Genomic DNA, 245,739 nt, shown 5'->3' with positions numbered 1-245,739 from the left:
TTTTAAAGGTTGAAACTTCTTACGGCAATGATATATCGTAGTAAAAATCTTCTCAACAACTCGAAGTGGTCCAGAAAAATGTGCCGAACCACGTTGCGCGAGGAATTTTGAAAAACAGAACATCGACGCCATTCGATACAGCGAAGAACTAACGGATTGAGAAAAGGAAAGAAAAGAATAAATGAATACCAAAGTATTATATTTCATAAACTATTACGTGTTCCTAAAGTTACGCATACCTAAGCCATAACACGAAATACAAAATTCACAAGTCTGTAACGGTGTTGATAAAACATGCCGATTATTTTGCGCCCACTTTGACGTTGCCGTAAGGAAGGAACTACATATGCGTGTATAAATGTACGTGTGTACGTGTCATGCGCAGGGCCTGTATGTGTAAGAATATATATGTATATACCCGTCCATGGCTGAGAAAATTGAATTGTCGGGGCGAATCTCTTTGTAAAGATATTGCGGAATTGAATTTGCCGTTTCACTGCTGCCGCTGGTGGTGGAAGCGACGACGAATGAATATAAATTGACATTCACATTTTGTTCGGCTGTTTTTTTTTTTTTTTTTTTATCTTGGTCTTCCTCGTCGTTTTTACACTTCTTTTTCAGCTGCCACCATTTTTTCCCGGGTTGATACGCACACGCGCCATGCATATTTTTCATGGCCAATTCAGAGTAATGTTACAATTTTATCGATGTAGACGGATGAGGTATATGATTGTTACCTGTTCGCAAAATAAAAATTTCAACTCTTTGTTCGGTTGTCGCGTAACAGATACCTACATATAAAATTTCAATTTCCCCAACGTTTTGTTCGTATCGTCGTTTTGCACACGTGTCTCTATCGTATTCCTGGTATTTTATCATCGACGTATATCAACGAGTGTCAAATTATAATTTTGACCCGTTACTCAAAAATCGTTCGAAAATATGAAGGAAACAACGGAGGTAGACCCTCGGCTAGAAATTCGTAAAATTGAAGAATTGATAGATGATGGAAAACGTTTTGTAAATTGAGCGATTTGATCGGTAACATTTCGATAGAAAACAAACGATTGTTTTCAAAACGGCTGGCATGTTCCAAAAGTTGAAAATTTGAATTCATTGATTTTCCCTTGATTGTCCAAATTCGAGAATCAGTTCTTTCCTCGATAATTTTCAATCGACTGTAACAATTACGGATAAGAAAATGCGTTGGAAAATGTCACGCGTCATGATTCCTAAGTGTCATTGTATCACCGTTCGTTTCTATTTCTCACGTTATTTAAAAATATGACACGACCGAGACCATTAACTTTTCAATACCCCCCAAACATTGCTCGATAACTAACCATAATCTCAATTTTCGCGCTAAATTCGCGCTAATCTAAAGCTAACAAATCCGCCACATCGAGACCATCGCTTTCTAAAACACACCAAAGGTTGGATGAACGAAAAAACCCAAGCCATATGAGCTCGCGACGAATAACCGCGAAGCTAGTTATTACCATAGCCAAAAGTGCGAAGTAACGAAATTTGCGTAGGTTTATTCAATTCGCGTATATTTATATCTCTCTCTCTCTTTCCAGTTCCGTCGTCGAGTGTAATTGATTGTCAGCGAATAGAGCTTAAAGAGCAAACGTTGCGCAGGCCGTCGGAATGGAAATTTAATGAAGTTTGTAGTACCTCAGGGTTGTATAATGGTTACGTGATTGTTCCAGGGGTTCGGTTATCAAATTTTCCCGATCGCGGGGCGAGCGTTTCGGCTTACGGTATCCGTCGTCGGGCCCGCTTGGCCGGGGTTGTTGGTCATTTAGCCTGACTTCACGACTCGTTAGAATCGGCCCCTGTACTCTCCCCCACCCCTCGCGCTCTCACTCGCTCCGTCTCGGCGCGTAGCGTAGCGTCCGCAGCGTCGTCAAGCCGGCGTGTTTCTCCGAGCCGCCAGGCGGCGCTGGCGGTGAATGTAGGCCCCGCGCAAGTTAAACGCCCGTTTACAATGAGGGACGGTTAACCAAATTACATCAATCCCATTTCGCGTCGTTTTGACATGGCAATTTGATCGAATCGTCCGCGCAACTGTTGTGCTCTGTTTGACTCCCCCTCGAGCGAATCGCGCGATAACTTGAACGCCCCCTTGCCCCTCTTAATTCCAACCCTCCCTCCAGCCCGCAGGGAACCCTGGCTCTTCTCCCTCTCTCTTTACCTCTGTCTCATTCTCCTCCCGTCGCCCCCGTTTTGCGGAGTGAACAAGTGCCGTTAACTTTTTCTTGTATCGAAAATAAGTCGTTAGACCCTCTTTCATCTTTAAACGAGTTTTCACGGCACGACAAACTTTCATTCCCTATTCCTCCGTGGCCTTAGTTATAGAGTGATTTCCTCCTTCCTTTTTTTTTGTTGTTCTTTCTCTTTTCGTTACCCCGCCCAACTTACCTCCCCCCCATCCCTTCCCCCTTTTCTTACTCTCAATTTTTTCTACTCCCCGCGGTTTAATCTCATATTCCGTCATCGACTTGGGCATTTATTTTCGGTATTGTTTTAATTTTTGTTTTTTTTTTTTCTTTTATTCTACGCTCTTCCTCTTCTCAGGAAATCACAATTAATTCTTTACCCGTTGTACCAACGATTGAGTGACAAATTTTCATTCATCATTTATTTTTTCTTTTACCGAAAGAACGTGGTAATTGAATCATTGTCAAAATTTTCTCGTTTCGCAAACTCTCTCTCTCTCTGCCTTCCAGCAACAGCGTTGTGTTTTCTAACAGATGTAAAACTGTTCGATTCGAAATAAATTTTGTTCACATTATGTGTATCTGACACGAGTTTAAGACGCATAACTTGCTACTAAAAACTTTTAAAAATCTTCGAGATATATTCCATTTCCGGTTTTATTACGAAGTTTGTAACGTCTATAGAGTTACCACTGAAAGTTGTTGTCAACTTTTATAATGATCGCTGAAACGAGGAGAATCTTGACGACGTTTGAAACGTACGTTAACGCGTTTAGTTTTCAACAATATTTATTTATGCTTCATGCATTTCTGTTATTTTATCAGAAATTTACAAAGCCACAATTTGTCAGCTCTTAATTCTTCGCAGATTTTCTTTTTTTTTTTTTTTCTTTTGTTTCTCAGTCCCTCGGTGATTTTTGTTTTCTAAATATTTATTAACGTAGAAGTTGAATGTTTGTGGAAATCAGCTAAAAGTTGGCAAAAAATTTCGCACGGGGTGTAGTAATAAAAAAAAAAAGAAAAAAAAAGCCCGTACGAAGCAGAAACGAAAATATCTAAGTACAGGGGATGAAAGGCTCGTAGAACGGGAAGTGGAGAATAGGTGAATAGAAGAGATGAAATTGTTTCACGCAATTTTAATTGCTGAGGATACATCAGCGCGGGGTACGTACGAGGCGGGTCGAAAAGCCCGAAGGGAGGGTTTAGGTTTCGTGCGGTTAAGGGCCAAGGTATTTTGACGATGCGTCGAGCAAACAATGATGGGTCCCCAATTTTGACGCGCGCAGAAGCTTAGAGTCGACCCTCGCGCAGTGGAGGATAGAATACAATGCGGCTTTTCTGACCGTCGAAATCCGGTTACCTCCTGACATCTTTACGCAATTACCGATAATTGGGCCTCGCCTTGCTCCGCGTACGCTTAAGCGTATAATAACGTCCGCGTAATTAGGAGGACTTCGCGCGCCGTTAAAGTGCGGCTGACGCGCCGGATTGAAAAGTAAAAAGAAAATGAGATGAAAAAATGGATACGCAATTTTTTAAATTTGGAAAAAAAAAGTTACGAACGCGTGTATCCGAGATAACCCTGATCGTTGTATGCGTAAGCGGGGTTATGCAGGAAATTAAAACCATGTGTATATTATGTAGTTAATTGCATAATATTTATAAATAAAACGCTGAGGTATAATGTACAACACATCGGGATTACGCAATAATCGACCTTGCGAAATGACCTCGTGTTGGCAGACTAAAAATCTCGTTAGAAAATGTCTGTTACAGATGACCGAATCATTGTGCAAATGCGATGATGAAATTTATCGTAAACGATATACGATAAAGTGAGTGCTTTTCTTGTTATTTAATTTTTGCAATAAATATCGAAGGAAAATCGAAACGCAATTGAAAACATTGTCCGCGTATCTCGAAGGACTATTTTTCTTTTCTTTTTCTTTCTTCAACGAATGTTTAATCGGTTAAAAAAGCTGTGGTAAAGATATTTTCAGAAATAGAAAAATTCAAAACGATCATCGTACGAATTCGATAGTTTTAGAAAAAAAAAAATAAAAATGATCCCGTCAATTATTGGTATAGAAAGTCATTATACCTAATACAAATTTCTATCGTCTTGAGCGTTGACTAAAACTTGGCTGAATTCTTGTCTCCTTTCTTTCGTACTTTTCAGACGTTTCTTTGTCATCGTTAAAATCAATCACGTTAAAGAAATAGACAAACAATAAACAGCCTTAAAATTTTAATCAACAACGTTGCACGATATCACACGTAGTTGCCTACCGAATTGCATCAATGATGTTTCAAAAAAAAAAAAAAATTGCTCACTGTACTGCGATAAAATTAACCGTGAGTTTGCAATTTTAATAACGATCAATCCCCTTCGCCTTAATTTACAAAACTGCAAAATGGATGCTACCGGATACACGATGTAGAAAAAATTAAGGAAAGAAATACAGAGGGGAGAAAAAGCAGCGAGCGATAAGCGAAACTGGTTTGAGAATATCCAGCGATAATCAAATATATCAGTTATTCCCCCCCCCCCCCCCCCCCCCCCCCCCCCCCCTCTTCAAAAAGCCAGGCCGGCGACGCGGTCGCCAAATCCTCGCGGTTCTGACGAGCGTCTTAACTAACTTAACCCCGAGTTATCAGTAATTATCGAGCCTTCGGCGTAACTCGGTTATCCCAAAGAAGTTGCAGGAAAAGGCGGCGCTAAGTAAATTTCACCTCAAAGGTCGACCACGACCCTCTGTTGCACGGGTCGCATTCCGCCGTTAAAAGATTACCTGCCGCAGATTGCATCATGAATGATTTTCAACAACTTGACAATATTTTCTCTCTCTGTCTTAATTTCTTTTAGCTTCGTTCGACCGAGGGTATAAAAAAAAAAAAAAAAAAAAAAAAAAAAATTAAACAACAACGCCGAGACGATGAGGGAGAGAAAAACCTTGATGTTGTTTTTCTTTTTCAACAAATCCTCGCGAATAACAAGAAACTCGTTACGATTAACTTGTTACACGGTGATTTTTGCTCATTTCATACAATTAAGTCAGATATCGCGATCCGAATCGACCAATTGAAAAATAACCAAACGCGGGGCCATTGAGAAGAGAAATATGGAAGGAAAGGGAGAAAGAAAGAAGATGATAATTCGTTGTTACGAATATTGTTTCTACGTCATTCAATGATTATTGCCGCACCTTTGTATATTAGATATGAAAGAGTAAAAATACGCTTATCATTATTATTCGAATATAGACTGGACTCGCGCATAAATCTTGAAGCCTAATCGGCGATAAAACACGAGCCATATATTATTGTTGTTTACGAACGTGTGTGAATGTAAAATACGTGTACGTGAATTGTAATAAATCATTGTGCGATAATTATAAATCGCGTATCGTACGAACTATTGAACCAAGCTGAACGATTGCTAATAGACCGACATTAAAAGTCAATTAATATACAGAACAAGATAAATTATCAAGTGCAAAAAGCTTTTATACGAGCTCTTGTCGTTGCCTGTACGATCCGAGTAAATTACAAAACAATACAACTAATCCTAACGCATTGAAATGTCAAGTTTTCTTACCAAGGTTTTTGAACCAGTTTTCATTCACCCTTGAAAACCCGTGTCCGAATACTTTTTTCTTTTACATTTATGAAATAGACAAACTAAACAGGAACAAACGAATACAGTAGTTTAGATTATTTTAACGAAAAATCTCAATCTTTCGATACTGTCTTTCCTCGAGAACAAGAGAAGACATTTTCGATTAGCAAAGATTAATGACAAACTGTGTATGTAAAAAAGATGAATCCGTCAGGTGGAATCTTATAAAAAAAAATCTCTCACCCAAGAACCAACAATTTCGATCATGTACTGAAAAACGAAATATCCGAGAAAATAGGAATTTAAAAAATTGAGAATCATACAATTCTATAAGCAGCATGAATAAAAAAAATAAATAAATAAGAATCAAACCATTCTTTCACGTTCGATTTTCTCCTGTTTGGAATAAGAACGCAAAACTCAAGTCGGTTCATACCTATGGTGTATTATATTTGTATGTTACAGTCGCTCTTCGCGTATTGTCATTTCAGCTCCGATTGAGACGAAGAATATAATCTTTGTCCGCAGAGCGTATAATACTATTTAAGTACGTGGAGAAAGAAACGTCCTTTGGATTAGGGGTGCGCTTACAAAACGTGTATGCATCGCGGGCCGTACGGTTAGGTTGAAAAAAAGTATTTTGACACCTCGAATAATGCCGGCCTCTGCATGGGGCCGGGCAATTAGGCTGCGGTGAGAAATTCACTGAGCCGTGTGCCCGAAGTTTTTGCGTTTGTGTGCGTGTTTGTGTGTGTGGCCTTCCGAAGAGACTCGGAATCTCTGTAACCGTACTGGAAAAACTCTCTGGCATTGTACGATTTGTATTCGAGTTCAAAGAGGAGCGGCGGTAAAAAAAAAAAAAAAAAAAAAGTGAGAAGAGGAAGCCGAGAACGCGAAGAGAAGGAGAGAATTTTTTTTATTTCTTTTTTCTTTTTTTTTTTCACAAATCCGTTTTCCACCCGAGTGTCTACAACCAGCAATTTCGTCACTCGTATCCAAAGTAACGGAGACGCCATCTGGCGGCAAAAATTCCTGTGCATAAATGGCGTCGTATTTAATTATAAAACTTGTTTTTCGCCGTGTTTTTTAGTCCGAATAGACTTGGTGTGAAAAAACGAGGATCTCACGAATTGCACGACATTCTCTGTGCTTCGAGATTCTTTGTAATTGGCTGAAAACTTGATCGAATATATCAGCTGATTCGTTACCCCGGCGCCATATTGAATCGACCTAGCAGAAAAAAGGAACAAAGAATAAGGTAACGTCGACTAAAAACAAGCAGCAAAAATTCTCCGCAAACTATATCCGCGGACGAGTACGAGTACCTGATACAACGCAAGGCTGACGAGGATTTAGTTATTAAAATCGCTTATAACCTGCAACGGTATAAACAGTTTAACGTTTCAATTTCCCAGGAAATCTTAGAGACATCCACTGCTCGATTTGTCGCCAGCTTTATGATCACAGTCAGCGCTTTCTGCAGGTATTAGTTGTGCCAAGAGGGAGATAGAGAATTGTGGGTACAAGGTGTAAAGACGTAGGCGTTGCTGAAGAAGAGGCTGCAGAAACAGAAGGGTGAAGTGTGAAGGGCGTCGTTTCTCCCTTGGGGGAGGTAATGAAATTTCAGAATAATCACCGGATAATTCATAATCCCTGGGTAATATCTATTAGTGTTCCAGCTTCTGCCAACCAGGGATCTTTACTCCCTTCCTGCTTTCCTCGCCGCGAGACAATCTCCCGTCAGGAGATGGACCTCCAACTTTTCCAATCGCATCGAACATTTCCTGCATTCTACTCCAAGTTTTTACACCTATTCGCCCATTGCAAATTCTCTACGACTTACAGATAGGTATTGTAGATATTCGATTCAACGTCACATATTTTTTTGTTTGTTGGTGGAAAAAGGAAAATTATACTTTTCTGAGTAAGCTTTCGTTTGGTGATATTTGTTTGCTTATTTATTTTTTTTTTTTTATTTATTTTACCAAGAGGCTGCCGAACAGTTTTAGGTTGAAAATTTTTTTTTTCCGTATCATTCTAATCTTGCACAAGGGTCGAAATATTTGAGGAACAGTTTTTTGTTTTTTTTTCCTCTGATTTATAGTTCGAGTGTTTGGAAAGAAGAGACACGCGCGAAAAATATGAACTTTGAAAAAGAATCGCTATTCCACAATTTTGGAATGATTTCGAAAGAATTTCATTTGCAAAATATGAGTATTTCTTTACTTCCTTACGCTGTTTAACGACATTCAGATATATATATATATATATAAAATTGCAGTGCGGGTATAAATTGTCGTGAAAATTCGTTAAACATGAGGATAAAATTTCTCGATTGACCCAAAAATTTCACGAGGATTCCAGGTTTATTCAATTTTTTTCTACATCTCTTGGTCATTATTATATCTGCGGAACGTCAAGTCCAGGGAAATAACGAAGTTATATTCGTGACGAGTTTTCGAAATCCTACTTCAATTTTAATTCCACTACGAACGTAATGCACTGTTAGCGAAATTTTATAAACATGTAAAATTTCTGATCCTATGCGACGCAAATGTCGGAAAGTCGATTACAGGTATAATCGTAGAATCGGAATGAGTTCGGAATTGGCGCGAGCTGAATATCCCGCTCAAGTATTTCGCGTGGATTGATAATCGCGGAGGAAGTAGAAAGACTCGAGGAGAGGGAGGAGAGAGATGAGCGGAGCTATGGGAAAAGCTAATATTCGATCGTTTAAGTCAATTTTCCATCTTCGTAATGAATTTCTTCGTTCTCAGTGAAAATCTTTCGTAGGTACATCTCATCTCGATCAATTTTCTTTCTAGCAATTTATTAATACCACGTCGATCGCGATGCAGCTCAACTGGTTTAATATAAGCTGATCCTCAGAACTGGTTTCAGGTACACGATGTACACTAAGATTGATAAAAAAAAAAAAAACACATAGTTTTCGATTAAATCGATTATTTTTCAAACTCGATTAATCGACCGATTCAATTACTTTTTCTTCACGATCGGTTTTTGTTTTTTACTCCCGTAAACGACGCGATACAATATCAATTAATATGATCAAAGTATAAATCATTATCATTCTCTTACTTACTAAGTACCTATTTAATATAAGTGATAAGTGAAAGATAAATGATTATTTTTTTACCTGAAATTGAAAAACAGTTTTAATCAAACTATTAATTATCAAAGAACTTTTCCGTTGTTAAAACTACGTACCGAAATTTACGAAATTTTGGTTTCTTATGCATCGTTTCAAAATGGTACGAAATAATCGATTAATTTCTTACCGATTCAATCGCGCGTTGTGTTCGATTATTTTTTTCCACCCGATTAATCGATGCATTATTATTATTATTATTGTTTTTAGCTTAGTGGCCACTGCCTATTTACACGTAAGATATAATATCTTTCGGAAACACGCAACGTCCGTACAATCTGTCGTCATGCTGCGTCGATATATATATTTTTGTGCGATATGTAACGCGCAGTTACATTTTTTAGCAATCCTGACACTTTGACAGCAGTTATAATGCGAATATCGGACGTTGCCTCATCGGGCTACGATATTTCACAATTCACCGTATCGCGAATTACGTGCAAATTGAGTAACGACCGGATGTCTCGTCGTCGTCTTAATAAAGCTACGGAATTGTACGTAAGAATACGAAAATTTTACATATTATGATAACAACACATGCGACAAGTAATCGAAAAATATTCCGACGAGTAAATAATAACGCAACATCATGATGAAAGAATTACAAGTAAAGATAGAAACGAAAATAAGAATAAACGTAAATTGAAGATAAAAATATTTCACAAAGAGAGAGAGAGAGAGAGAGAGAGAGAGATTAAAATTTATAATACACAGATAGAAGAGATTCGACGAGGCAACTGATTTTCTTAATTCCAAGAAATCCAAAACTGCATCCAAATATAGCGAATCGAGTATTTCTTCGAGCGAATAAAGAATTTTGAATATTGTCTTCAAGAATAATTCGTTTTTATTGGTAAAACGCTATTTGTTCAATTGAGAAACCGAAAAAAAAAACAATCATGGAATTTGTTTACGAAAACTGTTTAAAAATTTGCCTCAAAAGAATCTTGATATTCGTTTCAACCCATTAACTAGACTCGGTAAAAATGTTTCAAAATTTTATTTTCGCGAGGCTAAGGTTAGTAATGTTAACGCAACGGAACGATAAAATTATAATTACCGTATCAAAGCCTGAAAATATGGCTTAAAAGTTATTGGCGCTCAATTGCAAAGTTCTATTAAACTTTATACAGTTCGTAAACTTTCAAAATATCAATTTTATTCCAATAACGAATGCCAACAACGATAATTCGTTCAGAAAACATTGAACCGATAATTTTCTCGCAATCTTCTCTTCCCGAGTCAATATTTTCAACGGATTGCGGGATGAAAAAAAAACAAAAAAAAAGAAACAAAGAAAGAAAAAAAAACGAAAAGAATTTCTACAGCATTCGCCCGTGACTTCTTAATAAGCAATCGGGGTGAATTCTGGCTTCATATGCACAGATGCATGTATGGTAGTTAATGCAGAGGGAATTCTGAGGAAAAAATCAATTCACTTTCCACCTTTCGCATCTGCTCTGAGCTGCACGTGTTTTTTATTTTCTTGTCATTTTTTTTTCCCCCCCCATCGAAGTTCGTTTCCCATTTCTCCGCGCGCAGTGAGATGGGATAGGACAGTCTAGGATAGGATAGGATAGGATATGGCGACTATTTTTGTACCTCGGAGAGATACATGTGTACAGGGTGTCCCAGAACTAAGTGAACTAACTGATATGGATCATGGAGGCGTTCGAGCTGATTAAATTAACCTAAAGAGAACGTGGACTCAAAAATCGTGTTCGCGAGATACGACCAGTTAATCCTTACAGTCATACCGGGATGCTCATCGTCCCGTATCAAAAACGTTCACGTTCCAGCCTTATCCCTGAGAAAGATTTTATTCTGGCTAAAAGTGGGGCGAAATTTTTGAAAAAAAAAATTACAGTTCGGTTACCACCAAAAAAATTTACAATTAAATTATCCCATATACTTCGATACTGACATACATGCGTACTTACGTTCTATTTGAAATATTGATGGATCTGTTTGGTAATCCTATTCTTTTTAAAGACCATTGTAAGGCTGCGTTATTATATCGAATAATGACACATATCTCTGTGTAAGCAATTATTGCTATAAATCGTCAACAAGTTTGTTATCGGCTTATATACTTTTGAATCGATCGCGCTGTTACATGCGTCGATAAAATGTGAAGTAGTTTTTCTGTTCCGGAATACAACACAGAAATGACAGCATAAAAAAAAAAAAAAAAAAAAAAAAAAAAACTATACGTTGTTAAAACCGAATCAGTCTTTGATACCAAAGAATTAATGTTCTGCACATATTCTCGCGAAAGAAAATTTCCGAAATTTGTGACCCCGAAGGCACCATAAATGATTTTGCGTATAGGTATGTACGCTCCTGACCGCTGAAGTTCCTACGTTGAACACCAGTCAACTCTGCCGTCGACAACAAGGATGCACTCCGCGAAGTCATGCTACTAAAGTAAATGCCCGAAAATACCGGAAGGTTATTTTACAGGATTAGACGTCTGGCGCTCACATGCAGGGCAATAAACCATCGACAGAATACCGCAAATAGGATAGATTAGTTATTGGCAATTATGAACAAGAGACGAGAGGTTTTTACCTGCGAGCGTATAACGGGCATAACTGTCCCACTACCATGGGCCCCGGGACGAGCGGAAGACTAACGAATTAGAATTTACCAAATATCTTATCTTTTCCCTGATTGGTCCTACCTTCCGGAAACCGTGGAGAACCAATCACGGGGCATTTCCGTTCTTTTATATATTCACCAATCGGTAACTAAAAATATATTTCATTCTTTCCGATTGATTCCTGCCTTCTCAAATAATGGGAAACCAATCAGGTGTTACTTCCGCTTAGTCTCAATATTCTAGGAGAGAATCCCGTTCGACGGATTTCACTTTGTCATCGCTTCACTTGAGAACTTCGGGTCTCTTACGTACGACAGTTTTTGACTTCACTTTAAAACTTCAAATTTAGAGTTGAGTAAGCATGCTTCAGATTTTGTGTCCAAAGAGAACGCTAAATTTCAAATCGTTCGGTTTTGCTCAACCATATTAGTTGTACAAAATCTCTCGCACGTGTTCAAATCCCATTGGTATACCTTAAAATGACAATAAATATTATCTTTTCTTTGCTACCCTAAATCTGGCCTAAAATTAATTCAATAAACTTAACAAATAAACAAAAAGACAGTCTTCAACTGCCCGCTTTCACGCAGCCCGTATTGGGTACTAAACAAACGTAAAGTAAGTGACATTTTATTCATATTCAGCGTTCACCTCGCTTAACCGTCCAAAGTATCGCTCTCTTTCCGGCAGATCTATGGGACGAGTTATAGTTTTCGTTCGATTAATGGTTAGGCGCAACTCGTCCCGCAACAACTTCGTAATTCGTATAACGCCAAAAAACCCCCGAGTATAACATGTTTCGGTCAGAATTTTGACAGGTTTTTCGACTTCGTATCCACCGTATTGGATCCGTCATTTTGGATTTGAAAACAACCCCAATTCCGACTTCACATTCGCGATCAGCGAGCCGAAAAAGAGTAACAGAATTCGGGTAAAAAAAATATAGAGTTGAAAATTGTGTGACCAAAAGTCTCGTAACGACTGGTTTTAGTAACAGAATATGATAATTGACAATGCGAATGAATTGAAATTTGATAATGCGTGTAATTTTATCACAGAAACCAGTCGTTGAAACACGATTTTTCAACCAGTCGTATCTCGCGAACGTGACTTTGGATACCGCATGTACTTCCGGTTAATTTACTCGGCTAGACATCCTCTATTATCCCTATCGGTTGGGTCACTTAGTTCCGGGACACCCTGTACAGGTGTAGGAACGGAAAGTGAGGAAGCGAAGGTGATGCTTCTTTTTCACCTCTCAAGCTAGATGCATTCATGGGGGGGGGGGGGGGGGGGGGGGGGGGGGGTGGAAAAGCCGGAGGATTTTACGGATATCGCAAACTGCACCGGCTCATATCTACCGCCAAGCTGGAAGCTAGTCTAGACGGTTAATCTGGTTAAAGAATTGATGCGAAGCAATTTTAGGGTAATTAAGGGCCGAGCTCAGATTTCCCGTGAATATATTTCATCCTCTTGATTTTCCTCATTTTCTTTGCGCCGTCTCTCTCCTTCTCATTCGTACACTCGTTTCGTTCACACACTTTTTTGCGATCTTTCATTTTCTTCCGCATGTGTCCAACGGATATTGCGTATCGGTTTCGGTGATTTTATAACCGTTGAATAGTTCTTTTGGAACTGATTTCGACGGTTGCGTAGAAAAATCGGCTATCTCGAATCAGGCTTGAATAACAGGCGATTTCCAGTAGAGTACAAAAACCGGCTATTTCGCGTTTGAAATTTTTCGGCCGCAAATTAAGTTGGTAGCACTGTAGGGCTGAATACGAAAAATTCATACGAGCTCCGTTTTGCGAATATAGGTATTACACGGTTATTTACGTTATTAATAATTATAATGCAGAAATGAAAGTATAAAGCATCGGGCGTATGTTGAGATTAAACTGAAGATTATCATTTCGGCACAATGACATTAAATTGGTAATGGCATTAAATGTATATGTATATAATATATTCGCAATAGTATCGGTCAAAGTTTCATTGTTGATGACTTGTACTGCGTGAAAAAGGTTTTAAAAAAAAAAAAGAAAAGAAAAAAAAAAAAGAAAACGTAATCGAAACTACGAGTCAAAGTACCGAAACCTGCGGATCAATTTACTCCAGGTAATAAAGCCGCAATAATTACAACGCTGTGAACGACGATGACGATGATGATAAATTTAACCTCATCAGTAATATATTCTAAATCAAAATTTCAACCTCGCCTCGCTGTCCGCACAGCGTGCAAAATAATTTTCATTTAAATTTCAAATGTATTTTCCATAAACTTTCCCATTTCACTGTAGATATACAATAACGATGATAATTTATATTGCATCCCAAACAATGCTCAATAAACACCCTCTCATTTCTATACCTATGTGCCTTATGCATGAAAGAAGCAATTTATACACGATTATCGATTGTTTCGATTAAAAAAAAAAAAAAAAGAAAAATAATTTCCTTCATAAAGCATAAACAAGGGTACAAAACCAGGTTCATGTCCGACCTCGCGAAAATATTTTTCGTTTCAAAATAAAAATGAGAGAAAAAAAAAAAAAAAACAATCAAAGCTTGAGTGTAAGTGAAAAGTTTTTTTTTTTTTTTTTTTCAATATTATCTTTCCGTTATTGTTGAACGATTAACGCAAAATAGGAACGATGACGCGCATTTGAGTTTGTTTTTATACAGCTTGAATGGATCAGAGAAATCAGTGTATAACTTAACGTACGCTGTAATAAACGCTTGCGTTTTATGCGCGTAGCGAATGATAAGGATATAAATATCAATATTTACTGATGACGGTTTTTTTTTTTTTTTTATTTTTATTATTCTACTTAGTAGTATTGAGCAAAGTGTAATATTCATGTTTTCTCGAGGAGCATGGGTGAGCGTGCTGCTAAAATTTGTCTAATTCTTGCATCAGTTCAGCGAACGGAGACGCGATGATATATTAGAGGGAAATGAAAATAAGAGGCATACAAGAAAAGTGTGCCAATAGTGAAATTATGCGCAATTCAAAGGAAATTGATTTATACACAGACGTACGAATATGCAAAAAGAGGGAAACGTTTATAGGAATAAAATCGTTACAATTTACAGGCATGGGATATGAAAATCAGAGTACCAGCGCACTTTACTTTGAATAACAATATTGACTTGATAACATATATTATTATTAGGAGATAATTTTACGAACTTAATCATCGTGCACGAAGAGGGGAGATATATAAGAGACGAGGATAAAAATTTCAGGATAAGTCAAAAAAAAATAATAATAAAAAACCGCTGCCGAAAAAAAATTATGCAAGAGAATTGTGATATCTGCGAGAAAGATCGGTTGATAATCGTCAAATTTGAATGCTGTAAAATTTGATCACGTTTTGATGAATCGCGAGACGTGTAAAGTCGTATTAAATATTTACCACGCGTTGCACGGGTTAGTAGAAATAGAAATATAGTTTTGAAAACGAAGTAAAAAAAAGTACAATGTAAACCTAAAACTAATACGATTGTTTGCGGGATATTTCGTAAGTAAGAAAATTTGTGTCAAAGATTATGACGGGAGTGTTGCAAAATTTGTGAAAATTTTGGAAAAATCCTGTGTAAAAATTGTCAGGCGTTCAATCCTTCGTTTCTTGATTTTAGATATTTTTCACATTATATTGTACACTCGAGACGTGCGTAAGTTGTATAATGAAACTTTGAGAGCCGCGCGACTACGTGAAATAATAATGAATACAATTAGACGGGGCGGGAAACATGTGCAAAAGGGAAAAAAAAAAAAAAGAGGAATAAAAAAGAATATGGAGGAAAATTAGGGATAATGAAACAAAAGGAGGAAGAAATCAGTCGTTTAAATGAACGAAAAGAGATAGGGGAGTGAAAAAATAAGAACGGTGGTAAGAAATTTGATTGGAAAAGAAAGAAAAAAAAAGAAGGGATACAAAACTGGCAAAAAAAGAGAATAAAAACAAGTCACTTACCGCAGGAAGCTAATTGTGCATACTTGTGCAATTTTGATTGAACTGAATGAATTTTGTGTTTATTTTTTGCAAAGCATAAACGCGAGATTATCTGACGCAATATTCATGCTATCGCGAAATATAAAAGCGCTCGTCAATTCTTGACCGGCAGTCACTCGATATAAAGTGTAGCAAGTAGCCGAAGCGATTCTTCACCTAGCGTCAAATTTCAAAGCTTTCAACAACAAGGATCGAGTTTTATTCGAGTAAAACTGTAAAAAATTAAAAACGGTTTTCCGCGTATAATTGAATTGACAAAAAATGAACGGATAGAAAACTCAGGGAAAATAAGAAAAAGGGGAAATGAGATAAAGATACAGTGATCGAAGAGGGCGGAAGACAAACTAATCATTAACCAACAATGGACTATTCACAGTTCAAAACTGAGGTTTCGAAGAGGAGGCGAACGGCACCGACCAGAGAATTGAGTGAGTATTTCATACCTAAATTAGTCAAAATCATCCAATTTTTCATTATCAAGCTCTCTTTCTTTCTCTCTCTCTCTCTCTCTCTCTCTCTCGATTATAAGCAAGATTCCTTACAGAGGTTGAATCTCCTTCATTTTGCAATATTTCGGTGACTTAATACCAAAGCAAAAGGAAACAAATCATTTCAACATATTTTTCAACAGACACTGTCAAACATTATTGTAAATTTACTACACATTTGCTGTGCAAAAGAATTGTCAATTTACGAAATCATGTTGCAAATTTACAAAATTCGGTGCAGCGATGTAAAATACGATGTAAATCTGTCTTAAATTTGCATGGAAATTTTTTTTTACTTTACTAAATCGTACAGTGAATTTATTCTATTTGTAGATTGAATAAACAGTAAGCGTATGGTTAAATTCACTGTTTCGTGTCCAATAAAACTTCCAATACAGTGTAGAAAGTTAGATACGGAAACTTACAACAGTGGAATACAGATTTGTTTAAATTGATAATCGAAAAAACAAAAAAAAAATAATAGAAACCGATTCTAAATAAGATTATTTTTACACTAACAAACATTTGTACGGTTCGAATGAGGAAAATAATCTGCCGAAAATTGTGCCGATAATTATTTTTTTCGTTGATTTGGATACGATTTTTCATCCTGACAGGATTAAAAAAAAATGTTCATTTTTCATTTTTAATTTCGAACTACGGTTCGTTTAAACTTTTCGCCTCCGCCCTTCAGCAAAAATCGCATACTCGGCGCCGATGGAACTGATTTCGTTGGCGGAGGGCATGCCGAACGAAGAGACATTCCCGTTCACGGAAATAAGCCTCAAACTTATAGACGGTTCGAGTTTTACCCTCGAAGGTGAGGAACTCGGTGCAGCACTGCAGTATATTCCGAGTCAAGGATACCCCCCGTTGCTTCAGGTAATGGGAAAATCATTTAGCAGTGTAAAAAAGCTACGAGTTTCGACGTCGAAATACGTCCTGAATTACAAAAAAAAAACTGAGAAATAAATTCGATTTTTTCTCCTTTCTCCCAAAGAATGAAATTTTCATACAACAGTATAATCTGCATGTGTTGGGATAATATATATATGTATATATGTATAAATATATATTTTTTTTTCTCCCGCGAATACGTCATCCAAGGCAGACTGCCGGTCGTCTTTATTCGCGTTTGTGAATGTATTTGGAATATTCTTATCTTCATCTGCATGAAGTCAACCGTATCGCGTGTATTAACTGTGTTGCTATAATATTACGAAATCCATCTGCGTGTTACGCGATTATTGCTATTTCGTCACGTTCGCAATAATATAAAGAGGATAATTTTTTGATTATTTATATTCTCGTTTGTTTGATTGGTTTTTTTTTTTTTTTTTTTTTCTTTATGTCATCAGTTTCACTCGATTCCGATATCCCGAAATTGAAATCTGAATAATTGTTGAACGTCTTTTCGAAACGTTGATTTCTTTGACCCAATCAGCGTTAGAGAATACATCGTAATGGAAAATCGTCGATTTATCGGACAGATGATAAAAAAGTAAAAATGATGATTTTCGATGAATGTAGAAGTTGAACGATTTCCTTCCAATATTTCCAGAATTTTTTTTTTGTTTTTTTTTTTTGACAGAGAAAAATCGAGTGGCGTAAGAGTGAAAAAAATCTCATCAAATTCGTCGAGTTTCGGTGATACGGCAATATCAAGCAATTCTTTCAGCGACTTCTCCCGCCAAAATTAACATCCATTTGAATATATATATATATATATATATATGTATCGATGAATCGCTGTTATATATCAACGTTTAAAAGAAATCTCGACATTATAAAATGTAAGCGTATTCGAAATTTCAGGCGCTCAGGGAACTGCAAAGAAAAAATCACGCACCTCCTTTGTGGGAAAGCCGGGATATCGTCGTGGTTTCCGGCGGCCAAGATGGACTCAGCAAGGCTCTCGAAGCGATCGTCGGACCAGGAGATCCCGTCCTGGTCCAGGACCCCTTTTACACGGGTACAGAAGTTGTGGTAAGTGATCCTGAAAAAAAAAAAGAAACGACAAATAGAATGAAAGCATGCGTTTCTGCAGAGTTCGATATCTTCGTTGAAAACGGGGCAGGGTTGAAATTCCGAATTTGAAAAGTTCCGAAAGCGCCAAAATCCTAATTATTCGATGGTGAAACTTGAGGTAAAGAAATCAAACTTTCACAAAACAACAAAGTTTCGAATGGTCGGAAACCCGACGGATTAAAGTTCCGAAAATTCGAGTCACCAAAGAGAAAAATTCCGAAAATTTAAATCTACTCACAGAGTAGTAGTTTACTCAACGAGCGGATGTAAAAAGTCAGAAAAACCGAAAATCAGAATCACCTGGATTCCGAACATAAAAATATCCAAAATCCGAAACAGAGAAGGATCAAAGTGGCGAAACTTCACTCAGTCAGAAATTCGCAGAACTGAAAATCTTCGATCATCCGAAATTTCGATGCTTCAGATTTTGTAATTTTCTCAGTTTTGTCCTTTCGGAACTTTGAGCGTCGATTTTCGGATCATTCGAAACTTTAATATTTCGTCCGAGTTTTATTTCTTTACTCCAAGTTTCGTCGCAAAAACGTTCAGAATTTGGCGTTTTCGTAACTTTTCAAATTCGAAATTTCAACCCCGCCCCTAAAAATCATCGTCGTAAATCTTTGTATAAGATCAAATATTCTGGAATGAGATGTACGAGAGAATAAAAAAGACCCGACGGCAAAACAACAAAATTAGTACCTTACATGTTTATTATTCTATCGACTAAACGTAAACTGCAATATAAGCCATGTGGTATAATTTTTGCACAAAGAAATTGTCGGATCGGTAAAATAAATCCCGATAAATTTTCCCTCACTTGAATAATCATCCTTGCACTGTTTAATTTTTTTTTTTTTTTGTTTTTGTTTCGTTTTCACCAGCTATCGCCGCACAAGGCGGAGCTGATACCCGTCGCCCAGGACGCGTTTGGCGTCGACACCGCGCTTCTGAGGGAAATCCTGAAGGGCCGTAGAGCCGCGGGAAAAAAGATGCCAAAGATAATGTACATCAACCCGACCGGAGCAAATCCCACAGGGTCGGTTCTGCCCCTCGAGAGACGCAAGGATATCTACAGACTCGCCTGCGAATACAATTTCCTCATCCTCGACGACGATCCCTACCACTACATGTACTTCACAGATGTAAGTGAACGTCATCTAGACTCGAATTTTTGATAAATTAACAAATTTTTTTTATACTCTTATATTCTTAGCGAGATGTTTAGAACTTTGGATCTTGGGAATTGGCGAAAAAGCTGCGAAAACGAATTTACTTTGACACCGAAAATTCTATTCAAAACTCTGAAATTTTACGACGTAAAATTGTTGTATTTTTTCCTTAGGTATTGATAAAGAATTCGTAAAAAAAATTAAGCTTGCTTTTATAATCATACGCTTCGAAAATCGAACGAATGATTTGATTAAATTCACGTATTACGAACGATTTCGATAAATAAGAATGACTTAACGACACGAGAAACTTGAAAAAAAGTGACGAAATTTTTGTATACCTATCACGGCGAGGTTGGAGTTGAGAGTTGATAAGCAGCGGCGATGAGATTATTTGAGGAAATATTTTATCGCACGTTTCACGTAAATCTTGCAAAATTTGAACACTTCTGTATGTGTGTGTAATTTCAGAGATGATATTTTTATCGTTATTATACCGTGGCGCAATGAGTTGAGAATTAAGATTAGGCGGAATAGCGATTAAGAAATAATTGCAACATACATGATAATTACGTAATAATAATTGTCACATCATGCGAGAAATTTAATCAAAGAATTTCATCCGTTGATGATCGCACATCGAATTAATTTTAATCATATTCCTCAAATTATAATTTCAGGAAGCTCCAAAGTCATTTTTGTCCCTGGACACGGAGGGACGAGTCATACGGTTAGATTCATTTTCGAAAATTTTGAGCAGTGGACTCAGACTTGGCTTTATCACCGCGGCAGCACCTCTCGTAGCCAGTATCGAAGTTCACATGCAAAGCAGCCACCTTCACGCACCTACAATATCACAGGTTCGTCGAGATGCTTGAATCGATCGCATTGATTGACTCTTATTTTTTTTTTTTTTTTTCAAATTTTTTTAATCGAATCGTAGCCATCGATTTTGCTCATTGCACTTTCTCTCGTTTTGATATTATCTCATTAGATGTCGAGCCTTTACGTATCGCAAATCTTAAGGTTAAACGTATAATTGAAACTCCAATTTATTTATGCCTCACGAAAAGACGCCGATCGCAGTAATCGTACGGCTGTAGGAGATAAGGAAGAAATGATGATTTCTAAGACGCGTATGATAAATAACGAGGAGAAAAGAGAGAAAAGAAACGTCCAAGAAAGACGAAACAAGTTTGATAAAAGTTCGAATCACGGGTTATTTTACGAACTCTGCGACCTCAGACGCGTGTCCGATGCTCTATAATTTTACGCGATAAATCAGTTGAAGCTCTTACCGTTCTCGGTGAAATAAAGATTATTTCGAGAATATAAAAGAAAAAGAGCAACAACACGACACGTCTTTGCGTCGATGTCGTGCAGAGTTCATAACGAAATATTTGCGCACACGCGGTCATTGACAACTCTTAAAAATCTTTCATATTATACGCAGGTTATAGTTTACAACCTGCTAAAAATCTGGGGACACGACAGGCTTATGGAACACTTTCGCAGGATTAGAGTATTCTACAAAAAACGGAGAGACGTTATTTCAGCTCTGGCAAAGAAACACCTTCACGGTAAGTCGTAGATTGTTTTGACACACGTAAACGATCGGAATAGACTATTCTTTCAAGATTTAAGCAGTTACTCGGAATCGTCGTTCAAAATGTGTTCTGAAAATATTCCACACGAGCGTTTCAAGAGCGTCTTTTGTTTGATCGACTAAACAGGTCTGGCAGACTTCACGATACCGAGCGGGGGTTTTTTCCTCTGGATAAAAGTCCGAGGGGTAAAGGATACCTGGAGGATGGTAATGCAGCGCGGGGTTACCCACGGAGTATTACTGGTGCCAGGCGCAGCGTTTATGGCGGACCCAAGTCAGCCCTGCAATGCAATAAGAGCCAGCTTCGCGAAGGCTTCGTACGAGGATATGAATTCGGTGCGTATTACCGATCGGAATTGCGAGGAGACCGAGAAAAGGTTACAAATTTCACCCAATATTCCCAATAACGTGAGCTTTCCGTAATTTCAGGCACTGGAAAGGTTCGCCAAGATGATAAGAGCGGAGTTATCGACGATCAGTAACAACAACATCGAGAATGGCGAAGTGTAGACGATCACTCCCATGCCTGAAAATGTGAATGTCGGCAATTGGTGGTAAAGAGATTGGTTCTAGCGTCGGTACGGTACCAATATACCCTTACAACCGTCAGTGCGATGTCCGTGAACGGTTGTTGAAACGCGCGGTTGGACAAACACTGTTATCATCGAGTGATGACCGCGCGGTAGAAGCGAGGTGCATGTTCATCACCACCATGAGTAATCGTTTCAAGCGTTAAACAATATTAGATTATATTTTGTAGTACTTAAACGAGTTTCACAAAAAAAGAAAACGGTCAACCTAGATTCGACACGCAAGTAGCAGGTATTAGGCTAGCTTGAAGGTCGCTGCCTTACCGACAGAAACAAAGCCCCAAGCTAACGACGTTTCGTATCGAGAGTCTCGGCGGAGTTTCGAGCTTTCAAACGGTACCGACAGTCAGACTTGTTGAAAGGGATGGCAAAAGCTCATTCACCCTGTTCCATAATCTTGGTTCGGAACGGAAGAGAACTACGTGTACAATTCTAGGATGAATTTGACAGATGGCAGCAATAAGTATGAATTATACGTTCGGGTGGATTTGTACTTTGCGACAAGTACGCTAATGGGACGTACGGAAAGCTACCGTGAATGAAAAGAAAAGATAACCAATGCCTGTAACACGCGTTACGCATGACACGTAAGATAAAATAAAAAATGAATAAACGTTCACTTCCGATATCGAACTATTGTAAGATTGAACCCCGTAGATTAGTCTTTCCAAGATATTTTTTTTTTACCCGTTTAGCTATTACTTAATTTATTATATTATATTGTTACATGATCGATGTTTCATACGTCGCTGTGTATACACAAGGCCATGTAAATAAAAATAAATTGATTACACATCCTGACATAGAGTAAAATTTATATTAAGTTTATATCTCGTTATGCAATCATTTACGGATTGCGGTTCCTAGCCGGTAGCTCGGCTGGCGCGTTTCCTGAAAAAAACCTCGCGTGGAAAACAGTTCGGATATTCACGAATAATCGATGAGAAACATTTGCAATTTGCAGTACGTACCGTCACTGTAGGTACACAAATGTTAGATGTGACGAGCAGATGGATCCAGATTTTATTTCTGAATGCCATTGCAGCAGCGACATCAAGGCACATCAATTAACGATGTTTTAACAATCCGCGTGAGGTGTAGTGCACGAATTTCGACTGATGAACCACCGATCAGATTTTCCAATCCCGATTCGCGCGTCATGTGTATAAAAAAAAAAATCAACAAAAATAAAGAGAGAGAGCGATAAAGAAAGATAGAGGCACACTTGAGTGAATTCAAACTTTGAATAGTTCAACACTAGGATCAGCGGTGATCGAAAATACGAGAATTGTAATTCTGGACTGCATCTCGTGCGCTTGAAAAGTGACGGGCGGAAGTCCTTCTCTCTTCGTCTCTCTCTCTCTCCCTTACACTCTAAGACGCTTACCGCTAAATATCCTAACAGCCGGATAATTTACCGGGGGATTAATTTAATCTGTACCAATATAAACAGCTGCTGACAATGCGACGGGGATTCAGTTAACTGGTCAGTTGCAAATTGGCTTTAAATACGACTATTCCAAGTCACCGGTGACCATATTACTTGAGAGTGCAATTACCAACAACGTTACATGCAGAGTCAAACGATGCTGAAGTTGGTAAGGTGGTTATTACTTATTGTAATGATTCACGTTTCTGGTAAAATCGTTGTTTAGCAGTTTCAGGAATATCTGAGATACAGTAAATTACAATGAGAAAAAATACACACATGTTTGGAAAACTCGACTACTTCAAAGTCGCTATAAAATGCAAAATAGTCATTTTGCTCCTCTCTGTCTCGTTACGTTAACGTTATTAACTTCAGTCTCTTGATTCAAAGCTCTACGCGATTCCGAGGCAAGCTGTCGATGATTTGAAACATCTTTTCAAATTCCTTGTCGAATAGAATCGAGTCATCTATCGATATCGAATGAAAGAGTCGTTGTAAGTTGAAATTATCGTGAGTAACGTTATTGCGACGATGTATATTAAGGAAACGTGCTTATTTTGCAACTTTATCATTCTCGGAAATTCAGTAAACCGTAAATAAGCAGTGCATACACCATATTTTGAAAACTTGACTCCTACCAATTCATATTCCATAATTGCGAATAGTAATTTTCCCTGAATGTTTCGTTATATCAACTCTACGAACTTAAACATCGTGATATCAGTGAACAGTACAACCGATTGGATCCATTAGAGAACAGACCAAATTAAACGACGAAAGAGTCGGAAGTCAGAGTGACGTTAGTTTCGTTAAACATTGCAGTTTTCACTACAATTCAGCTAGCAGTCAAGGTAGGTTCCACTATTATAAAGGGGTAGTTGTGGCATTCTCGGATACTCTAATCAAATGCCGAAGGCTGCTAATGAACAAGACAGTCTGTTGTTCAGCTGTACCATACAGCAGCTACCTCCGTTCAAACTTGAACAGATTAAATCCAGTTTAACTTCAGTTCAAAATCCCTATCCCGATGAATAATTGAAAAATTGATTCACAGTATACGAGTAGTACGCAGACGGCATCGCCTGTTTCGAAAATCGACAATCCGTTATCGGAACAATTTGTCACTGTCCTTCCCCAACATCCACCAGCGATGGATTTCCAGCTTTGGTTCGAATAGGTCCTCCTCCTTCCACCACAACGCGTATACATAATATTTCCCCGGTATACATACCGACGTATCTCTTTATCCCGGCAACATCACCCCGAGAGATATAGTGTATATTAAAAGACGTTCCGCTGTAGTGCTGGTATCACCCGCAGGGGATCACAGCCGATCATACAAATGGCGTGATTTCCGAGTCCGTTGGGGGCAGGGCGGTGGATCTGATCCGCGCAATTCGTCGACCACCACGCGCCCCGAGTGCTGCCGAACTTGTATCACCATAAGATTCTTTCCGTTGTTCCGTTCCGAAGCATCCGGCGATGGAATTCTTCCATCACTTGAACCCATTCATGCTACACTGTCAGAATGGTCATTGATTACAAAGTCGCGGTTAAAAAGTTTTCGAAACCAAAGTTGATCGACACTTTGTTACGATGTCTTCATGAGTTCACGTTTTAACGAAGTCGAGACAACACCTCATCGGAGGTCAATCAACTTATATCCACAGCAATTGTTTACTTTGATCGGCACATTCTCTGAGCATGATCATAAACCATATAACAGAACTTCTCCAATGATGCGATAGCCTTTGCATAGAGTTTCGTATAGTCGCAGTTATCCTTAGAAGGTATCGTTAGAAGATGGAGCGACGGTATCAATTTGACGACGCGGTGCCGGCACCTCGATGATCCTCGATGACTCGAGTCAAGAAGCAGTCAGAGAAGGGGCCCGCGAGTGTTTCGCGAATCGCTCGAGTAGTCAGGTACATCCGACAAAGACATCACCAGAATCGTTACGACTCCGTGAAAATCTGAGTGGGCGGTAAACGCGCCCTTATATCCTCGGGGCCGATAGGCACAAGGTACCCTACCTCCGCTGCGGCTGCCGCGAGATTTGCAGAAAACTGCGGACGAGTCGAGAGGAGTAAAAGAGAGGAGAGACGAATCGGGGATCGGGATGAAAGCAGCGTCGGTAGCTGGATAGGAGAAGGGCGAGGAGGAGGGCGAAGGTGTTATTCCCGTGGGTGGCTGTTGCGGAGGTGGGCGGGGTGTCGGGACGCCGGGAGCTGCGGGGTAGTGCAGTTTCGTGTTGGCATTACTCTTGATTTCCGTGGTGACGTCGCCGGCATCCAGCTCTCGGCCACCCCGTGTGTCTTGCGCTACAGTACCGAGCGAGCGGGAAACCACCACCTTCTGCCGTATCCAGTGTCCGTGAGAGCCAACGCCGCAGTGGCCGTTGTGTGAGTGCGCGTTGCTCCGCTCGCGCACACTAATATGGATCCTGGCGTGCGTGTGCCTGTGCGTGTCGAGCGCAGCGCGAATCCCGGGATATTCGCAGGACGAAACTTGAATAGCACAGACACGCGCACAGAGTTCTTCCGCAATCATCCTCCGGCACCGCGCGCGTACGGCTTTTCGAGAAAAGGGCGCGCTCAGCCATTACGCGGGACATAAAAACGCCCTGGAATACTATTCCCAGTATACCGAGAGGCATGGATATAGAACTGGATTGTGTCACCGATGGAACACTTTTACGAACAAAACTCATGAAAATTTAGAGAAAATAATCAAGCTGTAACGAACTGTTATGTATGACACTCTTTGGGAGGTGGAGCACCAACGCAAAACCGGAGATCGTTTCTTTCATGGCAATTCGAACCTAAACTAGTGATGCGAAATTCTTTGACGATTCTTGAAGAATTGATCTTTCGGGCGTTAAATTAATCCATTTTTCAAATATTATTGATTATTAAGAGCTTCTTTTTCTGTACAAATCGATTGATTGTTACCTAATTGAGTCATTAAAAACAAGTTGTTACAATAATTTAACGTTATATCTAGTCTGTATTTTATATTGAGTTGAAATATTCTAATAAATAACGACTCCGCACTATCTGATTACGTCAAAAAGCTAACAGAAAACTTCAAAATACCACTTATTTGCTGTCAACAGTAGCACACTGAATAATAAAACTAACGCTGTCATTAATTAGTTCACTTTTGCTAAGCGGCCTAGGCAAATTCTTGTTATAGTACGTTCTATTAATTATTTTAAATTAGCTCATTTGTTTTAGTAATATTTTGTCGATTATTCAGAACCGATGCTGCTATTTTCATCCGATATATCGATGTTCAGATTCGGAAAAGCAAATATTAATTATCCAATTTTCAGATTCTTTTATTTTCTGACATCGCTAAGCTAAACTAATTCTAATTATTCATAAGTGCAAGCGATCAACTAGCCGAATGAATTATAAACACAAAAGTCCATGGCTGTCCTCCGCAGTATTTTTGCTTTGAGTTGATCGTCGATCAAAGTATTTCAAAACCGTAACGAACGCAGTATTTTCGAATTGACAAAGAAAAATAGAAAAGTATAATAAGTCTCGAGTTCGAAACATGACCGGTTTTTTCCCTCAAGCACGAATTTTTCCCCATTCCTAATTCCCCGCTCTTGTATCAATGTTACAAAAATTTAACCAAACATAACATCCAAAAAGCTCCACCCTACATTTATGTTAATTGTAACATTTCTGTTAGAAAATATGACAGAAATATTTCTAATTTCAACATACAAATTGCGATGTCAAAATTTAATTTGCAATTTGTGTTTTTTCTACAAGCGATCAGCAGATTAAAAAATCGTTGAATCAACCCAAATATATTAATATATTTCTTTTCTAACCGTATATATAATAAAATGACAAAATGGCGGTAGTTTAATTTTTCCACGGCGTGTTATCGCGTGCTGCGACGTGAGAAAGGCTGCATAAAAATGTTTGATCTTTGCAAGACTGAGCTGCAGAGGCAGAGAATCTGAGCCCGTAGGTAGAAAGCTATATATGTATGAGTATAAGCGGAGAAAGGGAAAAAGCTGGCGATATTGCCGCGATTACATAGTAAATATCGGAGCGAGGTGAAAACCCAGCAACGACGTATACGGCTCTGCACCCCGTAAACCAAGACATTAAATTTTATAATATTGCACCGGGGTCGGGTCACCGCCTCCACTTCCACCTTCTCGTCCCCTCCCCCGTCCCTCGAGCCGGGACCCGCGCTTTTATTGGCTATTTAGAGAGGAAATAGCCTCTAAATTAACTGCAGACTACCGACAACTATACCATTCACCACCGCCGCCCCTGCAGTACCTCGTCCTCGCCTCCCTCCCGCGTATCCTTGCGACTGTATATTTATACATCAGAAAAAAAAAATAAAAAAATAACACCATTACGCCTCATACTCCTACGTACCATACCACACGCGTATGATCATTCCAGCTGGATGAGAATCACCCGATAAAGGTGATCGTCCAATTATCAGCAAACTACTAGATACCGATGCGTTGGAACTCGTCGTGGAAGCAATCCGTATAACGTGATGGTGCACTTGGTGGAATATTTGAAAGAAAGGACGAGATACTGTGAGAGTAAAGAAAATCTAGTTCTATGTGATCGGTACACTCCTGTGAAAGGAAATAGTCTTTTCGAGAAAAATAAGGAGAAAAAATTTACATCGATTCAGTCGTCCCTTACACATGCAAGCGAACGTGCTTCTGTGTCAAAAAAAATAAAAAAATAAAAAATAAAAAATTGCCCAATTTTCAGATTAATTCCATGTGACATGAAATTTGTGAAATTATCGACTGAATCGAAGTGATTCATTAATTGTTCATCGCAATGCTGATTGCGTATCATTGAAAAATTCCCTCTTTGTAATGCAAAGTTTTTTTTCTTCGCTCTTACCTCCTCAAATGTTAGCGTTTGATAGAAGAGAGATCTTTTGAAAAGATGAGCTCTCTAGTTCAAGTCTTACAGGTCCCTTATTTGACTTTTATTTCCCATTCGCTTAACATGCGAAAATATCAATTTTCGTTAAAGGTTAAAATACTCGTAAGATGTTCGATATTTTTTAAATTCATGCTTAGATTATTGAATCTGATTCTTCAGGCTTTCCAAACCTTTATAACAAAGCATAGTTATCATTATTGAAACACACATTAAAATCGTCTTAAACCTACCGATTCATTCTTTTTCGAACCTTTTTTCTATCAAACATTAACATTTCAGGGTATAAGGGCGAAAAAAATAACTTTTTCGTACCACCCTAACACGCACTATAGATTCTTACAATTTACAGTATATTAATTTTTAAAAACAAGCATTTTCGTGCCTCCTTGAAGTTCCGGGGGAATTTTTTCCTATCCAAAACGTACGAATGCGCTACGCTTGATTAAACATTATAGAATGTTTGCGTCGTGTGCATTGTAGGTCTCGAAATCGTTGGTAGAATTCGACAGCCATGTACGGTACTCGGAGATTAATTAATTGCGGGATTCAGAGGCGAATATATCGGCACATTGTGCGTGGGATACGTGAAGGGGTGGCGCGATGGACTGTAGGAGAAATTGATCAAGTCTGCTCGACGGCGATTCTGCAATCCGTTGTTTTGCGATAAGTAGTTGCAAACTCGACACGTAGAATGAAGGTCAGCCTAGAAAAATGTGCCACAGGTTGCGAAATGCGAAATTTCATAGTGTTCTGTGCTAATCTTAGAGACAAGAGTTTGAGAATTATAAAAAAAAAAAAAAATACTGGTGTACTAAAAACGGTATATTGTGTAACGAGGAGGCAAGCTCGGTCTTTCGGGCCGAGCGTAAGTTTGCAGTATCAGTAATAGATGAACCGAAGACGAATATTGCAAATACGATAGGTGAAAAGACCGTCACCTCCTTGTTCTACACGATTCTTTATATAACAAGAGTATGTTGCGCGTTTTTTCACTAGAAGCACGAAATTGAGGTTATAGGATCGCGTAATATCAGATTTGCGCGTGACGGCGCATGCGCATTAACTCGTAGGACTTAAAAGAGGTTTGTTCGGTACTCCGCGCATGCGTATTCGCAAATTCACCCGACCGTCACAGAAACGGGTACTTTGCGTACGGAAAACACGGATGAAAAAACGCGCAAAACAATTTTCGTGGTCGTTTGGAAACTTAAACGTCGAAAAGTGTTTGCAGATTGACGTCGGATGTACTTTTAAACCGACACAATAGCTATGCAGCATCATTCTTACGGTTATGAACGAATCAACTTGTTACACGTTTAAAAATTCTCTCTATAGTAATATTCGTACTGATGAAATTCCAGGTCAATTCCAAACTAGGGCAGAACGAGCCGGCGCTCGAAGCTTGCAACGGCAGCGTAGATACTGTCGAAATACGAATATTGGCGCTGACAAGTTGGCACCAAATAAATTTCACATCTCAATTAGTTTTCGGTCACGTGTCGACACGCGGCCGTCATTCCCTCCGCACACGCTTCGTGGGTCCCCCGTTTCCCTGGTAGGTACCGAGCATTCTCCTTTCGGGCGTAATTCATAAAGCAAATATATTAAACGCCAGGCGTGGATCCGTGCGGGGAAACGGGACGTTGGACGGAGGGTGGAGGAGATAGCGCCGGATAGTTTGGGCGCATTCGCCTCGTTTTATTTAAACGAATGACTCGCGTATGCCGCTAAAGATGCGGGAAGAGCGTTAGAGACAGGTATCAAAAGCATTGAACACACTTTTTAGCGAGGGTGAAAGTTCGCGGGAAGAAAAATTTCACACTAGTCATTCAAATTCAATAATTTACAGATGAGATCACGCAACGGAACATTCGATATTCATATGCATATGTTTATTTATTTTTTTCAAAGTACCTACATCCCATCTCAAAGAAATATATTCAAAAACTCTTTTTTCTTCTATCTACTGTCTTTACTTTACAGGGTTTCCATATTTTTTGGAGTTACATAAAAACCTCCAAAATTGTCTCGGGTTAGCCGAGGTTTCTGTAGATTATTAAAGAAATACACAAACTGCGCAGGTTTTCAATGAGTTTTAGACAAAACTTTGACAAATCCTGCTCCTGGTCCCGAATAGTAAATAAGTTTTTCGAAAAAGGTAAAAGGAAATCGGTACTTCAGCCATAATCGATCCAACAATAGAACGATAAAAAAGTTACAATTATTTGATTAACTGCAATGGAAGAAGAAAAAAAAGTCCTTTAGCGATTGTACGACTTGTAGAGAAACTTTATTTGAAATCGAGATAAAAATTTATAAAGAACAAAGAAAAATCTATCCACCTAAAACACAAATATGTACATATTCAATATTACGTAAAACCGTCTACGTTGTGCAAAGAATACTGAAAAATTCGTTTAAAAGACGTTGGTCGATGTGCGGTTAATTAAAAGGTCGGATACGTAGCGGGGAAAAATAGAAGGTATCGAAATTTTGTTAGTCCGGGCACATTACCGGCCGCAAAATGGCAGTAACGCATGTTGTCGGAAGATTATATGTGGCTGGCGTGATGATATGGGGTAGAGGTTAGAGGTGGAGGAGAGTTGGAGGGGGACAAAGAGTCAGCGTGTCGTGATCGCAGGGTGGATTGCAGGGTGCAGTATAGACATATGTTTGAACGCCGGTAATATATACATAGTTTCTAGGGAGCACCGTGGTATAACATATTAACGGCTTAGCCGTTAAGCCCTTTATATTACATTTTTCCCTCTATGGGGTCTCCTAATCCAATGCCGAGGGGAGGAGGCAGTGCAGAGCAGAGACCGTCGAGACCTCGTAGACTTCGTGGCGCACGCCGCAACAACACGGGACTAAAGGAAGCCAATACCTTCCACCACGCGGCCACGGTGCAGCGGAGCAGCGCACGCACTTCTGACAAAGCGAACTACCCTAAAAATTAACGGAGGATAGAACGTCGGAACAGCGTTCAAATTTCCAAAACTATCGTATCTTCGATGATGCGATAAACGTTCAAAGATACCGTTTATTCTGTCGCACGTTAAAGTTCCAAACTTATAACATCGTGTATATGAGGCACCTATGCATGGTGGACTATGCGGGTACGTTTGCACGGAACGTAGGCCTTTTGACTTGTGAACTTTTCACACCAGAAGCCCCAATTAAGTGGAATGACCAAACGCTCGTTCGGCGCGGCGGAGAAATTGACCGTCGGCGGACGAAGAGTGCGGTACAAAAATTGGGACAACATTAAACCGGCCATCGGTGTTTGCGGGGTGCGCCTGCAGGCGGGGAAGGCCATTGTTTGCACTGTTGTAAGGTTGCACGCAACCGTGCCGAGCTACACACGGAATCATCATCTCCTGCAGACGCCGCGACGTTCGTACTTTCGTGACTGGTCTCCCATAACGTCCATCCATCCACCCATCCATCCATCCATCCATCCATCTCCTTCCTCTTTACACTCTCCCGACGATAAGGAAAGAAAGAAAGAAAGAAAGAAAGAAAAAAAAAACACCCCAACGTGAGAACCGTTCACGTCAGAGGAAAATATACATATGCGCGAAATAAGAACGTGTGAAGGATTTTCTTCCATCACCGCACCCTGCGTAATGATTCAAACCTTGGTCACGAGCTACTGTTCCACTTTCAATTCATTGATTTCACGATGAAATCCAGGCGTACGCCTAGTCGCAAACGAGAACGTTCATCGGTAATTGATCCGGAGTATGTATATTTTAGATTTCGTACTGTACACGCGGTAATGTGTCTTCCGTAACTGATGGCCGTTTGATCAGAACGTCCTGTCTTCAGGGCAGAGTGAAACGGCGGGTGATAGACGCTGATCACACGAGCTTTCCGCACTTGTCTGGACGGCCAGAGTTTGCAGAAACCGAAGTTAGGTCCTCCTTATGCTCGTCCTTATAAAAATTCAGACTAGACGACGAACTCGGGGGCAGATCCAAGGGCTCCTGAGATTCAAAAACGGCGATAAATCTGAAACCGCGGTCTTAACTTGGGCAATAAATCTCGACACGTTTTAACGGTAAGTCCTTTAGGCTCACCCTAATTCCTATACTAGATCAGTAAAGTCTATGTAACTATACGTTGTATGCCACCGTAGTACAGTCTCCTACCCACTTTGAATGTCTTCTTTACTTTCTTTCTTTCTTTATTTATTTTTCCCTCCCCCGTCTCCTATCCCGACATACGTACCAGTCGCGGTATTTGCCTCAAGGAGCGGACTAGCAATACGCTCGGGAATTTTTCCGCCCCCCTAAGACCGTCGACATCTCGGTAAGTTTTACGTCTCGTGGAGAACGAAACGAACCGCGGACGGCTCCGATGTTTGGGATTTTCCGCAGGAGGTCGAAGAGACGTAGCGCCCTTGCCAAGATTGCACTGTCGAGAGGGATTTCGTATTTATGTGTTGGTATAATGTTTTTCATTGAACCCGCCCAGCTGCGGGGACAGGGAGAAGAGAAAAGAAGCGAAAGAAAAAGAGAAAGAGACCCAAGGTTCCAACATGATTTAGATATCACCTCTACCTGGTAATCAATTTTCATTAGAAGAACCGGGCATAGGGTGAGACGGAGAGACAGAGAAAGAGAGAAGGAGCGACCCCCCCCCCCCTGCCCCCCTTCCAACGCAAAACTCGAGCCAGAGATAAAGTCCGCGTCTCTGCGCTGGATACTTTCCAAGGGAGTTTTCCGCTGCACCAATAATGAAGTTCTGATCATTCGCTAACCGGACAGAGTGAAACACCGACGTTCCCCTATCCCGTCAGCAATATAGGAGTTATTTCACTGACTCTGAATTCATGCGCAGCAACGTGCGACGTGATATTTCACGAAGCAATGTATACTTGCATATTTCTGTATATCGCATTAGTCTACGAATTATCAGACTTTACTGGTCAGCAATTGCATTCACAGTAGAGTATAATTTATGTGTACTGGAAAAGGGCAGAAGTCATTTTTTTATTTAAACGAGGAGCTGAATCTACTGCTGATTGGCTTAAAGTTCACGGTCCATGTGTAACGGATGTCGAAATCGATTCCTTGTCAATTTTCAACGTCGGCTAAATCTTGCTATTTTTAGATACAAGACTCAAAAGACGGAGCCGCCAGTGTCTCAAGTGGTAAATTTGGAAATTACTTGAGCATCAACAAGCAAGCCAGGGGAGTTTGGAAACAGAGGATGCATTGAATGATACATCTACATGGGACAGGTATTCTAGTTTTAACCGTTAAGTGAAAAAGAGACGCATCTCTGCTGTTCCTGGACCGATTCGAAAGCGATAAGAAATACTCTGTAGAGCGATGCGAAGTCCTACACATAATAAGGGACGAGGAGATTTGTTGTTGACAAACAAAGTGCGGCGGACGTAACAATTCCGGTCGGTACAAACTGGGATATCTCTACCCCGCGTAAGTTTCACCGTAAGCCCCCATAAGCTGAGGAAATTGAAAAACTTCCAACTGAAATTGTCTCCCGCCGCACTACACTTGTATCCATGTATATCTATGCGTGTATGTATGTATATGTACACTTACTTGCACACTAAACTTAACTTTCCTCGTTCGCTTCGGCGTCTAAAAACTAATTAAACTTTGTACACTACGTATGTTCAACGACGAAGCTCGCCTAGCATCGGCGACTCGGGTACTTGTATAAGTATATAAACAACGCTGGATTAACACGATTCTTGAAAAGAATCTTAAAAGTGAGACATCGCTTCGTTCGACTGCGTATTCGCACAACGCCTCCAGGAAACATTCTCTCAGAACGTTTTTTTTTTTTTTTCGTTCATTTCTTCATCGTGCATCTCAAGTGGCAATTTTTTTTTTTTTTTTTCTTTTCTTTTACCCTTTCCACCCCTCCGCGTTACATCAACGTGTAAGTTACAGTATATTCCCTATCTCACCTTATATGTGCCCCATTATACCCTTCTCGCTTATATCGTATGCATAGGAAGAACTGAGGTTGATTTTTTTTTTTATCTTTTTTGTTTTTGCTCAGCCAATTTTTTTTTTTTTTTGGTTTTTCATCTTTTCTCTGCTTTGTGTTTTTATTAAATCGTGAATTACGAGAAGGGCGCTGCTACACGCTTCAGGGAAGCAGGTATAAACTCACTAGATATAGCCAGATATATTACACTCCTTACAAACACGCATGGATACTCCTGCATATATAATGCGTGTGCGGTGTGCCTCACCCAGGGTAGCAATATTTCAGCCCTGATTTCGAAATTCTCGTTTTTTTTATAAGACCGAAGAAAATATCCCCCAATATTCTCGAAAAATATGTTTTATCAACGACCATTTATCAGCGCTGATCACATCCGCTGATCACGAAAATCACCAAGAGGCCAAGACGGATTTTCCCGGTAAATTGAGAACCCTAGCTAACTGTTCTTGATCAATTTCAAGGAACAAAAGGACCGACGCACAACTTGGACCCTTGGATCAAAGACAAAGAGGCTGATGATGCAAGTGATAAACCTTGCGTACGATCGTTCTCTAATCTATGAAATAATAAAGATACCTCGTGTTATTGCCCGGCGATCAGCAGCGTACCGTGCACGTGCCTGATTGGAAGGGATAGGTATCCACCATTCGCGAAGGAAGGTGTGGGTTTCTGTCTACCTGCCGACTCGACGGTGGGATGGATGGTGGAGTAGTAGTGAAGTGGGTTCAGTCAAATTGAAACGGTGATAGTGGTGGTGGTGGTGGTGGTGGTGGTGGTGCTGTTGTTGCAGGAGGGCATCGGGCCCAGCGAGCCATCGAAACAGCGTCTAATGAAAAGCGCGCACCCCAAGTACTAATATCTACCGGGGCACTAGAACGTGGATATACCTACTAATTTCAGAATTGCAGCGATGGATGTACAGACCTAGCTGCACGGGTCATCATTCGAATTAAAATCCCGATCCGACAGCGGTCAGTGCGCCATGGATTTCGAGGACGTTTGAAGTGGCCGAAGTATCGGAGGCTGCTAGGCGGTAAGTAGGCCAGGTGATAATGCGAGTATGGCCAAAGTCAGGCATACCTGGCGGACGGTTAAACGAGGAAGAAAGAGAGTGGAATGGCAAAGGGTACTTTTTTCATAATATTCTCTTTTACTCTTCTCCTCTCCCTGCTCCTCGCAGTTATACCAGCTACGTAACCAACGACAGGCAATATCATACGCTTTACTGAATATCGAGACAAATACGTTTTATATTGGCTTCTCGGGCTCTCGAACCGTGCATTTCTTCAGGTAGAAGTAATTTGTCTGATGTATTGCCTCCCCGTAACGGTACCCATACACAACACTACCGAATTTCAGAGGTGTACGTACGCCTCGCAAGTGACTTTGTCCAACTTTGAGAATAGTGGTTACTAATTACACTCACCGCGTACCAATTGCACCATGAATTTCGTTAAGGTACAACGATAGTTAGTTTCCAACAAGGTCCCACTTCCCCGCGATATTCTCAATGTATATTAATAATACATGTATACGTTTTGTTTCGTCCAGACTGCTTTGCCTACCAATCGCCAGATGACCCGAGCCACTTGACTTTTGGAGAGTATCTCTTGTTTCAGTCAGGCATTGTAGTCTTTAAAATCACAAACACGTAATTGTTCAAATCACTCTGATGCTTATCTACATTAATTCACCACGTTTTTCAGTCACTTGACGATTTGTAGGCCTCGTAACCTTGGATTTTGAATGATAATTCTCCTATGAGTAATTTTTCGTTCGTTTCTATAATAAAAAATGAAGAATGATCACCATTCACGTTATATTGGCTTTGGAATGCAATTGTTGTTGTTCCTCCTCCATCCTTTTGCCCCGTATAAAAGTGAGTATATGTATATTTTCCTCGCATACGTATAAGTTGAGCGTTTTGTTGGAATGAATTTGCGAAGAATTTTTTACCTTTTTCTTTATTTTTCACAATATACCATCACGAATGACGATATTTCGAAGCAACTCAAAGGCGCGCGTATCCTTCTTTCTACCCGTCTCCTTTATGGTACCAGAAAAATATGAACAACACGTGTGAAAACAGAAATAAAACATGCCAATGCTGTGCGAAGGTTGATACCTCGGAGCCTTTCAACTGTCGCTTCGACGACTCAATAATTTTCATCGAGCTTTTTACTTTTCTATAAACCTCCATCAATTTCACCAACGACCATAACCGTTCCATCGGTAAAATCGACGAGTCAAAAACATTTGTTCATCCATATCCAAACCGACGATTGTAGATGTTGTACATGAACATTAAGCATCGCGAAACATTATAAAGAATTGCTGCGAAGCTGTTTACGTGAATGCGGTAACCGTATGATCAGAGGATGATGAGAACGAATCGAACCTTGCGAGGATCCTTGATTGAGCCTTTATCGACGAGGCTTTTGGACTCGCGCCGTTACCGAATCTGCGAACCCGAGGCTTTTCCCCGGAGGGAAAGGATGTTAATCGATTTCGTGCACCAAACGAATTCACAATACGTCCCACGCAGGCACCAAGCGACGTGGATTGACGCCTCCGCGACACCCTTGCGGGCGTCATTGTCACCCTGGCCCCGGGGGCTCGTATCTGATAATGATGATGCTCTCTGGAATAAGGAACTGGGTCATCGTTGCGGAGGAGTTAATGGTGCGGAAAACTAAACTGGAAAAATTTATTAGTTGAATCAGCAAAATATATCGTTCCAGGAGCAAACATCGATGCCGAAAAAGTGTTCTAGCCGGAGAGAGATAGAGAGAGAGAGATACGCAGTAATAAGACTAGATGCCCTCTATTTCTACTATCTTTCTACGGGTACGTTGGACGAAGAAAGGAACCAGTCCTACCACTTCCCTTTCTATGCCGTTTTCTACTTACACGAAAGAGCGTACACCACAGGCTTCCTCCATTTCTATATGCTCTTATTTTCAAGCAAGAAAGTGATCTCTAGACAGTCTCAAATAGCTTTCACAGCTATCAGGTTCTGACCATAAATGTAACGTGCCGTTCCTAGATGCCCTGATCAGACTGAGTTCAGGAACGATGATCATACGCTAATCAGACGTTGATCAGGGTTGGAACAGGGCCACATCAGGCAAGTCAAAGGTGCTGATTAGACTCCGGCAACGATTATAATTCAGATTTTTTGATTTTTGACATCACACGACAAGTTGTCAAATTTATATAATTCCCTAAGCTAAGGCTACCAAAATTGAATATCTGATATTTGTGGGCAGATGTCTACAAAAATCATAAGCTACGAATCGATATATTGTACTGTTTTGCTAATACAAGTTATATGATACTTTCATCGTGAGAATGCCAAGGACTTCCACGACGCCTGGTGGCTGCTCACGGTACTTGCAACGTATCAGATTTATTCAGAGTCAGACCAGGTGCGCTGTAGTAGAATTTGTCTGACCTGAGCATGCCCTACTCATTGTCAGATATGCCTGATGACAACGCGATGAGAGCCTGCCAGGACATTAGGCTAACCTGATTAAATTTCTACTCGAGGTGGTGAAGGTGAACGGTGTGGTTGTAAGATCAATATTTTTTTTGCCAGTGCATGTAGAATAAAAACCGAAAGCAAAATTAATTTTTCCATGGAAAGAAGTCACCGTTCTCGGTGCTCCTGCGGGTTAACAACGGGGAGAGTTGAGTGCTTGAGGTATCCGTGACGCGTTTCAGGAATGAGCTTATATTTCAAACGGATGAACGAGAGGTGAAGAAGGGGGAGAAGAGACGGGAAGTGTTGCAGGTACGCGGGGATTGGCAAGGGGCACAAAGTAGTGTCTCTGTATCCACTAGCGAGCTGCCATAGCGGATTCCGCGGTTTTGCAGAATGCAATATCGAGACGGAGAGAGACAGCCGATGTGCAATGCAGACCTGCGGCCGATTCGCCGCTGAGCTACGAGTAGGGAAAATGGTCGACTACTATCGCAGAATATGCGGGAGGGATGAAACGATTCACATATACATACATGCGCAACCGTCTTTTGAACGATAATTATAATTTTAAAACGCCTCCCTATTTTCAACCTTTTTAATTACTCTCATTTTCGACTTGTTTATTTACCATCGGGTTTGTTTTTCCCAATTTTACTTCCCTCGTTTATTAGTTACTTTGTTTTCTTGTTTTTCACGCATACTTACCGACGAAAGAATTTTAGAGTAGTTTCTGTATACTTCGGAAAAAAGGAAAGAAATTATCTATCTGATTCGATTAATTTATTTTCTCTATTTTTCTATGTTCAACACTGGACGCGAAAGAGAAATGTTTATCACGTAAATTGAATTAATAGAGTAGCAATTGCTTTGCCAGAAATTCGATTTTGAATTCCTATAATTTAACATCAAAGGTCAAAAATATGAAAAAACATCCTGGTCGAGAAAAACTTTTGTCGCAACTCGTAGTTAGAATTAATATCAGGCTCACTGAGTTCGGAAAACCGAAGAATGCATTTTTTCAACCCCTGATCGATTTTTCGTGGTATTTTGACTAACCGACAAGTTTGACGTTCGTCGTTTTTACATGCGAATAACAAAATTGACGAACTTCGAAATGAGTAAACGGTCTGAAATTCTATTTCAACCGTACATGAGCAATTCTGAATGATAAAAAAAAAAAACTATAAAACAATGAAAATAGATACACTTTCCGCGTTATTTGGCTGCGAATAATCGTTGCATAAATTATACGTGCTTCGCAAGTGAAATCCGTATCACCCAAAAGTCAACGGCTTTTGCGTCATAATTATCGTACCCATTGCAAATTCGATATATATTTTTGAATCCTCGACGTCCCGGAGTTTGCATCGATTTCGTCAACAACCCTGAATAATTACAGTTTGATCAATCAGCGAGCCGGCTGTATGCATGTAGGATATATCGTTGGCCAGAATACTTTTCACTTTTCCACACGTACCGACATGTGCAATGGGCGTCCAGGTTTAGTGTGCGAATATATTATGAAAGAGGAGCCGACCCGATCGGCAGCATTATTTATCCCTGAATGCAGTGCGATGAATTTTTCAAACATGTTTGTCAACGTTCATCGAGAGCTGACAACGAGACTAATCATACTCGCGTATCAGGTGTCCATAAAATTGCAGTCTACAGTTCTCTGTCGGCTTGAATTATTTTCATTTTATTCTACGATATTTTTTTTTCCCCCCCCCCTCCCCGCTTTTGAAAAGCGTAATTCAAGAAGCTCCGCAACTTTGTTTCATACAGAGGTGAAACGCGAGGTAAAACAGGGACTGAAATTTCTGCCGTAAGGATGGCGATCCTTTGGGCGAAAATAATTCAAAAATTAACTGAGGAATTTCACGATGAGGATGATACAGGTAGGTATGGTATGGGAAAACGGGGGATTGGCTGAGAGACGGGGGAAAGTTTCCTCTCTAGTGAAGCATATTTTCCATGTTTATTAAATTTCTTTGCCAAGCATTCCGCTGAAAATTTCTATATTGCCCCTGCTCGCTTCCTCTCTCACCCTCTCTTTCTCTATCTCTCTCTCTCTCGCTCTTTTTCTCTCATGTTCTCTTTCCGTTTTTTCACCATGACAATTGTACGTACATTTACAACAAGCTTAGGAATTGCCTCTTGTTTAGGGAAAAATAATAGCATTCAAGAACAATAATAACAATACTCACTAGGAAAGTGAAAATACTCGTCGAAACGAAAAAATTTGACTATAGTGAACAATTCATTCGGAAAAGTATCTATTTTAAAATTTTCAGAATAATTCTCAAAAACTGTATTTTCTTTTTCAAACATTTCAAGACCGAGCCTGTGATGGGCTAATTTTTATTTATTTATTTTTTTTTTTGTCAGCACTTTTAATATTTTTCGTCAATTAAAACATTGTTTAAACGGTCTGGAAATTTCGAAAAAATTCTTGAAAATTACATTTTTCACTTAGGACATTTCGAGACCGGTTTCATTATGAAGTTGATGAAAAAAAGAAAGTTGAACATGACAAAAAAATAGACAAAAATCGCTCCGCAATGGAATCGGTTCAGAAATGTTCTAATGAAATGTTTTGGGAAGTTTCCAGGAATTTCCATAACGTTCAAACAATGTTTTAGCTGACAATAATTGAAAGTGTTGAAAAAAGTATAAAAAATGAGCCCATCGTGGGCCCGGTCATAAAATACAGTTTCTGTAAATTTAAAAAAAAGATCCTTTTCAAAATCACTTTAAATATTTATAAATAATTGAACGGTTGAATAAAAAATCTAAAAAAATTCGCGATATCGTTGCAGAGTTGGGACAATTGCCGATAATTTTTTAAACAAAATCAGAAATGGCGAGGGTCAGACGCTGGTCGGATTCGCATGAAATTCCCCATATAGGGGCCATTCATTAATTACGTAAGGGTCCCGAGCGGGAGAAGAGGGGGGGGGTTAAAAAATCTCTACGTACCCTTATCTTGGAGGGGGGGGGGGGGGGGGGGTTCAAAAATTGCCGAAATCGTCCTTACGTAATTAACGAATGGCCCCATAAGCAGACTATTCTCTATTCATCTCCCCGTTTCTGTTCCTTCCTCGCAAATCGATTAAACGCGGCTGATATAAATTTCACAGTGAGTCAAATTATTTATGCCCTGCATTACCGTATTACAAATGTTTGAACAGCGGCGACCGCACACGACGTGTGTGCACCTCTACGACGGATGGATTTGTACCATATGTGCAGTGAGGTTGCAGACGACGAAAGTTTCGATGATGAGATGGTGCGGGAGAAGATGAAGAGAAAGAGGAAGAGGAATAGGAAGAGGAAGAGAAAATTCACGCGAGGCGTCGAGTAAAAATGGTATTGAATTAAAACGACGTTGAAAATAAAAGACAGTAGAATCCATTCCGGCATCAGCGGCAGAAGCAGAACCAGAAGCAGAAGCGGCGCACCAGCGGCGGCAGCAGCTCACGGAGCCATAAAAATAAAATTTCAATAAATCTTCGCGGGAGAATCTAGTGGGGAAAGCGAGAGGCGGGCTGCCTGCCCATTGGATATCCACGCCCGGAGGCTACGCCTACACAGAAAACAGAGATACCCTCATCCCCTAGATGAACGCGTCCTTCTCACCCTCACCCTCACCCTCGCCTTCTCCTTCTCTCTTCTTTCCTCCCGCGCCCGGCTATACCTGATCTCCGCGATGTAGCTCCTGCACTCCCGACGCGACGTTCTTCTTACCCTGAAATATAAGAGACGAAGACAAAAATTGCAAGTTTCTTCTTCGCTCTGCAGGATGCCAGCAGCAGACCTGAAAGAATCTTTCTCTCTTCTTATATTTCTGTGTCTGTTTCTTTTTCTTTTTTTTTTTTTCATGCAATTTATAACATTTTGTGCTTGCGATATATAATTTTTTCTTCTATTATAGCAATGAAGACCCAGTCGTACTCAATCGATTCGATTGAGGGTCAATTCACTGACGTACAATTGGTCAGACTTCCTTCGTGGTCAATAGGATGAACGAGTGCTTGTGAAAATTAATCGAGCAACTGAAAGATGAAAGAATATCGAAACTCGGTAGTCGATTGTCTATCTGTGTTTTAAGAAATATCCGCTGATCCATTTCTGCGCAGTTACTTCGAACGCTAAGTCAATCAATGCCTACAAGATGCCTGGCATGAATCATACAGAAGCAACGCTATTCGATGATGTAAATTTCTGATCGCGCACACCACCTGGTATCGAACTATTTAAGTAGGTACTGGTCGGTCTCAAATAATTCCAATATTGTCGGATTTCGAATCGAATTTTCATCCAACTACATATTGATGAACGCAGGCAAAATAAGAGCCTAACTTCTGATCAATCCATAGAATCATGAGAATTTGATCGATTTAGTATAAAATTTTACTGAACAGCTTGTACTGTTTCATCACAATCATGAACAAAGAGTGTTGCATTTGCATGATAAAAATGTTGACCCTCAGTTTGTAGAGTAGAGGATGTGAATCAAGGGTGGATATTGAGTGCATAGAGTACCTACCCGGGCGTGCTTCTCGGGCGTAGAAGGGTGTATATAAAGAATATGTTTTCGTTGTATCACAGTCGTGGAAGCGCAGAAAGGTGGTAGATAGGTAGGTAGGTAGGTATAAGGTGAAGGTGTATCCGTGCGGTGGGGAACGCAAAGCATCGTCGTCGAGGTAGTCACGGCGAGGTCGGAAACTCGCGATTTAATATCCCGCCCACAACCTGGGGATCGTCTACGTGGGGGATAAGAGGCGGGGGCGAATGGTCGTCTTGGTGGGAGTCGGAGGGCCGATATGGCAGTCGGCGGGCAGTCCGCTGTCTGCCTTTCAAAGGCTCGGGCCGGTTATCGATGAGAGTGTATCGTCAGGGCGCAATAAATCGACGACGAGAGTTTCACTGGGTAAATCATTGCGTCAAAAGTTGGACCGCCGCCGTCGTGCCGACCCCGTAAAATACCACCGATAAAAGTCGCGCGGTGTCCCTTACCGGGGATCAAATATCATTCTGACGTTCGTTAAAGGAAACAGTGTTACAATCGAAGATACCTCTACCAGGATTGAGTTTCGTTCCTGGGAAGGCATGCTCAACAACATCTCCACCGGCGGCTCCATACACGGAATCCCCGGTAAATTCACCACCAGATCAATTCTCTACAATTTTACTCACTGTTCAACCTCTTCTCATCATCCCCTTGTAACACAGTTTCACCATCCCCCCAATCGTCGTTCTATAAATTCATCTTTGTCTCTTTCTTCTACTTCTACTTCTTCTTATTCCACCCCAAGAGAAAAAAACCTGCAACGGTTTCACTACACCCGGGACCGTTTCACTTGCGATACCTCGAGTCACCTCGACGCTCCTTAGTGTTGGAAATTCTCAAGGACACGAAGAGGATATAAAAACACAAATCCACCGAGCGAAAGAGGAGTGAAGTCCAGACAGAGGAACCTCGAAACGGTGTGACATTTGATTCCGCAAGCCGGAAAGGCTTGGGTGCACGATTAAAAGACTAATGTATTCACATGTGTCTGGAGTATCGAGATTTCGCACCATGCCGATCAAACCCGATATGGTTTTACCTATGTATATACATGTTTAATACGGCAAACCACCGTTGAAGAAAAGTGTATTCCGGTAAAAGTTTCGCCGAATCAATTTCGTTGATGAAATAAGAGAAACGTATTAGAACATGGAGAGTATAGTATCGACTGTATACTGAATACTGTCGTCAAATCTTCGATGATCTTGAAATTAAGATGTAGGATAAAGTGTGTCGTCGTTTATTATGTACACACTCGCACCTTGCGCGACATGAAAAATATTCCGTGCGTTCAAATCACCGACGAATATCGTACAAGTATGTATCATTATCGGTTCAATGCCAAAGCGAAGTTCACTCGTGAGTCCCTACCTTGGCTGTAGGGAAAGAAGAACAATTTGAACCGTCAAAAGAATAAAGGTCCGTCAAACTGATCAGTGAAAACGGAGCTACGGTTTTGATTGATCAGCGATAAAGATAAGAACAGTTTTGAAACAATCTTTGGAGTGACTTTAATATTGGCATCACGTTTTTGCTCTACTTATCCGATGCTCAAATTCCATACTCAGCAAGAGTATCGAGAAACAGAAAATACAAGAAAAATTCAAATGCGACAGATTTCAGCAATGCGGTAGCGAACGCACGTGGCGTGTTTTTGCACGGGTCCTTCTAATTCCCTCCACGGGGCCATGAGCTCGCGGGTCTGATAAGCGTAATTAACTTAACTCACTCAGATTAAATTAGCCGAGAAGTTAAGGAACCAGTAGAGTTGCTCGACCTCGAGCCAGACACACCTCACAATCAGCCGTCGGTTCGGTCTCCGTCGGATGTGGCCGACAGTTAACTTCGCCCGAACTACTCGCGGTTTCGACGTTACTTTTTCTCACTTTTAACCCAACCATCGATCTTCTCAACCTTTTCGCACGGTTTACTTTTTGCGAGAAACGTACTAAACCGCGTGTGACAATAAATCCGCGAATTGACCGCAACGTTATTAAAACATATCATCATCGACGGAGGTTCGACGACGAATCAATGGTGCGTTGAATGTTCGATCCACCGGAAACACCGCGCGACATTTGACCCGGGAGGAACAGTTCTTGCCGCGGTAGTATAGAAATGGTGTAAAAACTGAAAAGTAGTAGCGAGTCATGTGTTCGTAAAACACGGAGGTACACGAGAGGAAGCGCGTCGATGAAAGGCATCGGCGTGTCGGTGTCTAATTAGTATTCTTAGACGCTACTTAAACAAGTCTACTGTGAGTTAAAGTTTGGTTAGAGTCCTTTTATTTGATTTAAAACTTCTTCACTTCGGGTATTATGTATACCCCGTATACACACGTATCGTATACCATACGCTCAAGATCACACACCAGACGACACTTAGCCGTCGTTGCCCCGCTCCTGAGGGTGCTGCACTCCTATGTGCATTTATGCCCATTGCCTACACCACCTCGGCTACTTGCTGCTACCATGCGACACTCCTTTACCTCGAAGTGGAAGAATTACGTGCCCGGCGTAACGCGGTGCAGACGATGAGGTTGTAGGTTCAAGTGCCAACTCGACACTTCCACCATATAACAATCGTACGCTGCGAGATTTCACGGTGATGTTTTCACCCCTTTTGGCACGTCAGTGTGCATCGTTCTGCAAGACGGTTTCGGATGAAGGTACCGCTGCGGTAATGACCTACGGGTTTAAAAGGCGCGCCGAACATCCGGCGGTATAATAAAGAAGTTTTGCCCGCCAATAAAATTGGTATAAAACCATCAGAGATGACCGTAAAAATAAAACAGGAATAAAGAGGCGAGTTGTAAACTCGGTTCTCATTGATACCGTCCCTATACACCCGTGGTTTAGTGAGTCGATACACCCTCCGAGGTGGTCCGTGTCCCTATCTACGATATATCACAAACTTTAGAGACCGGCCGCGCTTTTAGCGTAACACCGGTAGCCGGGTGTGGAGTACGTTAGAAAATCATAAGCTGAAATGGAAACGACTCACGTGGTGAAGACGGAGTGCCGCAGATACTTACATGATCGTTTTCGTGCCCGAGTATTACGTAGGCATGTAAGAATCTATTTCTGCTGGTTTGCAAACGTACCCCATATGCTCTTGCTGTACTAACTAGTTCATTGCGTAATAAGCATACTTATGGTGCAACGGTAGGCAGGTTCAAGAGTCGCGGTTGTGGTGGTCGTGCCTGTGAGCGAGCCACACACTCCGAGACGACTAGTCGAGTGTCGGGGGTACGTGGGGATGGACAAATGTGTGGTGGTATTTGTTCGCCTAGAAGCAGAGGCCGGTGACGATTCTAACACCTCGATGCTAAGTGACCAACCGGCGTTCGTGCGTCTCCTCCCCGTCGTCGGGTGTACCTCTGGGTGCGCGAACGACTCGCTCCTTAGCCGCTTGGACTGCACGTAGGAGCTACTGCTCCTATACAAATTTAAACTGCACCAGGACCGAACGAACGGGTGGCGGCAGCAACGGTAAGGAGGATGAGAAGAGCAAAAAGGAGGAGGAAAACATTGAGAACAAACCGTGCGACGGAGGAACGGTGGATGAAAAGGATAAGCAAAAACTGCGCGTAAAACCAAACATGCATTGCAGTGAGGTGGAGTAGAGGAAGAGGTGGAGGAGGAGGAGGAGGAGGAGAAAATACGGAACGGAGTGTAAAATCACCGGCGAATGTAACGCTGGATAAGGAGAAAAGGAGCCGGTGCACCATTCTGGCAACTTTGTGACCTGGAGTCCTTCTTTTCACCCTCCGTAGGAATAAGAGATCTCCCGCACCTTAGCAAGCAAGAATCGAACCAATTTTGGGGGTGAATTTAAGTGACTTCAGCTTCGACGGGTTGCAATCAACTATGCTCGGATCAGACGCGTTCACCATTGACGGTGTGTGCAGCAATGGTCTCGCTCTCCTATAAGTGTCTCAATGTTCCTAATCACACCTACCAGTATACTTTCCATGCGCGAGTGTCCGTTGTCTTTTTCTCTCACTTCGTTCTAACGGAGACGTCCAGTGGACGATACACTGAACGACCCCGACCCGGTGCTTCATGATTTCAGGAAACTCGGGGTCGATCGGTCAAGGTGACGACAAACCGGCGAAGCAGAAACGGCATCGGACGAGGTTCACACCGGCGCAGCTCAACGAGCTGGAGAGGTGTTTCAGCAAAACGCATTACCCCGACATATTCATGCGGGAAGAAATCGCAATGAGAATCGGACTGACGGAGAGTCGCGTTCAAGTAAGTCCCATTAAAAGTACTAATATTGCTACTTCGTCGTCGTCTTCTTCTTTTTCTTCTTCTACAATGTAGGTTGTTCCATCCCATCACCGTTACAATTACCCGAGGCTGAAGCTAGCAGCCAGAACTAGCAGCCAAACGTTCCAATATTCATTTGAACAAGGTGGTGAAGTGCGAAAATAAAAATTTTGTGAAACACCTTGAACCCCCAATACTTTTATAGAATCATAAGGGTAAAATTGAATTGCATTTCTTCTATTCTCAAAGAGTTTAACTCGTTTGGCTGCCAACTCTTTCTGCTAGCTTCAACTTCATTTACAATTACCACTACCCTAAACGCTAACGTTATAAGCAGCTAATCAGCCGGTAAATGCTGCTCAGTCGGTTAAATTCCTGCAGGCCGGCGTGCAGCTATGTGTATAAGGAGTTTACGGGAGTTGTTTGAGAATCAATTGTGAGGCCTAATGCGGCTTTTTGGATTAAACTGATGCGGCGAAACTTGCGAGTTGCTAAGCCCTCCGACGAATGCTCTACGGGGGTTGAATTTTCCCGACCGCCATACTGCACGCTGCGCCGCGATTTCGTCCACCCAAGCATTACATCATCTTCAAAAAGGGAAAAGCATGCGCAAAAACAAGTTGATGGTGTCGTATGTTCGTGTGCGAAGAGAATTAGCAGACGCAAATCTAAACACGACCATTCATCTTTCTCCCATTCTATTCATCCCCGTCTGGGTAAACCTGTTCCACGCATCAATGACAATTTCACGTTTAATATCCGTGCTTTAGGATGTTCGGAAAATTTATCCAGAACGCGTTAAACGCGATTATCCGTTCAGTTTGATTACGATCCTGACGATTGATCGAGTTGCAAACGATTAACTTGTGCGGGCATTTCATTTGCGGAGACAATTTAATGACCAACCCGAGACTGCTTTTTTTTACTCTTTTTCCTTTTTTTTCTTTTCGTTCGAGGCGTCGTTTTTTCATCGAAAGGTACCGTTCAGTGAAAGGGCGGAAAATCGCGGGGGGTGCGTAAAAAGTGGACCTCCGTTTTTTGAGCCGCCCGGCACGTCGGGAAAAACGCCGGACTAATAGAATATCATGAAAATTTTATCTCCTGCTCGAACCGTCAGTCAACCAACGTGTGCCGTCTGCATATAAAATGAGGGTGGAAGCGCGCGCTGCGCGAAATTCACTCACTTATATAGCACGGAAACTGACAGACTCGTGCGAAAGTGTGAGGTGATATTTTTATACGAAACCCTTAATCGGCAAGACTTCTTCAATTATTACACAAATTTTTCTTCTTACTACTAATATCGTAAATTAGGTGGGTACGTTGATAATACTTTTCACCGTTTTGAATTAATAACACACTCGAAAACGTAACGAACAAATTAGAATTGCAGTTGTAATCGGAAAATTTAATATTACCCGCAATTATAAAGACTCCATAAATTGAACACATTTTCAAAACCGGTGGTTTCAAGATGTTTCTGTAGTCATTTCTGAGTTCCCCGAGTTATAAATAACGCTAAATGGTTTCTGATGATGTTAATTCTGATAAAGTTTTAATGCTTGCGAGAGAATATCGTGAAAATTTTATTGTATTTCTGAATTGGCTGGTAGAACTTGCTGTCTAAGGCGTTTTATGAGTTTGCGGTATCTCGGTTGGTAGGAAAAGGCTCGTGAGAGTCAATCCAAAGACTAAAACTTTTCGAACGCAGGAAAAAAAATAAAATAAAATCCGATCGATAATTATACATGGTTAATAAAATTGGAAAATATAGTAAAAGTCCTAAAATAACTTGTTCGAGATCCTATATCGATGAAGAAAAGCGTTCGCGATTGATTCTTGGTCGCTGTAACGAAAAATTTTGAAATTTCATTCAGAAGACAGAACAATTTTCATTTCTCTACTCAACGGCTGTAGATCTTGAGATATTTCGATCGTTATTCCAGAATTCCTCACTGGTATTAACTATATATGACGAGTAATTAGAAGAAATATCTAGCCGTTCATTTTTTTAAGAACATTAATTCAGATTGTCCCTTGTAGAAAACGACAATGTATTGTAAAGTTAAAAAGCAAAGTCATTAATTTCTTTACCTTTCGTGATTAAATATCAGCTCGTTTCTTCATTTATCCAAATTGCTCAACACTTTCATTAAAGAAAACAATAAACAACGATTAATATTAGCACGCTAAAACATTTTTAAACATTTTTTTATCAATGTGAAAATGAATGATTCGCTGATCCAGCTAAAGTTTAGTATCGATATAAAGACAGCAGAGATTATCACTCCGATAGCAAAGATTTTTCACGGGCTACTCAAACTTGCAAAACTCTATCTGTTGCAACAAATATCGTATCCGTCTCTGTATCGCCACCGAAATACGTTGCTAGAGTAGCATTTTTTTTTTTTTTTTTTACCTTGATCGCTTAAACATAGTTTAATAATAAAAAAATACACACAGCCTGCGATATTCCGAAGAAGAAAAGAAAGAAAATCATAATCTCCGAAATGGCAGGAATGAAAATACGTCAAGACGTTTCAACAAGCCCTCCTAAATATATATATATATATATATGTATATATATATAAACCATGTATTATCATGTCATTCCCTCCGTCTTCTGGCACTCAACTTATAGGCAGACAGAGCAAGGAACAAAATGAAAGTCGTCCTCGGAGTAGCGCGGCGGCAGTTCGGTGAATTCAAATCGTCGAAATGTAATTGAAAGAGAATTTCCATCGAGTTCTACGCGCATATATATACATGCGGAATTCACCCCCTATATACACCTACACCCATACAGACTAACCATGTTCGTAACCAAGACGTAAGCGTGGCCATGGCATCTCTCTCTCTCTCTCTCTCTCTCTGCAGGCACGTGTATAGGTATACATGTACGTGGGAAGGCAGGGTAGGGTAGGCAGGCCGTCGTTTTCCACAGTTTCCAAGGGAACGTGTACCTGAAGCACGCCGAGGGTTGAGCGGCCAATCGGTAGACGCGAAAGGCGCCGGCGCCGGACGTCGCGACGATATCGAGCGCCGCTATCAAAGGCTACTTCTTCGCTCTCCATTGCCAGGTCGTAAATATCCTCCACCGAGGGGGCGTAAGCTTATATTTTTTTTTTTTTATTTCTCATTTTTTTATTTTTTTGTTTTTTTTTTTTATTTTTTGTTTTCTTTTTTTTTAAACAAAAACACAGGCAACAACATTATTCCCCTTTTTTACAAATTTCAATCGGTCCAACGTGGGCTGGAGATGTGACATTTTGTCGAAAAATTTTTGCCAGACGGTAAAACGGAGACAGGAAACCGAAGCAAACGCGTTTGGAAAATATAGGGACAAAAAACATTGAAAAGAATAAAAAAAGAAAAGAAAAAAAGAAATGGAGGAAACTGTTCCGTTTAAAAAAAAAAAATCGTGACAAGTGTAAAACAATGTATTGTCATATTAGGCTAAAAAAATATTCTCTTTCTCCGGATACATCTCGTTGTACGGGATTCGCGTATTGACTCGTCGGAAATTTGCCCGATTGTGAAAATCGCGTTCAATTGCAGAGTTTTCACGCGAATGGCCGAATTCGCGGTAGAAGATTCTTCATCGTATTGTCAGTATATTTACTCGTCGCTCGCGGTCACTGGTTCCGAGTAAAATATAAGAAAAAAAAATAAAAAAAAAAAAAAAAACAACGAGACTTGAAAAATTCAACAGAAAATTTCGCGAGTTCGATCGCGTCGGCAATGTGTACGAGTATACAAAAGCTCCGGCTCTGTACACAGAAAATGCATTATCGGCTAACTTGCGCGTGATCAATAATTCACAGTCTAGAAATAACCGTCCGGCTTGAAATCCGAGAAGAGGAAATAACGAATGATTAAATAAAAATGAGGAGCCTGGTGGATGTACAAAACAACGGGGGTAAAAACACGGAGGTGACGATTTGAAAAAAAAAAAAAAAAAAAATAGAAATAAAAAGGTATACCTACATACATATATAATACATATAACCGATCGCACTGCCCTGAAAATATATCATACGTATATTATACATATATACATATATATATATATATATAATACTCGGAAAATTTGAATCGCTGAGATATAATTGCGTTTGAATACGTGTAAAATATCAACGCACCGATGGAATTCGATGGCGAATATCGAGTCTAGATTTCGCGATATTTTAATTGCGATTGGCGCATTAAACGCGCTTTCAGGAACTGAGTGCTAATCAACCGCGGTGCGGTCTTTTTGCCGAAGCGACGATAACCGATTTAATTCCAACTTTAATTGCTAAGTAAGGGTCGATTAAACCCTGCCCTCAATTTTCGCGGCTGTGCAACGCCGTTTGAAACTGCACGTGACGTTACATTATACGCACAAGTACCTTACAAATATACGCGAATAAAATTTTGTGTCGGCAGCGAGCCGTTGGATAGCCATTCGCGTTTCTAGCCCTGTACAATAAGCTCGGCGGAACGACGCCAGTTAACATTTGGTTAAGTTAACTACCGGTTAAGTTAACTGCGCCAGGTAACCGTTGGACGGGTCCCTTTCGTAGACGGGGATACCGGTCTACGTCCCTTCGATTACACCCGAGCACCACTCTACGCCAATTTCATTAGGATCGGATTAGGAAAGTATTGAACCGATCTTAAAGTCGAGAGAAACTAAATTTCAAACTTCTGTACTGTAGACATTGTGCTTGAGTGCAAATGAATTTTTAAAATGGAAATTATACCTTTCGAATTTATCCTCGAGTTATATCAATCTCAGCCCATAAGCGAAAAAATAAATTCAAACTCTTGTCTTCGCCAGTTTTTTTTTTTTTTTTTTTGATCCCGGAGAAGCTGTGAAAACTGAAAACCTGGACCGATGACCCTGAAAGCCTGATCAGTTTGCGGACGAAATTAAAAAAAAACGTGTTGACGGAGGGTAAAGGAATGTTCAAATTTTTTCGTACCTTTGTATGTTAAATTTGAGCCTTTCGTTTTTCTAACGATTTAAAATAAATTTGATACACCGTTCGGGAAATAAAAAAATCTAAAAGCGACTTGGTTTTCCACGTCTAACAGCCGAAAGTCAATTGAAAATACTAATACCTAACAAGGGATAAATAATTGATTACCAAAAAAAAAAAAATTAAAAAAATTAAAAAATCGAATCTTTCCTCCACTTTGCCAAAACTTCGAAACTTGAATTCTCTCTCTCTCTCTCTCTAAAGACGAAAGAAGTTAGAAATTCTGACAAGTGTTTTCAGCAGAATTTTCCACTTACAAGATTAAAAAAAAAAATAAAAAAAATAAAAAAAAAAAAAGATTCACAAAATCTCGGCTCGGTTCTGCGAAATTTCAACATTATAAACGTAGCAATACGTATGATCAGGAATGATTTAGAGTATATAGGTAAAGAGAAGGAGACTCGATCTCTCACCGAGTCATATACGTCACTTGTCCATTCCCCCGGGATTCGGCAATGACACCATTCACCCGTATCCCTTGGGATTCTTTTGAAAGCAATACTTTGTAGATGGAGTCAGTCAGACTCGAGGTGACTTCTGGGCCGAATTCCCAGCGCATATGCGACTCTCCTCGTGATCCGTATACATGCCCACTCGATCTTCCCTCTCTGCGAAAATTTATACACCGTGATTACTTTCGTTCGTCCACCGCGAGACGCTAGTGTTGTACATACATACGTAAAGTAATGTTCGTTAATGCCTTGGGCTTTCGTCTAACTTGTTTTCGATCCGAAGCAAAAATGCGAGTTAGATTCTATATACGAATCATGTGACAACGACCGGCGACGCAGCCGACGCGAAAGATTGGGAATCATCGTCACATAATTCGTGTATAGAATCCAACTCGCATTTTCTTTCTGACCGCAAACGAGTTAGACGAAAATTCTAAGGCAATAATCAAAATTACTGTATACAAGGGAAAATCATTACGCGACACCTGTTCTAGGATAAAAAAAAAAAAATCAGAACAAGAGAAAGTAAACGTGGACAATGATTCCAGCATTCCTTCTTTGTTTTTTAAAATTATTTTTCTTTCTTCCATCTATTTCCAATTAAATAACCTTTCGTGAAAAAAATCGGGCGTTGTTTTTCCGTTGTTCCTTTTCGGCTTGTTTTACATATACGCACATACATAAGGCGTATGAGATTGCGGAGGCTCGCAGTTTTGAGAGAGGGTGAATTTTAATGCGGTATAAATATACATAGGGCACGATATTGGCCCTTACATGTCGTCGGCCGAAACTATACGCGCCACCTACGTCGCGAGGATTCCTGAGGGGTGGGGGGATGAAAGGGGGTCCGGGGGCACAGGGATGTTGGCTCAATGGACAAACTGTGTTGCCACAGCATCCCGGGAGAATTGGATCATCCGGAGCCCATTCCACCGTATCATATCAAACCCCCCCCCCCCTCAGCCCTCGATTCTTTCGCGGAGCCTCGTCATTTTATAAATCCCGACGTATTAATGGGCTCGAGGTTTGGAAATAAGGCGACGGGACCGGCGATAAACACCGCAATTCGAAAACGAAGGCACTCTCTTTAGACCTCTGAACGTCAACACGGTACAAGAAGAAGACGAAACGAGATAAAGGATTGAGAAAACTATCGATGAACGAGGATGGAACAATTTTTTCTACATAGATATTTTGTACTCTTTACCGGGATTCTCCCATACGATTTTTTCTGTTTTTTTTTTTTTTTTTTTTATTTCACAATAGAGAAATTGCAACAATTTTTGCCCAGAAAATATTTCATTGGATCGTAGAAGTGTAACGAAACTGAAAAAAAAAAAAAAAATTGCATATCGAATGTAACGCTTAATACACCATTGATCGTTTAATTTGTGCACAATGAATGGAAACCAAGGTTTTCAAAGATCCGATGTGGATGAGGTTTAATAAGGTTTCCATTAACGTAACGAAACGCTGATGAAAACAATTAGTATCTTGGAATTTAAAAATAACTCACAAAGTGTTGTGTTTCCAAAATATGATCACGATACGGTTTACTCAATTTCAAACAATTGCAAAGTTGCGAAATAATAGGGAATCTTTTAAGTACGCATCGTTACAATTGCGTTACCGCGACAGTTAATTCAGACCTGGTTTCGACGTTCCGAATGTCCCATGAAAGGACACACTTGCAAACGGTCCAAAAACCATTCAACCAATTCCCATGATCAAGGGATAGTTCACCTCCTTATTCCCAAGAGACGCTACATCCGTTATTATATCCCGTTGTGCATGGCTATTGCAAGCATCGTTTTCCGCTGTTTATACATATCCGCGGTGAGGTTAATTCCATGCAGCGTGAAATTTCGGTTTAACCGGTAGTTACGACTAATTTCACGACGCGCGGAGTGTGAGCACTAAGTCGGAGATATTGCCAACGTAAAATAATGATAAAACGTAAAGGGATCAAGTTTAACCGGCAAGCGAGTAATGCGGGAACGCGTGTATATATACACGTTACAGCTGGCACGTCCTTAAAACGCTCACTGCATGCGTACCGACAACGAGACAACAATTTCTCTATCGTTTTATAATAATCGCAGTGATACCAACGATTTTCGGCTGCTCCGAGATATGGAAAGAGGTATATCTTGAAATTTGTAGACTGATAAAAATGAAATCATCACTGAACCGGAATTTTCTAAATACATTCTATATCCGTACTGATTAAATTGTAATCTCGTGTTATCCCAGTCCAAAATGTCTACCATTTCGTAAGAAAAAATTTGATCAATGTAGTTTTTACTCCTTCGCATGTACAGGACCGAAAATGTCGAATAGAATGTGTATTTTCTATTTTTACACTTCTTCTGGTTCTATCTTCAAATGTATCTCATATTCGTAAAGACCGGTCTTTTTCACGCTGAAACAAATATCAGACTTTTTTGGACGAGATAAGGTCCCGAAAATTCAATGATTAACGTGTTTCTTGTAAACGCTGAGATCTGAAAATTGGAGGATTTTCGTATCTTTGTCTACACTACCTCTGTAACATATCCAAATGACAGCCATATCGAAATGTATGCACTAAAAATCTGTCCGAAAGTTGACGGATCGACTCGTATATTCCCTTCTTCTTTCTTTTTTCGTGCTTATTCTTGTTCTTGTTCATTTTCGTTGTGAAATCCGTGAAAAAACGTAACGTGAGGAGAGGGATGAAAAAATTTGGCACGAAAATAGCGGTGTCTGAAAATAGAGAGTAGACAGTAGCTGTTCTACGGTTCTAGGATAAATTTAATTTGGACAGCTATTTATCCTCCCTTATCTTAGGAGGTCCTGGAGGGTATAGGATGGTTCTAGAGAGAGTTTCGCGAAACCCCGGGAGTCCCCGAGGGTGGTCTGGGTAATGCGCCTCGGCCGGTACCTCACCACCTCCTCTTCTCCCCCCCTCTTCGAAGATCTCCCGTCTGCCATCATCAATCAGACCGCGAGAGTCGGTTCGCGTCGCCTGATTCGCACCCTTTGCTTTGTTCACTTCGCCGCATACCCTCTGAACGTGCATCGAAAAGCAGCAATAATCGTATATGGTAAACAAAAAAAAAAAAAAGAAAACCGTGCTTTTCGACAATAAAGTCATAAAATTTCAAAGACTGGACGCAAATTCACATTCGTTGGACAGAAATTAGATAACCTTTTCGAAAGAAATCAAAGGACTTTTGTCAACTATTTTAACAGATATTGTCAGAATCAATGGGGTCGAGAGTGCCTTCATTCGTGCGCTGTAAAGTACCGATACACTCCAACCCTCGAATGTGGATTCTGCAAAATTGAAGAGTCGCTTCACAATCAGCTCACGATTGAATTGCCTACTATGACGATCCATTGTTTCGTAGTGGGATTTCTAGGTAATCAGTTTCAAACTCGGCGAATAATTCAAAGATCAAGATACCACGAAATTGGAGTTTCCTGGGTGAAACGCTCGATGTGACCTCTTTGTCTCGTTTCCAATTTGACTAAAAACAATAATCCATGATAATACCTAATCGTGCTGTGCCTGTGAAAATTTTTCGTCATGGTCCCTCTCGCGGATCTGGTCCGGCAAAAGGTCCCATTCCAAAACCAGATTTCGATCCCGTACAGCGGACTTTCCGTATCCCGCACCAACACAAGTATATTATAGGGTCGTATATCTCCCGAGGGTGCCGAGCTCCAGATCCTCCCGCTTGCGTTGATGGCTCGATCAATTTATATCAACGCCCGCTGAACCTCCTTTACGAGTCCCTCCCCCCCATTTGCCTCTCACCCGTTTCTCCCTTCTCGGCATGGGCCGCCAGCCTCGATCCTCCCCAACGTTCGAGGTAACCGTCTAAACTTATCCTACTCGAATCCGTTAAGCGATTGCTTGGAAAGCTCGCGTGTCCTCCGCGACCGATCGAAAAATGACTTGGAAGACAAAAAAAAAACGAGAGATTAAACAGTTTCGTCCGAGGTCCCGAAAACTATGGAGCCGTGATTTTTTGTCCAGGTGTACCGCTTGCGGAGGCCAATTCACCTTTCCAAGTGCGGCTGGCGGACGCAGCTGTCGGACCGACGCGTGCGTCGGCCTAATCGGTGGATGATTGATCAATTTTTAAAAAGCAATATTCCTAATTGACTCAATATACGCGTATCACAGACTCGATTCGGACCCGAGGGAAGACCGGGATCCGCTGGGTTCTACCCTTCACGGGCATATTGTTAGTCATCGAAAGGTGCGCGCCTCTATCTACGCCCGAATCGATACACACCCGGTTATACCTATAGACAGTGTTACTGGAGTCCTCGGAAAGCTCACCTGGGTCGCCCCAAAGTTGTCGATCACGGTCAACCTCGACTAACCGATGATTAATATCATTGACGGCCATTGATTAGTCGTGATGAAAAAGAACCATCCTTCGGGTACACGCCGCTGGAATGGCAACAAATACCCGGTTGCTTTCGTTCCACGCAGCCGATGTTTGGATTCGAAGAGTGGAACGCGATCAGGTGACTCCGCATTCGAGTATATAGGGTAAAGATGAGCTGGGAGTAAAAACCGGCAAGAAGCTTCTCGATCAATTGAGCCACGCCACTGCCTTCCGCTCTTTTCCATTAGGTTGTTCACGAGGCGGATAACCTCGGGGTTGTAGGCACACAAAACGCGTTGGCTTTTAGTCGGTGTTCGCGCGTGAAATCAGTGCAACCGCACCCACCCTGCTCTGCGGTAGAGGTGGCAGCCAGAGAGAGAGAGAGAGAGAGAGAGAGAGAGAGAGAGAGAGAGGGATGGAGTGGACGGGAGGCGGATCGGGCGAGTGAGAGAAAGAAGGAACCCCAGGGCGCCTAGCTGCTGGGGTGCGGGATCGCGCCTCACGCATCCTAATACGCAAGGCTAACCGCTCGGTCGTTCCCAGTCGACCCCTGACCCCCGCCCGCCACAATATCACTTCCTAAAAGTCAGCAGGTTCGCATGAAGGGGTGAGAAAAAGAGAAAGAAGAAAAAACAACTCGTAATGAATCTCTGCGTACGCTGGACTGGAAAGGTTGAATTCGATTGAAATTGGTTGAATTGGACAACTCTCGAACGCGGTTAGTGAGACTGGCTAAACGAAATCGTTCGGCATCGAGCTTGCTCCAAAAATTTTATCCCACTAACTCGCGGTGATGGTTAGAGTTGGAGGAATTTGTACTCTCTAGCTTTTCTACTACCAAACAACAGTTTCGGAATAGTTGTTTTTTTTTTTTTTCATTAGATGCATTCGATCCAGCACACTTTTAGACATACCTCTAGGATAAAGATACAAGTGTAGAATGAACGTAATAAGCTCTTCCTCGATCAGAGTGACTTCACTTGTTAGTACAACTTACCTAATATAAAGTTATTTGATACCGACCATTATTCAAGATTCCGACTACGAATGTCAAGATTGAGTACAGAATCCATCCCTAGCCTGTTTCGAACCCCATTACAGAATCAGCTCCGAACGGCACAGTATTTCTGATGTCACGAACAAACATCAGAGGCTGTATCGAGCATTACAGCAGAAGTTGCCGACTCACCAAGAAGGCTAAATTTCACAAATTGAATGAGAATGAGTAACACCCTCGGTAAAATTTCGGTAAGTACAGCGTCAACTTCCTCGAAGATGGTCGTTCACGCAACGGATGGTGTAAAGAACAGCGTAGGTATATACGAGCCAGGGATGTAGACGGCGGAAGTGAACGGTTCAACGGGATACACCGTCGGTTCCCATATATCCAATTAGCCGTGGGTAATCCTATCGCAACCCCCGCAAACATATACCAACCTTAGCCGGTGGTAATGCCGTGCTGCGGTACTAATTTACGACTTTACATACGAGCGAAACTGTCCATTCCTGCAGTAGCGGAACTGCCTCCGAAGTAACTCGCCGCCCTGCGGAATCCACCCTTTTCGCTCTTCTCATGTCTGATCGCACCACTCGCGGTAAGTTCACGTCTGGTACGCCAGGTCCATACCCGGTCAGCCACGGTCTCGTTCAGACCAACGGTGCCGCCGATATGGGGATGGGGTTCTCGGAGAACGCAGACCGGCTTTGCATGCGATATCAATAAATCAAGTCCGCCGGCTTTTAGGGGTCGAGGGTGGTTCGGGGGTGGCTGAAATCAACCGCGTCCTCGCCACCGCCGCACACCCGATACATCATCTATTATTTACAACCGCATATTACATCCGCTAGTGTATACATATCGGTACTTGTACCCATATAACGTGAAAAGGATTATTACGGTGCAATGCCACCGTACGGGGGAAGAGATGTCATTTTATGCAAAGTTTCTTGTATCTTCGTTTCGATTTCGAGAGAAAAAGTTCTGAACGCAAACGCTCGATACTGAACCACGCGTCGCAATTCCCGTTTTCTTCGTTCTCTTCCGCAATTATTCTCTTATGCAATTATTGCAACCACTGATCAGAGAATCGCATAATCTAAAACGCTTGTACATCAGGACTCTCAACTATTGGGCGGTTTCTCGGTACAACGCATGTACATCAGGTCTCAAACTACTTTTGAACAACAGTTTATGAATTACCCACTCAGTCCACCTTCATTGCGATCTTCGAATAATTATCTACCTGAAGTTGTGATCGAACTTGAATCGCCGGTATTACCGAGTTTTGGTTATACAGTGACCGAACAGGTCAGTCGATGTGTAACCTCAAGTTCGCCATGTCCTTCTCCCAAAATACAGGCTACCAAGTTTCATTAACCCGCAATAACTTGTTGTTATAATTGAGTATCAGCTAAAACTTGAATCTATCAGCAAGCTTGATAGATCAAAGTCTCAGATATGAGCAAAATGTAAATCAAAACTTTCGAATTGATACCGAACACCGACTGACAATGATAAAAAAAAAAGTGAAAACCTACTATTTAACGGTGTTTTCAGGTATGGTTTCAAAACCGTCGGGCGAAATGGAAGAAGCGAAAGAAAACAACGAACGTCTTCAGGTCACCGGGATCGTTGCTGCCATCCCACGGACTGCCGCCATTCGGGGCGATGAGCTCTGCTGCCGAGCTTTGCGGGGCCGCTGGGATGTTCCACGCACCTACGGATCGATGGGGAATGGGCCCGGGTCAGTAAAAACACAAAATACCAACTCACAAGGTCAAAATCACTAACCGATGGCCGCATCTCCGATTTTCAGACGGTTAATATGTCAGACAAGTCGGTTACGTTGGCAATGCATAATCAGCCCGCACCGCCACCGCCGGCGGACCGCGAAACTAGCTCAATCTTTGTAAACATAACCCGTGACGATCGAGTTTTTTTATTATTGGATTAAATTCCACGGTCATTGGTCACGTTGTGTTGACAAAGATTGAGCCTGCTTCGCATCCGATCCGGGTTAATTTTTCACGGCCAACGTAACCGATTGTCCAAAAAACCTGGCCGTATCAGACGTAACTGCGGACAACTGTGCGTATAAAAATTTGTGAGAAATCAAAGATGTTGACAAAAAAAAAAAAAAAAAAACAGGCTGCAAATAAATCAAAAGCGTAATAAATACTAGTAATAATTAAAGGAAGAAGGGGAATCGCCCCGCCTATAAGGCCAATGGCAATAACTACAACGATCACTGATTTCCCGCAGGACTCGGGCAGCTGGGTCAAAGCGGGATGGGGATGGGCGGTTTCGGCCAAAGTCTGGGTCAGCTAGGGCAGCAAGGCGGCGGAGGTCTGGGCACGTCGCTTGGTCTGGGTAACTCTGGTCTCCCAATAAGCAGTCCGTCGCAAACGGTATACCAGGCTAGCTACGGTCTAAACTCCCTCGGTAGGTATACCCACCTTAATTTTAATCACACGTATCAGGTATTTGCGTAAGAAACTTACGCCATGTTCGCAGAAATTTTGTACCGCCCTGAATCTTTCTGCACCATTTCCTCGCTTCTTTGAGCAAAGTTCAATTTTTGTCAATTATTTTTTTTTTTTTCTTCTTTTTTGCCGTCAATCACTTTTTTTCATCTCACAAGTCAGGTGAAGGTGTTTCGAAAATTCTAATACGGAATCACAGGTTTTGAATTAGCGTTGGATAACAAACGAATTATAAATTGCAACCGTTTATAATCGTCGGCATACCTAATTGTTGCAAAGGAAGCTAATACCTCATTGGGATGAATAAAATTGAATCATTCGTTTCATTCTCGATCAATTTTAAGTACCGAAAACCGATAACTTTACGCTCATATCCCTGTCTAACAACGTTCGTCATCTCAATTGAATAAAATTGAAACTATAGTTATCCAACAACGTTTTGTGATGAAAAATTTATCTGCAACGACGTATTTTCTGGAAAAAAAAAATCCATCCATTTCCCAGTTTCATCGTTTTTCCTGCTAATCGTCAACTCTTTCTTTCAATTCTATTTTCTGCATTATTCATCAAACTTTCTACCGTCGTTGATGCTTTGCCTCGGTACATCTATAAGGCCCAAATCTCTCCATCACGACCCGAGCTAAAGTCGTACAGCGAAGCAAAACGTGAAAAATCCTAACTGCCGAGTCAAGGGGGCAAGGAGGAAGAGAGTGTGTGAGAGAGAGAGGGGGGGGGGGGGGGAGAGAGAGAGAGAGAGGGAGGGAGGGAGGGAGATGGCTGCACCGCGGCGTAATGGTAAGCACACAGCCGGAGAGACCTCGCACCTAGGTGCGATCGCCTTGAGGTCTGACTGTGCAAACATACGGACCCAACTTTACGTTTCTGTCTCAAATTCTTGAACTCTCGAATTCTCAAATCACCACTCAAAGATTCTCTCGCACGCTTCATATACTCCACCATATGTACACATCATATATCCATACATATAGATACATGTATAGATACATACATTGTTTCTTTTTTTTTTTTTTTTTCAAAAATTTTACATAAACGCCGTATATAGGTGTATACATATGTGTATACATATTCGGCGTATGCACGCATTTGCATATACGCCGTATGCAACCAACGCCTCTAACAGAAATCCGAAATACAAAATGAGTTGGGCAATTGATCCCGAGACTCGTTACAATCGTTCACTAATGACAAAAAAAAAAAAAAAATCGATACAACGTAACGATCGATTCAAGGATGACGACTTGCATGAAAGAATGTTCCTTGAAAGGATCTAAAAAAAATGTACACGTTCATCTAGACATGGTTGGTATACATATTTACCGCGCAATTGCAACGTTGTCATTCTTGATATTATGTTGTAATGCAAATATCGACTGTAAATCTTTACTTATCGTTCGATTTTACACCTCTATATACAGCCAAAACCAAACAAAAAAAAACAAAAAAACTACCTTCTCTGGCCCTGGTGAAATCAACATGCATTTCCCAAAAATCCTCGACTCCGTTGGAATAATATATCAAAATTTGTTGATCAATTACATGTGACGAGTGACTTTTCAAAAATACTTTTCTTTCTTTGGTAATGTACACGTATATATCAATTACTGCATGTGCGTGTTATATAAATTAATTGTCAGTATAATTATCATTACTTTCAGAAATCAAACAAAATCTATATTCAGCAAATATTTCAAATTTCCAACAAACGTTGCGGAATGTAAAATGGCCTGTAAAACATGCTGACATTCGTGTGCCTTACATATTGTTATATATATGTATATATATATATATATATATATATATATAACCTGTAATAGATACGGTATATAGTACACGTACATCACATGTTCATGAGACAGAGGTTCGTACCAATTACCACTCGTTACCGCCTAGAGAGTGCACAGATGCCTACGAGTATACATATACCGTATGTATAAGTGTTTGAATGATGCACGAACAATTTGACCGTGACAATTAAAAATCCATTCCAATGGTATTGAATGAATTATAATGAACTCGATCGCTTACTGCCTCTCGAATTTTTCCAACCTGCGCGCATGCCTGCTACTTACAATTAGTATATTTTATAAAAAAACGATCAAGACGGATTTCAGAGGGTGAATGTCTGTCATAATTGGATCCGTGAAATGATCTCCCCTCAAACAAATCAGGCTACATAATTGTCAATGTTCCTGTCGCTTCAACTTTGACCAATTACGGATTGTCCGGAACGAAACTCCGTCAGAGATCCGCGATCGCGTTCCTGTAAAGATGATCGGGGGTTCTCCTTGGATTCGAAGGATCGTATCTAACCGGAGCTAAGTAACGAAACGGGACCGTCGCGCTACCGAGTCTTAAATCGTTTAATACACCATGTCGCACAGAAGCGAAAGCAAAAGCGGTGCAGATATAAGCAAATAGGCACAAGCATTATACATAAGCGCGTGATGAAGAGGTTAGGAAAGTATAGTCGAGGCTTATAGATATGTGCACACAAGGTGAGGAAGTACGTGTAAGAAGAAGATGGTGGAAAGTGGGAGGGTGAGAGGCGAGAGGATCGGTGCGAGACGTGGCACCCGCCTTTACGCAGCGCTCGGTAACTCGGTGAGCAAACAGTTTTTAGAGCGGGTCTTATTTTTCGTTTTTCAACGATGATTAGCACTCCCTGGACGATGAGACGACCGAGCAAACCGAGGCAACGCGACGAGACGCGGGGAAATATTCCGAGCGCTCGTTCCCGGTTCCTTGCGCCGATTGTATCGACTCTCTACCGATGCAAACAAGACTCTATGAGGTGTGAATTAAGACATTTCAAAGTGCCGAGTATAGGCAGGCGGGCACCACGGTAGTCGGCACTTCGAGTTATTATACATACGAACCGACGTTCGTACGTAAATAAGCATAACGCATGTCGGTCTACCTGCATCTCTGATCCCATACCTATGAAATCTTTCATCTTACTCGCCCCGGTAAGTCATTCCACTTCTGCACTTCACGGCATTCTGCGATGTGTGATGTAACTAGATGCACCATTTTTTTGCATATCACTGTACAGTAGTATCCATTAATTGCCTTGATCTTTCGGCTAACTTGTTATCGGTACGAGACAAAATGCGAGTTCGATTCTATACGATTTATGTGACAATGGTTGCATCGCCAGACATCGTAACTGACTTGTCGAAAAAGTTAGTCGTATCGGAATTCATGTCCTCAAGTATACCATTTATGGGCATCTTTTAATTTAACTTTCAATCTCTTCGATTATCTAATTCAAAATTACTAAAATCCGACTTCGAACAAGTTTTGGCACTCGATGGCATACTTCATTGTTTGAAAATTGGGATTTACGTAGATCATCGACGCGCCTCTGGACATGATCTCCGATTATAAGTACCCAATGAATGTGTCCACAATTGGTATCAAGGTGACTGAAACAGGGTGGGTGACAATTTTGCTCAAGTAAAATTCCCTGATTTTTCCCGAGAAGAAATTCAGAATTCCCTGATAAGTTTCCACAAGACTTAAGTAATGTTGGATGGCTTCCGTGACTAACAGGTCCGGAAATTGTGCACCTTGGATGTATAAATTTCAATTCAAAAACACATAGTATTGCTTCGTTTCACACAAATAATTATAAATCGAACAATACCATTGACCAATGATAGCTTAGCTGAATTTACGAAGTATAGTTGAAGTTTGAAAACAATTTGTAAAAAAAATGTACATTTTTCCCTATGATAGAGATACAATTTTGGTGCGTCAGTATTTAGTGCACGAAAGCTGAAAGGTGAGCTGAATTTAAAGCGTTGCACAATGTTTAGTGGGCAGATATAGAGGTGCAAAAAAATTGTCAACGTTGAAATTCAAGATTTCCTACAGTACAAAAAATACAGTACCCATGAAGACTCTGACTTGTCAATTTGTAACGCGTTTTATGAACATGTCAGAGACAAAAACTGTACAATATCCGTGGTATACGAAGTTAGCTACACGATTGATTGTCTTTCTCTTAACGTAAAAGAAATCTTCGACGTCCTTTCAAAAGCCAAATTGAAAAAGGTTGGGCAAGAGTAAACATAGATTGTGTATGAATCCATACGTATTGCAAGAAGAAACTTCTATTGTACGCGTCCCAATAGAATTTCGGAATTCGTTGAAACTATTAAAAGCGCGGACTATTCATTTATAGAATCTCGCGAGAATCCCGCCTGCAGCTCTTTCGGTATTCCTATTCGCTGAAATCGCGAGATGTTGAGTCACGGAAGTCAATGAATGACTAATATCAACCGGGGAAGATGTCTTCACGTGGTTCTGGTTGGGTATAACCGTGGTAGTTCGGTCGGAATGTAAATTTGACATTGCAATTGTGGTATATGAAAAGTCTCTCTCTCCAGGAAGGCCGAGCGTTCCTTGGTTAGCCGTGAGTGCATTTTTTATTTACGAAATTATAGCAATTCCTAGTTATCATCTAGCGACGTCAATATTACATGAAAAGTCTCACGATGGCTCATTTTACTCTTCATTTTTTTCCGGAATGATAGAAAGTATCTCAATTGTGCATTTTTTGATCCCTGAAATGCGGGAAACTTGGCAATAGTGACGCGTGTCTAAAAACCACAAATTATTTTGACGATTTTTGGGATGTGAACCCTTCCCGTTCGTTGTATTATTTAATATAGGATGAAAAAAGGTGAGTTTGCTCGGTCGGTAAGGGTGGGAGTAGTAAATGACCTCAGGATTACTAACGAACCCCGCAACGAATAGAAAGAAAAAATTGTGGTATCTGAAAATTGCAGTTTCAAGTGTTCTTTTTCGTACGTAGCAGCTGGGCTATCGGGCCCGCTTGCTGTATCATGGCCACCGGTTTGCCGCTGGCTACCGCGAGCATCATAAAATCATTTTCACGGGCCCATTCAACGTCGGTGGGCCCGATCGCCCCCACAAGGTGTTTACGACTGCTGCTGTTGCTGCCGTGGCGCAGAGCCGCATAATCAACCCTTCCCAAACCCCATAAGCGCAACCGTCGCTAGAGACGCTGCGAGTGTGGAGTAGATGTGCAACATCAAAAGCTAACCTAGGCTTCTTGAACACGCGAAGTGGTGTGTTCCTGGATATACGCGTCGTTTTTACACGTTGTTTATACAGGATACGACTTCGCGGAGATCGTCCTGCATGCGGCGTGCGGATGAATCGGTTTTCTTTTCTTTTTCTTTTCTTGGTTTTTTTTTTTCTCTATCTTAGCTCGTGTCTTCTTTTTACTTTTTAAGAGAAGCTCTAAAAGCTGACCCAGGTAGCGAGTCGGCTTGGTACGATTTTCTTCAGTTCCTTCTGCTTTGCTGTTTTATACTACCGGGTATAATGATTATTTTGTCCGCTTCAATTCCATCACTGCAGCGGTGATGAAAATTAATTTTTTATTCCTCGGACATATTTCATATGAAAGTGAGGAGATCGTATGGAAAGCGAATTTTTTGTTTTTTTTGACACGAATCAGTCTGTAAACCTAAAACCCGAGATTTTATGAGGATGAAGTTCGTAGTGTTGGGGTAACGATGCAATTTCATAGGACAACTGATTCTACCGCAAATTTAAATTTATCTAAAATTCGGTGAGCATAGTAAAACAGAACCATGGTATTATTCGTATTTTGTAAACTCAAAATCTTCAAAGTAATTTGCAAGTTGTAAAGTAGTAATTCAGTGTCCAATTTTCCGTTGGGTTGCGAAAATGTATCGAAGTCGAACCAAGAGCGATTTAAAAACCTTTTTTTGCGCATACGATTATTTCAGATATTCTCGGATATGTTAATATTAAGTATGTTTTTATATTTTTCTTCAATTTTGCGTAAAATCTATTTTTCTATTCTCTCGGTGTGTGCATAACAATTTGGCGAATACTGAATTTTCCACCGTATCGTAACAAACCGAATGAAAATGTTCCGATCGATTTAGGGCGAAGCAACGCACGGCCCGAATTCGGTTGTCTTAAGAGGATGCTACAGTCAGTCTTTACCGACTGAGTGAAATTTCACTTACTTTGACAATTACCTACGATCACGCATCACTAACGCAAAAACCCTACTTAATGCATTATTCTGTGTGCAATGCCGATCAAAGACGTCCGAAAACTTTTTTGTTTCAAGCTACAATAACGCCAGAAAATGTATTCCTACGATAAGTAGTAATTGAATTACGGTAATACATTTCCTGGCATTATTGTCGCGTAAATAAAACTTTCTCTTAGATATTCGCATCCTGCGTTGTACAGTAATATTCATTAATGCCTTCCCGTTCCGGCTAGTTAACAAAATGCAACTTCGATTTTGTATACGGAGAACAAATTTTGAACTGGAAAAGTGTCCGCCAAAAGCAGGAAATAGTGGTTCAACAGGTCGTCGCAATGTCGCTCATAGCAATAAGCGAAACAATCCGATTGGCGCTTAGGAATCAAAGAACTTTTGCTGAAGCAACGCCGTCTTAATTTTCCTCTACTTTACGAACACTTTCTATACACGGAGATAGTCCTCCTAATTTCTAACCTCTCCCCTCCATAATTCTCTACGAATTACGTGACAATGACTCCCATTATCTCACGTCGTCTTCATCGTTAGTCATTTTCACATAATTCGTATAGAATCTAATTCGCATTTTGTTTCGGACCGAGAAAAAGCTAACCGGAAAGGGAAGGCATTAATGAATATTACTTTACGTAGAACGGCGCTACCGGTAGCTTCCTCGCGTAAGCGATGCGCAAGCGTAGGTAACAGTCAAAATAAGTGATATCTTACTCTGCCTGTAAAGTCTGACTGTACTTCACATACCTGGACAATCTCTTGAAACTTGAAAATCAACCGCGCATGCGCGACTTTTATGGGCTGTTCGTGCAGGCTGGCCATCTCGAGTTTTCAGCTGTCAAATTCCGTTTCGATACGAATTTTAGAGGTTAGAATCTCAAATAATTTAGGTAGCGACTCGGCGAGGTTTGGAAAGCATTTGTTATCGGGTCGGAAAGTTGATTCTTCAAAGAGCGATCGTAACTCAACGCTTATGCTCTTTGAAACTTCAAACGTAGACATTTTGCGTAGATTGGCCGGCCTGCGTCGCAGACAAGAATAAGATTTCGCCGACCAATGAGATCGAATTATTCGGCGCATGCGCGGTTGATTTTCAACTTTCAAGAGATTTCCCCGTTACAGGAATCCTCTCAAACGGAACCGGCACCCATCCACTAACCCTCGGATCACTCGCATTGATTACAGGGGGTGTTCACGTCTCGGCGTCTCGAGGTTCCCCACCCGGGAGTTCGTCGGTCGGCGGTGGTCAACCGGGCAGCTTGGGTCCCGGTTTAAACTGCGGTCAGGGTTCCCCGGGGGCAGCTTCCGGCGGTGGAGTATCCTGCGTCGGTACGGACGGAAGCGGCGAGGCAACCGACTGGCGGGGCGCCCATAGCATCGCGGCGTTGCGACGCCGGGCGTCGGACGCCTCCCAGCAGCAGTACAGCCCCCAGCCTCCACCCCCGGGACCCCCTCAGTACACCGGCCACGATCTCGAGTACAGTTCGGTATACTAGGGCGAATTATCCGCCCCCATATCGCCCAACATTTTTTACTCGCTTGCTGCTCTCGTTTACTTCCTCAGATTGTTTTTACCCTCTTCAGTTTCGTTTTTGACTTTGTTTCATACGATTTTTTTCTCTTTTATTGTTACTCTGTTTTTTGTTTGTTTTTCCTTTTTCTCTCTTCATTTTCTTCTATTCCCTCGATTCTCGTGAATTTTTTTTTTTACCTACCGCACGACAGCCCTGACGATCGTGTTTTGGCTGAGGCACATATGTCGGAAAAATAAAGAAACAGAGTAACACGAGTTTGTAATGAAAATTGAATAATATCGTTGTGTGATTTGTACCGTGTCTGATTACGAATGATACGGTACTTTTATCACCAATGCATGTATGCGTTAATGCGTATACATACTTTTAACGATATTCTTCTCTTCTCTCCCTCTCAAGCTTCTTTGTCGTTTCGCGAGGATACGTTGTTCTCGTATGTTTTTTTTATTTTACAATTATGTTCAACGAGGTGCCGTTGAGTTGGTTGTAATTTTTTTTTTTTTTTTATTTCGCTAAATCGAACTTAGAAAACAAACAAAGGAAAGAAAATAAAACAAGAAGAATTAAAAGAGAATAGAAACGAAAAGGACGTGAATAACGTAATTTAATTATACAGCGTATTTAAATGAACTGCAATTTTCCGAAGTTGAGGTATACGATATAATAATAATAATAATAATAACAATAACAATAACAATAATAATGATAAAAGAAAATCATCACTGCGGGTACGATATTTTATCTATAGTATAACAATATGTAGTGATATGTAGATGTATGATACCTAGTGCAAGAAACGAGGCATTGTAAATAGAGTCAAGAAATATGACGTTATAAAACACATAATATTAATCATACTGTATCAGCTGGTAATTGTATACAACTCGTGGGTATGATTTTGAAGCCAGAAAAAAAAAAAATAGTAAAAAAATCCCGAATCGAGACGAAAAAATGTTTAAACAAATTTTCAGACATGAGGTCCATAATTCTTGCACGATTTTTCTCGTAAACGGATCTCATTGTTCAATTGGCATAAGAATTTCAATTCGTAATAATTTTACCGATAACACGTTCAATTTTCATTATTCGATACCCTACTTATTATCACTTCAACAGACGAGAAAGGAGAAATGTCTGAGAAATTGGTTAACTGTAATTATATACGATTATATTATGTTATAGCGCGTTGTGAATTGACGAATAATAAAATGTTTTATCGTTGTCTCGATATATCAAAATACACACACACACGCATATATATATATATATGAGATGGAACTTTTGTAAATAAATTATGTACCTATAACCTACGTCAATCACGTCACGATAATTCCAGGGGTAAGTTGTATCTACTCATGTTAAATTGCTAATCGATACGGACAGCAAAAATGACGATAATAATAATAATAATAATCGTTATTACTATTATTATTGTATGGTATGTAAAATTTCATCTAGCAATTAATTATCACAGGGATAAAATCAAGGATAATTATCTCTACCGTATTATTGTCATATCATGCACATACGTAAAAACCATGGCGGAGTCGGTAACATAATAAAATCGTCAAATAAAGAGCAGCGTATCGACTAACTGTTATTATCGTTATTATTGTTATTACTATTATTATTATTATTGTTATCGTACGTAAATACGTGCGTATATAAGCACGGAAAATAGGTATGTATGTATAACGTATGACGAAGTGCAAGCAGAGTAAAAGACAAGAGTATGCTTTTAAATTGTGATATTTTCGCGGGCACATCTAATGTATTCGGTTTGTCGTTGATTTTTTTTTTTTCTTCTTTGTTTCTCCTCATATTTTCTCCTTTCCCACCCCACCCTTCAATAAAAATCCATGCGTAATGGTATTAAAAACGATGACAGCAAAAACAAAAAAAAAAGAAAAAAAAAAAAACAAACATACTCCACATGTAGGAAAAAAACCCGCGGGCAACGAAATCGCACGTTTGTAACGGGGATGTGAATTCAATATAATAATAATAATTATTATTATTCTAGTTACGAATTTATCATAGATATTAAAAATAACAATAATAATATTAATAAAAGTTGTAATAAAAATTTGAAAAATATGATTAAAACGAGAAAGACAAACATTGGCACACATACGCCTCCCACACACACACACGCACACACGCGCGCACGCAGCCACACTCACACACAAACAAACACGCGTACGCGCAGACAAGAAAGAAACTATCATAGATAAAGTTGAATAATGATATAGCATTAATTAATATTAGGCCACAGGTATTAGTTATGTCGATGTAATAAGCTACAACGTATACGATTTTTAATGTACAAAATATTATATATTATACTTACAACCATATGTTACATATATATTATAAGTATATTAAATACATTATACACACAGACGCGTAATTACGTTCCTGTAGGTGCAGGATTGGTCGCTGTTCGAAACTTCCGTTCCATTCTAATTTGGGTTATGTACAATTTCTCAGTTAGAAAGCGATAGTCGTAAATAGCAAAATCGTGTTCAAATATTTTTCTGTTTTTTTTTATTTTGTTTTTTTTTTTGTTTTTTTTGCGAAAAAATTCTTTGCAAAAATATGGAAAATTTCTGGCCATAAATCGAGGCGAAATTTAGACACCGTTGCTCGCCCTGCACCTATGAATGAAACGTCGAATAACTCAAGGGAGGAAATGTCACGGCGCTAAAAAGGAAATAACTGTAATCGCTAGTATTCCGCGATTCAAAAAAAAAAAAGAAAAAAAAAGCGTACCTATGTATACAACGCACGTGTGCGAAAGAAAAAGATACGGAGAAGAGAAAGATCGAGAGAAGGGTAAAAGGCAAAGGATTTTCGTCAAATGAATACAAATTCTAAAAATTAGGCACCCTCCGATTACCGAATTTAAAAATAAAAACACGAAACCATATCACGTATACCAATCACTAAACGAAAATATCTTATTCCATACAGAAAAGAGAAGGATTCTATTTTTTTTATCACTCGAATTTATTATTCGTCGCTCTTTTTGAATTAATTCTCGCGTGTTTGATTTGTCGCGATACGTTGTATTGAATGCGTAAAGTTGGACGTAAGCCTGATTTTTTTCAAATATTACTTGCAAAAGATGGCATATCTCAGCCTGCTGCAGGATTAAAAAAAAACATGAATAATAATAATAAACAAGATTGTTAATCGTTCATTAGCTTTGCGTTGTACGCATATCAAGACGTGGGTTTACTGCTGTGAAGTAACTTCGATACCACGTCTATGCTGTACAGGGAAGAAAAAAAAAAGAAAGAAACGTTTCAAGAAACATGTGAAAAAGTAAAGAAAAGGTAAAAAAAAAAAAAAAAAAAGGGGACGTGAAAAAATATTAGGAGTAAGATAACAAGAAACGAGAGAAGAAATAGGAAAAAACAAAACTGAGAAACGACTAAAAACTGTTAGGAAAGAAAGAAATGAAAAAAGAGAAAAAAAAAAAGAACCGTGGGGAAAAAATAAATCAACAGCAATGGGCAGACAGAGAAATTTTAAGTTTATATCGTTGTATAGTTGTGTATAGTCAACTGAGTGTGTATAAAATAAATGATTATCAAAATACACCGAGTCTATTGATTGTTATTATTATATATTCTTCCTCAAGTTCATTCATCAATATTTATTTTACCAACCAATTTTCGTGGTAACACATTCAACGTACCGACAAAGCGGTTAATTTGACGAAAAGATAATGGAAACGATGTAGGCGAGAGTTTGAGAATACATCAATAGACAAAATCCTAACTACGCAGTGATAGATACATCGCATATTGTGGAACAAATTGGCAAATAGTTGCTCACCTCTCTGGTACCGCGCCGCGTCACGTCCCCGAGGGATTGATTTATTTTTAAATCTGATCGAGAAACTTTCGAACGCGTTACGAGAATTGAGTCGCGAACGGTTTAGTCGAGGGAGGTGATAATTGCCGAGGCAAACAGTGCAGGTGAGTTATTCGGTAGTTGCTATGTATTTAGTCCAGAAAAACGGCATCGTTACAAAACTGGGCTTGGCGCGCAACGAGCCAATGTACACTTGTATATTACGCGTGTCCAACGTCGTAAAATAAGCTCGTTAGTCGAGTCAAAAGTCGTACGTGAAAAGGAGGGAAAAAAAAGATACAAAGAAAACGAAATTCACACGTACGAGGTTATACGTATCCGCATACAGCTTCGCGAGCGATTCATTTTACACGTTTCGATGGATTTGTACGCACGTAATAACGGGATTCATCCGCGTGTTACGAACCTCGCTGTATTCGCACTATAAATACCGCACGGGGTAAATGATTAGAGCATATTTGTGGTTCTTTAGCATCGTATATTTCCAGTTAATAAAATAATTAACGCGTTAATTCGCGCCGTTTAAACTACGTTATACCGACCCGTCTCTTGTCCCGCGCATTCCCTCACGTTTCATTCACGTAATGTTACACATTCTCCGCAGTCAATTGTCATTCTGGGTTTACGAGCCCGTTACCGTTTGTCGGTAATGAAATGGTCGGTATGGTCACTGGTTTGTCTTACCGACGCAAAAAAACCACCTGGTGTAGAGTTCTGAATTACCGACGCATTTTAACTACGTCCCGTGTAATTTCTCAAATCTTTACAACAATTCTAAATAACGATCGTGGCATTCATCGCGAATTTTTCACGTTTCGAGTTGTAGGTGTAATTGACAGCGATTACAAAATGTAATTCTGAGTGGAATAAGAAAGGATACGTCGAAATTGTAACTGCGTCCAATACGGTATACAAACACCCAAATTTTATTGAAAATATACAATTTGCATAGTAAGACATGTTTGTTGTTATAGGTACGTATATGTGTTACGCGTATAAAGATTTTTCACGTGAATGTCTTTTATTTTCATTTTTTCTTCCAACTTTTAGTTCTGGTCTTCCTCATACCTCACGGTCGAAGATATTTCATTTCATGAAACTTACTTAGGTACGAACGTTTCGAATTCAAGATGAATCCCAAATCCTCGCTATTTGGCTTTATAAAATACGAGGATCACGTGGTGGAAGAAAATTGAAGGGTTTCAATGGACGCGAAAATCTTCCGATATATATACACACTAGAGGGTTTCAAAAAAACCGACTATTTTTTTTTATTTTCGAAGAACATTGAAAAATCTTCCGAGTGTCCCTCAAAAATGACCTCGGTAAAATATGAGCTCTTAATATTGATATTTAGAGGTGGCGATTCTCAATTTTCTATTTCCCATTTAAATAACATGGGAAAATTTTTTTTTAAATTCAGAATTTTATTGCTCGAAAACGAATCGGTGTGAAGATATAAACAAAAAATATTCTTGTATGAAATTTTACGCTCTACAAAAAAGGTCTGAATAAAGATTTGCGCAAGGTAAGTCGTTTCGGAGTTATCAGGCCTCAAACATCGAACCGTTTGAAATAATGATGTTATTAATTTATAAATGCTACAAAACTGACTCATATCACTTAAATACACAATATTATTGATTTTAAAATTAAAACTATAGACTTCCAATGAAATGTCAATTAATAAATTTCATTAATCAACGATATGAGTCAGTTTTGTAGCATTTATAAATTAATAACATCATTATTTCAAACGGTTCGATGTTTGAGGCCTGATAACTCCGAAACGACTTACCTTACGCAAATCTTTATTCAAATCTTTTTTGTAGAGCGTAAAATTTCCTACAAGAATATGTTTTGTTTATATCTTCACACCGATTCATTTTCGAGCAATAAAATTCTAAATTAAAAAAAAAAATTTTCCCATGTTATTTAAATGGGAAATAGAAAATTGAGAATCGCCACCTCTAAATATCAATATTAAGAGCTCATATTTTACCGAGGTCATTTTTGAGGGACACTCGGAAGATATTTCAATGTTCTTCGAAAAAAAAAAATAGTTGGTTTTTTTTAAACACTCTAATACACACATATGTATAAGATACAAGTATTTGTCGTATATAATACTATCAGTTCCCGTTAGCAGCAATCGGTAGAAGAATTCGGATCAAGTGCAGAGAGAGTTCGGGCGAAATAAATCACGGAGAGAATATCTATTCAAAGTGTCACGTAGAAGTGCGGTGAAGATTTTTCTCGATCATTATTTCATCCCTGCGATTAGATATTCGACTCATTCGGTAAATGAAGTACAATCCTAATGACTTGACGATTCGATTTATTACTTCGTAAAGTACGAAAACACCTCGATGCATATCGAAAAATTGGTGTCGTTGAATCAAACCTCACAATAAGTCGAATAGTAGATAATATCAAAAAACCAATGTCTCGAAATTTCATGCGATGAAAATAAAAAAAAAACAAACACGGGGATCTCGAACCCTTCGGTGTCACATTAAAAGCAACGATGAGCCGAAAGCGCTTTGACGATCACGATCACTGTAACAATGATTAATCAGCATGATATTTTATAGTCAATCTTCAGTGTTAATTAAATGATTCGCACGATCGATAAACAAACCTGAAATGTACTTGCTATATGCACTTTAGCAATTTTTGCTTACGTTACAGTTAATTTCATATATCCATTATATACTAATCTTATACAATATAAAACACGCACTTCTTTTGGTCGCCATTTAATTTTACTCATCCGATTAATATATGTGTAACGTTAGGCACGCGAAAGAATATGTATATTATTGGGGGATAGTAAAAAAAGTTGAAAAAAAAAAAAAAAAAATACACGCGGAAATTACCAAGTCTCAAAACAAATTTTCATTACGCGTTTCTTTCAAACTCTTCACCTGTTTTTTCCGGGACATACTTTGTTTTTCTTTAACTAATATCAAGGTTACCGTATCATTTTATATGGAACTTTGTTCCGGAATGAATAACAGAACGGGGCAAATTTTTTTCGGTAAATATTCATATTACTTTAGTGAGATTATTTTCATCGTCGGATGTTTCGGGTTCGGTATTTAATTTGCTAAAGTCTCGAGTATTTGGCCGTTTGTCAAAAAACTTCCTGCCTTTGCTCTTCCGGTTTTCCGAAAAATTCGAAAGTTTGAAATTTTCTCTCCTCTCGGATTCCCAACCACGCATATCTCGGCGAACGGTCAGCAAGCAGCCTGTAAAAATGGTAAAGGGTATAGAGAAAACGGATTTCCAGCGGATAATGCAATTGGCCGCTCCTGGAACCATGCAAAGGATAAGAATTTGAGAGAAGTACGGAAGAGAAAGCGTCGACAGACGGTGAGACAAGATTTTTACCGTATGACGCGAGACGATCATTTCGATCGGTAAGAAAGTACAAAACAATAATTACGTATAAAAAAAAAAATCCGCCTAAAAATATGTCATCAAAGTGCGAATTCGGAATGTAAATGATGCAACAAAAAGGAACCCAAACCGAATGAAATAAAAATGGTATAATTTATTTTTACTTGATTTACGTAATACGCGGATACATAAACAATAATTGTCCACGATAAATAATAAACATGAATGTATAATATATGTAACATAATTAAAATACTGTACAGTAAACTAATTAAATATCGCAAAGTTTAAACTATGGACGGATGAAATAATGTGCTCCTCACCAGCAGTTACAATCAACTGTTTGATTTAGGAATTTTCTTCAAACGATGTGAAAATTTTCGAATACTTGTATTAAAAATGAAAAATAAATAAACAGCAGAACAAACGTTTGAAATAGTCCATCACATTTTTAGCAGCATCGATTTTAAAATTAGGAACCAAATTTATCTGCAACGCAAATTAAACGATATTACTGAAAACAGTGTAGTTGATCACGGTCACTGACGAATACTTATCTGTGAAACTTTGAGTAGCACAAAAGAAGAAAAACAACCCATCAAGTTATTGTATACAAAAACTAAATCTAGATTTTAACAGATCGACAAAACATCAACCATATTCGGTATAAGAATTATAATTAAACAAACTAAATGTTAAAAGAACAGAGTATTCCTGTGCGAAAAATTAATTAAGTACATGTGTGTACTGGTTAATACTAAATTACGTCTTGAAAAATTTATAAACATATAATATTGGACAAGACGCTACTTGGACTAATGAATATCAGTGATTCTACAATCAATGTAAAATTAGTAAGTACTCAACATCGGTCAGTGTAAAATACATTAAAAAAGACTGTGCCACCTTGAGAAAGGCATTTAGATGAATAAAATAAAACAACCGTAAGGCGTAGAAATTAATCGCAATTCGTGAAATCAATTGTCGATACTGGTGAAATACAGTGGTGAATACACGGAGTGAATCTGAGGTGCCTTTATAACACGTTCCTTAATAACCAAATCCACAATTAAAAGAAAAGCGAATGAAATAATCGAGAGCTTCAGTTTCAGTCAGTTAAATGTCGTACGAAATACAGAAAAATCAATAATAACGAAGCAGTGAACATACAGTCTCTCTAGACATCAATCTTCCTGAACTAATTTAGTGAACTCGACATCAGTGTCGTCGTATCTGTCAACTCTACCTCTTTTCCTGCATCGGGCAATAATAGCCGCTATCGCAAAGCAGAGTGCCACGAGTACTACAGCCGCGGTGACGAGAGATAAGACGATTGTCGTCGCCGTCACTCCTCTGTGACTCACAGTAACAGGTCTGTCGATGCCAGTCAAAGGAACACTGTCGAGACGCGGAGGCGTCACAGTTGAGCGAATAACAGAAGACGAAAGTTCTCCTTTGCGACGTTGCTGCTGCTGATGAATTGGTGAATTTGGCACTGTGAAAGAGGTTTGGAAATAACGATAAATCAGTACAGAAGATTTACCTAATCAGTCTTCTAGAAATGGGTGAAACGGATCTTCAAGTGAAATTTAAACATACGAAGCAGAGACTTTCTTTCGAAATCAAAATCTTCAGAAAATTGCTTGGAATCTGATAATAACTTGCTGAACGATCACCGTCCCCAATAAATTTACTAAAAAGCAAAACAGTAATAATTGCTGTTTGTCGAAAGTAAACGTGAATTCAGTTGTTAACCTCTTTCTGGATTATTATGGAAAAAAATGAAAGCGTTCACAAAACTAACGAATGAAACAAACTGCAAGCGATGGATGGATTTCGTGTTTTACAGAATTTGACACTAGCGCATTTTGATAGAGAGCGTTTAAGATTCTACATTCAATATTTGTAAGAGTAAACCGCAATTACCTTGAGAAAATTTGTAAATTTTGTGCGGATTTAACTCAACAACGTAAATATGTGCTTCGTTACTAGAAACAGCTATGTCGTGTGGAGTTTGCAAGCTTGGATGGGGACCAAACTGCGATAGAATGCTGCCATTGTTTATGTCAATGACGAAGCCCCTACTTTCTTCAAATTTTAGTGCGCCGTTATTAACGAGGTAAATTTTCTCGTTAGCATAAGCGACACTGTATATTTTGTCACCGATTGAAGGGTGTTTGTATTCCTTGTGGAAGCTTCCATTATTAGCATGAAAGCACGATATTCGCCCGTTTTCTCTGTCTGCCACAAATATGTAATCCAAATCTTCTGCCAGTGCCAACGCGTGAGGTACTAAAAATGCGTTCGATGGGGGCAAGAAGTAACGGCTCTCTGTAGACAAAATTATTATCGCCCGTTGTTGATTATATACAGTGATACGCGTAAGAAGCTCGTTTTATTTACATCCAAACAAATTCTTATGCCAGATTTAAATTACGAGCAAAAACTGTCACAGATGTTCATGTAAAAACTAAGTATCTGCGAGAGAAGCCGAACATCTCCGAATGGATCAAAAAGTTTCTTTTGTAAGAAATCAGAGCATAAAGAGGTTTTACCTGTCCCTTCCCAATGACGACCCCACGTCAATATTCTCTCTCCCTTTCCATTGAATTTTATTATCCTTGAATTGCAGTATCCATCGCTGACATAAAAGTCACCATTTTTTTGTACGGCAACTGCCGTAGGTTTGCAAAACCTTGTGTTACTGTTGCCCGGTTCGAAAGCTTCGCCCAAAATCAAAGACGGTTTGATTTCGTATCGGCCAATCTTTTCCTCGAGCATATGACTGTCCGCGAGTTTCAATTCGACGTCAAATTCTCTACCGGTTTTCACTTTTTGCAATTTGTCAGAAGCCAGATCATTGGCATCAAACTTAAAAACCTGGTGCATGGCTACGTCCGTAATCCAATAATTTCCCAAGTGGTCTACGGTAAGTCCATGCGGCATGTAAAACATGCTGTTACCCCATTCCGAAATCTTTTGTCCACTGTCGCTGTTTATAAGCACAATAGTGTTTTCCCTTACCGGCCCTGCTTCTCTGTCAAACTTATTGTCATTTCCAAAACTACCGATGTTCCACACTCGACTTCCTCTATGAAACACAGCCACGTTACCCTCTGGGTCAATAGACACTGCGGATAACTGGCCAAATGTTATATCTGAAGCCCATTTATCGTCCCAAACTATACCTGTGTATAGAAGAAATACGTACGTTTTACATTTACGAAATTTCCCATCAATACTTCCAGATTATAGACTAATTAAATTTAGCTGTTTTGTGGCTCGGATAAATTCACAGTATTCTTAGACACAACTGCAAAAGACTCACGACCTCGCAGATTCTGATAAATTAATGTTCTCTAAATTTGTATAAAGCTTGAATTATACTGTTACAAACGCACTCGGATCCAATTTTTCCGAAAATGAATTTGAGCCAGGTGAGATTTGACTCGATGAAACGTCTCTGCTAAGTAACGGAGACCACGGCGGTGCTTGTGGTCCTCTTTCCTTGTCCTTTACTCTGTTTCTGTTGCCATTGTCGTTGTCAGTATAATCGGTATAATCGTTAAAATGAAATTTATTTTCAGACAAATAGGGCGTCTTGATCTGTAAAATCAATCGAAACCGGTAAAATTTCCCAAGATAATTTTATCGAGCATAACTGATGCAGCTCACACGATATTGTTACAGGATGCTCGTAAGCTTTTTCTCACCTGAGAATTTTGCAGCACCGATGTTTGAGAAGACAGATTGACTAGAACCGCAAGAGTCAACGAGGCCAGACAAGAAGGGTTGAGATAACGTTGACAAAAAGTCATGACGAGAATAAAACGACAGAACTGTTTCTATTTGATGAAAGACTTTGGCAGATGTAGAATGTAGACGTTTACACTAGGTAACTAATAATTTATTGACAAGTATAGCCAATGACAGATATAAAACTGTGTAACTACAATAAAATAAAAAAAAAAAAGTAGAAAAAACACGTGTCACTGCAGCTGTTCTACAAGGATTGTCATAATGTTACAGTGAATATTACAACCGCGATTGCTCTTTACCATAATTATAGTTACTATGGTTATGGTCAGGTATTTTAAAAATTTACACTAAAGATTAAAGCAGCCGGCTGACCATTCGCTGGTACTAGTCATCTGTTCATTCTTCAAATCGACGCAACAATCACGCGAAATTATTTGTCCCCGACAATATAGTTGGTATACTTCAGCTGTTTCCGGCTATTCGATCACGTTGCGAGTACCGCTTTGTTATTGTCGTTAAGATTATCAAAATAATACTACGGGCGCTTGACACTAACAAACAGGTTCAACGGTATCCATACGTGTGTACGCAAATAACGCACTCGATAACAGGTGGCATTGGGATGACGCGACGCTGACGTCATTACGACATTGACGGAAGAATTTAGAGACGGTTACCCCTGGGCAAATTGTTGCAACTGATACTCGGCGGGTAAGTGGGCCGAGGCCATTAGAAATCGTCTTATGAATCCGGTAGCTTCTCTATCGGCGGGAGCCGTGCAACAAGCAATCCCATAGTCACGCCTACGAGCAACGCCGCACGGCTGATTCGCATGGAACGCGAACAACGCGGTGGAAAACGTCGAGCTGTGTGAACGTAGATGGCACTTCGATTGACATTCAAATGTTTTCGATAGTCACTTTCCAAACAAATGTTGACAATCGAAACAAAAGGCAGTGAATATCCGATAACAAAGCCAACGATCCGGGCGCTTTGAGCTGCCCATATTTGTAAACATCACTTGATTTACGATAAATGAGCTGGCATCAAGAAATCGTCGAAAGACACAAATGTAAACAGATTCAATGAAACAATACCCAACGATAATATGCGAAGAATTGTAGGGGCGGAGATATGTTGACGAACGATATAAAATCGATATGAGATGTACTGATGAAAAAATACGAGCCTGTATATGCATACAAGGCACGGCAATGACACAACATACATTTACAACAGATAGATCGTAATATTCGTGATATGGAGGTTAACGAATCTTTGATCGTCCTCATTGTGAGGTCGGCAGACATAGTCGACCTCTTAGCACCATCCCCATAACTGTGCATCCATCACACATCCTGAAGTCCTCGTTGCATAAATGTGTGTGTGTGTGTGGACAAATGAGGCAAAGAAATAGCTAAATAGCAATTTAAACGCCAAGTCATAACTTACGCATAATACAGCCTCGCCGACGATCACCGTACTCGAATAATACGTACGACTGTCATCTGCAGCTCCCGCTTCCGTGATATCAAGATCGCACAGCTCATCCTTGAAGTGTTTAAATATCTCCAAATATCGAAGTCCACGTATCTCAAACGCGAAAAAGGGCTTAACAGCCCCACAATAATAAACAATAACACTCCAATGCATTTGCATTTGACGCAGAAATAAAGAAACGGCACGGATTCTACGAAATCGTGATGGTGAATTCGTAGAATTTATGCTATTTCTTTGTTTCATCAACAATGTTGAAATCGAGTACAGCACCCCCTTAACCAATTCTTCCTACACCGAACTCACTTCACGAATCACTTTACACTTTACGAATGTAACTTCTTTCACTCGGTGGAACTGCACTCATCGTATTGTATAATACTACTCACGATACACTCCGAATATTCCGATTTAAACGCCGCGACGCTCGGCTGCGTGGCTCTCCGTTCGACGACCAAACACGAATGACACGATGCGCTGACAAGTTCAGACTGATTTTCCTGAACGTGTGCGTCGGGTTGCCGTTACACATCGCCTCAGGCGTTCGTACGACCCGATGCTCCAAGGACCCGGCGAATACAGTTCATAAATGAATTTTTAACAGAAAAAACCGTATTATATCGAGTTCAATTTTTACTCAAATTTAGGTCCGCCTCATACCGTAAAAAGTGAATCCCATCTCCGCGAGATGTTATTTGGGTAATATACTGACTAAATATAGTACCACGCACCGTATAATTATGAACGTAACTCGACACGTGTTATATTCGCGAATAATTTGCATGCCTTTCACCACAAAAACAAATATTATTCCTAAGGAGATGGATTCGAGTATAATTGTCGTCGATTAATTGCAGATATATCAGTATCCTGATCATCCATAAATTATTTATACTCCATCTGGTACGTTAAAAAACCGCAGTGAGCGTTCCAGTATTATTATATTTCAATCTCTTGTCTCTATAGTACAGCGATCAGTGATTTGAGCAGAGAGAAACCTGATTTGAGTGTGTAGATGGTCGCCTGAAAACATGGCGTCTGTCGGCAGGATTTTGTCCCACGATATAAGACAGAATATACAAAATTTCAAATCGCTATGTAAGTTTGACACACATTAATAAACCCCCTTAGTCACCAATCGTAACGACGTTCTCCGAAAATACTTCTTGGCAGTTATGATTCATTGACTTGTGTTTTCTAACCTCAATATCTACACTCCAAAAAATACCGGAGAAAACCATTAAACGGTTACATCGCTTTTTATTTAGTTGGAAAAGATTGTCGCTGGTTGTCGTCCCAGGCTATCGAGACCCAAGCAAAATCCTCAAAGGAAAATGCCGATGATAAACGAAAGGTTGATGACAGAGAAAACACTGCCCCACTTGAATTCAGATTCAAGTACCCCGAATTTCTCCCCGATCCAAATGCTGCCTATAGGAATTCAACAAGAGAAAGATTGGAGCGTATGGATATGATGGCACGGAGGGCTCACATAGACATTCCAACATTCTACGTTGGCTCTATCCTTGCTGTTACACTTTCCGATTCACACGCCGTTGGAAAGACAAACAGATTTGTTGGCATTTGTATAGAAAGAAAGGGCTGTGGCTTGAGAGCTAGTTTTAGACTAAGGAACGCCATTGACAAACAGGGAATGGAAGTCGTATACAACATGTACGATCCGACAATTCAAAAAGTAGAATGCCTCAGGTATGTTGTTGGTTGATTTATCAATTTTCTTTGCTTTAAAGTGAAACTCATGGTAAGTTTAACAGAAGGAAAACACCAAATCATTTCAAGCCTAAACCGAAGGTAATGTTTATATATCACATTTACAGGTTGGAGAAAAGACTCGATGACAAATTACTTTACCTACGTGATTGTCCTATTGAGTACAGCACTTTTCCATTTGATATGGAACCAGAGCTCATTGACGAAACAGCTCCTGTCCGTATTAACACACTCAAGGTACCCTTAAAGCCTCCGCCATGGCTTGAGAGATGGGAGAGACAGGATTTGAAAGGAGTCCAAGAATTTGAAGTTAACGAAAAACGTAGGAGGAAAGCAGAGAAGCATAAGACACCTTGGGAGGAATTTGATCTAATGAAAATTTACCGGTAAGGTTTTTTTTTTTTTTTGCAAAAGCAAAGAAATATCAACTACGCGACTACCTTGGCTAATTAAAATCTTGATTAAAATTCATTACCAATATTTCAGTCAAACCATACCAATGGAAGATCAGAAGGACATATTCGCTGAAGTATATTCAGATCTTCACAAGCTTGAGATAACAAGACGCAAAATGGCCCGCAAGCGCAAATTCAATCGCCCCGATAAGCCGACGTAGAATAATTTCACTAAAATACGAATGTACACACAATTATGTTAACATGTAGATGAAGTAAATACAAACTATCATTTCTATGATTACAGAAATGAAAAATAAAAACGTGATTGAATATGTGTCAAATATCTGTTTTTTTCGAGGATGATATAAGTTTCATAAACCTTCGCGCGCACGGAGGTGATTTAACGTCACGGAAAATTTTTTTGTTCTCACAGTTTTTGAAAATACTTGCTATTCTTTTTTACAAAACCAAAAAAAAAGATTCCCAAGCCAATTATATGCGGATACAATTGTAGTGACGGCTCCGTTTGAACAATCGTGATTACCTTACAGAGTGTAAAATTACTACTGTTCGTTACGTATGAAAATAAAGCCAAGACTCTCTCATTTTTTTTATATACAAAATTGTTATAATGCTATATTTAAATTTAAGTTTTACAAGTAAATTATACTGTGAAGTAGACTTACAGTATATTAGGTTTATTGTTAGAACTACTGTAATCACTATCGTCATCACCGAGGAGTAGTAGCTAACAATACGTTTTTTTTTTTTTTTTTCTTATTTTTGTTTATGTCGAATAATAATAATAGTCAATGGATCAAAGGTCGATATTTTTTTTTTCACTTCGCTCTACTCTGCTTCGTTTCACTTCTTTCAAAAACATAATGGCAGTCTGTCGTGAAAATATAGCAGATTTTGTAACATAATGTCTTCTATTTTATAAAGACTAAGTTTGACTTAAAACCATAAACGGTAAAAAATGATGGTGAATAATAGCGAATGGGTAAATAAGTTGTACGAATAGTAAACTACAACAGGCATTATGCAAAGTCATCCTTGGCATGTCTGGTCTGAACAATGCGGACAACAACAGTGATGTGAAAATTCATAACAATAAATACATATCTGCACGTTATGTTTTGTCACAAACGACCTCTCATTTCCATTTCTTTTTTTCTATCTAATCGCACCCAACTGATGATAAATTTGATATACTTCAAATTATTTACTAATGACTCTATTTTGTACAAAATTTTATGAATCTAGCGTCATTTTGTCAAAAAATTCCGCTACGATCATTGTACAATTTTTGAAATTTTTAATATCTGTGAAACCATTTTTTTATCGAGTAAAATTTGATGCAACGTAATTTTTTCCAAATCTATTTGTTGTCTTTCAAAAATTTCAGCGTCCGACAATTTACACATTAAGAATCTCGTTTTTGGGTTCTAATAATCTTTAATAACATCTTTCAATCGGCATCCCTAGGCGTACTGCTCTTATCAATCGTTAAGATGTGGATGAGGACAAACACAAATCCTACATGCAAAAAGTCTTCAGCAGCTAGTTCGAACTAATATCGATGGAAAACAAATATTTTTTTATTGGCTTTTTAATAAAAATAAAATATGTTTAATTGGAAGAGTTAACTGGTCAACAAAGCCACGTTGATTTCTTTTACCATCTTTACCCGGTAAAGCATCTTGATTAAGTGCTCCTTTGCTAGAGCAGACGTTGAATACCACACTGGACTGTCTGGTACGCAGCTTCTCTCTGGCAGCAAGTAAAACACGTCGTTCCGGGTTTTTACGCTCTCTGGGCTAAAAAAAAAAAAACAGAAAAACAAATAATGAAAAAAAAAAATTAATAGAACAATTGCTCCCTAAAAGTTTATGAATTTTCTATTAATGTGTGACTTTTACTTATATGTCAATAGTCTCCAAATATCCTACTAAATTTGTGATATCAATATGATTGTTCTGCTTCCCACATTCGAAAACTAACGATCGTAGAAAAAAAAGTAAATCTTACCATTTTGATAAGTAGAACTCGTAAAGTTTGACAGGACATCTTAATGGATTGTCTTCGTTTTCTTGTTGCTCGTAAACCTTTTTCTTCCTTGAATTCGCTTCTGTGAAACAAATTTTTTAAACAAGGATGATAAATACCAACGTGCTAAACAAATAAATGCATTTTTCTAGATTGGACAAGACATGTATCTTACCCAAGGCAGATTGTGGGGGATAAAAACGTAACAAGACGTTACGCGAGCCGGGAGCTTTTCCGGCAACTGCCGCAGGCTGAGCAGCAGGATTCCGCTTCCAGTGTTTCATTATGTGTGAAAACGATAGCTGCATGTGCTCATCTACGGTCTGGAAGTAGAGATATGACGTACTTGAGAAAAAGAGAGGAAACCAAATTCTTATAATCTCACATTACAGCAACGCGTTCAACGGTTAACCGTTTAAACGAAGAGATCTGAATAAATTTTAAACTCTTTCTTACCACCAGATTGAAGTGCTTCGTATTAAAGAACATTAGTGTGCTAAGTAGTACGTGAGGGGAATGAGCTCCCAACTGTTTACTTTCCCATAGATGTTCTTCCTCAACTCTAGTTACAATGTATTCTATAAGACAGATTGAGAAGTGTAAATAAAATAAAAAAACCTAAGGGATAATTACCTATAAGTAAAAGGTCGATTATTCTCGGAATATTTAATCGACCACTCGGTTTATAAGTTCTCCAAATATCTCATACATCAAATCCAAATTATTACTTACGAGCGTCATTGTATAACACAGAGAATTTCTTAGCAACGTCGTTCAAGCATTCTGTGAACTTTTCGTAGTAAGAATCGGTAAATATGTTGTCTATTCGATTATTTTCAAATAGATATTGTTGTATACCTGAAAATTCATCAAACCTTAGTCATATTGGAAATTGTAAATAAAACTACGAAGACAGGGTATCAAAAGTAAAGAAAGGGAACTGTAAGCAAGCTTTGTTTAAAATGAGTAAATTTTTTACCTAGGCATAAATAGTATATAGTATCAGGTGCGTATTCAGCGCCGTTCGGTTTTCTCACTTCTTTTACAAACAAACATAACGAGTAATTTAACTCATCAGCCGTCAATTGTAATAGATCAGTTTTAAATAATTTCACTCTCCTTGCAGGCGTACTTTGCTTCTCTAATTCAGCATTCTTGCCTACCACCTGAAAATCCCAAAAATATCTATTTAAACGACTAGTCAGCACAGGCAAGAGCAGAACTTGGTCAGTAATATCTGACAAAATACCGAAGTTAAAGTTCTCTAAGAACAACGTGGAAAGAACTTCTTTAAAAAGTTTAGAATCTTATTTACTGTCGAATTACTGTCAGAGACACTTCAAAGGTCCCTAATTCACACTAAAAAAAACTAATACAATCTTCTCGAAAATTTTCAAATTCTTATTCCTTTGCCAGATATATGTTTATTCTTCGTTCTCTTACCCATTGCCTCCAAGCATTGACTCCAAAAGTGTATTTTAGAGCCATGTTGGCATCTGGTTTTTCTATGGGTTCCATGATTCTTGGTTGCGGGGGCAGCTGCGGCTCCGGAGGAGGCATTAGGGGTATATCATTTGTCCCAGACACTCTTCTACCACGTTTACTTGGCGTAGAGCGTGGTTTATAGGGAACCATGCGTTTCCGGCCGCGAGTTGAAGTTATCAGTCTCTCAGGTTGAACTGTTACAGGACGGAGAAATAAAGGTTGAATAAGACATTTCTCGTATTGATTTAGCGCATAATTTTTGCTTATTTACCATCTCCGTCTATTGTAGAATCTTGCTGGGGAGGAGCCTGTGTAGCAGTTATTGTATTTGGGGTCAACGCAGCTTCAAGATCAACTGCAGGCTCGTCCAGCTCTCCAGTAGCCATTTTTAATGCCATTTGAAGCATATCATCTCCAAAAGCATGGCTCGAATCTACACCGTCAGGACTGAAACCATCGCTAGTCGAGTTGGCAGGTACATCGGCTACGTCGTCTCTGTGGGGATAAAGATTGTCATATTAAAATAAAACGAACGTAGAAACCAAGTTGCAGAATTTTTTGTTTCATAACTTCAATAATCATGCAATGCGCCCATCAGAAAAACGCACCTGTTATCGTCCTCGGAATCTGAATCACTCTCGTTGCGTTTTTTCTCAGTTGCAACCATTTCCGCCATCATCAGTAACTCTGCTTCAAACGGATCTGCGGGTATCTTCTCCTGTATTCTCTTTATCTCCTTGAATATGCCTTTGGCGCTATTTCTAGTAGTGGGAATAAATATTGGAACTGGAATGGGTAGAGGAAATGGAAAAGGTACGGGAAATGGCATGCTGTACATGTGCATCGGAAACGGAACGTAAATAGGAACAGGGATTGGTATCAAAATCTGTGGTGTGTCATCGGTTTGCGTTGACTTTGTGCAGGGGTGAGGTCGGACAGAAACGCCCTTTGTGTGCATCAGCGGCTTGCATTGGGTTACTTTGTTGTGGACCTTTGTTGGACTAGCAGGTCTACTTATGATTTGTTGCGTGTAAAGGACTTGAGGTGGCTGACTCTGGACAGAGACATTTGTGCCTATATTGTTGGTCTGGTTCTGCTGTGTAGTCGGGCTGCAAGTTTGCCCGTTTGCAATTGAGGCAAGACTTGTAACAGAGGAAATAATTGGCAAGCTTTTGGTCTGAAGGTCAGGTGGCTGCTTTTGACTAGGTTGTACAACCGATCGCTGCTGGGCGATTGATCTTTTAGGATTTCCAGTTGGTACCGGATCGTCGCTGGATGGAATGGTGATCGGAGATTTCGTGTACTGGCTTTGAAAGTTCATCACGCATTTGTAGGAGCAGAAATTTCGTATTGTTGCGTCTGACATCGTGAGATGGTATTGAGCTTGTGAAAACTCTTTACAAAAGTCACAGTTTATTCTCCTTGCGGATACAGCGTTAATGGAAACCTGAAAAGTAAACACGATTTGCAGAATTTAGTATTAGTTTGATTAAATTTCAAATTCGTCTACAAAATTTGTTCGGTATTAGGTCTCAATTGAGATAATCTTTGGTCTACTTACCTGATAAAGGGTGAGACAATTCAAACTGCACATCATCATTAATTGTCCAGATTTAAGTTCCTTCTTTATCATATCGAAATTGTACTTCTTAACTTTGCACCAGTTGCACGGTACAATTTTTCTGTTAGTTATTATGAAAACGTTGAGGCATGTCTTGTTACAGAACATGTGCGCCTCTCCTTCATAGAAGACAACAAAATTCTTTTTACTCAACAACTGGAAGAATTTTTTACACGTCGAACATTGATCTGGGTCAACCTTGTTCACAAATTTAAATGCTGCAAAACAAGGATCACTGCATATGGCTGCTGGAGTCCCTCCATCAATTTGTACTTCGCAGTGGACAATTTTTTCCTACAAAAAAGTAGTGAAGAGGGTTATAAATATACATATACATGTAACGAAGTACGTGTCCTTTTCATCTCTGAAGATGTAGGACTTGATCGAAGAGCAAAAGTCAATCTATACTCTTCCAACCAAGTAAGCAAATCTAAAGTTGCTCTCTTCAGAACAGATCTACATTCTGGGGACTTATTGTTGGCCTCGACTAGACTATGAATGGTAAAAAGTAAATCTCACCAGTTGGCAAACACTGCAAGACTTTTTCACTGATGCCGGAGGTTCACTGGAGCTCATTCTGGAATATTTCTCCATGCAATCCTGAGTGCAGAAGTCTTTAAACTGTCCTTTATCCCCCACAGGAGCTAAAAATCCTTCTGTACCAGAACTGATATCCTTCTGACAGTAGCTGCATACCTTTAATCCTTTTTTGAATTCCTCTAAGCATGTTGAGCAGCAGAACTGTCTGACGTCATACCCAAAGCGTACACAGTACTTTCCTAGGCTGACCGCCTGGACGGAGCCATTGCAATTCCTACAATAGCTTCCGTATTTGGTTTGGAATTTGCCCAGGCATTCCTCATTGCAGAATTCCATTGTCTCCCAGGAAAGATTTTTCTCGTCATTCGCATCGACGATCAAGAGACACCCTGCGCATCTCTTTTCCCGTTTTGAGTTAACTCCATCGCTCGGAATATCGGTTGCTTTGTTATTAGCTGCCTTAAATGAATTCCTACATTCCTTTGAGCAAACATTGAAGCACTCTGTGCCTATCTTCACCTTTATTTTGCACGACTGCTCTTTATTGCATTGTTTACACTTCTCTTTCTGCTTACTTCCCTCAGACTCTGAATTTTGTGGATCGTCATCTAGGTTTATAACATCAGCAGAAGAAGGCTTGCCACCCTTCGACTTAACGGTCACAATTCTTCCCTTCTTTGGAACCAACTGTCCAGATATCGCCTTGGTTACAACCGGTTTTTTCACAATAGTCAGACTTTGATCGTCATCCATAATTTTTTCCGAATCTACCGCATTGTTCTCTACCGATTCTTCCTCCGGCTTTTTCTGACTCTCTACGCCTTCGCTAGTCTTCTCTGCTGTTCCTCCAGGCAAAATGACCTTCATACTATCAGGAATAATACATAGTTCATCATCCTGCCCAGGAAGAACATCAGATGATATGTCTTCGGCCCCTAAAGGTGGAAGGCTCGCCTTAGCCAAAAGTTTCTCTCCTTCTTTACCATCTTTTTGGATCTCATCATCTCCGGGGCTTTCTTTTCCTTCAGCTGCTTCTCCAGTATCTCGTTCTTCAACAGCCTCTTTGTTGTTCTCCTCCGATTTGTCCTCACTCTCAATCGAAGGAGTCGTAACTAACTTCTGCACTTTTACAATTTCGTCAACAGTTTTATCGGAAATAACATCTGCCACAGAGTCACCACTGTCAGCTTTACTCAGTATTTCATTGCTCAAATCATCTTTAGATTTGTCTGGCTGAAAATTGTCCTTAGCTTTAACTACATCCTGGAGGTTATCAGCCTGGTCTCCAAGCTTCTGAAGGTCAGCAATTTCCCCATCAAGATTATCAGCCTCCATATGATCGTCGTCTGGATGTTCCGAGTTCTCATTGTCACCGCCGAATGGATCTTCCGCATTATCTATGGACTGATTTTCTATGTGAGACTCGTCGTGCTTATCCTCTTGCGATATTTGCACAAACTCTGTATTCTCAGGCTCTATGACAGACACATTCTTTTCTATCAGTGCATCTTTCTCCTGGCCATCGAGACTAGATTCTGAATTTAACGAGTCAAATTTTTTTGTATCATATTCCACAGCACTTTCACTAGCTTCAGGTTTTTTCTCAGCCTCGACACCCCCGCCAACTTTCAAATTCCAAAGTGATTCATCAGGCTCAGATACCTTTTGTTTTGTTATATCTACCTCTACACACTTTTCAGAATTAGGTTCTTTTTCCATCTCTGGATCATCAGCACAAGTATCTAAAGCCTTTTCTACATCAGAATGGTCAGATTTTTGAGGGGATGGAGGTTTTGAACTATCCTCTATATTGTCCATACACTTTTTGGAGTCAGGTTTTTCTTCCATCGCTGTGTCGTCAGCACAAGTATCTAAAGCCTTTTCTACGTCAGGATTATCTGATTTTTCAGGAGACTGTAGTTTTGAACTCTCCTCTACTGTGTCCAAGTTTCTCTTCTCTGGCTTTGAAGGTTTTTCTAAATTTGGAGATTTGCAAACTATAGTAGATTCTTCTGCCTCAGATGTTGGATTTTCACTCACACTTGTCATAGATACATCAGTATCTTTCCATTCCGAGTCAAGAGGATTTAAGCTAAGGGAATTTTCGTTAGATTCAACATTCTTGTGGAACGCTAGGTCAGTTACAGTAGATGACTTAATCACTCTATTGTCTTCCATTGAGTCAACTAGCTTAGGAACAGACGCGGTATCTGCATCAGATTTGGGAGTATCTTCTAGATTTGTCTCACAGCTTTTAGGGGGTACAGGGTTTTCGTTTTTATCATCAACCACTGCTAGAGTTGTTTCCAAGCCTGTGAGACCATCTTTTTCGTGTGTTTCGGCATTTTCATCCATTACATATGCCTCAGCTTCTGGTTGAGCTTCCGTAGAACTAGGAGCAATCGAGTCGTCAGTCGCTGAGACGGCTTCTGTGTCTTGCTCCATGATTATGATTTCGCACGCTTTTTGTTTTGCACTTTGATGTGTATTTTAACAATGACTCAAGCCTCATTAGCGGGAAGCTTCGGTAAGATTATTCCATCGTACATCTTTCCAAAAATCTGTAATGAATAATTAGTCTTATATTTAAATCGGCTTGAAATTTGTCAACAAATAACAATAAGAGAAATTGGTTAAGTTTTTAGAGGTTAGGTTCGAGATCGACTTGCGTTAACACCGCCATGTTGTATTTATTATTTTTAGCGAAAAAAATAGAGCTGATAGTTGGTAAGGAAGGTTATACAAGACGCATTTTTAATCCTTGTTATTAAAAAGAGAATGAATTTATTCTCTGTCAACAATTGTAAGGGGAAGGTGTATACTTGTTTGCTTGAATGATAAACAACTATACAAACAAATCACGCACCAATTACGCGACTGAAACACCCTAGACTCGGTTTATCGTGCGTAGAAAAGTTTTTAACCAAACTGTTTGATGTGATTTAATGATATACGCATACATGCACAACGACGCTGCAGGTTTCGGCGAGAAACGCCGCACAGGTAATTCGTGGTATTTTTTTCTTTACTCACTTTTTAGTCATATGTAATTCACGTGCCTTCGCATTCAATCCTGGTCAGAGGGTTTGGAGCCAATATCATTCACTGATTGTTGGGATTTTTTCCTTTTTAATAAATAAAATGCACAAATTCCAACCCCGTTCAACTGACACTTTACACACGTATTTTTTAAGGCTTTGTTTGTGTGCTACCCCATCCAAACATAGGCGGCATGATAGATGGCGCTACCAGCCCGGGAATCACAAGGCTCACAAAGAATATCAAATTCCCATCATTAATTAACATCAAATTGCGTGAAATATTATTTCAATTGAGAAACATACCTGAAAATGTGACAATAAACTCCCGTGAGGGTGAGATTTAATGGCTTCAATCAACGCTCGTTTCAGCATCTTGTATGTGCGTTATTTTATGGCGAATTCGATTTACAGAAAAAATGCACACTCGATGCAGATTTCTAGCTTTTTCGTTGGCTCAAGGCTCGGGAATATATACTCAGTGCGCATTTTTTCTGCGAGCCAAATTCGCCATTAGAAACATTAGTAGGGATTTTGACTGGCTGCGCCGCGGACGTTTTCCCTAGGTTTCCACCGTTGCTATTGGTTGAAAACTAGGGAAATCGCACTCAAGGCAAACAGTGTAGCCAGTTCAAAACGCTACGGTCGCATGATGAGAATTACGTGTGAATGAAATTTAATATTGATTATTGTACAAAGATTTGATAAATTTGTTATAATTTTCCCCGTGGATTGTTAGTAAAAAAAAGACAGTATGCCAGCGAGTCTCATTGTCAGAGCAAATTTCGGCTAAACGTTATGATAAGGATAGGGCAGTGTGCATATCTTGATGTGAGATTGTCCATGGTGACGCCACACAATCAAAATTATTGTATACGCGATGTAACAAGTGAAAATAATTATTTCATACTTATTTTCCTCATGAATAGTATATCCTCTTGTGAAATGCGGAAACGACAAATTTAAGAATAATCCGTCGATATCAAGGAATGTATCGAAGTATAAAAATAGCTTCGATTGAATAATAATCACCTAGTTTGAACAAGATGCAAGATTTGAATACATAGCGTGCGAAGTATGCGAATGAAAACAGAAATAAAACTAATTCATTGATTTTCATATTTTTTTCACAAGGTACACGACCTCTGTGATTACATTATCGTAGCTCTATATATATATATATATATAGGTATGTATGTATGTATTATTTAATAATTTCTTTATTTTTTTCAAATATTTAATGGTTGAATTTGTATCGTATTTGTATTAGTTTATAATATAATATAGGTATATATTATATATCATACTTTCAATAGAATCAACAGCATATATATGTTGAACATTACTAGCAGAGATCTTCGTCGGACTAGGCGTTTCACTAGATATACATACATACATACATACATACATATATATATATATATATATATATATATGTATGTATGTATGTATGTATATATATATACACATATATATACCTACAGCCTTTCGATATTGCCGCTAGATATATGGCCTATGAATTTTCCCGCTAGATATAGGTATATATGTATATATAATGTATGTTCGTATTTTTATATTTATATGTATAATATTTAAATTTATATATTATTATAATCGGGTGTATGTTCATTATTTATGAGTGAGAATTATAATTTATGTACTTCTTCCAAATTTTCTGCGTCGTAGAACATTCATCATGAATATCGATTCAATATTATTTATACCAGTATGTATATATTATATATATATAATATAAGGAGTCAATAATTTTCTATCTCATCCGAAATTGATATAAGTACGTACATACATATTGCTATGATTTGAATTGCGAACGAATTCAAGGTAATCAACAAATCAATAAATTGATTAATAACAATATTGATTATAACTACAATTATCGTGTAAATAAACTCACCAAATAATCTGTATGTGTATATTATTATTATTATTGTTATTATTATATTCAACACAGGTACAATATAATTAATTTTTTTTCATAACTGATAATTATTATAGACATTTTCAAAATCTCTCGCTGAGAATGCATATACATATAATAATGTTATACATATAGTTATATATATAACGTTAAATGAAATCAGCTTATATATTAATTAAATATCTCATTTTGTTTTTTCAACTCTTAAACTTCTAACTTTTCAACCAGGCTTAGGCCTCGCAATCGGTCGCATTTGACCAACGACTAACTGGACAAATTTAATATTGGCAATTTAATATCTACCGTAGGCTATACATAGGAAAGTAAAAAGTGAAACTTGGATCTGAATTCAGACCCCACTTCACAAATGCAATAAAAAGCAGCCGGTTATTACCATTCTCTTGTAATAACATTGAGCTAGCAAACCTGATCAGATCTCGCTTATAATTCAAGAATACAGAGATTAAATGCGCAAAGAAATTAACGTCATGGTAACCTGCGCTGGACCATTTTGCAAAGAAAACACATAACCAGGTATTATATTTTGGTGGGGGTGCTGCTGCTGGTGTTATTGAAAATTATCGCCATTGATTTTCATTTCATCTTCCGTATTTCATTACTCGTGTGTTTCAAAATTAATCGATGCTTCTTCGAATACAGATAAGGATGAACGAGGGGCGAGTTGAATAATACGTGAGGCTTTGTGAAATTCGAGAGAAATTTGTGAAACATTGTCGTTGGAGAAATATTTAAAGAGCACAGAAAAGTACCCACGCTATGATCAACATTCAGAAAAGTAAACAGAATTTTTACAACAGTTTTCACAGAGTTCCATCAAATGTCACTTGAGATTTCAAAACACACTGTAATTCAAAGTAATCCATCCGGTAATATATGTATAAATACGTGAATATACAATTTTAGGCCATATTTGATCCTTGGCTTTCAAAAATACGCTTAGCTCAAATCAATAGCAAATAGGCACCGATACTCGTTAATTAGTACCAAGCGTTTCCGAAAACTCTCCTGACCATATATTCGCGTTTCTCACGTTGAAATTCAAACCAATGATCGATTATTCATGGAACTAATGAACGAGCCATTTTTTTTTCATCGTTGACTGACGTAAACGCGACTGCATTTTTTATTTATCGTATCTTCATTCGAATGGTAGTTGGTGGTGGCTGGAACTGGAGGGAGGAGGGAGGAAGGGGATGGGATTGGTGGGGGTGGATACGAAGTTGCACCCCTGAAGAAAAGCACCGTTGCGACAAAATCGAGCCCTTCTATCGCGGGGGCATAATATCGTTTCATTTACCGCGATGAACTGCAGTGTATCTCGTAGCTGAAACCTAACTTGTGAAACAAGTATGAAAAACGATAATTCGTTACTTTCTTCCATTCCTTATTTTCTCTCTTTCTTTCGTTGGTTGATTTTGTTGTTTTTGCTTTTTTATTTTGTTTCTTTTGTTTTTGTCTTTTTCCAAACCACTCGTTCTTATTTATTGCGTATGAATGGATGAAGGAATAATAAGGTAAGTGAAGATGCGTCGAGGTCAATTTACTGGGCAGAGATGATCCTCGTCGATGACTAGGCAGTTCACTTGAGATCATCCTCTTCGCCGAGCAACTCGTCGATTTGTTCCTCCCAGTCGTCCTTCCCCAATGTACCATCTTTCAAAGATCCAGTTCCTCCGCTCGTCGTTGTTTTCTCCTGTCCAGGTACGACCTCGAAGTCACGAAGCTCCGCTTCCAATTCTCGTTCCCATTCTTCTTCTGCGGAGAGTCACACAACAAGCAGCGTGTAGATTTTAGCAGATTCCCCGGTCATTGGGTGAATTTTTTTTTTTATTGTATTTGAATCCAAAGATTTGTTTTTTGTTTTTGTGTTTTTTTTTTTCTTTCTTTATTTCCGGGCTCTCTTCCGCAATGCTTTGATCTTTTGACTCAATAACGTCGGGCACAGGATTAAAAAATAAACATACAAAAAAAAAAAAAAAAAGATCAAGGAAATCTTGAGAAAAAAAAAATAAGAAAGAAAGAAAGAAAGAAAGAAAACTCAACGGACAATGTATAATAACGAATAAGCGATGAAAATAAGAAAAGCAACGTAGCATTTTGGATTTTGCAGTTCCATGATCGATTGCTCTTAATGAGATCATACTTGATCATTAGATGCAAAATACAAATTGTCGACGAAAGCGTGAAAGAGTTTGTAACGTGAATTAAAAGCAGATCGGGGTGATGGGATTATGAGCGATGCTTGATGCGTTATAATTAGTTCACTTCCCGGTATGACGATGGGTTAATTGTTACTGTTCCGAACGGAGTCCGATGCATCGCGATGTTAAGGCGATGCAAATCTATGAGAAATGGTATTATATTAAGGCCGATATTCGTCGTCAGTTCTCATTTTTGAGTTTGCTTTCTTAATTATGCTTCAAGGCGCGATTGTGCAAACTGACGATGAATACCGACCTCGACCAGAGACGGTAATTATTCATTACCAAAACATACCGTTAATTTACAGTTTTGCATTACCTTAATGTAATGAAAAATCAATGTTTATTTTAATGTACTGTATTTTTCAATCCCCCCCCTTATGTAGGAATCTGAAATTCCTAACGCTGTGTATATAATACAGGGTATTTATACGTGGAAATATGTTCATCATAAAAGCATAACAGGATGTCTACTATTTTCATCAAGAATCAGGTATCTCAAGTTAGACTGCCCGTATCCGTATCAATTTCACGACTAGTGTATCCGAGTCGTAGCCGTCAATTGCACGCATTCGTTTGTATAGCAGAACAAAGTGCGAAAGCACGTTACTTCTATCCCGTCAATTTTACATCGCATCGATCATCAATGAGATGCCCGTGTACTTCGATGCACCGTTCGCCATTGGCGTTATCTCGACGAAGGAGAAAGAAAAATAAGAAACGACACATTGAAAGAATATACCATCCGATTCCAATCGAATTCCCTATACATATATCTCCAAGTCGTGATATTAATTATCATTTTAAACACGTATTGTCATTCAACGAATTTGATTTATGTACCCTATACACGTGTACACATATTTATGTATAGCTATTAGAGTTTTCTTTTTTGTTTGTTTGTTTTTTTTTTGTTTTTTGTTTTTTTTTATCTTCTTTACGTCATTGTTACACGTATTTTATTTAATTTAAATTTTTTTTTTCACGATTTTTTATTCTCTCTTCAATCTTCCGTTACATTAGATTTACAACTTTAAAAGATTTTCATCTTTTTGTAACTATTTGTTTATCGTAGTCGCTTTTTTTTTTTTTGTTTTTTGTTTGTTCCCCCCCCCCCCCCCCCCCCCGTTACTTTTTTCATCATCAAATTTCAATCTTATATAACCACAGAGAGTACGGAGAGAAAAAGAGAACACGTACAGATGTATATACATATATGTCATACATTGTATGCATACGTGCATACAATGAGGCATTTCAACGAAGACACAGGACAGATGGGGAAACAGACAGACAGACAGACAGACAGACAGACAGACAGACAGACAGACGGACAGACAGACGTATAGATAGTGAAATATATTATCTTCATCTTGTATTCTTTTTTCCCGTGTCTCGATTATTTGTTACGAGTAAATTAATAAATTAATTAATTAATTAATTAACTAGCTGATTAATTAATTAATCAATTAGTGATCGACCATAATTAACGGTTTATATCTAACGGTTTAATCCTCTCCTTGCCAACTAGCGTTTTCTAAACTTTCGATATTAATCAATCAATCAATTGTAAGTACTATTAATCAATATTATTATTATTAATGTTATTATTGTTGTCATCGTTATTAATAATAATATTATCATTACTGGTATTGTTGTTGTTTATTATTGTTATTAGAATTATTAGGATTATTATTATTATTATTATTATTATTATTATTATTATTTGTTATCAATGGTAATACTTGAATCATATAATTGTTTATCGTATAAGTATCTTGCGTTATTTATTAACTATACTGTACGGTATAGTATGTATAAGTATATTGTGTATCGTTCAATATACGTTCCCGACAAACCGCAAGTTAGGTACTTTAGGACTTGCTTTTTATAATACCGCATCTCCGCCTGACTATTAAATATATGTATATTTTATTTATACACATACGTATATTTAGATGTATTCATTAAGATTCATTATACACGTATGTTTGTCGTAATACTACTATCGTATGCAACACCGTCGATTCGGCATTAATGTTATAATATAACTATTCAAATGATATATTAATGAAAAAAAGAAAGATAGAAAAGAAATAGGCGAAGCGATGGGATGTGATAAGATAAACAATGGTATAATATATGTGAGAACGGTGAAACGTGTAACGGAAAAGAAACGAGACGCACTGTAAACCGGGGCAATGATGATAACGTGAAGAAAGAAGTACAAACGAGAAGAAGAAAAAAAAAAAAAAAAAAGAATCGAGATTAAAACGGAATTAAAGAAATAAAAATTTTATACGGTAGGTAAAAATATTCATTTCTATGACCAATTTGTTAAGTCGTGGGGCTTGAGTAATGGGTATATACTGGTTAACACTCCTCTTCTTAGGCTGTTGACAAAATAGAATGAAAACAATATCTTTAGATTTGTCATTCTTTTCTTCCGTTTTCTGTTCTGAGTATTTTTTTTTTTTTTTTTAATTGATCGATTCAACGATTGATCATTTAACAAAAAAAAAAAAAAAACAAACAGCTCACATTGCATGAGAAATTTCGTATTGAATTGTCGAGAGTTCGTGACAACGCAAAATCTATGATCAGTTTACAATGAAATCGAGTATTTTTTAGATCCATTTCAAGAATTCAAACTGTTGTTTTAGTTTTGATGCGATAGTTTGAAAAGCGATGCTCATAATTTTGATATTTTGAAACAATTTTAAACGAAATTTCCACAGTTGCGAGACACAGTACAGTGTACATGATAATCGGTGATGAAAGTCATTGCTAATACAGAGAGACTTGGGACAGTGAGTTATCATAAAATCTACAGTGCGATAACAAAGTTTATTCTACGGTACGCGTCAACGAATCTAAATAGAAAAACAACGAGGCGATGATTGTACACACAGATGAATGTTGGTGAAGATGATTATAGTAAAGCATTAAACTTGACGCAGAGAGGACAGACGTGCGATTTAAAAGCATCCGTTATTCACAACGAAGGAACACGACGACAGACAAACGAATTGGCAGCATGCATCGATCGCAATTCGATCGTTTTTTACAATCGCAACAAACCATCGATATCTTCTTCGCTCGGCGAAAACAGGGGGAAATTACCGCTGCAAAAAATCGTGTCTTTGCTCTTCGACCGTTCTGCGAGATTCTACTTTACTGACCTTTAGGCGGCTGCATTCCAAGTTTCTTCATCCCCTCTCTGACCTCTCGAATATCCGTATCGGAGGCCCTCATTGTGTCTGATATAAATTCATGACCTGGCGAATCGACTGTCGAAGATTCCCGATCCTCGCCAATGGGCGCCGATGCAGTTCGATCCTCGGGCTTCTTCACCTGGTCATCTAATCTCAAGACAACACTAATGGCTAAACTAAGGAGCAGCAATTGCTTGACAAGGCTACGTGATTTTTACTTTAAAAAAAAAAAAAAAAAAAAAAAAAAAAAAAAAAAAAAAAAAAACCTTCTGCTCGTTACATATACCAGGCAGAGACCGATTACAATCAGCGATCGGCTGTTCCAGTTCAGTTTTGTTTAGACAAGCTTTTAAAACAACTAGCCTCTGAGATCGATTTCTCTTCCATTCTCAATTTTTACACCACAAATTTATACAGCTTTGGAACAGCCGAGAATCGAGTCAAGCCAACCAAATTTTCAGCCAAAGGGTAAAAAAAAGAAAAAAAAAAACCCACATTAAATACAGGAGTTGTGCAACAAGTTCAGGGTCGAACTACACTCGTTACCTACTTTCAAAGTCACTTTCTGACGAACCAAGACCCGTCAAGATTTCGGAACATCGATTATTTGCAACAAAGTTAGCTGTCGAAAGCAAAGATTGCGCGGATCAAAAATCAAACCGACTAAAGCGGAAAAATATTGAAATATCTTGGTCGCGTTGAAAACGGCTGTTCTTGAAATAATATAAAAATACATCTGATACACCGTGCCGTACATCCCTTGAAAAGTGTTCTACGTCACTCGAGTTTAAACAGTGTGCTTAAAAAAAAGAAAAAAAAAAAAAAGTAATCCCTTTTCCTGCAGTGTAATTTAGTCGAGTACGTAGAGGATGTTTCCAACACGTTGCGATATGCGGACAGATTGAGAGATGGCTGGTGTTTATATCAGGATAGCTTCACAACTCGTGCGTAGCCAGAGGGTAAGGGAGATTTATTTTTCTTCTTCTATTTTATGAAATTCTCGAACGCGGAGCCACCTGTGGTTTCTACACCACTCAAGGATAAAAGGCAGGCGCAGTCGGTTTTTTTTTTTTTTTTTCTTACTTTTATTTCTACATGTTCTTTCTTTTTTGCCTACTCTTTTTTCCTTCTCTACAGCTACTTTGTTTCGTTTTTTTTTTATTTATTTTATTTGTTTATTTATTTTTTTTTTTTTTCCTTTCACTTCCTCACCGCCTTTTTACATTTCCTCTTTTCTTTCGCCCTTACCTTCTAGCCACGTCACATGTGTGTGTGTGCGTGTGTGTGTGCAGATCATAGGTGCTTTTGCAAACCCACGCAAAATATCAAAGTGTATTTAAGAATGATCGATTCCGAGTGGAAGGAAGATAAGAAAAACGATTTAAGAAGAAGAAAAATACGCTGCAAACTGTGGAAGGAAGGAAACTACCGGCGTTAATTACTTTTGATTACGTTTATGTGCGCATAAAAATTAAGAAACAATAATAGTAATAATATTCATAGAAAATTCGTCGTTTCGCAAGATTAAAACGATCGACATGTTGAATTTGCACAGGTGTCGATGTTGAAATAAATTTTCACTCTCTTTGCTAAAAAAGCATAACAATTGCAGCCGAATAATTGCCTCGACGTGCATCAACGTACGACCCGTATTACGATATGTATTTTAAAGATCAAGTTTTCAAGCAATTCAAGCGCGTTGCTATGATCGGATAGTTCCAAAGAGACGATGGTTTATCTACAGAAGGTGACTGCCAAGTGTGAATTTGGATACACACCGAAAGGTATAATAAACGAACGGTATATAACGAGTAAAAAATTGTATCAACAAAGTACAATACCTACGAATAATAAATGTGCGTAATAATTACCTTGAGTGTGATCGATGCTGCCTGACGATATAAGGTTCTGATTGCTTTCCGTTTGACTAGCCATTGCGTTCAGCTCGTGACTCTGGCGCAAAAGTGAAACTCGGTAGAAATAATTGCGCCAGAAGTTCTCCTCCGATATCCTGCCATTGAAAATATATACAATGTATAATAATAATAACGACAACAACAACAACAACAATAATAATAATACATTTATCACTACTACGAATGAACGAATGAATGCGTTTATCGCAGCAAAAGAAAACCGTGAAACAGTGATTGATTGCCAAAATTCTGTTAGACCCTCGTGATATGTTTCGCGGTATATGAATATTAACGGTACGGATAACAAATGTTGGAAATGCTTCCGTGGCAACGGAAGCAAGGTGTAGTAAAAAAAATTTCGTGGGAAATATCGGTTTGGGTGCGAAAATTTATAAGGATTATAAAATGGAAGGACCTTCGTATACGAATGACTGAACAAGCGAAAAGCGATTTTGGAAAATTTTTCAATGTAGACGTACTAAATATATAAAAAAATCAAAATGTAAACTGGTACGGTAAAAATTCTGACGATTCTGGGTTTTGAGTAGCTACAGTTTTGTCCATTATTCACGATTTTATTTTCTCGCATTCTACATATTTTAAAATTCTACACTGAGTAAAATTTCATTTGTTACAGTAACTAGAGTAATTCAGTAAAACAGGTATCGTTTAAAGAAAACTGTTTGAATATTGTTGGAATTACGAGAAAACTAGGCACGCGTAAACATTTCGCACTATCGTCGATCATTTTTTTGGTAATTGCAACGCAAAATCAGTTTTTGAGGTTTTGAGTAAAGGATACTAGAATTTCCGGTAACATTTAGAAAACTAATTTTCATCGTCTATCTAGAACTATATTTTTCTATTGTGGTGAAAAATGAAAATAGTTAAGGACTGAGCGGTAACCGGAACTAAAAATTTCAGTCGGTATATGACACAGGCTTTCGTGTCTTCGAAGATTCGATACTGTGACCCTTCCGTTTACTAATCGTTTCAGATTTCCACCCCCGTCCAAGGTAATTGTGGCCGCCTGGCCTGCGAGCGTTGGCCATTATCACATATCGGCGATACTCACACTTTGGGCACCAGCTCGAACCTCATTGTTTCCAAGTTCGGATCCAACGCAAGGGTGGCTTGCGCCACTGGCTGAGCAGCCTCGAAGTCCCAGACAAATTCGACACCCGGTGGTGGAGCTCTCACGAAATTACGTCGATCCTGAAATAACGGTTCCACATCCATATCATTCGGAAACAAACTGGGTTTTAATAAATTTGTATTTTACGGTGACGCAAGAATGCACTTTTATTCCTATAAATCGTTATTTCGTGGAAACTATTATTGGGAAATAAATGAAATTCCAATTATCTGCGAGGTTGTCGATTTTATTTAATACTTTGATTCAACTTTTTCTTTTTTATGCGTAAAATATGTTTCTTGAATTTGAAAAAAACTTTACACGACGATTGTAGAGAATTTGACGAAAAGTTTGAAGAGTCGATATTTAAATATTCGTCGAGACGGACATAATTTTGTACCGTGATTAAGTTCACAGATTTTGGAAAATCTCTCGAAAATTCAGTCCAATTTTCAAATAGTTTAAATATAGCCAATGAGAAATAAACTAAAAAAAAAAGAAGTGTTTGGTTAGTAGTGAATGTTTCGACAATGTAAAGATTCCCGGTAAAATGGTAACGCCAAAATCGTTGGATTCAAAAAATGTCAATAAACAAAAAAAAAAAAAAAAAATCGGTAGTTTATTACAAATATTCTATACGTATAAAGGTAATATTACGGCTACTTTGATCGCATGGTTAAAAGTTTATTAAATTTAATATCGTAATATTAATGTAGTACTTTTGTACAAAATTAAAAAAATGGGTTATTTTTCGCATCGCAATTACTTCTCACGGTGCAAAAATTCCCATAGTTATCATCAACGAGCGACGAGAGTAGAATTTTCCGAAAAACGTTGTATAAAAATATTTAAAAGAGGAATAAAAATCAATACAAAGTGTACAGTGTTAAAGTGTTAAAGAGGATGTACGGCGTAGCCGAGCGAGAACGGCGACAAAAAGAAGAAGACGAAGAAGTGGAAGAAAAAACTGAAATTGGGTAGGCGGGTCGGTGCCATTTGTCGGGCGATAAAAAAATCCGTTCGAGATGAATCAGGGGAGGATAAATGGTGCATGAATTTTTAAGGAAGCCCGCTCTGCCTTCGGGGCTAGTTCGTCGCGACTTAAAGATCACCGAGCGTTTCTCCCCAATTATTGATCCGCGACTAGAGAGCGTGAGAGTCGGGGACCGTTTTCGCCCCTGGAAGACGGTGAACCGGGGGTTAATTTTAAGGAGACAAGGTCGAACGTAATCGAAATTCACTCCGAAGTACGCGAAGAGAAAGACATCTGAAATAGCAATTTTTAAATTCCACAATTTTCTTTGTCCGATCGTTGGGAGGCTCACGGATAGTTTGAATCCGAACACTCGACCAGATACCGCAGTGGCTTCAGCCACCATTTTGAATCTACAGTTAAAGTCGGAAAATATCGATTGTGTGGTGAAGTTGTAGAGAATTGAATTTCCGACAAGTTTTATTCACGATCGTTTTCAGTCAAAGGTTGAAAATGGCCGAGTTATTTGACGAAAACAAAGTCACGCATAAATTCAAGATGGCGGCCGCAGAGTCTGACGAGGCTGAAGTTAGCAACGGTAACGTGTCGAAACGTTGAAACAAAATATTACTATTTCGCACATTTGGAATAACCGGAGAAGTTGAATTTAGAAAATTTTGAGTTTGTCGATGCCGTTGTGTTAACGGTTTGCTAAATTTCAAGTAATCCTAAAGTTAGAAAATAACGACTATTTCCAAAGATGCATCGTTACGACAACGTTACAAATTTCCGCTTCATAGAATCGGGTTGAAATTTTTGAATTTTTTTATACAGACTACCGATGAACTCCCAACGATTAGGAAAAGGAAATTGTGCGGGTATATAAATATCGCAATTTCGAATGTACGCTTCCGGACGGGACTAATTCAAGATATGTAAGGAATACAAAGGTTCTTTTTCCCTCTTCCATTTCCCCACAGAATCGAACTCCGATGAAGAATTCAATCGTACAAAGAGGCGCGCAACAAACAGCGGTGAACGTCGAAAGAAGGACCGAGTACGATGGTGATAAAAAATGCGAAATATGCGCTCACAGTTGATAGGGCTAAGCACTCCTCGCGAAGAGCTTCCTCGTTTGGCGCTCCCACCCAGGGCGCAACAGCTTCTCCTTTTTCACCCTGCTTACTCGCGATGAAGGCGTCCTGCTCCTTGTTGAACTCGCCGAGGAGACTCTGTGGAAAGAGGATCAATGAATTTGAAACCCGCGCTAATTTATTACCAGGATATAAATTACACGGGTAACTTTTACGAAGCCTGTTTTTTAATTTTATATAGCAAATCTTAAAAGCGATTAATAAAGATAAAAATTAATATTTAAAATGTTTCGTATCCGTGTCTGTTTTTCTCGTGTTATTTTATGTGTCAAGCGTGAGTGTGTCAATTTTTTCCCTTGTTATCGTGTAATTTTTTTACAGTAATTTCGTTACGGAAACCTCCGATAAGCGACGACTTTTCAATACGAATTTAAAATCACTCTGATTCAAAAACTACCGAGGCGAGTGTTTCGATTGAATTCGGATATTATTGGGCTTTTGTTTCTCGTTCGGTAAAAAACGTATCACCTAAATCACGGTGTAAAAAGATTTTTAATGCATGATCCGAGTAGTCCCTTGCATGAATTATGGGCATTAAAATTGACCCCAGAATTATATACATGTAAGTATACCTACCGCGTTATATACTGGTCATAAGTATCATGCACACCCATCGGTATCGATTTTCAGAGCAGAGTTTTATGAGTTAGGGAGCGCGTAAAAAAATATTCATGATTATTTTTCCGATAGACTGACAGAAATTTTTAGTTCCGGTTACAGCTCAGTCCTTAACTATTTTCCTCTTTTATTATATAGGTATATAGGCGTAATGCAAACTAGCGCAAAATGATAAATTTCCATTTCTCTCGTCGCGAAGAGTTATGCAAGAGTCCCTGACTTGCTAAACCGGCTAAAAGGGGTGTATTGATCGGACAGTTTGACTGTGAAAAGACTCGGGGTCGTGAAGAGACGTTGATTGTCAGACGCTAGGATTACCCATCATCCACGACTTGGCACCCTTTAATTCTCCCATCGTTTGATTTCAACCCTGGAACCGGGTGATAAAGGAAAAACAGCAAAAACAACGATCCTCGAACCGTCAAACTCACGTCTTCAATTCCCGTCCACCGTTTCTTTTCTCACCCCCCTCCAACTTTCTCCAGATTTTGGCTCGCGGAATGTTTTTTTTTCCGGTAATTAGTGCGATATCTTCATCGAAGAAAAATATATAAACCGGCAGAATTTCACCTATCCATTAAAAACTTTCCTTACAAACGAATCTAAGAGACGGATTTTGACTTTTCGTATTTTTCGAACGTCCCATTTTTTCATTTCTACCCACCCGCGTCTCTTTTAAGTAAAAAACATATGCCTTACGAAATTGGCTTTCTCACCTGCCTCACGTTTTCCTCGAGTATGATCTAAAAATACATGTAACAAACAAACTGCTGTAAATTAAACGCTTGGATCAATCGTTCCGCGGTAGTTTTACACAAGTATACGATAAAAAAAAAAAAAAAAACACACACACATTACATCCTCAATTAACAATTACAACATCATCGTATAAAGCACCTTGATGGGGTTAAAAAACCGTTATTATACACCACTAATAGAAATTCTGTGAGTGAATAAAACCATGCCAGGTTTTTCGATTCTTCTGATAAATATTTGTTATTAACAGAATTTAGTCGACGATCGATCGGAACGGGAGGCGGAAAAAGAAGAAGAAGAAGAACAAGAAAAAAAAATAAATAAAATAACAAACGATCAAATATATTCGCGACGTTAAATTTTTCCGAAAAGCCAAAGACCGAAAATGTAGGTCAGAAGTGCACCTGACCCAGTTGGCCGTGACGTCATCGGTATCCGTCCCTACTTCAGCTCTCCTCTTCTCTTTTTCCTCTGCCCTCCAGCCCCTCGAATTCTAGTTAAGTCTGGAATCGCAGAAGAGCAGAGAGTGAAAGAGGGACGGTGGAGGAGACGCTGAGGGAGGTTTGCCGACCACTCGAATAGCGAAAACGCTTTCCGATACCGTCGGCTTATTTTCGATGCCTCGTCCAGCAGTCGATCAGGGCGTCATAAAAATACCCTTAAAACGTGCGGGGAATTCTGGTTATAATTCCGGAAGTTCCGTGCCGCAAGCTTTTCGGACCTTTTCGGATGGTAAACAACCCTCCAATTATTTTTCAAATTCAACAAAGTTCCGTCAATCTGCACGGTGGTTTTGATCTATTTTTACATCAGGGTTTAGAGAGGATTGGAAAGAAGAATTAGCCGATTATACTGTCTGATGATTCAACGGCAAACTGCGCTCACTTTTACAATTAGTGGTCGTAGTCGATAATTCGCCCTGTTTTGTGTATCGTGTGATGTGTATTTTTGAAAAATTCTGTTGAAATTTTAACGGTTTTACAAAGCGAATAAAAAACATCGTCAATCTTTTTCCCATAGATTGGAAATGTTTTTCTACTGAAATTACAATTGTCGAGAATTGTTTTCCACGAAATATTTCACATAATGTTTGTTTTTATTTTATTGCTTTTTAAACGAATATCCGTTTCATTAACTAAATGCATTGATTACCTGATTGCTGACCTGAACATCGATTGATAGACATGTAAGAATTAGGGTAGATATATTTATATACATGTGTAACGAAAGTGTCACGCGCAAAGAAAAGCTTCCGCCTTATACAAAAGTGCATGCAATTGGAGAAGATGTTGTGACTAATTAATATGCGTGCAATAAATTCAGATAACAAATAGATAATAAATAATAAAATTCTTCAGGTTCAGTGATCGATTCATTCGATTATGATTTTCTTTTCTAGTATTTACAAGTAACGATGTGCAATTTGAAATGTCATCAACTGAATGAAAAACAGACATTGTATTCTGCACGATACTTAGTTCGACTGTAATAAATTCTCTATTTTAAACTAAAGAGTTAGCCTGCAATTTCTATACCGCAGGATTGTTAATGTCAGTTGCAAATTCAATGTTTTTAATGAAACTGGATAAAAATTTTTACCGCGGTAAAGTTGACTAGATATTCGTTAATATTCAGCGACTCTATTATTCCACCGGCTATAATCTGATAGAAATAACGAATATGAAAACAGAAATATGGAAACAACAATGCCAATACTTTGACGTTGCTTTCGCATCCGGGTGATAAAATGAAATCGTGGATAACATTAATCACAATACGAACGAAATCAAGCTATACGCGTGCAGATTCGACCGGGGAATGATAAGATAATAACGTGAGGTAATTACCGCGCCATTGTATCGAAAGCTGTTCATTCAAATCTTCGGTATTGTTTTCTCGATAAATTACAGTCGTTTCCGATATTTGTAACAGCCCTGATAATAGAACTTGCCTTTTTTTTTTTTTTTTTGTTTATACAAATTCAGAGATACGGTGAAACGTCTTTATTACAATAACGAATAAATCTTCTACTATAAACTAAACTAAAAAGAGAAATAATTTTTTGCTCGAAAGAAGAAACACACCAGACGATTTCCTTCCAGTTTTAAACTCTTCGCCAGCAGACAGAAAACACAAGTTAAATTTCACAAACATACGTACTGCCGCTTGTGAAAAAATGTCTCTCAACTGACTTGGCGAACTAATATTTTTAAAAATTTCAGCACAGGCTTGAAACGTGTAACTTTTCTTGCCTGTCCTATGTCGGCGACGAAGCGTTCTTTAAACCATCGAGGAAATCGTCCGGTGTAAGTTCCGCGATTTCTTTCCCCGGTTGTCCCACATTTTACATAAAACACTGTGTCAATCGTGATTAAAGAATTTCGCTTATACAAATCCCGCCCCATTGTATTTCCATTTTACGTATAACGATGTCTGGGACTCTCTGACCCTGTCGGAATTGAATAAAAAATGAACAAATCCAATGGAGGCGAGTAAAATAAGGGTTGACAGAGAAGGAGAGAGAGAGAACAAAGAAAAAAGAAAAAAAAAAAAAGGAACATGGAAGAGAAATCCGCGTACATATGTATCATCCGTTAGTTAGCGGAAGGGAGCATGAGGAGAGAGAGAGAGAGAGAGAGAGAGAGAGGAGCCCGCGGGATGAGGAGGAGACGCCACGGATCAATACGCGGTGTGACGATGGCGGTGGAGGATTTTGGTACAGTTTGCGCCCCGTTTCAATCCTACTACGTAACGGTTGGTTCCAGTTGTACGTAAGCAGGCAAGTAGGATAGACACACGCACGCAGGTCTACAGAACGCATGCGAGGCCGTAAACCGAGCTGTGACGAAGCTCGGCATCGGTTCGCTCCACTTGTTGAAATCAATGAGAAAACCCTCTCATCCCTCTCGTTCAGCAATCCCCACTTTGCACTCACGGACGCGACTTGCATACGCTTGATGCGCGTACACGCGACGAATTAAAAGGCAGGAACACGCTGGGGAAATACAATTGATTAGAAAATATCCAGCAATGTCGTTTAACCAATAGAGGGCCGGTACTTTTATATTCAAATTAGATGTTTTTTTAGAGGCATGATTTAGGGATATAAATAGTCGACACGTACGAGTTATCTGAGGAATCTTAAGAGAGCCAGGCCGACCATTTAGAGGTTAAGAAATCAGAATTTGATACAAGGATTTATCGTTGAAACGTTTAACCCTTTGAGTCGCAAGTTATTGTGCTCGGTTGACCGGTTTTACGGGTCACTGATTACGAATCTGATATCAGATTTCAAAAATTCAAAATGGCGGAAGATAATTTTTTATTTCACCATACCCGGTCAAAACACTGCATGCAGTGGTTTTCGGGAACGCTTATTACGAATCTGAAATCAGATTTCAAAAATTCAATATGGCGGATCCAACATGGCGGACGAAAATTTCAGGAGAATCGGTTTAAAAATACCAGTCATTTTGTCACCTCGAGCGTTTTAATCGTAAAACCGTTTCTCAGATTGTTGATTACTTTTGTTGGCTTGTGTTGTTCGAATCTTTTTTTACAATCGTCTCTGTCACATCTTAAAGGAATGTTACTTCATTCGGTTTGTTTCTATTTTCCAAATTTTTGATTCAGACGAAATCCCGATTCATTCTCAAGAATATATCAAAATTACGATCAAGGAGGAAAGTTGTCCAGACTGAAATACAACATAAAATAGCGGTAGGTTTGAAACGTGCGGCTGCAGTTGATTGAGTTCAATTTATCAGAAACAATATCCGTTCAATTTAAAAAAAAATACAAATTGTAAACAATCATCATAAATTGTTTCGATAAGAGATTACATTATTGAATTATAATTCTTACAGATGACCGATTTCAATCAACCAAAACTTACTTTGTTCGTGATTAAATTTTTTACAAAGCGCCGAGATGGCAATTTTTTTTTTTTTTCGTGCCAGGAATTTCTTGATGAAATATCAAATGAACTGTGTTTCGATTTAAGTTACTTATTTTTAGTTATTTATTTCTGACAAAGGGCGGTGCTGACGATGAGGACAAAAAAGAATTCGGACGACTTTCATAGAGAATTCAATCACGAACAAAATACGCCTCGATTCGTCGAAATTCGATCACTTTTTTCATTAAAGAAATAAAACAATGGTGTCATCCCTTTAAAGTTATTTATAATGGTGATATTGAAGTAGCGATTCATCGTCAAATATTTAACTTGGTAGTTTTTCGCCTAGACTGTACGTTTAACAGTCCCTTAACCGCCTGCAGCAACGTTTATCCCAGACCCAAGTACCCCCCAAAAATAAAAAGTCATAAAAAATTCAGAGCCGATAAGTTCCGCGGTCTTCTACGGAACTTGCACGAGTAACTTTTTATTTTTTCGCTGACGCGAAGAACACGGAAATAATTCGGAAGAGAATATCAAGGTCAATATTATCAAAAATTTATTGATGTTCGAAAGGAAGGCGGTAAATTTTCGGTGAAATTTTCTAAAGGTTTTTAAAGATTCGATATAAAAATTTGGACTAGTTTTATAAAACAAAAATGTTACAGAAGTTACACATTTCGTACAAATTCTTTACATTGAAATCAAAAGTAAAATATACCGTAAAACTGAGCAAAAATTAAAAAACATACTATTGTCATAGAATTTTATGCATACAGATTTTTCAAGTTTCGAATGAAAATACATATTTATAATTTTGCAGTTTTCTGTAAAGACTTTTATCTGGATACCATCAACTTTCGAACATATATTATACACCTTTAATGATTTATTTATGTGCCCGTTATTCGATAACAGCCTTTGCACACGTGTACCATGAAATAATACCTTCCCGAGCTTTTAAACCAGATTATGAGTACGTATTTTATCCTATTCTATATACCGAGGTGACTGAGGCGGTCTTATAAGTTTTCCATTCCCGAGAGGCGTTGCAGGTCGTAAATCTCAAAAGATTATCAGGGAGGCTGAGGATCATGCTGACTTTCGGAGAACGTATAATAGTAGAACGTAGTGATAAAAGAAAAAGAAATAGATTCAGCAGGAGGAGCACAAAGTGCAATAACACTCCTGATGACATAGGTGATTTTGACAGAGCGCGATCATACTCGATGTCTGCCGAGCAGAACAAATAAAAACGCAGCTGTGCGTATATTACGTGCGCGGCGTGCAGACAGATGAAGAGAAAAGAAATTAACCTGGCAAAAACATGCGAACAAAGTTTGCGCAAAAGTATTTTTACGAATGCAGAGAGAGAGAGAGAGAGAGAGGATGAGGGGTTTATTGGAGAACAGTCGTGTAGAAAGTTTTAATCGCGAGTGCAATTGAAGCGAGAATTTAACAAACTAGGTAAAATTCTTTACTCACATTCTCCTCGACCGTTTTCTTGATCTTTGCACTGGCTTCGACCACGGATTTTCCAGCCTTGTTGACTGCGCTGTAAAGAAATCCACCGAGGCTTTTTGCTCCGGCTATTGCTTTGGTTGATACTAAAAAAGAAATACAAAAGTGAAAGGCAAAAATTAAAGTGGAAATATGCGAGGGGATTTTCAATTAAGACTGTAATAAAATTTTGCAACAAACATTTTCAATTATCGACGTACTCGCTAGTTTCGTACAAACAATTACGTCTGTCGGTTCATAGTAGGTGAAAATCTAATTAAAATTGACCACCTTTTGATGTGAACGAAGTTTTAGCGGACAAAGAGACGAGTCCGACGATACCAAACAAGGTACCATTGCAATAATTCAATGATGAGTTATCAAGTTACAAAGTTTCCGAGCGAGCTATCATCGCGCACGACCGGTCCGCAGCGAGAGCGCAGCGACCGACCGATCATCGACCGTTTTCCGCGGCGCGCGGCGTCTCCGTCGATTATCTCACGATCGCATGATTGGAACGGTACCTTGTGGGGTGTCGTTGGAATCGTCTTGAGCTGGGCCACATTCTTACGATAGAATAAAGTCAAGTTTCGTACGCCGGAAGAAAAAATCAAGTTGAAAACAGCATCGGAAGAACAAAGGTCTGCGCATATCGCAGTTATATGTACGTGAATCACGGCACTATTGTGTAATTCCGACGTATGTAGGATACGGCAACGAGGCATCGACGTTATGCAATGTGCTGAAGATGCATTATAGCCGGGTGGAAGGGAAATCAATATATCTGAACTACGGAGGTGCTTACAGCACGGACTTGCTTCTCTAAGGTGCTTCTTATTTTTTTACCCACGGTGCCAGGTTTTATGGACGCTGAAAAGTCGTTCGGTGAGAGGTTTGCGCCGAAATTTAAAACTGCGGAACAATTTTACGCCCCGTTGTTTTTTTTTTTCCCTACTTGAAGTACTTTTTCACGAAGTTGCATTCGCCTCGATCTGTATACATTCGAAAACGAGACATTATTTCGAGGCTGACAGTTTTCCGAAGGCGAAGAAAGCATCAGCTCGACTCGCCAAACTTCACCGCGAGTCTGGCCAATTTATCCAGGCTGCTGCCCTTTATCTTGTACAGTAGCCAAAATCAATAGGTCGCACGTGATGATTATCCTCTCTGTCTGCAGTCCGCGGTCGGGTTTGATATAACACCGTGTAGAATTTAGTGGTGAAATTACATACTGCCGGTATTTGTACTTTGAGGTCGATAATCCGAGTCGATTCCCTTCTTCGTCCCAACACATTCGAGATGAAAATGAGCTCAGAGATAACATCAAGGAAATTATATTCGGTCGATTCTATTTTCGACTTTTCTTCCCGACAATGATTGCTTTTTTCGACAGTAAAGGCTTTCGTTCAATTATGTTTAAACATACTACGGAGATGTGAATTTACGATCAAACATAGGCGAAATAGTCTTCGCGTGAGCGATGACGAAGGCGATAAGAAGAAGCAGAAATACGGCAGATTTGCGTCCGCAGGGATTTACATAGCTGCGGAAGAAATTTTCTGGAAACTAGATATATGTATAATAACTTTTGCGTCTGAAAACGTAACATCCACCTGGATAAAGATCGTACTGCGAATCGAGAAAATAGATAAGCGCACGTACGATTAAGATTAGTTGAGGTATAAATGTTGGAAAGTAGATCTATTCCGATTGCCTATAAATTTTTTAACCTTACTAAGTTATGTATGTTCCACTCTCGAAAGGGTCTTCAGAATAAAATGTTCCCTGACCAATAACGGCCATCCCTGATATTTTTCCGTATATTCGGATTCGAGGAATCTCCGCACTCTGTAAAAACCTGAAAGTGTGATTTGTGATCAGATGGAGAGGCGGCGGTGAAAAAGAAAACTAAAACGATCGTAATAATAACGGACTGCAGAATGTCGCCTGCAGAAAATTGCCGAGTAGAAGAGAAAATCGTGGAGAAAAATATATAACGAGACACCGGGTAATTCCGCGTTGATGTTCGCTTCGAGATCCAGATCCCAGGTCCTATTTCATTCTTAATACGTAGGTACACGCCCGTTATTCAGGCTTTCGTAGGCCCGCAAATGTGTATATAACGCCAAATCCTGACCAAGAGTGGACGCGTTAAAACGATTCTCCGCAAATGAAAAAGGGAGAGAGAGAGAGAGAGAGAGAGAAAGAGAGAAACGGCAGAAAGAGATTCGAGGGACAAAGAAGTGGATGAACCCTAAACGGGGAAAGAATGGGTTAGGTAACGACTTTATTCCGTGGAGAATAATTTCGCACGGCAATTTGAAATTAGACAAATTTCAGGGAGTGTAATAAATTATAGAAGGGTGTAAGTGGGAGAATTTGTATGAGAAGTTGGCGAGGTAATGAAAAATAAATATCATGAATCTCGCCGCGTACCGAATTGTTATTTTTCTGATTCCGACCTCGGGAAGAGGAAAGAGAAGGAACGCGATCGGATTACGGGGATTAAAGAGATTGCAGTAAATCAGAGTAAATTAAGATCAGCTCGAGATTCTCCCTCTGCTCTCGTTTCCGCCTATCTTGATACTCAAACCACGGATTTGCTTACAAGAAAACGAGTTTGGATTAAAAGGAAGAGGATGGTGGAAAAAATGAGGGATACTTAAATGAGAAAGATAATTACGAGAAGAGGAAAGAATTCGTTTAAACTCACCAGCACCAAATGCCTGCTGCCCGTCCTTGTCGTCGGTTGGAGTTCCCTCGAGACTGGCAGGTCCGCTGTCGGCACCACCAGTCGCACTGCGAAACGGAAATTGAACGAAAGAGAAAAAAAGGGCGTTAAAAGGAAAAGAAAAAAAAAAAAAAAAAAGAAGAAGAAAAATAAGAGAAAAACGGGAAAACAGCGTCAGTCTCCGCAATCATTTTGTTTCCCTAATCTAGCAAGCGCGATAACCGATCCGAGACCGGAAACGGACCAAGCAAGCTTTATCTGAAATCGGAAATTCAGAGTAATGACGAAGGTATTAGTAAAAACACCAAGGACTACAATTATCAGAATAACGCCAACGATCTTGAATGACAATAATAGTACTTACTGTGGAGGATTTGAGAATGCATCAGGCGTACAATTCAATGGAATAATTTGGGAACCAAAGATGTAAGAAAATCAAAGTTTAACAAAGATATGACATTGCGATAGATCTGAGTTTATCAAAAAATATCACTGATTAGCAGGGTAAAATACAAACCCAGAAATACAAATAAAGAAATTTCAGTTTGCTAATGACTTTGGGAAGACCATGGAATCGTTTTTCCGTTGTTTTTTTTTTTTCAGTACCAGAATCATATTATACAGTTAATTTTGAAGGACCCGAGCTCCTGTGTAAAGTTAACAGTAGTTGGATTATTCTGTAGTTGAAATTCATGAGTTTCAAAGTTTCTACGTCTAAAAGGTACCGTATCGATAGAATTCAGTCTGATTGACTGCAGCCGGCAGCTTTCGAACCTTTGTTCTATAAATTATTTTCAATTTCGATACTTTATTGTTTAGACCGTACGTGCGCCAGATGGATTCTTAATTGGAAAGAGACAAAGGGTCATGCTCGATGTGCTTTCAATGACCGGAAGAGAAATCGTGCAGTGAGAGGAGGTGAGAAACCAAATATCAAATAGTAAATTGGATTCCTTATGATGGTGCAAGGATAAACGAATGTTTACTTTACAAGTTTATATTTAAAACCGTGCAACGGAAGGAAAGCCAGAAGTAAAGAAAAGCGAAAGAAAGATCAGACTCTAAGTACCGGGCTTGACAGGGGCCTTAAAATGGCTCTCGCCTGTTTGAATTATCAATTTTTCTTCGCCACTTTGAGCGGCAAGGTGGGGCTTCCGCTTGCTTGGTCCGGGGCACCGTAATAGCTTAGATTTTAATTCCAGAACACCGAACACACACATACCCAGCAACCCACCTGCTAGCATCATCGTCTTTTACATGGTCAGATGCGGAACCCTGAACGCTTTCCCGCGATGTTTGGCTTTCTGCGGTTTCGGAGGATGCCGGAAGCTCACCTTCTGCTTGTCCCGCGACTCCGGCGCCGCGACTCAGCCCCGGAATTCCTCCGCTCAGCCAACCGGACATCTGCGATTTCACTCCGGCCAGCATCTCGAGCTTGCTTCCTTTCGTTGGGCTGAAAATTTTAAAGAAAGAAAGCGACTCGGTCAGAATCTTGATGAAAACCAAACGCAATCGATAGGGAGGTCGGTAAGAGGAAACAAAAGAAGGTGCGGACGGTGCGCCTTGGCCGACGGCTCGCTAACGACTGGCCGACAGGCTTCCCCCACTCCGAATTTGCCCCGAGATTCGGCACAGTTCAAGAGCGAAATGTCGTACCCTTCTCAATCTTGCACGATTTAAAAATGCTACATTTTTTCGGAGGAACGATTAGTTCGGCATTTCGATAATCGGGAATTAATGATTCCACGAAGAGGAAAAACCTTTATAAAAAGTTTGTCTCAACTAGAATACTACAGTTTATGTTGAATATTTGAAGACTTATGAATTTGCAAAAAAAAAAAAAATATTTTTTTTGTAATATTTCCTGATTGCGCAATAGAAGTTCCTTATATTCCATACAATTGGAGACCTATCGATTGAAATCTGGCGAACGATCGATCTGGTACACAAAATATTGTCCTCTCTACGTTGTGCTGTTTGGTCGAACTACTGCACCCTTCGATAGATGGGCAATAAATTTTTCTTCTGTCGCTTCCTGAATGAATCGATACCTTTTACGTAACATCAGCGTATTCAGGGGCTGTTCATACTTGAGCTCGTAGAAGGAACAAAGGGAGAAATACAGAACGCGAGAAAAGGGCAGAAAGAGAACGGGAGAGAAAATTAACGTTTGCAAAACTGAATAATCAATGCGAGAAAACACTTGTGCTGCAGAGAACGACGACGACGACGACGCGACGGTCGTTCGATACGAATATATTATTTTTTCATTTCGGTTGTTATAATAATCTGAACCACTTATGAAAGAATAACAACCTATTTTTTCGCTAAATTTCATACAATTTTCAAAGCTTTGAATACTAATTGTCAAAAAAGATTTTTTCGGGAATCACGAGTCTAAAATTGTGAATAAATGCGCAAACAGAATTTTCCCCTATGAAAAAAAAGGAAGGATATGAGAGCGAGAGGGAGAGATATGCACGTTTATTTGTTACGAACGATTATCACTACTATTGACATGTATCGTCGGGTATGACGTCACTCTCCATTACCGACTGATAATGCAAAAGTTTACATGCAGATTCGTCAATAATATTTACACCCGACTGCGTACTAGATAACGTTTGACATGAAAGTAATCCGTGTTTCACTAACGATGAATTAGGGACAGTCAAACGGTGCGAATTACGCCCTAAATCCGATAGTCTGTACTAGAATAATATGAATTAAATTACGATATTACATCGTAGCACAGGCTGTGCGCATGATGTGTTTAATGATTTTTTTTCTTCGTTTGGGAGTTCCGGATTTAGATCGAAGAAAAAGAGAAGGAGGGTATCGACGATGCGCCGGTTTCCTTCTTCGGAATAAAATAAGACGTAATCGCGACTCGTTGTCGCGTTTCTTATACGTCGATATCGTTTGAATTTTGTCGCGAAAACTACCGGGGCTCTACGGCGTTTCGTGATTCGTCCTTAGGGCGAGATGAGTGCGAGCTCGGCGTGTATACCTAGAGTCCTTTTTGTCGGCCTCGAACTCGGGTTCGGCCCCTGGGGATGAGGCGGCTGGCTGCTTTTCCTCGGCGGGTATTTCGGTGCCGTCGTCGTTCCTCTTGCCCATCCAGTTGGACACCTGGCTGGTGAGACCGGAGAACATGGCGTCGGATAATCTGACACTTAATATCTAAGGTGTGTTTTTTCGTCGGGACGACGTTACGTCAGTCGTCAGTCGGCTCGTCCGTCGCCACGACACTGTAATCGATCAATTGCTTCCAGGGGATCAGCTGACGAGGTTACGAGGATTCGACGATCTCAGACTGCCAGGGAAATCGCCCGGTCAGTTTTCCACACTCTGTATCAACGTCTCGCGACGGCCAAGGCGACACAGATGACTGCAACCGAACGAAACGCGGACCACGAACTCCGGGCATCGGCGACACTCGATCCACTCTGCGCATCTCGCATCGAACCGCGACGAAACGAACGCCGCGCCCTCCGCGGCCAAATATGGAACTGCGCGCTCTCCTACCTTACCGACAGAGTCATCTTTTTCACTAGAGCAGTTTTTTTATTACGCGTCGATGAATGCGTGACAACGATAATAAATTTAAAACTAGAGGTGTTTCTTCCAGATATTTTATATCTCGTCTGAATGAAATTTGAGAGAATTTCTTTTTCGTTGGTAACCGGCAGGATTACAATTTTTTTAAATCATCGGCAACAAGAACGATGCGCTTTTATTTTTTTCCACTCAAGTCATGGCTTACGATTAATACTGGGGAAAAATGAAAGAAAAAAAACTAGTCCATTGGGGTGACATCCGTGTTACCTTGAACCCCTAGAACTTTGATAGTCACCGAATTATGTTATGTCGAATTTGCGTTCAAGAAGTGATAAGAGTCTAATTTCTTTCATTTTCTTCTACCGGAGAAAAGTCTCATGTAAAATGGAAGCATATGTTCTTCAGAATCATAACAAAATACTCTTACGAGACAACTACTAACAGTTCGTATTATCTTAATCCAAAGCAATACTTTGAACATTATTTAAACCATTAGGATTGTTATTATACTCATACCGGATGAAATCTGGAATAGCGGAGAAATCTGTATATTACGAATTTGTTTCAGTGCAATGCCGTTTAATCAATTTTGGCAAGAGGATAATAGAAATGCAACGCGGTAACAGTTCAATTTTAATTTTATTATTTTCTTTCCTACTTCTTCTTGTCTTTTGTTCCATTGTTTTAATTTTTTTAATTTTCAGGTAACGCACCTAAGCATGCATGCGATGTATATCCGATAGATTATATCTAGGATTGAACACATCGAATTTTTATTCCTATGATAATTATATTTATGTTTTATATTATATTATATTATGTACCTTTGTCTATATCTTACCTGCGGGAAGACCAGCTTCCGGCAACGAGTTACTAAATTGCCGTATAGGTATAAAATACAAGTAACACACCGATACACATCGGTATCTTATATTATATACACATTATTTTCACTATGCAGTATGCGTACATTTGTATGTTTAACTCTTACATGTTTGCCGTTCTTCGATCGACAGTTGGAAATTTTTTCACAGTTCAAGGTCAATAATTTATCACGATTGCCTAGAGTTACCTGCGTTTACGTATGTCGGTATGTTTGAGCGCGCGTGTGTCTGTGTCCATTTTTATCGCCCAGAGCATTATCTCTGCTGCCAGGGATGCCTTCATCGTATATTCGTCGTCTATGAATTTACTAATTACTGTTGTTTACTCTCCAAAGCTTCTTGAGCTGCCAAATCTCTTCGGTATCTGAAATTTGAAACATCAAATAAAGCTTAACGATGTATATAGACAGGTGTATGAATAAGGGAAATCGATTTCCTGTTATTTATACGCTTACTTTATTGCTCTGGATACTTGGTAGAGCGCTGTGCAAGCGACGAATACATTAACGCTGAAGAGAGAGTAGTTCTTCGGGATTATAACAAGGGAGTATCTACTCCAGACCAATCCCGTCATTCCCAAAGCAGTTGACTGTGATATCGAGAGTTCACTAGCTGGTCTCTTAAGATCGCTGAGACCTGCGATAACAAGACCCTGGAAAATAAAAAAAAACAAACAAGTAACGTAATTGAAGAAAAATAACGAGTTAAATAAGAGACGAACTCGGCGATAACGATTATCAATCTTTTAGTCAAGGCGTATATTCAAATCAAAAAATATTCACGGCGTAATACAGAGATGTTGACAAGCTTCATTTAAAGAAAAAGATGGCAAAAATCAGCGGTATCAAAAATACATACATATTTTAAACTGTATCAATTTTATCACAATTTATAGAAAACTGCTCGATCAATCAAAATTGACATGTAACTGATAGTACGATGAACTGATTATTACTTTTACAAATGGAAAGTGTAACTTCAGACCAGCACATCTGTCGATAAAGTTCAAGTTGAACTGTAATCTAGTGAACAAACGAATGAACTCTATTAAATGCAGCAGGAATGGATTATCAGTCTTTCAAGATCCACAACCCAGATATTTTTAAATCCAGAATCCTCACAATAATCGTTGATTTTCAGAGAAAAGAATTGAGGCGAAACTTCAGCACGAATGGCATTCGCTGCGAAACTCGTTCCTTGTTTCCGTCGTTTCTATATAACGGTCTGTTTCGCAACATAATCAGGCGGCTCGACTATTCTCCAAACGAAGATCGAAATGGCGAGACACCGTAGGATGCGTAATCGTAGAATTCTACACGTGCGTGTAATCAAAATGCGACGTAATCAGAAACGTCACCTTTTGGCTTTCGTATCCGCACCTCCACCAGGGCCGGCAATAATTCCCAGCCCAGTTGACAAACCGCTTTAACGAGCATACCTTACGTAAGCGGCGGAGCGTCTACGTCAACGAGCTTGACGCTGAATAATTGTTTTAAATAAAGATCATGTTTTTTTTTTCTACCAATATACACGTGCATACACGCACCACTTGTGCGCCTACGTCATAAGTACGTATGTATACATACATACAGAAGCTGCTTCGCGTATTTTTATCTCGTCAGTCAAACCCGCGTGTATTTTTATATTAAGCATTCGATAAGGACGAGGGTAGTTCGAGTTTCAACTGGAGTAATTAAATATCGGAAGCTAATCGTGCCTCAGGAATTTTCTACCAACCAGCTTGAAAGTTTATACATTTTTACATGTATATTATTGTGTTTAACCGATCATTTCTATTCCTAATTTTCTTCTCTCTTATCGAATAAAACGCAGTGTATCATTATCATACGTCGTCTTTTATCGTACTTATTGTCAATCATGCAGCTTGATTTTGCGAATGCATGTGTTACACACACGAAACGATATAAAGATAGACGTGCTCCACGTGTATCGCTGCCTTTAAGTACGCGGTACAGTCTGTTTAAACATGCCGAAATTCTTCGGTCCAAGCATGTAATATCAATGTAGCTTCACGATAGTAATAAACTAGAGATAGCGAAATACTGATATTGCGTATATTCCACTACTTCTCATAGAAACCGTTTTAACACTCACCCATTTGAATACCGGAGCCCAAAAAAAGATCGTTTGCGGACCTGAAAAATATGAATAAATAACAATAATAGTACACACATCGGCATTCGCGTAGTCGAGTTGGTCGAGTTGTAGCAAGAACAATGATAATGATATTGGAACGCTACGCGCGCGATCACGTGACCCTGACATCGACGAATGAGGAATAACACTGACATTCTGACACTCGTCACTGCGATGCATCGGTTCGCGGTAACATTCGAGGTTACGAATAATTAACTGTTAGTTTTGAATGAGAATATTTCCCGAAGAACGTTATCGAGCTTATCTACCGTGCAACGATATATCTTGATTAATTCGGATTTATTCAATGCATGCGGTTGTTGCGTAAACGTCGAGGATTTTGGCAAATCTATGACGTGTGTTGTCAAACTTTCTTGATCGACGGATTAACGACTTATTTATTAACATTCTACAAATATCTGACAGAATAATTAACAGTCAATTAAGATAATATAATAATCACAAATCACTATCCACTCCGGATATACCTACCAGCTGGATGTTTCCACAAAGGCTGCAATTTCTCCGGCACGAATTTACCAATCACACCCATAGAAGTTTTGTATATGACCGACATATCTGTTTCAGATTGATGTAAAATAAATTTGTATATTAAAAATTTTTTTCTCCCAACTATAATTAACCAATAGTCCCCTGACAATTCTCTTCACCTGCAGTCTAATATTAATTTTCTTATACCGAACGTTTGTATCCCCGTTGCACTCTGCTCGTTGATTTTAATCGTATTTTACGTACTCATTGATTTAGTATATTTTTTGTAATTTTCTTCTTACTATTACTACAGCTAATGTATTAAAATTATAATTTTTGTTTATTTCGGAGCTAACGCAGCAGAGATACGCTCGGCGTGTCCCTGGAGCTCCGACACGGCCCGGATAACGTGGGATACGGAATGGACAATTTCTCGTGTAGTGGTTTGTACGGCGCTCCCCTTCTTTTCCCGCTCCTACCCCTCCCCCCCCCCCCCCCCTCCTTCTGCCCCGCGAGCTTCGCCACTGCTTCGCGAAGCAAACCGAACTTCGCATGCGCGCCAAAACGGCGAGCGGTGAAACGACGCAGACGTTAGAAACTTGGAAGCGCGCTGCGTCGCGATACCTAATCAATTCGGAAGGTCAATCGCGCTGGAATTGTCGCAGAGTCGGTTTAGCTTAACTGGATCAACGAATTGTAATCGCTCGCTCGGGTCTCTCGCGATTATTTTCACACCAATCGTCAACTCGAATTATAGTGTAAAATACGTAGACAGAAATTCAACTTCAAAGATGTTTTATTTTACTTTGTGCGGATGTTAGTTTTTTCTTTTTTTTTTTTTTTGTACACGTATTTTTTCCTCTTAATCCGGTCTCAGAAAAGAAACAATCAGGATGAATTATTTTTATTTATACAGGTACGTTTTGCTACGCTGCATCCAATGTGGTGCTGCTACTTATTGCTCGTCCCGATTTTCATCTCGGCCACGACGACTCGTCCTACCGCCGCAGCAAGCAAAATCGCAGGGTCTATCCTCCTCGCCAAATACCTCGCCGTCGTTCAATGTTGCCGGAAGTGTTCGTCCCAGGGTTTCCGGCAATAAAAGAGTGAGCGATGCACAGATGAAACACAGCAGCCCGAGAAGAAGATCAGGCAGCGGTTGCCAAAACCTAGACTGCGAGATTTACATAACAACAAAACAATTTACTATTAATAACTGACAAAATTTTTGAGAAAACGAAGTTTGAAATGATGCTCATACTATTTTTATATCCCATATTATAATTCCGATTTTTTCGTACGTGGACGTAAATATTGTAACTTTTAGGGATGTTCGGTTCTGACTCGATCTTCCGGAGAATCGATCTTTTCACATGATATCAAAAGATCGATTTGAATCAATCCAAAGATCGTTTTTCTACAGAAGATCGAACATCCCTAGCAACCTTATCCATGCGGAAATGCGATTTCGCTTCTCAAGGTCGAGTTCAAGGCCGGCCTTGGCATAATTTGCCATTGACATTTGACATTGACTGGCTGCCAAAACTGTTCGACGCATCGCTAATTGACACTTCCGATTGTGCAATACTGACATTATAGGTGGGATGCGCATGTCTTGTCGGCATCGTTGTCGCGTGCAGAACGAAGCTATAATTAAACGACGGTGATGCAAAATTAGCCGAGCTAAGAATACACGCATAGGTATATGGCGCGTGTTTACCAAACGCAATCGAAACGCGACACGACGAAGCGCGCCATCAGGAAAAGCGCCTAATCACAGGTGACCCGACATACATTCCCGCAAATACAGTTGCAGATATTACTTTGACTCTTCTCGGGTGAAAATTTCTACCACCACGAATTTTCATAGAAATTGGCACATTTCGTATTATTTCGTACAAAGTTGTAAATATGCACGGTTTTTCGTAAAGAATTGTTAATTTTCGTTAAAAATTGTAGTAGTTTATAGATTTTTTACTGAAAAAATACTAATTTTCATGAAAATCTACAAGTTCCTAGAAAAAACTATGCATACAATTTACAATTTTGTAAGAAATAAATTTTTTGTACAAAATTGTACGAAATATCCCAAATTCTTTAAAAATTCGTAGTAAATCGTAGAAATCATTTTCAACCAGGGTTGCCTTTTGAAGCGAGAATCCGATGCGTATGTTGATAATTACGATGACGATACCTAGACCGTCTTATCGGTAGTAAAGAAATAGACGTTATTAATATACGAACCAGATATAAGAGAAGTGGACTAAGGAAGCTGGCGGCGTATCCAACAACATGAATCAGGGCTACTCCTCGTCCTCTTATCACTGTAGGTATTAATTCGGCAGCATATTGGGACCCGGAGTTGAAAGCAATAACAACGCAAAGTCTAGCAGTCACTGATAGACCAATACTCACGTGGACCATCAGATCTGTGGATAGTATCTCTGACGCAGATAAAGAAGAAACGGTTGATAAGTTTTTAGGTAAATTTTCGTTGCGATGATAATTTTTTCATAAAAGTGTACGGTATTTGCATATTTCTGATTAAATTTTACAAAGCAGATATTCTAGGTGGTTACCTGCATCTTTCAGGAACGCATGCATCAAACCGCTGCTAGACGTTAGAAATGCCGAGAGCAAAACGGCAATGAAGAAAAGTCCCTTCCGCCCTATTTTGTCCTGCAATGTCAGGATCACCAAACAGGCTGGAAACACGGTGAGAGAACCGAGGGAAAATATCTCGAACGGTGAGGTGCCACTTATGTTCACGTTTCGTGATATGGCGTCGTAACAAAGTGTCAAAGTCATCCTGTAAGCGCAATGTTAGCGGAAGAGAAAAGCAGTAACGACGGATAAAAAAGGAAACGGTAAGGAAGACTTGCTCACGTTTTGAACACCAGAATGGACATTTTTCGTCTTAGGTTCGGAGTTTTAAAAAGCTCGTACAAGCTCGTCTGAGGAGGTTTTCCCTCGTCCTTGTGGACCGCTTGAAACCGTGCGACGACCTCGTCAGGAATAACCTTGCCATTAATTTTGGCGATCCTTAGAAAGCCCTCGAGTGCTTTGTCAGCTCGTCCTTTGGTCAGAAGCCAGGAGGCGCTTTCGGGCAGGATGAAGTAGTAAAAGGGAACCAGTACCATCGGGACCGAGACGCTCATCTCCATCGTTGTGAATAATATTCCAAAGAAACGATAGAATAGGAAATGAAGGTGAATCAAGCGGCGAAATATGGCGAGTCACTCGTGTTCGGGTGAAAGAACTCACCAAGAATTTTCTCCACGTTTCAAAGCCAACCGCCAGCCAAGGTACGACGCTACATCCGAGACAGTAAAACACACCGATGCAAATGTTCAATCCAAAGGTCCGCATGCTGGGCCTGATGTACTCCATGACTGAGTGTCAAATGGCGATAGAAACAGAGAGAAATTATATTATGGAGGATACCTTTTCAAAAAAGGTGCTACTACCCTCAAGCTACTTGCCGATTATATACATCATAACGAAATTCGTGTCGGTTGCGAGTCCAGCGATGAACCTTGAAACGGCAAAGAGCTCCAGGCCGCTTGATAATATGGTCATCGTATTGCCGAGTATCGCAAAAAGGAAGGCGGCAATCAGGGCCTTCACTCGGCCCCATTTGTCCGCCGCAATGCCCATCATAAATGTCCCACCTACAGCCCCAACGAAGTACATCGACTGACCCAACGCCGCTTTCCAAGCATCCTTGCAGACCCAGTCTAGCTACGAGAAATTAGTGTGGCTGGAATTTCAGGAATATTACCTACAGGATATCGTTCTTTATAATTCGTTAATTTCGCTAGTACATCGAAGTCCAATATTAATTTGGAACGGTTTGAATATTCGAGAAGTGTGTAGCTCTGAATATTCTCTACTTCATTTTCTGCTCTACCAATTTCGTTCTCCCTCTAAACGTTTGTTTTTTAACCCTAGTCATTTACACCTATGGGAACGTCCACATTACTCACACGGGGTTACCCAGACCTCGAGACGATTTTGGAACATTATTATCGTACACAACATTACGTTATGCACAGTTACGACTTGAACAAAATTCTGAGACAAAATTTAACAATTCAGAAACAGACGCCAATCTCAGTTTTAGCAAAAAACGATTAAGAATTTGGAAGAAATTCTTCAAGCGATAAAATTAAAACAATAAGCAATACATACATGGGGCATCTGATACCCCAACGTTTTTTCAATCATTCTTCATTTTACTTACACAACTGGACCCCATGTCAGTGACTAATGTTAGTACCAGAACCGTAGCTGAACTCACCTCGGTGACGATGCTTTCGTATCCGAAATGTCTGTCGTAGTCAAAGGCCGTGCACTCCTCGAGTTTCCAGACAGATTTTTCTACGGTCTCTTCCTCGGTGACGATTTCCGTCATGTCTAAGTAATACCCTTTGCATTTGTCACCGTTCTTCGGTCGTATTTTCAGAACCTGTGCACGGACACACCGACAATTAATCGCAAATTGTTCGCAACGAAAAACAAAAAACAAACAAAAAAAAAAAACCTACAAATCCTACGAGTAAAAGAAAAGGAATTTGTCCACTCGGTACCCCAAGTCGGTTTATACGTCACCTAAGTTCCACCTACATCTGCTAATTGTAGTCCCTGCGTGACGTTGAGAATATCGGTTAAATTACTGTCCCCGTTTATCGAATCGCACCGTAAATCGGCGGGTTGTATCGTGATAAATGTCTGGGCGAAGTAGTGAAAAGCCGAGAGAACGTTCACCAGACTAAAGAGCACCATCAGGAGTATTTGGTACCTCCCAAAATCCCCAGCGTGCGCCAGCATGCTGCACACATCGACGTCCGGTTGGATCTCACCTTTCCGATCCGACACTTTGACATCCTTCAGGATCGTTTCTCCCTGAGTCGCGTCTCCTTCGCTTTCGTTTCCTTCGCAATTTACCATCCTGGTAACAATTCAGCTCCTGACACTGCCACCGAAAATTATAAAAGACCGAACGAATAATAGGTTGAGAAACGACGTTACGAGTGATCGTTGGCTCGTGGTCAAGATCGACAGCGAAATTCACCGTGGTTTGTAATATACTTCCAGCACCCGATGCAAGCAATTGATCACTGATTAAAGACCTGATTAGTTAACGATAAATATTAACAACCGTACCATTGTGCTCTGTATTGGCCGTTTGTCGGTAGTGTTCGTACGTTCGTTCATCGTTAAGATTGAAGGTCGAAAAGCCTAACAATAACTTCACTTTGGTGTTTAAAATTAAACGAATTGTACGTACGGCGAGTGCATGTACGCAATTTAACGCTGATCATCCAAGAATTCGCTGAGTTGGTTTCTTTGATTACAAATTTCGGAACATTTGTCATTTGAGTGCGAAATCGCAGAACCTTTTTCTTTTTATTCATCAATGATACGAAATAAGTCTTTTTGAAAATGAGACATTTTTTTTTTTTAAAATAACTATTCGACTCTTTTACGTACGTACTGGGAAGACACAGAATAGCCTTTGTAATCTCATTATTGTAACAACAAATTGGTACGTCAAAAAATGATAAACGGAAATTTGACAACCGATCCCACAGATTTTGTGCCCAAGTTTTTGACTCCGATTATTTTGGCATACCTAATTATATGCATAATATATCTTGTGATCAATAATGAACAATTCGTCGAGTGATAACAAGATTAATAGATTGAAACTTACAGATTACCAGTGAACTGCGTGTTAAGCTAGATTTTACCGAGAAGTGTTTGTTACATGAAAATAATGAAGTTTTCGTGCGAAAATAATGCAAATGTTTCCGAGTTTTATCACAAGTAAGATAATTAAACTCTAAAGCCGCTGAATGAACTTGAAGAAAAAATTGTTTATTCCTACGCGCTGTATAAATACGTACTGCAAGCGAATATTTTGTTGCGGTCATACGTGGTCGAATAAGCTTCACTCTGCAATAATAATCTTCTGTAGATACGATGGTTGACTGTAAATAACACGGATACAGAGATAGTCGAAGGCACATCCAACCATTACTTCTTTGTTACGTAAAAGTTCGTCAAATTACTCACGAGGCTCTCGAACGATGCACATACTCAATCGTAGGTAGATCTAGATGATGTGTCATTTGAAATAATCGTCTTGTGAAAATCTTTCCAAAAGAATTAGTCCTGTTTTATTTTTTCAAATAGAACATTTGGTTTTTATAACAAAGTACTTATAAGAGAAGAAAAAAAAAAGAAATCCACGAAATTCGCAACGTTCGTTTTATGTAAGTCGTTGTAATATGTTAAATACGAACACGTAAAAATTTTCTTAACCATCAGTTATTGCATACGTGTAAAAGTATTTCAATTATCTGGGCAAGAAACAAACATATTAATTATTTTCAAACAGGGATACGTTATTTCATTTCAACATTTTTTATCGTACTATCCACAAGTTACAATCGATTAATCTACTTACATAGTTGAATTTTTCTTCTCAATTATTTAAAAACCATTCGAAAATTGTTTATTTCGCTTTGACATTTAAATTACTCGTATAATAAGGACGTGCGTAAAATATTTGAATATGAAAAATATAAGGCTAGACAAAACTATATCATTACACTAATTCTCTAAACTACAATTCGATTTTATTACACTATTACACTTGGACTTTTAAAGAATACGATATTACGTTCCAATTTACATTTCGCGAGTGGACGTGGTTGTATGTATCGTATTGACGAATAGAATGGTTATTCGTACGCTAAATACTATAGTTATATCTCTTGGGCAACGCATCAAATACACCGAGAAATTAACATTATTAATAGTATATTGGTAATCAGTTTTTTCCTATCATTATACATTCCATATCATTCTATTTTGTAAACAATTCTTTCTTTAAAAACGTCATCGGAAATTCCGTTAATACTTTCATGTGTATAATCATAGCTTAACAATTACATTTAATATACTATTTAAATTGGAACAAAAAATCATCGTCCGTATAGTTGCATACGACACACTGAACTATTCAATTGTAGCCTAGCGCAATATCCTGCAAGGTAAATAATACACGTACCGCAAGTGTATGTACATACCTATACAAGTATGAGCAATTGACACAATTACATATACAACTTGAAAATTCGAAATCGAACCATGATATACCTATAAGTAAATCTTTGAATATTTATTAATTCAATTTATACAATTTTTCTTCCAAAAAGATAAAATTTAGGCGTGACGAAAGCATTTTCGGTTAAACAAATTCAAACACATTTACATGGGTATGTTGTTGCTTTAGTTTTAAAAAAGATTGGTTAAAATATGTGAGTGAAAAACATAATAAAAAAAATCAATTATTCTAAGATTGGCTAACTTATGAGAAAAGTCTTTTGTCACGGAAATAAAAACTTACCAATTACCTATCCTTGAAAACCACATCGAGGTCACCGATGGTATTAGTGCAGTGATAATGGATTATATCTAAATTAGATGACATTTTTTAAGCTTATATCTTGTCGATAAGTAAATTATACATATATCGATGGCTCAGCGGAACAACATTGCATCGTAGAATTTTGTTGTACTTTAGATTTGATTTCAATTTCAAGTATATCGAGTTAAAATTCAGATTGTAACATTTCCTAAGGTTGCGCCGCAGCTGCGTACATGCGATTTGAAATTAAAATTATTGTTGCTGGTTCTTACAAAACGTGATTAAGTTCAGTCATGTGCCAAAAGATATTAAATATTTGAATCGCGCAATTGAGAATAACGATTAATTAATCATCATCAATGAGCAATTGACGAAAATAATCGAGCGTGTTAGATAACAAGTGTAGTAATTATTTATGCTCCACAAATGAGCCATGATGAGGGAAATAAAAGTTAAATCCTAATCGCATTTCCGTGTTGAACAGTATCAATATTTCTTCAGTAGCGAAAAAGCGGAAAAATTTTCGAATGACATTGTTATTAGAGATACGATCGTATAGAACCAAATTTTGAGATACAATGTTTTTGTGCTTACAATCAGCCATCGATGTATGTATTTTCATGTGTTTCATTCGGGCGGCGATGTGAAAAAAAAAAAATTGATAATCGTACTTCTGGTCTATACATAACCTATTTAGAGTTATAAATTTATATTTATTTATTTATATATATACTTCTCGCAAAAATTAAAGGAACAACAAGATTTTCGAAATTTTTAGGTGATTTTCAACAGGCTGTATTTCAGTGAAAAATGGTCGTGCAAGAAATAAAAAAACAAAGCTTTTGAAGCTTGAAGACTCTAGTTTTTGAATTTTTTGGTTAAAAATTTTTCGAAGCACTATTAGCCATGCAATCCTTGGATAAAGCACGAAGAAAAAATTTTCAAAATTTTTTAAATTTTTTTTTTCGCTCTACGGGCATGGAAAAATTTTTCCGAGCTAAACCAATGCACAGGTCGCATAGCCTGTTTATTCAGTTTCAAGATGCTTTTTTTTAAACCTCGATACGACCATTTGTCTTCGAGATATCGAATTTTGAATGCCAAAGGATCCTTTTTCACTCAACTGCCGATATCTCTGGAACTACTGGTCGCACAGCGAGCCGAAGGGCAGTTTCTTTTTCTGCAGAAAATTTCCTACAAAAATCTGTCATGGTTGATGTTAAAAAAATTTTTTTTCCACCTGTAGCGTTAACATGAAAAAAGAGCAAAAAAATGCCATTTTGCCTTTTTTTGAATAATCGACTGTATCTTCGTCAATATTGGGGGAAGAGCTTAGGTTAGAAGAAAATTTTACAGCCTAATGTACCCCAAAGGTCCCCCTAAATCCAACTATTAACTCCCACATGTAAAATAACTTGAAGATTGACATTGACTACCGTCACTCAAAAGAACACTGTCTCCACCAATTGTAATTGTGAATTCGACTACATCTTAGTCCACTTACTTAATTCAAAAAAAAGGTAAATAACACTTAGAGACATTCTTATTTCAATTAATCAAAAGGTTCTTACTAATCAATAATATATAATAGCTCTAAGAGTATTACATCTACAATATTTAAGTCTGATTACTTCTAGTACTATTATTTATTTTATAAAAAATCTTTTTGTTGTTCTGGACAGTTGAATAAATAAATCGCTCTGAGGAGGGCCCATATCCGGGTCGAAACGTTAGCTAAAAATACGTTTACTTAGTTGACCGATCACCAAGATTCTGTAATAGATGTGTCATTGCACCATACAATGAGGTAATACAGTATTATATACATAAATCAATGGCTAATGTAATTTGTTCATGAAAAAAAATTGGGAGAAAAAAAATAAACTGAATCTGACTGTTCGAAATACGTATCGGCAGTGGTAAAAAGTAATTTGTGATTAAGATTAAAGAGCTTATTGAAAATAGTAAGACTATTTCCTTTCTTTCTCTGTTTTAGTTTTAATGAAAAAACTAGAAATGAATGATGCTGTGTATTTTTTATTTTTTTTTTTTGTTCAAATGGAACAAGTCTGTTGCTGCATTTTATGCAGTTCAGCAATTCAACGTTAAACTGCATTCTGTTCACGATATCCAGTACGAAACTTCATACCGTAAACCTAGAAACAGGAGCTTTTACTATGTATGACGCTACGCACGGCAATTACGTGACGCAATGTGCCCTCTCCTCTGAGATGGTAAAAGTGATATCACTCCTCTCTGTTCCGGGGGTTGCCAATATTATGATTGGTTTGTTGGATAAAAAATTATTCTCCGTCACCTGGAAACTTGACGAAATCACAGGCTATCCTACATATAACGAATTTGCCAAACTTGCCGATGAAACGGTGACATATACTTGCGCAGCTTTGACTCAAGATGGCCGGTACGTCATCACTGCGGACACTGGCTGCTCTGTTACTATTCACAGTCTTCGAAACGGGTATAAAACAATCAAAACGTACAAGAAATCTGTTACTAGCCTTGATACTCAGTGGCTAGAGAATGAACGCTGTCACATGGTAAGTGATTTTGTTGCTCAGTACTCGATAGAATTTAGTTCCTTTATTATTTCTCCATTTATTTCAACAGATCTGTGCCGGCAGTCGTGATACACTTGTGCCAATGGTCCACAGGTGGAGATTTGACCCTACGGAGAATCCTGTTTCTCAAAGGTAAAGCATCCCCGTAGCACAAGAAATATGTTAAACTGAAACGTAAATGAAGAAAGATTGATGGCAATTTTTTATTTTTCTTTCAATTTTTCACTTTATTTTTATAAATTTTGTTCATCGGTCTACAAATTAATTTATATAATAATGTAATAATATAATGTTTTTTGAGGACAAAAATCGAGTCGCTTATGCAACTGAAGGAGGTCAAATATTCTTGTTTGATTCTAAAAGATTTGAATGATTAAAAAAAATTATAGTAATCACACCGTTACCTCAGAAGCGGTGATTTTATACCAAGTATTATAAATCTGAGGAAATGGGATGCGACATTGTGAATTAAATACAATAAAGTTAATTTAAACCGATGCCCACCGTTGTTAACGGCAGTTGTCATCGATTGTTATGAACTAGTGAGATGTTTATTCATTCCTCTTTGTTCAATAACAGCCAGGTTCCTATCCTTGAAAACCACATCGAGGTCACCGATGGTATTAGTGCAGTGATAATCGGTTTTATCTAAATTAGATGACATTTTTTAAGCTTATATCTTGTCGATAAGTGAATTATACATATATCGATGGCTCAGCGGAACAATATTGCATCGTAGAATTTTATTGTACTTTAGATTTGATTTCAATTTTAAGTATATCGAGTTAAAATTCAGATTGTAACATTTCCTAAGGCTGCCCCGCAGCTGCGTGCATGCGATTTGAAATTAAAATTATTGTTGCTGGTTCTTACAAAACGTGATTAAGTTCAGTCATGTGCCAAAAGATTTTAAATATTTGAATCGCGCAATTGAGAATAACGATTAATTAATCATCATCAATGAGCAATTGACGAAAATAATCGAGCGTGTTAGATAACAAGTGTAGTAATTAATTATGCTCCACAAATGAGCCATGATGAGGGAAATAAAAGTTAAATCCTAATCGCATTTCCGTGTTGAACAGTATCAATATTTCTTCAGTAGCGAAAAAGCGGAAAAATTTTCGAATGACATTGTTATTAGAGATACGATCGTATAGAACCAAATTTTGAGATACAATGTTTTTGTGCTTACAATCAGCCATCGATGTATGTATTTTCATGTGTTTCATTCGGGCGGCGATGTGAAAAAAAAAAAAAATTGATAATCGTACTTCTGGTCTATACATAACCTATTTAGAGTTATAAATTTATATTTATTTATTTATATATATGTATGTATGTGTGTGTGTGTGTGTGTGTGTGTGTGTAATATGTATATTATACATACTGATGAATAAGAATTCTCGACCTCGTATGTAATCTATTATAGAATCCTGGTGATCGGTCAACTAAGTAAACGTATTTTTAGTTAACGTTTCGACCCGGATATGGGCCCTCCTCAGAACGATTTATTTTTCTCAACTGTCAAGAACAACAAAAAGATTTTTTATAAAATAAATAATAGTACTAGAAGTAATCAGACTTAAACATGGTAGATGTAATACTCTTAGAGCTATTATATATTATTGATTAGTAAGAACCTTTTGATTAATTGAAATAAGAATGTCTCTAAGTGTTATTTACCTTTTTTTTGAATTAAGTAAGTGGACTAAGATGTAGTCGAATTCACAATTACAATTGGTGGAGACAGTGTTCTTTTGAGTGACGGTAGTCAATGTCAATCTTCAAGTTATTTTACATGTGGGAGTTAATAGTTGGAAGTCATTAATTAAAAAGGTTAAAGAACTGTGTTTCTTCACAGTCAGTATGTCATTGTGTTAAAAGGTTTTTAAAGAAGGTCTTTTTAGCAATAAAATTAATTCGCAAATGTCAAAGAAGTGGAGGTAGGCTCTTTATAATTAAGTTCCACATGTCTTACGAAAAATTATTGTTGGTTGAACCGATTGAGTCAACAGGTGAATAACGACTGATGGGAGAAAACAAATATAATCCAGAGTGAAGGTGAACCTATTATAAACAATTATACAGAAAAACAATAAATATTTTGTGAGAAAAGTTATGTAGAAAGGACTGTGTAATGGGGACAAAAAAATTTTTTTTGTATGTAGTTAAGGTTAAACAATATTTGTTGTGTGGGCGGAGATTAGAGGTTTGTAAATATTACTTAAATGTTCAACATCTTGTCTAAGATTAACGGAATTGGTGTGACCTACAATGTTGCACATTTCTAGTAATAGTCTTTTATAATAATTGTGTTCTTCACAAAGGATGTTTGTATTGTCGTAATTAAAAGTGTGTTGTTTATCGATACTATGTTTCGTTAGAGCCGTGTGACGTTCTTCAATCTCATGTACATTGCGTTGATGTTCCCTGATTCTGGTGTTAAGGTGGCGGCCAGTTTGACCTATATAAACTTGGTTGCAATCATTGCAAGGTATTTTATACACAACATTGGATCGTTTGCCCATGGGGATCTTATCTTTTCCCGTATCAAAAACTAGTTGTAAATCTTTTGAATTTTTTCCAACAAACTTGACATTATGTTCGGCGAATAGACGGTTAACTGCGGGAGCAGAGTCAATATTATTGTCAGGTACGTTGTTGATGTAGGTGCGTCTCTTATTAATATGTTGGTGTAATAGGCCATGAGGATAATCATTCCATCTTAGTATATTGTATATGAGCGACAGGTTTTTTTTCTGGAACTCTGTACCAGCAAGTTTGATGGCTCGGTCAACTAGGTTAATGATGGTGCCTATTTTGTAGGACATTGGATGGTGAGAATTAAAATTCAGATATCTTTGTGACCAGGTTTTTTTGTGGAACCAATTTGTTTTGATATTATTATTGTTGTATATCAGCAATACATCTAAGAAATTGATGGCGTTATTTTCTTCTGTTTCGATAGTAAATTGTAATCGTGGATGATATCGGTTAAAAGTATTAAGAGTGTGATCTATTTATTCTTTAGGAACAGCAGTAAGACAACACAACAAATATTGTTTAACCTTAACTGGATACAAAAAAATTTTTTGTCCCCATTACACAGTCCTTTCTACATAAATTTTTTTCACAAAATATTTGCTGTTTTTCTGTATAATTGTTTATATTTGGCTCACCTTCACTCTGGATCATATTTGTTTCTCCCATCAGTCGTTATTCACCTGTTGACCGAATCGGTTCAACTAACAATAATTTTTGGTTAGACATGTGGAACATAGTCATAAAGAGCCTACCTCCACTTCTTGGACACTTGCAAATTAATTTTACTGCTAAAAAGACCTTCTTTAAAAACCTTTTAACACAATGACATACTGACTGTGAAGAAACATAGTTCTTTAATCTTTTTAATTAATGACTTCCAACTATTAACTCCTACGTGTAAAATAACTAGAAGATTGACATTGACTGCCGTCACTCAAAGAACATTGTCTCCACCAATTGTAAATTGTGAATTCGACTACATCTTAGTCCACTTACTTATAAAAAAAGGTAATAACACTTTGGGCCATTCTTTTTTCAATTAATTAAATTGTTCTTACTAACCAATAATATATAATAGCCCTAAGAGTATTACATCTACAATATTTATTGTCTGATTGTACTTCTAGTATTATTATTTTAAAAAGAATTTTTTTGTTGTTCTTGACAGTTGAATAAATAAATCGCTCTGAGGAGGGCCCATATCCGGGTCGAAACGTTAACTAAAAATACGTTTACTTAGTTGACCGATCACCAAGATTCTGTAATAGATGTGTCATTGCGCCATACAATGAGGTAATACAGTATTATATACATAAATCAATGGCTAATGTAATTTGTTCATGAAAAAAAATTGGGAGAAAAAAAATAAACTGAATCTGACTGTTCGAAATACGTATCGGCAGTGGTAAAAAGTAATTTGTGATTAAGATTAAAGAGCTTATTGAAAATAGTAAGACTATTTCCTTTCTTTCTCTGTTTTAGTTTTAATGAAAAAACTAGAAATGAATGATGCTGTGTATTTTTTATTTTTTTTTTTGTTCAAATGGAACAAGTCTGTTGCTGCATTTTATGCAGTTCAGCAATTCAACGTTAAACTGCATTCTGTTCACGATATCCAGTACGAAACTTCATACCGTAAACCTAGAAACAGGAGCTTTGACTATGTTTGACGCTACGCACGGCAATTACGTGACGCAATGTACCCTCTCCTCTGAGATGGTAAAAGTGATATCACTCCTCTCTGTTCCGGGGGTTGCCAATATTATGATTGGTTTGTTGGATAAAAAATTATTCTCCGTCACCTGGAAACTTGACGAAATCACAGGCTATCCTACATATAACGAATTTGCCAAACTTGCCGATGAAACGGTGACATATACTTGCGCAGCTTTGACTCAAGATGGCCGGTACGTCATCACTGCGGACACTGGCTGCTCTGTTACTATTCACAGTCTTCGAAACGGGTATAAAACAATCAAAACGTACAAGAAATCTGTTACTAGCCTTGATACTCAGTGGCTAGAGAATGAACGCTGTCACATGGTAAGTGATTTTGTTGCTCAGTACTCGATAGAATTTAGTTCCTTTATTATTTCTCCATTTATTTCAACAGATCTGTGCCGGCAGTCGTGATACACTTGTGCCAATGGTCCACAGGTAGAGATTTGACCCTACGGAGAATCCTGTTTCTCAAAGGTAAAGCATCCCCGTAGTACAAGAAATATGTTAAACTGAAACGTAAATGAAGAAAGATTGATGGCAATTTTTTATTTTTCTTTCAATTTTTCACTTTATTTTTATAAATTTTGTTCATCGGTCTACAAATTAATTTATATAATAATGTAATAATATAATGTTTTTTGAGGACAAAAATCGAGTCGCTTATGCAACTGAAGGAGGTCAAATATTCTTGTTTGATTCTAAAAGATTTGAATGATTAAAAAAAATTATAGTAATCACACCGTTACCTCAGAAGCGGTGATTTTATACCAAGTATTATAAATCTGAGGAAATGGGATGCGACATTGTGAATTAAATACAATAAAGTTAATTTAAACCGATGCCCACCGTTGTTAACGGCAGTTGTCATCGATTGTTATGAACTGGTGAGATGTTTATTCATTCCTCTTTGTTCAATAACAGCCAGGTTCCTATCCTTGAAAACCACATCGAGGTCACCGATGGTATTAGTGCAGTGATAATCGGTTTTATCTAAATTAGATGACATTTTTTAAGCTTATATCTTGTCGATAAGTGAATTATACATATATCGATGGCTCAGCGGAACAACATTGCATCGTAGAATTTTATTGTACTTTAGATTTGATTTCAATTTTAAGTATATCGAGTTAAAATTCAGATTGTAACATTTCCTAAGGCTGCCCCGCAGCTGCGTGCATGCGATTTGAAATTAAAATTATTGTTGCTGGTTCTTACAAAACGTGATTAAGTTCAGTCATGTGCCAAAAGATATTAAATATTTGAATCGCGCAATTGAGAATAACGATTAATTAATCATCATCAATGAGCAATTGACGAAAATAATCGAGCGTGTTAGATAACAACTGTAGTAATTAATTATGCTCCACAAATGAGCCATGATGAGGGAAATAAAAGTTAAATCCTAATCGCATTTCCGTGTTGAACAGTATCAATATTTCTTCAGTAGCGAAAAAGCGGAAAAATTTTCGAATGACATTGTTATTAGAGATACGATCGTATAGAACCAAATTTTGAGATCCAATGTTTTTGTGCTTACAATCAGCCATCGATGTATGTATTTTCATGTTTTTCATTCGGGCGGCGATGTGAAAAAAAAAAAAATTGATAATCATACTTCTGGTCTATACATAACCTATTTATAGTTATAAATTTATATTTATTTATTTATATATATTTATATATATATATAATATATATGTAAGCTTGTGCGTAATCAAGCTTGGCTGCGTCGCTTATTGACACGCGTGTGAGAGTCAGTATGTAACAAGACTCCGAGCTGTTAGCATCAAGGTTATTATATTGATGTACACAAGGGTTTGCTATCGGCAATTGTATAGATTCAGGTTAGCTATAAGATTATTAGTAAATGGTAATATCTCTGTATTTCACTAATTTGTACATATTTTTAATATTACAGTTGTTAACTGCATCTTGCATGTGTGGATTATCACCCTAATCTTCATTCCTTCCCAACAATATAATTATTGGCTTACAAATCTATACAATGGAGAGTAAAGCAAAGTTTTATTTTGTCTCGGAGCCCGGTGTGGATTCAAAAAGCACCGTAGTTAAAGTGAAAAGAATACAGCTGCTCGGCCAAGAGGAAATTTTTTCGTTTCCGGCAGATAAGCAGACTAGTGCTCAACATAAAAAGCTTTTTGAAAACCCAATAGTGAAGAATGTCGTTAAAAGTTTGAAGATCCGCAATAAATTTCGCAATGTGGTATTGACCTTATCTGAAGACCTTGAGAATATTTACTTGGATACAGAAGGAAACGTCGTGTTGTTTGATGAATACTTAGAAGAAATCACAACAGAGCAAGAGTCAGAGGTAAACGAACGGTCAACGGTCACATTTGAAAGAAAAACTAGCGATTTGATAAAAGATATAGTGATTGAAAAGTTCGACACGGAAAATATAAATGCTAGTGTGTGGATTAATTTATTTGTGCAGGAATGTGACAGAGTAGGGATTGTAAAAAATAAATACGCTGAAGTATTACGATTGTTTTTAGAGAAATCCGCTTTAGATTGGTATAATGTATTTCTTAGGCAGAACTCTTTGTTAAATTGGGAGGCATGGAATAACGCCTTCATTGATACCTTCTCTGTACAATCCTGGACGGATATAGCGTATGCCTATAATTTTAAATTCTATAACGGCTCGTTATTAGAATATGCGTTAAAAAAAAGGAGATTGTTGTTGGAAGCGGATGATAGCTTATCTACAAACACACAAATTAATATGATTGTAATCAGTTTACCAAAATTCATTCAAAATAAGTTAGATAGGAAATCTATCGCAAATATAGAAAACTTAATGTCAAAATTAAAACAACTAGGTAAAATCAACGATCCGAAAAATGATAACATAAACAAGAGAATGCAAAGTGAAAAAAAACCATGCACTATTTGTGAGAAGTTAGGTTTCAAAAATAGATTACATCCAGAAAATATATGCCGTAATAAAGATAGGCAAATTAAAAATTTTAAAAATGAAAATATAAAAGTTACAAATAATAATGAATTACAGGAAGTAGTAGCAAGTTATGAGGAAGCAAAAAACGAATAGTTCTCCCACTTATTAAAATTAAGCTTTTTGCAAATGGTTGCCCAGCAATCGGTCTATATGATTCTGGATCCAACATTTCTATGGTTAACGGTTCTTTTTTGAATGATAAAAGAAATTTTAAACAAATAATAGGTGGGAGAGATACTATTAAAGGTGTAGCTGGAACGGCGAAAACAGAAGGGATTGCAATAATACGTACTAAAATTGGTAACTTAGAAGAAGATTTTCCGTTTTTCATAGTTAAGGAAGGTATTGATTGTGATTTTCTACTGGGATTGGATTCAATAAAAAAATTCAAACTCTGTCAGAGCGAAAATTTGTGTATATCACAGAAACAACAGAAAAATAAAAACTTAGATAAGAAAAGTAACAATAATGAAATAAGTACTAATAAAATAGAGGATATGATAAAGAAACATGAAATAATATTTGCCAAATCAAAGTTTGATGTAGGAATAGTAAAAGATTATGAAGCCACAGTGAAATTGACAGAAAATAGATATATTTCAAAGAAACCTTACAGATGCTCTTTCCAAGATAAATTAGAGATTGAGAGACAAATAGAGGATTTGTTGAATGCAGGTTTAATAGAGGAGTCAAGCAGTCCTTATGCAGCTCCTGTAACCATGGTTTTTAAGAGAGAAGAAGGAAAAAGATCACGCTTGTGTATCGATTTTAAAGAGCTAAACAAAATTGTAGTGCCAGAAAGACAACCTTTTCCAAGGATAGATGATCTCACAATACGAGCCAGAAATTGTAAATTTTTCTCAAAATTTGATGTAAACTCGGCGTTTTGGTCGATTCCGGTGCGTGCGAAAGATAGATATAAATTGGCTTTTGTAACCCATCATGGACACTGGCAATGGAGATGTTTACCTTTTGGTCTGAAATCGGCTCCTGCTATATTTCAAAGAGTCTTAGCAAGCGTAATAAGGAAAAATAAATTAGATGCTTTCACAGTGAACTACATAGATGATATATTGGTGTTCTCCAAAACCTCCGAAGAACATTTATATCATGTGGAGCGAGTACTGCAAGCATTGTATGAACAAGGTTTCAAATTGAATAAAAATAAATGTCAGTTCGCCCAAGAAAAAATAACTTATTTGGGACACGAAATTGGAAAGAATATGATTAAACCAATAAACGATAATTTAGTGGCTATTAAGAAGTTTCCAATTCCTACGACAAAAAAACAAATTAGACAGTTTCTAGGCAAGATAAATTTTTATCTGGAGTTTATACCAAATCATGTTGGCTTACTAGATCCTTTAAGAAACTTGTTAAGGAAAAATGTATCCTTAGAATGGTCTGAAGAGTGTAGGAACAGTTTTAATTCAACAAAAGAATATTTGTGCACAGTTCCCGCTTTGGCAATTTTTGATCCAGAGGCTCCAATTTTTATTTTCACTGATGCAAGTATCGAAGGAGTTGGGGCAATATTGAAGCAGCCTCAGGAAGATAACTCGTTAAAGTCGGTGTTTTTCTTTTCTAGAAAGTTGACAGAAGCTCAGAAAAAGAAGAAAGCTATCTTTATAGAATGTTTAGCTATTAAAGAAGCCATTTTATACTGGCAATTTCATTTGATAGGCAAGAAGTTCGTTGTATTCACTGATCATAGACCACTGGAAAAATTCAACATAAAAAAAAGTAATGATATGGAACTAGTTCAGATTTTGAATTACATTTCACATTTTGATTTTGAAATTGTGTATAATCCAGGTAAAGAAAACATTGAAGCCGATTGCTTGTCTAGAAATCCGGTTTTGGAATCACACGAGGATACAATAAGTGATTCTGTGATAAAAACTACAAACTTACTAAAATTGGAGGATATCAAAGAAAATCAAAAAAAAGTTAAAAACTGATGATAAATGTGTTATTAAAAGGGGAATAATTTATAAAATTCTAAATAATAGAGAAAAAATATGGATCACTGAAGAATTTGGAAAGTCTCTTATCATCAAGGTACATGTTGATCAAGGTCATATAGGCACAAAACAGTTAATTTTAACTTTTGGCCAAAAGTTTTATTTCAAAAATATGTATAAACACATAAAATTAACTTGTAAAGCCTGTGAAACATGTATTAAAAACAAATCGAGAATAGGCATCTTTAAAGCCCCTTTATCTCAACTTGGACCAGCAAAAGAACCTTTCGAAATAGTGTCTATAGACACAGTAGGAGGTTTCAAAGGCAATAAAAAAAAAAAAAAATATTTACATTTGGCGGTGGACCATTTCACAAGATTTGCATACATAATAACCTCAAAGACTCAAGTTGCAAAAGATTTTATAAATCTAATCAAGAAAGTAGAAAAAAATGGAAGCATTAAATTAGTTTTATCAGATCAGTATCCTGGTATAAATTCAGCACAGTTTAAGCAGTATTTAAAAAAACAGAAAATAACATTAGTTTTTACAGCAGTGGATTGCGCATTCTCTAATGGATTAAACGAAAGGACAAATCAGACTTTGGTAAACAGAATAAGGTGTAAAATTTATGATGATAAAAATAAATCATGGCCTCAGGTGGCGGAAGAATGTGTAAAGGATTACAACAACACAATTCACAGTTCGACCGGATTCACTCCTAATTATTTGCTGACAGGATTAAACGATTCATTTTTACCCAAAGAAGTGAACGACAATAATTTAACAAACTTAGTCAACAATAGAGAAATAGCTTTTATGAAATCAAAAGAAATTCACAACAAAAATAAAGAATACTATGATAAGAATGTAAAGAAAATAAATTACAATGTAGGAGACTTAGCTTATGTACAAAATGTAAATAAATTAAATAAAAATAAAATAGATCCAATTAGAGTAGGTCCGTTTAAAATTAAAGGGAAAATTTCTGATGTAATGTTCTTGTTAGACAGTGGATTGAGAAAAAGGGAATCAAATATTTTTCATGCTAGTAAGTTGGTTCCTTACACCGACGGAACATACCCTCGGTCTTAAAAAGGGGGGATGTAAGCTTGTGCGTAATCAAGCTTGGCTGCGTCGCTTATTGACACGCGTGTGAGAGTCAGTATGTAACAAGACTCCGAGCTGTTAGCATCAAGGTTATTATATTGATGTACACAAGGGTTTGCTATCGGCAATTGTATAGATTCAGGTTAGCTATAAGATTATTAGTAAATGGTAATATCTCTGTATTTCACTAATTTGTACATATTTTTAATATTACAGTTGTTAACTGCATCTTGCATGTGTGGATTATCACCCTAATCTTCATTCCTTCCCAACAATATAATTATTGGCTTACATATATATTATACATATTTATATGTGTATGCGCATGTGTATATATATATATATGTATATATCACAATGTTTTTCTTTTCGTTTCATTTACTTTTAATAATCTTACCCTAGACAAGAGCAGTAAAAAAATTATTCAAAATCAAGTGTAAAATACAAGTAAAAAGTATACATTATCCAAAAAGGATTGATTAGGATGTGTACAAATAGAGTTTCCAAAGGAAAACTTTATATCAAAAGTACTAAGAATAAAATAAATGCACCATACAATGAGGTAATACAGTATTATATACATAAATCAATGGCTAATGTAATTTGTTCATGAAAAAAAATTGGGAGAAAAAAATAAACTGAATCTGACTGTTCGAAATACGTATCGGCAGTGGTAAAAAGTAATTTGTGATTAAGATTGAAGAGATTATTGAAAATAGTAAGACTCTTTTCTTTCTTTCTCTGTTTTAGTTTTAATGAGAAAACTAGAAATGAATGATGCTGTGTATTTTTGAATAATTTTTTTTTTTTTTGTATAAAACTGCTAGAGATTAGAAAAAAGATTTGAATGATTAAAAAAAATTATAGTAATCACACCGTTACCTCAGAAGCGGTGATTTTATACCAAGTATTATAAATCTGAGGAAATGGGATGTGATATTGCGAACTAAATACAATAAAATTGGTTTCAACCAATGCCCACCGTTGTTAACGGCAGTTGTCATCGATTGTTATGAAATGGTGTGATGTTTATTCATTCCGTTTTTTTCAATAACAGCTAGGTTATAAATTGAGCCTTCGCCATCAATGGTAATGAACCTTTTAAAGTTTTTTGAAATGCATACATTAGTCGCTAAATTACCGTCAAGTTTAATAACGCTCAACAAACCGGGTGTATCGAAATCTTTTGGCCGTTTATCAGACCAACAGAAGGAAGGAGAGTTGTGACCATTGCCGTTAATCTCATTTGTGTCCTGTTCCGACGAATAAGCTGAAACCGCACTGCCAGTTGAATTTGATACCTCTTCAGTAGCATCATCATGGTTGTTGTTCAAGGATTTATTTTCAGATTCTTGTATAACGCTACTGAATTGAAAACTTTGGCTATTCTTCAAAGGCTCGCGAGGTAAATTGAGATCAGTGGTTACATTCAAATTAGAAGAAACCGTCAGGTCTGTGTAGCTTTGACTAATTTGTCGATTAGAACCTGCTATATTATTCTGCGACGAGCTTTCACCAATTCGAGATATGTTCCACCAGGCCATCTCGTTGCTCAAAGAGAGAAGAATCTGTTCGTTGAGGCTCGAAGGTCCCCAATATAGCTGTTTTACAGCTCGACGATGGAGATCTAATAGTTGTATCTCCTTACTAGATTTTCCATCAATTATCTGATTGGGGATATTGAGAATAAAGTATAATTATATATCAGTCTTGTTCCTCTCGCTTTTGAAGATGTTTCAACTTTCGCAGTTTCAACATCTTGTTCAACGCGTATGTAAATTAACAAATTTGTGGTAAAATTAAGGTGAAAAAAAAAAAAACAAAAACAATCATATAGTAAAATTGCTTACCATAATTTTACCCCTTTTCATTCCGACAGCGAGTAAAGTTCCGTTGGGTGAAAAATTACAGGCTGTTATTTCATCAGGCAAATTTTGGACGGTATTTTCTTGAAACGCTATAGTGTTACCAACTTTCTTAGGCACCAGTTTGCAAATAGTGAGACATCCCGAGGCGTTGGCTAGTGCTAAATAATTCTCCTCGTCGCTGAGAGAGCAGCAGCTCACTTTACCCATCTTTGTCGGCACGTACTTAACTCGAAGCCGCCATTTCCGGTCCCATAGTTTTGCAACTTCGTTGGCTACGGTTAACACGTGTTTCACGTTTTTTAAATATTTGGAAAATATCACAGATCCGCTATTTTCAATTAATTGGTTATCCTCAGGACCCTCCCAGATCTGAAACTCGGAGAACGGTAAGTTGAAAAACAAAACAGAAAGAAAAACTTAATCAACCGTCTAAACTGAACAGTAAACAACTGAAATAGAAAAAAATAGAAAATATAGAATAGATAAAATGGAAAATCTCGCACCTGCAAATCCGCGGGTCCATTATTGCACACGATTACATTTTTCTCCTCGATTCCGAGTATAGTCATAAATCTCACGGAATACGACAATTGCAATATTTGATCATAATGTTTGTGTTTTAAGTCAAACAAGAATATTTGACCCCCTTCAGTCGCATAAGCGACTCGATTTTTGTCTTCAAAAAACATTATATTAGTTATCTTCGCGTTAACCGATGGTGCCTCGGCGATAACATTGTCATTTTGAATAATCTGCACTGTTCTATTGGATGTGGCTACAGCAATAATATTTTTCTCAACTGATTCGACAATTGCGTCAAACAGGGGCAGTCTGAAAGCAGGAAAGCAATATGTCGATGAAATTAATTTGTAGACCGATGAACAAAATTTATAAAAATAAAGTGAAAAATTGAAAGAAAAATAAAAAATTGCCATCAATCTTTCTTCATTTACGTTTCAGTTTAACATATTTCTTGTACTACGGGGATGCTTTACCTTTGAGAAACAGGATTCTCCGTAGGGTCAAATCTCCACCTGTGGACCATTGGCACAAGTGTATCACGACTGCCGGCACAGATCTGTTGAAATAAATGGAGAAATAATAAAGGAACTAAATTCTATCGAGTACTGAGCAACAAAATCACTTACCATGTGACAGCGTTCATTCTCTAGCCACTGAGTATCAAGGCTAGTAACAGATTTCTTGTACGTTTTTATTGTTTTATACCCGTTTTGAAGACTGTGAATAGTAACAGAGCAGCCAGTGTCCGCAGTGATGACGTACCGGCCATCTTGAGTCAAAGCTGCGCAAGTATATGTCACCGTTTCATCGGCAAGTTTGGCAAATTCGTGATATGTAGGATAGCCTGTGATTTCGTCAAGTTTCCAGGTGACGGAGAATAATTTTTTATCCAACAAACCAATCATAATATTGGCAACCCCCGGAACAGAGAGGAGTGATATCACTTTTACCATCTCAGAGGAGAGGGTACATTGCGTCACGTAATTGCCGTGCGTAGCGTCATACATAGTCAGAGCTCCTGTTTCTAGGTTTACGGTATGAAGTTTCGTACTGGATATCGTGAACAGAATGCAGTTTAACGTTGAATTGCTGAAAGCGAAGTTGCAATTATTCGATCGTGCGGCGAGGATGATGCTCATTTTATAAAAATGATACAGAACGTTATGCTCAAAACGTCTGTAACGAATTTAGGATCAATCGTCAAACATTGATATTTTTCATCAAAACTTACCCTGCCATTGAAATTTGATCAATTAAAACTTCGCCGGTCCACTTCCATACCTGAGGAAGGAAAAAAGTTGTTCAAGTATCTATTACGGTCGATATTGTACAACAAGGAATGAACTCTGTTATAAAATTTCAATCATTGACCTCAAATTTCAAACATTGTACGTTTTGACACAGGTTTTAATCATTTTGTTCATGTTTCTCTCTTAATTTAGTACCTAGTGCTTTTCTTGGACAAAATATCAGATTAAGAAATTAATAAAATGGCCAACATACCATGATGTTCCCATTCTTGGTACAGGCAGCAATTTTCTGGCTACTTGAGCAAATAGAAATATCCATAATTTTCTGATCCTTGACTGCGAAAGTAAATTTACTGTGATCCTGGTTGATATCGTTTTCGTACATTGTTTTCCAGTCCTTCTGCCTGGTTCGAGGATTGAGAGTTTTCATGTAAAACTCTCGTTGTTTGCTGAGATCGAATAACTTTGCTGTACCGTCTTCGCTAATAGAGACAAAGTACTCTCCGTTCCTCGGAGTGATAATCTTTCTGATGGGATAATCCCTATTGTTCCCATAAAAAACAACGTGGTGCCCGTCGTGGCAGTTCCACAACACAACTTCTCCCATGTCATTTCCTATGAGGATCACACTAGCTTCGTTAGTAAAAGCGACAGATCGCACCTGCATGTATAATTCATCGCTCAGAGAATTCAAATTCTGATTGTTGTTCTTCAAATGGCTTAAATAGAGGCTGCTCTGTCGCTCATTTGCCAGAGACTCAGCCATGTCTCTGACAAAGCCCGAATATGGGTGTTTCAGGGCCACTTGAACAAGGTCGAGGCAGTTCCGTCTTCGATATTCGGCGAGGGTTGAGGCCTGTTGTACGAGGAATTTCTCAAGATCTGTAACCTTATCCAAGAGCTCTGGAGATTCCTGGGTAATGTGTTTTCTGTACTTTTTTAAATCAATTAGAAGATCACCAGGACCGATATGGTAGATTTTTGCCTCGATGAATTTAAAATTAAGATAAACTTCCGGAAATTTTTTTAGTAACTCTCCCTCTTCCATATGGTGTCCAATATAAGAATAGATGTAATTGTCCTTTGGGAGATTTGACAATTTCCAGTTGCATGCCTCAAAATTTTTATTCACATAAGTCTTATGGAGATTCATTAAGGATTCTGCTGTCAATTTGTCTCGAAGGTGACGCAGCACCAAGTTGTGAACACCGTATATATATGTTTTTAGATGTACATGCCACTGTCTCACGGCCATTGATTTTTTGCAAAATTTAGACATTATCAAATCGACTTCTGGTGGATCCAGATCCCAAAATATTGACAATGTCTGCAAGGAGCATAATTGAGGATGGTAAGATTAGTTAGTTCATTTTTTTAGTTTATTAAAATTGGATATTCTTTTTTTTTTCATTAACAAACCTTTGTTGTGATGTTCACGTCTTCAGGGAATATAGCAAACATTTCATAGTAATGTATTTCGTCTTTGGAAAGCTTATTTATGCACATTTCGAATATCGCTTTCAACTTGTCGAGACTCTCTTGCAAAACGCTGCAATGAATAAGAAATACATGAATGGATAGTGGCTGTTAGTTGCTCAATTTAACGCGAAAAATATTGCAGGGATGTAACGATTTTTTTTCTTTTTTTTAATCAAGACAAAAATTAACACTTGGCTATTCATGATACGTACGCAGATTTCTTCTTCTTCAATGCATCGAGGTAGTAAGACCACGTGTCAGCCCTTTTATCACCTTCGATAAGACTCTCTTTGACATCTTCAAATTGGGCTGAAAACATCGCGATCATAAGAGGCATTCCCTTGCATTCCTCGTGTATCTGGCGAGCCTGTTTGGGCAGCTCCGAGGCATCGACACCGATAGCTTTGGCAAACAAGGCAAGCGATTCTTTCGGGGTGAAGCCCTCGTTCATCTGAAACAAGTTGAGAAAAAGAATTATCAAAACAAAGCTAGACATGACGGCACAAAAAGTAAATAGATAAATAAGAGAAAACTGAAATTACGTTCGAGGCAATAGTAAATTTTTGCATTGTACAAACATTATCAAGGCAGGAAAACTCACCTCAATGATATCGCATTTTTTTCCTCTCAGTATGTCTGTGTCAGTTGTCAAGACAAGAGTCTTGCATCCAAAATCAAATGCTTCGATAATTTCGCGCCGATTAACATCGTCCAGTATTAACAGGGCATGATTATGTTTGGAAAAATGGTGCCTCAGAAAATATTTGAGAGAGTCTTCACTAGTCGGTTCTGTCAACAGATCCAGATTTCTCACTCGGTGAAAAAGCATGTTCAACTGAGTGAGTATGTTCTCTGCGACTGATTGTTCCGATCCAAATTTAATCCAGTACATTTCCTTCTGTCATGGGCAATGAATAAAAGTTGGTTTTTGATTACAGAAAATTTGTTAGCCTTTTTCATATTAAAAACTTAATTGCATTAGGATTGTTTTTTTGTAAATGTCAATTAAAAATTGGTACAAATTTCGTTTATATAATCAAGCGACTGACTAATTAGTTCTCGACAATCGCATTACCTGGAATAAATCAGTAGCAAGATCATCGTCCTGTAAAGTTTCACTGACCAAAGTTGATTTACCATATCCTGGCAGCGCATGGAGAGCCAGGTAATTACTTGGTTTCAACTCTTTCAGCCCTTTGCGCAACTGTTCCATCTGAAAATACATGTCCAATTATTGATGTTGTAGTCCATTGAATTTTTTTTATTGCATATATCAACTTGCAGATTAGAAAATAGAAGTCTAAGAAGGTTACCTAAGTTGATTAGCTTGTAGTTTTTGACCATTCAAATAACAGTAAAATATATTCTGATGATATTGTTTTTTTGTGGTAAATTTATCGGGGTTTGAAACCTGAGAACTCGAAAATGTCAAAAATATTATGCAATAAATGCCAGTTATTGTAATAGAAAGACTAAATTAGATTGAGACTGGGTACCGGCATTCTTGAATTCATAGTTCAGAGAATAATGAATTTCAATTTTGCATGTACCTAATTTATTTACCATAAGAACTTACCGATTTTATCAACGCCGCATTTGAAAGCACAGGATTAAAGAAAATTCATACAATATAAAACATTACACAGCAATAATATAAAGATCTACAGTAAGTTAAACTAAATTTCAAAGTATTCGAAAAGATAAATGTTGATGAGTTGAGAGATTATAGTCTTTAAAAAAGTATAATGAGATTACTAAAGTGAAAAAATTAATAAACCTTTCTTGTCCTTGACACATTTAGCGATGGAATTGCAGGAAGATGCGGGTGTGGGACGTTTTGTCCTACGGGAGCATCTAATGAATCTACACTGTCAAAATTCTCTTCGAGCTCATCCATTTCTTTGCTGATCCAATCATAATTTAGTCGCATAGCTTCTTTAAATATGGAATAAGCCTTCGGACCGCGTCTAAAGATTATGCAAACAAAAAAGGTGCAATTGTGAGAAACAATTCAATGCATGCAGAAAAGTGTAATATTTTGAGTTTGAACAATGTTAATAAAAAAAGTTGGTGATAATGTTCTCTCTGATTAATCTAAAGCTTGAAGAAATATGAGTAAGGTTTGTAAGAGGAAACATGTTTTAAAGAAATACTAATATAGACTTTAAATAGACAAAAAAAAAAAAACTCCAAGGAGCAATTTACCCCGGTAGGTGAGATAGCAGCTTCCGGATTTGCAACTCTCGATTTCCTGCATTAAGAATCTCTTCATTGGATGCCAAGGTGATGATGTTCTTTGCAACCAGCGTGTCAAGGACATTCTGATAGTCGAGATCACGGACGATCGCTGGTTGCACTTGGAGTAGGATATTCCGATGTTTCTCTTCCATTCTCAGGACAGACTCCTAAGGGAGCCTTGAAACAAATTCATAGATATATCACACATAGATATAAACACATCACCGTACAGGGTGTAAAAAAAATGGATGTCCCAGAAGTGCGCTGTCATATTTTGAGTAAAGAACTTAAAATTCATATACTCGTAATGTACAGTTCAGTTTCAATGTTTCGTATCGCTTGAAATTGTGAGCAGAAGGGGAAAAAAATTGGAATATCCGACGTATGATGTGTACAAAATTTGAGTATCCTTCATCACCATTCGATTGTTTAAAATTCTTCTTATATACTATACAGTCGCATGCAAGAGTGTCCGGCCAAAGATAATCTTATGATTAAGTAACGCTTGAAGGATGCAAAATGGAAACACAAATACATCATCGTAAAGTTCTTTTATTTTGCAATTAAAATATGTAATTCAAAAATTGTTAATAACGGTCAACGATTATTTGTAACAAAAATAACACTCTTTGCTTCTTCATAAAGGTCCGGCCAAGCATAAATTACGCACTCTATGCAAAAAAAAAATATAGTAACTTGAGAAAAAATAATTGAAAACGGTAATAAATGTAAGATTTTCATCAATACTTGGTAGGCATACACTTCAAAGCTATCATGGCAGAACATCGGTGCGGCCTTGGTTCAATAGGTATGATGATCTCTATAAAGGGTTTAAAAAAGTCGCGCATCAGTAAAAAGAATAAGAAGGCCAGATTGGAATACGCAGAAAAATATCAGAGCTGAACTGTTGAAGATTAGAAGAAAGTGCTGTTTTCAGACGAAACTAAAATTAAATTGTTTGGTAGAAGGTAAATTCGATGACCAAAAGGTACTAGAAAATCTTACATTTATTACCGTTTTCAATTATTTTCTCTCGAGTTACTATATTTTTTCTTTGGATATAGTGCATAATTTATGCTTGGCCGGACACTTATGAAGAAGCTAAGAGTGTTATTTTTGTTACAAATAATTGTTAACCGTTATTAACAATTTTTGAATTACATATTTTAATTGCATAATAAAAGAACTTTACGACGATATATTTGTGTTTCCATTTTGCATCTTTTAAGCGTTACTTAATCATAAGATTATCTTTGGGCGGACACTTTTGCATGCGACTGTAGCTGTGAAATGAAAAGTGCAAATGTCATACAATTGGTCTGGTGAGTAAGGTAATTTTTGTTGATTACGAAGCTGCGGTCGGATTAGGCTATACGACATTGCACAAGGAAAAGTCTCGAAACGACAAAACGTCAGATCTGATAAGCCCTGTCTTGTTTTTTCTATCAGACTGCCGGACAAAAGGAAAATCTTTTCTTCTACTCTGTAGTAGTTCTATTGCCCCATCAAAGCGTGAATTTTGTCAATAACGCTTATGTCAGGGGCAGCTTAGCATTACCGGCATTACCTAACGGAATGAAAATCACATGCCGCACCATCAGGCGGACTCCAAACAAAGTGGAGTCCTGCACGTGAGCTTCGTTTGTTTGCACTGGTTAGTGCTGCCAACACAACAAAATACGATGAACAAATGGTGACCCTGATTATCGGTGATAACTGATTTTTCGCTTTTATCGACATGTAGTGACTAATTTAAAATCTAGGTGCTCAACTAATGGCAGTGTACCTGTAAATACTGCGAACTTCAAAACTTAGTAAAATATAACGAATATATATGTATAATCCCGTTTCAAAATGGCGCGGCAAATTCTTATCTTCAAGTGTCTTCAGCTACAGGTGACTATCCGGTGTCGCGAACGCATCGGTTTCAGATCCGGAAATTCAAAGTAACCCACGCGCGGAGTAGAGAAACTCGGGATGAAGGCCAACGCACTGACCTTTCTCTACCCGTGTGATCAGGTGTCAATGAACGGACTTCGTGCCGGTGGCACGGAGATGAAAAACTCGGTTTCTGACTTTGCATAAGCGTGGTTAAATTCATACGTGGCTCCGACGTAAGAGGGAACAAACGTAACTGTACTTTTCTGGCGAATTCTTCCAAGAACTTACCTCTCTGAGCGTTGGCGTCGAACAGGAGGTCGCGTCAGATAATGCTCAGCTAAAGTAATAAAATATGCCGCCTGCTGATGAAGTTCGTGGTAAATTCATTATTATTTTTTATACTTTTAAACGCACGCGCAGCGATTCTTTCACCCTCTCTGCACTTCGCGCATTTCAAAACAGAACGAGTTTCACTCAACTTTGTTTACACAGTCGATGCCCTCACTTACGTGCAACGCCTGTGACGGTCCGTCCGCAACTGAATATGCATGCATCGCCGGGGAAAGCTTTGGCACAGGGTATGAAGGTAGGAGAGAAAAGACAAAGGCATCTAGCCGAGTCTGCGATGCACCGGCAGATGGCGACACGCGCTTCACTTCGCTACGTTTCGTTGCCTTCGCGTTCTTTTTATCCCGTCAACGTTCCAATCTCGTCGTTTGTTTCCTAGAACGGAGGATTTTTAGATTTTTTCGATTCGATTATTACCTATGCGTCATAAATTAGCGCTGCGTACGTGACCGGGTATCGTGGGTATTGGATGAAATTTGGCAACTTCTGCATCCCGTATACTCCGAACAAATTATGGAGTGATCGGAATCAGCAAAGACTCACGGTAAACACATGCACATACATTCTACATCGAAGTAATCCTTTTGTCTTGTATTTTCCTCGAGAGCCACATCTAACACGTACGACGAGTCACGCGATTCTTTGTTAATAACTTCTAATCGATTTAAAAGAGATGCGTTCACACGTGGATGACAATTGTCAAAAGTATTTCGGCCCAATTTAATTTATTGTTAAAAATATTATTTCGCGAAATGTTGAGATATTATTCCAGTTATGTTTATTCCTGTCAGTAAAAGTGATTGTTGCTAGACGAATGTTATAAAACTGGACAAACAACGTTTGTACACTGGTCAGTTTATTTTGACTAAACGTGCTTAAAATAGAGTCTGCAGGGACATCTGGCAACCTTGCATATACATTTAAGTTTACCAGCTGCAGGTAGAAATGTAAGTACTGTGCATCTTATCTTATTCCACGTCATTGCACGCGTCATTTGACGTCTTTTAAGAAGCCCTGAAAGCGTGGTGTCCACAAGGAGCGTCCCCGGTAGTTATTGAAAGTATATACATTCTCAATAGTCACAGTATTCGAGTCTCAGGCGTAGAATCGGCAAGCAGCTACGATCTAAAGTATTCAATGCCGCATCAATACACATTCCGAAACACAAATAACGAGAAGTATTTCGACGGAAGACGAGGTGAACGGTCCTCTTTCGCTTCCACAATATTGGCAAACGTGTTATCAATAAGAGTTACACGAGGGACTTGCAGTACGTGTTATCTTCCACAAATCGAACATATACAGGATTAGTCACGTTGTTATCTATGCCGATAATAACTTATTGTTAGCCCTCTAAAATATCTGAGAAAATCTGCAACGTCAACGTTTGTTCAGGCTTCCCGAAGCTCATTTCAATTTATATTTACAAAGATTATAAGCGATAAATGATCGTTACATCGACTTTTGTAAATTACATTTCATTCAGCAAAGCATTACAAGCTCTGTCGTGTAGGTCCAAGTTGTAATTATTGACTCAATGTATCACTATATGAGTCACCGAATGAAGTCTTTTGAACATAGGCCGATTATAGATAACCTAACAATAAGACGAGTTTCAAAATGCCTGACCTTCAGTGCTATCGTTGATTATATCTGGATTTTTAAAGTTTCACTTTTCAATATTAAGCCTATCTACAACCTATAAGTCGTATTGAAGGTCATCGGACTTGTAATACCTGCAACGAGGCTAGAGCAAAACAAGTCGCGAATCACATATCGGTGAGTGTGTATGTAGGGTACCCGTTTTGATCGCCCCGGGCCAATACGCCGAAGCTAAGCAGGACACTAACGTTTCATACAATATATTCAAAGTTCAGAGGAGGGAAAAACACGAATGCACCAGATATTTCTTAAGTGGAGCCACCAAAATCGGGTCAAGGCCTATTAGGGTTTTTTTTTTGCTAACGGAAGGTATATTTTTTTCATCGGCATATGAAAGGGCATCAAATTTCGCATGAAATTATAAATTAGGTAGAAGTTCTTGAAAAAATCTGGTATGCTCGTCGCTGCTTTTTCTTCCGATAATTACATTTTCGATATTATTTTTTCTTGCTAAATAAATTTATTCGATCTTCAAACATATAAAGCAATGTAGTTGGTACCAAAAATGCGTAGAAACTTCTGCTCGTCTCAATTGGTAAATCCCGATTAAGATTCTAGGGTAAAGCAGGATGCAAATCAAAGGCAAATAAAATCAAAGGCTCATCCGTTTGTCAATGTTGTGCGAGTCTCTGCATTATTTAGTCAGAGTGGAATCGAGAATTGAGTTATTCCGCAACAGCACGTTTTGTACGAAGTTTGACCATCTAATACAGCGCCGTTCATAAATCGTCCACTTCCGGTATCGGATCTAAACCGAGTTGTGATTCAGCCATCTACACAAGTTACACCAATGACCAAAAAAACAATTGCAAGATGCGGTTGCGAGCAGCTCGTAAGATGGCGGACCGTAGTCGACCTTTCGTCTGAAACGATCGTACATTGTGGAGAATTAAGTTGTAAAATCAATCGGAACGGTGACGCTGCGTCGATCATGAATACAAGTATGTAAATTTCCACTAAATTTATGGTCTTCGAAACGAAAAGGGCGACAGGTAAACAAACAACAGAATCGAAACTTCGGCTGACTCGCCAGTCCCGTGAAGTCGCTCTTTCGAATCGCTTCGATCGGCTTCTGTTTACGACTCGTTCATCGCCAGTGCTTTGTTTATTCGGTTTGCGGTGAACTTTACGCCGCACATTCGCGTTCGCAATAAGATTGGTGATTAACGTTTTACGTGTTGGTTTGAAAAGTGTTTCTTCTCGGTATGTTTTATCGCGTAGTGTGAATTTGTGGTGGAAAGTGAATTCTGCAGCATCGAAGTGGCCTCCTTCGCATCGGATCGGATGATCAACGGTTGAAGGTACGTATCACGCTTCGAAATATCTTATTCACATACGCCACGTGTTCCACACTTTTCATCCTGCCGAAATACTCGTTACCACCGACGTGGATAACACCACGATAAAACCTTCGCATAAGTTTACAGGCATAATTGAGTGTGGACTTGAGTGTACAAGTAAAAGGAAATCAATTATAACATTTTCCTCGACTCAATGAAAACTTGTCTAGTTGTCTACCGAGGCTTGTGAATCGGAAAGGACGTTCTTTTTTTCCTCTAGCAGATTCTCGGACGATACCAGGAAGATTTACTACGATATTATATAAGACGATGTGTTATATGGACATGCATTGGTGTATCCCACGGATATGACGCATCTCGGAACGTACCGCAGAGACATTGGAAGTTCACTAGTTTTTCCTTGTATTTACCGCGAACGGCGAGAGTAGACTCGGATCTATTTACTGCGAAGAATTTAACTACGGTAGAACCTAGATTATCCGAAGCAATTTGAACCGAGACTGGTTCGGATAATCAAAACGTATGATTTTTTTAATATCTTTTTTACAAAATCGTCAATTTTCGATTATACGCGCAGTTCTTGCAATATTGCAGTGAGCAACAATGTATCTTTCGCGCCAACCTTCAGATCATTGAGCTTTCGGATGAACTAAGGTTCTATCGGATAGGAGAAAAAAAAGAGTAGTCGAAAATCGTGCAACGTTTCTCTCACATCGGAATCGGTTGACACTTGATATAAAAACACGGCAAATTTTTAAAGAATATTCATTCTCTTTCTTTCTTTCGATTGACCGAGGGTTTCGTTTTGTGAAGTTGGCCCCCCGAGTGTTAAATTCGATTTTCATTACCAAAATCGACAGAACTATTTTCAAAACTTGGAAAGAACTCTAGAACTATTCGAACGGAAGCTAGAACTCCGAAAAAAAAAGTTCGATGTTCGATGAATGAGGGGTCGAGTCAACGGAGATTGATCGATGCGAACATGATTAAGAAGATAAGAGAGAAAAATGGAAATGTGTGATAAAAAAATAGACGTGCGATGGCCGGGAATCGAACCCGGATCAACTGCTTGGAAGGCAACTATGCTGACCATTACACCACCATCGCACACGGAAGTTGTTGCCAATCGAGAATTCCTGTTTACCAATTCAGCTAGCTGTATTATGTGTACAGGTGGCCGGCTAAGCCTTTGCTTATGAACGGTTTACGGCGGTGGTCGAGCCGACAATGAACGACCGAGACTCGGTATCGTGATCCGTAAAAATGAGAAAAAATACGTTTCGAAAGTAAACAGAGGAAAACAATACAGCGGCAATTCATTCCGCGGTAAGATGGTTTTTAATTACACCGAAACTCAGAGAATGAATAAACTCCCAGCGGGTATTTTACTGCGTGGATTAGGCAGGTTTTGCGCATATTAAAACGCATCGCATAGGCGGGGATCTGTTCGATTGTGAGCTTCGTGATTATTTAAACGATGATTTACGCAATATATCAGGCGTTCGAAGGTTCGGACGACATCGAGGTGAAATATATTCATGGTGCAGGTTCGTCCGCCGGGTGTATACGTATATGTACGGATAGGCGGTGGTGCCATTTCCATTTCGCGGGTAAATCTGGCCGAATCTAATTTTCTGGCGCCCGTGTGCATTAGCGGATTAATGCACTCTATTCCCGGTGCAGCACCGAGTCATGAGGTATATTTGCATGACATTACCCTTCTAACCCCTTCCGGTCGCCCTCTAATTATTCCCGTAGCACGCGACGCCCTTCTCTGCCCCCCCCCCCCCCCCCCCCCCCCCTCCTCCTCGTGTCCTGCCTGTCTAAACTATACAGGCGATAATTATATTACAAGCTATCGGAGATTTACCTACGCGTTTCACGCGCCTCTCTTCTCTTCCCGGTCCCGGCACAGCAGTTTCGGACGCTCTATGTTGGGGCGTTGAGGCCCCGCTGACCTGGCCTCTCATATATATATATATTTGCACATATATATATATCTATATATTTCGTGCGGTCAGAAGCGGGGAAATTTCCTTGTCGAATCGTGCGAGAACGGGGGTAGGAATCGACTGGGAAAATTTTTAAACCGTAGCTAGAATAAAAGCGCACGTACTTATCTCAGTCGTTGCTAACGTAGATCGCCGATAACGCTTCTACGATTTCAGAATTTCTTTCACTTCCGGCACGGAGATAGAGACGTGTAAAGGCAGACACGTGATTCGGGAAAACCAGTTCCATTGGTCAGCTTTTCGTAAATATGACACGATTGGACGAGGTAATTTTCAGGTAGCAGGAGCCTTTTCACGACCCACGAGAAGTCTGTGTCTACTTGTAAGCGATTTCATTGGACGGAACTAACGAAACGCGCCAATGAAATCAGCGGTCTTAGTTGAACGTTGAACGTTCGGAAGCGTTGTAAGCGGGGTTGCAAGTACTTACGACCTCACGGAATGGAAATTTACAAGCCGGGTCAGCTGTGCCTTAATCCTTACGCCGCACACTTATTGTGTATAACAACGGTAGCTCAATTTTGAAAGGTGTAGCTGGCCATTTGAAATTTCCCATTTAAATAAGACGCAAGAAAAATTTTTTTCATTAGAAATGCCGTAAGTATTGCACGTTTAGAGATAAAAAAAAGTTTCAAGGCATATTCTTGTAGTGCGTTAAATTCTCTAAATAAAGACCCCGTAGTCGATTTTCTAGACTCTAAAATTAGCATACTTACGGGCCGTGAAAGTCGAGGAAAAGCAGAAATATACAATTTTAGGGCTCTACGATTGAAAATATTCATACTAAATGAAAATACTTAAACCAAAATGAAATAAGGCGTGTGAAAGATGTTGTTTATAAACCAGATTCGTCAAAGTAGTAGAGTTTTAAATCATTTATTTATTTTTTATTGTACTTTTAAACAGTAATATTCTTTTTAATTGTCGATAAAACTTTGTTACAATTAGGATATTGCTGGCGATGTAATTGCACTAATTGCAAAATAAATTGTTTTTGTTCTTTATTTTTCGTTAAAGTTCGATTATAATTATGTATTAACGCTATACTGCATATTTCCGCTTTTCTTCGACTTTCACGGTCCGTAAGTATACGAATTTGGAGTCTAAAAAATAAACTCCTGGGTTTTTTTTTCACAGAATTCAATGTCCTGCAGAAATATGCTTGGAAATTTTTTTTTTAATTCAAACGGTTCAATAGTTACAGCATTTTATATGAAAAAAAATAATTTTTGCTTGTTATTTCAATGGAAAATTTCTTTTAAAACCATAGATTCGATAGGTTAGTTTTTTGGCTTACCCTAATATATACGTTATTGATTAAAAATCGTATAATACGATGACTGTGTAGATGAGTTTTGAAGTTCGTGACTGTGTTTGTTGTATGATTAAATTTTCGTTGGTCGAAGCAGTCAATGATGACAAGATGCAATTCATAGAATGATGCTTTTATTACGACGTTTCAGCAGGTCCCCGCTTGCCATCATCAGGTTTATTTCTAGACGTTCCTTAACTTAACAGTTGTTACTTACGCGGTGTTACAGAAGGAAGTCCTCATTTTTAATCAGAAAATTTAATCAGATGACTGTATAATTTTCACAGGAAACGAACGTGTGACATACGCCATCCCAGTTTCGGTCAGTATATTACGAGAACGCGTATTTTTTGTACAGCTCTGCGGTTAATAGGAATGTGAGGAGTGGCTCGCGATAAGCGCAAAGTCCGTATTTTTTCTGTTCGACATGCGGTGAAATCAGATAAGCTTTGAACAGAAGCGAACGGCAACAAAAGTAGTGCCAGGCTAAATACGCGTATAGGATAACGCGTAATAGACACTGTCTAACAATTGTTTGTTACATATTAAAGACATTTCTATGACCTATAAACCTAGTTATTTCTGTTCTCATTCCGGCTTCTGCTCTTTTTTTTTTTACAAAGCTGCTCCATTACACATCTAACCAATGTTTGACGGTATGTTATGTGGTAGGTATGCCAGTATTACACACGCTCTATGTAATATTATACACGGTGTAATAATACGCGAGGCGGATTAAATCTACAAACGATGAGCTAAGTATTTGTGGTCATTTTAAAACGGAAATAACAGAGAGAGAGAGAGAGAGAAAACAACGAAAAGGAAAGAAGAAATACAAATCACTCCGAATAGCGCAGGCTAAGCCCCGTGCAGTGGGGTAGTTAAAAATATATTTAGAGTTTTTCTCTCTTTACTCGTGTAGCGTTCGGCTGAAATTCAATGGATTTTCAAAGCGGGCGTCACGGATTATTGGTTTCATTAATTACTCATGCACTTCGTGCCGCTCGGTGTGTCGTTCTCGGTTTGTCCTAGCCGTACAACGAACGTATAACGTCACATCCACACGATCCGCGCGCCTACGCACATTTACGTGGTGAAATCCTGATGGATTTTCGCAACGATATAAATTCAAAGTGGTGCTGCTGCTACGCGATCGAATATATCGAATATGTACACACACACACACACACACACGTATGCGTACACTATACATGCGCGTTGCTGCAGCTTCGTTCTAAATGCACGTGCAGAAACACACAAAAACACGGACAATTCGTTGCAGAAAACCCCCAGGGCAGAGACTGAGTGGACCCGAAAGTAGCTGCCCGCGTACGTGCTGATACTCGATCCGGCTTAATCAACCGGGGTCTGGCCCCCCGGTCGGTTTTTCACTCTCCCTCCCTTTAACAAAACTAAAAAAAAAAAAGAAACGATCTTACAACTTGTGAATCGAAAGAAGCGCGCGCTGAGAAAATTTTATCGCAACGACTAATATGAAAACAGTAATCGAGTGACTTGTTTGCCATTTTGATGCTCCGAACTGTGTAAACATGGCAACGACCGCGACGTCATACGCATAAGTAGCCATTACCGTTTAACGTACGTATCTGGTTGGCATTGTCATTCGCGTAATAGCTGTTACGAGATACATTTTAAACGATACCATACCGCGTTGTAATGATTACTATTTTCCACGATTGCAGTGTTATCCTTTACTGTATAAATGGTAATTGTTAGAAAATTTTCAAGTATTTGATAACTATAATTCATAGTTACAGCGACTATTCTCGAAAAAGTATCAGTTACTATAATCAAATAGCAACTGGTACTATTGAATTTTCTCAGCTATAGATCGAATTACAATTAGAAGAAGACATTATTATTACGTAATTGTATCGTATTTGAAGGAATGTTTCACAGATATGTGGATGTATGTACAGGTTTGTAGAATCGGAATTCGTTCACAAAGATAATAAATTTTCGCGTAGTATACTGGGAGGATATTGTAACACCTTCAAGGAAACGGATTATAAAATTTGATTTTGAATTCGGAAACACAGACAAACACATTATTTTCGGGAAGACTTTTCATTCGGTCCAACATGTATAACAGCCTTAGCCAAAGAGACAACCTGTGTTCAAACAGTTTGACATGTGCAGAATATTTACAGTTTTCAATTGATCGCCGTTTCGCATCGCAGCGGCGTAGCTTCCATCCTTCCTTATCTCCCTTTTCATTCGCTGTTGTTGTTGTTGCCGTTGCACACAGACAGAGGCTAGTGCGACCCATCGGTCTAAATATGCTAATGAACGCGTTAGTTATGTTAATTTTTTTATGATTCACCTAACAAACATATGGCGCCGCACGGTATAATTCGCTGACCGAGTACGACCACCTGCGGTCGAGAAGTTTACTCCTATCTACCTATCTACCTAGCTACCTAGCTACCCAACTCTAATTGTCGATGAATTATTAATCAGAAAATCGTCGCCCGCATCGCGTCCACCTTCTTTCCGCAGCGCATGGCGCAGCCGGTTGGCTCGACGAATGCATGTTACATGCAGTATCTTCCATGATCTATCGTAGGATCTGTATTGTTGATCGCGTAGCGATCAGCCGTCGTGGTTATATAAGTAAGCTCTTTGTTGTATGAAAAGTTTAACGGTAGGCTGGACCAAGTGATTTGTATTGGACTGATCTTGGCTAAAGTTACCGCCATCGTAATCTGGTTGAACATAATGCTGCGTATAGAAGCATACGAGAGTAGGTGCGTGTGTTGGTTTACTTAGTGGAGATTGATAAGTTTCGTGAGGAGTAGTACGGTAAGAAAGTGAGGTTCGTTCAATTCCTAATTCATAGTCCAATGCTCTACGAAATCTGATTGTGAGTTTTGATGCCACAAATTTTTTTGGAACTGTATAAATTGTGGTCTATGTATACGTATACCTTATACGCGAATCGTGGATCATGCGCAGCGTACGAATGATCTTGCAATTACAACCGAACGAAATTTATTATCAGTACAATTTAATTCGTCTGGGAAATTACGGTAATGAAGGTTAACTTGAGTCTTAGTCGAAATAAGCAATTGCCACTATGGAGAAATAACCACTTTAAAATAGGTTTCTGAGTTATCGGTGATTCGATTGAAAGTGATAGCGTCATGTGAGGTGGATGTTCTTTTTCAATGTATCGATTCGTTTCGTTGGTCAACGTGAAACTTTGGATGATAACGATCCTATTTATAAATCAGAGTATCAGACTATCGGAGATTATGAGAAACTAAGCTGGAGAGTATATCAAACGCTAATTGTGAATTGGGAATTACTTTCGGACGGTTGACGGGGTGGTCGTAACATCGTAGTCTACAGCGAGGATGGATGGTACGTTAGTGTTGCTGGTGTGGCGGGTGAAGGAGGAAGAGGAGAGATGAGCTGAGTATAGAGAGATAATAAAACGGTCCGTTGGCATCGGTAAACTAGGCGTGAAGTGAAATTAGGTGATGACGTCAGTGGTGGCAGTCGGTTCGGTGGTGTTATGGTATGGTATGGGTACTGGTACGAGAAGGGAAAAACGCGTATATAGAGGGAAAGAGAGAGAGAGGGAGTGACGGAGGAGCTGGAGGTAATATTTTTGAGGGTCGATCAGAACCATAGAGAATAGGAATAGGAGAGGAGAGTAGAGGTGAGGATGCGGGGAACACGAGAGTCGTAAACACTCGGAATGAGCGAAGGGTGGCCTACGCCTACGCTGTGCTGTGCTCTGCCTCTCTGTGAAGGATCTTGACGTTGTGTGCGTGTACGGGTGCCGAGGACGGGGCGAAAGGCGAAATGTGAAAGCAGCGGACGCGGGTCGTCAACGTTGATGATCCGTGGATCGCGATATACCACCAGGCCTCGACGGATGAGACGGCGTCGGGAACCGGAATCACCGTCGGCCCAACCTCACCCGTGCCATTCTCATCCGCCCCGCCAACAACATTCAAATGTCCGCGTCGAAAGTGAAAAAATATGGTCGCCAAAATGCTAGAGATGGTTTTTACTTCGTTTCCCGTTGACGTTGTAGCCTAGGATCAGACCACTAGGACGTTTTATTTTTTATTATCATAGCGCTGAAACAGTCGTACGTGCAGTTAGGATTCGCCAGGCAAAGTCTCGTGGTTTGCTCTGCACAGTGATCGTTTGGGTTGAACAGTAGTGTTCAATGACTCCGTTTCGAATGGGGTTGAATGAGGAGAATGAATTCGCGAGTAAAGAAGAAGCCAAGTACCGTACACTTTGACTCAACACTGACGTATGCAAGGTAGCAACGAAGTCGATTCGAACCTTCTCTCCGGATGCCACGACGGCGCTCACCTAATCGTAAATTCGATATGCGTAGGATTCGTCGTTTTTCCTTTTCCTCACGGTATTTCAATAATCGCGAAGCGAAGAGTTTTCTATTTCTCATCGTCCCATTCTCTCCGTGAGACTAGCTGATTAAGGAACACGTCAGTCAAGGATATGAATCTATTATGCATGGTTAATTGTGTCAGTCAAGTGGGCTCCCGGTCGGCTGGACGTCGTCGTTGCTGGTTCTCTTCTCCTGCCTCGTCTCCACTTTCTCATTCTTCCGAAAAACCTTTCATATTATTTCTCGTTTCCTTTCATTGACGTTGATCGGTGGCGTCCGGGAGTAGCGGAACCCGGTACTGTACTCGGTTTTTCCTCTTTCGTCTGGTGTGTTGCTGTTGCTGGTCCGGGGTCACACCGGGTCCGATTGCCTCGTCAACGGCGCGTCACACTCTCCTCGCCACCACCCGACGCTGAGAGAGAGAGAGAGAGAGAGAGAGAGAGAGAGAGAGAGATAGAGAGAGAGAGGGAAGGTGGAAGGGAGAGAAATGTAGCTGCGAACACGTTTTTTCAATCTCCCCATTTCCGTCTATCCGTCCGCAGCGCCGCTCAGTGTCCTTCGTAATTTCGCAAATATTCCCTCGGCCCTCGATAAATCGGTAGGAAAAAAAGGAAATCGTACGAGAGAAAATAACGCCCCCGAAGGGAGTTTTACGCTGTGTTACAGACGTGTCTCCCACCCACCTTGGTGTGTGGATGCTGCATGCTGTAACCGTGTGTTATTCCGCGCAACGGGGTTCGAGGTCTACGGTACATACATACCTCTACCTACATCCCCAGCAGGAACGTTTACATTCGTATCTACACGAGTCTGCACATACTGTCATCGGGGAGCGAACGCGATCCCTAATTTTTCCCTCATCAGGCATCACTCGTGCATTTTTATTGGTAATTAAAACCAAGCGAACTGTGTGATTGGAATTAATGGTCAAATGGTCAATCTGTTACCGCCTCGATGCGTCAACCTGAATCTACGGCGGTGCGGAGAGACCAAACTGACTCACGTATGTAAATTACGACCAGATATTCGTACCACTAATTACAATTTATAATAAACACAGGATTAGGATGCACTTGGTTCAGCAACTCCGTGAGGTCTTTAGTCTCAGACTACTCGCGGATCGTCATTCGAAATCTCCAAAGTTCTCGACACGTTTTTACACATGTACGACTATACCGCGTTAACGAATGGAAGCTCTTCTTTGATCCGTGGCTAATGTGGTTTACGTAAAGATTCATGGATGAGTTGAGTATTATTCGAGAAGATTTATCCTATACAACAGAAGCTGGCTGCTCAACATATCTCTAATATCCCGACGGATGTGAGTGCGCACATTCGCGTCCTCTGCACGTATGTCTGCGAAACGATCGGCACACTATTTGAAGGAGAGTCGAGATGTTGGTACACGTTACTGCAGTTGTCATGGTGGATGTGGTTATTATCCGTAGGCGCTGAGCTGGAGCCGCCGGAGCGACCGAAACCTTAGATGGGGAGATAAATAAAGATGCTGCTACTGGTGGTGGTGGTGGTGGTGGTGGTGGTGGTGGTGGTGGTGCCACTACCACGGGTTATACTCTGCGATAAGTGAGTTTGAGAGCGACGAACAAGAGAGAGTGAGAGAGAGGTAGGCCTAGTATCGCCGCTGTAGGAGAGTAATATTGATGGATGATGACTCGGCGTAACTCCTCAGTCGCTGGTCTGCACGCTCGCTCGGCCAGCAGTATCCTCAGCATCAAGTATCGAATAGGAGTAGGAGGATGAGGAGGCTGGAGGTAGTTTATCATCCCTAACGAGTGCATTATGGCTCGATTAATCTTTCGATATATATGTATATATATATATATACACACATAAAGAGCCCTTATTCAATAATACACTCTACTCTGAAGAGGGTCTCTTATACTTTTTCGCGATACCCTCCGACTGCGTAATTGGGTTTGGTACCTGCGTTAAAATCCGCTACTTCCATACCGCCAACTTTTCTCGGACCGTACCGGATCGCGATGAAAATTGTTCCAGCATTGAAAAATATTTCGCGTTCCTACACTATCTTTTGTCTCTCTTCGCTCCTCCACGTTTCCCTACCGATGGGACTATCTGCATCTTCAAGATATCAGGGAACTGCCGCTTCCGTGCGGGGCTTTCTATCCTGTACCCCCATAGACGAATAACCCATTGATATGCAAACTAAGTTTTCGATCGTAAAGACCCGTAATATCATGGACGCTTTGCATACGCTTTTCAGCGATTCTTGCCACCCCGTTCTCTTCCCCCACCTCTCTCACACTCCAGCTTTCGTTATCCTCAACGAGAGTTCGGAATTCAAGTTGCCCGTAATCACCGCGCGAAATTTTCTCATGTAGATATACACGCCGAATTTCTTTCCATTTCACTCCACCTCGGTGTTCATACTTTCTCAACGAACATTCAAATTTCTTATTCGCATGTCGGTTGGGACCGGTACAGTTATTTCCTAACCTTCGAGATTGATGAAATGGGATCAACGATCACCGTACCGCGACTGGAATCTCGTGTTCGCTCTTGTACCAAATTGAAAAGGGTTTTTTTTTTGTTTGTTCTCTTCGTCGTGATTCTGGCGAGTTTTTGACCGATGCGCAAGGAAGAGGGTTCGAAGGCCAGTCAAGTCGCAAACGACCCTTTTGTTGCAGAGCCTTGTCCATATTTACCCCAGTGTTTCTTCCGTCCGCCGCAGCAACTTCTGCATATCTAATTATTCCGAAAAATCCCGCCGCCATAAATACAGACGTGGTAATAATATTAGCATAAAATCCAGTCGGTTGCGGTGACGCGGTCATTAGGTGGCTCGGAACGAGGTCCTTCCGTGTGTCCTGTATTGTACAAATTCGTATCGTGTACCATTTAGGAGGGTGACATGCGGCATATGAATACCCCCGGGCACAGTAACTAACCTAAACCGTGCCGATTATTGTCTAGCGTAATATCGACGAATTTATGACAAGGTGTAAAAAAAAAAAAAAATAAATAAATAAAAAAAAAACACCACTCACCTAATTCATTCTTCTCCTCTTCTGTTTCAGGTATGTAAGCTTGTCTCTCTGTGTTACCGCAGTACAAATGGCGGTGCATCCCGTGACCTCCTCCTCGCGTCTATTATACCTACCTACACATTGGGGTAAGAATGAGAATGAATCAACGGCTGCAGTGTCGCCGAGGGGTTTCTCGTCTCTTCTCGTTTACAGCGTCACTACGTACAGGGCGATGAATTTGCGGTCTGCCAGGTAATCGCTACCTACCAGTTTTCCTTTTTGCCGTTCGCTTTACCCTCTTTCAACGGTATCTCACCGTTGTGTTTGCATTATTACGTATGGGATAGAACATTTATCAGTCCTAGAAACAACCTAGCTGTACGGTCACAGGGAAGTTCTTCGTTACTTATAGTTTAGGGCCGGTACATTTAATTTATACTCATGTTCCTCACGTTCCCGCGTACGTTCATTTGTATACGTATATTGTTTCAATTGGGGTTCCGGTATGTTAACAGCGTTTCACTGCGTAGTGTCCGTTTCTTGTGTGTATTTCGGTTTCTCAATATCAACGAAATTACGATGCCATTGCAAAGGTGACCAACACTTGATGTTAGGATGATTCACATGTAGAGAAAATTTCGGTCAAACTTGTCACTCCATCGCCAGCACCAATTTGTTCCCATTTGTCAGCTACGCTCGGCACGTGTAAAAATTATTCGCGTCTGTCTGCCTTTTGACCAAAGATTCCGTGTATTGAAACGCTACCGCAGCTCCGATTCTGTTTTATGAATTAAACTGGACGGGGTCGGTACGCGGGCACTTTGGAAGTTTTTTTCTCGTTCGTAGTTATTCTGAAACCTGGCGACGAGAGATTCAATTCTACGCGTACATGATCGGGAACGGGTCACTGGAACGTTGAATACCGATCAAGGACAATGGTGGAGAAACCATCCTGAGTAGTAATTCGTAACTTTGAATATCACCGAATACTGTAAGTAATGTTCACATCGGCTTATAAAAAAAGTTTCAAATATATTTCCGGCATGAAATATTGTTTAATACGTTTAGTTATTTTACGGTCATAGAATTGTGATCATTCGTTTCGAGGAAGAAACAAAATATTTCAACGCAGCTTTGTCAATCTGTCGAAAATTTCCCCGTATACTGTACGGATCAGTGTTATCTGTAAAATGTGCCCACTGTACGAAACGTTGCCCGGTGCGGTGCGCATTGTGGAAAATCGGTCTTTGCATAGGCGTCGAGTTTTAAAAAATCCAAAGGTTGCTCTGTGGCGAGGCGAATAGCGCAGAAACACGAGCCGTCGTGAAAGCAGAAATCTTAAATCGTGAAGGTGATGTTAGTCACGTTAAAAGTGAACAAACTGATGGGAAAAAAGTTAAGAACCTACGAAGTCGAATCACCCATCATCCTGTATTGCAGCACTTTTTTTTTAAATTAATCCCTACGCTGAGAGAAATTTTTAGTTCCAATTATTGCTCACTCTTTAACTATTTTCATTTCTTACCACAATCGAAAAATATAGCTCTAGGTAGAAAATGAAAATTAGTTTTCGGAAAGTCTAATATCCGTTGCTATTCTTTCTCATTACGATCACTGTTGCTATATTTTCTTGCAACTGTTGCGAAAATTTAACTCTTGTGCAACGATAAATTGACGTCAAAGCCTTGTTTAACAAAAAAAGTAGTGTAAACCCCGCAAACTGATTTTGCGTTGCAACAACCAAAAAAGGATCGACGACAGCGGAAAATGGTTCCGCGTACCTCCTTTTTCGCAATTCCAACAACGTTCAAACAGTTTGTTTTTTAACGATATCCGTTTTACTCAACTTTTTCTAGTTACGCGTAACAAATGAAATTTTTCTCAGTGTACATAGTGCAAACGACACGGTACTACATATCATCACGAGTACTAAAAAAACATCCGTTCAAATCATTAAATACTTCGAAACGTTATAATACAATATACATTTTTCTAAGCAACATGCAATACCTACTTGCGATTCGAAAGTTCTCCGAGGGTTTGCGAAGTGACCTCGAGTGTCGGCGCTTATGGGTGGTTGTACAGGCTCGCGGTGTATTTTCGAACCATCGGTAACGCTCTGGCCCATGGACTTCGCTCTCTCTCTCTCTCTCTCTCTCTCTCTCTCTCTCTCTCTCTCTCTGCTGCGCTCCACTCTGCAATTACACCTGAGTAATAGCTTTTGGTTACACAGCGAGGCGGGGGCGTTGACAAGCGGAAGCCCTACGCGATACATCTGTAGCTGTCCACTTTGATGGTGTGACAATTGCACACGTTGGTTGTTGTTGACGCTGTAACGAGACTCGCTCGTTCGAATTGACGCGTTCCACGGACGCGAGGTGGAGAGGATTGGCAATGCGAATTTTAATCGTTTCAATCGATATATATATATATATACCATGCACACCCGTATACCGTATATTCCGTGAATTATGCAGTCATCATTGACACCACCCTTCATGAAAATATTCGCACCACCTCGCGCTACGACTCGTTCAATATGCGGAGGGACTCGGTTTTTTGGTCTCAATTAGGCTTGACTGCATTCTCTTTCGAACAATGTTTATAATAATTTTCTTGGTTGGCTACGACGTACGGAGTGTGGTCTTATTTAAACGCCTCGAGCGAATGTCTCGGAGACAAATTGTAGGTTTTTGATGGGGAAAGATAACGATGATATAGCTTTGATTTGCGCGTTGCGATACTTTCGTGATTTTGGATAGGGAACATATGTTTTGACTATGACCAGCTGAAAGCGGGTTTGAAGAGGAAATCGTAATGGTAAAAAAAAAAAAAACAAAATCCATTCTATTCGAAATTCAAAATGTATTCGAAGGGTCATCGCGTCGGCGTTGCCGATCGGTCAATCAACGATTTTGTTAACAATGCCAACGTGAGGTCGTCTCTCGCACGCCGTCTTTCGAATTTCGTCGGCAAAGCCCGAAAACTCTGATTATTATGATTCTGAGCCGAACGGACACTCCTCATAAAATGGCGGCCAAGATGGAGGTGATTGGGGGAGTCCGTTTCGTAGGGACTCTACTTTTCTTATACCACCAAAGTTGATGCAAACTAAAAATAGTCCAACTTTATTCAATATTTCATTTCATACATTCCTAGAGAATTCATTCACGAACGGAACGAGCCCTAGTTTATGAAAATTTTACTGCAGAAATGATTCAATGATAGGATCTTATCAAAGTTGTTAATAACCGTGCTGTTGCGGCTGAAAATTTTAGTTTTCAAAATTTTTCCGTGTCAAGGAAATATTGAGTCAAGTATTTGAATTAAAACAACCCGATTAAATCGAGTTTCACTTTTAAACATTCCCTGTGTCGTATTAATTGTCGCGACAACTTTTTGACTGGACTGTACGTGCAGTTTGGTATATTCATTTACATCCTCGAGCTATCTTCAAGTGTCACACATGGTGAAATGAAACTCTAACGGCTGTCAAGTTGCGAGAAAAAGAAACGACACGAATGCATGTAATATCCGTCAGTCTATGTTTCGCTTGATGAAAAGTTTGATTGTGTATTGATATATAATTGATTCACTGCTTGGGTGTTCCTTGAAATCAGTGGCGAGTCTTGGTACACTGGCTTGGCAACAAGTGTCGACTTGTTCTCGTTTCAGGTATACAAGAATCCCAGAAGAGCTGTATGCACTGAGCGGCGTAGAGCGAGAGAGAGAGGGGAGGGGAGAGAGAGGGAGAGAAAGAGAGAGGGAGAGAGTTGGCTAGTTTCGGTATATTTACCGAGCTAGTTGGAATTTAGTAGGCAGTTAAGCTCTCGGCATATATCCTCCGCTTCGAGAGGCGACATTCATCTTGAAAATGGTAGGTACGTCGTCTATGCGGGAACGACAGAGAAAGAGGTGCTGCAGGAAAAATTCTGCCGGAGCGAAATGCAAATCGATCCACAGATATATATTTACTCGACATTTTTATGTGGCGTTCAACTTCACCTACGTTATCCGCTACATCTATTCATATCTTACTTGGATGGGTTGTGTAGGAACTTGCAGTCATTAAACTCGTGCGCATTTATATCGTAGTAGAATTGTACGATTAATATGGGTATCTACCGCCCATCTGCCCGAGGGTTAACTAACCTTGAAATTTGGTATACGCTGTACACCTTTCATGAAATCTTTCGAAATCCTTGGAAATCTCATCGAATCGCAAGAAATATTTAAAATCTCGTTTAATTTTTTAAGGGGGTATTCTAGTGTAGAGGCATGAATTTGAGGTGTTTTTTGAAGTGCTATAAACAAAAAACAAAAAATATTTTTACCATCCATTTTTTTATCAGGCGTTTATTATTATTTCACGATTACAAAAAAAAAAAAAAACAAGTCAAAAAATACAAAATTGAAAGTGCTACGAGTTGTTGAAGTGGGGGGTACAAAAAAAATGGCGCGCCAATGTTGTCACGATTGCAAGCATTTTCAAAATCAGAAAAAAAAAAAAAAAGATTATTAATCTACATAAATGCAGCTATCGTACTAACTAAAAAAAAGTCGAAAAAAAATTTTTTTTTGCCAAATTACGGCTGTCCGAAAAAATAATACGTTTTTTTTGACTTTTTTGGACGTTTCTGAATTTTTTAAAAATAGTAAAAATTATTATTTCGTTATAATAATAGTTCGTGCGATAGAGACATGTATTGAGAAGATTCTCACCAAATTTCAAGTAAATCGGTTCAATAGAACTTGAGAAATCATGTCAACCGTTTTGAAAAATGTAGTTTTGAGAAAAACGCGTTTAAAGTTTCGAGTAAAATTCGTTCCAGCCGAGCCAGTATTGAAGACGTGTCACTAAAATAGCTATATCTCTGAAAATAATTGAAATTTTGACTTGTCCTTTTAAGGACACATTCTTGAAAGGTTAAGCTTTGAAAATATAAAAAAAAAAATCGATTTTTTCAAATTTCTACACTAGAATACCCCCTTAATATACTGTATAAAGCTGAAACTAGCAGCTACTGATTTATAAATAGAAAAACGCAGTTCAGTTTTATCCTCGTAATTCTATAAAAGTGTCGGGGGTCAAGGTGTTTGACAAAATTTTGATTTTCGGATTTGACTACCTTTTTTAAATTTACCTATGGCTGCTAACTTCAGCCTCGTAAATAGTATGAAATCTCATCAAATCACAAGAAATATTTGGAATCTCATTTAATCTTTCAAAATTCTGTATAATCTTATCAAATCGCAAGAAATATTTGGAATCACAAGAAGTATTAGAAACCTCATTTAATGATTTAAAATATTGTGAAATCATTGAAATCTTAGAGACCCCAAGAAATCCTATAAAATCCCATGAAATTGTATTAAATCCTCGAAATCATTGCGCACAACCAAACTGACAAGTGGTTAACCCCTCGCACCTACCTTGCACATTACAAAAACACTACTCACTCCCCCTGTTCGTTGTTCCACTCCGCTTAAATACATGACGCTGCACGCACAGACGCACACCTTAGATATAACGTGTGCTGTAACGTAACGCGCTGTGCATGGACGGTTTGCGATATGCCATTGAAGACGGCTGCTGCAAGCCGAACAACACCGCACACCGTCGGTGGGTGATATTCCCTAATTACTTAACCGATGTAAATTACTCGGCATAGATCTGCACGCGTAAGCTCCCGATTACACGTCACGCATGTGCGGAAATTCCCACCGAATATAGCTATGCACATAGGTAACACCGCCACGGCTGGACGCAGTCATACGTACACAGTGTACCCCGCATATCACCGAGTCTTGTTCATCGACGTCCAATTCCTTCGTGATAGTCTCATTCGATTGACCAAATATTATCTACAGGAACTAAATACTCCGATTATTGCCATTTGCACTGATGCAACGCGGCCTTCCTAATTGAGAGCTTGTAGAAATCTGGTGGAATCGATAATGCTTTTCATTCGTCAAAAAACTGATCCACGTGCAAAGTGTATTGCGGAAATGGAATCGACTTTGGTAGGCGTGCGTATAATCAATCTTACAGTCAACTGTTGAATTTTAGAGTTTCTGCGGTTACCTCATTCGTTCTCAATGTTCTCGTTATCACCGATCCAATAAGCGTAACTTCAAAAGATGCGTCGCTGAGCTAGCTTGGTTATTTTACAGTACCTTGTTCTCGGCACGAAGTTCAGGATGTGCAGGAATCAATCAATTCCTATTAGAAAGTTGAATTTTTTTTTAACTTATGTAATAAAAATGTGTCATGTGTCGTTGAATCCAAAAAATGATCGAGGAGATCTCGGTGTATTCACCCGTAGGTACTCGTGTTCCAAGTCCGTACGGAACATGATTCAAGGAAACAACCAGTTGCAAAAACCTTGACGAATCCATAAATTCTTCCACTGCATCAGCACGAACGTTATACACCCATATTATATACCTTAACGGGACGACGTGTAGGGTTCGATTCCGAGACACCCAGTACGATAGCAGCCTCGTCGAGCTGAGCTAAGGGTTCATGTACGTATCGTCGTGTATGTAACTTGCAGGATCGAGTAGAGCAGTGGCTCAGAATCAGTCGACGTACATGGGGTGGGGGTGGGTGGCATACGTGAACATACGTGAACATACGTGAACATACGTGAACGTGCGTTCATGAACAGTATACTGTACACTGTAGAGTGAGTGGGAGGAGGTGGTTGGTGGATGCGGAGTGCCGCGCAGTGTAGCATAGTCTGAGCGTATAGTAGTAGGTTGGTACGCCGATTATATGCCTATTAGAGAAGTACAGATGCATGCACATTGCGCCGATGGCGGGAGGAGGCGAAGGGAGTTCGAACTCGAGGAGCGAGAGGACCCGGATAGGCTATTACCTGTATTGATGAGCAGCTGAGCATAGGAATTGGTCGGATACGTGTGATTGAGCTGGTTAATCTAAACGCGAACCATGGACAATAATTGTTTTGCTCTACGTGTGTGTGCGTGCGTGTGTGTGTGTATGGGGGGGGGGGGGTCGATGTGCATGCATCGCGTACGTCTCTAACGCATCCGGAGGAGACATCGACGTTGACGCTGTTCTCAGAGTCGGAGAACCGTCTGTCTCTAAACTCTCTCTTATACTCCGCCAACATCTGTCCGAATGTCTCTCGTGTATACATACTATTGCGTGCGTGTCTCACTCAAGCGACGATTCATTTAGCATATAGTACAATATCCACGTACGCGTGCAGATGATCAAAGAAAATTATACTTTCGGGGCAATGCATGTACGTGTGAGTGGGTCGTGTGAACAAATGTTGTCGCATATTAGGCATACCTACGACTGTGCATCATCTTTTATATTTGTGAGTTCGATTATAAACGGTTACTTTATGCGTTGTCTTATCGGTAATATGGATTATCTTATCGGCCAGACGTATCGGTGAAATTGATAAGGGGGCATCCATTAATTACGTAAACTTAAAATTCCGGGAGGGGGGTGCAGCAAAATTTCACTAAATCTTATTTAAAGGTCGGGGGCATTTCGAGTACGAAAAGCATTACTGGACAAAATGTTCGGTTGTGAAATTTGTAAGTCAACACTGGCGTGTGTGTATATATAGATATGTATGGGCTATTCCGCGTCAACCGGATCAGTCATCTCTCAGATATTTTTTTAATTTGGCATGTGGATTGTGTAGGGGGAGTTAGATTTTTGTGCCAAAGCGCGAATCTCATAATGCAAAATTCGATTTTTTATTAACAATAACAAATTAGACTCCCATTTTTTTCAAAAATTCATAACTTTGGCAAAAAATTAGATACAATATATTTTTTTTTCAAATTACGTGGAAAGCTCCATAGAAAGAAAAAAAAAAAAACGAAATGGTAAAAAAAAGTTGTTATCAATTGTTTATTTAACAATTAATTTTTCGAAGATTTTTAAAACAGTGACTGAGACGATCAAAAAATTTTTTCAAAATTCTGACATGTTCCTTGAACTGTACTACAACCTGTAAATTAATTCCAGAGGGGCGTTTTCCTTCGTTTTCGAGTTAAAAATCATTAAAGGTGTCGATGCGCATGAAATTTCGGCGCGCCGAGTCTCTACGTAATGGCGGGCGGCCGGTTGTCGTCCACCGCTACCCCGCGGTGGCGTCGCAGCGTTATTTTAGAGTCATTTTCACGATGTAGGACATGATTGGAGAATCTGAAAAAAATACTGTACCTTCACAAGGCCTGCTCAAAGCGATAATCGAAGTTTCAAGAATGTGTTTTTCACCGTTTTTTTATTACAGAGATTCAAAATAACGGTTACACACCATGAGAGTGCACGTAAATGATAATAATTACATAACTTGCTACTTATTTTAAAATAAAAACATGGAAATTTTTCGATTCGGGAAAACCAGTTCCATCGGTCAGCTTTTCGTAAATATGGCACGATTGGACGAGGAAATTTTCAGGTAGCAGGAGCCTTTTCACGACTCACGAGAAGTCTGTCTCTACTGGTAAGCGATTTCATTGGACGGAACTAACGAAACGCGCCAATGAAATCAGCGGTCTTAGTTGAACGTTGAACGTTCGGAAGCGTTGTAAGCGAGGTTGCAAGTACTTACGACCTCACGAAATGGAAATTTACAAGCCGTGTCAGCGGCGCCGTAAAGAAGAAAAGTAAAGGAGAATGTACCACGTGATGCGTGCAATGTTATAGGTACCGATAGATGTCAGCACGTCGCTGATGCGGCCGGACGGTAGAGTGTCGTTTGATTCTGAAAATTGACCTAAAACCTCGACGTCTTTCTCTTTTCACGCGATTTTCAGCGAAGTCTGTTCTTCTATTCTCTCTCCGTGAATACGTGTCGTCATTTTCCGAGACCCTCGGCGTGTATCGTCGCCCTTGCGGACGCCATTGGGCGCCCCAGTGAGAACCACTTTGCCGAATTAAGGGCTGCACGGCAGGGACCGAAGCCGCTGCACGCGATGCCGATGCACATATCCATTTGCATCGCCTGTAACCTGACCGGGTTTTTAAACGCCTTCGTTTAAGCTCCGCACCCTAATTCTCGCTGCGTCACTGTGTCACCGATTTTACGTTGTAAAAAATGACGATGTTCTAATAGTCCATAATTCGATGATCTTGACTGTCATAGAACGAGTATCGTGATCAATTAGGAAATTCGATATCATAGCAGACTTGTACGGTGTTTAGATTGAGATCGGATAATAGTTTGTAATAGTTTACAACGTATTTTTCTCATCAATACACGTAGGCGTAAAACTCAAAGTCTCTCTAACGTATGTTCGTTTATAAGTCCAGAACTGCTGTATCGATTCCGATTCTTTCTTTCTTTTTTTTTCTGTCGATAGCTACAACATGTGTCCAGATTTTAGGCTACATTTCGTTACAACCAGATCAATACTTTTTGATATACAACAATATTTGTAAACCAAGTTGGAGCGGGACGAAACACTCGTGAGAACGCTGACTGTGAGCGCTCTTGGGTTAGGTTATGTTAGTTTAGGTCAGGTCAGATATCATCAATTTCTGTTTAAATGTTCTTAATTGTAAGCAAAATTGTTTCGTCCGAATAGATTTCAATTTTATTAAATTAAATTTGGATGCAGGATCACGAAATTGAGATTAGCGTCGCGTATTGTCAGATTTATTTACGACAGCGCATGCGCGCGGTACGGAAAATATCACTCCCAACGGCTAGTAGTAAAAACTGTTCTTTTCCGTACTCCGCCCATGCGCATTCGCAGACTGACTCTGCCGTCATGGAAACGGGTACTTCGTGTACGAAAAAAATGCATGAAAAAACGCGTTAACCGTGCTCGCGTTGTATAATGTAATTTTTTGGGTGGTTCATGGTTGGGTGGCGACATCGTTTCAGGTTTCGCGGTGATTTAGAATTGTGAGGGAACCAAGGCTCCAGCACGAAATCGGGCCTCCCTAGCGTTATACTACACGCGTTTCGCGGCGGACAATTTTCCCTTGATTGGTTTAGAACCTGATGCCGACCGGCTGATCGCAATACTGCTGCTGCAAGCACATTCATGCACCCTGCAGCATCGAGCTTTCGAAATGAATTGCATGGTGCAATATAGCTGGCTCTGCTCCTGCTGCACCGTTGCGTGGCAACGACGCGACGCATCCAATGCCCGATGACGACGCTACTACCAATCCAGCCGCAATTAATGTGCTTGCACACTCCCGTCGAGCTTTATCATCACCCGATATAACGAAAGTCGATTATTATCGTACAATGCTCAACCCGCACTCCGCGTATTACCCCAAACTTCATTGCATTGCATCATATAAATATATACCGTATCTCACACGCGATACATCGGGTATATTGTTAAACATACGTTCTTGTTTTTTTCTCATTGTTCTACACCGTTTCACATCGTGCATGCACGTTCGTTATTTATATATTTAATCGAAAAAACATTTACATATATATATATATTTATTTATACCTTTTTTGTACCAAATATTATCACGTACAAAAAAGTTCTCTTGATATTTTTCATTCACGTTTATATTTTCACGCGAAATTGACCGTGAGTTAACGTAAACATTTTTTTATGTGTTATTTCAATGTAAAAACGAAAAATCGATAACGGGACCTCTAAATCTTCTCCGATCAAGCTGAAATTTGCAGGGGATTTGTTGTTAGTCATAAACTACAGTTCAATGAGGAAGGCGGAAAATTGTTTTTTTTTTGGACCACCCTAATATATATATATATGGGACGTCACCGTAGACGATTTTATTTATTCCTAAGTATTGTGTAGAGTTTTTTTGGACCACGTGTTTGATTTTTAATACTCCCAAGTACACAAAAATCAAATTTTTTCACGAACATCCCCAATCGATTGGCTTTGAATTATTTTCACGAATATTCTGTTGAAAAACTAAAAATTTTGAGAAGAAGATGGAAGTGGAAAAGCTTTTGGCTCAGAAGCTACAGGCAAAACGAGCAATTCGTAACTTGGAAAAATCGAATTGATATATATTATATCGTTAGCGATGGACCTCTTCTCTAGACTGCGAACTCTAGTTGTACCTACAACCACCAACGTTCCGATAATCTTGACTCAGTAAAAATGATATCGGATTAAAATTGCCCAATTCTTTGGCTTTCTTTATTCCACGACTGATCTGATAAAGGCGTGGTCAGGGCATGTTCTTATTCTATTAATTCATCAGCTCGCTGTTAAGCGACGAGCTTTCTGCGCCCGAACCTTGATCAGACACCACTCCTCGTCACCTCCCGGACTACTTACTGCTGTCCGCGATGTCCTTTACGAGCAATTTGCGGGTTGAGAAAGTTAACGTGATCTGGCGCCTTAATATGCCGTGTTGATCGGGCAATCGCCGTTCAAGGACTCCGAAATTACGTTGATCTCGCTCGAAAGTCACAAGGATCCACCTTGTGATCGCGGCGCGCATATTCGTCGTATCACAGGAGAGGTGTCGAAGTGAGGCCGGGTCCAACGGGCCCAACTTTCGCCGCGGTTACGACGATCGCGATCGCCGGCCAGACCCGCCAGACGGTCCTTGAACGGAACGTGACATTGAAAATTGACGCACAGAGCCGTGACATGACCACCGAAATCCGGTAAGAATCGTAATTACGCATTCACAGGCGAAATGCACATGCGATCACCACGGACGGAGGACCACTTGGCTCGTTGGTCGATCAAGAACGCAGCTAATTGCGCGTCAACTTTTGAGCCGCAGGACACACGAACGTCGACCAAGTTTCATTGTGTCACCGACCTTGTTGTCTTGGAGATGTTCGAATTACCGGTCTTCACGCGATTTCTAAGAATTGCAATCGGGACTATTTTTTCCCAAGCTGAATCAGGCCCAGCCCGCCAGTCCGTCTCGACGAGAGAAAAGCTCGCCACTCGCGAAGCTTGGTAAGTGAACGATGCGCTTGGCTTCGTTTCGAATCGCCTGGTCAATGCTGGTCAGGGTTTGTCGGGACGGAGACGCGGTTACGAGGCCTTGTATGGATCGAGGCGTCTCGGATCACTAGGCGGGGTGGCTTGTTCGCTATCGGTCTCGTTGTCATATTTATCCTTAGATGGAGTTAACCACCTACTTAGATCTGAACTCTCAAGCAACCCGTTTAGGCGTCTCCGAGGAGAGATCCTACCGTCGAGCGTCCCGGTCACTGAAGACTTGGCACCCTCTGCGGGTAAGTGGCCCCATTCAAGATAGACTTGGACGCGGATCGGCCCTCCGGGACGAGTAGATCCTCCCCAACACCAGCTTTCGCGGTGACATAACCGTGTGATTCGATATTGGATTCGCTGTTTCCTATTTCCTCGCCGCTGCTGCCGTTGCTACTTGGTTGCTTGAAAGACTACCCATCGATATTCGAAGACATTACGCATAGGTCACGGAAACGAGCGAAACGGTTGCCACGCGGTGACGTATGTCCACGGAATTTTTCACACGAACTGCAACCGAATGCCTAGACGGTGATCAGTGTCGCTCTGCCCGATTCGATCCTTCTCTCTAGCCTATCGCGTCGTGACCGTGTCATACATGATCGTTTGAGGCGAGCAACCCAGACACTCGAACGCGAAGGCAAGGACCTCGGGGGCCGATCGTGATCGGCGCGTGATCCATAGATCGTCGGACAACGCCAATGAGGGGCCTTAACGCTACCGCGCGAGTCTTCCTACCTTCCAACCTGCCGCGATGTGACGTTCGAGCAGGAATAACGTAATTTCGGAGTCCTTGATCAGCGAGTGCCAGATCAACACGGCATAGCTGTCGATTAGCAACACGGTCGATTAGTTTGATTCATCGATTGACATTTGTCGGCAATACTAGCAATACTGATCTAGGTGTGTAAAGTAAATTATGCGAACTCATTAATGAACCCATTCGGTTTAGGTTCGTGAGACACGTATATGTATGTACAGGTATAACAATCGATATTGTATATTTAATTTTTTTTTTAAACATCTTCCGTATTATCAAGAAGTTTGTCCGGATTGAAGTAAAATTTATTTGAATTGAAGATATCTTGGAGCGATGAGGCGCAGAATTGAAGACATTCGCGAATAAAGTAAATGTAGAAATTATCCGAGTCGAAATTACCCCCTACTTTAGAATAAATACAATCTTAATTTATTCAAATATTATTGCAACTTATTAAAATTATTTCGAAATAGCCCCTGAATTATTCATTGTGAATACTCGAATGTCGCTGTAATAATATATCTATAGAGAAGGAGTTACACGTCCAATGGAGGAGCTGTGGATCGAACAGTGTCAAAACAGGTTCGCAATCTTCTACCGCGAGAGCGTGGAAGCATGGTTTGGTACTTTTTTTTGTACTTTAATTTTTAGAAGTTGGAAGTTAAATACGGCATATCTGGGTTCGGTTTCCGTCAAGATAGGCTTGAATAGGCGCTGAATTTCGACTCGGTTACGTATCCGTTTCTTCGAAACGAGTTTTTAATTCCAGCGCATCGGATTCGCTGATTCCGATGAATATTTAACCTTGTAACTACACAGTGAGCGCGGTTCAGCGAACGTGTAAAGAAGGATAAATCGGTGCTATCTGGACCCCGAGGACGAGGGTTGCTGGTGGGCGTCATCTGCCCCGTGCTTTGGACTCTTGGTACTTATTGGGTGGCGTCCGCGACGCGGCTCGGCTCCCCTTTTTCACGGTTGTAACTGCGATTAGCCGTCGTCTGACACGCGATCTGAAAATTTCCAACCCTAAAAGTGTTTACGCTCGAGATCACCCATTGATCGAATTTTAAACCAACGTACCCCCGTGCCCCGTTCCTGTGATACGCCCGTGTATGAGGTCCCCAAGCCTCGTGTTCAACTACGTACATCTACAAACCTTACCACTCTTACTTCTTCGGACGGCACGTGTGTGTCTCTGCGATACACGGTACGTGGATAATATTCCGTGTCGTAGGAGGATCGGTGACGCCGCTTTGACAACCGGATCTACTGATTTTACAACCAGCGCACGACGGAAACGGATTCTGGGAATGAAATTTAGGGTTGAACTCACGCGTCGTAACCCAAGAGGGGAACTTCTCTCTGACTCTGTATAGAAAACCGTGCTTATAAGGCTACTTTTTATTCCTTGATGTTACGCTGCTTGTATGGATGTTGCGAATTGGCATCGGTTACAATTTACCCAGAAATTTTTACCAACCCAACCCCCCCTCTGATATCCATTCCTAATCTTGCGCTGCTAGTAGTCCTTTTTTTTTTTTCCACACCTTCCTTCTTACGTTTATGTTGGATCTAGAATTTCACTCTGCTTTGGCTACGTGTGAGACGTTACGCTCTGTGCAACTAATCGATAATTAGACCGACCCGAGAATCTATTTTACGAACATGGCGTTTCCTCCGGCAGAACCTACGGAAATAAAAAATCAGAATGTTTGATTCCGTGAAAATTTTTATGGGCGATTACGGGAGCTTTCGCGATTTTGTTTCCATTTTTTGCGTTCACGTGTTCTTGAGATATGAACTTTTGATTTTCTTTTTTCGAAATTTCACAACTTCTTCAAAAATCAACCAAACTGGATGTTTTTTTTTTTTTTTTTTTTTTTATTGAAAATTTGTACGGAATCAATAAGTCGAATTTTTATTGCCGTTCGTTTTGACGGAGAGAGCCTCACCTATAAAAATGCCTGGGAATCTTGATTGTGATTAGGATATTTTTTCAAAACGTTCTGTTACGCGGAGTAATTAATTTTCAATTGATCTCGATACAAAATACATTGACGAAGAAATATTTTTTCCCATTCGCCTTTCAAGTACTAAATTTATAAAAATGATTTTTCACAATGAGAAAATAGGCTCACGAGTTTGTAGAGTGTAACTAGTTTTCTAAAAAACGAACTCAAGCTCTTGTGTGTAAAAAAATTTATTCCCAATTCGAATATTCTTGTCGTTGATACAGAATTAAGTTATAATAATTTTATTTTGTCTTCAGCCAAAGTCTAACGAGTTTGAACGATAACTTATTTCAATGAGATTAATTTACAGGCAAGTTCAAGAATGCTGCACTTATAGTTCCAAGCAAAAAAAAACAAAAATTACATAGCCGAAAGTAGCAGCTTCTTTTTCATCCAGAATGAATCATACAGCAAAGCTTCAACTTGTATCGTGCGTATGCAGATCGCGATATGTGCAGAATGTTGCATATATAATTTATATATTACGCGTTATATAATCTGAAAAATAGGACATCCGTATCTTCGCAGCGGGTGGTCCTTATCTTTCGCTCTTTGTTCCTATTCTTCGACTCTCCTTATTGCCCTTTTACGACAATAAAGGAATTTCCGATTTGCATCAGCGTTAATCAACCGATTCGTTTCGTTCCAGGTCTTATATGTACATACGCATATATTTACGTACACCCACGTATAATTTATGTGTTTTTTAACACCCCATCTTATCGCCACGATATCTCGATTTACCGAATCGAATATTCGCCACACCTCTGCAGATAATGCATATCAAACGATGGTTCGATACTTGCGTTACTTTCTTTTTTTTTTTTTCTCTTTTTTCCCTAAGGACCGTAAATTTTGAATATATTTTTAAAATCACCGTACGCGATGTACAGAAGTTAATGACTTTGAAACCGATTTATCGTTCCGTGGATAGAAAATAAATTACCCGACCAGTATCGTCTCAATTGTTTACATTTTTATGCCGTTCAAACCGAGTCAAATCTTCGATCATTTTTTATCCCCTGAATCGGAGAGGAGTTGAAAATAAATTTATTTATATCGTTGGCTCAGCGATTTCTTTCTCGGTATCGTTAATTGCGTGGCTCCGCGATAAAAATTGTATTTATTTTGCTCTGAAAACAAGAGTGTAAAAAAAAGAAAAAAGAAAAAAAAAAAAAAAGGAACGAAAAATTTTCATCCCCGTTTTTATTTTTTACTCTTACTTTCGACGCTCGCTCGTTTCCCAGCTCGTTGTAATTACTTTGCTAATTATGAGGATCCCTTTTGTGCATTTCATCCTGTATCTTTCGCAGCTCCCTCCTCGAGGGCGGGCATTAAAAAGAATGTTTACGAGGACGTGTGTATAGGTATACTGTATACATACAGATTATATACATATATATATATATATAACCTCTTTAGTACCGTTTTTTGGCGCCAGTATAATTCGAGACCGCCTTAGGCCGTCGCTATACAAGGATTAAAATTGCTAATTGTTATTCTCAAAGGCTGTGTTCACTTTCCACTTGTACAATACGTATATAGGATGGATTCAAGGAGGGAATCAGTGTCGTGGAAAATTAAGGATTAACGCCGTAGTCAAGCTTTATGAGAGATCCTTCCTCGGGATCTTGAAGGTCTTAAAACTCGCCCGGTTATATATACATATATGTATATACCACTATATATTTACGTATATATTCATACAGGTACGAACTTTCTTCGGCTTTTCTCTCCTCAGCTTTTATTTCATCACGAACGAACAGGCAGGCAAAAAACAATGGCAAATACGCAATATATGCAACAAGGATATATTGTAACAAGCGAAGGAAATATCGAAAAACGCAAAAACGTAGAAATTACGATCAATCGGACCGAAAACGATATTGCGTCGCAACTACAATGATTCTTTTTTACTTTTTATCACCTTTCGTGTTGTAAGAAATTTATCGGTTTCGACCGAAAATCATATTTTCTTATTTCAACGAATTTTTACGTTCTCGAAGTTCTGGAATCCGGTAGACGGGTTTTTGTAAAAATGTCGATCTGTCCGACAAACTCCCGCCGTAATCTCGGAAACGGTGGAACGAAAAAATTTGAAACTTACAGGATTTTACAACCAAATTACGGGCATGAAAAATTATCATATCCCGTTTAATGATATCGATTTTCAATGTCTTATCGATAAACATATGCTTTTTCCTCCGTACTACTTTTTCTAAATAAACGATCATGTTTTTCCAAGTTTATATATTTATTATTAAAGAAATATACAAATTTCTAGTTTTATCAGAATATTTTCTTCTTTCAAAACATTTTCATTTGCCTGCAAAAATTGTCCTATCGGTTTTACATGTCTCACGCGGCCATTTTTAAGATCATCGCGAACGTTTGTCGGACGGACCGACAGTCTCTTTTCCCTTTTCACGGTGGTGAAAAGTGTCGCAAAAAAATTGTTTTTCGGAGTTGTTTTATCTCTGTTGCGTTAGATTTTCTTTCCCTCTCTCTCTTTGCGTTTAATTCGTTGCCGAGATCAGCAACCCTGCAAGATGACGACGATGAGACGAGGATGATGAGGACGACGGTGGCGACGAGTGGTGGTTTCAAACAATAGATCTTCATTCGCGCGAAGCGATGCATAAGTCACGCCACGGGGGTCAAGGGCGACTTAGCCACCCCACCGATTCTTCGGCACGTATAGATTTCGAACCCCCCTCTAACCCCCGATTTCCCTTCCTATTCTCGCCTCCTTTACCACCACCTATAAAGCGTACGTTGTTCGCGAGGCGCGTGCAATTAGGGATGCAATTTTACCGTACATACGATTTAGCAACGTCCATCGCTGTTTTACACGTATTATATGTACTAGGGTGGTCCTTATTTTGGGTAAGTCGGAATTTGAAACCTCTCATCCCTTGCATATCTCCCATTTGCCAAAAAAAAAAAATGTGTGCAAAGTTTAAGCCCAATCGAACAACGTTTACACGTGGCCCAAAAGGGTCAAAGTTTAATATTGGAGCCAAATGGTAAAAACGAGCTTGAAGGTCTTTATTTAAGTAGACCAGCGAAAAAAAATCGTAGCAGGCTATAATCCACAAGATTTCTAACTAAATTCACAACTAATTGAATTTACTGATACCGAGTTTCGCCAAAAATTTCTATGTCGAGTTGTAGATGTAAATACGTAGATTCTACAACATACGTACATCTACAAATACGTACATCTACAACTCGACGTAGAAATTTTTGGCGGAACTCGGTATCAGTACATTCAATTAGTTGTGAATTTAGTTAGAAATCTTGTGGATTATAGCCTGCTACGATTTTTTTTCGCTGGTCTACTTAAATAAAGGCCTTCAAGCTCGTTTCTACCATTTGTCTCCAATATTAAACTTTGACCCTCTTGGGCCACGGGTAAACGTTGTCCGATTGGGCTTAAACTTTGCACACATTTTTTTTTTTGGCAAATGGGAGATATGCAAAGGGTGAGAGGTTTGAAATTCCGACTTACCCAAAATAAGGACCACCCTAATATGTACGTACACGAGAACTAGGTTATTGCGATCGATGACCATCGTCGGAAGCTATTTTGTTCCTCATTTCACTCCTTGCTCAAACCTTCTCGACGTACCCACGTTTCTTTTTCTTCCATCTGTTTTTGCGCATCGGCAAGTATCCGTTACAGATGTGGGGACAGTCTAGACCATTTCGACCCGGATCTGACCCTCGCTCCGAAAGAAACTCGGTTCCTTTTCTTTTCTTTTCTTTTCTTTTTTTTTTTTTCATTTTTATATTTTTTAATCTTCTCCACACCGTTCGAATTATTCAAAAGTTTTTTGAAAACCGCTTTACCGATCGACGCGATTTAAAAAAACCGAAGGAACAAAAACTTTCAAAAATCCGTTGCGACATGCGAAAACGTTTCAGCAACTATCCGTAGTAAAATAACTCCGGATTTCAATTTTTTTTTTAACGGTTTTATTTTTTTTTTTTGATTCTTCGAAAAAAGATTAAAACAGCAAGAAGAAAAAATCTCCCGAGTCCGGCTCTAAGCTTGTAAATTTTCGTATCCGGCGCGCGATTTTTGAAAATTCCAACAGAAAAATCGCGTCGATCGGTAATATCGTTTTCAAAAATTGTAGAAAATTCAAGTAGAGTCAAAAAAAAAAAAAAATAACAGAGTGTCTTTCAAACCGAGAACAATCGTATGAAAAATCATGGGCCCAATCCGAGAGAACAAGGGTTCAGACCCAGGTCACAATGGTACGGACTGTCCTGTATACCTCGGTTTCTATACCCTGTAGATAAAGTGAGTTTGCAGGTGCGTCCTTTCGGGGGTCTCGTTCATCCATGGTCAGTTCCAGAAAGAATTAGGGGCGAAAAGAAAGGAGGTATAGAAGAAAAAGAGAGAAGAAGAAAAAAAAAAAAAAAAAAAAAAAAACTACACCGCACCTGAACCTACGGGGCATGGATATATCGGTGTTGTCGTGTACTTTTTTCATTTTTTTTTTCATTTTTTTTTTTTTTTCTCTCTCTTTACCTATCCTTTTGTCCCATTTTTTCGTTCGCTTTTCGAAGCCACCTAAAAGCAGTACTCCTCCCACTCCTCGTTCTCCTCCGCATCGACTGACCAGTGTGTTTTACGTTTCGCGAAGCCCATCGAGAACGTCGAATTTCGCCGAGATTTTATAAGGTTTTCTCATGCGATTTAATTTTCGCGACCAGGTTGGGGATCGGCAATGTATAATCATCCAGGTATAACTATCGGGTTGTTTTCTCTTCCTATTTGTTTCGTTTACTTTTCTTTCTTTCTTTGCGGTTTTTTTTTTTTTTTGTTTTTTTTTTCTATCTTTTGCTTTCTTTTATTTCCGTTTTTCCAACCTCTCAACAGTCAGCCCCTGTAACCCGTTTCGTCTAATCGTTCCGTACCTGTACCAAGGTTTCAAGTATCCGCAAAGTGATACTCGAATCGGGCTGTCGATTATTGATTCGAGTGTCGCACGTTTTTCGATTCATTTTCTCTTATGCATCTCATTCGCGTTGTTACGCGTCGTTATAATTTAAGTACGAGCGGCAGACCTTTCACGCCGACTCGGCAAACGGTTGACCGTGACTTTTCTTTACTTCACCGAGGATTTTTTTTCTTTTCTTCTACGTTGGTAAGAACTCTGAAAGGATTCCAAGAATTTTTTTGCCAAATTTTTGCGAATCGCCGGTCTACGTTCTACGATTTTTTAAAACCATCTGATAAAAAAAAAAAAAAAAAAACAAAAAAACTACCACATTGATTTTTGGGAAGCGAGAAGAGAAGAAAAAAAGAAAATAAAAAAAAAAAAAAACCATCCGGTTTCCGAAATCAAACATTTTCACGAGTGAAATTCGATGACGGAGAAGGAGTAGAAGAAAAACACCGATCTTAAACTTTTTAAAACGGAGGAAAAAAAAAAACAGACGAGGGAATTTTCATGTATAGATACTGTAACGATGTAAAGAATTATAGAATAAATTAAACAGGTTCCTGAGCTTGTAAAGCGAGTTAACACAGGCAGCGAAATTAAGAGGTTTTATTGGTAGATGCGTGTTATCAGTTTAAAGTTTGAAACGAGACTATTTTTACAGTAATACCGATCGACGCAGCAAGATTATTCACTTTGTGTGTCGTGTGAAAGATCTTGTATGTATTTTTTATCCATGACGACTACTAGATCAGAAATGGAGGCAGAACGGGTGATCTCACCCTTTGTAACAAGGTTATACATACAATACATACAGAAAAGTGTATTGATAAATATAAACGATTACGGAAAGTAACGCGTGGAGGTTTGAGACTATGATGTAAATATAAAAAGTGTCGAAAAAAAAAAAAAAAAAAAAGAATCCAAAACTGCATAATAACAGGGACTAGGGCTGAAGGTTGAAAGTTTGTCGAATAATTGGCGCAACAGAATTGCCCGCATCGTTCGGAAAGGGTAAATAATGTACAAAAATTGCACCGTTGGCATTTGTTTCGACGTAGGGAAAAAAATTGTAGACGCTGTAACGCGATATAACTTCGTCTGCGCATATACAGGGGTTGGTGCAGCAGCAGCAGCAGCGGCAGTTTTTTTTTTTTTTTTTTTCTTGTTCGTCATTTTTTCCCCCGTCACGCGATCTGCAGAAGTTGCAGAATGCGATGCACACGCGGATTACGTGTATAATGTAATTTCGTGTACCTGCGGCAGTCGGTTAATGTTTATAAGTGGATTATAAACGCGAAGTGAGTCGCGAATCACCCTGATACGGTGCAGCATAGCGTATAGCTGCACTCGAACCTCATCTCCTCATCCTCATCCTCTGACATCCCGTGCCTGCGGACAAACGGCGCGTTTTCCGAACTTCCCGCTTCACTTGCTTTTCATCCTCTACCGCAGATCACGTCATCAAAGCAACTTATACCGATCCCCCCCCCCCCCCCCCCCCCCCTCTGCTATCCGCTTGTTGCAGCTACGTGCATTTGTCATTCCGATGCCCCTGTTATACATGCACGGTGCACCGTTGATCAACCCTTTTATTTTTACTCCTCTTGTATCGCGGCTGAAACGACGTTTCATCCGGTAATTTTATAAAAGTCCGCAGCTCCGCGACTAAACGGGTTTTGCTTCTTTCTCTCTCTCTCTCTCTCTCGTCTCTGGTCTTTGCGGGCATTTTGTTCTTTTCTCTGATGTGACTTTTAACTATTTTTTTATTTTTTTCCTTCCTTTTTTGATTTATCACGTATCAACGCGTATCGATGATCATTTCGACGTCTCGACATTTAAGAAATCACACTCTCAATGTTTATTCTTTCTAGAGACTGTTATGAATTTCGAGTTTTGTTCATAAGTTGCGTGCCTTGTATGTTTTTGTAAAAAACGAACTTCGATGCAGTCTTATTGACAATGTGTGGATGAAAGTTGATTCAGATAAATTCAATTTTGATTTTCTTTTTAATTCTACGATATTTTTTCGTTTTTTTTTTCTCAATTTTCTCTTCTACCTCAAGTTCTATGCCGACACGCGAATACTTTCGTTTCGCTTTGCATATTCGAATGAAAGCTGAGAAAATTTCTTGTCAATTAAAAATAATCTTCAACCACATTGAGAACTTGAATAATTGGTCTTTTTATACGTAATTTGAATTCTTAAATTTACATAACTGTACTAACGAGTCGCGCAATTATTTGAATATAAATAAATCGTTGATATCAGTGCAATATTTACCAACAAAATTTATCGTAACAGATAAAGTTTCGAAGCTGATAGTCGAGAAAACGTATAGTCTTTTACCAAAAAAAAATTGAATTTCAACTTGAAATGAAAGTTTTGTAGGTTGAAAAGAAAGCTATCCTTGAAAGTTGTAAAAAGGAATGGAAACAATTTTACTTATCTCCAATGAGTAAAAAATTGTCGCATCGCATCGGTCTATCGAAGCAAGGGTGGCCTAGGATCGTGTAAAAATGAGATTACTGAAAATAAAATTAACCCCTGACATGGTTCCGCGCATATGAGAGATGAACCACGGAACTTGCAAGCCTTCCTGCCCTTCGGCGTAGTGCATTCTGGGCCTGTGTGTATTGTCAGGGGTCGCAGAAGGGGGAGGAGGGCGGCTGTGCCAAACCATTTTTCGGTTTTAAATTACACCGAAAATTGAGCCTCGCAAATTACCTCCAATTACTCGATGCCGCTTTTGCTGCCGCGACCTAAAAGAATTAAAAAAATGTATGCGATAAAAATGAAGAGAGGAAAAAATTGCCAAGGGATGATAGCGACCGTTCTTTTAATGGGCAAGTAATTTATTTTCGATAATTATACCGAAATTGATGTACATTTTACAGTAAATTAGAACACATTATTATTGAAACGAAGAATAATCCTCTTACAAGGATATTAAATTTAGACCAGCTGTGAGGTACGTTTTTTAATTGTAACTGGTATATGATTAATTAGATTTATAAATTATATAGTCTTAGATCTGATGAGATCCAGACAAAATTTCGAATCACTTTAAACATTAGGCTATTTCTTTCCGGGGTATTAAACGGGTGTTTTTCAAAAGCTTTCGTGTACACAGGGTATTTACAAGTGAAAACTGCAATTTGTCGGGTTGCCAAGCACCGAGGAGAAGAAATATCGGTAAAACAGATACTCCAAGTTATCGATAGGTGGCCCGTGTTGTCAAGTTGTGTGGATTTGTACAAGCAGTTGTTTCGTTGTTTAAAACTTATGCCGGAGCGTTTAGTGATCGGGTTCCGGAGTCACGTTAAAGTCGTTTTATGACTTGACTTGACTCAAATGATAACGACTCGGTAGGCCTGTCTTACCGATATTTCTCCCCCTCGATGGTAGGCAATTCAACATCGTTTACTTTCACACACCCTGTACAAGTACCAAAATTTACCGTGTAAATTCTGACACAATCACAGCTTCGTTATATTTCTTTGGCAGTCGTAGACGGATAAATTTCACCTTTATTACGCGTAATAAAATAACTAAACAAATATAACCGAATGGGAAAAAATAAGGAAATGAAGTACACGGGCATAGCATACGACTCATTCCGTGAGGATATTTATGTATATATATATATATGTATAAACGTAATTTCGAACGGGGATTTTCGCCCTGATATATATTCAACGTATGCGGGGGCGTAATTCGCTCGGTGCAAGTCATCCAAGGGATGATCCATGCGTTTATATCCGAGAGTGGAGGAGTGTAAGGTGAGGTGCAAGCGTGGTTGATGTTGTGCCGTGCGTTGCCTTCCGCGTGGAGAAGATGACGCGTTATCAATCATTCGACGACAGCTTCGAAACGCGGAGCGAAGTGGTCCAGTGATGCTGCTAAACGTGATGCTAAGCAGCCATTTTATACCCCTTATATCCCTACATCGGCTTCTGTTGCTTTATTCTCTGCAGGGACGTGTTGAAAGATCATTTTTTTTTTTTCTTTTTCTTCCTCCTTGCTTCTTTATTGATGAAAAGTAGACTTTTCAGATCACATCGTTTTGGTATCGTATTTTAGATCAGACGTATCGCCAAGTTTTACGATTCTCTGTATCGCTTGTGATAAATATTTCGAAACGCCTAAGTCTTTGATATTTTTTTGACAAAGGTTATTGTAAAATTTTTCATTCGATTTGTAGAATTATTCAGGCACATGTTTTACCCGCTTCGATGGAATCGGCTCGTAGTCGACTCGTAGAAGCGGTTAATTACCGTACATAGAGAATGATACGTTTCTCTTTATCAAAAAAAAAAAAAAAAAAAAACATGCGCAGTTTTTTACGTTTGAATTATTTTTGTTGAGGTACGGTAGGAAGAAAAAAAAAAAATTACGTACCGTATAACTCGTCAAATTTCTGAGTTGCCTGAAAGTAATTGCAAAGTAGAAAAAAAAATCAAAATTAGTATATTTTCGGAGAACGGTATATGCACTTTTTTTTTCTTCGTCTTTGGTAAAAAAGTGATATTTTTTGAGAAATCTGATTCATTCGTCGTTGTATCCATTTTAATTTATCGTTGAACTGAACAGGCAACCATTATTTTCATCATCCCACCTGGGTTCCCCAAAAAATTAGTATCGCCACAAAAATCTTCGCTTCACTTGTAAAAAAAAAAACGTAAAAAAATTTCTCATCAAAAGCGATAAGGTAGCTTGAACTTCTGTCCAATCTATTTTTGTTGTTTATTCTCTTCTTCATTCGGAGGGGACCGTCGCGTTGCATAATAATAATAATAATAATAATACAGATACCAATTCTTTTTCCGCAGCTTCTATCTTATTTTTTCTTCTAATTTTCTTTTTTTTTTTTTTATTTTTTAGTTTTTTTTTCTCCACCCCGCACGCTTTATCTCCACGTTTACCGTTATTACACTAGGTATATAGAAAGTTTACGCAAATTTAGGGATCGATCGATCGTTCCTACGTTGCGGCGCGCTGCGGAACGATCTTATTATATCGCCTTATGTCCTCCCTTGGGAACCTTGATCTCCCTGCAATCGCGGTGAAATAAAGCTCAGCGAAAAGATCTTCTCTCTCTCCCTTACACCATATACCTATATATATATATATATAAGGAATTCTCCGTAATCTTGGCCACTTTTTTTAGTCTATAACGCGGATATTTTTTATATTCCGTGAGTTTGTGATACTATTCGAGAAAGACGTCGACGAATTATTTCCGATTCTTAGGACGAACCCTTTGGGAAATGACATCGTTTTTTCAAGTCGGTACAAAGAGCAAGCTATTGGTTGTACGAAAAAACTTGCCGCATAACAAGGTTATCATTTGTTTTCAACTGAAAGTACAAAAATCAAGTTTTTCAAATCGGTGGACATAATTCGATGATTGTTCGATCGATTCACTTAAAATTTGCACCACATATGCTTCATTCCTTCATCTTGGAATTCAGTCGGACAGATTTTTAATAAATTTTCCTTTCCACTTTTTCAACTCGAATGACTGTGTACAAAAATGAGAAATTGTTGCTTTTTTTGGTTCATACGGTCGGGTTTTTTAAAAATTTTCGAAAATCAAAGATTTTATCACTGAAATTCTAGTTTCATATCTTAACTTCGAAATGACGTTTGGTTTTTTTTTTTTGGTTCAGACCAGCCGTTTAGCCAGAGGGATCACCGCCGTAGAAAAATTTCACGAATACTCGAATATGTGTACTTTGTTATAAAAAAAAAAGTGGGGGTCTAAATGAAATGGAATGACAATAGCAACAAATCGGCCGTTTTTTCGGCCTTTAATGTACCCAAGTTCCCTTAAGCATCGGTAAGTGAAATTAATCCAGGATATTTCTGCACATAATTCTTTGCGTCATATGGATTTTTTCATCTTCTTTATTAACGATCATCACGAATACTGAATATTTTTAATTTCAACGCAGGAGAAATTCGTGTTTTTGCGGGTAAGGTGATTTATCGTCGTTTGGAAAATCTGAATCTTTGTTTTTTTCGCCAACTCAAGTGGCGAATAAAATTTTTTATCGGGTCGTTTCATACTCTCCGAATATCTGGTTTATTTATACCGTCATAGATGTCAGCTGTTATCGAAGGCAGCGTGGCCGAGCGGTCTAAGGCGCTGGTTTTAGGCACCAGTCCGAAAGGGCGTGGGTTCGAATCCCACCGCTGTCAGAATTTTTTTTTTTTCTCCATTTGAATTCGTTACCAAATCGTCTCGTTTCCGGGATCTCGAGGTCCGATATAGGATGCGATAATACGAAGCTACAGCGAGTGTGAAATATCAATATTTAATGTTTGGAGTGTAAACAAAGGATACGCGATATTTGAAAACGAGTAAATAGCGTGACGCGGTACGTTCGTATTTGCGAAAAATAAACGGTTGTGGAGAAAATAAAGAAAGAAAGAAAGAAAAAAATCCGAACGGTCGTTGAAGAAGAATAAAACACGGAAAGATGAAAAAAAACAAGGTCCCACCGAGATTTGAACTCGGATCGCTGGATTCAGAGTCCAGAGTGCTAACCATTACACCATGGAACCTTTTCGTTATCTGAGATAATACGAGAATTCAAATTACCAACGCTAATCGACGATGGCGAGACTGAAACGATGGGAAACATGGCGATTCGTTGAATCTCGTGAGAATTTTACGATTCGTTTAATTTTTTTCGTCGGCAATGCAGCGTGAGATCACACGAAGTAGACTTGATGACGAATCGTCAGTCAAATACAACCGTATGAGAGTACTATGTATCTGGGGATGTAGCTCAGTGGTAGAGCGTTCGCTTTGCATGTGAAAGGCCCCGGGTTCGATCCCCGTCATCTCCAAATTTTTTTTTCAACCTTTTCTCTTGTCTAGTTTTTTTGTGTCACCGGTTATATTACGATTTTTTTTTGTTACATTTTGTTGCGTTCTTTTTCTTTTTTTTTTTTGAATATTATCATCGGATCTGGGAAACTCGACGGTGAAAAAAATATATAAAATCGGAGAGAAAATAGTTTGTTTTTTTTTTTTTTTTTTTCTCAGCGATTCGATTTTTAAAATATTCTTTCAATAAATCCATTTTTCATGTTTCGAATTCCGTTTCTCGGATTTGTTTTGCAACGATGGAATAAATATTTCGATTCTCAATCGCGATAATTTTCGTATTTCGTTTCGGTTGTAGTGCTTATTTTTTTGTTTCTATAAGATTATCAATTTGTATATGGGGGGGGGGGCTTTCTACGTGAAAAATTTCAGTATACGGTTGACCATGATATTTTTTGATTTCGTCAAGGATCTTTTCCTATGTTGGTACGACCTATCAAAACCTTCACCAAAAATATTCAAGTTTTTTCAGACACTCGTATCTATTATGCGAACTTTAAAACCCACCTCAAAAACAACCAAATCGATATTTTTTAATCAGGAAAAACAAAAAAAAACAGTTCGTCACTCTGAATTTTAGGTGAGAATATTTTATTTGAAAAACGGAATGTTTTTATTCTTGTTCAAAAAAAAAAAAAAAAATAACGATTCAAGTGTATTTGTGATGGGTTTTGAAAATTCACTAGGTAAAGACAAGTGATTCGAAAATTTTGGAAAAAAAAAAAAATTGTTCGCACCAGCCGCATACAAGTATAGGAAAAATCATTGATAAAATGAAAAAATGTCTCGGTCAACCAATCACCAAGTTCACATGGAAAGTCCCATGTATAACCTTGTATGATACGACAATCGGATCATCTCGTGGGGTTTAGCTAAGCCTAGTCGTGACGGAATTGAAAGCGCTCGGGGTTTTTGAATCAGTCACACCGTTTATCTCAGCATGGGACGATTCTTATCGCCGAGGAGATGACGGTGTTCATTTTCGAGGGGTTAAATAGGCGCGGAAACAGCATGGAAATATCACTCTGGCAGAGATTGAATACCTACTCGGCAATAAGTCGTTATACGCATTCAGGGGGAACGAAGCCCTGAACGCAAAAAAAATGTACACCCTTAACACGGTCGATGTGTGTTCGTTAATCGTGGTGCACTGACAATGAGAGAAATTTTTATTTCCGGTTACCGCTCGGACCTCGACTATTTTCATTTTTTACCACAATCGGAAAATATTGTTCCAGGTAGAAATTGAAAATTAGTTTTATAGCTGTTACCGGAAACTCTGGTATCCGTTGCTATTCTTTCTCATTTGCGTTGCGAAAATTTAATGCTCGTGCAAGAATAAATTGACGTTAAAGCCTCGTTTAACTAAAAAAAATAGATTAAACCTCACAAACCGATTTTGCGTTGCGACAACTAAAAAAGGATCGCCGATAGCGGAAAATAATTAGGCGTACCTCGTTTTTCCCAATTCCAACAATATTCAAACAGTTTTGTTCAACGATACCTGGTTTAAAAAAAGCAAAATTACATATTTTGCTGGACTAGTGGTTAAAATGATCCCTCTTGAAAATCATAATTTTCCAATTCGCTTTACGCGGTATATAATTTACAATCAGATATTAATAATCATACGCTGTTCGGAGTATTCACCAAATTTATACTCCATCACCTCGAAACGAAACGGCTCGAAAATCTCGTCGCGATCGATGTCACCAACGAAATAGTTTTCGCGTCGCGGTAAACGCGGTAATATTATCCACCCAGTGAAATCTGGTATAATAAAAAAAAAAAAAAAATGGGTGCGTGTACTTATGTACACGCGTGAGAAGTTATACTTCTTTGGCATCATTAAAAAATACACAACATGTCAAAATCTTCTGTCACACAATGATAAAGAAAAGAAGTATGTAAAAAAAACAATAAAACAAATAACGGATGTCTTACATTATATTTAAATAATCTATTAAATTTTTGTCACGAACTTTTTATTAAATGTTCTATTAAATTTATTTCCTCATTTTGTAAATATTAAAAAACCAATAATAAATATTCAACATTGATAATTTAATGATATTTAGTATTAATTATATTAAATAATGATATTTTAATTTATATCAATAAATAATACATACGGATAACTAACCTCAATTATATTGGAGCACTTGAAAAAGTATTTTAGCACAATTTTTTCACCAATATTCGCAAATAGTAAATAATATTAATCCAAATATTCAATTTAAATCACTACTGAATATATTTTATTGCCACATATATAATTCGCACTTGTATGAAAATAAAACACATGTTGTGACTGTAAAAACTAAAACCATGTGGATAAATATTTAGCTTTTTTTCGAGACTTAAGGGGGTATTCTAGTGTAGAAATTTGAAAAAATCGATTTTTTTTTTTTTATATTTTCAAAGCTTAACCTTTCAAGAATGTGTCCTTAAAAGGACAAGTCAAAATTTCAATTATTTTCAGAGATATAGCTATTTTAGTGACACGTCTTCAATACTGGCTCGGCTGGAACGAATTTTACTCGAAACTTTAAACGCGTTTTTCTCAAAACTACATTTTTCAAAACGGTTGACATGATTTCTCAAGTTCTATTGAACCGATTTACTTGAAATTTGGTGAGAATCTTCTCAATACATGTCTCTATCGCACGAACTATTATTATAACGAAATAATAATTTTTACTATTTTTAAAAAATTCAGAAACGTCCACAAAAGTCAAAAAAAACGTATTATTTTTTCGGACAGCCGTAATTTGGCAAAAAAAAATTTTTTTTCGACTTTTTTTTAGTTAGTACGATAGCTGCATTTATGTAGATTAATAATCTTTTTTTTTTTTTTTCTGATTTTGAAAATGCTTGCAATCGTGACAACATTGGCGCGCCATTTTTTTTGTACCCCCCACTTCAACAACTCGTAGCACTTTCAATTTTGTATTTTTTGACTTGTTTTTTTTTTTTTTTGTAATCGTGAAATAATAATAAACGCCTGATAAAAAAATGGATGGTAAAAATATTTTTTGTTTTTTGTTTATAGCACTTCAAAAAACACCTCAAATTCATGCCTCTACACTAGAATACCCCCTTAATGAATTCGGTTGAGTGGGCAACTTCATCCTGTTAATTTTGTGTTACAGTTTTGTGTTACAGCGATGCGCGCGCATCCTGAAATTTCACTCTCATCAGTTTTTCATAACGCGCCTAAAGAAGTATAACTTCAAAAAACAAAAAAAAAGCAACAGTCGTACGAGATTTTAGGAAACGGTCGAACGCCTGCAAATCTTCCCTTTCGACTCTTCGACGCGACGTAATTCGTTCGACCGTTACGCTGCGCCTTTTACGTTTCACGTACATTCATGCCTGTAAGTTTATAGATACGTACGTATATATTGAATATACACGTGCGTGTGTATATATATATATATAATATAATATAATATAATATATACATATAATCCGACGGTGGCGTAACTACGTGAAAACAACATAAAAATCTCGGGGATATGATAGGGTATAATATTCTCGGGGCTCACCGTTTTGACCCTGGACTTCGGGGAGGGTCAGCAGTCGAGCGTGTCACCATTCCGCCACCCTTATAACAAAATTTTATTTACGAATATACTTATTTTTTCCTCTCATTCCATACACCGCGCCTCCCCCTCTCCCATTTCTCTTCTTTTTCACGTTTTTTTTTTATTTTTTTCTTACTTCACGTTTCTACATTGTATTATGTACTTTATGTACACGCCGCAGACATACAACACACGTATAACACTAGCATGCGATATTATCTTACGTACCTATTTTTTTTTTGCTACGCATCGATCGTTCACCCGCGGCGATTGCCGAGGAATAAATTTTTACTTCTTACTCGCACGTACGTTCGAAAATATCACAATGAATAATGATCGAATGTCGTAAAATAGTTTCGGGAGTACAATTTGGAGAGTTAAGTATATTACGAGGGGTTGATCGCTGTTGTAATCGGTTCACGCGTGTGTTAATCTAATCCCTTGTAATTCCTGTAATATTTTGTTCCTCCGTGTAATCTTTGTGATCTCAGTTTTGGAATCTACGGTAATTTTTGTAATCCTCGGTAATCCTTACTATTTTTGTAATATCCGTCGATCGTTTGCTATCTCTGTGAGTTCTTTGTAATTTTTTCTGACTCCTGCAGTCTCTATAACCGTTTGTAATCCTTTGTAATCCCTGCAATCTTTTGTAATCCTTGTAATTCTTTGCAATACCTGTAATAATTTTAATCAATTCGTAGTCTTCGTAATTGCAATAATCGTCGTATGCTATTTTTGCACAGTGATCAACCCCTCGGTGTGTTACACGTCTGTAGATTTCACGGTTTTCCTTCGATTCCTGGATTTTCGGGACATTCAAGCTATCGTGTCCATATCTCAACTTCCCGACTGTTGTTGAACTTTACTCCAGAGCACCGGATAAAATTAAAATTTTTATCGCCTTATCCGATACAGTGTAACTTTAGTGTCACGTTTGTTTACCCGTAAAGGAACAGCGAATTTTCTAAAATCGTGGGAGTGTATTATTTGGTATACGCAAATTCTACGTTACGTTCCAAGTATACACAGGTATAGAGGTATAATCGGGAAAAAGGAATTCAGACTCTCGTCAGAGTAAAAACTGCGCTGGAATAATGAAGAAAAGGGAGTTATAGAGAGAAGGGGAAGTAAAGGTGATGTCGGAGTGTTTGAAATCCATCAGATGGAAAGGATCACCGCCACGTCTGCAACGGCTCTCTAAATTTCAAGGGAAAAAAGCAGTTTCAGTTTCAGTCACTGTTTCGTTCCTCGGCGTTAGAGCAACGCTATGTACGACATATTATACCCAACTACCTAAAAGGGTATATCGTATATACGCGTACTTGTACCGTAGGATTGACAATGGAACCGGAGCTGCAGACAGTTTTTGTCCATTCCCGGTTTATTTGTATGAAGCCAAGGATTTCACTCGACCGCGTATAGCTGCATAGTTTGCACACTTTAACGCCAAAATTGTGACTCGCGTTGAACGATCGTGCGTGTTGGTACTATCGGTGTGCAATATTATACCCTTGGAAGGAAGGAAGGAGAACGAGAAGGAGGACGAGGAGGGTGAGCTCGGGCTTCAAATATTTATGCGGCTAATTTTGAGCGGAATTTTTAGAGTCGAAGGAAAATTCTGTGCCCGAGGTACGGAGGAGGATTGAAAAGACGCGGAGGGAATTCCGGCAACACCCTCCGACATCGTCGCTGCTTGATTCTCCAGATGCCGCGCAATGCTCGACACCCAAAGAAGCGAAATATCCTCCAGACTGAAATAACAAGGTGTATACGTCTACCGCCTTTAATCATGATATTAAACATTTACGATTTCTCTCTTCTCTTTCCATTCATCTCATTCTTTTTCAATGTTTCCCTACGTACAATGTGTAGATGGACGGGTTCTTCAACTTCTCTCCTCATTTATCCCCTCTTTTGTATCAACTCAGGCTTGGTTACGGAATGTCGCAACTTCGTGTATTCGAGTGACTACAATCGACTTCTGAATCGAAGTTAGTAAAGTCAACCTAATCAAACCATTGACACAAAAATCACCGTTTCAAAACTTTAGAATCACTTGACGGAGTACGAATAACGTACATACGTATGGATTCTTCAACTTTTCCTTACATTTATCTTCTCTTTTGTATCGAATGAGGTTTGGTTGATCATCGTGAGATACGGAATGTCGCAACTTCGTGTATTTTGCTGACCACGATTGACTTCTGCACCGACATCGTGCCATGTTGACACTAGTGAGGTTCAAGTTGGCAGCGTCAACCCAATGAAACCATTGAAACAAAAATCACTGTTTCAAAACTTTAGAATCACTCGATGGCGTTCAGTTACCAAAAACCGATGATTACGCGGTACGCTTTGCTTCATTACGATGGTTTACCGAAGTTCCTGAAGTTTCTAAAAATGTGTCCTCACTTAATCATCACCAACACTTGACTTCTGGAACGGTCAACCGTTTTTCGCTCTCTTTCCGAATCTGCACCTTCGAATATACGAAGAACGAATTCCAAGCTTGCTTGCGCCGCGATGTTTCATCGGGATTCTTCGGGATTAATTCTTCTTCCTGTCTCTGGAACGCGGATTCTTTCGCGAATCATACCGCCGGCCATTATTCGCATGCTTTGCACGACGCGACTCTGTGCCGCTGCTTATATGCACGTACACCGCGGTGAGGTATCATTTTTCTTGTCACTTGGAGACATTGTCTTCTCGCCTGGATTATGTCCTCCTTAATATACCCTCGCGCACACGCGTTCCCTGTACCATATTGATGATACGGCAGACCGCGAGGACGCAGCTTGTGAATCGGCTCAATCTAGACCGTGTTCAGGTTTGTTTTCCTTTCGTGTGCAATTTGTCATCCATTGTCTGACCGCACACGTGGGAGAGAGAGAGAGAGAGAGAGAAACTCTGTATATACCCACCATGTACAACTCCCGTCCACCGAACAGTTATTTATGGCTTCTCGAGTTAGTTGATTAAATTTTTTTTTTCCTCTCCCTTCACCCTATTCCGCCATCGCCGTTCAGCTTCGATTTCAAAAAACTGAGGGTGAAAAGAGACTGCGGAATAACGAAAAGAAAAAAAAACTATGGAAAAATCGTACCTATAATATCTAGGTACAGTTGTAGGATGATTGAAAAATTACTCCACGATATGTTGGATTGAAATTTTCGTTTCCCATCGCGTTGAAGAAAACAATTTTGCACAACTGACGTACGTGATAACGCGACGCGACGGTGTAAAGAATATTTTATGAAATTCGAATCACTTTGCTTGAACCGTCAAGTTACGGAAAACCGCTTTGGTCGAAGGCTCGGGGGGTTAGAGAGAATATCGAATTCGTCGTCGAGGAAATCCGTAATTCAATTTCACGCTGCGCAAACATCTCGCAGTCTCCGGTTATAAACCGACTTCATCTATCTATATACGTATATAAGTATTACAAATACGATTTTGCACGCGAACGATGTCGGGGGACGTTGTCGATGCACGTTGCCCGGCATTTCGCCTCTACTTTAAACCATTTTCCAATTTTCATACGGGCGGAAAGATCGAGTTACAAAGTGAGCATGAGATAAGTTGATTGCCGTTTCAGAACGAGGCGAGAGAGAGAGATCCTCTTGGAACTTGCCATGCAGGGGATTCGGCCTTTCGATTTATCCACCAACATCACCTTCGGTTACAATGCTTGCCATTCTTTCTTCCTTTTGCAAAATGTAGTGTAAAAAATATTTCACCAATGTTAAATTTCGACTATAACCTCCGTACGTTTCACAATTTATTCATTCATTGATATAATTTTTCTATTGAAAGTTCGGGTATGTTTGGCACACTGAGAGAAATTTTTAGTTCCGGTTACAAAAAAGGATCGACGATAGCACGAAATGGTTAAGCGTGCTTCGTTTTTCGTAATTCCAACAATATTCAAACAGTTTTTTTTTTTTAACGATACCCGTTTTACTCAATTTTTCCAGCTACCGTAACAAATAAAATTTTTCTCAGCGTGCCTCTAAACTGTTGGAAAAATTTAACTGAACGTAATGTCCCAGCTGATTCACTGTATATTTGTGTTATTTGTTACACTCGTGTCAAGCGAATATGACACACATTTTTAATTTATTTTTTTAACCAAGTAATAAATTAAAAAATGGTTGAAAAATTAACCCAAAAAGTTTTGACGGATCTGTTGGAATATAATTTTTTTGTTTTTTTTGTTTCCAACAGTATAATTCGTTTATTCGTCTCCCCTATTTTTTTCTGAAATCTTGTTTTTTTTTTTTTTTTTTTTCTCTCTCCTCTCTTTGAATCTTGTTTTCCTCACTTCGCGACGAACGAAAGGCGATACGAGAGTAACAGATGCAGCGGCGTTAGAATTGAAAGTAAAACGAAGACGCGAGCGTTTTGTGTCGCACATTTACCGAAATTGTTTTGACACCCGATTTAGCCCCCCCCCCAATCTCGTCTCGTTCCGCGTCCCAACCCTTGGGGATTTCGCGTTTATCGAGGGAACGTTAAAAGGGATGGGGGGGGGGGGGGGGGGGGCAGTAGGTGAAACACGGGGTGTCGAGTTTTGACAAGTTACACCGTCCGATACTCGGAGAGGCCAACGCATGTCACGGATGATTAGAAACGTGAGGCTTTGACGTGTCGCTGGTGGAGAATAGCGCCAAGGACAAGTTCGTAATCGCGTTAAAGTTTAGCGACTCTCCGCTTTCACGACATGCCGAAAATTAGTCACACGCGCGACGCGTTTTTCACACCGCGGCGGTCGATTACCTTTCGCGTACGTATACGTATACCCGAACGCATCGCTCGTCTGGAAGAAGGCGATTAGGCTGAAGTACGTTTAAAGTAAGCCGAAAGTCAGCCCCGCCATCGTGCAGGAAACAAAAGAATTACCCGAACGGAAATACAAAATGGTTTACACTATGATTGCGTTCGCTTGATTCGATTTTTTTTTTCTCTTTTTGCGAAAACTTCCACCGTAATTCGTATGTTTTTTTTTTTTTCTTCTTCTTCTTTTTGGTCAATTCTGGCAATTGTATTATATGTGTATTATACGTTGCATTGTTGAAACAGTAATTTATACGCATATGGATGTACGGTACAAAGTGCAGTGAAAGCAATTAGCGTATTCGTCAATTGTAAGGAAATAACGGTACCGTTTATCTCTCTTAACTTACGATTGAGCGCTAATGGGGGTAATTATCGACACCGTTGTTGCGATAACGAGACGCAAATGGTTCGGTACGAGTAATTGAATTGGTTCGAATTTATCGAAGATTACAGTTTTATAACCGTAGGTTATGTATGGAAACGGATTTGATTATCATTTTCTTTTTCTCACTCCCGTTTTTCGTACTCTGCGTATTGTGAGAGAAATGAAGACGATAATAGACCGGCAGGGTTTGTCGGCGTCCGTTGGTAAAGCAAAAAAAAAAAAAAAATATATATACATAAGAAACAAAAAAAAAAGATGAAGAAGCTGCGAGTGTAAATTTTCGGTGAATTATTCAACGCGCAAATTCTTACGCTCCATAAATCGGCGAATGCAGGAAGTATTTTCTCTGAACAGGGATGAAAACATTCGTTCGCTAAATATTAGTGACCGTCGGTCTTTTTATTATTTGTCCGTCTCCCCGTCTTTTTTTTTTTTTTTTTTTATTTTTCTCTCATTATTCCTTACCTACCGTTCGTAACTATTTTCTGCCCAATCCCAAACGGCGAATAGTTTTACTTTAAACTTTCGCAAAGACGAGATAAATAATTTTGTAAAAATTCGTTGAAAATCAGTACGCGCTGCGGTTATAATAGTTCGGTATAAATCTGGTGAAGAAAAAAAAAAAAAAAAAAAAATTATTGTCGATATTTTGCATTGCACGAATCAGCGTAGGTAATCTTGAGAGTATTTTTTTCAATGAAAAGAAGCTTTGTATGTCCTTTGCAAATTATTTGTAACTCACTTTCCGCTGACGCGAGTCATTTACGTGGCGTTAAAATTCGCGGAAAGCGATAAACGACCTGAAATTTGAACCAAAGTAAATTGTTCCAAGGCGCTTGTATCAAAGCACGGATTCTCATCCTGGCCGTGTTTTCACACACACACAGAAAACAACGTCGCCGCGTACCTCCGTCGTTATAATGAAACTGTCTGCGCGATTGTACCTACAGTCGATAAGGAAGAGCGAAAGAGAATGAATCGGGGGGGGGGGGGGGGGGGGGGGGGTGTGGTGGAAGGGCTACGTCCAATAAAAATAGCAATATTGCGCCGACCGGCGAGTAGCCGCCGTGCTGTGCAGCTATTATTGCTATTAGCCGAGGACTGCCGGGTTCGCTGCTGCAGCCGAGGCGATTCATTGTTCGGCTGATGTCAGGTTCGCGTGTTTCGAATGTCGTACCAGTCTGCACCTATCCTGTTAAACCCCTCACCCCCCCCCCCCCCCCCCCCATTCACCCTCCCTGATATCATTAGCGTGATTATTCTCCGTCACTTATACCGTAACTCGAAATGCTTAAACTAGCACCAACTCCCGAAGAGGTAAACCACTCGAAAACAAACCCCTAAACGCCGTGTACTAATCAAGTTTGAGTGAGTGACTGATCGACTGACTGAATGACTGAATGACTCGATACTCGTCCCATCGTCCTCGAGTAAAAGATGAGGAATTACTTTGTTTGGCAGACCGTATTACAGAAACAACTACTGGTAATGGTATGGCTACTAATACTAGTAGTTTATTTCACGTGGCATTCAGGTAGTCAACCTCGCCTGGCTCGGCTGACATGCCACTCGTCTCGAGGAAGCCTTCGGAATTGATTTCGCGACACGCGACGATTTCTTTATTATACCGTAACACACACACACACAAGCCTGGCGCTTCTTTTCTTCCGCGCAAGCTTATCGAGATTTTTCTCTTGGCTCGTTTTATTGTCTTGTTTAAAGGAAATTGTTCTGTCTTTTAATCTAAAAGTTTTTCAAGGTGTGACAGAGTTCGTTGTTGGGTGAACGATAGGGTTCAGGGATTTTGAATTCGCGTCTGGACTGAGGGTTGATTGCTTTTGAAATTTCGGGATGTACGAACTGCTTGATCCTTTCACGCACGCATTTTTCCTTACATGCGATTGGATGGAAATTTTGCACACACGAGCTGGTCGGGTCGTTGATTACGAATCTGAACCCGAAATTTGGAAATTTAAATTGGCCGATCCAATACAGCTGATGAGCAAAAACAACGCGAAGAAAAATTTTTCGGCGCGTTTTTAGTTTGTGTAAAAATTGGCAATCGGATTTTCATCGTAAATTGGCACGAAAATGCTTTTTTTTTATTTATTATATATATTTATTTTTTTTTTAACTAAGAATTATTTTAGGGACCATGTGGAATCCAAAAAACTCCAATATTAATCCCAAAAAAGTAGCTTAATAAGTAAAAAGCTACAAAAAAAAAAAAAAAAGGTGGGAACGCTAGGCATTCCAACGTGAATTAAAGGGTTGAACTATACGAAATCTTTCGAAGTTACTGATATCATCAAATTGCCGAGTGGCTACTTACAATTAGTCGAGACTAACGGAAGTATCAGGCTACGTAGAATTAATCAGAAATTGGCGAAGATTGTATGAAAATGAATAGATCCCGACGGGTTAGGAAAAAGTGACGAGTCAGCAAGGGAACGTTTTCGCATGGTCGCCATTTTTCTTGCAATTTGCGTGTATTCCGTAAGTTTCATACCACAGTTTGAACCCCTCGTCCAAACTAAAATACTATAAATTCTAGCCAGTATCGTCGGATACCAAAGACACGTTCGTTTCACCGTCAGTCTGCAAAGTCCTTCTCTATAATTCCTGCATTCGAATCGCACGTTTGTATGCAACGTTGAAACGGACACTACGTAACATAAATCGCATCTCTGGGGGCAGAGGAGGGGATGAGGGCTGTTGAAAAAAGTTGTCAGAGACGTCGGTCGGCGTATATGTATATATACATATAGCCGGTGTAATCCGTTCGTCCGTCGCTCTTTCTCTCTGCGGCGATAATTGAGAGCAGAGGGATGATTAACCCTTTGCCAGTTTTAAGCTTTGACGATTTTAATCATCTTAAGAGAGAGAGTCTGCACCGCACGGTTGACGTGCTCGGGCCACCGAGGCTACCGACGGTGATGATGCCGGCGTTGTTGCCGGCTTGATTAGTAATATATTTCACCGTCGTAAAAACCTATGGGGACAATGCTCGTGACGATAGTTGTTTACGACCTCGGAGAGTTGCTCTGTCTCTCTCTCTTTCTCTCTCTCTGCGCAACCCTTCGTCCCTTTCGAATCGCGGTAAGCTCGCGAACGAAACATCGCGTATATCGCTTGTTTCAGAAATAAGAAAGATGATATTTCGAGTCTCGAAAGAGTTTAGAATCGTTAGGGATTCGGCGGGGAAAAAAACCAACCGATCAGTCGTCGCGAGATCGCGTCGAGTGACAACGTTCTCTGACAAACAAGCTGCTGCGATCGCTCGATAAGGGTTAGGTTTTTTGGCGGGAAAACTTTGGAATGCGCGGTAGTCCGGCTTGGCGGGATTGTTTCAGCTCGACGGGATGTACGGGGGCCACTTTGATGTGCGGCGAATAAAGGCCAGCCAGAGTCCCGTGCGGTATGGAGGAAACAATGCACCGCCGTCGGTGCACATGAAAGTTGAAACACGGCGCGACCCCCAGCCAGGCTAATAACGCCAGCCATGCCGGGCTACCTGCTCGCCATTCGCTCGTTTCAAGGAGCTAATTTTTATTCTTTCTTTTTCACTTTTTACTTTCGTTACACACCCGAAATCGCGCACATGCATCCGTGGAGCGTGCGGAGGACGAGAGAGAGAGAGATGACGGGGAGGGAGGGAAGTACAATCAGGAAAAAAAAATTACGACTTCCCTTTTTTTCTTCTTCTTCCTCCGCCGGGGTTCGTCCGGCTTATCTCAAAGACAAAGACGGGGTTTTGCCGTTAAAAATTGCGTGCGTATTTTGTCACCGGACTTTGATAAGCGCTTTAGTTCTTCGCGGAGGCCTCTTCTTACCCTCCCATGCTGCAACAGTTTCCAAACACTTTGGAGCCACCTCCGAAACCCGGTAGAAGGATGTTGTATCGTTGCGTAATGCGTACCGTACAATAAAGCGCTGATGTGGGGGTAGGCAAATTTCGTCTACAGTAAACAAAAAACAATAAACTGTTTCGCTGAACAAAGGAAAAAAGCTCTGCGCATGGCTTTTGAACGGCAAGCTCGTTAACGCGCAACTATGAAAACGAATTTAAAAATCCTCTCTGCGTAAAGCCACTTTTCATATCATGGGTATATTTCATCTTATTCGGCAGATATTATTTAACATTTACAATTTTTTTTTTTTTTTTTTGATACAAATCAACGTCGTATTTTAGCAGCTTAATTAGTCCAACTAAAGTTCTTGCCAATGAACTGTAACTGCCAAATATGTAGTAGGTGTAATTCACCCCGGCGTGAAAAATAAATCACACTTTGGTAACTTAACCAAGGGTATAATGTTTCCATGACGAAACTTTTTTTTTTACACCGAAAACTGTAGAATTGATCGGTTTTATGCCCCCCCCCCCCCCCGTGAATGAAAGGCTTCGATTTATCTAAGAAATATGTACTTCTCCTTTATATTTTTTTCCAAAATGTCAACTCGATAAATTGTGTACTTCAAGTTCCGATCCATCAAGCTTAATCGAAAAGTCTTCTAATAGCCAACGAAATTGTAAATCAATGCAATATTTCGCCTCAATTTCATCACTTGGTACTCCAAAACGACTAATTAGGTTCTATTCGTTTGTCAAAATCTTACATCGAAATTCAAAATTAAAAACTTGTATTTTCGATCAAGCTTGGATTCGATCGAAACTTTGAACAGATGATGAATTTTGGGTCTCTTACTGCACATGATTCATGAAAGTTTGAGCGCGAGAGAGAAAGGAGAATAAAAATTGCAGATTACATATTGGCGAATGTACGATCAGTACTCAACGTTTCTAGTTACTGTAACAAGAAATTTTTCTCAGTTTATATTACGTCTACGTATGTACGAGATCGAATTTCAATTTGAATAATTCATTGCTCGTTTTTGACTGCATTCGTCGGGAAAATTAACAGGCCTGTCAATTTCACTCGAAAATAGCTTGTATTTTATTTTTTTTTTTTTTGGAAACTGCGTCACTTTTGCGAGAAATATGCATCAGGTATGTAGGAAACTGTTTTTTGATCAGATTTAAGATATTTTTGGAAAATTTGGTCGATGTTAGTTCGTTTTTTTTTTTTTCACAGTCAAACCTGCAAAGCAAACTTTAATTGTCGATTGCTGCGTGATTTCTAAGCACAGTTCTTTTTTTTTTTACTGAGATAGCGTCTTTTTCGAACCTCTTATTTAATACTCGCTTTGCGAATTTTACTTTGACTTATCAATCATTGAACAAAAAAGTATTCCAAAAACTTTGATCAAACTTATGGAGCGAAAAAATCATCTTCAAAGCTGACGATTCAAGCTTGGTAATGATTTTTTGAACGGTTTCATTTTTCTACGTACGAACACAGAATGGCACGAATTTACGGAAGGATTTTCAGGGTGGTCGAATTTTAAATTGCAAAGAGTAAAGTACGAGGTAAAGGTTTGGAAGACGTTTGTTCCAGGGGAGGCTTCCGCCTGTTTTTCGTTCGCAATGAATCTTCGGTGTAAATAGTTTGAATTCCTTGAGGTTATTTACGGTCCTCCAATTTAAGGGACTGGTCCGTAAGACGCCGGCAATACCGAGTTGTCTGAAAGTGTAGAACGGGGGAGTTGAAAGTTGGCTCGTTCCAAACGCACATGTTGCACCCTGACGGAAAAATCTCCACGCATACCTTTAATTTCACGTTTACTCACGCGGTTTGTCTTCTTTCCAAAACGGGGTTGGATTTTTTTGGGGATTCTTTTCCGAAACCCCTTCTGGCTAAACGTCGCGAAGCTTGTCTCGAATAATTACTCTTCGACTGGTAAGTAATTGACGCCGGGTCGAGCTCCGCTGTCTAATGAGCTCTGTGCACAAAGGTTAATATAGATCTCCACTCCCTCCTTTTACTCTCGACTCGACTCGACTCGACTCTTCGCTTTTACTGCTGCGACATAAACTATGCCGGAATTATTTTCTCTCCAACGAGCCTTTCAAACGAGCAACTAAATGCCAGAGGTCAAACTGCGGGAGCAACGTGAACCCGAATATTTTTTTTTTCTACTCTTTTTTTTTTTTGACACGCAACATGCCGCAGTGAATCACTTCCGTCCTTATTATTTTCAAAGAAATTCTTGTACACAATGTTGCGGGTTATTTGAATTTCTTGTTACATTTTCTTGCATAAATTTTGATCAACGATTATTCGTCACGTGTATACACGGAAAAAGACAAACGATTGGATTTCGCGTTTCAGCCAAGATTCGTCTTGAATACCCAGTATTGAAAAATGTTGTGTAATAGCTGTGCGAGTTGTGGTGGGTAAGAAATTTGCTTGTATTATTTATACCGTTTCATGCGCCGGTAAATTTCACCTTCAAATAACAGCGTCAAGGCTGGTCATCGACCTCCTTTCTGACAACTAGACTTGCTAGCCGTATAACGTTGGTATACGTAACTACAGACTCGCCTTCTCGTCTAGGTCTGTCTGTCCGCAGTCTAGCGGCTGGAATTGTAATTGATATTCGCGGTATTATACCTACGGATCTTAGTTGGGTAGGTAGATCTGTCCTTGTTGTATCTACAAGTCGAATAGAACCTTTGTCATGCGGTATATGTGTGAAGTAGAATATAATCAATCAAATTGGAGAGGTAGGAAAAAAAAAATCGATGTCGATAGATTCATTTCTCATTTTATGCTATGGTATAGTTAGAAATTTTGCTTCGCTAGATGATATCAATTCAGTGGAAAGAATTCAATTTAGGAATTCAGAAAAGTATAGAATCAAACTGGAGAACTTGACCGGTATCTAGACAATTTATAATTATAAATTTGATCGAATGTAGTCATTTTGCTTGTCGCGATATCATCTTGCACTGAGAGAAATTTTTAGTTTCGGTTAACTATTTTCATTTTTCACCGATAAATTGACGTTAAAGCCTTGTTCAATTACAAAAAGTAGAGTAAACCTCAGAAACTGATTTTGCGTTACAATTATCAAAAAAGGATCGTAATCCCAACAATATTGAAACAGTTTTTTCGACGATACCTGTTTTACTCAATTTTTCTAGCTACCGTAACAAATGAAATTTTTCTCAGCGTGTGTCTCAGCGTAAACAAGCGGGTTTACCAGTTAAAATACAGTCGATAAGTAAGCATCGTATGATTCGCGGATGATTCAAGTTTCCCGGATGCTTCGACCGCAAGACGAACGTCAACGATTTCGCAAGAGTGAGAATCGAAACTGAAAAGAGAGAGAGACAGAGAGAGAGAGTGAGTGGGACAGGGAAAGAGGGGAAAAAAAAAGAGAGAATGATCGTCGACGATCGGCAAGTACCGAGACGCGTAAGTGGCTCCATGCCCGTCTACTTATTCACGTGGTAATGACGTAGTGCACCCATCAAGAAGCGAGTTGCGAATATAAACGAGTTTAAGATAACGCGTGGTTTTTGCACGTCGTTTGTTCGCCTTCTCTTGACGGTAAACGAGCACAAAATTGATCTCTCGGGGGTTAGCTCGATGTCCGAGTTTGATACGAGATGTCAAAGAGTAAAAACAATCGCTGAAAGGTTCAAGAAGCGGGAGATTTAACTACGAGCTTGCTAAGAGGCCGAGTGAGATAATCCACCGCCTCTGACGGTATTATAATTTATCGCGTAAAAAAAAAAAAAAAATCCATACATTTATATAATGGATCTTCGTACATACGTATTAACCCTGCCGGCAGTCGCACGGTGGTCGGGATGTCCAGAGTATGAAACGCGTGTAGGAGAGTCGAGCTTTTTTTTTCACCGTGCTAAGCGACGCGCATTAAGCTTGCGGAACGATGTCTGACAGTCGGCTGCTACGTGTGTTTGCACCTAGGCAGAAGGCATGCGGAGTTGCTGCAGGCTGTAAGTAGGTATACGATAGTAATCGTTGTTGTGGAAATGGCGAAAAATTATTGGCTCAAATTGCCCTGGTCGGGGTATGTACGGTTCTCGCAACAGAAGCGAGAAAGATGGACAGACTTTTTTTTAACAAGCTAAGCGCTTTTAACGTCTCGTTAAAAAGCTACCGTACCCTATGCAAATTGTTGGCGGTGGAGCCGCTTATGTACGCCTGCATGCGTCGTCCACGCCTCCGCTAACCCAAGTTCAGCTTGTAATATACCTCGGGATAACACGCTGTTAAACCAGTATATTTCCTTTTGTTTTTTACTTTCGCCGGACGGTCGTATCGAACAATGAAAATTGTATCATTTTTTAAATCGTTTCACGTACGAGATCGAAATATTTTAACGTACTTAACGGGACGTTTTAGACTTACGAAACATTTTTTTTTCCTTCCTGTTTTTATCCTAGAAGAACAACGAAAGGATACGGGATCGAATATTATTACACGGTTTACCGCAGGCTTTTAAAACCCTTTAGTGCAACTTGGAACGGATCTTTTAGACCTATCGTAAGTACGCACTAATCACAATGTTTCTACGGTGTGCGTTTGGTTTCAGAACTCTACAGATATAGCTTGGTAATACTGCTTTTAAGTACATTTGCTTAGCATATATGCTTGTTTGTCGGTATGTGCTTGGGTATAATAACAGAGTACGATTGTACGTTAATCGATGGTGGAGGATACCACATGTGAACTCGTCTTCTATTCTACATTTTGCTGGGTTCCGTCTCACTTATACAGGATACAGTGAAACTCGAAAGAACGTTTTCGTTCCTTTGACTTTGGTTGTACCATCATCGATCCTTTGTTTGACTGTTATCGCCAGATTCGCGTCGACAAACTGGATGGTGGAGGATACCACGTGTGAACTCGTCTTCTATTCTACATTTTGCTGGGTTCCGTCTGACTTATACAGGATACAGTGAAACTCGAAAGAACGTTTTCGTTCCTTTGACTTTGGTTATACCATCATCGATCCTTTGTTCGACTGTTATCGCCAGATTCACGTTGACAAAATGGGCATTACATGGTCTGCTATTTGGCCTGAATCGACGGTTTAGGCGAGAGGCGGAAAAGAGGGCAGGTCGAGGGAAGCACCCGTTAATCGCGATGGTAATGAAATCGGGTAGTGGGGTGGTAAAAGTAAAGATTGGAGGAACTGCGGATATCAGTGGCGGTACGGCTTTGGTGGTAAAGTTGGGTTTCGTCCGCAGTGGCGACGTGGAGGGTGTGCGTTACATAATCGGGAAAAGCGCGCGAGTTTGGGTTAACGTTTTGAGTCGTCGTACTAAGCGTTCGTAAATGAATCGTTAATCGTTAACGGCTGCCCATTACTCGTCCCTGGTCGCCGCTTATAAACCGGAAATTCTACGGAACGCGGGCCAACTGTACGAATGTTCATGACGCTTCTGGTCATGTGCAGCCGGGCTCTGCGTACCTACCGAAATCGTTCGGCGTTTAGAGAATCATCCGGACAATAAAGCGCCGGGAGGCTTTATTGCGCAAAGTAACAGAGAGAAACTAGTTTCGACGGTATATGGCGAATCTACCTCGTTCTCTTTCTCCATCTCTCTCTCTCTCTCTCTCTCTCTCTCTCTCTCTCTCTCTCTCTCTCTCTCTCTCTCTCTCTCTCTCTCTCTCTCTCTCTCTCTCTTCCTGCTGCAGTAGTCATTAAAGCCGTACGTTAAATACATTTTTTGTTAGCCCATTTTCCTTTGTCGTTGTCGTTTTCATCACAGTTGTCGTCAATCGTATAGGTACACGATACGAAATACGTCGACGACGACGGAACGAAACTTCCTCATGGTGCAATAAAAAGTTGAGACTCTGACTTCGACCGGTAGCTGTTTCACCGTTGCGTTTAAGCGGGGGTATCATTCCGTTCACGTATCTCATACAAGCGAGCGGACATCTAATAAAATGCGAAATGAAACGCCGCAGGGATAACAAACCGCAAATCACCGAAATAGAAATGATATCATTTTTACAGATATAGATAATACGGAGTCGGATCGGTCGTATGTGAACATTCATCGATGGAACTTGCTTTACTAAGCTGACCCGAAGTGTCGTGAAGTGTGTAGAGGTGAATCAGATTTGATTCCATTTCGACGAGTTCGAGATCCTGATGTAATCGCGAAGCTCCGATGATCAACGAACTAAAGTGAGTTGATCAAATCACCGTAGATTTGAATCTCTATTTGAATTCGAGCTTTCGACGTTGGATCGAAAAGCTTTCCGCTGACACGCGCAGTTTGATCTTTTCTGGAAATTACATCGTTGACCATTTTGTACCTCTCACGCCTCGAATGATCGTAAAGTTTGATAATTAAACTTTACGACAGGCACTGTCTCTGTTCTGGCTATATTCCTCTTCGTTTGACTTTGGTGCACGAGTAGCTGAACTGCAGGGTATATTGTCGTGCACTGTTCCAGATAATGTAGGTAACCGTTTTGATTTTAATGACCGATTATCCAGGGCTTTAAAACGTATGTCGGGCATACTGTACGGCATTACTGGCACAGTCTGTGTGTGTGAAACAGTACAGGGGGCTGATCCTGACACGTCATTAACTTTGTAGGTACACATTATATACCGATTGCAGAAGATTGTCGGACCCGGTTTATTTCTTCTCAATCCTATCAGGGGGGGGGGAGGGTTGAAATTTCCCTGCCGTTTTTCTTCTTCCACTCTTTCACCTCATTCAGTTGAAAACACGTCGAGTTTGGTTGAGTTTAGGTTAGGTTGGGTTAGGTTAGGTTCAGCGTCGGGGAGATTTCAGTTGGCGAGTTGGAGTGAATGGGAAACTTTGCTCTCTCTCTCTCTCTTTTTGGCTCTTCGCAAGCTCTTTACGAATAGAGAGACTCGACTCTCTTTTGCCGTGCAGCTGATACACCCGGTGGTGCTTTATCACGGTTCGTAAAGGTATATATGCTGCGCATTACGCCGAGTACAATGGGGCTGAAAACAAGAGAAGCTGGCGATGACATCAAAGTACCGGAAGTTAAGGGGATGCCGAGCTCTGCCTTTCCGGCCTAGACTGATAATCATCTGAACGAAATACTTTGTAATCGTTAATTATTCCTCCTCGCCGATATGCTGCTTTGATACAACTCAACCTCGGCGATCGCATACACCACCCACGGTCAAAGGGGATCTCTTATTCGGCGAAAAGAGTGCGCAAGGAGAAGAGTGGAAGGAGAGATGAGGAGATGATAAAGATGAAATTGTACCTCGCTGCAATATTGCTGGTCCGACGAATGAGAGAGAGAAAGAGAGAGAGAGAGAGGCGAACGTCGTAACGGAGTTGGAGGATCCGGAGTTTGGTGATGATCCTGCAGGAGCGCTATACACGCCTCATTAAACAGGCAGTCGACTCTTTTTCTTCCTTTATATTTCGCATCTTTCCTCCTTCCTGCCACTCGGCTCGTACCTACCTACCTACCGTCAATGGCTTCGCCAGATTCTTCAGCTTCGATTATTTTTCACGCTGTCTGAAAAGTCTCTGGAGCAAATCTCCTCCGTGACTAAACAGTGGATGGATGGATGGATGGATGGTTGGTTGGTTGGTTGGATGGATGTACCGTGGGCGGCTGTATCGCCAAAAGACCAGAACAGAGGAGGCGAGACGACCCGAGACCAGACAAAAATAAACAAGTCCTTGTCTCCGGAGGTGCAAAATGAAATAATGATAATAACAATAGTAACGAGAAGGGCAAAAATGTATAAGCATAGACAAAGCGAATAATGAACTATAGCTACGCGGAGCAAAAATTTTATTCGTCACAGTAACTAGAAAAATTGAGTAAAACAGGTATCGTTAAAAAAAACTGTTCGAATATTGTTGGAATTACGGAAAACGAGTAGGCTGTTTTCTATCAATCTTCGTTTTCAAAAACTTCATTCAAATACATGTTTCATGTATTATCGTCCCACGTTGTATATACGGATGGAAAAATATTGAAATGCGAATCGAAGAAAGTCCTCTTATTCTTTCTTTCGCCACTTTTCTCGTCACGAAGTTGTATGATAACTTTGGAAAACAGCGGACGGGACGCTTTGTCAGTGTTATTCAAACGAGACGGCGAACTTTCACCGTCCCTTTAGAGTTTAGTTCCCCCTCTTTCGCGACGGTGACGGAGAAGAAGAGATTCGTGCTGCTCGACTCAAACGAGGCGTTGAAGTTTACCCCAAAATTCCCTGCTCCTTGGAGCGCGGGGAATTTCAAGAACGATACCGGGCAAATGACGCGCGTTGGAAAACGGATCGCTTAAATTTGACAAGCTTGAACGAGTCGCTGTTACATGACGGCTGCGATGGTTACGCGGAATCGCATCTTATCCGCATGCGAAACATGAATCGTAGAAGATTAAACTATTTTTTACCACGATCAGCATAACGTAACGATTCTAGGTACGGAAGAATGACGTCGATGATCGTTTCCATTTTTAAGCTTAACTTCAGTTTCAACGTAACACGCATTTTCAAAATGTGATTAGAGATCACGTATCCATTTCAAGTATCGATTTGTTTTCGTCGAAATTAGGTTGGCAACATTACATTTCGATCAATGATAATTCACAAACTTGCAGATCGATTCTTGAAAGGATGCTCTTGGTTCATGCTAATTGCAAGATACATTGAACTTCTGATGTGGAAATGTTTTCTACTCTTAAGTCAAGGTGATCCAAAGGATTTCTGCTATCGGTTTAGACTCTCAATTATCGACCCGATGGTCCCGGTTCGTTTAACAATTTCAGTCCTACATTTTTGAATTCAATATATTGGCCTAAATTTTGTTATTCGGAGGTTTTCGGGGTCACTGATCACGAATCGGAAGTCAGAATTTGATAATTTCTAAACCCAAGATGGAGGATCCAATATGGCGGAAGTAAAATCTAAAAAACTATAAAAATTCCATGTTTCTGGTCGAAAATTGTAACTCGGGCCGGTTTTTGGGGTCGCTGATCACAAATATGAAGTCACAATTAACAATAAACCGTGACGAGGTTAGGGCATGGACATTTTTGAGGTGAAACGCTGAGCATCCCAGCGTGACTGAAACTGTTAATAAATGTAAATTATTCCGTAATAAGCTACGATGAAAATTGGATAAAAATTCGTACATCACTTTTCCGTCAACTTCCCGAAACACGTCCCGGCTTTGATTCCAGAACACAACCCTGATGAGCTTGGTGGTTATTCACTATCACCACACCTTGCAAAATCCAACAAGGTATACAAAGTACTTTGAACTTAAATACAGGCAACGAGACACGATAATGGTGTAAAAGCACAAACAACTGTAACTAATCGTAAAATGCATCTTTTATAAGATCTTTCATTTGAATTCTTACGAGCATGGCGGGAAAGAGCTGTGAAGTACCTATCGTTGTTTATGCTTCCTAGAAAAAGTTTCCGTCTTATTGCCGCATCCGTTGCTCGAATATCGCGGATTCACAGACTTGGCTTGTGGTTTCGAAGTGTTGCGTACAAGCGTCTGGGTATTCAGGCTCTTGTTTCGCCTCGCGGGTCCGGTTTTCATTCGGTTCTGGTCAGCTCAACGTAAGAGCGTAGAACCAAGGCTCGTGCCGTGCAAACCACTGCATCAGGAAATCAAACGCGAGCTATCATTAGCATACGGGGATCCAACCGGGGCAATGCAACCACCACCGTCTTTAGCTACCTGCTGCTCGAGGGTGCCGGACTTTGCTACTTTTTTTCTTTTTTCTTTTTAATACCACTATTCGTCTTCATCTCGCTCACGCACCGCTCTTGCTTCCAAAGAGATCAACACAACGACAAAATGGTATGAAATATTTAGTGACCGCAAAAACCGCCTTGGCACGGACTCTGGCTGATCGTGCACTTCAGGCTTCTCTCCTCGTTCTTCCAGGTTCACTGCCCCCTTGGAACACCTTTTTCTTTATCCACTCTACATCTATTTCTTTCTCTCTCGTCTACATCTCAACGCGTCGATACGGTTCTTACGATCCTAGTCCAGCATCGTCGCTGCACTTCGCCGTTGTGCATTCGTTGGGCGATGAACCTACTTCTTCGGAAGCCTCGATTACAGTGATCCTCTATCTTTGAAGACTTTGAATTTTCAACAATCGCGATTCCATACGTTGTATACTTTTTGTTCAACTAATTGTGGTTTATTATTTATTCAAATTCGGGATTCCATATTTTCGGTTCACTCGAATAGAGTCATCCTCTGCCCGAATACAGAAATGGATTTGATTTAATTTTGTTTCTTCGTTTCTCCATGAGACACTTTCCGGATATCGCGAGGGATTATTAATCGTTGAAAATAAACGAGGTTGGACTTATCCTCTGTTTTCTCTCCTCTCTCACTACAGTCGCAAATTATATCTAGCGGAGTAAAATCAGCGTCTTTCCGCCCCCGTCCCAGGGGCTTATTGTTCCACGATCCGTCCGCGTTTGCGTGTGGGTTTATACGTTGTATATACATTATACACGTGTATATAGATTAAAATAGAGAATCGTGAGAACAATTAATCTCTCCTGTCGCCAGGAGTTAATTTATACGGTTATCTGGGCCGGCGCTCGTCACGCCGCGAGTCCTATCTCTCCGAGGCTTTGCTCCTCCGGGTTGCGTGGCTTCCTTACTCTCTAGGGATTGTTGATAGGTGGCTGGCTGGCTACGCAGGACGCATTTCCCATTAACCCGTAGCTCCCAGCTTAATCAACTCTTCAACGCGTTTCCTATCGCGCCGAATAACGGAAGGAAAAAAATTGAGAGAAAAAAAAAATATATATATTCATCATCCCTCCACCCCCTTCGTTACATTCACCACCCTCCGGACTAACTGCCGTACTTTAATTAACGTCGTAGTGATTTTAGCTCTGTAGAAAATTTTCCAAAATCGAAGATGAGTACTGTTACGAGGAAGGAGAAATTTACAACTGTGAAAGCTTCTTCTTCTTCTTCTTCTTCTTCTTTTTTTTTCTGTTCGATATATTTTCTCGACTCTTAGGGGTTTTTCGACGGGTTAATCAATGCGTCGATTGACAAGTAGGTACACCTGACTTCATGACTGTAAGCCTTCCAAAGATTTCGTGAAGTCAACTGACTTTAACTGACTTCACTAACTTCAAGTGACCTTGTGTGACTTCAAATGACTTTACTGACTTCACTGACTTCACCAACTTCAAGTGACTTTGTGTGACTTCATGTGACTTCACTGACTTCACGTGACTTCAAGTAATTTCGAGTGACTTCGAGTGAGTTTGAGCAACGTGTACACCGGACTCCAGGAATGGTTAACCATTCGACTTTTTTTACACCGGGAGTTTTCCGTGAAACTAGACGCTCAGTGCTGGAAGCTGCATTTGAAGTCTGTACTGTCATTACCAAGAAGATGTGTGTGTGCAATAGACCTTAAATGTAGCTTCCAGCAACATGCGTTGAGTTTCACTGAAAACAAACGGTATAAATTTGTTTTTACTCTTCCGATTTAAATTCGCCCTGCGGGATTTCCGACGGTCTCCCATCATCCCAACAAGGGCCAGCTGTACCATCGGTGATAAAACAAAATCTAAGGCATTCCGAAAAGGTTTTAGATACCTGTATCTCTGTATACCTACTCGTAAAATCGAATCGTGAAAATACTTGACGCGTGAGGCGAAGGAAGGAAGGAAGGAAGGACGGGGAGGGACGAAGAATCTCGGGGGGATGGTCTTTAAGCTTTGGATCACTATCGTTCGATCGTAACTCGACTTTTGGGAAGACCTCTACTATACGTACATAGGTATACTCACGCACCTCCGGATTCATCGAACAATTCCTGAAGCTCCATTGAGATATCAGGGGGAGTAGAAGGAGGGAGAGGAAGAGGAGTGGAAGTATTAGCTATAAAAATCGCATCTAATTGTAAACAGAAACCGTTTTACGACACCGTATAAATTTCTCATCCTCTCGGAGTGACCGAGTGAGTTATTTCTCGTTATTCTATTCCGTCTGATTAATTCGCCAGCGTTGTAAAAATACCATTAAATCCATTCGACGTATATGTCTCAACGGTGTAAACATTTAGGCGTATGTGTTTTGCATACACTCCGTGTTGAATTCTGACTTACGTGACAGTGCTGATTCTTTCAATGATCGAAAGTGATTCGAGTCTTGCAAACCTGGTGGATAATTAATTTGAAAAAAAAAAAGAAAATGAGTACGTTTATCGGTTTACTTTATTGCGAGGTCTTTTTTTTTTCTCACTCGGAAAAATCAATATATATAGGTATTTGTAAGAAGGAGAAAAAATGACAAAGAAAGTGAAAGTTTCACGTGAATGTCGGTGATCGTGCCGCGGCGTTCAATAAGGGGACGAGACGAGGTGATAAAATTTTTGATACCGCAATACTTCTGCAGTGGCTTTATATATACCATTATATAGTGTGTGTATATATATATATTGTATATACCCGTCGAAACGCAAGCTGACCGACAAAATGAAGATATTAACTCTGGCTCACGGGAGAGCTAATATTTCTAATTGGTATCAGTAAAGTCCGAGTTGTTTTTATTTGTTTCATAAAACTGCGGTTTATTGTGTCACGTTTTTAGCTTTACGCTGTGTATACGTGCAGAATAAATAGAAACGATAAGAATGCTATTCGTTGATAGTACGAAGTGTTAAAAAAATTAAAAAAAAAAAAAGATTTTATCGCCCCCTGCATCATGTTTTCTTTTTTCGCGTTTCTTTGTTTTTTTTTTTTTTTGTATCGCGAAGAATACAAGTATCATTTTGTAAATGGTTTTTGCTAGTGTCTCTGTCTATTTGTAATCCTTTCAAATACCGAGTGGTAAAAAAAAAATTTCCACTCGAAATAACAAGCAAAACAACATCGCTAGTGTAGAAGTTACGATTTTTGCACCACTTTCAATTCGTTTCTATACGAAATTTTTTCTGAAAATTTTTGTGTATCGCGTTTGCAGCGGTATTAGGTATTTCCCGAAAAAGGAGGATATTTCGTGCGATGAGAATCTGGATGCTGGCACGGCATTCGTGCCGCATGCGGAACTGAAAGAGAAGTGTCGCCGCCGTAACTTTTATCGGTTGTAAAGTCCGCCGACAGATATTATATTATGCCAATGCTGTATATATATATATATATATATATATATATATATATACGCTTTCTTCTGTACGGTATATTTTCAAGAATATACATGTATGTATAACAATATACAATACATACATGTAACCTCAGAAAGGAAAACCTTATCAATCTAATACCTTATATACTCTTACATTTATATGTCTTATTGATTTATAGATAATATAGGTCATACTTACGGAAGTCACATATCGATAAAACGAGAAGGAAACACTTGGTTTTCCAAACTACCGAGCCGACGAATTGATTTTGAGATATTTAGATTTTGAGGACAACAATTTCAGCCATGGTACGAAAATTGTAAATTGTGTTTGCCTAAATCTGAGTCTGTTCGAGAAACAAAAGAAAAAAAAAAATGTCCGATTTTTTGTTACAGTCTTCAAAAGTTTTGACGATTCGGTAGAATGTATTTTTTTTTTTTTTTTACAACGATAATCAAAGTACCGTTTACTTTTTACAGACGTTAAAAAAACGTTGAACCAAGCTTAATGATAATTGCATTGCGGAGACTCGGCGTACGAATCTTTGCAGGTTTTCAGGTGAAAAAAAAAATAAATACGCATGTGTAGAAACGGTAAACTCGCGGTGAATCGGACGAAATGAGGAAAAACGATGACAAGATAAGACGTCGGTGAGGGGAGGGGGGGGGGGGGGTGGCGGGGGGAGTATAGAACGGGAGTCATTAGCGAGGAGCAGGTTCTTTGATCTCGTCACGATTCGAGTTGATCGTGATCCCCGGTTTCCCCGCGGCTCTCTTTTCACCATTTACGATATGTCCAGAGAAGATGGCGGCGGCTGTTGTTCGTGCGGGAGTCGTCCGTTCGAGGAAGGTTTTTTTTCTTTTCTTTTCTTTTTTTTTTTTTTTTTTTTTTTTTCTTCCCCTCTCTATTGATATTAGACGATCTTGAGCACGGCTAGATCTACTCGCGGCGAGTGTGCCGGTTAAGTAGAGAGACGCGCCCGCATTGCGGCGTCATATCCCTCCCTCTCTTCGGAGGACAGGCAAAAAAGAAGGGTGAGGAGGGAGGGGGAAGGGGGTGGGGAGAGAACACCAAAAGCTGCGAATTATTATAGGGGCTGAAGGAGATCGGAGCACCGAGTGTTGTCGTTAACGCTGAACGAGCCGCGGGACCCAAAGGAAAGGCGAAGAAAGAGAGGCGGAGGGATTACTTCGGGCACGTATATCCTCCTCCTATTTTTCCCTCTTACTCCCCCCCCCCCCCCCGCGTAGCACCTACCGGCGAGATCGAAGGGTGACGGGAATATTTTCAAACAAACAAATATCCGATCAATTTCGGCTGCAGGCGAGAAGACGAAGAAGAAGAAGAAGAAGAAGAAGAAGACGAAGAAGTGAATATTCACGATTTTATAACACCGTTGATTTGAAAAGTTTGAATTTTCTCACCTAGGAACGGAGAAACAAATAACGCATACACGGAGATACGAAGTATTTGGCGATATTGAGAAATGATGAGAAAAGAGTTCAATTTTCCGCAAGTTTTTCCTCACACTTTTTTGCATTGAATTACGCACGAGAGATCTCAGCCCGCCCTTTCTGTATCTTTATGAATTGTCGTAAAGTTTGACGATTGGGATGTAGATTAATTATAATTCTTTGTATTCTTAGATCGTCGAATCTTGGACTTTTACAATAGCTAATGATAATGTCTATAATCTGTACGTACGTGTAACATTAATAATAATAATGGTAATATGGGCGAACGGGAAAGGAGTAAAAGAAATTTAGCGGATGAAACAGAAACTGGCCGTTATTACGCGATGCGATACACACAAGCGCACGTATGTGTGTGTGTGTGTGTAACAAGTGATATTACAGCTTGGAGAATCCTTGAACCGTTCACGGTTCCTGGAGAAGAAGGAACTGGATAGTTGAAAACTTTAACTACCTCACAGCTCATAACCCCGTTATAACGTTAGAATCTAGGCACGGCAACCGACCAATCTAATTTATTGTATTTTCTTGCCCGGCTTAAATGTAACGCGCCAAAGACAAATATTGTCTAGACCGAGTAAAAGACCGTAGCGTTATAGGTATCGGATCCTTTACTTTTCCCCTTCCTTATCGTTGCACGAATTATTATTATTATTATCATCGTTGTTGTTATTATTGTCGTACATCACGGAAGATGGAACGAAGCGGAATAAAATCTGGTGTCAGAAAGGAAACCGAGGGAATATCGGTTACCAGGCGATGGTCACTTTTGTGTCATCGCCTTGATCCTCCTTGTAATACACCTCTCAAAAGAAAGTAACGCGAGTAAATCCCTCCCTCTTATTCTCTTCCCCCTTTCTTACGCGGTAGCTTGTTATATCAGCCAGATTCGAGCCTTGAGGGTCTAAAGCTTTTTTTCCCCCTCGGACGGAGGTTTATACTTATTGTCGGTTACCGAGTTTCCTCAGTGTGAAAATAACAAGCTTTTATCGCGTATACCAGACTTTCAAAGCTTTTCCGCTCTCACCTAAGCCGGAAAAATCACTTTGGTTAATTATACGCCGATATGCCCAGATTTTCGTGGTTATTGTTTATATAAATCTCGTTACGTCGACTCACTAGCAATTTCAAACGATATTTAAGATCATGAAACGAAATTTTTAATCCTCCCGCTGAGATGATTTGGTTTCTTCTAGTTACTAGAAAATTTCGATAAAATGGTACTGTGAGAATTAAAAGAATATTTGCTGCAATTGGTAAGGATTTAGTGTGCATTTACGTACGTCGGTACCACGTTTCCCGATTATTTAAACAATGAATCTGCTCATTTGAACAGATGATAGATTTTCTGGTTAAAGTTACAAAAGTAATTTTCATTCTGCATTCAGAACTGTGTATAATTCTTTTCGGTTACAATGGTTAAAATTGAAAATTTTCAACATCTGCACACGGTAACCGTACGTAGAAATGTCGAGGCAATTATTGTTGGTCAAAAAACTAATCGTCTCACATTTTTGGGAAATTAATTCTTCCGTACAATATCGACAAATAAAATAAAAAAGAATGAAAGAACGCGTGAATTGATAGCAGAAAAAATGTTTGGACAGCGACGCAGGCGGGTTTGGAATTCCAAATTTGAAAATTTCCGAAAGCGCCAAATTTTGAATTTTTTCGTAGCGAAACTTAAGGTAAAGAAATATCAAACTTTGACGAAACGTCAAAGTTTTGAATGGTCCGATTCTTTTTTCTTGAGAGGCTGACATGAATTTTGTGAAAAGCATTTTTGTAGCTTGTACAATTATCTGTAAATTTTTTTCCGCAACCTCTTCGCCTAAAATCAATAATAAACAAATTTTGATGAGAAAAAGACGATAAATAAGGAGACGAAGTCCTTTCGTATCCTGAAATAAAAATTTCTTTTTCCGCTCGTGATTCGTTTATTATTGATTGCAGGCGGAAAAGTTAAAAAAGAAAGTTGTAGTTGCGAACTTTGCTCTATCGTAACTTGAATTTTCGGAACTTTGCTGTTTCCTCAAAGTTTGATCTCTTCGCTCCGACTTCCGGCAACAAAAAAATTCGAAATCATGTAAAATACGCACGTGCCTGTAACCGAAGCTTATCAAAACTCACGGGATTGGAAAATGTCGGTATGATTCACGCCGTTGTAGTTCGGCATTGGCAGCGATGTAAGGAAGCGTCAAAACACGAGCTGCGCCCCTTGACAGGCACTTTGGAATTACATCGATAATGAAATTGAATCGGCCCCTCCTCTTCGCGCGTCCCTTTTAAATTTCACAAAGCTAACTTCACCGCTAAGCTTGATGTTAGGTATAACCTGCCTACCCGTTCGGTTTGCCTTCTCTCTTTCGGGATGCTGCAATTAGAGAGAGAGAGAGGGAGAGGGAGAGAGAGAGAGATCTAGGCGAACAGATGGGAGCACAATGGGATCGGTTCGTTGGTGTGAAATGAATTTAAAGTCAGGAGTTTCAGAAGCGCTTCCGCGACTTTACAGAGTCCCGGGATCAAACCCCTGCAGTCGACCAATTATTACGATCCGATCGTGCGTAACAGATATTGTTAGTATTTAAAAAGGGTTGCGGTACGGATTGAAAGGGGGAATAAGAGTTGGAAGAAATCGGAGAATTAGGGACGGGAAATTAATGCGAGGAAATCAAGCTCCTCTTTCGCTCCCTGAATTCTTCACCCCCCGATTTTTTTTTTTTTTTTTTTAAACCGATGTAGAACATTGATATTAGCGCGATGTTTACACAAATGTTATTTACGAGTCGGTGTTCCAAGTGTCATCTCAGACTTTGCTCTTTTTTATCGGCAGAAGTGTTGTTGGTTGTTTTTTTTTTTTTTTTTTTTTTTATCTTCATCTTTGGCGATGTAGGAAATGCGTTGGAATCTTTACGTTTTCGAACCTGTAGAATCCAAAAAAACTAGTTTTTTAGAAAAATGTCGGATGACCGTGGAAATCGCCGGATGAAAAAATTTGAAACTTACATTACCGGAGGAATTTAATGTTTGTAATAAATTGTCGCAACTATATTCATTTTGAGGCGGTATTTGCACCGAGTTTCCGATTGGCTGAAAATAATTTGCGACGCATTCACGTTCACGACTGGAACCGTGACCGCGTATGATATTGCTTTTTTTCTTAAGAATAACGGAGAGGAAAAATTTTCGACGCGTTTGAAAAAATCGCTCATACCGTAATATCACTGCCAACGAAAATAGATTGTGGTAAAAAATGATAATAGTCGAGGAGACCGAGCCGTAAACGGAACTAAAAATTTCTCTCGGTGTGTATTTAAATTTTTCACATTTTTAAATTCCAAGAACAAGATTTTCGCGTCTATGAAAATTCGATATTCCGATACTTCGATTATTGAAATTCCATTCCGCGTCACGTTTCGCCTTCTCGCTTATATACACTTATAAGCGTGTGTGTATCTATATGTATATACATGTTTCATATACATTTTTTCGAAGGCGCTGTCTTTATAGGCGTTCGGGCAGGCAGGATCTTTGGGGCGATAAAAATCACGAAACATTATACAGATTTGTCGGGCGAGTTGGTTTTACGAGCTGCTGCTGCTGCTGCTGCTAAAGCAATGTTAGGTATATCTATTTATCTATATATCTGTCTATCTTCTTATCTATCTATCTATCTATCTATCCTCCCAGCGGTAGCGTCTCCCTGTTTTATGTATACATGTATATATTTTTTATATGAACGTAAACGCGTCCTTGTGTGTTATACTTACATACGTATACGTACGCGTGTGAATGATGAAAGAAGAAAAAAAAAAGAAACTTTTTTTTATTCCTATAATTTAATTATCTCCTTTTACTGCCAAACCTATCGCAGCTCTCACGCGTACGAGGCGTATTTCCCTGCCGTGGAATAATCTAGATTCTAGAATCTAGATCGTCGAGCCGTACAAACGAGGGTTATAAATCTCTCATGTAAAGATATCGTATCGACCGCCTGTTTGCTTCTATTCGCTGCCGCTTGACAACCGGAATTATAATTCTTTCCGTTTTTCCTTCGTCTTCTTCTTCTTCGTTGCAGGACGCGAGACCGAAGCGATAGAATTGAAAAAAAGGAGGTTAAAAAAACCCGGCGAAAAAAAAAAAAATAAAAAACAAATGATAAAAAAGAGAAAGAAGAAAGAATACAAGAAAAATTCTGACAATAAAATCTGTGCAATACTACAATAACGTCAAAACTAGAGCCAATCCAACGTAATCATGATTTTATTCGTAGACTCTACGTTCTCGTGTGTGAAAAGTCACGGAAAAACTTTGGACGAAAGGAAGAAAAAAATTTTCTTTTGTCGAGCTGTCGTGTTAAAAAAAAAAAAAACACCGCCCACAAGTTACAACGTAATTAGACGATATTTATGGTGCCGATTAGGCGCTGTTATACATGTAACGGCATTGAAGATGTTTGTGCTCTTTTTCATCAAAGAACGTAATTAGTTGGATCTGCGCTAATATATCGCGATTGAATAATGACACGTGAACGAGTCGTCGTGTTATTAATTTCTCACTTATCAAAGGGTATAAAATTAATCGCGCGTGAGTACAAATTTTGCAATAAATTGATAAAGGTGGATTTTAAAATCGCGAGTATAAAATCGCGTTTCAATCGGACGAATGAAACAGCTGGGTCTTGGACGGGATTGCCGCGGGTGTGCGTTTCCGCACCCGCATAATTTGCTGCAGGTTGTAAAAAAAAATTTTGCTCGCGTGCAACTTTGTGATTTTTTTTTTTTTTTTTTTCTGTATTTTGCTTTCCTTTTTATTTATTTTTTTCTTACTCACTTACCGTTAGTTAACGTAACCGCGGTAAATGCACGTCGCACGCGGATAATCGTCAATCGCTTCTCCATTTTTTTCTATTCTTTTTTTTTTTTTCTTTTCTCCCCATAATCACACTTTTTTCCTCCATATCCTCTTCCCCTTTGGCCATCTGGCCAGTGACCGGAAGTCGTGCATTCCGATGTTACCGTCAACTACTGGCTCTCGTCGTGTCTCTCTACGCTGTACGGTTCTACTCATACGCGTATAATTTACATATTATATTATCTGTGTATAAGGCGGTCTCGTACATGTATCGCCAACTCGGTCACTTTTTTTCTTTTTTTTTTTTTTTTTTTTTCTATCATCCTCTCGGATCTGGTCCACAATTAGTTGCGTACAGTAGTACTGCTTAAAGGTGAACTCTGCGAATTTTTTGCAGATTTTTTGATCTACTTCTTTCGGAAGTATATTTTTATTTTTGGTTTTTTTTTTGTTTTTTTTTTTTTTTCCAAATCCCGCCTATCGCGGGAGATTAAAGTGGGACGAAAGAGAATCTTTGACGTAAAAAAAAAAAGTTATATGTTATACTTTTAATGGCATCGAGAAGGCGATTTTCAGCGAAAGCAGAGAGAAAAAAAAAAAGAAACAATTGGATAATAACGACGGTGAAAGGGAATCCATTTCTTTGTTACATGAAATAATGATTGGACGAGAGTAAAAAAAAGAAAAAAAAAAAATTACCCGGAGTACACAGTTCATAGACACAACAACAACAACAACAATAACGACAACAATGATATCATAGCAGCGTTAAGAAAAATTCTATGAATAGAGACGCAGCGGGGTTGTTCGAATTTTTTGATAATTACCGGAACTGCCCCAAAAATTTTTATCCATCCGTAGTCTAGCGTATATGCGTATATATACGTGTATATACATATATAGAGGTAGATAATTTTTAGGGAGTCGAGGGGATCGGGCTGTGCTACGCGCACTGCGCATCAAGGGGTGGTATAACAATGCCGATCAGCCATCACTGAATGGCGTGACAAAATTACCCGTATACATACCTCATATTATATTGTACTAGCCAGATATACACTTTATACCTGCGTACATGTATTTTTTACATATGTATATATATATATATATGTAGTAATATAGACAGGTCCGTTGGCGGGTGCAGGAAATATTACACATTGTACAACGTAGGTATTTCATCCGTGTGTGTATGTGAAATTGCATTACGCGTAGACAATGTGTAAAGCATATACAATATGCATATGTCGGTGTACAATATGTTGGAAAGATTAAAATTACGTGCCGCAGCTTATAATCTGCGGGGAGTCGTGCTGCTTTTTTTTTTTTTTTTTTTACCTTACGCGTACGTGTATTTCATATTACACGTACGCATACGTGTAATACGGTTTGGATGCAATTACGAACTATATCGGACCCTCGCTATATTCCTTGGTTTTTCTTTTTTTTTTTTTTTTGTTTCTTTTAGTTTGATTCGTTTACCTGCCTGCCTGTTTAATGCAATATATAGGTACCGCGTTTAGCGAACAAAGCGAAAGAAGAGAAAGCTGGGGTGGAAATAAAAAAGACAAAAATTGGGGGCTACAAAAATGTTGATACGATCGTTAGGCGGGCTTCTGTAATTGAGGGGATTGCCGGCGTAATAAAAGCCTGGGTTAAAGAACACGGAGTAAATGTGAGATGAGAAGGAGACAGGCATATGCGGTAAGGTCACAAGTTTTTTTTTTTTAGTTAATTATTTTTTCTATCGGTTTAAGGAAAAACAAGTATCATAGATACATGCGCGAAAAGTAGTCAGTAATCAATTGATATTTCAATTTTGTGAGGTTTTCTTTGCCTACGTTTCGGAGAAACTGTACGAAGAGCAGTAAATTTACGAAAAGAAAAAAAAAAAAAAACACGAGCGAACAAACGAAATCACCTAATTCACGTAAAATTATTTATCTTAGAAATCTAAGCAACGACGAAATATTGTAATCGTGGTGTAACTTTTTTCTCAGTGAAGTGTCCCTTGAAAGAGAATTTAAAAAATCGACAGAAAAAAAAAAAAAATACATCTGGACGAAATAAGAACGAACAATCAAATTAACGAACGATCGGTAGATAAATTTGTATTAGCGGTTTAGGTGAATTTGATTTTTTTTTTTTTTTAAGCGGGGTTCGGGTGACAAACAGCTATATATAGAAGTTCCTGGAGCTTTGCCCGCTGGGTAAACTGCATATTTATGCATCGAATAATCCGACAATTCCGAAAGGATATCGGCTCGGATCTATCAATGCCGAAATACTACCGGGCTCATTTTCCCGGCCCGATAGAGATACACAAAAGGTTAAAAAATGCGTTTCATTACGTGCCAACCATTCGCGGCCAGTAACGTAGACGGGGAATCTCCCCGTTCGGATATGGCTCGATTTTTTATCTTTTTCAAACCGCCGCGACGTAGAGAAAAACGAAGGAGAGTAGGAAACTCTCTAATATATCACATGTGTGGATGTTTGTGGATAAAAAATTGCAATACTCGTTCGGGAACGAAAAACCGAAATGTATTTTCATTCAATTTTCAACACACCGATAGTTCCCAATAATAGAAAATAAAAGTTATTCTTTATCAGGGTTTTTTTCTCGACCAACATTTTCTTAGCACTGAATGCAGATTTTTTATTAATTGTTTTTTTTCACAATTCTTGTGATTCACAGATTTCAAACTTGACCAAATCGATGATGGACCAATCGGAGCGAGGCAGATACGCGCCGATTGGCTGGCGGCTTCGGCGACCGTTGAAACAATCGAACGTCGCTTCACCGTTTGAAAATCACAACTCCTTCCTCGATATTGCCAACGCTTCGACGATTTCGCCCCGTTTTTACGCCCGGAATTCGGCATCGCGATGCTTCAGGTACGTAAATTCGCTATTCCCTTCGTACAAGGTATATATTACGTGCGAGTTTTCCCTCTGCATGGTGAAATTAGGCGCGCACGGCTGAGAGAATCGTAAACTTGGGGTAATATATGGGATGGGAGTGGATGATGGGAGTGTGGGGGGGATATTGAAAGGTCTAACGAGAATAAGATTTGGTTTAAATTGCTCGCTGCCGAGTTGCTCCTCTACATATACATATATATATACATACAATAATACGAGTGTCGCACGTATGTATACCTATATGTAGGAAACGCGTCGAACCCTATTGCTCGTACGCGTGTACGCAGCAGCATCGTATAAGCAGTAAAGTTCAGGCTTCCTCTCTCGATTCTATCGAGCGGAATTCAGTGTTCCTTCTTCCTTTACGTTGCGTTGGAACGAAGAGTCTAGGGCGATTTCCGATGGAAATTTTGGGTCTATCGACTCGTCAAGGAAAGAATAAGAAGAAAAAGAAGAAGAAGAAGAAGAAGAAGAAGAGAGGAAAAGGAAACAACAGCACCGGCAGCTGAGAGGAGTGATTGGATGAAATAAAAGTCGCGGAGTGTGACTGAGCGATCGCTTATCCAGTTCGATCTTCGTGCACTCGTCTAGCTGTAGTGTACGATGTATCTTTATCTCTTGTGTCGTAGTGTACACGGTGTGTAAAGTACGTACGTGCGTATATACGTGCGTACACACGCCTACCTACGTGAAATAATAAAAGATCTCTTATACGAGACTCGCGCGAGCAAGTCTAACCGAGATAGCGAAGGGTGATGGAAACCGTGAGTGATGCAGATTCGGAATAAATTTCCTTCTTCGAGACTTCCGACGCATATTATGTACTACATGTACACTTGGGCACAGCGAATCTGAGACGGCTGATTTTTTACACCAGACAGTTATGTTGGCAACACGGAGAAACCTAGAGCGCCACGGTCGGCCGAACGCGAAACTAACTCAATCTCGATACACGTAACGTAACCCATGACCGTCGAATCTAACCTTAGAATTGACGTGTCAATCCAACAAGTTATTATACCCATGGTATTTTAAGGTTAGATTCGACGGTCGTGGGTTACGTTACGTTTATCGAGATTGAGTTAGTTTCGCGTTCGGCCGACCGTGGCGCTGTAGGTTTCTCCGTGTTGCCAACATAACTGTCTGGTGTAAAAAATTAGCCGTCTCAGATTCATTGTCCCCAAGTGTACATGCGCTTGAAGTTTTCTTTTTGTTTTTAACGGAGATTAGAAATTAAATCATCTCGCTTCGAGTTGTTGCAGGTGATCTGTAAGAGGCAGGTTGGTAGGTATTTGGAATGACAGAAAATGTTATAACAATTGTAACGAAATTTTTCTCGATAAATTTACTGCCTGAAAAAAAAGATTTTGGCGATCATTCTACGACGACTGCTTGTAATTTTTTTTTACGGACTTAATCGACTCTTTCAATTCGACTTTGAATGAAAATTTTGAAAAATGTAATCAAACGAATTTTGATTCTTCCCATACGTTCGAAAAGAAAATTTCAAAAAAATTGTTCATTCTACTGTCGGGGAGGAAAATATGTGAAGAAGATTTTTCGTAAAATGAAAAATTTGACACAAAAATTGATTAAATATGATTATTTTTCGAATGCATGCGTAGGAAATATGCGGCTAATAATTAGTCGATGAATTATCACAACTTATTTCCCACGTTTATCAGAGTCGGAGGTTCTTTCCGGTTCTCCTGCTATCGGATCGAGTCGTGTGCCGCGTGCGGCGATGCAACTTGTTAAATGTACGCATACGTTCTAGTATATATATATATGTATGTGCCTGTGTGTGCTCGTCCCATAATTATATTCCATTCGTGCTAGATAATATGTTAATTAGTAAAGATAGGCTTTTAATGATTATGTATGTATATACGAATATGTATAAATACGTGTGTGAATCGCTGCTTTATATGACAGTGCGCTTCGTCATCTTCGTGACTAACATTACACCTTGTGTTAATATGCATACATGTATTACATGTATAAACAGGGTGGGCAGAGAAAACGGGACCGATTTGAAACGTGAGTAAAATTTAAATGTGTCAGTCGATTTTTGAAAACTTTTTTTTCTGCTAGAAAGTAGAAGAACGGTTCTTTCAATTTCGGGTTTGAAAATCTGGAAAATCTTTGTTTGTTGTTGAGATTCTGGCTCTTGAAAAACAGGTTTTGAGAGAATTGCTGATAGACTGAAAAACATTAACGTTGAAGAGTTTTTTCAACACTATTTCCTTCTGAAATTGTGATTCGAAGCTTGTTTCTGGCATTTTAGAAACTCGCCGAGATTTTATTCACGTGACGTGAAACGTTTCTTGTTAAATTAAAATCAAAACGGTAGCTTCAAAGCTAAAATTCGGCTGGAATTGATGTCGAGAACTCGATCAAAATTGATTCAGGATTGATGAAAAATGGATTGAAGAAAAGTTTCGGATAAATGTTACGAACTGATAAGATACACATTGGCGTGCAAAAAGAAGCCTAGCTTCCAAACGACGTTCAGGTGTAAAAAAGTTTTCATTTTAGTTGAAGAAAATTCACAAAAAGTTTCCAATTTTTTGAGACCGTAGTTTTTGAGAATTATCGATTCCCGTGCGTTTTTCGTTGAAAACGATGACTTACGATTTCCAGAAACTTCTGAAAAAATTATTTTTTACCAATTCAGAAAAAAAGCTACAATTTTCTCCCTTCTAATACTTTTTTTCCAAATGCACAGTTATCGAATTATGGAAGATCAGGTCTAAAATATCTACTCCTAAATGGCCGGTGAAACAAAATTTGAAAGAATTAGAAAATGTATATTCGACGGAGCAGAAGTCGGAAATAAATTGGCGACCAATTCCGTCGGGGTCAGGGGTTGAACCTTTTTCACATTCATCATATTTGTATTGTGAACAATCGCACAAGTATAACGAAAACTATTTTAATTCACCTACGACAAAGAATATACAAAGAAGCTTACGAGCGCAGAATAAGGCAAAGAATTACACGTGTAATACATGCCGCGTTTGATTATTAGATTTTACCTCGTGTTTATTACACGATACGGTTTTAACTGTTGGTACGTAAAACTGTGGAGAATGAGCAAGGTCCGTTATAAAGTGCGATAGAGAGAGAGAGAGAGAGAGAGAGATATTATGTACTCCATACCGACGACCCTTGATGTCCCTGGGGTGCATGGCTGGAAAAGGGTTAAGGTGCGTAAAGTGGAGAGACATAAAAATGAATCCCCTTATTTTCGGGACGCAGTCATCATTCGCGATCAACGGCTACTCCTTATTTAACGGCTGGTTAAAAAGTCCGCGTTTTATCGCCCCCATATATGCTTCATGGTTTTCTATACGCTTGCAGGTAGAACAACGTCACGTTTTTATCACCGTGACCAACCGGCTTGTAGCTGCTACGTTACGACTCACGCCCGCCTTTGGTAGACTTCGTCGCGACGTGAGTTTTTTGTTTTTTTTTTCTTTTTTTCTCATTGTCAAAAGCCCGTGCTTTTCCTTTTTATTTAAATTCGATGGTCAAATTTCAATTTAATCAGAGTGAAAAATTTATCAGATGTATTACTGGAACTACACTGACAATGAGAGAAATTTTTAGTTACGGTTACCGCTCGGTCCTTGACTGTTTTCATTTTTTACCACAATCGAAAAATATTGTTTCTAGACAGAAAATGAAAATTAGTTTTCTAGCTGTTAACGGAAAGTCTGGTATCCGTTACTATTCCTTCTCATTACGATCACTGTTGCTAGATTTTCTTGCAACTGTTGCGAAAATTTAACGCTCGTGCAACGATAAATTGACGTTAAAGTCTTGTTTAACTGAAAAAGTAGAGTAAACCTCAGAAACTGATTTTGCGTTGCAATTAGCCAAAAAAGGATCGACGATAGCGGAAAATGTTTACGCGTACCTCGTTTTTCGTAATTCCAACAATATTCAAACAATTTTTTTTTTTAACGATACCTGTTTTACTGAATTTTTCTAGTTACTGTGACAAATGAAATTTTTCTCAGTACATAGTTTTTGACGGAAAATCGAAGCATTTTGGGAAATCTAGGGACTACGAGGACAGCTGTAAAATTTGCAATCAGAGTCGCCTGGTCCGTGCATAAATGGTTTTTTCGCTTTTTTCCTTTTCGTTTGCGCTCTGTATTGCTCAAGCCTGTGTTACAGGTGGTAGAAAATTACAGCTGCGTGAAGGGAGGAACGACCATTTCGTGTAAAACTAGTTTTCGCTTTACTGCGAGACCCACTCTGATATTCCATATACGGTTGTTATCGGGCTAGGAATTTTTCCGGTATTTTTCTCGTTTCTTTTGCTTTTCATTCCGTTTATTTCGCGCGACGTTTCTTCTTCCACTCTTCTCATCGCCGCAATTGTGAATCCAGCAACCAGAATTCTGTAAGCCTCGTAATTTCTCCCGCTATGTTTCTTCTTCTATTTTTTTTCTTTTTTTTTTTTTTTTTACTTCATCGTTTAAAAGTCGCATTTTTTTTCAGTATGTATTTCAACGCGCCGTTTTTGCGCGCCGCTGTTTCGCGTGATTTGAACGCAGTAGCGCAGAACCGTTGCGTATTCGCTCTTGAATTCCGTTGAGTCGAGGGAGAGAAAAAACATGTGGAAAATCTGTTCTTCGAGGTGGTGACGAATTAACGGAAGAAAAAAACTCCGCAAAGAATGATCGGTGTTGATTTATTATTTGGTATCGATTGCTGCAAGTTGATGATTCATCAATCGATCAGTAGAATTGGGTCAGCTTATTCGTCTACATTTAGATGTATGTACGTGTTTTTCAAGAAAGGTTGTAAAATTTCGAAGCACTTTGTTCCCTGTATCTTCGTTTGAGCTGCATACCTCGTTCGATCCTGGCGAACGATATTCGAGTTTCGTACGTGACCGTACATCCGGTTTCGTGATAATCTTACACGCCAAGGGATAACAAGGGACCGACTGCGTAGCGAGAGAACGAAAGAAAGCCAGTAAGAACGAATGAACGGAGAGACAAAGAAATCGTGGAAAACAGGATATCGAATATGAAGAAGAAAGGGAGGAAGAAAGTTTATTAACTTCCCATCACTTTGCCGATACGCGTCGCAGTACCTTTGTAAGAAGAGAAATAATAGCAAAAATTTATTTCACCGTGCGCGTGTTGCGAGAAAGTTAACAAATGTGTAGAAAAATTTTATATGCATTTCTCAGAAAACGCTGGGTCTAAGGAATTGTTGCTTCACGTCGTCAGTGTTACGGAATCTAGTCTAACGAGGGCAAAGAGATGAGGCGAGAAAGAGATAGAAAGAAAGTTTGAATAAAAGAACTTGGAAGACTTTGTTATACCACTTGAGTCTACATCCATTGAAACCGAAGTCGGACAAAGCTAGACGAAACAAAATAGTAGGAGTAGGTACACTGACCCATATAAATTCCAGTAACGTTCGACACCTTTTGATTCCGAGCATATTTTAGGTCAGAGAAAAAATTACCTCGAAAAATATTCAGAAGAAGAGGACGCGAAATTGGAGAAAAACAATTAGACGCCAAACTTTTAGGATATGTGAAAGGAAGAACGGAAGAAACGTATCGCGTTAATACTCGTTCCAGTCACTTTAGCATCGGCTGTCGCCACATTCATTATCGCATGCAATCTAAGGTTACGGCCACGAGTGGTATCGAAACTGATTTTCTTCTACGCGAGGTACAACGATTTACAAATTAAATAGTGTTGCGATCGGTACGGAGACAAACTTTCGTCCTCGACTTGTACGAAGTTGGATTTTAGCAATGATTCGAGTGATCGAAGAGGATGTGGCCGATTAATGGGAAATTGCATAGTTACCGTAAATGTATATCCCGAGAGGCGAAACGCTTGGAGATCGGGTGACAAATGGTTCCAATGATTTAACTCGACTTCACGCGATTTCAACCGATTTAAGGTGATATCAATTTCGATGATGTTGAATGATTTTAAGAAACTTTTACCATAATTTCAAACGATTTTTAGCGATTTTAGGCAAATTCAAGCATTTTTCGGTCAAATTCTAGGTAATTTATGCTTGAATTTAGGACGATTCCTAACTAATTTTCAATCCATGTCTTTGGAATCGCTTCGTTCAAAGTAGTTTGCGATTTCAAGAAGTGAATAAAATATCTGGGAAAGTATTTCGAGGTACTTTGAGCGTGGCGTTACGTGACCGATTTAAGACTTCCTACCAGAATCCATTCCAGTCTTTCTGAAAAGACCGATTCTATTTAGAATTTCTAGCGATACGATCGTTTCGATGTAAAAAGTACTCTCTGGTCACTTGAATCGATGAATCATCATGCGAATCAACAAGCGAATAGTTTCCAAAACATAACCTCAAAGCTTGCTTTGCTACGAGATAATTAGATGAAAATTCTGAAAATATGTATTTAGTGTTGAGGTATTCCTCAGGCAAGAAAGACCTCAACCGACCATACAACAGCAGACTTCCCGACGAAACAGCACGCTCATTTCGCAAGAAATTAAAAAATCTATTCAAAATCCAACGAAAGAACGAGCTGGATTTTCATAAAGAGCTTTTAAACCGGTCACTTGACACCACGCTGAAAAAAAGCACCTCAAAACACTCCTCGGCTCAGTAGGTAACAACTGCGCATTGTGCGCGCTGCTGTACCTACGGAGCGGATAACGCCGCGTACCAATCCGCGCTTTATGCATATAGCGCATTGAAACGCGTTGCATCGGGAAGACGGGAGGGAATTCTCGCGGCTGGGTTCACAACCCTGTATCATCAAGGCGATGCGCGTAGGTATATCACCGTTGTCGGGGCGAAGAGTGGCGTCGCGGCGTCGGCGTCGGTGACCCGATTCCCGCGGGCGCAGACCTGTGCAGGTTGACTCATCGCTTCGAAACGCGCGCGCGCGCGCACGCGGGTGGATTCCGACCTTTAACCACCTCCTTCCTCCTCTCCCTCTCTCTCTCCCTCCCCGGCTTCTCACCCTTTCTCTTTTCAGCCCTACGCATCCCTCAAACATTTCTTTATGCGGCAGCGTTGCATCGGATTGTCCTGCACCGTATGGGTCCTCTTTTCTTTCACATATTATCGCCCTCTATTCGTCAGTTGCTTCACGTTTAGTCACGACATGTTGTCGTACAATACCTACACGGAACTAACACGCGCGTGCGAGCTTCCTTCGAATTCGTAATAATCAGAGCCGAGATTATCGTCGTCGTCATCGTCATTATCATCGTCGTATTGATATTTGACGGAAAAAATCGATACTACTTTTCCCCATCCAATTTGCGGTTGTAACTGTTATATTCCCAGTGAATTCCTAACGACTGCACGGTCCGTCGTTTGCTAAAATTTAACGCGCACGCGCTACGATCCGAGATCGGCCGTCTGCCAAGGGGGCCAACTGTCTGTAGGCTAAAAAATGTTGACAGTTGTTGCTGACAGTTCCGTTCGTCTCACGACTGTCAAAATTTTGGAGGTTAAATTAATGGAGGTTGGTCGCCCTGACAAACAGCCCCTATCGGATCGCGGCGCGTGCGCATTAAAATTTAGCAGACGACGGAGCATCCAGTTGTTAGGAATTTACTCCGTCTACGTTTCACAGCTTGCTCGGTTGTAGATGTAAACGTTTTTTTTTTTTTTTTTTATCGGTACCGGAGATACGAGGGGCTGTGAAAGAGCGGCAGCTCCGGCGACCACGCAGCCTTGGAGGGGGGATAGAGTGGAGTATAAATGATTTCTATGAGGTGTAATAACATTACGCTGATTTATCGCCGTAGCCTGAACTTGGGGGTTAGCGCGTAGTCCCGATGCTCTTGGTGAATGGGTTGGTCGGTTCGTATCGTTTAACCTGAGCATTGTAAGGTTCAAACGTATGTAAAGCTAGCGTGACGCGATGCGCGATGCGGTTTGGTGTCGCCTTATTCTCGCCTTATTCTCGCCTTATTCTCGCCTTATTCTCGCCGCCAGTATTCATTCCTCGTACTCGTATAACACATATGCGTAAAACACACGCGTACACGCGTTGTGTACGTTGCGGGGTTTTAAACGCCGCCGTAATATCAACGGCGATGATTGAACGCGAAAGACACCACTTCCTTATGTCCCCCCATAGCGACGAAACGAAAATAATCATCGCAAAACAGCCTCGCGGGCAAATTCACGCTGACGGAGTCAAAGGTTCATGCTTCGAAAAATATTTTGCCCCTGTATCTATCCGTGTGTGGTCATGTTACGTGCATTAAAACATTTCTCAAATTATTATCACCCACAGCAGATATTTTATCTCGACGATCACAAGCGTTGGCCTCGGTGTAATTATGACCAAAGCTAATGTCGTTGCGTTTTCATTCTTCCCGGCTATGGAAATCAATATTTTCATCTTTCTAGAGGTGTTAAATTTATTTGCAACATGTGTGAAAAGGGTGTATTTGGTAGAAGGTCTTGTCATTCTTCGTAAATTTTTTTTCACGTTGCTGAGAATGATCCAGGCCTATGTCACAAGATTTTCTGATTGTTTAAATGTGATTAGGAGGAAAAAGAATTTTTTTCCAAGTTACACGAAGAAATTACATCGACTTGCGTGAGGGCAAAAGTATCAAATTGATATGAAATTTCGGAACAAAAAGCTTCCTTTGTGGTCATTCGCGATAAATTATATCTCCTTTCTGGTATTGAACTGATGGAAAAACATTCCTTTTGAAAGGCAGATGAAATTATTCACCGTTTCCATAAAGTAAAGTGATCGAATTTTAAAGTCGATGTTGAAAAAGAAAAAATGATTTTAACACCGAGTCGTAAGAAATGTTTGCGATTCTGGTATTTTTTGTAATATCAAATATTCTCAAAGTGGTGAAATCATTTTAAAAACGTTCACCGTACATTTTCACATTACCATGCACAGTTTTTTTTTTGTACCTTTTTGAAAAATTTCGTTGTTATTTTCGTTTGTTACTCATAGTCGAACGTAAGTAGTAAAATAAAAATCTCAAAAATATGGCAAGAGCTCTAAGAACGGGATACGAAAAAAAATCGTAACCTTTTTGAAGAGGGCCGTGGGTTCCTCGGAATGCAGAGATAAGAGAGCCGGCGGGTAAAAAATGGGTCGAGTACCCGTCATGCCGGCAAAGGGCGTCCTCGCGATCATCGCTACTACGGTACGTTGAGAGGTTCCTTAATTACTTTAGTTCTTTATTGCAAGACACGAACGTAATTAAAATTTGTATCCACCCGAGGAAGCTGAAGCCCTCGCGATTTAATGACAGGCTCACCGTTAGGCAGAGGAAACAAAAACGTGATATGCAGTAAAATTGTCGTATTATTCGGGTATAATAATCGCGGATTCAAATGATCATTCGCCACGGTGCGCGGTGAGCTTTTCGAAGCTTGAACCATTGAAGAGGCGTGCTCACCGGCGGAAACGGTACAGCGGAATCCGTTGCGGCCGCTGGTGCGTAACGGAGTTATTAAATTAAAGTATTGGGGTGGCAGATGACAGGCTCGAGTGGAGAGCCTCGTGGCCTGTCAAGTGCGCATCAGCGAGGTGAGAATCAGGGTATAAATTGGGCGGTTTTTTTCTTCTTTTTTTTTTGCAAGCTTTCTTTCTGTCATCCTCGTCGTTCCCGCTCCCGATTTTAATGCCACGAAGCGCAAAAATTCAGAGTGTGAATAAGATCACGGATTTAGGATCTCTCGGATATTCGGGGGTGGTTGCGCTTATTTTTTTTTTTAGCTTGTGTATGTATATACATAGTATACAAATACGTATAAACTCACGATGCCCGGAGACCCGGGGACTTGGTTTGGGATATAAAGAAAGAGCTCGAAGATGAAAGGAGCCTTGGTTAAGGAGAGATCTTTGTTTTCCTACCGCTACCATCATCCATCACTTGGCGACGCGCGTCGCGAGTTTTTCTACCCCCCTTGGAGGCTCGAGATAGTCAAGATTCTAGATTTCTTTGCCAACGCCCTTAATTCTCGCGGTGTTGAGTAAACAGATGATTAAACGAAGTGTAGAAACTTATTCGAACGTCGGAAATTAACCTGTACAAACATTTTTTTTCAACGACGACGGAGAGCCTGATTTGTCTAAAATCAAATCACATGTGTACTCGATGTCATCTTTGATCACGCGTCTATCGTTTAATCGTTCTTATATCCGAGCAAAATGAATACAAGTAGACGTACAGCAATTTCTGCACGAGGTAGTTAAAATATCAATCGCAGAGCCGTGTCGTTTTATTTGCGGGTGAATCGGGCGCGGTTCAATTAGTGGGAAAAATGAATGATGGGTCGGTGTGGCGGCGCGGCGGGCAGAGAGGGTCTATTACGCACGTGCGTTCGTTGTCGCGCGTCTAGTGCGAGGCATAAACCGCGGCGTAAACGAGAGCTTATAAAACGCCAGGACAGTGCGGCCGTGCGCCGCGTAACAGATGTCGTTTATTAACTTCGTCTGTAATCCGTCGCGTTGTCCAGCTCCGTTCATCCACGATGCTCCGAACAATGAATTCGCGCCTAGGACTGAAATAGAAGATAAGAAAGTGCGCAAAGTAACCGTATTTTCATTTTCTAATCGCGATATTCCGGTAAAAAGAATTCGCTACCCAGCGTCATGGCCGCCGCGGCTCGTTGCGCGCTCCACCTCGCGACTTTGGCCATCGTGCGTCACTCGACGTTTCATAAATTCGAAGATGTTGAGATCTTGGGCAATTCTACGGCTCTGGCACGACTGAAAACTGTCTACACAAATTAGTTTCTGAAATTCGCACGATCCCGAGCAGCGAAAGAACATTTTTACGTGTATTATCGTCACTGCAACGCCATCTCTAGGTTAGTGTTGTTACTTCGGACCACAGGTCTGAGATTAAAAATGAACGTCGTGTCCGAGAGACGCGAGAGACGATATGAACATAATGGAGTTGTGGTTAGATTATGCCGGATTCGGTTAGGTTAGGCTTTGTAGCAGAGTTTGGGCACGGCTACGCGCCGGTATGCGATACGAATGTACAATATATATGTCCGAATGTGTATACAATTGAACCATTACGGACGGATGATCGGTTCGGTGAGGCACGCTTCTCTCGCCGGACAGGCAGCCGCTCACTGTAATAATTTCAAACTCCGTGTGGTCACCGCAGTTGAATGGTAAAGAATTGACCTTTGGCGGCTCGGGTCGCTGCTACCAATCACAGAGTCATCAATATCACGGATACGTTGTACGTGGTACGTATTACGGAGCGCATACGTCACTCGTGACAAGGTGTACGAAGGAGCATCGGTAAGCATTTATTTATTACCAGAAAGACCCCGGCAAGAACATTTCTCATATTCATAGCTGCGGTGCTTAACTATGACGAACAACTGTGCTGTGTTACACGGTCAAGCATCAGGGTTGCAACGAAGAAGCTCAACGCGGCGAGCGACGGTTGAATTCTCGACGCGTCGGAACAGCCTTCGAATCTCGGTCACTTTTCTCCCTAGGGACAGTTTACCTCCCTCCACGTTGAGACTTAAAAATCGCTTTTGGGGTGATTCGCGGCTAAGTTCAGACGACGTTCGTGCGAAAAATGGCGACGAGGAAGCGCGGGCGAGAACCGGTAGTTTGCCTGCAGGGTGACGGGGCAAAACGCGCAGATGACCGGGACATCAATCTTCGCGGCTTTTGCTTTTTGTCAACCTTCGAAATAGAAAAAGAAAGGAAGAGAGCAAAAAAAGAAAATTTTATATATATATATACGCTACGAGAAGGCGGACAACGCCGGATTGTCGGAGTAAAAAAAAATCTTGCATCACTCCCATTCTTTCTCCCTCATCAAATGTGTCTCTTGCGTTTCGCTGCGGTACGATTAACATTTTTCGACTTCCTGTTACCGGACAGTGAAGAATTGAAGAATCAGCTAACCGATATGCGACGACAATCTCGCTTCACCCTGGCTCACAAGCTAGAAAACCAATATAGTTGTGCTGTCGAAATGTAGACGATCCGAAGTTACGCTCATGTAAATGGGGGAAGACATTCTTCTGCGATAAATCACCAATTCTCATTAATTATACAGCAATCGATGCACCGTCCGATATTTTTATCAGACAGTATATTATCTTTCAGGAGGCTCAAACTTCTGGTCGTTGAAACTAATGACTATACTATGTTGCTGATTGAAATAATCTTTTTTTAAACGAATTTTACTATTCAATTTTTCTTCTTCCTACACGTAACATATTGACAAAATGACCTTGTATTAAAAACTACGCATCAACGACAACATTTGAAGGCAGGGTTTATACACTTGATCGGAATTAGTCACTAATTAAGTTCAGTAGAAGTAGAAAATATATACATATATATATATATATATATATATATATAATATATATCTTCGAAGGAGGTTCTATCGACTCACAAAGTTATCTAGGAGAATTATGGGATCAAGTGATGTTAGAATTTTAGCACTCACTTTGACCGGCAGTGAAAACCCGAACAAAGGGTGTACAAGAATGCGTAACAAAAGCCGGACATAATAAATGCGGGACGGTTATTTTGACGTAAGGTAACAAAGAGAATGAAAAAAAATAAATAAATAAATAAATAAATAAATAAATAAAAAAATAAAAGAAAAAACAAAAAGAAATTCGTTCCTTCACGGAGGAATTATATGGTCGCCTTGTAAGGTCGTAAGTTCAAAGATCGAGTGTTGGTTCGACCGCAGCTCGAGGTCGTAACTTGAAAGTTTTATCGCGGCATTCCTCGAAGAGTCAAACCGTCGTCGGGGAACGGCACACGTCGAATTCCGCACCCAGAGAGGGGCCCTCGTCTCGTCCAGATGCACGAAGTGTCGCTGCTAGCGTCTTCGGGATAAGAGTATACGAGTAATAAGAGGAATAAAATGAGGAGGCACTCCTCGAGTCCCTGTACCCAAAGTCACTAAACTCGTCGTGGAGTTTGCGAACTCCTAACCCAAGTACGAAGCTACTCCTTTTTCCTACCTGCCCGCTAACGTAGGTAGGTACACGCACGTGTAGAGGGCATTTTTCATGCCGCGACAGCATAAAGGCATAAAGGCGTCAACTTTGGTGCCTCCCGACCGTTTCGCGACCGACTCTCGCCTTGGAGAGTTTCAGGCTTTCGAAATTCGTTCCGTTGTAGTGCGAAGTCTGGCTTGGCAGGCCAGTTTTACGCCGCAATTGCGATTCGAATTGTGCACCTACCCTTTCTGCTGCTGCTGCTGTGGAGTGAATATATATATATATATATATATATATTTTTCTTTTATTTTTCTTTCCTTTTCTTTTCTATTTTATTTTTCTACTCTTTCTCTCTTCCGCAACTTTTTTCCCGCGCCGCACAACGAAACGAAACGAAACCCAGGCGCTCTTGACGCTTTCAGCGTAATTATTTTTCACCGCCCCGTCGGTTCGCTATTGCTCTGTGCATAGCTCACTACGTATCTCTGTGTGTGTGTGTGTGTGTGTGTATAGCATACCCAATTCACGCCTGCGAAATATACCTACCGAATAAAAGATGCAGGGAGAAAGGAGAAGAGAAATAGATGTGAATATTTGCTGGACAAATTACAACGCTAAAAAGTACTTATTAGAATCTCATTTCGTAAACTGCAGTGCGTGTCTGTATATTGTATACCGTATGCGTGAAAAATTCGATTATAATTATACCGGGTCACGTAAACTCGACGAGGAATGAAACGTCGATGAATCTCTTGAGATGTGCTACGGGTGTTCGGTGTATTACAAGTACCACAACATTTTTTTATTTTATAGATATTTCGATTCTACACCGCAGTTACAATATATGGGGAACTCCATTTGAAATCGACCAGCGTCTGACCATCGCCATTTCTAATTTTGTTTCAAAACTTTTCTGCAATTGTCCCAACTCTGAAACAGTGGCCTTGATTTTTTCCAATTGTTTACAAATGTTTAATGTGATTTTGAAAAACAAAAACGTTTTTTAAGATTGTCCAAAAATTCCGAGAAACTGTATTTTCTACTCCAAACACGTCGAGACCTGGTTCATGATGGGCTAATTCTTTTTTACTTTTTGTCTCAGTAATTTCAATTTTTTTTGATCAGTTAAGGATTGTTTGAATGATCTGATAATCCGTAAAAAATTCTCAAAACTTTTATTCTTCACTTGGAATATTTTTAGACTGGTTCCCAGAATAATATATTCCCGGAAGCAACATTTTTAAACATTTTTCAGAAGAATATCCTAAATTTTCGTGACAAGCGATTCTTGATTGAATAAAAATGACAAGAATGTGCTTGCGAGAGAAAATCAAGTTCCGATTGCTTCGTGCAACAGCCGCGGACACGAGAGTGTTGGCATGCAGAAGGGCCAGCCGGGATTACGGTAGCAGTTTACGGTAGCGTGACAGCGCGTGTGGAGGCAACCGCAAATTAATCCTTTGGTAAAAATTCGCGTCGGCACTAAGTTTGAAAAGCTTGAAAGCGGCGGCGGTGGCTGCGGCGATGGTAAGAAAACCGCTGCCGCGGCCATCCGCGTCGCTTAATCGAGGTGGCGACCTTTGCCCTCGCCAAGTCGTTCGCGGGTCTCTTTATTATTTACTTATTTACGCAACATTCAATTACCCGCTTTCAAACCACAAAACTTCACCCTGCCGCCGCAAATATGTCGCAAAAGTTTTGTAACACCCGAAAAATGTCATGCAAATAAATTCTTTAAGTTTTTCAACGCTTTTGTGTTGAAAATGTTCTTTTTGATCTTTTTTTTTTTTTGACGTCGTGGAATGTTACAGTCACAAAATACGCGGATGCTCTTTATAGTAAATAATCCGGGAACGAAGATTAAACAAATATTATAGGAATGAAAGACAATATTTTACAAAGTTGTAGGATGAAAATTATAACTTTTAATTTATCATTAATGTAGCAGTTGAAATTAACTTTTTCCAACACTGTAAATCTTACGGCAACGGGAAGGGGGTTAAACTATCTTGATTGAGGATTATTCTGTCCCTTATACGTACACTGAGAAAAATTTCATTTGTTACAGTAACTACGAAAATTGAGTAACACAGGTATCGTTAAAAAAACTGTTTGAATATTTTTGGGATTACGAAAAACGAGGTACGCCTAATCATTTTGCGCTATCGTCGATCCTTTTTTGGCAATTGTAACGCAAAATCAGTTTGTGAGGTTTACTCTATTTTTTTTGGTTAAACAAGGCTTTAACGTCAATTTATTCTTGCACAAGCGATAAATTTTCGCAACAGTTGCAAGAAAATCTAGCAACAGTGATCGTAATGAGAAAGAATAGTAACTGATACTAGACTTTCCGGTAACGGCTAGAAAACTAATTTTCATTTTTTACCTAGAACTATATTTTTCGATTGTGGTAAGGAATGAAAATAGTCAAGGACTGAGGGATAACCGGAACTAAAAATTTCTCTCAGTGTATACGCTATAGTTACGTAGAAGAGACACGTGTGGTTTGGAGGCATCAATAGAAGCGCGTGTCTCTTTCTTACGCGTATACGTATACCGTATACAATACGGGAGAATAGGGCACGAAGAAGAATGAAATTGATAATACCACCGTCACGTTTCTCTCCCACCCTTTTCACCCCGTCAACCCCGGTCTCTCTTTCACCCTCTAAGAGGTTTTTCCCTCTCGATCATAGCCCGGGGGGTGAGATGGTACCGACAATAATCTCGCTGTAAACATCTAGTAACAACATAATTGCTTGTTCGAAGTCACCCGGCGAGTTTTCGGTAGCGCACGACCAGAATAACAGAGCCGCAGACGCGTCTTGTGGTGAGAGCGAGAGTGAGAGATAGAGAGATAGAGAGATAGAGAGAGAGAGAGGGGACGGAGGGGGGAGGGGGGGGAAGACGAAAAAAGGAAAGCATAACCGAGCGGGTATCCTGCGCCATCCCTCTTGCCCGGGGTCTATTTAAATTGGCGACTTTTCGGTCAACAATCGACCCTTCCTGTACCTACGGCCTTCGTCGCATTTCGCACAGTCACAGATACACAGACACACACCGTCGGCTTGCCGCACGTCGACGTTCCGTCGAAGGCTCACCGCCCTCCGACACCCCGGGGGCACGGCGTAATGGTCACGGGGCTGAAAAGGAATCCTGGCGGTAACCCGGTGCCGAGGTTTTACCCAGGAGTCCCTTTCCCCTTCCATCCACGTCTGACCCATCCGAGGTAAGGGAGAAAGAAGAGGAATAGTCGCAGAAAACGCCCTCGAAATACGTTACGGATATAAAATCGTTATACCGTATCAATTTTTTCTTTTTTTTTTTTTTTTCTCTCTCTTCTTTTTCATCTTTTACCGCCCATGTAGAATGTGCAACTCTTCAAAGGGATCCCTTCCGAACTTTCCAAACTCCCGGAATTGTAACCTCGAGCACCGTGATCGGCCCTTGTATTATGGCAACTGCACGTCCGGCGTGCAGGCACGAAGTGTGCCCTTATTTTTTAAAGCTTCGGTTGAATTGGACGGAGTTTGGAAGTGCGTTAAAAAAGAATCGAGCCGAAAACACAATTGTCTTGCAGATTAACATGCTTTGGGTAGTAAAAAAAATTCTGGATAGTATTATAAGGTGTGCAAGACTTTGAACAAGGTGTGCTGTAACGAATGCGGCTCGATTCTACAGAAATCAGTTCTATAGTGGAAATGTTCTACGGAATCGTTTCTAGAGAAATATTTTCCAACGGAAAGGAATTCGAGATTCACATCAGAAATAATCCTGCATGAATTGTTCTACAGGAGAATTGTTTTACAGAAAAATTATAGAGGATTATTCATGACGCGAATCTCGAATTCCTTTCTGTAGAACATTTGGCCCGTAGAGCTGATTTCTGTATAATAGATCCGCCACCGCTACAAGCTGCTAACGTAGTTACGGATAATTCTGAGTAAAGCTTGTGGTATTTTGATCGATATTCGAGAATCAGGGGCACTTCCAACACCTGACTGAAGGTGGCATAAAATTACGGCGCATCGTGGTTTAAGGTATACGGTACCTCTAAGGCTTCATGACGCACGCACGCAACCCTCTCCATAATTGTCCTTCAAGGGGGTGACATGGATATGTCTGGATGTCGCTTTCATTTATAGGGCGGCGGTAAACGGGATACTTCTTTTTCGTTTTTTACGAGCATACTATCCGGATACCTGCAAGACGATTCGATACTTAGCTCGTACGGATATAATCTCGGATGAAAATCTGCAAATTACGAAGCGTTTCTTTTTTCTCTTTGCCACACCACGTGAGCCGTGCTCGTCCTACTTTCGTTTTGTTTTATATTCGCTTTTTGGCGAGCCGGTGGACATCGAGGATATATTTCCGCGGGGTGGAGGTTATCTTGAACCGCGAGAGAACTGCCAAATCCTGGTAATTTAAATCCGACGTAGGAAGCGATAGGAGTGTACCGTTTTACTTTTAAAGTTGCTGCGATAAATCACTCGGCCGGGGCAGTGGTCAGCCTGGCGTAGATACGGGTGGATAGCTAGCCTATACGCACATACCTAGCCACGTACGTACGTCCCTATAAAATACGTCCAAGCCATTAATCCCGAATAGAAACAAAATATTCAGCTCTCACAAAACGACCGCACAGCAGCAGCAGCAGCAGCAGCAGCAGCAGCAGCGGCACGCTGCTGGCCTTAATATGAATATAAAAGCAATTCTCTTACTATTATTTATCGCGTTATATGCGAAACCCTACCATACTATGAAAAGACTCCACACTCTCGGAACTGACCGGACGATGTCCGAATACATTAAATCGACCACGAACATCCGAGAGGTTCATACAAATTGTTACGTTCTTCCCTTTTCAGTCCTTTCCCCCCGTTTTTTTTCTCGACCTCGTATTTTCTCTCTCTCTCTCTCTCTCTATTTATTTTTTGCTCACGCACTCGAATCGGTCACCGAAATAATTCACAAATTTATTCGTTCGTGTACACTAAAAATGGCCGTTATAGAATAATTCAAGCCACACCTCACGACTTTAACCGGTCTGTTCTCTTTTCCCCTTTTTAGATGGTTCAAAGCACGAGTATCTACCGTTTCCTCAGGTGTGGCATGACTAAAAAATGTTCGTACGCCGCGTTCCGAAATTCTTCCACGGCCTTGATTTGCGACAGACATTCTTCCACCTATGGCGCGATAACGACGCCATCTTTGTCTATGTCCAGATAATTGGTGCATCGACTGTTATTTTCGAGATTCCATCGAACCGCATGGAGCGCGTATTGATATTATCGTAAACGAGTGTCTACGGTGGCAATTTTTGAGCTTTCAGAGGCTGAATGCCCGACGCAGGTTAAGATTCATCGCGAGACCGTAAGGAAGGCCGGGTAAAGCCGTGGCGATAAAATCGAACGAGGTGTAATTTCATAGAGCACGCCGAGATAAAGGGGCAGAGGCGTTTTGTAGGAAGATGATCTTGATCTTTCGAATGTACCAGAACCGGGCGCCATAACCATTTGGCCAATTTTGTCTAGCGTCCGAAATGGCCGATCGTCGTCGAGCAATTTCCCGCGGTAATTACGCGGGCAGCAATGTGGTAATTTTGTCAACCACCGTTAGACACCCCGGGAAGATAACTAATCCCTGTAACCGTTGACGTAACCCTTTACGTTGATTACGTCAGCCCCTTTCCCAGAGTCGTTGGACAGGTCGTCACACTTATCTTCTCCACCGAAAGGGAGCCAGATTTCGAGGCTTTGCACGTGCGCCTGCGTACCCGGGACCTCTCACCTTTAATTCCCACAACCCTGAAGCAGCGTCCTGGTCCTGCAAACTTCTCGCATCCCTCTACGCGGACTGCTGCGGGGATTCGGGATACGTCGGTGCAGCCTCTGGCAGGACTCCGGCTTTGCTCCTGATGGCTAATGCCGCTCCTACTACTCCTCGTCTTAGTTCCGCGACTCATCCTCTTTCCCCACTTTGTACCGAAATGACATCGGCAAGTGCCGTGAGGAGGACTACGTTTTCTTAACGGCACTGTTAATTCCGATTGCGTCTACGAGAAGAGAGGAAGAGGGGGAGGAAGGGGGCGGGTTGGAAATTCTGATTAGACTCCTAGCCCTGATTAGAATTCTCTGGAACGATACCGCGACGACAACGAGAGGAGGAATCCGATTGAAGAATACGAGAGTGGTTACAATACGCGAGGCTCTGGATCACATGGCTTTGGATTTCGGAGCAAGATGTGTAACGCGTATTCGCGGTTTTATTAAAAAACCCTTCTTGATTTCCTGAAACTTCCAACTTCTGGAAATCTGAACCAATTTGCTCCGACGGTTTACTGTTCGACTTACTCGCATTCGACGAAGTGAGAGGAAAAGATAAGAAAGAAGAAACAGAACAATTCGTGTCAAATTCACGGTATATGTGCGAAGAGAATTGACGCATTGAATACCGATCACCGAGGGTAGGTATGAGTTGAACGCCGTTCGGCACGCTTCCGAATCGGATAGATGCTCGTCGTATAATGTTTTCCAATTTTACTGCTAAGTTTAGGAAAAGTGGATTTGCAAGTTTAAATCCACTTCGACGGTCCTCCTTCTTCGCCGAGGAATTCGAAAAGTGTCGTTAAATCTTACGACCGGTCCGCATGCACGTTATACGCGAAGCAACCCGCAAGCAACTGGCCCCAACCCACCTATACCGATCCACTTTGTACCAAAGCTCCGAAGCTCAGACATGAAACGGTGCATTTATTCCGCGTTCCTGTATAACGCGATATCTTTCCTGCTAATACCTGTATAACAGATAATCGAATCGTTGCTCGAAGAACGAGGGAAAAGGAAGGGCATACTTTTTCACCCCACGTCTCTTCGCTGAGATTTCACATTGATAAACTCTCGCTCGAAGCGGTGGTGGAGGGTGGTTATAAATATTGATTGCTACATCCAGGGGTGTCCAGAGCCCGAGGCTTTCTCCACTTAGTCACGACCGCGTACATATGCGCGTATCCGCACACGCGTTCACTCGTTCACGTGGTTACACGTTTCGTGCACGCACGCATCCGTGTACACGAAAAGTCCTCTCGTTATCCTGCAGGACAAGCGGGCAAACACACGACGGACGGGCGAATCGGCCTGGAGCTGAAATCTGTCCGTGTCATCGATGTTCAAGTTAATTGCCATTTCCACGCTCGAATAAATTATAAAATTCAAGGGGTCGGGACCTGAACACCGTCACCTAGCAGGCTCGTCTCTCCGTTTTTATCCTTTCTTGCGATTAAAATTCAAACTATCCAAGTCTGTCAGGTAAATGAAATCCTGCAACGAATTAGGGAAAGAATACAATTTGCGTCATGATTATTTTGTATCTCCGTGACACGGGGTTGCTTCCGGAATATAGTCGACGTATGGAATGTTCCTTACCGATAGCGTTCATTGAACGCGTAGACTTGATGTTCGCGTGCAATTTGGAAGTAGATGGATGCATTCGAACGACGTCATGCCTACGCGATCCGTGGATGGTTTAACGGACGTGCCAAACGGTGTAATTAATCTAAACACGCCGAGTGGCCGTCGCCGTTGTTGCTGGTGGACGTACGGCGGATGGTTGGGTAGGGGTGATAGGTGCAGGAAAGAGTCGGAAAGAGCCAGAACCTTGGTAATAAATGGCGTCATAACGACTCGGAGCGTAGGTACCATTAAGTTTTTCCTTTGTCAAGTGGCGTCGTCCGTCTTATTGCCAGCTG

General features: G+C 39.5%; 11 protein-coding genes, 3 long non-coding RNA genes and 4 other non-coding genes across 36 annotated transcripts; 9 read left to right on the top strand and 9 right to left on the bottom strand.

Moving 5' to 3' along the window:
* The first annotated feature begins 15,738 nt into the window (after positions 1 to 15,738).
* On the top strand, positions 15,739 to 22,313 carry LOC124219239 (kynurenine/alpha-aminoadipate aminotransferase, mitochondrial). The gene is made up of 8 exons (XM_046626543.2): positions 15,739 to 16,059; positions 16,814 to 17,001; positions 17,935 to 18,105; positions 19,029 to 19,289; positions 19,997 to 20,176; positions 20,770 to 20,896; positions 21,050 to 21,258; positions 21,352 to 22,313. Exons 1-8 carry the CDS (start codon positions 15,993 to 15,995, stop codon positions 21,430 to 21,432), a joined length of 1,284 nt encoding a protein of 427 aa, XP_046482499.1. The 5' UTR covers positions 15,739 to 15,992; the 3' UTR covers positions 21,433 to 22,313.
* On the bottom strand, positions 18,018 to 80,160 carry LOC138191033 (uncharacterized). The gene is made up of 2 exons (XR_011177273.1): positions 79,675 to 80,160; positions 18,018 to 18,115 (listed from the first exon to the last, which is right to left on the bottom strand). It is a non-coding gene; the product is annotated as an uncharacterized lncRNA (long non-coding RNA).
* Positions 42,081 to 70,666, top strand: otp (orthopedia homeobox). Of its 2 annotated transcripts, none has more exons than XM_046625350.2 (5): positions 42,081 to 42,520; positions 46,010 to 46,191; positions 58,628 to 58,814; positions 59,333 to 59,512; positions 66,830 to 70,666. In XM_046625350.2, the coding sequence occupies exons 1-5, from the start codon at positions 42,475 to 42,477 to the stop codon at positions 67,138 to 67,140; spliced, it is 906 nt and encodes a 301-aa protein (XP_046481306.1). In that variant the 5' UTR covers positions 42,081 to 42,474; the 3' UTR covers positions 67,141 to 70,666. The 2 variants fall into 2 exon arrangements, with proteins under 2 accessions (XP_046481306.1, XP_046481307.1); XM_046625351.2 differs by lacking the exon at positions 42,081 to 42,520 and adding an exon at positions 45,654 to 45,835.
* LOC138191032 (uncharacterized) lies at positions 70,878 to 78,264 on the top strand. Its single transcript, XR_011177272.1, has 2 exons — positions 70,878 to 71,165; positions 78,154 to 78,264. It is a non-coding gene; the product is annotated as an uncharacterized lncRNA (long non-coding RNA).
* Positions 73,939 to 78,318, bottom strand: LOC124218679 (peptidyl-alpha-hydroxyglycine alpha-amidating lyase 1). 2 transcript variants are annotated; one of them, XM_046625346.2, is made up of 6 exons: positions 78,177 to 78,318; positions 77,865 to 78,069; positions 77,019 to 77,651; positions 76,390 to 76,794; positions 75,710 to 75,958; positions 73,964 to 74,312 (listed from the first exon to the last, which is right to left on the bottom strand). In XM_046625346.2, the coding sequence occupies exons 1-6, from the start codon at positions 78,279 to 78,281 to the stop codon at positions 74,110 to 74,112; spliced, it is 1,800 nt and encodes a 599-aa protein (XP_046481302.1). In that variant the 5' UTR covers positions 78,282 to 78,318; the 3' UTR covers positions 73,964 to 74,109. The 2 variants fall into 2 exon arrangements, with proteins under 2 accessions (XP_046481304.1, XP_046481302.1); XM_046625348.2 differs by lacking the exon at positions 76,390 to 76,794 and having other exon boundaries at positions 73,939 to 74,312.
* Positions 80,161 to 80,599: 439 nt separating the features above from the next.
* mRpL19 (mitochondrial ribosomal protein L19) lies at positions 80,600 to 82,189 on the top strand. The gene is made up of 4 exons (XM_046625349.2): positions 80,600 to 80,817; positions 80,988 to 81,429; positions 81,558 to 81,836; positions 81,937 to 82,189. Exons 1-4 carry the CDS (start codon positions 80,751 to 80,753, stop codon positions 82,064 to 82,066), a joined length of 918 nt encoding a protein of 305 aa, XP_046481305.1. The 5' UTR covers positions 80,600 to 80,750; the 3' UTR covers positions 82,067 to 82,189.
* A 397-nt stretch (positions 82,190 to 82,586) lies between these two features.
* On the bottom strand, positions 82,587 to 91,071 carry woc (without children). Of its 5 annotated transcripts, XM_046625341.2 has the most exons (13): positions 90,888 to 91,071; positions 90,577 to 90,811; positions 87,523 to 90,104; positions 86,944 to 87,297; positions 85,991 to 86,829; positions 85,654 to 85,877; positions 85,341 to 85,576; positions 84,877 to 85,063; positions 84,630 to 84,755; positions 84,354 to 84,475; positions 84,073 to 84,220; positions 83,880 to 83,979; positions 82,587 to 83,668 (listed from the first exon to the last, which is right to left on the bottom strand). In XM_046625341.2, exons 3-13 carry the CDS (start codon positions 89,986 to 89,988, stop codon positions 83,494 to 83,496), a joined length of 4,977 nt encoding a protein of 1,658 aa, XP_046481297.1. In that variant the 5' UTR covers positions 89,989 to 90,104; positions 90,577 to 90,811; positions 90,888 to 91,071; the 3' UTR covers positions 82,587 to 83,493. The 5 variants fall into 5 exon arrangements, with proteins under 5 accessions (XP_046481297.1, XP_046481299.1, XP_046481298.1 ...); XM_046625343.2 differs by lacking the exon at positions 90,577 to 90,811; XM_046625342.2 differs by lacking the exons at positions 90,577 to 90,811; positions 90,888 to 91,071 and adding an exon at positions 90,410 to 90,515.
* A 2,914-nt stretch (positions 91,072 to 93,985) lies between these two features.
* Sap47 (Synapse-associated protein 47kD) lies at positions 93,986 to 116,096 on the bottom strand. 4 transcript variants are annotated; one of them, XM_046624938.2, is made up of 9 exons: positions 115,649 to 116,095; positions 113,861 to 114,091; positions 112,621 to 112,706; positions 109,893 to 110,014; positions 103,076 to 103,213; positions 100,949 to 101,088; positions 99,829 to 99,968; positions 97,925 to 98,104; positions 93,986 to 94,296 (listed from the first exon to the last, which is right to left on the bottom strand). In XM_046624938.2, exons 1-9 carry the CDS (start codon positions 115,792 to 115,794, stop codon positions 94,121 to 94,123), a joined length of 1,359 nt encoding a protein of 452 aa, XP_046480894.1. In that variant the 5' UTR covers positions 115,795 to 116,095; the 3' UTR covers positions 93,986 to 94,120. The 4 variants fall into 4 exon arrangements, with proteins under 4 accessions (XP_046480894.1, XP_046480897.1, XP_068992567.1 ...); XM_046624941.2 differs by having other exon boundaries at positions 113,873 to 114,091; XM_069136465.1 differs by lacking the exon at positions 93,986 to 94,296 and adding an exon at positions 94,328 to 97,135 and having other exon boundaries at positions 115,649 to 116,096.
* Positions 116,097 to 116,819: 723 nt separating this feature from the next.
* On the bottom strand, positions 116,820 to 120,165 carry LOC124218460 (mitochondrial pyruvate carrier 2). 2 transcript variants are annotated; one of them, XM_046624945.2, is made up of 5 exons: positions 119,912 to 120,165; positions 119,733 to 119,819; positions 119,199 to 119,239; positions 117,539 to 117,735; positions 116,820 to 117,447 (listed from the first exon to the last, which is right to left on the bottom strand). In XM_046624945.2, the coding sequence occupies exons 2-5, from the start codon at positions 119,815 to 119,817 to the stop codon at positions 117,396 to 117,398; spliced, it is 375 nt and encodes a 124-aa protein (XP_046480901.1). In that variant the 5' UTR covers positions 119,818 to 119,819; positions 119,912 to 120,165; the 3' UTR covers positions 116,820 to 117,395. The 2 variants fall into 2 exon arrangements, with proteins under 2 accessions (XP_046480901.1, XP_046480900.1); XM_046624944.2 differs by having other exon boundaries at positions 119,733 to 120,165.
* Positions 120,166 to 120,510: 345 nt separating this feature from the next.
* LOC124218479 (organic cation transporter protein-like) lies at positions 120,511 to 125,748 on the bottom strand. Of its 5 annotated transcripts, XM_046624991.2 has the most exons (10): positions 125,449 to 125,630; positions 125,023 to 125,079; positions 124,359 to 124,707; positions 124,033 to 124,200; positions 123,215 to 123,473; positions 122,997 to 123,124; positions 122,619 to 122,890; positions 122,312 to 122,541; positions 121,977 to 122,176; positions 120,511 to 120,906 (listed from the first exon to the last, which is right to left on the bottom strand). In XM_046624991.2, the coding sequence occupies exons 3-10, from the start codon at positions 124,680 to 124,682 to the stop codon at positions 120,688 to 120,690; spliced, it is 1,800 nt and encodes a 599-aa protein (XP_046480947.1). In that variant the 5' UTR covers positions 124,683 to 124,707; positions 125,023 to 125,079; positions 125,449 to 125,630; the 3' UTR covers positions 120,511 to 120,687. The 5 variants fall into 5 exon arrangements, with proteins under 5 accessions (XP_046480947.1, XP_046480944.1, XP_046480943.1 ...); XM_046624988.2 differs by lacking the exons at positions 125,023 to 125,079; positions 125,449 to 125,630 and adding an exon at positions 125,642 to 125,748; XM_046624987.2 differs by lacking the exon at positions 125,023 to 125,079.
* A 124-nt stretch (positions 125,749 to 125,872) lies between these two features.
* Positions 125,873 to 130,992, top strand: LOC138191068 (uncharacterized). The gene is made up of 5 exons (XM_069136809.1): positions 125,873 to 126,010; positions 128,853 to 128,977; positions 129,239 to 129,728; positions 129,799 to 129,881; positions 130,329 to 130,992. Exons 2-5 carry the CDS (start codon positions 128,973 to 128,975, stop codon positions 130,399 to 130,401), a joined length of 651 nt encoding a protein of 216 aa, XP_068992910.1. The 5' UTR covers positions 125,873 to 126,010; positions 128,853 to 128,972; the 3' UTR covers positions 130,402 to 130,992.
* Positions 130,993 to 131,193: 201 nt separating this feature from the next.
* On the top strand, positions 131,194 to 135,456 carry LOC138191069 (uncharacterized). 3 transcript variants are annotated; one of them, XR_011177350.1, is made up of 5 exons: positions 132,601 to 133,304; positions 133,465 to 133,589; positions 133,850 to 134,339; positions 134,410 to 134,492; positions 134,940 to 135,456. XR_011177350.1 is itself a non-coding variant. In XM_069136811.1 (4 exons), the coding sequence occupies exons 2-4, from the start codon at positions 133,585 to 133,587 to the stop codon at positions 134,455 to 134,457; spliced, it is 477 nt and encodes a 158-aa protein (XP_068992912.1). In that variant the 5' UTR covers positions 132,601 to 133,304; positions 133,465 to 133,584; the 3' UTR covers positions 134,458 to 135,456. The 3 variants fall into 3 exon arrangements, 2 of the variants coding, with proteins under 2 accessions (XP_068992911.1, XP_068992912.1); XM_069136811.1 differs by having other exon boundaries at positions 133,916 to 134,339; positions 134,410 to 135,456; XM_069136810.1 differs by lacking the exons at positions 132,601 to 133,304; positions 133,465 to 133,589 and adding an exon at positions 131,194 to 132,246 and having other exon boundaries at positions 133,916 to 134,339; positions 134,410 to 135,456.
* Positions 133,024 to 149,852, bottom strand: LOC124218478 (Death-associated APAF1-related killer). 3 transcript variants are annotated; one of them, XM_046624985.2, is made up of 14 exons: positions 149,600 to 149,852; positions 147,398 to 147,607; positions 146,970 to 147,159; positions 146,268 to 146,405; positions 145,794 to 146,090; positions 145,405 to 145,643; positions 145,133 to 145,262; positions 143,967 to 145,040; positions 143,695 to 143,744; positions 143,090 to 143,552; positions 142,937 to 143,019; positions 142,445 to 142,772; positions 141,924 to 142,310; positions 133,024 to 141,740 (listed from the first exon to the last, which is right to left on the bottom strand). In XM_046624985.2, exons 2-14 carry the CDS (start codon positions 147,580 to 147,582, stop codon positions 141,084 to 141,086), a joined length of 4,221 nt encoding a protein of 1,406 aa, XP_046480941.1. In that variant the 5' UTR covers positions 147,583 to 147,607; positions 149,600 to 149,852; the 3' UTR covers positions 133,024 to 141,083. The 3 variants fall into 3 exon arrangements, with proteins under 3 accessions (XP_046480941.1, XP_046480942.1, XP_068992909.1); XM_046624986.2 differs by having other exon boundaries at positions 146,268 to 146,396; XM_069136808.1 differs by lacking the exon at positions 149,600 to 149,852 and adding an exon at positions 148,998 to 149,014.
* LOC138191070 (uncharacterized) lies at positions 144,962 to 147,055 on the top strand. The gene is made up of 2 exons (XR_011177351.1): positions 144,962 to 145,064; positions 145,409 to 147,055. It is a non-coding gene; the product is annotated as an uncharacterized lncRNA (long non-coding RNA).
* A 3,805-nt stretch (positions 149,853 to 153,657) lies between the features above and the next one.
* TRNAG-UCC (transfer RNA glycine (anticodon UCC)) lies at positions 153,658 to 153,729 on the bottom strand. Its single transcript has one exon. It is a non-coding gene; the product is annotated as a tRNA-Gly (tRNA).
* Positions 153,730 to 189,157: 35,428 nt separating this feature from the next.
* Positions 189,158 to 189,237, top strand: TRNAL-UAG (transfer RNA leucine (anticodon UAG)). Its single transcript has one exon. It is a non-coding gene; the product is annotated as a tRNA-Leu (tRNA).
* Positions 189,238 to 189,531: 294 nt separating this feature from the next.
* On the bottom strand, positions 189,532 to 189,603 carry TRNAQ-CUG (transfer RNA glutamine (anticodon CUG)). The gene has a single exon. It is a non-coding gene; the product is annotated as a tRNA-Gln (tRNA).
* A 216-nt stretch (positions 189,604 to 189,819) lies between these two features.
* TRNAA-UGC (transfer RNA alanine (anticodon UGC)) lies at positions 189,820 to 189,891 on the top strand. The gene has a single exon. It is a non-coding gene; the product is annotated as a tRNA-Ala (tRNA).
* Positions 189,892 to 245,739: the final 55,848 nt, after the last annotated feature.

The sequence above is a fragment of the Neodiprion pinetum genome, chromosome 5 (assembly GCF_021155775.2).
Source record: "Neodiprion pinetum isolate iyNeoPine1 chromosome 5, iyNeoPine1.2, whole genome shotgun sequence".
NCBI lineage: Eukaryota > Metazoa > Arthropoda > Insecta > Hymenoptera > Diprionidae > Neodiprion > Neodiprion pinetum.
This window is presented reverse-complemented; position numbering and strand designations above follow the sequence as displayed.

Coding starts and splice junctions, on each gene's coding strand:
- LOC124219239 (XM_046626543.2), top strand. CDS start 15,993: ATGGACTATTCACAGTTCAAAACTGAGGTTTCGAAGAGGAGGCGAACG. Junction 20,177..20,769: donor ACGCACCTACAATATCACAG/GTTCGTCGAGAT, acceptor TATTATACGCAG/GTTATAGTTTACAACCTGCT. Junction 20,897..21,049: donor GGCAAAGAAACACCTTCACG/GTAAGTCGTAGA, acceptor TCGACTAAACAG/GTCTGGCAGACTTCACGATA.
- otp (XM_046625350.2), top strand. CDS start 42,475: ATGCTCAACAACATCTCCACCGGCGGCTCCATACACGGAATCCCCG. Junction 42,521..46,009: donor CTCCATACACGGAATCCCCG/GTAAATTCACCA, acceptor TCATGATTTCAG/GAAACTCGGGGTCGATCGGT. Junction 59,513..66,829: donor CTACGGTCTAAACTCCCTCG/GTAGGTATACCC, acceptor CATTGATTACAG/GGGGTGTTCACGTCTCGGCG.
- LOC124218679 (XM_046625346.2), bottom strand. CDS start 78,281: ATGACTTTTTGTCAACGTTATCTCAACCCTTCTTGTCTGGCCTCGTTG. Junction 76,795..77,018: donor TCGTCATTGGGAAGGGACAG/GTAAAACCTCTT, acceptor TTTTGTCTACAG/AGAGCCGTTACTTCTTGCCC. Junction 74,313..75,709: donor TGCCCGATGCAGGAAAAGAG/GTAGAGTTGACA, acceptor CCATTTTTACAG/GCTGCTTGCTGACCGTTCGC.
- mRpL19 (XM_046625349.2), top strand. CDS start 80,751: ATGGCGTCTGTCGGCAGGATTTTGTCCCACGATATAAGACAGAATATA. Junction 81,430..81,557: donor CAAAAAGTAGAATGCCTCAG/GTATGTTGTTGG, acceptor TCACATTTACAG/GTTGGAGAAAAGACTCGATG. Junction 81,837..81,936: donor GATCTAATGAAAATTTACCG/GTAAGGTTTTTT, acceptor CCAATATTTCAG/TCAAACCATACCAATGGAAG.
- woc (XM_046625341.2), bottom strand. CDS start 89,988: ATGGAGCAAGACACAGAAGCCGTCTCAGCGACTGACGACTCGATTGCT. Junction 85,064..85,340: donor TCAATGCTTGGAGGCAATGG/GTAAGAGAACGA, acceptor TGGGATTTTCAG/GTGGTAGGCAAGAATGCTGA. Junction 83,980..84,072: donor TCCCCCACAATCTGCCTTGG/GTAAGATACATG, acceptor TTTGTTTCACAG/AAGCGAATTCAAGGAAGAAA.
- Sap47 (XM_046624938.2), bottom strand. CDS start 115,794: ATGTTCTCCGGTCTCACCAGCCAGGTGTCCAACTGGATGGGCAAGAGG. Junction 112,707..113,860: donor GCTAGCAGGTGGGTTGCTGG/GTATGTGTGTGT, acceptor TCCGTTTCGCAG/TGCGACTGGTGGTGCCGACA. Junction 103,214..109,892: donor AGAAAACGGTCGAGGAGAAT/GTGAGTAAAGAA, acceptor CTCTTTCCACAG/AGTCTCCTCGGCGAGTTCAA.
- LOC124218460 (XM_046624944.2), bottom strand. CDS start 119,817: ATGTCGGTCATATACAAAACTTCTATGGGTGTGATTGGTAAATTCGTG. Junction 119,240..119,732: donor TTTGTGGAAACATCCAGCTG/GTAGGTATATCC, acceptor CATATTTTTCAG/GTCCGCAAACGATCTTTTTT. Junction 117,448..117,538: donor CAAGTATCCAGAGCAATAAA/GTAAGCGTATAA, acceptor TTCAAATTTCAG/ATACCGAAGAGATTTGGCAG.
- LOC124218479 (XM_046624988.2), bottom strand. CDS start 124,682: ATGGTAAATTGCGAAGGAAACGAAAGCGAAGGAGACGCGACTCAGGGA. Junction 123,125..123,214: donor CGTTATGATGTATATAATCG/GCAAGTAGCTTG, acceptor TTTGACACTCAG/TCATGGAGTACATCAGGCCC. Junction 122,177..122,311: donor TGCGTTCCTGAAAGATGCAG/GTAACCACCTAG, acceptor TATCTGCGTCAG/AGATACTATCCACAGATCTG.
- LOC138191068 (XM_069136809.1), top strand. Junction 129,729..129,798: donor AGAATGAACGCTGTCACATG/GTAAGTGATTTT, acceptor TTATTTCAACAG/ATCTGTGCCGGCAGTCGTGA. Junction 129,882..130,328: donor GAGAATCCTGTTTCTCAAAG/GTAAAGCATCCC, acceptor GTTCAATAACAG/CCAGGTTCCTATCCTTGAAA.
- LOC138191069 (XM_069136810.1), top strand. CDS start 132,161: ATGTACATTGCGTTGATGTTCCCTGATTCTGGTGTTAAGGTGGCGGCC. Junction 132,247..133,915: donor TTGGTTGCAATCATTGCAAG/GTATTTTATACA, acceptor CACGATATCCAG/TACGAAACTTCATACCGTAA. Junction 134,340..134,409: donor AGAATGAACGCTGTCACATG/GTAAGTGATTTT, acceptor TTATTTCAACAG/ATCTGTGCCGGCAGTCGTGA.
- LOC124218478 (XM_046624985.2), bottom strand. CDS start 147,582: ATGGAAGAGAAACATCGGAATATCCTACTCCAAGTGCAACCAGCGATC. Junction 147,160..147,397: donor CTGCTATCTCACCTACCGGG/GTAAATTGCTCC, acceptor CATAATCTTTAG/ACGCGGTCCGAAGGCTTATT. Junction 145,041..145,132: donor ACGTGAACATCACAACAAAG/GTTTGTTAATGA, acceptor TGCTCCTTGCAG/ACATTGTCAATATTTTGGGA.